This window comes from Melopsittacus undulatus, chromosome 11, assembly GCF_012275295.1.
Source record: "Melopsittacus undulatus isolate bMelUnd1 chromosome 11, bMelUnd1.mat.Z, whole genome shotgun sequence".
In the NCBI taxonomy this organism is placed as follows: Eukaryota; Metazoa; Chordata; class Aves; order Psittaciformes; family Psittaculidae; genus Melopsittacus; species Melopsittacus undulatus.
The window spans coordinates 12,892,051-13,147,518 of NC_047537.1; the positions used below are offsets into that span (position 1 = coordinate 12,892,051).

The 255,468-nt window shown below is 45.6% G+C and overlaps 1 protein-coding gene across 1 annotated transcript; it reads left to right on the forward strand.

The window, feature by feature from the left end:
* The first annotated feature begins 8,699 nt into the window (after positions 1-8,699).
* On the forward strand, positions 8,700-233,653 carry SHISA6 (shisa family member 6). The gene is made up of 6 exons (XM_034067781.1): positions 8,700-9,379; positions 23,558-23,718; positions 67,662-67,757; positions 213,598-213,660; positions 225,404-225,556; positions 233,103-233,653. The coding sequence occupies exons 1-6, from the start codon at positions 8,700-8,702 to the stop codon at positions 233,651-233,653; spliced, it is 1,704 nt and encodes a 567-aa protein (XP_033923672.1).
* The last annotated feature ends 21,815 nt before the right edge of the window (positions 233,654-255,468 follow it).

Here is a 255,468-nt window from a genome sequence, read left to right on the forward strand (position 1 = left end):
ACTGAGATGAGCTCTTAGGCAGAAGCTCTTCCCTGGGAGGGTGCTGAGGCGCTGGCACAGGGTACCCAGAGAAGCTGTGGCTGCCCCATCCCTGGCAGTGCTCAAGGCCAGGTTGGACACAGGAGCTTGGAGCAAGGTGCTCCAGTGGAAGGGGTCTATTTTCTATTACCAGCTTCTTTCCATCAGGTTTCTGTCTCCTAACCCCTTTCTTCTAGCACTGGCCAGGTGTGCCCAGAGGACTAATTGTAGCCCAAGCTCATACTCTCAGTAATTGTGCATCTCTGAACAACACTCACCAAATCTGTGCACCCTGTGGTGAGTTATCACAGCTGCACAGCCACGTTACAGTGAAATACAGCTTGGCAAATAATGCCCTTGAACCACGGGAGTATTCCTGCAAGCACTGGCTTGGTGCAGGTCTTGGATTTGTCCTCATTCCTACAGACACACATCCTGCAAAACATGCTGGGAGGGAAAAGTGAATGTCAAATAAAACCCTCGTAAGCATGCATTGCACATCCCACCCTGCGCAACACAGAATCCAGTTTTCCTTTCATTCCCAGTCCTTCCCAGACACCATTGCTGGTGGAATTAACCCTGTTTTCTGATGCCCACAGGACTGTCTCTGTGTAGGGGGGATGATGCCTGCCCTCTCCTGAGCTGCTCAGAGCTGTTTTGCTGGCTGCTGGCAGCAGCAATTGGACTGTTCATGGATGCTTTTGGCAGGTGAGAGGAGGAAAGTGGCTTAAGGTTTAAGGAACAGAGTTCCATAGGGATGTAGTGAAGGCAGCCTGCCCGAGCAGCAGTGCCTGCCCTCAGCACTGCAGCCTGTTCCTCCCACCGCCTCCTGCTCAGCAGTATGGAATTGCTCATGTACATGACAAAGATGACCCAGACCTGCCATGCAGCACTCCCACCCCCATCCTTTGCTGAACTCTGCAAGCCTGGTGTTCACCTTGCTTTGGTTTCCCTCTCAAATGTGAAAACAGCCACATTCCAGAGTGCTCTGAGCGCTGTTCAAAGGGCTCTTGAGTCCTCCCATCTTCCAGTCATTCACCTGGCCCAGGAATGACTGGGAAGAGCTGGCTCATCCCTGGGGATTTTACAAAAGATGTAAAATTCACCTGTAAAGAGGAACAGAGGCACTTGCAGAGACAGGGGGCAGGATGCGTCATAGCATCTGAAAGCGCTGTCATCCCTGAGAACTCATTTGCCTTATGCAGAAATCTGCCCTGCTGACAAAAGGCCTGCCTGTCTCTTGTCAGGTCACTGTGTGAGCCCTGCACTTGCTCTTGTGCTGCTCAATCACAGGTAAAAATGTTGAGCAGTGTTCCTTTGGGCCAGGTCTTCCCATAGTCTCTGTTATTGCCACCTCTCAATGTGCCCCACAGTGCTTCCTCCTCTGAGCTGCTTCACCCACTGAGAGGAAGAGGAAGGCTTGTGCTCATGCTCCTCTTTGCTTCTGGCTCATGCTGGTGCCCTGAGAGCAGGGTACAAGGTGAAGCTGCTGTGGCACGCGTGTGATAGTGCCTTCCCGCAGATGTGGTGGCATGGGTATCCCTTAGGCTGAGCAGCTGGGTAGGAAGGTGACCATGCTTCCCAGCTAGGCTGAAGACTGAAAATCATGGAAATATGAAGATCATGGACCAAAGACCATGGAAATATAAGTCCCCCTACAAAGAGCACAGTTAGTGTTAAGGCAGGAAAAGTCTCTGTAGGTCCTCAGGTTTGGAGGCAACTCAGCTTCTGCTCCTCCCATGGTCCCATTACAGGTACCTTCAGAGAGGGTAACACCTGCCAGGGAAGGTACAATATTACAGCCTGTATGAAAGCTGGGTCACATCACACCAACAGTCGCATCACACACACAGGGAACTCACCAAGGCAGAGTGTTCAGTAATGGTGAGGAACCAAGCAGGGGCTGTCTCTAGCAGGCAACCAAAAGAGGATGATGGATGCCCACATCTAAAGCAGACAGCCCAAAGGTCCTTCAGCTTTCCCAGTGTGTGCTGCCTCCAGGAATGACTCCAGGGAAGCTCCAGTGGTTTGGATACAGCTGTTTTCCCTTAACACCTGCTGGACAGCAGGAACTGCCTGTAGCTAAAGCACAGGGAATGAGAGAGGATCCTCCAGCATGAGTCCCACTGCAACAGCCACAGAACTGATGGAGTCAGGGCCAATATTCCTGCCCTTCTCCTGTGGGCTCTGACTCAGCCAGCGCTCAGCAGGATGGGAACAGCCCCAGCAATCACCATCCGTGTGACACCCACTGTAACTGCCTCACACTTTGTTTTTTATCCAGGACTTGAGCTTTTCCTTAAAGAGCAAATCTATACAGCACAGCCTCCCCCTGTCTCTGCGTGCTGACTGCAAAGCAACCCTGATAGTCTAGGCATAAAACACAGGAATCCAATTGTTTTGACAAGCTGCAGACATCATTTTAGCATCCTTCTAGCCTCACATTACCACCAGCCTGGCCTACTTCTGCTGAAGAGTTCCTTTTCCTCTTCTGCCTCTAGGATCTCACACTGTGCCCATCACGATGGCTTCTGTGCATCCTTCAGCCGTACATAAGCAGAGTCTCTGTCCCCTTTTCTGAAGCACTTGTGCAGTTCAGAACTGCATTTGGTACATTCTGTTTTTGTCTTCTTTGTCTGTGTTAATGAGAACCCCAGAGCAGCAGGTGGGCAATGATCTTCCACTGCTGGGAGGTAGCCACTCTGGGTACCTGTCTGTCCACGTCATCTGCCAGGAGGGAAGAAAGACTCCTCACCCATCAGAAGTGACACAGGATCTGAGCTGTGACCTCTGCAGTATTAAAACTAAAGCAAGCAGAGAATGTTGTGGCAATTCTAACTTAACGAAGGCACTCCAATCCCCTGTGTCCAACCTGGCCTTGAACACTGCCAGGGATGGGGCAGCCACAGCTTCTCTGGGCACCCTGTGCCAGCGCCTCAGCACCCTCACAGGGAAGAGCTTCTGCCTAAGATTTAAGTCTAAATCTTTTGGAGAAGAGAAAAATGCCCATTCACATCACCTCAAGGTTGTCTGAGCCTGGGCTGTCCTTGGTGTCCTGGGTGGAGTAGGTATGGGGACGGCTCATTGAGTTACAGAGCCAGGAGGCCATCTCAGCAGAGGAAGCTATCTGCGTGCCTTATCAAATCGCTGGTTTTGGAAGCAGGCCTGTGATCTTCAACACCAGTGTTAATATCTCTCATTTCATGTTATCGTCTGCAGCCTGTCTGTGGCTAGGTAATGACTGTGCAAGGTGTTGGAGGCATACAATCTGGTTCCTTCCATCTGCTTCTCTGTTGACTTGGACAGTTTCTCCCAGCTCAGACTGGTTCATGATGAAGTGCCTCAAGTGGTAGGACAATCTGAATGGAAGAGTGACTGCTGGGTTTTCCAGGTCCCATAGGAAAGTCAGAGCTGTTGGACACTGATGGAGCGGTGCCTTGCTAGCTGCTGGGAAGAAATCTGCCTTTGTGTTAGTGAGACAGGTTGGTACCATAGTGGTAATGGAAATACCAACAGTGACAGTACCGATATGTAAAAGAAAAGCTTTCACAAGTTTCCCTTATATGCACATACAGGAAGAGAAAGGAAACTAACCACCAGTATCCAATACAAGAGCAAGATCCCTGCATCAGTCATATGCTGCATTTAACCAACATATTGTCCTTTATGGATGGAAAGAGAATGAACCCATCGCAATGACCCAGTTTTCAGTGACAAAGGTGGGAAGCCAAAGCAGTTTAAAATGTCTTTCTCAAACTGGTGGGCAGCCCTGGAGTCATCACTGCACAGTAGATAGCAGCAAAGGAGAAGCCCATGCTGAGCGCTCTGCATTCCCTGTTCTCTGCCTGGATCCCCAGGGGATGACGCACACTGCAGTGAGTCGTTGGAGGGTTTCCCTTGTGCTGGATTTTCTGTTCCTAACAAGAAGGCATCACAAGAGTCACAAAGTGCAGAGATACAACCAGGTGAAGCAAGTCTTTTGGGTGAAGCAAATCTCTATCAGTTATGGAGGGACCACAAAAGAAGTCAGCCTAGAGCTGGCTTTCTACATGCAGATCTTCTTTGGTGCACGAAGGAAGGAGCATGAAGGGGTACTCTGGTACCCCCACACCAGTGTTTGCTGTGTAAGTGCATTTTAGAGCAGTTCAAACCAGGAGGAAAGGGAAAAGCAGCAGAAAGCAGATGTGTGAGCTGGGCAGACATCCGCATTGTCCCCTGACATGCCACAGAGCATCACTAGAGGAACTTAGTGGGTCTGGCTGTTCAGTTTTGTGTCACAGCTTCTTGCACCAGAAGACACTGAACTTCTGCCCATCCACCCCACCACAGGACCTTGGGGTTTGCAGAGGTGCAGTGGTAAGAGCACTTTCTGAAGCCTTCTCTGTAAGCAGACCTGGACAAAATAACAAGGAATCAGTCATTTGCTGGTGAAGTTTCTTTGTCTTCCATTTACAGATGGCCCACAGAGACATTTCCAGCCTCCTCCTCTCCCCCTTACTGGGAATGGGCAGAGGCTCAAATGCTGAGAATGCCCCAAAGACAGACACACACGTCACTGCTGTAGGACATCATGAGCCTGTGACATTCACTGCCACAGTGGCTGGATGGATAGGAAGAGTGAGAAAGAAACAAGATGTTCCTATGGGTAAAGATAATCACAGTTCCTCAAAGTATACAAACCCACACAGACCACAGAATTCTCTCAGTCACTGGAGAATAAACCAGCCACTAAAAGCTGATGAAATGTTCAGTTTCTGAACTAGGTTCTTGTCCCTGCCTTTGAAGGAGCTGCTTAGGAAGCTGTGTAAGAAGCTGTTCACATTTGGCACTGCCCCTGTTGCTGTGTGCATGTGCCCTGACATCCCAGGGCCCTCGCATTTCCCTGTCTGGTTTCAATCCCATGTCTCTCTTGTACCTGGAAGTAAGCAGCCTCTTGCTTGCAACAACCTCAGAATCCATCCTGTACCTGCATCACATTTATAAGCAAGCACATAGCTAGTCAAGCAGGAAGGAATTCAGCTTTACAGAAATAATCCCCCAAACTATTATTAGCTTTTTGTAGCTACATTAATTTTAGAAGAAAAATTAGGTCCAAAGTGCTGTGCTCATTTTAATGAAGATTCGCGGTCACCGTTTAATCCCCGGAGCTCTGGAGCACATCAGACTCATTACAAACTCCTCACAAAGTCACCAGAGTCCCACGAGCGGTGCCGGGGAAAAGGGGCTAAAGGGGAATGATTCCGAGCACGAATTAGATGAAACCCGTTTCCTGAACCTGCACTTCCCTTCGCTGCCAGCAGCCGCGGCGCTTCCAGAGAGATAAAAGCTCCCAGCACAGCAGATAAACAAGAGAACAGCTCTGAAGCAGGCACACTGCTAAAAACAACCTGGGGAGGATGGTGTTTGAGATGAAAGCGGAAGGGCTGGAGGTGCTGTAGTGATTTCAGGAGGCATGAAGCCTGGGAGCGGGGCTGGCACCAGCGCCGCCGTTCCGAGCATCCTGAGGTATGGAGCGCAGTAACAGCATCCCGGCTGTTGTCCGTTCCTGCTGCAGCCGGCAGAGCACTGCCAGCCCCAGGGGAGTCTCCGGAGTTTCACGCTGCTCCTTGGTGATTGTCTCCTTCTTTCCATATCTGCTTTAGCTCTTTCCATCCCCTTGTTTTGGCTCTGGGCATTATGCAGGAGATCCGTGGAGACTTTGTCCTTCTTTAGAATACTTCTTGCTGTTGATAAGTTGAGCAGGAGGAGGCAGAGTATCTGGGTGTTTTGTCATTAATTTGGTCTGATGCAGCCAGAGCAGTATCACAGGGGCGTGTGGAACCCAAGGCTCAGCAGCTGCTGGAGGCTGTGCAGACACACTAGACACAGACAAATCTCAAACTTCAGAAGTTCTGTGGGGCAGAGCATGTAACATTTGGTGCTGCTCTCCAGGGACAGTGTTTTCCTAGGCATTTTCTGGGCCCTTGCAACATCTGGCATAAAGACAGAGGAGTTTATGTCTAAAGAACTACAGATCTTGTCCCTGCAGGTTGTCTCTATTAGCAGGTAGCTTTCCCCGTGTGGGACAGCATGATGAGCTCTCTCCAGTGACAGCCCCCCTCTGCAGAGACCTCACCTCCTGTGTAAGTGTGCAGGGAACAACCAGGTGAGGGGAAGGTGCAGATGAGTACACCCTGATGCCTCCTACAGTTTTCCTTGGAGAAGCAAGGACAGTGTTTCAAGGCAGCTCAGGGCGGAGGATGCTTGTGGTTGAGATTTTGATGAAGCCATATTGGAGAGCTGGAAGGCCCATGTTTGAAGATGGCCTTGCAGCATCAGCCAGATCTGCTTTAGAACCTTTGACATGAGGTTTTGGAGGACACTTGTAAGGGGAGCCTGGTCCTCAAAGGGACGGATGTTGAGCTGGGCTCACAGCAGTGAGGGCTCAGAAGGGTACATAGATTAAACCAGCTCAAACCCTCATCTGTGTGGTCTCATGCCACGTTGGTCTCAGGCTGCTTTCTTCTGCCTCATATTTGAGTTTGGGGCCAGGGGAGGCTGAGGAACCCATGGTGTTGATTTACCAGTGAGACCTGGGCACACTCCTTAAACCCAGACTCCTATAGTCTCCTATGGCCACTGCAGGAAGGAGCGAAGCCATTGCCTGGTTTCCCCATGTGTCCCCCACCATCAGAGCAGCTTTAGAAGACAGGGTTGCAGCTTCCTTTGACAGCCTCACACACCACGAAGTCTCCTAGAATTACAAGGTGTCCCAGCCATGAGCTGTGGGTATTCAAACCGAGATGATTCACAGGGTGTGGGGTACAGGGAAGGGATTTCTCAGGGCTGGTTTCCTCTTTTCTCTCCACTGCTCTTTTCCCCTCCCAGCACCCTCCCACTCTCCAGAAAGCTGCCTGCCTGTAGCTACAGGGCATCACTTCAGTTCCTGCCTCTTCGCTGTGATTCCTCCCTGTCCTCTGTGCGTCCTTACAGCTGGCAACACCGTGTATGTCTTCAGGAAATGTTTGCAAAGGCTTTAGTTTGGTTTGCAATGGGACACAGGGGAAGCACCAGGACTTTGAGGAAATTCTAGCGTAGGGGCCCAGTGGCTCAGTGAAACCTCCTGCGCTCACTGCTTATTCAAAACTGCCTCCAAGAATCATGTAGTGGCTGTGCCTGGGCCAGTGGGTACACCCAGAACATTGTGAGCCCATTCCTGCAGCACCCCAGCGCTAACCTGGGAAGAACCAGAGTGAAGACGTGGGGAGAGCATTGGAGTGGGGGATGCCTTGTCCTGCACCCCAAGCATAATAGCCAAGCCCTTGCATCAGAGACCTGGGGTGCAGTTGGACTCAGTTCACCTTCCCAGGGAGGCCCCATTGACCCTGGGAAAGCTTATGTATCTCTGGGGTCCCTGTCCCTTGTGTGCATTCATATGGCCTGCTCATATACATCCATAAGGATCTTAGGCTTGTTCAGCCTGGAGAAGAAAAGGCTCCTTAACAGGAGACCTTAGAGCAGCTCCAGTGCCTAAGGGGCTGCAGGAAACCTGGAGAGGGGCTTGGGACAAGGGCCTGTAGGGACAGGCCAAGGGGAATGGCTTTAACCTGCCAGAACAGGGGAGACTGAGATGAGCTCTTAGGCAGAAGCTGTTCCCTGTGAGGGTGCTGAGGCACTGGCACAGAGTCCCTTCCCCAAGCTGTGACAGGAAACATAACACTGCCTATGCCCAGAGGGTCCCTAATGCGCATACACATCTGTAGGGTCTACATAGCCCTCAGACATCCGCAGAGATCATATTCCCTGCACACATCAATCCAGAATCACATGCAGTTACAGGAACAATACTGCATGCACACACTGTTAGGGACCACATCCCTGCCTGTCCCTGTCAGGACCATCTCCCTATAGACACATGTGCAGACCATACAGCACACACTCTTACAGACACTACACCCCTGCTCTTTCTTGTGGGGACCATAACTCCACACACTGCACCTTGCTCCCATCAACAGGGAGCATGTCCCCTGCACGGGTCTACACGGACCCTGCCCACTCTCACCCCCGCAAGAACCCTTCACCTATGCACCCCATAGGGACTCTTCTCCTGCTAGGACCCTTCCCACACTCATCGCTATAGGGCCCCTTGTGCTGCAAGGCCCCTATAGGACCCTTCCCACTCTCACCCCCAGCGGACCCCTCTCTCGCTCTCCCACGCCCCCTCCTCAGCGGGCGGTGCCGGTGCCCCGGTCTCTGTTACGGGGGGGGGGGTGGTGCCGGTCCCCGCGGTCCCGCCGCGCGCCGCCGCGGTCCCGGTGCTGTCAGGGGCGGTCCCGCCGGCGGTGGGCGGAGCTTCCTTGAGCTGCCGGTGCCCGGCCCCCGCGAGGCGCGCGGAGCCCGCCGGCCCCGCCGCAGTCCCGCTCCGGCGTGGTAAGGCCGAGTGCGGGCGGGGCCGGGCCGGGGGTGCCGGAGCACGGCGCGTTCTCACCCTCTCCCCGTCTCTCGCAGCCGCTCACCGGGTACCGGGACCCGCCGGCATGAAGTGGGGCAGCCGCCGCTGAGGAGCAGCGGGACAACCCCCCCCCCTCCCCTCCTTACCCCACAACCAGCACCCTCCCCGCCGCACCCCTCAACAGCCACCAGCTCCATGGGGCAGCGCCGCGGCCGCTGAGCCCCGCGCCACCCGCCCGCCTCGCCCCGCCATGGGGCCGCGGCACCTGCTGCTGCCGCTGCTCCTGCTGCTGTCCCTGCAGCTCCTGGCCCTGCTGCTGGCCGCGCAGGCGGCCGGGCCCCCCCGCGCCAAGGGCAACCGGACCCAGGGGGCGGCGGCGCCGCGGCGGACCCCGAAGCCGGGCAAGGAGCTGCTGAACCAGACGCTGGCGGGTCCCGGGGCTGCGGCCCCGACGGCGCTGCCCGGCCGCGGCAAGGGCGCGGGGAGCGGCAGGACGCCCTCCGGCGGCGGGGGAGGCGGCGGGGGCTCGGCCCCGGCGTACGAGACGTGCTGGGGGTACTACGACGTGAGCGGGCAGTGGGACAAGGAGTTCGAGTGCAACAACAGCCTCACGGGCTTCCGCTACTGCTGCGGCACCTGCTTCTACCGCTTCTGCTGCAACAAGCGCGCCGAGAAGCTCGACCAGAGCCTGTGCCGCAACTACAAGAGCCCCGAGTGGGCCCACCCCACCACCGCCAGCGGCGTGCTGCCTGCCGACGGCAGCGACGGCGCCGATGGGGACGCCAACAAATACGACCCGGACAAGGACAGCACCAACGCCACCGTCTACATCTCGTGCGGGGCCATCGCCTTCGTGCTCATCGCCGGCGTCTTCGCCAAGGTGGCCTACGACAAGGCGCGGCGTCCACCCCGGGAGATGAACATACACAGGTGCGACCCTCCCCCTGCTCCCGGTGCTCCTTCTGTCTAGGGACACCCTCCTCTCCCCAGGTTCCTCCTTTATGCCGCCTCTCCAAGTGTTTCCTCTTTGCAGTGTCTGTCCAAAGGCTTCTGTATCGTCCAACCCATCCAGGGGGTCCTCCTTTTAACCACCCACTTAAGGGCTTCCCCTTGTGTGCAGCCTGTCCCAGAATTTCCCTGTGGCATGACCCCTCTTAGAATTCCACAGGCTGCTCCAGGGTCCTGCTTTTGCCCCACTCTCTATACGGTTCTTTCCCTGCACGACCTGTCCGAGGGGTCCCCCGAGTGCTGCCTGCTCAAGTCTTCATCCTCTGCACTGTCTGACCACGCGTTTCCCCCTTGTGCCACCCTCCCGAGTATTTCCCCTATCCAGCGGCTGCCCAAGGGCTTCCCTTCCGTGCTGCCGGTCCAGAAGAGCTTTCACTCGCTCACGCGTCGAGGGATCCCCCCGTGAACTGCTCACAGAGGGGTTTCTCCTTTGTGGGGGCTGTCCCAGCCTTCCCTCTCTGCACCACCCGCAGCTTTCCCCCTTTTCCTCATCTACCCAGGGGTTCCTCCTCGGCAGTGCCCAGGGACAACCCCACCCCGCACCCCCATCCTCATCCCCTCCCCTGTCCCTCTCGGGGGGGACCCGTCCTGTGCCCTCTCCCGGCCGCGGGGGTGGCACCGTGCGGCACCCTGGCTCCCCGCAGCCCCGTTCAGCACCGCGGCCGCGGACAGCTCCGCACTGCCCCGCTCTTCCCTCCCCGATCCTCTCATTGACTCCCCCCGTCCCCGCCTCCCCTATCGCCCCTTGATCCCTCCCATCATCAACCAGACCCCCTGTCGCTTCTTATTCTTAGATCCCATCTCCCTCTGAGTCCCCTATTTTCCCCCGGTCCTCCCCAGCTCTCCTATTGCCCATGGGTCCCCCCTTATCCCTCTGACAGCACAGACCCCCTGAACATCATGGGTCCTGCTATGCCTGGCCCGGCTCAGGGGAGAAGTTCAGAGAGTGCGAAGGCAGTTGCTCCTTCTGGCCTTTGCAAGGAGAGTTAAGGGAAGCGCTGGCAGCAGGGAGTGTTCTTTCTCTTTCTTTCTTTCCCCTTCTAAATCGGGATAACTCGAGCTAGTGTTCTGTCCGCTCTGGCTGGCTGCTCAGGAAGTGCTTTGGCATCCTTTTCTCTGTGGTTTTACACATTGCTGTGACAAGAGAGAACACTCTGGGCTTGTCAGGGAAAATCCTGTTTAAAAGCAAAAGCTCAGGCTTCCGTAACAGTTCTCCTGTTGGACACATGCATGTACTCTCTCAGTTCCTAGTTAGTTTTTGATGGACTTCGTGCGTGCTACGAATCCGGGAGGTTCCTATGTTTGAACATAAAAATTAGTGAGGCGCTTCTGTATAAGAGCAGTTTGTGAGCATGAGTGGGGCGAGCCCTCATCTCTAACTGGTAATGATTCATAAAGGAAGAATGGAAGAAATTTTAATCAAAACCATTAAAATCATTGACCATATTTTTAAGGCTGAACTTCAGTCACAACCAACAGTGTCTCATGGGAGAAATTGTAGCTTTTTACAAAGAAAAAGAGATAAGTGATGCAGACTTTATGTCTTTAGGAAGATGTGTTTTATTTAGACGCCTCCCTTTGTAAATGGTGCTGGCTAGTGTGAGTTACTGTGTGTTCAGTGGGGACAATAAGTAATGCAGGTTTATACTTGCTGAGGGTCTGGGCCATGTTTTCAATCACAAATCTGCTCTGACTTTGAAAGAAAATAACTTTATGGTGTTAAAACCACTAATATCTTTTAGGTCCCTTGTGTCTGTGCAATCAGGAGTCCTGAAAGTACCTTAGAAAACGGGTTCTTTTAAGTGTTTTCATAACCAGGGGCTCAGTCTCCCAACCACTGAGCTCTTCTGGCTTCAAGGCAACTTTTTCTGGGCCTTTTCTTCACACTGAATTTGGAAATCTGATTTGGGTGCCCATACGTTGCTTCTCCTCTGGCTCCAGGGTTGGATCCGACAGCCTGTAAAAGCAGAGACGGTGTTGCCAGACTCGTCTGAATTATTCCTGATGTTTTAATTTCTTTGATGCTTGCTGTTCTTTATTTAGATAAGTTCTGGTAAAATGATTCACCTGTGTGTAGAAGTATGAATGGCAGATTGAGTGCTCGGAAAGCTTGGCTTTCAGAGCATTATAAGGAGTTGATTGACTTCTATGATATGGTAGCTGGTAAAAGATTATACCTTTCAGATCTGTGTTACCTGAACTTGATCAACATCGCACGATGGTTTAAATATTATGAAGGGCATCTCCAGCAGACAGGGGCTGCATCAGTCAGAGGTAAAATGCTCCCAGCGCCAGAAGCAGAATGCAAATATGAGGAGAGGTTTATCTTTGTCTGAGAACTGCTGCTGAGTAACAGGGAAGAAGAGAATCAGAATGTAGGCAGGTATTTGTGTCTGAGATTGTGTCACTTGGAGTTAAGTGTAACACCCGGAATAATTCACTGTAGTGATGGTAAGTGCATTAAATCTCAGCGTGCATCCCAGCAAAACCCCTGGGATGAGGAGAACGACAAGTATAAACAGAAATCATTACAGTGGGCTAGAAAATACACACAATGAACAGTATCCCACACCCAGGGAAGATGAAGCAAGGCTTTCCTGCTCTTCCCCATAAGCAAGATCACACTTTCAATTTTATTCATCATAAATGGTTGGTTAGCAATACTCTGTATAGATCTTATTTCTCTGCTAAGTTCTCATCCAGCTTTTACAGAAGACCCTTATTTACTCAGAAAGAAGGCTTTGATGGAGGGAGGGCTCATTTGATGTCCTTTGATCGAAAGGAGGGTTTGCAAATTCACAGGAGAACTGGTACTCTCATGTGAAGTGGAAGGATGTCTGTGCATGGAGATATGCGTGTGCATTGCCGAGCTGAAAAGCTGGGCTTGTTTTCAGGCACAACCACGTCCCTTTAAAGCAGAGGCACTGCTGTGATTCTGGGCTGAGCAGTGACAGTAGCTGATCCTTAAGTTCCTTTCCAAGAGCAGCGAGTGGAAGTACTTTGAAAAACAGAAGCTAAAATATTCATATTTTACAGAAGCACTTGTAATGCTTTGAACTTGGCTAATTTTTTTAACAGTTACAGGATCTTCCAGCCTGACCATGTATGAATACCTCTTGTCTGGATCTTGCTTTGGAGTTATGCTGTCAGAACTAACACATGCTGGGCTCTGCGTAGAAACTGGGTCTGATTTCTGAAAGCCATACCCAGCAATGCTTTGCCTTTTGATGCTCTCTGATTGCATTTGTGACGAGGGCTTGGTTTTGTCAGTTTGTCAGAGCTTTTTCTTTTCTCAAGCACTGAGGTATTTGCTTTACTTTCAGTATGGGAATGAGTTAGGAAACCTTTGACGGCGAATGAGCTGTTTGTTTTCAATGCTGAGTATGTTTTTCTATAACAAGGAAGGGTGACCCAGAATATTCGCTTCCCATGGCCATGACCCTAAATCCCCACGCTACAGCACATAAATAATTCCCTGCTGGTAGTATTGCTCTCTGACCTGTGTTTAGCCCTTAGCAGCAGTCACCGTTGTGCTCTCTGCTGAGCTAGGAATGAACAAATTGGAAACTGCTTCTAGTTTGCAGCTAGGATTTGAAATGTTCCCAGTTCCTCGCTGCCTGGGAGCTGGAGGGAGGCAGTGGTGGTGATGGCACTGGGGGAAGCTCAGCTGTTCTGTAGCTGCTGAGAAGCAGAGCTGTGATTTTCTTCCCTAGCAAACTAGCTTTGTATCTGCTAAAAGGCCATCTTCTGTATCTGTCCTTGCATGGAGTGTGGCTGTTGAACGTTTTGGCTTTTGAAAGGGAGAATGGAAACAAGCACCTACTGCTCAGAGGGCTTCACATCACCCTGCTCCTTAGGGCATCTTTGTTGTTACAAAGAAGAAAGATGTTTATGCTACTCTTTACTTTGTTCTCTTCCTTTGCATCCTCTGCACTGTGAATAATAGCAGAGACTGGGTTTATACATTAACTTCCTTTTCCTATGTAGAGACCACAGTTAAATCGATCAATTTTTTGCCATTTTTCTTTTGCAGCTCTGAATTTCAACAGGAATCAGAGGCAATGGATCTGTCTGTCCACAGATGCTGGAAGGCTGCTGCTGCATGATGCTAACTGAAAACGGGAGGTTTTCTCTTCCTTCAGGCTGCCCCTCACCACGGCCCCTGTGCTCTGTGACTTCCAAACTGTGGCCACCAGTTCTGCTCTGTGCTGCTGTGTGGTGCTTGAGCCAAACAAACTTCACACTTCACATGTCCCCAGGGCAAGGAGAGGGGCTTTTAGCTCCAACCTGGCCTTATTTTCTTTCTTGGGTGCTGTCACTTCTTTCTTTCCCCTTCTCTTTGTGTTTATGCTTTTGCTTCTTATTTTACTCCGCTCTGTCTCATTCATCTGGCACACTCACATGCCTTCCATCTGCTCTTTGCCCTGCTTTGGATTGCTTATTCCTGATGGCTTCTGAGACTCATCTCTGATGTGCCCCGTTCCTCTTCCAGGCACAGAATGTAGGTCCGCAAGTGGGTGTCAGGCTTGCTTAATGTAAAACAGAAAAAGGCAAAATCTTGTGGCCTCAGAGAAGTACCTCATGACTAGTTCTGTTTCAAACCAATTCCTCACCTTGCCGTAGCTGGGGTAACTCCCATGCAGGGAGAAGACCTGAATCATGTTCTGTTGCCACTGAATTGCCGCAGCTCACCGAATCCCAGCAGGATGTGCATTTCTATGCATGTACCTATATGAAGTATTTTCTCTTTTGTAATGGGGAAGCTTCAGTCTGAAGCTCTGGGCAGACTTTGCAGTTTGGTAACTGTTTTTTGGGGGTCTTTTTACTATGCTGTCTCTCTGAATCTGTGTTATAAAGAGGCTGTGTTTGGTGACAGCACAGAGGCTACAGACTTCCACTGGCTGCTTCCGAGTGTTCTTTCTTTTTGAACCAGTAAGAAGCTACCCTCAGAACCATCTTGCCTTCACCAAATCAGTTCAGTGTCTTCAATTCCCATCTATTTGCTATTTTTCTGCTTTCTAATTAACTTTTTCTATTAGCAACCCTCCATCACAAGGTGTCAAGGGAATCCAGCCTAGCTCTGAACATCTATTTCTTTTAGTTTTGTAATCTCTTATATCCTTAACTAACAGTTGATCTGTGTGCCTTTGGAGATCAGACGCCTTTTAAAACTTCTGCTTTACATAAGAAGATCTGAACCTTATCAGGAAAATGAGATCATGGTGCTTCTTTGCTTGGCTTTGCCCCTACTCACATGGGCAATCTGTATTTCCTTAGATCTGTGTGCGCTGTATCGCATGAAAGTCTCAAATGTCTCATTACCCAGTAAGATAAGCCTGGAATTCTTTCACAATAAATATCTTGCTGTAGTTTAGCTCTTGCCCCAGCCTCCATTTGTTTCAGTGGACGGGCTCTTTGTGGAAGAGCAGTTTTCTTCAGTAAGTTTAAAGTCCCTTAATGGTGCTTACAACGTAGGGTTTCATGCAAAACCAGATACCCTGTGCATGAAGCTTCTTCTGTGTGCACTGCGGTGTTTCTCAAAGTGCTGTGTATCCACTGAGTGCTGTTAATCATAGAATCATGCAGTGGTTTGAGTTGGAAAGGACCTTAAAGCTCATCCAGTTTCAACCCCCTTCCATGGGCAGGGACACCTCACCTAGATCATGTCACTGGCTTTGTGCCTGCAGATACCAAGCACAAACACTAACAGTAAAACACTGGTTTTTGTACTGGCTGAGCTCTCAGCATCATTCTGGCAGATTTTCATGCCTGTGGAAAACCTATGAAGACCCGCTGGTTTTAATTTTGTTTCCATAAGCACAACCAATGCTTAGCTCCTTTTCCATACAGGAACACTGCTTCCCACTGCCCAGCACCCGTGCTTTCTTTACTGGGCGCATCTCTTCCACACTGTCCCTTTTGCTCTCTGGAACCTCAAACTGTCAGCCAGGTTGGTAATGAGGCCGAAACTGGGAGAGTGGAAGGTGGATGCCTGGAGGGCCCATGCCCAGCATGGCAGCGGGTCTCTGCTCCATGCCCTCAGTGATGCTGGGGATAGTAGGTGGCTTCTTGTTCCACCTTGACCCTCGCTGCCCTGGCTGCTTTCTGCTCAGTGTAACAGCTCTCTGCAGAAAAACTACAGTGACTGGACAAGGGGAATGGCTTTAACCTGCCAGAGGGGAGACTGAGATGAGCTCTTAGGCAGAAGCTGTTCCCTGTGAGGGTGCTGAGGCGCTGGCACAGGGTGCCCAGAGAAGCTGTGGCTGCCCCATCCCTGGCAGTGTTCAAGGCCAGGTTGGACACAGGGGCTTGGAGCAAGCTGCTCCAGTGGAAGGGGTCCCTGCCCATGGCAGGGGCTGGAACTGGATGATCTTTAAGGTCCCTTCCAACCCAAACAGGATTCTATGTAATGTCAGCTCTAAGATTTATCTTAACTTTTTAATTATAAAATCTTTACATAACCATGTATTTCTTCTTGGACCTGCTGTGTAGCTTTTCAAAGGAATGGGTATTACCTGTTTAAACCTGTGAGTTTAGTGACTGCAGTAAATTCCTTGCCCACATCACAGCAGTAGTAGGAAACATATTCAATTTGTATATTAGCATTAGATGTGCGAAGTACTTGTGTGAGATGTGCAGTCTAAGCACTGCTGATATTTACTACTTGATATATAGCCTCCAGAACCTTTACCTAAGGCAAGATCTTTACTTTCCAGTTGCTGATTTCACCTCATGTGAAGTGCTGATTTCACCTCATAGAGACATTAGAGATGATGAGCTCACAGTGAGGGTTCTTTTCTCATTGATTTATCAGTGTAATTCCTATCCTACTTCTATTTCAGATGAAATGTACTTTCACATACATGCATTCATACACTGGGTGTGTATCTGTAGTGTAATTATGTCACCCTTGCTTTAGTTTTGAGTTCACCAAGAAGAGTGAGTCAGGAAAACTGCCAGCCTCATTCTGTTATCATCTGGGGTGATGATACGGTCCTTTGTACATCCCTAAGTAAGTTTGCATTGAAAATTGTCATTAAAGCTGGTGTAAATTCCAGGAGCTTCACAAATATGTCTTGTATTTGGCAGAAAGATTTGTTTCAGAAGACATCTGGCTTTATTTTTAAGAAAGAATATTTCCTCACTTCTGCTGGGTGCAGGTGCAGTGTCTTAATGTTTAGCCTTTTTAACTTCTTAACTCCATGTGTGCATTCACCTATTCATATACACACATATGTAGGTACCCACCATATAGAATCACAGAACAGTTTGGGTTGGAAGGGACCTTCAAAACTCGAGTCCAACACCCCTGCAGTGGACAGGGACATCTTCCACTAGATCAGGGTGCCCAGAACCATGTCCAGCCTGGCCTTGAATGTCTCCAGGGATGGAGCACATGTGTGCTTAAGTGAAAAACCGTTCCTAGTGTTCCTCCCCACACACCCTGCTCTGAAGCATCAGCTCCTTTTGTTCATGGCAGCTATAGAGACCTGTTTTCTCTCTTGCTGACCTGGGGCTGGTGCATGTCTAGCACGCTGCTGAGCGCCTACACTTTCTGAAGCAGCATCCAGCAGAAGGAGGCTGCTTCCCGCAGGGGTTTGCTGGCAGCAGCATCCCCATCCTCGTGTTTCCCTCCATGGATCAGTTTGCAGAGGTGTTTGTGTAATCAATTAAAGCCCCATCCCTCTGATATCAAGAGAGTGTGGCCAGACACATGCCCTGGGGGTGATGCCAAGGAGGCAGCAGGGATGGAGATGATGAGAGGCAGTGTGCGCTTGCCTTCCCCTCTGCTGCTTCACAGCCGACACGGGGAGTGACATGGAAAGAAGCACTCAGCTAGCAGGAGCTGCAGTGTGGGAGCCCATCTCGTAGCATAGCACAGGTCAAGGGCAGCACGTGGCTCTGTGTGGTCAGCACTTGAAGCTGGACAAGGTGTGTGGCAGATCAGGGGACAGGCACCAACCCAAGCCATGAATAATGCATGGCTGTGCCCTGTGCCACTTGCTGGTGGTGGGAATCCCTCTCCCTTGGGGAGACCTGGCCCTTCCAGGGGAGCTGGACAAGTCACCTCTTTCTACTGGGTTAGCAGGAGAGCATAGGGGAGTCTTTAACCTCACTCTTATTTTGACTCATAGTGAAATTCTGGCTGTGCTGAAGTCCTTTGGAGTTCTGCCACAAACTCCATCACAGCTATGCTTTTAGCAGGCATTCAGCTCAGCCAGACACTGCTGGTTTTATTGTGCTCTGCCAGATCCATTTGGTCATTCTTTTTCCATTCTTCCCCAGATTCACAGGGGCTTGGAACTGGAAATTCTGTTTTCTGACACCTCTTGAGGTCTCCAAGAGAGTTTTTCAGAAGGAGAGATTTTCAGAGGGCAGTAGAGTGAAGCTTTGCACAGGTACAACTTGCACTGGAGGAAGTGATCAGCTCTTCCCATCACCTTTTCCTGTCCAGCATCTGCAGACATCTCTACTCTTACTTCCCACAGGCCACAAGTGTTGGAGCTGTCACCAAAGCTCCCATTGCCTGCACTAGAAGGGATACCTGTGCCCACACTATCAATTAGTGTTGAAAATCTGTGGATATTGGGGAAACAGGACACTGCTTTCAAAAAGGATGTGGTGAAGGACCTGAGAGCTGTTACCTCCTTGGTAATCAGCACAGCAGATTAACTCTGGTGGCTGGGTTGGCAAGTTGGTCCTTCACAGCCCCTGCAATGTCATCTTCTCTTTGGCTACAAGGTCCCTTCAGCCTCTGCAGGTGGATGTTCCTGCTGCACTCTAGTCCCCCCCATCACACTACCTGATGTATCTCAGAGCTCACTGCAGAACCAAATGCAAGCTCACTTCTTACACCAGATACTCCTCTCTGGTTTAACTCTTTGCTTCTCCCTGTCTCCCCAGTATCTGTGTGTCTTTCTTCTCTCGAATCCAAGAGCAGGAGGTTATGTGTGGAGTGGAGATACCATCATCAAATAGAGTCCACGAAGTCCTTGCCTAGGGCACTGACATGAGTTCTGCATTTCCACAGACAGGTCCTGAAAAAACCCTGACAAATATCCAGGGATACCTGGGATGGGTTTTATTGAGATGGAGCTTCCTTGGCCAGTGAAAGAGGCATGAGGCAGGAATGAGACTTTCTCAGTGATACCAGGCAAATCCTTCCTTCTTCAGTGCACAGACCACTTAAGAGAAAGGAATTTCTCCCCATGGGTGCAAGGGGCAAGCAAATCACCATACTGGTATTGCTGAGGTCAGGAAGCTAAGGCACTGATAGTGGTTGGGGAACATGGGGGTGTCTCACAGCGTGAGAGTTCCTACAGGAAGAGCCTGGGTCTGCAGTCAATGGCATTGCTGAGCCTGAAGAAACACCCCTGGAGTCCTTGCTTTAGTCTGGGTCTAGAAGGATCGGGGTCAGGTTCTTTGTGGGATTCTCTCCGCTGTGTTTTGAGCCTCTTTCTTTATGGTGCTTGGGGCTGGACCCTCTAGTAGGGCAGTGTGATTTGGCTACACAAGCTTTATGGAATCGCTGATTTGCTGAGGTTGAGGCACAAAGAAGCTCCTCTCTCCCCTCACACATCACCATGATGGGACCGAGACGTGAATATCCTTCTCATAGGTGCTGGACTTCATGATCTGCCTGGTCTTCACTGCAGTTTGTTCCTGCCCATTCCCTCTTTTTTGTGCTGCTCTGCTCACTTTCTCCTTCTACTCTGGTTTTGTCACTCCTGCCATTACCCTTCTTCCAGTTTGCCTTCACTCTCTTTTTTTCTTTAGCAATCTATTGATTTCATCTTTTAACATTGGTGTCCCAGTTGATGCCTGACCTTGCTACCCTACTGCTTATACCCATCCCTTCTGGCTTTTTGTATTCATTGGCCTCTTTGCAGTCGGGTCCCTGTGTTCATCCCACTGTGGTTCTTCCCAAAGTACTCAGTGCAGAGCTGCAGGAGATCCTCTGCTGCTGAGATGCCTGAGAGTGGGACCTGACCTCCTCTGCTTCCAAGACATCAGTGTTTTTTCATCCCATGCTGCTGGTCCAGCACTGGTGTGGAACAACATCCCTGCTGTCACTATTTATACTCTGGGTTTAAGTGGAAAGCAGCGTTAGTGTTCTCACAGGAATGACATGACTGCAAACACTGTCACAAATCATTATCTCAGGATATGATGCACAGTTACGCAGCGCTGGCTACAGCGCGCGGCACCACAGGTAACATGTTGCAGCAAGCGAGGTTTGTTTGCCTGAGATAAGAGGTGTGTTGTCATAGAGAGATGTTTGAAGTGTCTCACAGCCTCGTGCAGGTGATTAAGGTGCTGTTGACATCAGTGGGACTAAACGTACCCGAATGGCTGCACATTGAAGGCCCAAAAGTGACTCTATTACTGTATTATTGTTGAAGCTTTTGCAGTGGACAATTAGCTGTACCTGAGAGACTCCTACTGCCCAAATAATTCCCTCAGTGTGACTGACCTTCCACCAGCACAGGACTCAGCCCTCCGTGCTTTATGGAAATAAACTGGATCCCACACAACAATGTGATTGAATTGGCAAGGAACTAACTGGTTGGATCCAAGTGTGACTTTCTCCCCCACCTATAATGTTTTGTTCTGCTGGTGCTGAACAGTCTTCTTTTTTCTCTGTTAGATATTAAAGAAGAGGACAAAGAGTGAGCACTGAGGACACATAGTTTGGTGTGTTCAGGGCATAAGAAGATTACACGCTCAGTACTGCTGAACTCATGTTGGTTAAGTCCCATGCGATTATGATCTAGGTCTGCTTTTGATAGTGGTGTTCATCTTGTGTAGTCTGACACGTCAGACATCACTTTCCTGTGTTATCTTCAGTCCATCTGAGAGTAGCAGTCTCCTCTCTTCCATGTGGCTGGCACCTGACTAGGAATCATTTCCTCGTTATGCTGTGACCAGCAACTAACCCAGAGAGCTGCTTTTATTACTATTCCTTCAGGATGAAAACCAAAGAAAAGATTAAATTTGTTCTTATCACCTGAGCTGTATCATTGTTTATGGTCAGGATCAGTGAGTTCAGGTCCTGGCTGTAACCAAGGAACAACCAAGCATAGTCTTATGAGAAACTGCTCACAAACTGAAGTACTAGCCTGGTTTTGTCCTTGTGGAGAGCAGAAGGCTCAGGGGTTTGTGGAGACAGTGTTCTCACAGGAGAATGGATATTTGGTACATGAGCTCTGAATGTAGGCTCTCAGGTAGATCATGTCTGAGGGAATAAGGCTGCAATTGTTCCAGAGTATATTCACTTCAATTGCCTCTGTTCTCTTTAGTGAATGGAGGTGAATTGTCCATCCAGGAGGTAGGGAAGCTGTCTCCTTTGGTCTCTATCAGTGCCTGTTCAGAGAGTGGTGTCAGTAGGAGAAAGGACAGCAGTTATCACGAGACACAAGCTGACCTGCAGTGTGAGGTGATCCTAAACTCACAATGGTAACAGAATTTATGTTGGAAGGGACCTCTGAAGGTCACTCCTCCTGCCATCTGCTTAAATCAAGGGCAACTCCAGTGGTAGAGGAGGTTGTTGGGGCCTTATACAGTTGCTTTTGAAGACCTCCAAGGATGAAAATCCCACAGCCTTTCTGGGTCTCTGTTTCAGTATTTTCCTATCTCACTGTGGCTTTTTTGTTCTTTTATAACCAAATGAAATTGCCCTTACTACAGTATGTGCCTTTTGTCTTCTTTGCCTTATACCTCCAAGAGCAGCCTTGCTCTGTCTCCCTTGCAGCTCCCCCTTAGGGGGATGCAAGTCCTCTGTTGGCCTCTCTTTGTCAGGTTAAACAAATTCTGCTTCAGGGAGAACTAATTTGTACTCTTCCATTTCCATCCTATCAGTACCTCCAGCTCCACTTCCTCATCTTTGTGTTTCTCTACTGCCTTTTTCTACCTCATCCCACACAACCCCTTCTGAGTGTATATCAGTCACTGACCTGACCTTTCCTGCCCGGCTGGCTCTATTATAATAAGTGGCATATAGTCTGTTAGTGTTATCCATGTTGTCATCTTCCTCTGTACTCTTGAGTGATTGCACTCTTGACACTAAGAGTGTCTTCTACAAGTGTTCAAAATGAGCCCAAGCCACTATGTGCTAGTAGATAATGGTCCTAATACAATCTCTGTGATTGAAAAATGACTCTTAGCATTTCTATACTGCAGCTACCATTAAATGGTCATCTGATGCTTAATATATCTTGGAGATATGTACTAAGGTCTTGGTTCTGCCAACCTGCTGTCTTTAGAAAGCGTGTTGTCTCCAACAGGATGTACTGGATGCTGGTGCCAAATAGAGGCCTCATTAGTTTCCCACATCCTCCCCAGTCAGCAAGATCTGTAATGCAGTGGGGAGCTATTTGTCTGGAAAATCATCAGGATTATTGGTGGTTGAACGAATCCTCTACTCAGGAGGGAACCATGCAGCGTCTCATAGGGCAGGGACCTCAGGCCCTGCCTTCTAGTCCTTGTCTTGCCACTCACGTTCTGTATAACCTTGGGCAAGGGGCCAGAATTTCAAACATGTCCTCTAAATTGGTGCCCAGTTTGAGAGACTTCAGGCATGACTGTAAAAGATGGTGGGAACCCACAGATCTGTGTCAGTCCATGGGGATTCAGTGTCTTTTGGAGAACACCAAATACCGCTTCTTTTTCTTCAGTGAGGAGCAAACAAAAGGAGCCCTGACCTGGGACATGCCTAAGTACCCATCTTCATATTCACCTCTCTCTCAGCCTATCTTAGCACAAACCCCCTGTGTTCTCATGCCCTTGCATGTTACAATCCCTTTACTCTGTGTGTACCAGTATGTGTCCACATACGCATATGATTGGTTATAGCCTCTATGCCTGCTCCCTCTGTAAACAATAAATCATGAAATAAGGTTTAAAATATTCTTATTGTGTATAGGGTGGTTGTAAACTCATGTAATCCTGCTCTGGAGCCACTGAGAACTGAGTTTTTTTCTGTAGAAACAGTAGTCTGTAGAGGAAATGAACTGGAAAATGGAAGAGACTCAGGTCCCAAGCTGTTTCTCATATGAAAGACCAGAAATATGGCATTTAAGGGATGCTAGTAGGTAGCAACATCAGCATAATTCTCATCAATATGTAATGGAAGAATTTCTTCTCCTTACATCTTTCTTGATACCCAAGGTGACATCAGGCATATTCCCTTTGCTAAGAGAAAAAAACCTTGAAACTCTTTCACATTTAAAATGCCACCCTCCCTTATAATCCACACAGGCCACCTCCTTCCTCCTTTTCCTGTGACTCCAGAGGTAACTTGTGACTGCACTAAGAAAATCAGTGTGTTTCATGCCACAGTTGTTCCACTGTGTCCATAATATTCAGAGAGTTAAAAATTTCTTTGAATATGCACTCATCCAAGGGGAAAACATCGGATACAACTGTGACATTTCTTTTTCTTGGGGAATAGCAGAGACCTCAGTACCATTAAAGAAATCCCTACTGGACAAATAGCTGAAGGTAGGCTATTGCTGTGTTAACCCATAGAAATTCTTAATTCTTTTCTTCTGGTTCTCCTGTAAGAATCCCACTCCCACCACTCTGGTGTATTGAGCTTCCTGCATTAAAACCCAAGGATTTAAGGAGTGTAGGGACCCAACTCTTAATCTGATTCAGTCTTAAAGAAGTTTGGCTTTGGCAGCACAGTTTTGGTGTATCCTTTACAAAATCACAGTGCTGCAGCCTTAAGGCTCTGGCATGTTCAGTGGTGGCCCTTTCTGAAGGCTTTGTGCTAAGAACAGTTCATCTGCACTGTCACTGACAGCAAGGAGAATGATGGAAAGATAACATAACCCTGGGGTGAAGTGAATTAGTGGAAGCATATGAAAAGCTAAACAATAGCTAGGCCAGCCTATAAATATGTGCAGCAGACACAAAAAAGAATCTGAGCTTTAAGCCATAGCTTTTATTTTGTTATTTTTGCCCTTTTTTTCCCCCTGTTTATGGTAGAAATCCAGCTTCTGCTGTTCCACAGTGACTGTGGAAGTGAAAATGCTGAATGCCATTCCAAGTACTGTGTGAAAATAACATTTCCCTCCCCCTCTATTTCTCTCTCCCCAGGGCTCTGGCTGACATCTTAAGGCAGCAGGGACCAATCCCAATAGCACACTGTGAAAGAGAGACTATCTCGGCCATAGATACCTCCCCCAAAGAAAACACCCCAGTCAGGACATCCTCCAAAAACCATTACACTCCTGTGCGCACCTCCAAGAGTAACCCAGGTAAGTGCTGCTTTCCTGCTGTCTCTCTTCAGAGGTGGTTGTACAAGGGCTATGTTAGAAGTGAGCAGAACACCGTGCTTTACAGCAGTGGATTTTGTAAACCTGAAATTTGTACAATAAATGGCTTTCAGAGGCAATCGGATGGAGCAGAGGAGTGCAAGGATCAGTGGTGCTGGTTCTTCAAGGCTTTTGCTGAGCAGAGTCGCTCTTCTCTCCAGGCATTTTAAAAATTCAGAATCACTGAGGTATAAATTCATACAAAAATGCTTGCATCCAGGTTCGAACGTTTAGGATTGCTGACAAAACACATGTGCTGTAGAGCACAGTCAAGGAAGAAATCCACATCACTGGAGCCACCTTATTCATTCAAATGCATTACAGGCATGTGCTCAGAGTGTGGAAGATGACCTAGACAGTATCCCAGGAGCTCAAAGACACTGGCCTGAGGTTCTTCAGGAGCACTGCTCTGACAATTGGGATACACGATGTTTTCTTCTGGTTTCTGCTAGCAGAGTGAATTTGGTCAATTCATTTGACAGCTCTTTGCCTCTATCTCCACAGTGGCACAAGGATGCAGCCTCTTAGTTCACAATATGCTGATTTTTGTTAATGCTTCGCATGTTGGGAATTGTCAAAACAGCATCTCAGTGGTTTCTGACCACCTCTGTGAAGTGGGATGTGGTAGACTTGCCATCACTTGCCACCTCGCAGTTGTGACTTGATGTGTGCCTCATAGGTGTGCCCCCATTCACTCACAAGCTATTCAGCTTCACAGAGAAGGGTGGCATTTCCTGATCTGGCAATCAGAGGAGGTTTTGCTAATGGTCCCTGCTGGGAAAGCTTCTGAAAGAAGTTGGCAGGAACTCAGGCTGCTGCAGAACCTGCAGGGCTTAATGTGCTCCTCTGTTTGTGGAAGGCGCCCATGACAGAGGGCAGTGACTGTTTGGTTTCCATTGCCATTAGAAGGGTTTTGCTGCAATGTGCATCACCCTGTGGAGACAGGACAGTGTCAGGAAGGAGTTCTTTGCTCCCCAGTTTTCACTCAGAGGCCATTGAACCCTGTAATTTTGCATGCCAGAGAGTTGTAACTGTGGAATTTGATGTTGGGCTGGAGAACAGTACATGAGATGGCTTGTCTGGAAACAGGAAGGTGCTTTTGCATATCTGTTGCTGGCTCTTGAGAACATATGTGATTCTGCCTAGGGTAAAAACACAGGAAATAAGGGTTTGTGGATAGAGAATGGGTATAGGCACCATCAGAGAACAGCTCTGACATAAGCCTTACGATGAGATGAATCCTTTTCTGAAGACACCCTCTCTCTTCCCATTGGCTCTTGCTGATCTGTTAGGGCAGGTAAATGCTGAGCGAAGATGCAGAAGAAATCCTTTGCTTGCTGCAAGAGATACCAGTTGGATACTTGGGTTTTGAATTAGGTGCCATGTTTAGGCACTGTCAAGTGTGAGAAGTCAAGTGGGGAGGTGTGTGAGGGGAATTGCTGATTGCAATGTTCTTCTCTGGTGTTGGCAGCTGATGGCTCCAAAGGGCATGTTAAATACTTATTGCTGCATTAGTGAAGGCACACAAGGACCAGAACGTAGGAATCATGAGTGGGGTGTTCAATGCACACTATAAAGTGGCAGCACCCAGTAAGGAGTTTACTCGGTGCTTGCTGAGGACTGGGACATGAGATGAGTAAGGCAAAATGGCTGGGAAGGAAAATGCATAATGCTAAAGATGATGATCTCTTCATTCAGCCTCTGCTTGTCTGTGTGTTTGCTGATATCATGTGAAGGAGAAAAGCCATCACAGTGCGGTCAGGGCTAAAATATTCAAGCCAGAGGCAACAGGAGCCCACTGAAAGAAGGTGTTCTCAAACCCAGCTACAAAGGAGAGGGATTTGCTTCCAGCAGAGCCCTCCAAAGCCACTGGCAGCTGTAGGGGTAATGGATCACTTCGGCCTCAGGCAGCCAGTTGGACCGAATGTCACAGTTAGCCCTTGCCAAAGCTGGGAAGGGAAAACTTGCTCTCGTACCTTGCCCAAAAGAACTTGTTCCTGGCTCAGTTGTGTCTGTTATTAACATGTCCTCATATATCATGTGAGACAGAAAACTAATCACTTACAAAAGATCATAAGCTCATAAAGCAGCTATACAGTTAATGATAGTTTATATTGTTTCAGTTGCATAATAGGGTAATGCTCCCTTATAACTATTCTGTTACTCAGCTAATCTTCAGATTATTGCTGTAAGCAGGAAATTGTATAAGCTAACACTAAACTGTTTTAGGTTGGGAGGGAAGTAAAAGTTGGAAAACAAGAATGGGTTTTAGCATGTTAAGTTAGAATAAAGCTTGTAAGCCCCAGGATGGAAGTAGAAGAGGGGTCACCGTCAATACTGGCTTTTTGGGAAGGAGGGGAAGAAATAAGTAGGAGGAAATGAAGGACAGTTGGGGTGTGTGTATGTGTGCATGTGGAATAGAAGCAGCAATATATAGTAGCAGGCTCCAGGCAAAACACTAGGCACTAGTGCTGCACATTGACCACAACTACAGCGTTTTGCTGTGGGATCTGAAAAGCATCAGGTCTGCTGACAGTGGTCTGTTTCAGGACTCCAGCATAGGAGAGGTTAATCAAGCAGAAAGGACTATAGTTGTTACATACAGGCTGAGATTGAGTTTGGTATTAGTTATATTTGGAACTTTTGTTTCCAAACTTCAAATGAGAAGGGAGTCCTTCAGTCTTGCTAAATAAGCCATAGCTTCATTTTTCCATTAGGCTGGTTTGGTGTCAGTGAGCACAGTGATTGTGGGTGACAATGACAAATGGAGGTGGTCTGTGTCTGAGGGAGCAGAGGCCAAACAAAGCAGCGTATGCAGGTGCTGCTGAGCCACTCAGCTTGCTGGGTGGTGCCTGATGTTCCTTGATGGAAGTTTAGAGAAGAGTCCATGCCCCATGGGCCTTCCTGCAATCATTCAGGCAGCCCTCAGATGGTCACAGCAGGAGATCACAGGATGGGTATGTGCAGTTTCCTCTGGTAGCCCACCAAGCCATGGGCACTGTCTCTGGCTGTCAAAGAGAGTTCAAGACCAAGGCAAAGTCCTCAGTGTATTTGCCCAGGCACTTCACAGCAGGTAGTTTCAGAACTCTAAACTCTGCAGTGGGACAGGACCTTGGTGTTAGGTTTGATCTGTACTTCTCTGTTGAGCTTTGAGGTAGAAGAACCCAGGTCTAATGAATACTTGTTTAAGGGGAAAAAAGTAGGTCTCTTTATCCTAGACATATAGACAATTGTCTCTTCAGACAATGCAGCTGGTTTCAAGAAGGCTTCAGCCTATGATTTTACAGAGGCCACCATCCCCAGGTGATGTGGGAGCTGGCTGTTCATCAGACCCCAACTGACTGAAGAGCATCTCTACATTGCCACTTTTGCTTTCCTCTGAGAATCAAGCGCATGCCCTTTTCAGATGCTGGGAGACAGTTCAGCTCCCCTTCCACCCACCCTCACTTCCACTGACATTTCTATTCACTGCTTTTATTAAGTGCTGCTGTTTTGGTGGTGGTAGGCTCTTTGCAGATAAGAAAAGCTGGACACTGTCTACAGACTGCTTGGGTCAGAGCACACCTCTCCAGCTGTGCACTGCCTCATTAGTATGAGCTACAGCACTATCTGTAGACAGGAATGCTCCTGCTGCCCACACAGACCACTCGTTAGCTCAGTGTTTGCTGTTGTAACAGGTAAAATATGATGAGTCTGAGATTACAGGAAATCCATCTCATCTCGCTATCTATTGGCATTTTTAATGTCTCTATTGCAGTAGCACATTTAGGGGTGTTGGAAGGAAAACTCCAGCAACATTTCCCGTCTTCTCTCCTTGGCCACTTTATCTATCCTGACGTCTGCTGTGAAGGTCAGTGCCATTCATTTGTTCAGCGGATGGCCAGCAAACATAGACAAGAGCAAGGAGAGATGGGAGAAAGGTCAACAGTTCCTGTGGGCTTGGAAAACATCATACATAAGCAGCAAGATGCTCCCACAGAGGAAGGTGCTGCATTTGGCACCAGAGGCAGAATTTGAGCCAGAGGCAACCCTCCTGCAATGGCCACAGCCAACTGATGTGTCAGAAAAGATGAGGGCAGTGTCTGTGACAGTGATGCTGATGGTCATTAGCAATAGCAGAAAAATTAAGACTAGATTCTTGGCTCAGATAACTGCCTCCAATACCACCCTTGGATATTTGAGGCCTTCTGAAAGTCACATTCAAGGGGTTGGTTTGCTTTTGTTGAGATGTGGCTAAGCAAAGAACCTGCAAGATTCAACCCCTAATGAAGTTGTCAGGTGGGAAGGAGTTTTGTGAGTGCCTTGGAGACAGAGGGACAGCCAGCTCAGGGCTAGCAGGGAGCTGTGCCACTCCTGCTTTCCAAACTGAGACAGAACCACAAAAGACTCCAGATAAGAACCTGAAGCATATCTTGGACTGCTTTAAATTAGTGTTGATGGGATGTGAGCCTGGTTTAAGTCAATCCTCATAGGTCAGGGAGGTTTATGTCCCAACCTCACAGCTGGTACAAATCTGTGATACTCTGGGACAGCAGATGATTGGAACTGATCCTTGATTCTTTCAGTCTCATTCTGGGTCTTTTTAATGCAATTCACTTTAATAGTATTGCTATCCTGCAAGAGAGGGGACACTCAGGACCATCAGACTGCTGTGGGAAGCTTATGGGAAGAGAATCTCCCCAAACATGTTCAGGACAAGGATGTTTTTCCTGCCACTGTGCAATGCTTTTAGCAGTGAAGGGTGCCTAGGTGTCACTTACTTGAGCATGAGGCAGGTAGGTAAAATCTGTGCTTAGAATTATGCTGCTTCTGACTCCCTGCAGGATCAGGAGGTTGGAAGAGCAATGACAAGACTTTTTTTGTACTTGCTGAAGAAAAAACTCTGGCCCAGTTTTATCTTCTTTTGCCCTCTTAATTCTCAGACTATCAAACTGCCTCACCAACAGAGTACACTGGTCTAAAACCAGCTCCAGATGTGCCAGCAAAGAGCCAGCTGCAGGAATGATAGTTTTCCAGCATGAGAAATCTTCTGCTATTCATCTGCACTAAGGACAAGGGTACGTGCAGGTGTGAAGAACAGCTTATTGACAGGATTACCAGCTCGGATGCAGCAAACAACACAGGCTAGTGCTCTGATTAGCCTGATATATCTGGGGAAGGCTTTTAATAAGCCATTTGAGTCAGGATGTTCCAGAGATGTACATATTCAAAGTGCTGTTTTCAGCAATGCCTTCCACCCAGAGGCATATTCTGAGCTTGTTCTGAATGTGAACGAATGCAGGAAAGGCTTTTAATCTTTATGGAAATTGTAGCTAACATCTCTAGCCAAATAGAGGCAGAGCAGCATAAGCATCCCAAGCATCGCATAGGGGAAGAGGGTGCTTGGCCCTGCTGTCCCTGGGCTGTGGGCTCAGCACAGTCTCTGGCCCTTTGCTAAAGATCAAGCTGGTTGACTCCATAGGTTTCATCCAGATTGTACCTGACTTCTCCTGTCCATCCTATTCCCTTTTCTCTCTCTCCCTTCCCCCAGGTTTCCAGCTGGTCTCTGCTTCGAATTTGCTTCCTTTATTCATTCGTTGAATTATCCAGCTTCTCCCCAAAATCCCCAGCAACTCTTTGAATTAATTTACTGAGGATCAGTGTAGAAATGTATGTCGAAGGCGTTCAAATTCCCTACTGCTGCACAGTTTGTGTTGTCATTTACAGCTGTTCAGGGGAATACAAAGCAGGTTAAAATGAACCCCCAGTCCCCAAAGTGGCATTTCAGAGCCCCTGAGCTCTATTGTAATAAACTAGTTAAGGTGCAGGTGGGTGAAGAATTAGGGAATCTACTTGGAAAACACCCAGAGAGTTCCAGGAACAGGGTTGTTTTGTTTTTTTTTTCTCTATACTCCTGTTGCTGTTTGCTGACATTAGAAAAGAAAGAAACAGCTTCGAAACCTCTAAGATCTGGAGAAGATAAGGCAATTCAATACCACTCCACCTGTCTTTTCCTCCATCACATTCCTGTTACAGTAAGCCCACTGCTTCCCACAGTTTTCCCTCCCAGGAAAACCCCCAGTGCGTTAATGCATTTTCTGAGCCAACAGAAAATGTTGGATTTTTCCTGTCTCAGAACGATTTGAGGGTGCAAGTTACTCAGTCTTTGGCATCCAAAATTCCATGGCCAAAAGGGAGGATCAGTCCAGCAGAGAGTGGGGAGAGATGGATGCTGCTGGAATTGATGCAGAGTAGCAAAGATGGGTCACCATCCTCTTCTCTTCTTTGGTATGAAAGACCTGGGTTCCTCAGTTATTTAGGACCTAAGTTACTTGTACAGTGTTAGACATTACAGGTATTCACTCACCCCTCATACCAGAGCAGCTGATGCCCTTTAACTCTCACCATCTGGCATTGCCAGTCTCCATTTGACAGATGCAGAGATGGAGCACAGAGAGACAAGAGCCTTACTTTGAAAGGTACTTGGGTGTCATCTTTCCCTGACTTCCAAATGAATGCCAAAGGCCTTGGAAAGATCCGTTCCTGAGTAATTGATGCTGTTTGCCCAGATGTGGAGAAAGCAGTTTTGCCCTAAGACCAATACTGATGCCTTCAGGCTGGCACCTCTCAGGGGCAATGTGTCAACCAGTGTGTGCTCCAGTCCTCTGCATCCACAGGGATGCTTCTTCTTGCATCTCCACAAGGACACAGACCTGAGTCCTTCAATCCCATATCCTAGTAGTAAGAGAGAGATTTTATATTTACATTGAAAAGCACAGACTTTGTCCCAAAGTATTCAAAATCCAAGAAACACAGGAGAAGGGATGAGCTGGAGAGTCAGGCCAGTGAGCTATGAGTGTGATGAGTTTACCTGCCCTGATTCCAAATGGATCTTTTAAACTGTTCAATATTTTCCTGCATATCCTTTCTTAATCTTACTGCTCTGGACATCCAGCCTCCCTGTTCTATTTCTGCCAGAGGTTAGGACCAGCTGCTGTGGGGATATTCAATCACTAGCAGCCATAGGGAGCCAGGCTGAGAGAGCTGGGCTGGGGCAGCCTGGACAAGAGAAGACTCCTGAAGGGGAGACCTGAGAGCAGCTCCAGTGCCTAAAGGGGCTGCAGGAAAGCTGGAGAGGGGCTTGGGACAAGGGCCTGTAGGGACAGGCCAAGGGGAATGGCTTGAACCTGCCAGAACAGGGGAGACTGAGCTGAGCTCTTAGGCAGAAGCTGTTCCCTGTGAGGGTGCTGAGGCGCTGGCACAGGGTGCCCAGAGAAGCTGTGGCTGCCCCATCCCTGTCAGTGTTCAAGGCCAGGTTGGACACAGGGGCTTGGAGCAAGCTGCTCCAGTGGAAGGTGTCCTGCCTGTAGCAGGGGATGAAACTGAATGAGCTGTAAGGTCCCGTCCAATACAAACCACCCTGTGGCCCTATGATTCTATAATATATGCTGCCCACTGATACTGGCAAATACAGCCTGTGGTCCCCAGCACCCTCCTGAGTCCACTGCCTCCTCTTTCCATTGGTGAGGCTGGGGCTACACCTACTCTGCCTCTAGTTATTGATTTATTTTGGTCTCCGGAGTGTTTTCCTGAGCTGTAAAGTTGTAGTGCGATGTGTGAAAAGAACCTTTGGGAAAACGATGCCTGCTAACAAGACACATGAGACAACACAACATCCCCATTGAAAGTGTATTTACCAGTGAACTTACTGAGAATTAAAAGCAACAACATTTGCAACAGTTTCTTGTGTCTCACATCCAAACATCTCCCATGACTGATATCAAGGTTTTCCTGTATCAAAACAAGTGACAAGTTAGGGAAAAGTCTAACTGTTTGGTGGAATAATGGGTAGGTGGAGTGTGTGTGTATATAGACACATATAATGTCTTGGTAAGCACATGAACTCGCAGCCACAACAGAATAGTGACATCCAGAGCTATGGATAAATATCAGGTGTCTGTTTAAAGTGTTTTGATGGATTTTAGCATTCACTCAGCTGAGTGCAGTCTCAGAGCCACAAGGCCAGGAATGGCAGCACTTATCCACAATGATATCTGGAAACTGTGGGTTCCTATGGTAACAGCATCTTTTTTAAGAGAGACTAATGCAAGTTGTGAGCAGCAGAGAGGATTACGCATATGGATTTTCTCTGAAACACAGGCTCACAGTGAGTTTCTACCTGCTGAAAACAATATAGCCAAACACAGGGATAATGTGGGAATTAATTGAAACGGGCTCTTCTGGCACCATGCTCCTGTGGAGGAGAGGCAATGATGTGGAAAAAGTCTGTGAGTCTAATGCAGGTGTGTAACCAGCCAAGGACCTGCACGTTGCAGGGAATGGAGTGGGTACAGACATGTGATGAGTGATGCCCCACATCGCACCATGCAGCATCAGCAGCTCCCTGTGCCCCCTGCTTCCCATGGGCCTCCATCCAAGAACCAGGCTGTAATCTCAGGGACATGGAGCTGTTGGAGCAAGTCCAGAGGAGGCCAAGAGGATGCTCAGGGGCTGGAGCAGCTCCTGTATGGAAACAGGCTGAGAACACTGGGGCTGTTCAGCCTGGAGAAGAGAAGGCTGCGTGGAGACTTCAGAGCAGCTTCCAGTGTCTGAAGGGGGCTACAAGGATGCTGGAGAGGGACTCTTCATCAGGGACTGGAGCAATAGGACAAGGGGTGATGGGTTCAAACTGAAACAGAAGTTCAGGTTAGATCTTAGGCAGAAACTCTTCCCTGTGAGGGTGCTGAGGCGCTGGCACAGGGTGCCCAGAGAAGCTGTGGCTGCCCCATCCCTGGCAGTGTTCAAGGCCAGGTTGGACACAGGGGCTTGGAGCAAGCTGCTCCAGTGGAAGGTGTCCCTGCCCATGGCAGGGTTTGGAACTGGAGGAGCTTTAAGGTCCCTTCCAACACAAACCAGACTGGTTCTATGATTTGTAGCAGCTGCTGGGTTTCAGAGCAAATCCTGGGGCTGACGGGATTGTAGGGTCCTGAAAGTGGGACTGATGGATGCAGAGTCATAATAACACTGACTGGGAGCTATGAGAAGGAGTTACAGAGGATGGAGACTATGTGTGCATGTAGGAGGTCCAACCTGACACATTTGGATGCTTTCCCAATTCCTGAATCTGTACAGCTGGTTTAGGAATGGTAAAGAAATACTGTTCTCAAAACATACAAAAGCAGATATGGAAACCAAATGGAAAAGAGGCCAGATTGTATGGGGCTTGGAGCAACCTGGTCTAGTGGAAGGTGTCCCTGCAGGGATTTGGAACTGGATGAGCTTTATGGTCCCTTCAACCAAAACTTACGTCTGGGATTCTATGAAACAGTTTTGGAGCACAGCTGCTAAGGGGGAGGCCAATTCATGCCCTCATGCTATGAAATCTGCATGGTGAGTAACAGGAAGGTACAATGTTTGAGCCAGGTTGTTCCTCTCATCCTGTGCTCTGTCCTCCCTCTGGTGAAGGACTGGGAGCAGAGGGCCATTAGAGCAGATAACTCTAATAGCATAGGTGTTCTGGAGGATGCGTAGTGCCATGGAATGGGCAGGACTGGATGATACTCCTTTCCCTGTAGAGCACTGAGCTGAAGCTGCTGCCATCTCAGCACTCACCATCTCCCCAGTATGCAATGGGTGTCATGCTCCTTGGTAGGTTTTGATTTGAGCCCTGCCTTGTGTCTTGGTTTAAATCCACGAGCTTGCCTGTTGTTCCTCTCAAGCTCCAGTTTTACTTGACTCAGCCTAATGGCTCTTCTGCCATCGAAGCAGAGGTCTCAACCCTCCTCCTCTCACATCCTCTGCCATGGCCACTGCCCTCCACACTGGTGCTGACACATTCTGCCATCAGCTGGTTTAACTCATTAACCCAGCAAGGGCAGCTCAGGGAGAGGTAACAGGATAAAACACAGGAGTGCAGTCAGGAGCAGGGCTGAGAGTGATCCCCCCATGTAGGCAGTGCTAGATTTGGAACCGCTGAGCTGTGTCCATGCAACCGTACACTTGAGTAGGGGTTTATAGGTTGCCTGTGAGCAAGCATGCAGGAGAACCTGTGCTTGGATGCTCTGGGAACTTGGTGTTCAGCTGGGACTGATTCTTAGCTCCATCAAGGCTACAGGCAATTTGAGACAAAGTGGACTGAGGTTCAGGAACAGGTTTGGATCTTCCAGGATTCCTCTCTGACACCATGATGATGGTTTGTAATCAAAACAACTGCCTACATTGAAGGTAGATTCCTTTTAAGCTGCTCAGGAGTTTCCTTGGGGAATGGACAGCTAAACCCACTGTCTAACCAGCCATTCTGCCCTATGCCATCCTGCAGCTCTTGTGGAAGTGTGGTACCATTTCTTTAGCAGGTTTGCTTCTCCTTGTTTGCCTCTGTGTGTCTTGTTAGATCGATTATGGTTGTAAAATGCATTAGATCTGCAGATGAAAGGCAGAAACAATGTGTTGGGGTTTTTTTTCCATTAATCAGAGCAGTTTACAGAAAACATCAATTTAAAATGTTAAAGCCAATTTGCAACTGGTATCGACAGCAATTAAATTGGTCTCAGGAAGTAATGCAACCAGTTGCTTCTGACACTGTGAAGAATGAAATCTTTATAAGGACATCCTATGCATTGAGCTTCTCCTGTTTCATGATTGCTGATTGTATCGCACTCAATAGAAGCGTAAACAGAGGTGAGGAGCTGGAGCAATACTCTATTAAGAATATGCTATAATCAGTAAACTTTCTTTCCCCTCTTGTTGGACCCTTGCCCAAATATTGCAACTCAATCTCTGCTCTCATCACTCTCAGCTTCCTTGCTTTGCTTTCCAGTTGACTTTGCTGACTTTAAAATGATATAAAAATGTACTGAAACAAAGGTTCGCTGCTTCATTCCTGGCATTGTTACCAGGAGCAGTAAACTCAAGCACAACGCTGGCCACAGCCCCCATGAAGAGCAGTGGCATCCAGGCTTGGCAAAGCAATGGGTAGCTTTTGTAACCTTGTAATGGAAAACTATCATCTCAGGTTCCAGCTATGTGAGAATGAAGGGGAAGTGATGGTTAACTTCTCATGAATCAGTTCTTGTGTACATCATGAATCTGACATCCAGATGTGTAGCTTTCAGGGCCTTGCAAGGCCCTGGTTAGGAGAAGTGGGAGCATTTACCAGCAGAAGATAGTGCTCAGGTCTCTGAAAGCCTAGCTGATGAGCATTCTGGCTTACGCATCTGAATCCTAAAAGGCTTAGCCAATTCTCTCATTGCCTTGTCTCAAGCTCTGCTTGGCCAGAGCAAAGGGTTAAGGAACAGTCTCCAGGGCTTTCTTCCCATTTCTGTCTGCAGTGTTTCTCTACATGGGGCAGCTTGGCTTCTCCTTCACAATACTCATCTCTCCAGGGTATTCCCCTGGGGTGTACCATGGGGGGTTTCTGGTAGCTTTCAGGAGGAAACTTCTACTTTGAAAGGGCCACATTGAAGACCTGAAGACACCTTTTACTGTGGTTGCAAATGGCTTTTACCAGTGGTGCAGTCCCTGTTCCTTCTGGCACATCAGCCAGGTGTGTGGCCTGGAAGTTTAGGGGGTCTTGTCTTGCTTTACTCTTCTCTGAAGCTTTTTTTACCCTAAGACCATCTTGTTGCAGGTATCTGAAAAGAGTCCCATGTGACTATATGAGCATACCTAAGAAGGAATTATGCCTTCCTCTGTAGAAGGACAAATCTGAATACTCTTTCTGTTTGATTTCATATGTTTGAGGAGGCAGGAAAAGGGAGTACATCTGTCACAATCTTACAATCGGAGAAGTTAATGGAAAGATTCCTTCTTACTCTCCTGGGCTTTGGACAAGGCTCTGTATTGCAATGGTAGCAAATAATGAAGCTCACATCTCATCAAATGCTTCTCAGGAGAATAATTCTAATATATGTGGGTGGCCTTTTGCAGCTCTCTCCCCAATTCTGTCCCCAGTTTGTCAGCTGTGCCAGCACCTCTATCTTCCTGTGTTGAATCACTTTTGTGGATAACTGGTGCTAAGACAAGCCCCATGCAAGACATTCAGTTCCTGCCAATTGCAGAGGAGTGCTCCAGTGCTCGAATGAGCCCTCCGAAAAGGCAGCAAGATAAATACTAACTCTCAAGTCTGTGGCTTTCTACCTGATGTCTTCCAACTGCAGTAATGCAGCCTCTGCGGTGCTCCCTTTCATTCCACGTCTCCTCCCTGGATCAACACCTTTTAACTACTGAGAAAGCATTTCCCAGCGAGCTCCACAGGCTGGGTGCAGTTGTTCTGTCTACATCATGCTTGCCAGAGGGATCTAAAGTCCCAGTTATTCCTAGGGGCATGTGCCAGGAATATCCCTGTACTCTTCACATAGGCTGTCTGCACTCAGAATTCATGTACCTATCCATCCCACCTTCCCTGTAGCAAGCAGTGCTGTGGCTCTTGTAGGAAGGATATTTGGGGAACCCTGCAAGGCATTAGCCTTTGTGATGACTGGAGGATGCAGGAAAGATGTGAAGATGTGTCCATGCTGTGGGTTAAGTCAGCGTTAAGTAAACTGAAGTGCTGCAGGCTGCCCAGGGTCAGAGGCGCTGATCCAGGTTGCACAGCTCAGCAGAACAAGTTGCTCTATTAAGTCCTACTTAAATATTAATATATTCATGGTCCAGGAAGCAGGGTGGAGGAGGGGAAGTTGAAAGGGCTTTTGATGTGCAGGCTGCAGTTGGGTAGCTTCAACTACCATCATCTCTGGAGCATCCCACTGCTGCCTTGGGGCTGGTCGTTGTGATCTCAGAGGTTCTCATCCCAGGTTTCCAGGTTTCTGACCACCCTCATTGCATCTGGCAGACACTGGCAGAACCCCTAGCACAGAGCTGGTTGATGTCCTCTCTCTTGTAGGGCTAACTGCTCTGTGTAGGTCCTCCTCTTTGATGAGTGTCTAAGAGGTACAGGAATCCCCCACTGCTTCTGGCTGGAGATACAGGGAAAGGCAGCAGCAAGCATTGCTCAGGAATCTTCTATAGATACATCTTCCATGCAGCTTCCCAATCAAAAAGCAGTTGCTTCCCCAAGGCTCTCAGACATTTTTATGAGGCAGAGTCACACATCTAAAATAGGGACAAACCCTGATTTTGGAGAGTCTCATGGGACATTTACAAGGGCATGTAGGAGCAGGCCAAGGGGTATGGCCTTAACCTGCCCGAGGGGAGACTGAGATAAGCTCTTAGGCAGAAGCTCTTCCCTGTGAGGGTGCTGAGGCGCTGGCACAGGGTGCCCAGAGAAGCTGTGGCTGCCCCATCCCTGTCAGTGTTCAAGGCCAGGTTGGACACAGGGGCTTGGAGCAAGCTGCTCCAGTGGAAGGTGTCCCTACCTGTGGCAGGGGCTGGAGCTGGATGAGCTTTAAGGTCCCTTCCCACACAGACCATTCAAGTGAGTCTATGATACTTGTCACAGCCTGGTTTGGTTTGATGGCTTTAGCCTCAAGATTTCAGGAAATTCCTTGTTTCCCAGCATTCAAATTCTGAGTGAGTCCTTCAGTCCATTGGTGTCTGTGAGCATCTCCCTTGTTTATTTCTTTTTAGCCTCTGAAGTCAAGTTACACCTCAGTTCTAGCCGTGGTCTTTTTAGAAGGTCTGCATGATGCACCCAGCCCCAGGCAGCATGGCCACTGGTGGGCCTCTTGACTGATGGTGTTGTTCTGTGTACAAATAACTGGGCTTCCCAATGGGTTTAGTTCTTTGGTCTGGAGGTGCAAGTTAAACTCCCCCACAGTGACATACTTTCTCAGTGGTATATGATTGAGACATTACAAAGATTTCTATTGAAACCTGTGTCCCACTGTTTGTAGCAAGCAGCAAGCTTCAGATTCTATGGTAACCTCCTTTCTAACACCTTCTCCATGACTATTTAGCCCATTGATTTTGTGCAGAGTTGTTTGTTTTGTTTGGGTTTATTTTCATTCTGGGCTAGCATTCAATATTGATTGGACTTTATTCTATCCGAGTTGTCAAACTGGATTTTCCTTTCCTATCTGCCACCTAATGTCACTTAGACCTTCCTTTCTGTCCCTCCTGCAGCGCACATGGGTTCTTGTGCCTCATAGCCCAGCATTGTTACTGCTGCAGACTCATGCAATGTCCAGTTGCACATGCCATACCTGAATCTGAGTTCTGCTTTCTTTTAGCTTAGAGTCCTGGCAAAGCCACTTCTGTCAACCACTTCTAACTATGCCTCGTGGATTTTCAGCTCTGACACACTTGTAGTAGTGCTTATCTAGTCAAGTTTCTTCCACATGCCTTTTCTTCCTCTTTTTGGGCATTCTACATGTCACTGCTGCTTCCTTGTGTGCTGTTGTGTCTGCTTCTCTGCCTGCCTCTTTTTCTCTAAATGTATTTTGGATGGATGCAATGCAAAGAATGGACATTTTGAAAAAGATCTTGGTAGGAGTGAGCACCCTGCTGAGAACCTGAGTTCAGGGTCAATATGACTTGGAGATCAAGGAATACAAGTGCCCAAGACAGGGCAAGTTATGAGCAACAGTGCTAGTGATTAGCATGGTTGGATCTAGAGGAGTTTTTGGACTTCTGTTCTCACCTGTCTGTGGTCATCACATGCACACACATGTGTCCAGGCTCACATGAGCTGACAGATCCCCCCCAGTGGGGATTTAGTCCTGCTTGCACAGACGTGATGCCGGCTTTGTATGGAGCTGCAGGGTGACACCTGTGAGCATCAGTTGAACATCATTGTCAGAGTGATATGTGGTGGAGCTGATGAAATATTTACCTTTGAGCAGCTGTAAGATCAGTAATGTTTCACTGTCTGCTGCCAGCCAGCCCTGTCTCGATTTACATCCTTGAATTGCTCATGAGGCTAATGGTACTGCCCTTCATCAGGCAGGGACCTTCAGTTAGCAGCAGCTCCTCTGCCCTGCTGGTGAAGACACCCATGGCAAGAAACCAGAAGATGAAGGCTGCCACAAGAACATTCTGTGAGCACTCCCAGATTCCCCCCATCCCACCCCCATGGCTTGTGCTGGAGTCTCTGATGACCCCATGCTGCACAACAGACTCTCAGAGCGCTGGAGTGTGATGCTAAGGCCAAGCTCGCACCTGGACTCTCCATGCATCTTGGAGACACTGCTTGCATTCAAAGGATGACTCCTTTCATACCAGCACTGATACCCTGGCACCTCTGGTATTGGCATGTAGGTGTCTAACTGAGGGATGTTGGCTTAGCTCAGGGGTAGGCAGGAGACACAGGGCAAGGACCAGACATTACCATGCATGTGGAAAAGCTGAATCCTCCAAAAACAAGGATAAGGTAAGGAGGGAGGGTGGGTCTTCCTCTCAAGGCAACATTCATGTGCTTTCCAGCAAGGCATTAAAAGCCACTGCTAAATTCAGTTTGGGCTTGCATGTGTTTTTGTTCTCTTCAAGGAGGAAGCATGTGCAGTGAAATGTCTGGCTCTGTTAGGGTTGGGGATTCTTTTTGCTTCTGCTCTTGGTTTTCTGTTGCTGAGTTCTGTCAATTCCTTTATTAAAGCTGAAGAAATCGAGTAAAACCCCCAAACAAATAAATTAATTCCTTTCTACTGTCAGAGTTGCTCAAATCTGGAATTGCTCTCAGTTCTGGGGACACAGCTAAGCTTGAGGTAACACTCTTTTCCATACAAGTGCTATGTGTGCTTCAGGAATCCCCCTGTGCTAGAGGAAGGGAGATTTTGCAACAGGAATATGTTATCTTTTTTCTTGTGTAATCTGATGTCTCGATTTAAAGGAGGGAAATATTCTAGGCAGAGATTTCTAGAAAATTATGGCAATGGGTGTCTTCAGAATAGGAGCATACTCGAAGAAGGCAAAGCCAGTGACATCTTAATCTTTGCACTGTTAGTCTGTAGCAGCAGAGGACAGGATATTTCCCCATGCAGCATAGGGGCTGTTGCTGACAATTGTTTCTAACACGGAAGAATCAATGAGGTTTGGTATAAAACCTTATCCATGAGCTGGTAACAAGTCATCAGGACCAGACAATATTCACTCTTCATCGGGGACTGTATTGACACGACAAGGGGTGATGGGTTCAAACTGAAACAGGGGAAGTTCAGGTTAGATAAAAGGAAAAAGTTCTTTACTGTGAGGGTGCTGAGGTGCTGGCACAGGGTGCCCAGAGGAGTTGTGAGTGCTCCATCCCTGCCAGTGCTCAAGGCCAGGTTGGACACAGAGTCTTGGGTGACATGGTCTAGTGTGAGGCATCCCTGCCCATGGCAGGGGGTTGGAACTGGATGAGCTTAAGGTACTTTCCAACCCTAACTATTCTGTGATTCTGTAATGCTGGGAGTGGGAACATGAGCTGGTAGAGCAGGGGCATTGTAAGGAATTGCAATAACACGAAGCAGAAGAATCAGGATGGCTTCTGTGAAAGGAGGGCATGCATTGTGACTCTGCTAGTGCTCAAAAAGGAATAGCTGATATCTGGGTGGAAGTGATTATGTCAAGGCAGTGTAGTCATTTTGCTTTGGAAGTTGTCAGTGATGTCTTTCATCAACAGTGCTTGAGACCAGCATCAGGTAAGAGGAAAGGTTCTTTCAAGAATTAATAACATTAAGTGACAGAAAGCAATGGATGAGAACAAGCAGTCAGTGCACTGGGTGAATGATCAGAATCCTAGAAGATCTGCTGTGAGACATGTGCTGCTCAGTGTAGTTTTGAATGGTCTGTACAGTAAGGTGACAAAAGGTTGCATCTGATGTGGAATTAAACTGAACCATCAAATCTAAGGCTGACAGCAAGGTTTTAATTGTATGAAACAAATAATCTAGTGAAAGGATTTCCAACATCAGGAAAGTGAGGCCAGACAGCTGTCCATTGGACAGGGAGCTAGCCAGGGATCCTGAACACATACCTGGGGGGTTAGGTCTCAGTCCAGTGTTTTTGACTGAGTCTCCAACTGGTCTCACCCTTCCAAGAATCCAGGACACCTTCTATCAACCAGGTTTGCTCTAAGATCTCTGAGTACCAAAGCTGATGGTTAGATCTATTCAAAGATTACAGACATCTCCTGAAAAGCAATATGGTCCTGGAAGACTGAGCAACAAGGAGTGCTGCATGAATCAGGGCTGTGCTCTACAGAGTCATAGAATCCCAGACTGGTTTGGGTTGGAGGGACCTTAAAGCTCATCTAGTTCCAACCCCTGCCACAGGCAGGGACACCTTCCACTGGAGCAGCTTGCTCCAAGCCCTGTCCAGCCTGGTCCTCCTAGATGTGTACTACAGCATCCCCCAGTGCATACAGCATCCAGTCTTGGATAGATTGTTCACACTTCAAGCCTGCCTTGGACCACAGCCCTGTCCCCACCCCAGGCCTTCCTAATGGTCCTTCAAGACAGCCAGCTCTGCAGATGCTCAGGGGAACGGCTCCTGCTTATAAGGCACATTGCTCTCCTTGACCTATTTGCTCATTACCTCCACAAATGTGATTTTGATTAAGGAATTTTCCTAAGTAATTACTACAGTGTTAGCAATTCAGCCAAATAGAAAATAGTCCAAAAAGCAACGTGGCATGGTATCTGCCCTGAAGGCCAGATTGCTGACTGCCAGGAATGGAGAGTGAATGCCAGCTCTGTAAGGCAGATGGACAAAGCTTTGTCCTGCCCACCAGGACACAGGGTCCTCCAAGCCATGTACCAGGTCCATGGGTGGCTTCTGCTACTCATAGAATCATAGAATAGTTAGGGTTGGAAAGGACCTTAAGCTCATCCAGTTCCAACCCCCCTGCCATGGGCAGGGACACCTCACACTAAACCATATCATCCAAGGCTTCATCCAGCCTGGCCTTGAACACTGCCATCATCGTGCTCACCTGGAGTTAGGGAGGTATTCTGATATCAACTGCAGGTTCACAGGTTAAAACCACTCTTGCTTCCAGTTGTTTTGAGCAGCAGGAGAGAAAGATGAGACACCCCTTACAAACAGGCTAAATCCGAGGAGCTGGGTCACTGGTGGCAGTTGCACATCCCAGCCTGGTTCACAATGGACAGACTCATGTGTGTCCCATCCCTGACAGTACACCCTCGCCAGGGGCAGAAAGCATCACACAGAGTGAGCTGCTGAGCAGAGCCCAGCTCAAAGAGATGCTAAAGCCGTCCTCACTTTGCAAGATGACCTTGGCATCCTTCCATGTGTGGCATTGCGATGATGTTACTGACTCACTGCATACTTCTTGGTTAAGAGTTTGCCACCAGGGAACTCTGACAGAGCTTTTCCTGATGTGAGACAACCAAAATCATGTGCAAGTCTTGCTCAGGACTGGAAAAAGACAGGCTGAGAGTGACTCAGCCCAAGAAAATTGTCCCCAAGTGAAACTACTTGAAAACAGGGCCAAAGCTGAGCTCACTTTTGCTCAAAAAAGGCAGCAAAATAGTGGTGTCACCTCTAAGATTAAAGCAACTGGCTGGATTCCTCTCTGTGAGAGGAGCTACCTAGTAAATAAAGCCAGCACTCACCTTCTGCAAGCATCTGCTTTACAAGCATCTTGCAAGCAGCTTTCCAATGCAGTTCTGGGATAGTGCTGCCAAACAAAAAGGGATTCAATCCAAGGCTTCAGCACTGAAAATATAAATATACTTTGTGTTAATTTTGGGTACCGTCATCCATCAGTGGCTGTCTCTTGTGCAGTTTAGCTCCTGGACATCTCTTGACAGCATGGGCAGTAAAGCATTCCCATGCTAATGTAAAATTGGCAGGTGCTGGGGCATTTTGGTTTCAGCTGCCCATCCATTAAGCTGAAGAGGAGGATGCAGGGGTGGGATGCAGGGATGGTGGGATAGCTGGATGTGTGGGCTATTTAGGAGACAGATTTACCTGGTGCAGCCACTGCTGCAGCTGATGGGGTGTAATCAAAGGTGCAAATAGAGAAGGTGACCCTATACCAAGAGCTATAGAGCAGGCACAGTCTGGTCAGCACGGCCTGATGGCTGGGAGCAGCAGTCCAGAAAAGGGTTGGTCATAAAGATGGAGCCTGGCTTACACTGTGCCATATGTTCTCAAGTAAATCCCACAGAAGATTCATTTAACACTGCACTAAGTGTCCCAGGAGATGACAGTCCTGTTCAGAAACATCCTGAATGCCTAAGCAGCCTTTTTTCCAACCAGATTTGCCTATCTCACATTGCCCTTAGTCATCGTGCTTGTATTAAGCGTGGGCAAACCCCTTACCAAATCTTCGCTCACAAAGCCAAGCCATCAAGTGGTTTTCAGCTGTGATATCATTCTCATAGAGTTTGGTATCACATGGGTCAGACTGGCACATCCTGCTGCAATGCCAAGGGGGGAAACAGGCCAGTAAGAAAGGGACTACACAGTATGTAGAGAGCTTGCAATGAAGAGCTGGCTTGCTTGCTTGCTTGAAGCAAAGGCAAAGCTGTGCTGTTGCTCACAGCAACTTATAAAATTTGGTTTATGACTGCGGGTATAGAATATCTCCTCTCAGACCTGGAGGGATCTCAGGGAAGAAACCTGGTGCTGCAGTTCTCTAATCCCACTTGACTTAATGGTTGTGAGCCCTTCTGTGTCCATACACTAGGACTGCAGCTCAGTAATGACAAGAGAAGCAAAGATGTAACAGCTGTGTCATGTAACTCTTCCTAAAAGATTCTTGTAGATCTCTGGAGGAAGAGCACCAGTGATACCCCAGGATAAGCATCAAGGTGTCTATCCTCCAACAACTTGCCAATGTTAATACTTGTTCTTGGCATCAGCAGCAGAAGGCTCAGCATACTAGCTAGGCAGGACACCTCCCAGGCTTTGCCTCCTTTAGACATCCTGAAGTACTACCCTCGTCCAGTTGTCCACACATACTGATTTAATGGTATTTGTTACTTTAGCAGAAGATGCTCATCTGCCAGTTCTCTCCAGCCTCTTCATTCAGCACCAGCATACATTAAAATACCTTTAGGAAGCTTTCTCAGTTCTTTCTTGTCTTCTCAGTATCCTTTTAGCTTACACTGGGTTTCCTCTTTCTTATTCACTAAAATTTTTTTTATAACACCACCCTTTTCTTTTAGTCTTGAGTGCAGAACTTGGTTCCCTTTGTTCCTGTTCAGCCACTTCCAGCCCAGTGGAAGTGCTCTGCTTACAGTTCTAAACCCTGCTGGAGCAACCAGTGTCAAGCATGAAGGGTTAACGAAGTAATGGTGTTCCATTCATAGAATCAGAGAGTCATAGAATCACAGGCAGGTTGGAAAAGACCTTAAGTTCATCCAGTTCCAACCCCCTGCCTCAGGCAGGGCACCCTGGACAATGTCACCCAAGGCTCTGTCCAACCTGGCCTTGAACACTGCCAGGGATGGAGCACTCACAACTTCTCTGGGTACCCTGTGCCAGCACCTCAGCACCCTCACAGGGAAGAACTTGTGCCTTAGATCTAACCTAAACTTCCCCTGTTTCAGTTTGAACCCATCACCTCATGTCCCATCGCTCCAGTCCCTGATGAAGAGTCCCTCTCCAGCATCCTTATAGCCCCCTTCAGACACTGGAAGCTGCTCTGAGGTCTCCATGCAGCTTCTCTTCTCCAGGCTGAACAGCCCCAATGTTTTCAGCCTGGCTCCATACTTACTGTTCAACTTGAGATCTCCAGTGTGTTACCAGGTCTCCACTGGGATACACACTGCACATTCACATTAGCAATTCAAATACACAGCAGCCTTTCAGCAAGCTGCTTTATGAAAACCACGTCCCACACTTGTGGAGTGGGGGATTCCTGTGGGATCTGTGTTTTGGGATCCTGGAAGGATCCCTCTGCTAAAAAGCATCTTGGCTACTGTAGTCTGTGCAATGTGCATCAATGCATGGCTATGCCATGATCACTCCCTGCTTGTCAGTATGAGCTCTTGTAATAAAGGACTGAGCTTTCTTCAGGGGCCAGCTGCAGAACAGTTCAAATCCAGGACTTCAGAGAAGCATGGAAATGTAATCAGCTAACAATCAATAAAAGAATCTCTGATAATCACGTGGGACCAGCACACCTCTTATTTCAATGCCATTTTTAAAGCAGCATTGACTTTCCCTTCAGAACAACTCTCCCTTGCTTTAAACTAACATTTTTAATGTGTTTCCAAATACTTAATGATGAAAAAAAATCAACATCACCAATTTATGGGAAGCTGAGTCAGGAGGAGATATGAAGCATTTCCCCAAAGTCAACCCACCACCATGGAGGCAAGCCAGAAACAGGAGATGGGTCCATGCCTTCTGAGCCCTGGTGCTGATGTCTGTCTTATAGGAGACAGTGTGTTCAGAAGCAACGTGCTTGGATCAGAGCTTCCATGATGTGTGGGTTATTGCAGATGGTTGAGTGTTTGAATGAACAGGATACTGAAAACACTGCTCAGGTCAGCTCCTGTCAAAGAGATAATCTTTGGTTCCTATGAAACTGCAATAGCTTTGGTGAAGGCCAGTGGAAGTGTAGTGGAAGATGTTCCTCCTCATTGCAGGGGGGTTGAACTGGATGAGTTTTGAAGGTTCCTTCCAATCCAAACCATTCTATGAATCTATGACAGCTGCTGATCAGGACAAAGAGGGATGGGAAGATGTGAAAAGACAACTTCAGGGGGATTCCCAGAAGGTCCCCAGAGGAGCCTACTACAGATGTCACAGGAAAATGAGTGGGTGATAAGATCCCAAATGCTTTTGAGTATCTGAGCTTGATGTCCCCTCTCAAATTGATTTAAGAAAGGATCTAGATACTTCAGCACTTCCATAAGCATTAGCAGACATCTGTCTACATCTTTCAGCACATAATGTACTTACAAGAGCTTTTGCCAGTCTTTCCCAATGCCATCAGGATTTGCTTCCTAAGTACTGACTCTTCTTTCCTAATTGAGGCTCAGTTTGAGATGTAAGTCTTAGAAATCATTGTTCCTAACTTCTTTGCTTCCAAAGGAAAGCAGGCACCATGAATAACTACATTTCTCTGTGTGAAACACAACAACTTCCATCCCGAGACTGTCAGTTCCACAGACCCATTTATTTATGTACAATTATAAACAGAGCACTTCATGAATATTTATAATGAAGCTCCCAAAGCCCAGCTGAGAAAATAAGTATTATCACCACTTACCAGTTGTCAAACTGAAGCACAGGCAGAGACACAGCTTGTCCAAAGAGACCAAGCAGGCTAACATCACAGCCAGGTCCAGGCTGTCAGCTTCTCTTCCATCACAGCCATCACTGCTGCATCCCCTTCCTTTATACTTACACGTGTAGCAGTGCCTTCACCCCCTCTGCTCACAAAGGTGAACAGTCAAATGCTATCTTCACAGCACTGACTTTAGGCTTCTCCTTTGTAGGAAAAAGTTGAAGTATCCAGATTTGATAGCGAATAGGGATGAGGAGCATTTCAGTTATGTTTATTCTAGCTAGCTGAGGAAAGTTAAATGAGTGAAGTTTTCCTAATCAAGTCTTGGAGCAACTGAAACCTATCAGATCTTCCTGGGTCATCAGAAAAAGGTCTCTTGCCTTCAGATTCTTACATCCAAGAACCTCTGCTTTGACAGCCAGATTCAGAGCTCTAAGTCTGAACAGGTCATGAGGGCTCCTGGTGAAAGGAAGTGGGCAACCTTGGAGATGGAGATGAACATCCCACGAGGATGTTCATTTGTAACAGGCTGCCCAGAGAAGATCTTATGGGAGACCTTAAAGCAGCTCCAGTGCCTAAAGGGGCTGCAAGAAACATGGGGAGAGGCTTTGGACAAGGGCCTGTAGGGACAGATCAAGGGGAATGGCTTGAACCTGCCAGAAGGGATACTGAGAGAGGAGACTGAGGGGTGACCTCATCAATGTTTACAAATATGTAAAGGGTGGGTGTCAGGATGATGGAGCTAGGTTTTTTCAGTGATATCCAGTGGTAGGACAAGGGGCAATGGGTGTAAACTGGAGCATAGGAGGCTCCACGTTAACATCAGGAAGAACTTCTTTACTGTAAGAGTGACAGAGCACTGGAACAGGTTACCCAAAGGGGTTGTGGAGTCTCCTGCACTGGAGATATTCAAGGCCTGCCTGGACAAGTTCCAGTGATGTACTGTGATGTACTCTAGGTTACCCTGCTCTTGCAGGGGGGTTGGACTGGATGATCTTTCGAGGTCCCTTCCAACCCTTGGGATTCTGTGATTCTGCAATTTTGTGATTCCAACACAAACCAGGCTGGGATTCTGTGATAGGTTTTTTCCCACTGAATGTAGAGAGGAGTGGCCAATGTATATGTCTTAATGGCCAATTTAGGGCACGTGGATGCCTTCTGTACCAGACTGAATCTTGGTTATCTGACAGTAAATAGAATGGCAGATTTAATTCTTCAGCTAAGACTGCTGACCTGAGCACATCCTTGCTTCCTCCTGTGCCAGGCACACCAAGCCATTGCATAACTCAGCCTACAAGAGGCTCCAGGTTGGATGGTATAACTGATGCTGTGCCACTCTTGAAAGTGTTAAACCATGCCCTGAAAGCATCCCAGATTCTTGCCATCCAACTGCTCCTGTTTAACTCAACCAGAGTGTTTCCTCCAGCTCAGAAGAACAAAGGGCTTCTCTTACGTGGTACCTTCCCCCAGTTCACCTTGGGTGCTCAGTGGGGCAGGCACCTCTGTACCATGTAGCAACAGGGAAGGTCCCTGGGGACAAGCAGCACAGTCACGGTCATGGAGTTGGGCTGTGCTTTGAGGTTTCCCTCACAAGGCACAGAAGGATGTGCAGAGAGGGCTTTCCACATCTGGCATCTGCTGGGCTATGGCGTTCCTTTGGGAATGATAAACTGTTCCTGCTTTCCTTGAGGGCTAGATCTTGAGCATACAGATGGCTGGTCAGAGGGCTCCCTTGCCTCACGTGTAGTCCCTTCAGAGCTGTGTTAGATCACTCATCCCAGTAGGTGACATTAGACTGCAGAGGCAAGACCCAGTTAAGGTATAATATGTCCTTTGTCCTTTCCTAATGCTTGGGTGCAGTGTGAGCATACTGTCAGAAGTGCAATGGGAACTGTGGCTCTTTCTTCATGATGGCATTTTGGGACCCTTTGGAAGTTGTCAGTTGTCTTTCTGGACTTCCAAAGAGAGTTGTGTTGAATTTTAAGCAGCGTGAACAATAGCACAGAAGATCCAGAGACAGATGATGTGACTCAGCCAGTGTTCAATTACCGCAGGTGTGAGGCACCTGTACAATTCAGTGTGCCAGCTTCTTAGAGGGCTAGAAGAAACTGCCAGTGCCCTGTAAAGAAGTCCATTCTTTCCTAAAGACAGAAGGAAAGATGACTGCTGTATCTGAGATGTAATTGTTTTGGCCGAAACACCTATCCCAAAGTGGTGCAGGCCTGCCGTGGGCATTAAAAAAGCCCAATGTGTTAGACATTGATATTGAATCTATTGACTGCTGGAACAACACCTGCTCCCATCTTGCTCCTACCAGCATGAGAAAAGAAATCTCTGACAGCCGGCTCTTCTGGCCAACTCAAACCACTTACACAGCCATGAGGCTCAGAATAAGAAAGGGAAGGTTTGTGTTTTGGTGTGTGACACTTCATATATAGCCCAGTTCTGTCAGTGGTGCACCTCTCACCTCTGTGAACTGTAAGATGTCCCTTTCCCATGCCCTGTTCCCTTCAGGAGCTGCCCAGGGCAGTCTGTAACCTGGTGTGTGCAGACAGAGGTGCTCCTCTCAAGGGGTTTGGGTTAAATCACATCCATCTCCTTCTCACCTTCCTCTTTTCTTCACCTTCCTGCTTTCTCATGTTCTTCCTTTGTCTCCCCATGCCCTCCATTCTGTGTTTCCAGCTACTCTCTGGCTGTACCTTAGGAAGGGGAGGAGAGAATTCCCCAGATGAGCTCATTGATCTGCTGAGATCAGGTCTGAAAAGTCATTGAAATTCCCTGGCATTTTTCACAATCCAAAACTGAGGACAGGGAAAGGAGGAGTTAGGAGAGAGCAGAACAGAGACACCCAGTCTCAGGACAGGCCAGGGGACACCATGTGTCATCCCCATTGCACTCCAAGCATAGGGACAGTGACACTGCAGTAACACCACCAGCACCAGTGATTCACCTCTCCAGCATCACCCAGCTTTCCTTGTCAGGTCCGTGTTGTTCGGAGTTCATTGCTTATCTTGAGCTGATGGCTGGAAGCAGAGTGGCCGAGGAGCAGGAGAAGCTTTATCCCTGGGAAGGGAGCAGTTTCTCATTAGTGTATCTGAACAGCACACTTTGTGACTGGCTGGGTTTCATTAAGGGACTAAGGCTCCCCAAGGACTCCTTCACGTCCTCCTGCAGCAGCAGAGGTGGAGAGTGTGCTGGGCTGGAGGGATCGCTGTGCAGCGTGTGGCAGTGGCTGCAGCAGCACAGGGGAGGAAGCTGCCCACAGCTCTCAGCTGCTTCTGTGCTATTCAGACACAGTTGTTGCAATGGCAATGGCATATCCACAGCTCTAACTATGTCAGGTTTTCAGGGGATAATCAGTGGCTGGCACCAGCTGCACATCGGCATCGCAGGGTCTGATCCAACAAGGCTTTGTGGTGCGTGGAAGACAGGCTCTGTCCCTGCTCCCTTGTCACTCACAGCCCAGCAGCATTTGCGTATTAAGGCCTGGGTTACTCACTTCCATGTCTTTCCTCTCCTTCAAGTAGCATATAGAAATCAAGGAACACAAATGCAAGCAGTTCAGCAACACAAAAAATTCCCACCGGGAAGTGTGGGGGATTGAGTATCTCCTGCAGTGTGCAGCTTGTTATCCCCACTAGGTATTGCCTTGGATTTAGAGCAGTGCAGCCTTTTAGAGGCAGCACAAGAGGCAGTCATCCCCCACCCTGCCATGTCCTGGGTATGGGCAGGTGTGTTTTCCAGGAGTACAGCTCACAACATGATTACCACCATTTGTACTGTTTTACAGCAGCTAGAGAACAACACCATCCACTTTCAGACATCAACTGAAGTGTGGGGGTACCTGGTGATCTTCCTCCTGAGACACCTGTGCTGTCACAAAACTCTAGTGAAGAGTCTATAACAGAACCACCGATCAAACTATGTTTCCCTCATTAGACAGAGGGTAACATATCCTTTTAAGATCACCCCCCTGTCCCAGAGTCAACGTTTATAACACACAACTTCTTAAAACAGTCTTCCAGTGCCTAAAGGGGCTGCAGGAAACCTGGAGAGGGGCTTTGGACAAAGGCCTGTAGGGACAAGCTAAGGGGGAATGACTTGAACCTGCCAGAACAGGGGAGACTGAGATGAGCTCTTAGGCAGAAGCTGTTCCCTGTGAGGGTGCTGAGGCGCTGGCACAGGGTGCCCAGAGAAGCTGTGGCTGCCCCATCCCTGGCAGTGTTCAAGGCCAGGTTGGACACAGGGGCTTGGAGCAAGCTGCTCCAGTGGAAGGTGTCCCTGCGCGTGGCAGGGGTTGGAGCTGGGTGAGCTTTGAGGTCCCTTCAACACAAACCAGGCTGGGATTCAATATTTCTAAATTCTTTGGTTAGCATCCGTTATTATCAGGATACTCAGGGATCCCAAGGGCAGTTTTCCTCAGCATTTTAGGCTTCTTGCACTCTCCAAATCCCAGCTGCAGAGCACTGTGGCATGGCTCTGCTGGCTCTTGCCCTTAGCATTGGCCCAGAAGATGACAATCTCTCTAAGAGCAGCAAACAGCTTTGTTATATTTCTCAGTGTGTTTTCTTTCTTGAGTTTCCTTCTCAAGGCACTGATGCATTTAATGTTGACTTGCTCCGAATGAAAAAGGCAAGGTTTCCTGCTCAAAACAAGCTGTGGTTTCAGTATGCTCCCACCTGAAAATAGTATGGAAATAATAGAAGTCCAGAGTGAAGTGTTTGATTGGCTTGAGAGAGTCTTTCATTTTCTTTCTAATGATCAGGCAATTCACTTTCTGTGCAATTTCAGCCCTGGTTCCCAGCCAGCTTTGCCTGAGATCTCCAAAGCTCGAAGCCTGTGCTGAATTAAACAGCTGGGGCTTCTTGATGTCTTCTGGTTCCTCTTTCCTTGTGGCTCAGGCACAGAGACAAACTCTCATTCAGCAGCTTAATGTCACTTTAACCCAAAATAGATGCAGAAACATTAGTCTCCGAATACCTTGTGTTTTATTTTGCTCATGCTGCCAGTTTTCCGAGCACAGAGGGGATGTTGATCTGGGATGACACAGCCTGGGTGGAGTTCCACAGTACCCTGAACTTGGAATTATGTTTGTTCCTAGTTCTGTTTAGGGGGGAAGGTTGCCATACTGAAACAGGGGAAGTTCAGGTTAGATCTAAGGCAGAAGCTCTTCCCTGGGAGGGTGCTGAGGCGCTGGCACAGGGTGCCCAGAGAAGCTGTGGCTGCCCCATCCCTGGCAGTGTTCAAGGCCAGGTTGGACACAGGGGCTTGGAGCAAGCTGCTCCAGTGGAAGATGTCCCTGCCCGTGGCAGGTGTTGGAGCTGGATGAACTTTACGGTCCCTTCCAGCACAAACCATGATTCTATACTGGGCTGTACAAGCTGCTGTAAGGACTAGTGACAGGACAGAAATGTCCATAAAACACCTGAGAAATCTTAGGTTTTCTCCTGAAACATTCTATAACACTAGTGAAAACATTTCCCAGCCCAAACTGTAGTCTGCATTGCTTTCCCTTCCGAACCTTGTTCCTCTGTCTCAATACACACTCACTATCACTCCCCTTTCTAAAAGACACTCAGCAATACAGGCCAGGCACATGCATGCTGGTGGGCTGCTGAATTGGAAGAGGTCATTGTTGGTCATTAATGTCACCACTGCAGAGCTGTGTCAGAACTATCATGTTTATGAGATCAAGGCCAGCTTGGACAGAGCCTTGGGTGACATGGTCTAGCGTGAGGCATCCCTGCCTATGGCAGGGGGTTGGAACTAGATGATGTTAGTCTTTTCCAACCCAACCCATTCTATGATAACAGCCGTGAAACTGTAAAACAAGCCCAACAGAAAACCAAGAAACTGGGAAGCAACAAAACAGATCCACAGCTCCGACTGGAGAGGTTATTGTACCATGAGCAAGCATTACCCAACCCAGCTTTATTTAATTAGTGTGTGATCTCTAGCTTTTGAATCTGCTCAGTGTTTCTTCTTCTCAGGCTTCCCAGTTTGATGCATTCTTCCCACTTCACACTGCTCTCCCTGGATAGCAAGCTGATTACATTAAAATCTTGTGCACACATCTAAAATCCCTCCAAATACTGGGAAAAGGCCAAACTGGTGTGTGCTGCTGAGTAAAATCAGAGGGCATTTCCATGTGAAGGAAAAGCCAATGAACTAAGCTTTGACTCAGAGTGAAAAAACATCAGAAGGATTCACTTTTCTAGCAGGAAATTGGTGCCCAGGTCATCCTGAGACCTGACACTGTCGATTTACACAGTTGTGTCTTAGTTCTGGTTTCTCATAGTGATACTCACACGGAACCAAGCTCTTAGAGAGCATCTCGTTTGCTCTCGAGCTCAGGAAGGACTCACTTGTGCCATTCTCCATGCTGCCAAAACTGGGTTCTGCAGCAGCCGAACATCCCAGTCCAAAGTGTTCATTGTCTCTGAGCAGACCCAGCGGCTCGGTGCATCAGGAGGCAGGATAATCCCTGGCACATCCACCTGTGCAGACTGTCTGGGAGCCACCCACTGCTGCAGACAGAGGTGGTGAGTTGGGAAGCACCTCATTGCATTGCTGTTTTCATAGCAGCTTCTAGTTCTCTCTCGTACAATCTAAGAGCACTTATTGCAGGCTCTTCTGGACCATGTGGCTGTGCTTAATTAGCTCTGCAAGTGGGATAGCTTTGACCTCTCTGTTGGTTAAGAGATTATTTGGGGAGGAGCATGCAGACCTGGATATGCTTGAGCTTGCTGACTTCAGATCAGAAGTAGGATCATAGCTGCTTCTGCTGTGTTCAGCTGGCTGGGCTGAGAGCAGCAGCGTGGCTGCAGCAGCATAAACCTCCTGAAAGCCTGTGGAAGAGATGCTTTATTGATAAATCACAGGTTGCTTTGGGAGATGGGCCTCTGTTTTGCAGCAGGATGGGTTCTGAGTGGCCCCCATCAGCTCCTCAATCAGACAGACATTATCACTGACAGTCAGAGGCAGCCTGACAGGTCTGGTATTTGTGAGACTAATGACTCAGGCAGGAACGTGTTTGCTGCACACTGTGGAAGCGTTGATGTCCTGCTCAGGGGTCCTCATTCAGTGGGGAAGTCCTTTTTCTCTGCTGTTGTCCTAAGGTGCTCGTTAGCACAAGGGCTCTTCTCAACCAGCTACTGCTAACCAGGACAGGGACAGGATGCTCCACCATGTAGTCTAGAAGAGTTAAGTGTAATCCTTTGAACTTCCTTATCACCGTCTTAAGGTCTGGTGCCTCCTGTGGCTCCAGAGAAATTGCTGGGAACAAAGCCATGTTCTGCACTGCTTTCCCTGACCCTGTGCTGCTGAATTCCCACTTGAGGATGTGTTTCTTAAGTAGAACAAGGCTTGTGTGTTGGGACTGAAAAGATCTTCTGTAGTATGCAGCAGGCTGCTGAGTACCAGTGCTTCAATCAGCTTGTTTAAGGCAAAATAGTTGGATACAATGTTCTTCCATTTCCATCTGGTTTAGGACTTAACCTACATGGTGACATTAGGGTACATTCTTGCCCTTGCACCTCTTCCACATCCCCAGTGTGCCTTCACAAGAGGATCCTGCCAGTCTGGGAGCAGAGACACACATTCCTTGTCATGGTTTTACAGCCACTCAATAGCCTGTCCCTGGATCAGTGCAGTGCCCCAGAGCTTGCAGCCACCCTTGCCCCAGGAAACTCTCCCCTGGATGATGGAAGTTATTACTTTTGGTGGCTTTCATGGACACCTTGGATCCCAGCCACCTCTCTTCCTACCATTTCAGAACCCAGCTCCATATAGGATGTGCTGGCACATGATTCCAGAACATCAATGCTATTCAAGTACATTAAAATGCAGGGTGCGCCTGGAATGGGCTGTACTTTGTGCTTTCTACAGCCTGGTGGTTACCCAGGTTATCATTGCATACCTTCAGTTGTGTTGCTGTAGGCAGTTTCTAGGAGTTGGGATGGTTTCTTTTTATCAGGCATCCTTCTTTGCCCCATTTCTTCCTCTCTCCTCTCTTCATTTTGCTGTTTCTTTCCTAAGCCAGCCTTTTCTGCAATTGCACAACTTTCCCCTGAGTAAGAGTTATTCCTATGCCATGGACTACAGATTGGCATACCTGTGGTGAGCAGACTCTGGTGGAATTGTGCAGTTTTGCATCATTTCTGTTCAATTTTAGCCTAAGAGCCCTCACTCCTGAATCCCCTTCACATTTCACATCTGTGTAACTCAATTCTCCCCTGAGAACTGGGATATGTGGTCCAGGGGTCAAGGTAGCCCTGGAAAATGCCTTTCTGTTCAGCTTCTTGGTGGATCCTTTGCTTGCAGCCTGTTTTTCTTGTTACAGTTCCCAAGGGGGTTAAAGAGCATTAGAATCGGGATGTGCTGCACAAAGCCAAGGGTGATGTGCAGACCTAATTTCACTTGAATGGTACCTGAAGAAAGATCTGAACAGCTCTAGGAATACACATCTGCCCCTTGCAAAGGCATCCAGATATCAAAGAATGTTCATCTCGACCCTTAAAGTTCCTACTGGAGTCAGTCACTCCTAAGTATCCCCTCTCCAACTGAGAAGAAGTAGCCTCCAGCTTCCCTTCTGCTATTGCCCTTGAAGACATGTGGTGTGATCAGCCCGCCCTTTGCCCTTAATCACTTTCCCCTAGCCTATATAATTAAATTCCATTAGGTATTGCATCTAATTTTTGAGGAGCTCCCGAAGAACAAAAGGCAGTTCAGTTGCAGGCTAACAGAACAAATTAATTAGAAGGGGAATATTAGGCCCTCTCTAAATGAGATCAGCGAATCTCCAGCAGAAGCAGCATAGCTTGGCTGGCTGTGATGCTCTTCCCTTCCTGCATCCAGAGATCATATACAGTGTTCAGAGGCACAGCATTGCTAGGAACTGGGTTAGGCTTCGAGCAACCCATGCTGAAAGGCACTCCAGGGCACAATTTCAAAGCACAACACAGGGAGCTGCTGGCCTTGTGTCTCTCATTATCAGCAGTACAAGTTGTGCCATTAGATTGCTTCAGTGTACTTTGGGAATGTATCCCTGTCATATTCCTGCATATCCAACCCCAATAAAAGTGGATGTTACATGAGTGTAGAGCTCTGCATAGTGCTATTTACCATCATTCCTCCTAGCTATGGAGATCTCTGTGAGTAAGCATTGGAATTACCATATAAAACCAGATCAAATACCCAGAAGCCACTCTTTGTAAGCATTTAAACAAGTAAACAGATGGCACCAGTGCAACTTGAGTCTACCTCTAGGAATCTGCAGTCTTGGGGAATTGTTAATGCTGCCTCCTGTTACACACTGGAATGAGCATGGAGATCGTGCTGGGAGGTATGGAAAGGCACTCCATGCAGATAGCTGTGCGTGTCCCATGCTCCTGGTCCAGCATGGAGAGCACCAGCATAGAGCATCCATTCTCAATTAACACACTGTTTTCCCCATGTGAGGCAGGACCACGAAGAGGAAACAAAAACCCAACAGAGATAAGCAGGAGCCTAGGATGAGGAGGGTCAGATACAGGCTGCTGAAGCAGTTAACAGAACCCTAGAATGGTTTGGGTTGGAAGGGACCTTAAAAGCTCCTCCAGCTCCAACCCCTGTTATGGGCAGGGACCCCTTCCACTGGAGCAGCTTGCTCCAAGCCCCTGTGTCCAACCTGACCTTGAACACTGCCAGGGATGGGGCAGCCACAGCTTCTCTGGGCACCCTGTGCCAGGGCCTCAGCACCCTCACAGGGAACAGCTTCTTGTTAATTCAGGAGAAAGAAGAGGTTTTAAGCCAAAACCAGTCTCATATATCCTGCTCTCACTTGCGCAGAAATGTCTGTTTGTTAATGCATCTGCAGCACTACCAAACACTCACTTCTCCCCATTTTCCCTGCTGGAAGGCACCCGCTGAGCTTATGAGCTTTCTACATGTGTCTGCATTAGGAAACTTGGGATGTGCTGCTGAACGCTGGAGACGTGTCCAAGTGGCCCCCTCTTGTGCTCCTGGACATAGCCGTGGTCCTGCAGTGTCAGTGCAGCATTGCTGATGACAGGAGCACAGCAGGAGGGGTGAGAGCCAGCAGTGGTGAGAGTATTAAACAGGCAACTACTGATTCATGTATTGAACCCTCTGGTGCTCTCACCTTCTGTTTAAAGAAAAGCAAGCAGCAACAGGAGAGTTTCAGGATAGAACCGTATTAGACCAGGAGCCTACAGGAACCTGCTGTTCTCATTGAGTGTAATGTACTGCACCATTTGCCATTCTCCTTTTTCTCAGGCTGGTTTTCTCTATAGCTTTCAAATGTGTTTGAATTCAGAACAGATCCAGGACAAATAAAGAGTTGATCTCCCTGTAGCCATACCCTGAATGGACAGGAATGGATTAAGGATCATTGGTGGGGATTGCCTAATACCAGTGAGAAAATCAGCTCTGGGGCTCCACATGAGAGGCTAGGATGGAGACAGAGAGTGGAGCTTCTTGGTCTCCACACATATTTACACTTGAGGGAGGACTATGTCCTAGCACTTGAGAGCAGGAATGCTCACAGCCTGCTGTGAATTCACAGGCTCAGCACATGAGCAGAGAGCACCTGAAGCAATTTTCCTTTTCTCCTGTACCTGAGAAAATGGAGTGCTCAATCACTCATGCCACTTTGTCTCCCCTCATAAATTCTCCTCGTTTCCATTTCCAGCAACGTCCCTTAGTAAGCTGCATTCTACTGAATCTTTCAAATGAAGATTTCCCCCACCTTAAAAAGAAAAAAACCCACACATCTTAATAAGAAAATCTGATTTTTTAATGACAACCCTACTTTTTACCTTCTCTGCGCTTTCTATCCCTAGTGACAGGACCAAGCCCTTCAGAGGATGACTGAGGCTAAGATATGCATACAGGTACTTCCTCTCCTTTCAGCCCCAGTCTCCCAGAGACTTCCTGAGATCATGTATGTTAAGGACTCAGCTTTTTAGAATAAAGTGAGACAGCAGCATGTACATTCCCTTTTCCTGCCTTATCCAGAAGGAAAAATGAGTCACCATCATCCTTTTCCCTTGGAAGTCCTTGCACAATGTGCAGGCTGCAGGGCTGATGTACATGTGGACCATGTATTTCTAAATACTCTGTTTATTGGGAAGTAACTCCATAAACTAAATACATTTGGGGACAGTATCTGAAGCTTTGCAACTTCTTTATTCAAGAAGATTATTGCAAATGCAAACATTTAAAACACTTCTGAAATTAATATCTTCATCTCAAATTAAAATTGCTGTTCTAAAGCCAGTTAGGCACTGAGAATCAACCAGTTTCACTTAGTTATCTCAAGAGATGTTATTCACTTGGAAATAAAAGGCTGAAGTTCCAAAATCCATACAACACAGAATCCCAACACAAGACAAGAGTCTTGAGGTTTCATTTGAATCTCTCTTAACCTCTGGAGACTTTCCATCTTCAATGTAATCTTCTAACAACATTCTCATCTTCTTTGAAGAAGAGGCTTTCTCTGGTGTGTAGGTTCTTGATGTAATTTTCTGAGTACCTGTTGTATCAGAGGAGTAACATTTTCTTGCTGCTTCCACTTGGTAAGTCAGATTACAGAGAATGGGAAAAACACTCAACACTTCCCTCAGATTACTTTTATGTGTAGGTAATTGCTGCTCTTCCTATAGGAAGGCTGTGGAAGTGTGAGTGAAGAAAGAGGGGCTGTAGAAAAATACAGCAAACAGGAGAGGCTTTGTGTCCTGGTTTCATCTGGGATAGAGTTAATTCTCTTCCTAGCAGCTGGTGCAGTGCTGTGTTTTGGCTTTAGCGTGAGAACAATGCTGATAACACACCGATGGTTTGGTTGTTGCTCAGTAGCACTTACCCTGATCAAGGAATTTTCAGTTTCCTGCTCTGCTGATGAGGAGGTGCACAAGAAGCCAGGAGGAAGCAGAGGCAGGGACCAGACCCAAACTAGCCAAAGGGGTATTCCATCCCACAGCACATCATGCTTAGGATAGAAATGGGGGGGGGGAATTGTCTGAGAGCTGTTGATCAGTGCTTGGGAACTGGCTGGGTATCAGTCAGCCCTGCCTGCCTGCCTGCATTTTGTGTATTGTGCATCACTTGTCTGGCTTGGGTTTTATTCCTCTCTCTCCATCTCTGTTTAATTATCGTAGAATCCCAGGTGGATTTGGGTTGAAGGGACCTTAAAGCTCATCCAGTTTCCAACCCCCTGCCACAAGCAGGGACCCCTTCCACTGGAGCAGCTTGCTCCAAGCCCCTGTGTCCAACCTGGCCTTGAACACTGCCAGGGATGGAGCAGCAGCATCATTATTAGTATTAATGCCACTACTACTATTATTATTATTATTATATAAACATCAATATTCATATTAATATTTTGCTTTAATTATAAAACCTCTCAGTTGAGATAAGGTTTTACTTTTTTGCCAGTTCTTCTCCCCATCCCACCAGGGGTTGCCATTGGTCCTCCGTTTCTCCATGAAATGCCAATGCGTGCACGTTGTCCTCAGGAAGCGGAGTTCCATCCCTCGCTTTTAACGCAGCAATCCTTTTTTTAACACAGCATCCCTTGCTTTTAACACACTCTGAGCCATGAGTACCTCCAGCATCCAGATCACTTGAGGTACCCTGGGTTACCTGGAGTTACCTAAGGTCACCTGGGGCTCACTGTTGCAGCTCTGCCACCTCTGTTTGTCACCTCAATTAGAAGCAAAGCATAAGACATGTTCTTTGAAGCTTTGACTTAATAACACCAATGTATTATAGACTCATAGAATCAGACTGGTTTGGGTTGGAAAGAGCCTAAAGATCATCCACTTCCAACCCCGCTTATTGTGAAACTCAAAGGTTTATTGGTGCTGCACAGACTAAAATCCAACATAGTTTTGACCAGGAATAGGGAGAGACACCCAGTCTACTATGGAGAGGAGGAGGAGGAGCAGTACTAGCTTGTCACAGCAAGTGAAGCTTTCAGCTCTGACAGGAAAGTAAGAAACTCAGCTTGCAAGCTAGAAAGTTCACTTTGCCTGTGTTGTGTTGCATGTGGCACTTCAGCAATGAGGGGCAGTGGGAGCTCAAAATCCTACATAGCCAATGGGAGCTCACCTTGTGTGTGAAGCTGAAAGTGTGTTGTTACTTTACATTTTAACACTCTAATCAAACCACACAAACCAGTTATAGCAGTACTAGTGCTTATAGCTCAGATTAATATAGGAAGACTCATTTGAGCAACCTGCTCTAGTGAAGGTGTCCCTGCCTGTGGCAGGTGGTTGGGACTGGATGAGCTGAAGGTCCTTTCCAGCCCAAACCACTGTGTGATTCTGTAATTTATTTCACCCTCCAAATGGATGTATGAATGGATTTAACTTTCCCTGGGTCTCTGCTGTTGTGGCTGTTCTTCCCACATCTCTCTGGCTGGGTCATCAGTTTGTCTCCAGGGACATCCAGGCTTTGTTGGGCTGTTGCCATAGGTGGTGACAGACATGGTGTTGCTATCACAGCCCAACCAGCCAGGAGCAGCTCAGGTCCAGGCAAGCCCAGCCCGGTCCCAAGACCCCACAGTGTTGGGTCAGTACAAACCCTGTGGATTTACACTGGTAACAGCAAAACTCATATTCTCTGGGCTGCAACAGCAGCACCACTTCAATACTGAAGGAGAAGTGCCTGGAGATTCCTGCTTGGGAAATGCTGGCTTTTCCTTTTCTTTTTATTCTCTTTCCTTTTTTACTGCTGTTAACCAAGTGGAAACAGGGAGGATTGCCAAAGACTGGCCATCTCCCAGCAGAGCAACAGAGATTCATGCACTGAAGCCTAAGAGATATTCAGTCCTTCCTCAGGTGAGACTGGGTTTAAGTACAAATGAGTACTTCTGGCTATCACCAGTGGACCTGCCAGCATGAAGGGATCTGGGAACAAGTACACTCACTGTATAATGTCAGCACTCACTTACTGCAGCATGGATAAAGGATGGACTAAAGTCCCACCTGACAGGGATCAGAGAAGACAGAATGGTGCTTAGGTGCTTACCAGGGAGGAAGAGGATGGCCTCGAGTGCTGGTTGGCAGGGAAAGAAATGAAAGCTGCTGCTTCTGCACATTGAGTGAGCAGGCTAATCACTGAACTAGATAAAGCTGTAGACACACTGCTGTGAAAACCTGCAGCATTTAATCGTGACTGATATTCTCTGTATAGAATAGTTTAAATCAGCCTGCAGTAATTGTTTCCTTGCTACAGAATCCAGCAGGATGATAAAACAGCCCTCAGTCTCTATTTTGTTTCCCTGATAGGGTGTTGTGGGAATGTGTGAGTACTAGGGATAAGTGAACTGATTCATGGCTTGCTAAAAAAACAGAAGGAAACTTTTCTCCTTTCCCTGAGTCATGCTGAAACTCGAGCTCCTTCTGTATCGCTGGCTCTACAATTACAGCGTGTGCTTAAGGGCGCAGAAGATTAAGGGCTTATTTGTCATTAAGTTTTGACAGCCTGAGCTTCAAGGATACCCTTGATGTATAGAGCTGTATAGAGCCCCTCTATGCAGTTGGTCATGCTCCGACTCTTCTCAGCTCTGGTCCATCATTAGCCCTCTGCAGTGTTGGAGCTGTAACGTCACCGCTGCAAGTGCAGAGGTGCAGTGGCACAGCTCTCCCTAATACTGATGGCAACAACTGGTTTTCAGTCACACTGGGCTTCTGAGTGCCTGAGACTCCTCTGAATGGGAACCCCAAGCCAGTTTGGGTTCTTACAGGTGTGGTAGTGGCTTTCTTCTACTCACTGGGCAAAGATTGGAACCAGGTGAGTTTTCTATGGAGGTAATAGCCAGTCTTGATTTGCTTGTGCTTTCACTGTGGTTTACATGATGGCATTGCTTCAGATTGCACCCATGGTGAAAAGAGATCCTCATGGCCTCAAGGGAAAGGAAGTGGAGTCCCTTTTCCTTCCTTTTTTCCTTCCATTCTTTCCTTCCTTTTTTTGACTTCTATGCCAAGGAGGAAAGCTTCAGCACAGGGATTAGGGCATACAGTAATCATGGAAGTCTGTGGTTTGTGTGAGCCCCTCATCCCTGTTGCATGAACAACAACATCCATGAGGTCTCTTCCCTCTGCCATACTGCAAAGTAAAGGAATGTCCTTTTGGGGCTTCAGCTCTTTGTGGAGCTTCAGAGCCTGCTTCAAGACGTGTGTGGCTGGGTACTGCTGATGAGAAAGACCATGGGAGCAGAGCTGTTACCTCCACAAACCAGGTGCTTCAGTAGGTTTTCTCTAGCCAACACATGCATTTGGAGCCTTGGAGTTTATTTTCCTATTAACTTAATCCTCTCTCTTTGAAAGTGCTTTTTATTTAGGCATCCCAGTGATAAACTCATCACTGTCTCTCTGTCACCCCTGATGCACATTGCTGGCAAGACCCTCCAGCAGTGCAGTCCTGTATTTTACTGTGACAAAGTAATTTTTACAAGTCAACGGAACCTAAAATTAATGTTTCCCGAAGCCTCTTGCAGCTTCTTGTAGCTTGCAGGGGGGTGCAAAGTCAAGGACAATTGCTGTGGTTTAATGGAGTCAATAGATAATGAAAGGAGGTGTTCCCTTGGTCACTTATGATGAAAGCCAGCACAGCTTTTAGCTTCACTTTCTCTATCTTTTCCCATGCCAGAAAGACCCATGAGTACAACCTGGACTTAGAGCTCACTGCACTGGATTTGGTTTGTTCTCTTCTGCATTAACTGGGCATATTTTTGGCAGGTTGCTAATTCGGACTGACACAAGCCCCATGCCAGGGAACTGTTCCCCATCCTTGTGATGTTGTGGGAAGTCTTCCAGTATGCAACATTAACCATAAAGCCCAGTTCCTGGCCAATAATTTTGCTTGAGAGCTTCAGTATTCAGTAGTGAATAGGAAGTTTTTACGCATCCTGGTTGTAAAGAAGGCTGGAAGATATGATACAAAGGCATTTTGAAAGCTGATAATGCAGAATTCACTGAAATAAATCAAAAGGAAAAATAAGGCTCTCCCAGTTTACACGTTCGAACAATCTGCTGTTTCTGTTTTGAACACAAAGTTCCCCCTTGGCTTGGGAGTGATCCTGGCCTGAATTTTTACCATGTTTTCTGATGCTCTGGGCAGTCAGCTATGCAAGAGCCATGTGCTTGCTGGAGTCCATGCCAGCTGGTCAAGTCCCTGATGACACAGGACTGACTGGCTCACAGTGCGCAAGACTTGGCTCTATCCCTGCAGGTGAGGCACCCGTTCTCTTCCAGAAACATCACAAAAGCTTTGGGGATCTGTAGGGATCACAGAATCCCAGACTGGTTTGAGTTGCAGCAAACTTAAAGCTCCTCCAGCTCCAACCCCTGCCACAGGCAGGGACCCCTTCCACTGGAGCAGCTTGCTCCAAGCCCCTGTGTCCAACCTGGCCTTGAACACTGCCAGGGATGGGGCAGCCACAGCTTCTCTGGGCACCCTGTGCCAGCGCCTCAGCACCCTCACAGGGAACAGCTTGTGCCTAAGAGCTCATCTCAGTCTCCCCTGTTCTGGCAGGTTCAAGCCATTCCCCTTGGCCTGTCCCTACAGGCCCTTGTCCCAAGCCCCTCTCCAGCTTTCCTGTAGCCCCTTTAGGCACTGGAGCTGCTCTCAGGTCTCCCCTTCAAGATCCTTCTCTTCTCCAGGCTGTATACTTCCTTCAGTAATGTAACCCACAACATGGCTGATTACCACCAGCTGCTGCAATGAGACTTTGCTCAGATTGAGTTGGTTTGCGTGCTTGCTGGCTCCAAGAATTCCTTGGTTTGGGTCTGGAGCTGTGCCTCCCCTCGCATTCAAGGATGATTGCGTTTGATTGACAGGACAACCAGAACGGTGCGGAGCAGTGTGCCATGTGCTCGGCAAAACCTCACGGTCATTTTGGCAGCTCATGTCCTTTGTGTCAGTCTGTTGATACGTATAAAATAGCTCCAAAAGACTCACTCCAGCAGAAGTGAGTAGCATCAGAAGCAGGTAGGCTGTGGGTCATATTTGTGTGTCGTCCCCCCCCCCCAAAATAAAGGTTTTATCTCTTTTTACATAGAGATCTGTCTGAGAATAACATTGATGCTGAGCAGTTTGGATGTGGGGGTCTTCTCTGGGGTGGGGTTATTTTCTGGATGAAAAGTGTGACAAGGATAAGGTCAGAATCTCAGAGTAAACCATGCAAAAGGCTGTCCACAGCAGTCCCTGTCTGCCCTTCTCAGGGTGATGTAATCTGTGCTCAGTAATAACATTTCCGAGAGGTGGATAACAGCATTTTAGTTCAGCTCTAATAATTCTGTTAAATCAGAGCTGGGGATGTAATTGCTGTTTGTGACTGAGTTTGTTCCATATGTGTGTTATGCAGGATGCCATTGTAATGAAATGTTCCCTCTTTGAGCTGTATGCCCTAAAGAATATGCCTTTATTGTGTGGCAGGCAAAACACTCCTCTGCTCTCTGCCTTTGCTGTGCTTTATAACCAAAGGAGAAGAGAAAAAAAGTCGTGTTTCGCCTTGTTTCAGTTTCTTCTGGAGATTTTAAGTTCTGTAAGTGTTAGTTTTCATTTGTTTTAGTAACACACACAGCCTTGCTGGAGTCCTCTTTATTTCTTCTCATGAAAAAGCCTGGGAGCTTGTGTGCATCTGAGGGTTTATATGCAGCAGAGCACATGGATGGGAGTGTAGCAAGGACAGGGAGTGAGAGGGAGGAATAGTATCTTCCAGGGACTCAGACACAGGATTCTGAAGCAGCATTTTAGATTTGATTGTGAGAAATAGATCTTGGAGATGTAAAATTTCTAGAGAAATACTGTATTGGAAAGTTGCATGTTCCATGCCATAGGGTCAGGTAATGTGTGCAAGGTGGGTAGGACATGGATATGGAAGACTGCAGACTACAACTAATCCTACCCAAAATAGGAGCTCTAAAAGAGGGAAAGTGTGTGCTGGGAGCCTGAGAACATGAGTATAGAACCACATAATCTCAGACTGGTTTGGGTTGAAAGGGGCCTTAAAACAGCCCATAGAATTTGTGTGTGCTCCCAGGGAAATACACCAGCAAAGGGCAGCTTTGCTCTGATGTGATCTCATGTGAGGGAGGAGGAAGAGCAGTGTGAATCATAGAATCATAGAATAGTTAGGATTGAAAAGGACCTCAAGATCATCTAGTTCCAACCCCCCTGCCATGGGCAGGGACACCTCACACTAAACCATATCACCCAAGGCTTCATCCAACCTGGTCTTGAACACTGCCAGGGATGGAGCATTCACAACCTCCCTGGGCAACCCATTCCAGTACCTCACCACCCTCACAGTAAAGAATTTCTTCCTTATATCCAGTCTAAACCTAATGCCTGTAGGCAGCAGGTAGAAGATAGATAGCCATTAAACTGTCCCCACCACAGCAGACTTAGCTCAGAGATCTCCATTTGACTGTGTGCTTCTGCAGCACCCCCGTGCCTCCACCCCACAGCTTCCACAATCTATGGAAGGACTCCCAGTAGCAGACCAGTGAGAGCACACAACTGAAGGCAGAAGGGAGGAAACCAGCCTCAACAGAGGATGAGACAGGAATAGTTTCTGGTCTGGCATAGCCCTGGACAGCACTTCCAGTGCTTTACAGCTGTCTCTGCTGATTCTTGTGCTTCTGGGCACGTGCATTTTGGTAAGGTGCAATGCCAGTGTGAAACATCTCCATCAAGAAGTGGTGATGAAGTCTTTGAACAGCAGCAGCTGAGCTTGGCCCACCTGCAGCCACCACGGTGCTTCTAGAAGTAAAAGGGGTGTTACCAGGATTTTTACACTGTGAAGCCAACAGAAATGATCACAAGTGAGCAGGAATGAAAAAAAACCTATATAAAGCAACTGTAGCGTCCTATAATGTACCCATAAAAAAGGGAAAACTCGTTACTTGAAGTCTACAAATGCAAGTTTCTCGTGGGAAAACCTAACTTCTGATCAAATGCTAATGGATTTTCATCACAAGAATGGTTTAATTTAACTACTATGTACTATAGGAAGGGGCAGAGCAAGGTTCAGAGAACAAATGGCCGATGGAACAATCTTCAATCTGCCAGTAAATATTTGCTTTTTTATATACTTCCCCTTCTTCATCTCTGTCTTAAACAGAGATTCCAAAGGGACATATAAAAAGACAGCTGATCTCAGCTAGGGGGAATAACACATATTTGTCTGTTTCTTTTAGCCTTCTTTAAACCAGTAAATTCGTGACACTCTTAGAGTGTCAGTCACCAGAGCAGCTGGCCCAGAAAGCATAGAAAATTGATGGTATATAAGCAAAAATTGGCTTTCTGGAGAGAAAAACTGCAGCACATTTTAGAAAGCAAATGGGGCATTGCAGCCACAAACTCTCTGTGTGCTTCTCAGGGTGAGAGCAAACACCTCATGAAGCACAAATAACTTCCAGGAACTCGGAGGCAAAGTCCTGCCACCTTTTTCCAGGAACAGAGCAGCCAGAGCTCACAAGAGCTGGGTGGGAAGAAGATAGAAAGAGCCCATAATGTTCCCTGTGGAAGCAGAAAATCCTTCTTTCTTATTTCTGGAAACTCTTCTCAGACAATTTATGGGTGGATGCCTCCACATTTGAAGGTTTTTGCTACCACCTTCCATTACTATAACTGTAGGAAGAAAACTGTCTTGCTACTAACACTGCCATGCCTGCAGAAACACTTCATATGTGTTTTGAGAGGTTGACAGGGAGCACTTGACTGACCCTGACCACAAAACAGATCTGTGAGGGAAGGGAGTGGGATGCTTTCTGCGTTAGATAAGAATAAACATTTGTCAGAAGTCTCAGCATCTTCTGCCTGCCATATGTGAGCCTCCTCCGAGGATCTTCACCATGCTCATGTGATGGTGAATTCTGTGCTGGAATCCTGGGGCCAGGCAGTTGCTGGTGTCCTTCCTGAATGAGGAGTGGGGTTTGGAGCCTGCTCAGATCCATTGCAGGGCAGAAGAGTGAAATATTGACAGGCTGAGAGAGCTGGGCTGGGTCAGCCTGGACAAGAGAAGGCTCCTGAAGGGGAGACCTGAGAGCAGCTCCAGTGCCTAAAGGGGCTGCAGGAAAGCTGGACAGGGGCTTGGGACAAGGGCCTGTAGGGACAGGCCAAGGGGAATGGCTTGAACCTGCCAGAACAGGGGAGACTGAGCTGAGCTCTTAGGCAGAAGCTGTTGCCTGGGAGGGTGCTGAGGCACTGGCACAGGGTGCCCAGAGAAGCTGTGGCTGCCCCATCCCTGGCAGTGTTCAAGGCCAGGTTGGACACAGGGGCTTGGAGCAGCTGCTCCAGTGGAAGGTGTCCCTGCCCGTGGCAGGGGTTGGAGCTGGAGGAGCTTTAAGTTTGCTGCAACTCAAACCAGTCTGAGATTCTGTCATTCTGGGACAGTCTAGACTTGGAGGGATGCTTACCTTCAGCCCACTTGTATGCAGGGTGGGCTCTCATGACAGGAGTCATGGCCTGTAAAATCAGTGGTAGCTGCTGGGATACACAGGTGGGAATGAGTGGCTAAAAGAGACAGAGGAAAACTTCGCAGCCTGGTGAGATATCAAAGTCTCTGTTCCTGTTGGTTGTCACAGTGTGGCCAGACAGAATACAAGCTTGTGAGAACAAACAGGATTTTTTCTCAGTGTTGGAAAACTGGTGCAGGGCTGGAGCATCTGTCAGAGGCAATGTGAGCCAGGCAGAACATGGCCCCAGGCTGCATTTCCACCTGGATCCCTGATGCCCCTTTGGCCTTCCCAAAGCTTCCCAACTCATCTCCCCTGCTCAAGTGTGCACTGGACCATCTGCTGTGATGGACTCCCAGCCACCGTGCTCAGAAGAGCAGTGGTGCATCACAATCTTGTGCAGAAAGGCATGGAAAGGATGGAGAGGGAGCTGCATTCCTGGCCCCTGAGGCTGCCTTACTTCCCTTCCCCAGCACCTATCTTATCTCTGCCTCTTTCTAAAATAAAAGGAATAGAAAAATGAACAACATGAAAAAGGGAGGAGATGATAAAGAGTATCTGAAAAATTAACTGTGTCCTCATTTCGGAGCTTTGCATGGTAAAAAGGAGGCAAACGGCCTTTGCTTCATTAATAAATTAAAATATTAAAAAGGCTGGGTGCCTCCTGAACTTACGCTTTTGTCATGGACTGAGAAAGCTCCTAGGAAGTGTTCTGCAAAAGGCTATTGAGAAGCTATCCAGGGATACTATGAAGGGCCAGGGCAAATCAAAGCTGGGAGACAAAGCTTGGTATCATGCTGTTAATGAAGACTTGGGCGCAGTCTGGACAAGGGATATTTGCACCTTTGCTTTTGTGCTGAGACCAATGGCACACAGCTGCTGCCAGGCTGGAATCAGGAATGATCAAAGTCACATCGCTTCTGATTTCCTTTAGCTCCTTAAGTCTTGAAGGTTTGAGTGAGAGCAGTTCTTGGGAGTGCTGCTCCTGGGAAACCTGCATCCGAGCCAGTGATGATCAGAATTCCCAGTGATGGGGATGTTTGGTTTGGCACGTTAGTGGTTCTCCTTTCAGCATCGGTTCACCCCTTGGCAGTTAGCAAAATATGCAATTGTTCTTCTTAGTAAATCTTTGCCAAGAAAGGCTTAAGACTTTGATGCTGTTATAGGTGTTATGTTCTGTTATACCCTCTGCTTGCCATTAACAATGGAACCGTGTGGTGGGGCCTTGATACTTGTACATGAGGGTAACAGTAGGGCTATGTAGCATATATGTGTATATAGATACACACTCAATAATGGTTTCTTTGTTTTCTTTTCCTTGGCAGGTCCCTATGGAAAGGATATTTATCGAAGTGGAGGGCCAGATCTCCATAATTTCATCTCCTCCGGGTTTGTCACATTAGGAAGAGGACACACGAAGGGTACAGTGGAAACAATTTTTTGCTAAATAAAAAGATTGTTTTAAAGAAATAATAAAAAAAAGAAAAAAAGCTATAACTCAGAAGCTGGGTTCTGAGTGCTGGGAGGTAACAGTATTGGACTGCAGTCTGTAGATTTAGCCTAGCTAATATCACTGCAGGTAAAATACTGTGCCCCTGGCAGAACCTTTTAAATCCTAGCAAGGGAGATGGTGGGAGTGTTGAGTCAAGCAGCCAGGCTCCAGACTCCACTCTGATTTTGCAGTTCAACAATTTAGACTGCTCTGTGTTTTCCTGAGTGCATGGTTGCAAACACCATTGTGCTGCTGTACTTCTCAAAGGAGAGGGAAGGATCTCATGCTGTCCAAGGGGAGGCAGGCAGCACTTGAAGAGTGCATTTCTGGATTTCTTTTGTTTGACTTCTGGGCTTTTTTTTCTTTTTTTTTCTTTTTTTTGGGCGGGAGGGTTATGATGAATATTTTATAAAATTATTTCTTTTTAGGTCCTAAAACATATATTTTGTGTGTTCATATAATCTGTGATATAATGTACAAACATGAAATCACGAAAATATAAGTATGCTGCTCTGTGTATGTTCTGTGTATATGTACTGTATATAAAATCTATGTTGAGAGACAGTTGTAGCTCTATTAGACAAGTAACCGTATAACCCAGGAGTTGTGGTGACACAAAAGCTGTGAGATCTGACTCAAAAGTAGCTGGTCACCAGAACCCCAGCTCAATGTTCGTTTTCTGACGTTGTTGCCTATTTGGTGAGTTTTTTATAGTGAGACTGTGTTTGGAGCATCTTTCTGTTCACACCCTGACCGAGTCACACTGGTGCTCTGGCAGTGGGTTTGCGACACGGGGAGTGCAAAGCATGTGCCATGCCAGTCCTCGTCTGGTTCTGTGTCCTGCTGACTTCTGAGACTGTTGTACATTTATATAGACGCAATGTATGTGGAGATACCTATATAGACACAATGTACTGTATGTGGAGATGTGTCCATGTGCTCACCTGGTTGAATGCACCCGTGTTGTTCCTGTGGATGACCACCACTCACAAATTATTAAAAGACCTTTCTTTTTTTCCCTACATTTCCTGCACTTTTTCCAAATCTCCAAAGTGTCATCCAAAGCAGTGTCGGTCCTGTAGAACTGTCAGAGAAGAAACAAATCTATGTATATTGTCTGTGTATGTCTGTGTGTGCTTAAATAAAGTTTACTGAGGCTGAGGCAGCACCCGTGGGACTTGTAATGCAATACCCTGCAATTCCAGCCTGGCACTGCACCGATGGAAGGAAAGCAGAGAAAACCACCATGAACCTTCAGGTGGGCTGGGAACTGAGATGGTTCAAGGAAGGACTCATGGATGGCATTTCACACGAGGTCTCTCCCTTCCTACTCCCCATCCAAAAGGGATTTTACAGTCACATCCTATCACATCAGGCCTGACAGTGTATTTAGGGTGAGATAGCAAGTGTACCCTAGTAGAGTTATGGTCTACAGAGTGGTGTGTCCTGATAGCCATCATCAAACACATGGATAACTCTGGGCAGGCCCATAAAATCTGCCTCTTTGTCTCAATTTGAATTACCGTCAAGCAGTTTTCTGTACAATATACTTTTCCCAGTTCCTTCCCAGCTAAGAATAAAACTTGCTTTCCTTCTAGAACTGAAAAGCCTCAGGGGCTCTGTTCTGTAGATGGGCCAGTGGTTTCCACACGTTTTCCCACTGGAAATTTTGCTTGAAGCCCCACAGAGCACATTTCCTATCCCTGGGAAGGTTGGGAGAATGGGCAGTGGGAGTCCAGATTGTTCCTATACCAACAGCCATTAGATAGGGTGGTGCTTTTCAAAGGGAATAAAAGCTTTTTATTAACTGAAGAAATTAAACTATATCTTGGCTATTTATGGACATAAAAGAATGAATTGGCCTTTGAATTTATGTTTCAGCTACCTGTTAATTCACATTCTATTTGAACAGTACCATAATGTTAACTTCTAACTTCTTCATAGTAAATTCACATATCCAACTATGACAACTTGGTGATTAACATCCCCACATGTTCTGCAGGCAAATGGCCTTGTTTGCTTGTGCAAATGCAGAGATTTGTTTTTGTGCTATGATTTGTGCTGTGAAAGCAGGGACTTTGGATGTAACAAATTACTTAGGGGCCCTATCATTGGGATTGTGTCCTATATCATTGGATTACTTTTCTAAATAGATTCCCTGTGTTCATTTTTCACTGGGAACCCAGTTGTATGTGTAGACAGGAGAGATGAGTGCTCCAGCAAGTGTTGTAGTCCTGAGCCTCATGCTCAGGACTATCATGAAGCTCAGCAGCTTCATACTCAGATTTTGTCCTATTTCAGCTCTAGTGCATGTGTTATAATCTCCACCTCAACTGTCATTAGCCAAATAACCTCCCCTGCCTTGTTGTTACACCACCGTGGAGGAGGGTTCTGCTCTTAGACTGCACAAATCCAATGAAGTTTATCTCAATATTTCTTTGCAGTGGGAGACACATTTTTGGTGTTTTCTCAACTGTCTTCTGTGCTGTGGCAGAACTCCAAGTGCTGAGTAATATTTAAGAGCTAATCTATTTTGGGCAGAAGACAAAGATGTGAGACATGCCAAACTACCATGGATACCAAATCAGCATATTCACATGTCTGACATCCACAAGCTCCGGCAAGATTGTGATTTATGATTCTTACATGACACTCCATTGGGCAATGCATCACTCCCTGGCATTTAAGTCTATAAAACCACTGCATAGTGTGTTCTTCAAACCATGGTAAAAGATTTCACTGTCAGTCTGTCATGATGATCTAGGAATGAATCCAGAGTCTTTAGGCCATAGAAAGTCTCCATGATGAGACAGGAGACAGGGCTAATCTCATCTAATGGTAGAGAGCTGGAAGTTTGACATTTTATTTGGAGGTAGGAGCCTTCTGTTCCGTATAAAGACTCCTGGGAGACATCAGCACCTCTAAATAGGTGTTCACTGGATGGTCACTAGACACCTCTTCACCCCCTCTAGCAAGAGGGAAGTTATGGGGGGGTAGGTCATTGAGCCAATAGAGGAAGGCAGATGAATCCTTCCTACACTTGTTGATACAGGAGTAGCTACTATTGCTCCAATTGCTGTAGTAGTTGCTGTGAGAGGGCAGTGCTGCTGTGAAGCAAGTAGGAATACTAAAGACAGGAGTTTCCACATCCTTCTCTGCACTAACCTGATTTACAAAGCAGCTTCTTCAACCTATTCTCTGTGCAAGCATCCTGCTACTCTCAGATATCTCAACTAACATGGGCTGTACTCACTGTCCTGCCAGGGCTCTGCTCGGTCACTCAGGATGGTGTAGAACATAACTGCAACAGCACATGGAGCAAGCACCCACGTGAATATTCAACCACAGTGAATAAAGTTCCCAGTTGAACTGAGTGCTAGGGGTCAAGGAACAGTGAGGTAGGAGGAATATGGGATTTTAGACTGCATGGTTGTCTCGTACAGAAGACCATGACTTTTTCTACTTTTCCTTTCTTGTAAGTTTATGCCAGATCCTTGAGGAGGAGCAGAGGTAGGGCTGTGACTTGAAAAGCATATGTGGAAAACTCAGAAAGCATCAAGGGTCCTCACAGCCTGCCCAATAACACTGTCAGAAATGGAACCTCTCACTTTTCGTTCAAGGCTGCAAATCTTTATTGTAGCTGGATTCATGGGGAGATGTGTGTGTTCTGAGTTAGGGCAAACTGTAACGATAGGACAAGGGGTGATGGGTTTAAACTTAAACACAGGAAGTTCAGGTTAGATCTAAGACAGAAGTTCTTCCCTGTGAGGATGCTGAGGTGCTGGCACAGGGTGCCCAGAGAAGCTGTGGCTGCCCCATCCCTGGCAGTGTTCAAGGCCAGGTTAGACACAGGGGCTTGGAGCAAGCTGCTCCAGTGGAAGGTGTCCCTGCCCGTGGCAGAGGTTGGAGCTGGATGAGCTTTAAAGTCCTTTCCAACCCAAACCATTCTGTGATTCTATACACAGGAGACTCTTTTTTCTTCAAGTATCCCACTAAAATTTGCACCTAGGATGTTATCCAGCAGTGCCAGTAGGCAGGAGGAAAAATAAGCCCTGTATCCAAGTCAGTGTGATGTGGCTGTGAAAGCCTGACTACATTGCTGCTGGCATCTCTGTGGAGCTGTACCAGCATCCTGCAGTGTGGGCAATGTGAAGGTGGTGTTGGTGTGGAGAAGCCAGCCTGGAGACTGAGCAATAAAAGCTACCCACATTTTATCTTGTGGTACTTGATGCAGATATGGCAGTATCTACAGCTTGAGTGTGGGATTTACCTGCCTGGGCCTCTTGTTTTCCCTAATCTGCAGCATTGTTGTACCTTATCTATCTGCAGAGTGGCTCAGGGCACTCTCTTGATGGTACAGCCCTTCATGTGAGGTACAGCTAGGCAGCTTGAGCTGGTTTTGGTTGAGTGCATGTGCCTGGTCTGTAGGAGCATGTCATATGGCCTGTAGCAGGACCTTACACCCAAACCGGCATCATGCTCCCTGGATACAACCTCATAATAATGATCCCTCTCTGTGTTACCTGAAAGGACACACAGCATCTGTATACAGGTGAGATGTCAGATGCTGATGACTTGTTGCTTTTTCACAGATGACAATCTCCCTCAAATCAGCTTCTTTTTGGTGCATATACAAAAGGGGCAAATTGTTCTTGTTCTAGTCTCACCTAGATTTGTTTTGAGGACACAGATCATATGTCCCATGGTGCAGGAGCAGTGGATGATGGCTGCTGCCACACAGGTCAAGGTTTGGAAGCTGCAGGGTTTTAGGTGAGATTTATTGCAAGAGATTCCCCAAGAGTAAAGCAACAGCTTGCTTTATCTGGCAGTTTAACATTTGGGTTTGTCTGTAAGAGAACCTAAGGCAAACATGGAAGAGGACAAAGGCACCTATAGATCATACTTAGCAACCAAGATCTTCCCAAGCTGCTTCAGTGCCTCCACCAGCTGAGGTGGGTGGCAGCTCCACTTTGTTGTCTTCTCCCCCAGGAGCTCCAGTATTTTCCAGCACCGTGTCTCTGCTGCTCCCACTGGAAGGTGCTGCCTTCCCTCTGCACAGAGAGAGAAAGCTCAGAGTAAATGACTCGTGAGCAAGTCTGTTTGCCCAAGACAGCACTGCCAAGTTCATGCTTGTGCAACTAAGGAAAGCTTGTTGATGGTGGTAGGGCTGTGGGTCATCCATGTCAATATGCGAATCAGGTAATTTCCTTCCTGAAATGCCTTGATCTACCCATCCATTGTGTTCCCTCATTTGCACATTCTTCCCACCTTTCCGGGGTTTTCTGCAAGCTGAAGAATATCTGTGTCAGGCTTTGTATTTTATACATGACAGATCTGTATGCAAACTAGTCTTTGTGCAGACATCTCAGTGGATTTATAACAGTCAACATGCTGCAAGCCTTGCATACAGACTAAATGCGATGCAACATGGTAAAACAGGATTGGGTATTTGCACTGGCTGACACCGCTTCCTCCTTTTGTACACACATTGTACTCATCCCCATTTACACACACCACTTTTCCTTTTGGGGACCCTGTGCTGATCCCCTTTTACAAGCATCAGCTCAGGAACCAACACCTTTACTGGTCCATTAGCATGTAAATATGATTCAGAGATGAATGGGAGGAAAGAAATTTGTGACTTTAATCGCCATTAGGAGCTTGAGGATTCTGGTTCCTTTCTCCAGCACTGCCCTGGTTCCTTTCTGTCATGGCTGCTTCCTTGTCACTTGGCTGACAGACTTACTTATGTTCCAGTTTCTTTCCCAAAGTGCTGTTTCATACCCTTAATTTGTTATTTCGGGGTCTTGAATTACATCTCACAATCAGCGTTGACCCAGTACAGATCCAAACCATGCAGTGAATCAGCTCTAAGATGGAATTTACTGCCTCACCCATCATTAGTAATCCGCACTTGTGGTAGATTCATTAATACAGGGAAAAAGGGAAGTTTAAGGGTCATTTTTTTCATACCTGCATCTGTAACAGGCTGTGAATAGATTATGTAAAAATGGGGGGTTAGGTATGCTGGGTCCTTTCTCTCATTAAACACTTGTTTGTTAGACATTTTGTTATCAATGAAGAGATATCAAGCCAGGGCCCGCTGCATCCCAATGAATCATTTTATGTTCATCTGAGGTAATACCTAATGGTTTTGATGGTGTCTCGCAGTCTGTGTGCTAAAGATCACTTGCATTCTGATTTCTGATGAATTGCAACTATTGCATATTCTGGCCCCTAATTGTATTGACTTGAGAAAAGGATCATTGGGATGTGGGAAGTGCTTCATGGCTTTGCAGAAAGATTCCATGATGCAATAGGGCATTTCAATCCGCTCTGAATTATTTAATCGGCTCCAGACGCGACCATCCATTTCTCAGCAGAGTCTGGACAGCCTCTTTTTTATAGCCCTCGGAATAGCTGGGTGGGAGGAGAGTGGGAGGTCATGGAAACCATACTGATGCCTACTTGCTGTAGGCAAGGAATGGGGTGAACAAGAGCAAAACCACATCCATCCCTGGCATCACCTTCTTAAAGGGTGCTGAATTAATGGAGGTGATGGGTTTGTGCCCTTCTGTCTTCTGACAAACTGGCCACAAACCTGGCCTAAAGCACAACCTGAAGAGGCTGTTTCAGAAAACAGCTTTCCAAGCTTGTGTCCCACACACTGTGAGGAATGAGCAGGAGGAGGATTGGCAGCTAATCTGAGAGCCTTCCTCAAGCTGATTAAGGAAAACAGCAGAGAAATGACCACAAGCAGGGCATGGAGCACATGTATCACTGCTAAAGCAGGAGATTAAGCTTCCTGTAGCAAGGAGCCCACACCTGCTCCACAGCCAGCTATTAAATGGAGGCTGCTTCCTGCATCACAAAAGCAAGCTTCTCCAGCTTCTCCTGCAGTCAGAAGTCAGCATCATTTTGCATGTAAAGGGACACTTGTCAGCTGGAGATCACCACCTCAACTGATCAATGGCACTTTTAACTTGACCTGACCAAAGATGCTCCATCCCTGACAGTGTTCAAGGCCAGGCTGGACAGCCTTGGTTTAGTGTGAGGTGATTTAGTGTGAGGTGTCCCTACCCATGGCAGAAGGGTTAGAACCAGAGGATCTTAAGGTCCTTTCCAACCCTAACTATTCCGTTAATCTGTGATTCTATGCTTTCTGGAGGACATGGACAGGACTAAAATGGGGAGAAGGGATGCCAGACAGGTTGGGTTGGTTCTTCTTTCTCATTGAGGGACAGTTAAACTCACAGCCTTGTGTCTGGGGAAAGATCACCCTGTGCTTTTCTTCGTGTGCACATTCAGACTGGGATTGTGTTTTGCCAACCAGTACTGCAATATGCAATATTCATATCATCACAGACTGGTTTGTGTTGAAGGGACCTTAAAGCTCCTCCAGCTCCAACCCCTGCCACGGGCAGGGACCCCTTCCACTGGAGCAGCTTGCTCCAAGCCCCTGTGTCCAACCTGGCCTTGAACACTGCCAGGGATGGGGCAGCCACAGCTTCTCTGGGCACCCTGTGCCAGCGCCTCAGCACCCTCCCAGGGAACAGCTTCTGCCTTATATTTTTCCTAATTTTTCCCAATATTGGAGCTAAACTTGCACCTGGCAATTTGTGTAAGGTGTCTGACCACCAGCATGTGGTCCCCTTTACAGACCCAGGCATGCACTGGGGTTTGGGACTAACATTCACCACTGCCACTGCTGAGATCCTTATGCTTCCATGTCAGTGTGAATCACGGAAGTTATCACTCAGCTCATCCATCTGTGGTCAGTGAATTATTTTGCTGCCCACTTCCTTGTGCTACAAACTCCAAGGCATCCAGCTCTCTGCTGAGATCCCAGGGGTGGTTTCAACAATGCAGTACTCCAGGATGGATTTCTCTTCTTTTTGCTGTGTGTTAACAAGATATCAAAACAAATTACAGTACCTGAGAGGAGAAGAAAAAAGCCCTGCCTATTATCAGATGCCCTTTCCCAGAGAGTCTGTCAACTTTCCATGATGTTTTGGCAGATCCCTTTGAAAACAGAGCTGAAGGCTGGTGAAAACCTGGCAGTTACAGCTCAGCTATCTATGAAACAGGGAGCTTCAGCTGCATGCCACAGACTTCTCTTTGAAGAATGTCTCTGTCTATATTTATTGTCAAGAATTGATGCATAAAAAAACCCTTATGATTTCCTGCTACAGTGTCACTGAGCATCTCAGGCTGGTTATTTCCCAAAGAGAGATTTTAACTGAAATGCAGAATCAGCCTTAGAGCTGGCATACTGCTTCTGGAGCAAGTCGATGGTCAGTCTGAATCATAAATAAGAAATTGGAATATTACAAAGGAATTTGGAGATTCCTGAGTGCAGATAGGGGGATTTGCAGAGGGATCTGTGGTTCTGAAAGCTCTGTGATCTCACTGGAACAAAGAGATTCCACGGTCAGATGAAGAACTTGGGCATGCCCAAGAATCCACTGCTATAGCAAAACTAGCGTTTTACACAGTTTATCTTCTGAAGTTCCTTGGGAGGAACATTGGCTCATTATCAGAGAAGTGTCTTTGCAGACACAGGCCCCAGGTTTGCTGTCCAGATGTGCTTTCTAGATATGGTACTCAGTCACAGGGAAATTACTTGGTCTTAGGAGCTTCAGTTTATCCTTCAATAGCCAATATCAAATTGTGGACAATTGTAGGGGGTTTATACAACAAATGCCACAAAAGTAATCACAGACAATCCTTGAGAGACAGACTTGAGCTTACTGATTGACTTTTCCTACTCTTTGAAACAGATTAATCTCCATCTCTTGATGGCATGCAGGCCTTTGGCTGTGGCTAGTTTGTATTGTGGCAGTGTCTAAAGGCCACTGGTTGAAGATGAGAACCATTATTCCTAAATGGGGACAAACCAGAGGGAGACATGCTTCAGACGTCCTATTCATTCTTGTACTGGATTTACAGGTGTCCAACAGCTGAGTATCTGCTGAAGCAGAAATTATGAGTCTCACAGTTCACAACATCACTTTGTTGTCCCAGACCTGCTTTTACAGAGCTGTGGTTCTCCAGTCATTTAATTCCAGTTCTGTTCCTCAGCTGGAGGAACTCTTCTTCGTATTATTCCAAAACCAGTTTTGTTTAATACTGCCATGACTTTGCTGCAGGTGTGGTGTCCACGCTCCAAGATGTGCATAGTAAAACAGCAGAATGAGGGCTTTTGCTATTGCAGGTGGTTTGCAGTCAAAAGAATAATAGCACTCTCTTTGTCTAAGCACAAAATCTGTCTCTTTTAGTGCATTGGGCCTTTAACCTAACCTTGGCTGAAATAACAGAAGTTGAACTGTAATCTGCTGTTGTGTAAGGCCTACTGCTGTTAGCACCACTCTGCTGGTGCAGAGAGAGCAGAAGTAGACATTTTCTATCCTTTTATTTTCCTGTGAGCAGCAGTTGCATCCAAGCAGGGCTGCTTTACTGTGCCAGGACAGGACAAATCCTGTAGGTTGAGCACCTCCTTCCATATAGATAGTCTCATAGTCACTAATGCTGGTGACATTTGTCAGTGAGCCATTAATCTTGCACTCATGGGGCTGCAAGGACACTTCAGAGGTCTGTAGTGAAGCCAGATGATTCCTACCCTCTCTTGCTTAAAGTCAGGCTTGTACTTTCAGCTAGGCACCAAAACCCTTCTCTACTCAGAGCCTATGTATCTCATCGATGCTGATGCCACAGACTGAGGTCACCAGCAGGACCAGGATGGCTGTTGACCTGCTTCTCTTCTTCATCATGTGCCAGGATGCTCCATGTACTGCAGCCAGCAGTTTCTCTCTGGCACATAGATGAAAAGCCTTGCTTTATGTGGAAGACATTTCTAACTGTTGAGTTACTCTTTGTCCACTCAGGGAGAGACAGAGCTTAGTGATTTCCCCCCTGGCAGAGTGGCATTGCGGTGATTTGGTTTAGGTTATGAAGTCATGTTGTAGCACACTGGTTTTATGGGCGAGGGAACTCTGGGCACTGCAAAATTTGCTGCTGTTCTTCATGCACAAGAAGTGCAGAGCTCCCAAGGAGCAGGAGGGAGATAAGGGGATCAGCTGCACTACAATGTCCTTTGTAACAGCTTAGAGGATGAAATGAATTTACAGTTCCCTATGGCAGGAACTGCTTCTGCTGCCACAGCAGTGGGTAGGTGGTTGAGTCAAAGTGCTTCAGTCCTCTCAGGATGTGAGGAGAAGGAATGGGCATCCTTCATCTGTCATTTTCCTGAAGATGGAGATGAGTTGCTACCTGGGGGTTCTCAGGTGATAGGGCAAGCAGGTTCTCCAAAAAACACTAAGAGAAGAACAGATTATCCCAGGACTGTGGACTGGAGTGTGAGCAGAGCATTTTCTGCTTGTTTGGACTTTCGAAAGCAATCCCTGCACCCTTCCAGCAAGATGTCATCTGTTTGGAAGAACACACAGCACTGATTAGAGACACTGGGCAGGTGAGGAGAACTTGCACTGAGTCCCCCAGCAGCTGTGCCAGCACCCCTTTGAGAAGGCTGAGCCCCTTCCCACTGCTGGGCTTCTGTCTGTCACTGGGACAGCAGTTTCCTTTCTGGCAACATCTGTGTTTTTCCTCAGAACAGGAATAAACTCATTCTGTCATTCACAGTCATCAGGTTGTGGCTTTGACATTCCCCAAGCTCCTGAAATCCTTCATGCCGTGGCCACCACACTCCTAAAACAGATGCCCACAATCACTGTGTATAGCAGCATGCCCTTATTTTCTTATATGAAGGCAATTACAATAATTTCTCCAAAGGTTTTCCTGGACAAGGGCATCATTTCCATGTAGTGCCTTGAGGCTGCTGCTGTCATGGAGTAAAGCTGCCAGAATGCAGATCTGTGGCAGTCCCTGAGACTGGAGGGTGTATTAAACCTCCAGCCTCAGAGTTTTCTGTCTGATGGGTGAACAGCAAGCAGCACCTCTCTTTCACTGACTCTCCTAAATTAGTGGCACAGAACAGAAAGCAGTGTCTCAGATGATGAAATGCCCGTAGCAACAAGAAGCATGGAGCAGGAAGCCTTTGACCAGGAGCGGATCTCTTCATGACAGTTTCTCTGACTCTTGGATAGTCCTAGCATCAAGAGAATGAAAAGAGAAACTGGGTTTTTGCCAGTAATTCATATAGCTGACATACATCTCCTGGATGACAGCCTAGTTCCTCAACTGAAGAGCTGATTCCAAGCCCACTTTCTGCCGACGGTTGGTAGTTTTTAATTGATTTCAATGGCACTGGCTTGGACCTGCTGCAGAAAATAAACTTATGTATGGCAATGCAGACCATGCCATACTGCATGGGGTGGTTTGCTTTCCCAATGTGCATTCCACCATCACACCCCCCCGAACAAGGAATGAATTAAAAGCATTTACTGGTCACGGTGAAAATGGATCCCTGGCTCGAGGGGTCCAACTGGATTTTGCCAGTGGGAGTTTGTTCAGTTTCTGTGATCAACACCTAAGACAGATTGAGCTCGGGGGCTTGGCTTCCCGGCTGCAACAGGAAAAGTGTTAGTGCAGGCAGTGAGATGCAGATCTGCTGAGCAGAAACCCTCATCCTACACAGTCATATTTCTGATCAGATCTGCTTTTTATGTGTGGCCACATCTGTGCACACGACTCAGATTCCTCTTTGGAAACAGAGCCCTTCAAGATTTTATTAAGGTACTATACTCTTATCTACTCTCTTTATGTCATCACTCTGCTTCCATTGTAAAAAGTGTACCACAAGTTTTATTCCAAAGTATATGTTACTGTTATTAATTTAAGATATGCTCAGATACCAAGAGTGTACAGTCTATAAAAGGCATGTCCTCATAATTCATTTTAAACCAGGAAATAAAAATAGAGTCAGTTCAAATATAGGTGATGAGAATAACCTGAGGTTCGTGCTAGGAGGTACAATATGAATAAAGGCTTTAAAAGTGCCTGGCAAAGTGTCTGTGCTGTGAGATAAAAGTTTGCAAAGTAGATTTGGGACAGAGGAAGTAGTTGGTGAGTACACCCCATCCACTCTGCATGGCAACTGAAAGGCACTGAATTAAAATGCTGAATTCAGAACAGAGCAAGACATGCTTTTTGACTCAGTGTTGGTATTAACCTGTGGATCTTGCTGTCACAAGGTGCTGTTAAGATCAAGAGTGTGCAGGACACAAAACACACATCATGGTGCTTTTGCAGTTAGTGAGATTAGGCAAAAGTACTGTAAGTGTTAAAAGAGGAGTGAGCAAAGTAATTCAGGTCTGAGTCTTAAGCGCCTCACAGTATTGGGACTGGAAGAAACCTCTGTGTGTTCGTGCCGTCCTGTAAGCATCCAGGGCAGGGGTTCATCTTGTAAACCGGTTAGTGCTGTGTACCTGCAGAGCATCAGAAAGACCCTCAGTTCATCCCACTTTGGTATGATCTGAGTGCAAAATAGCACACCCCAACTAAGGGGAGTGAGAACCAATCAACAGCTGCATAGGAAGAGGTTGAGCTGCAGCTGAAAAGCCAACCCAGTGTTGTAGATGGCACAAGGTAGGGACCCATAGCTGACTCTTGCTGCTGCATTGTGGCCTGGACTCTGGCAAGAGGGCACAGCCTTGGTGCTCAGTGACACCTCAGCATTTCCTCTTGGGGTTCCTCAGCCTGCTTGAGCTTCAGGTCTTACTTCTCCCGATCTTACAGTGGCTGGCAGTCCTTTGGAGTTCTTCATGTGCAAGCAGCAGTGATGCAGAGCCTGGCAGTGTGTGAGGGATGTAGGCAAGCACAGCTAGCACATGGCAGGAAGCCACTGGGACAGCACGTCCATGGCCACCTATGCATTTCCTTCCAACCTGACACACAAAAGAGCTCTTTCTCGTGCTGTCAAGGGTGCTGTACACTGTCACGACCATGCTCATTACAGAGCATTCACGCCTTAGATGTGAATAAGGATTTGTACAGAACAAGTGAAAACAAAACAGATAGCTGCTGTTGGATTTTTCTAAATAAGCCTTTCAGAGCTTCTGGCTTCATATGCAGATAAGACGGAAGTACCTTGAAATATCCAGGCGGAGCTGCACAAAAGACACTGAACTGGGGATGGCAATCTCGAGCAGAGTGCATTCTTACCATTTTCACAGCCTTTCCTGCACCAGTATTTCCTAGGAAAACCATCAAATAAATTGGAGTTAATTTTGAAGTTGGGGAAGGAGAGGCAGGAACAGGGCTCAAACATGGATCAAACATGAAGCAGAAAGGTAGTTTGATAGAAATAAGCTTGAATCTGAGTGGAAGAAGGAGATGCAGTGGCTGAACCTACCTTGGACTGTGGCATTAGATGTGACCACAGTAAAGAGCCAAGGTGACTTTCAGAGTGTATCAGAAAAGGGGTTCTCTTTTTCTACTCTGTTCAAGGAAGATTAATTCATCTTGAAGCAGGCAGAAACCCATGCTGCACAGAGCGGTTTCTGAGGAAGAGTTGTCCTGCTGGGTGTGATGAGGCTAGAGTTACCTTGTTTTGCCTAGAAAAGGAAGACTGGGAGACATGGGATCATCCTGCATCACAGCGGTGGCTAAATACGTGGGAGGGAAAATCATGCGTAAACTAAAGGGTGATATCAGCACAAAGAGGTTGAAGACTGGTCATGGACAGATTCAGTGCTAAAACCCAAGCGTTTTGAGTGCAGCTTAAAGTAACATCCCCTAAAACTACAACTAGAAGAAAATTTTCCGTGCTTGCTCATTCCCTTCCTCTCAATGCATCTTCCTTTGCACCAGCACAAGCACTGATGTGACCACACAGTGAGCCAGATCAGAGAATTCAGGTTGGATGAAAACACACACAGAATACTTTGAACCCAAATCAATTCACTCTGCGTCCCCATGGATGTTGTGTTGGCTTGAGGACAGGCGTGGCAGGGAACAAGCTGGAAAGTGACTCTTTCAGCAGCATTGCTCCTTAAAATGAGTGCAAAACTCCAGCATGAGTTGAAGCCACTCTGTAGTCACAACACAGCACATCACAGTTAAAAAGCATTTCATTATAGAAAGACCACCCCAGATTTGTAGCTGGCATCATGTGTTGAGATTTGTGTTATGAAGTACAAGAGCTACAGCGAGCACAAGCTGCATTTCCATTGCTTGTACTGATCCTAGCTGGCCCCAGTCATTTCTTGTCTTTAAGGATTCTCAGGTGTTTCAATGTAAGTCTCCACTGATAGAGCTGGTTGCTACACACAAGCAGGAGGATTCCTGTTGGGAAACCAGAAGGCTACAGCCATGCAGAGGATGTGGGTTAGAAGGGTGCTGATGCCAGAGCACTCAGAGGGTGAAATTTCTTTATCTGCATTTGCCAGTATGAGCCACTCTCACAAAAGGGTGGCTGTTTCCAAATCCTCCTGCACTCTCTTTCTGGTACAGAGAGGGAGGACTAAAACACTTGGACCAGCAGCTTGTCCTACAAAGAGGGTTCACCAAGCCCACAGGCTCCATGCAGCAGAGGCTGCAGGGGTGCCCACTTAACATCTTTTTTTTTGTTCTGGCATGCTTTCTCTTCCCAAAAAATGACTGTGAAAGTGGCTGGAGGCAGATTTGTCTGAAGGAGATGGATTTTAACATACCCGTACTTCTACACCTCCCCACACCTTAAGCCAGCTACTGGCATCATGCTGGGGCTGCATGCAGATTTACAAACCATATGCTGCTAAATTAGTCTCACCACCCAGTGTGAGGAAAGTTCAGAAGAAACCCAGGCTTCTGCTTTGCATATCTCTAACACAGAGCTGAGCCCTTTGATGGGCTCCTCTGATGTCCAGGAGCTGTGAATGTTTCAGGCGTCAACACCTAAAAGACAGGATGGAGAAGACAACAGCGAGTGCCTCCCATCATCACCACTGAAAGTGATGAATTTTCCCTGGCAAAGGCTGACATGAAAACAAAGCACAGCTCTCACCTCCTAAATAGGATGAGGCCAGTACATTTATCCTATGATGAACAGCACTGGCCGGGTAGTACAAAGGGCAGTGTCCAGCTTTGTAGGTGAGGGGGAGGCCCCTTATACAGACTCCTGCTTTGAACTATGGGTGTGATAGCAAGGACAAACTGGACAAGAGCTGCAGGTTTGTCTTAGTTGGAAATACTCTCTCTTTTTTTTGTGTCACCAGGGAAACAGAAGCAGAAACGACAAATGCTTTCAATTTGTCAACATTTTCAACAGATATTTTTGGTCTTCTGGTGAAAAACAAAGCATACAGACGTCTCAGTTTAAAACTGTCCAGCTCCCTTTCCAAACTGAATGTGCAAATGCTGTCAGAGGGCTGAAGGCACAGGGCATTAAGATGTCCCTTGTACTTTGGACCACCTTGGCTGGCCTCCATTACACGAGTTATCGTCACCTCTGCTTGGGCAGAGCCACCAATGTGTGTCACAGCAGGCTTTGCTTCCACCAGGTTTCATCTGGCAGGGCTCCGTGATGGGGAAAGGGAACATAGAACACTGGACTCAAAGCTCCACTGAGGACAAACTAACTTAAACCAGTTTTTTTTTTTCCAGTGCCATATAATGAAGAGCCTTATTCCTGGATGGGAAACAGGTGCCTTTGTAAGGAAAAGGATTTGGTGAAAGAATATGGGGTTTTATCTGTTTTTTAAGAGGAAAAATACAAACTTCCCTCTCTCAGTAGAATCTTTTGATTTATGAAATTAACCTGGAAGAAATCATAGGAAGTGAATTGAGGAACCTGCTAGAACTTCCCTTAGCTAAGAGCCGTGTCCCTAGAAATTACGTTTAGCTAGACTGATAAAACCTGATGAGATTTCTGTAGAAATGTCTCATGAAGAGCAAAGCTCTTTGATTATCTTGTTGTTATTTGTCAAATGCAAAGGACCATGTAAAAAGAAAAATCCTTTCCAGCCTTCAGAATTCCTGTGCTTTCCCTCTCCTTTTGATGTCTGAGGAGAAAATAGCCTTGTGAAACAACTTGATTTCTTCAGAGCTATTAACAAATCTTGCAGGGTCCCAGGGTGACATAACAGGTCTGGTCTGACTCATTCCATTTAAGAGTGTCTCCTTCCAGCCAGAAATAGCTCCATGTGCAGCCATAAAAGAATGCGAATCAATTAAAGTTTTTTATCAACTAGAAATGCAGATAAATCCCCTCAATCACACAAATCACTCAAATCACTGCTCCCATTCCTTCTCCCTCCCCATCCTCTGTATCTGGCTTCTTCTTTAATAGATCTTTTAGGATGTTGACTCCAGGTTCATGTGGCTGTTTTTGCAGCTGAGTCTCTAGCGCTGTGGGTTCAAGAGAGATATGTCAGGCAGATACTGGATCATGCTCTAAGAGATCATTAGCTTGCTGGGGGACTAAGGAATTCAAAACTTATCTTGGCCGGGGAGCAGCAAGTTAAATGGGAGCGTAGGCTGGACTGGGAGAATGTCACCAAGGTAATGGCTTCACATTGAGTACGTGGGTGTGTAGTACATGGGGAACTCAATAAAAATGCATCCTATGCACATACATTAGTGGTATTTAAGTTAGAGAGAGTGTCACACTGCTCCTGGCTTAACTGTAACTACAACCTCCTTCTTCGCCATGATCAGATCAGTTGGATCCCAGCACCTATTTCCCTGGAATTGAAGGAAGAAAAATGTTACATTTTCATCCCCATTCTGGCCAGTGCATTGTCTTCCTCGAGCTGGAGCTGCTCAGTGGAAGTTGTCCCTGCCTGGGACAGGGGGTTGGAACTGGATGAGCTGCAAGGTTCCTTCCAACCCAAACCACTCTGATTCTGTGATGTATGGGAATGCACTGCTATGTTTTGGCTGTATCTTTTTGGTTTAGTATGCATCTTCTAATACTTAAAGGCCTGAAAATATCATAATTAAGATCCATATTTCCATTGCAGTCTCTTGTGCAGCAATCAAACATCGTCAGCAAGCATTAACAAGGGCCTTTTAGCATTCATTCATTTTGTTAAGCTGGGCACCAACAACTGGCCATGCACACAGACAAGACTTGGGCCAAAAATCTGCTTGCTGGTATTTTTAAAAGGGAAAAAACCCTACCTTCTTTAAATAGTGTCTACATGAAAATAGGTACATGAGTCAGAATACACCCTGAGAAGCAGGCAGAAAAAGCTTTAAATAATAGGATTCATTCAGCTAAAGCATCTAATCACCCCTGAAAGTGAGAGCTTAGTTAAAACAAAAGAGTTATTCTCTAAGAAAGTACAAAGGGAATCTGAATTTGTTCCTTCCCTCACAGTGAGTATTTCATTACACACTCACCTGAAGGGCTTCAATAGTTCCCACAGTGGAAAAGGAACCACAACAATTTATGAATGCCTGGGAAAATACTTCCCTGCACTACTGCTTCATTTTAACCTGCTTTCCAGGAGAGTGGCTCGAGAGGCAACAGCAGAGGAAGCTTTATCCAGGCTTGTGTCTGGGAGCATCTGGAAAAGAGAGTGCAATCCACAGAGCAGCTCAGTGTAAGGGTTTTAAATCAAAGCCATGGTGCACACAGTGAGTTGAAATGCAAGTTCTAGGCAGGAGAATATTTAGAGGATCTTAATTTTACTCCTTAAAAAAAACCCCAACCTACATCCCAACCTGCTGTGCAAGAGAAAGAAAGAAGAGTCAAGGAAATAGATTTTAATTAAAAAGAAAACTTCACCCCTGGTTATTATTAACAATTTGCTCTGGTTTAATAGCTTGGATTTTGCTCCCATCTTTTTCTTCATACTTGACGTTTAGTTAGTCTAGTAAGTTTTCAAATGACAAATATGAATTACTTGAACTTTTAGACTTCACTTATTATCTGCTCATACTGAAGAAGCTGCTGCAGCATCTGATCTATGCTGAATCTCAGTGGGAAAATCGTCCTTTTTTACCCTCAAGTATGTGAACTTTGAGGACAGCGTGATGCTGCATGACTGAGGGGTAGCAGGAAGAAAGGAGGAGAAAGCAAGCTGATACTACTAACAATTTATATACAGAGCTGGCATCTAACTTCTCTGTGCTTCAGTGTCTTGAAAGTTCATATAGCTGTGCAAAAGCTACCCTTTATAGGTAGGAGTACAGACATGGAAGAGTAAGGGTATTTACACAGTTGTACACCTCAGTGGTAGGGCTGGGACTGGGAATCTGTTTGACTCTCATGGTACTGAGGGAATCCAAACACAGGAAGCAAATACCAGTTGATACATGAAGCTGCCAGTACAATGCATGTGCAGCATCCTTACCTTTGATCTCATCATTCTGCTTGCCAAATCAAGCAAACTGCATCCTTTCTTACTAGTGAGCCATAAGTCTATGTTCACAAAAACACATTATTCATTGTTGTTGTTATTGTTGCTATTGTTGTTATTATCATCATTATAATCATAATTATTATTATCAAAAAGATAAGGAGACTGTTTCTTCTGCTCAGGGCAGGTGGCAAGATGTTAGTTGAGAAAGTGGCATTTGGTTTGACAAGACTCTGTTCCTTGGGGAAAGAATTAATAGTCATACTTGTATTTAGTCAGTAGATCTGGATAACATCCACTTAATGTCAACAGAGTTAGCTAATAAGTATTCCACACATCCGCCAACTCTATTGAAAAGCCATGGAGAACAGCAAGGTACAGGAAGCAGTCACATGTAGTACCAGTATTTGAGCAGGGGATGAACAGTTGTCCTGTCTGTGGTCGTCTGGGAAGTCTGATTTAATAATCCTCAGTACATGCTTCATTATTACAAGCAAGAAGTATAAACAACAACGGGCATGAAACCAGAATTTACAATACAAATAGGAGGATTCTTATATTTATAACGAAGGTACAGAATATCCTTAGAGGACAAAGAAAGATCTTCAAAAAGGACCAAATTGCACACATGTTGTGCTGATAAAATGTGGCACAAAGGGGTGTAGATGTAGGTTTTACCTCCCTTGGGGTAAAAAGAAACTTAATACCTCATCGGCTGTTCGCAGCTCTGCCCACATCAAACGGTGTGAGATCAGAATCAGACCCCTTCTGTCTTGATTTCAGTTGAATGTGTCTGAGTATCCAGTCTTCTGAAATCCTTCGCACAATTAATTCAAATTGTCTTGGAGACGAGTGCTGACTGGGCAAGAGCAAAAACTGGGCAAAAGACTGCAATCAACAGATAATGATACACTGCAGCATTTCAGCTAACAGAAGGAGCTGTGCTAAAAAAGGCCAGTATTTGCTCCTGTCTGTTACTCTCCTGTTAACCATCCCATGGACAGCAGGACATGTGTTCATTACATCCACACCAAAGGCTGGGTACAAATACTTGACTTCGGCCTCATACCTGGGGCAAAGACTCAAAGAGTCTCTTCTCACATCACACTTGGAAGGATTCCGTCAAATCTTGATTTACCTTTCCTTGAGGAATCTTCTGTAATGCCTGGACAGAGCCTTGGGTGCCATGGTTTAGTGTGAGGTGTCCCTACACATGGCAGTGGGGTTGGAAGTGGGTGATCTTAAGGTCCTTGCCAACCCTAACTATTCTGTGACTCTATGTTTCTATAAGGTCTTTTGCCAGGAAAGGAGAGGCAGGTCCTACTACAGGTACAGTTGAGGGACAGAGGTTAGCCTTGGAGCAATTGTCCTCAAGCATTTGATTCAGATGATAAAGCTGCTAAACCGTCTCTGCCTTCGTGCCCTCTGGTGGGGTATGAACTAGGCAACTGGCTGTCACTGATGACACCAGTGTCAAATGTGGACTAAATGATGCTGGTACAGAGAAAGCTGCAACTTTGACGCTTTACCAAGAATCCTCAATTTAGTAAGCACCCCAGTTCCCAGGAGCCTGGGCAGAGTTCAGGGAACTGTAAGGTTTTGTGGTCTCCATGCACAGGCATGAGCTTTCACGTAGGCAGGACCTGGAAAACCAGATTGCAATAGCTGCTCTCTATCAGCAGGACTTCTGCAGATGCCACCAACAAAACCATGCTCACTCCTGTGCAGCAGGGAGAAGGTTCATGGCAATTGCACTCGAGACAAGTCTACAAAGCCCTCATCTGATCCCAGGTGAGGCCATCTAGGATGCTCTCAGTGGCAGTATTGGAGAGGTGGAGAGCAGGAGAAAACATCCCACCTGTCTTGGTGGTAGAAAGCCACTGTTCAGCAGTGCTGATAGGAATGAGACTCATCTTCCTCTTACAGAGTTTTGCAAGAGACCTCAAGAGCTCAAGTTGCACTCAGAAAAGCTTATGGGAAAAACACAGCATCCAGAATGCCCGGAGAAGTAATCAGGGCCACTGAAGGGCAAAGGAAATGTCAATAGGGCTCAGGCCATCTGCCTTCCATCTGTTTGATCGCTGTTCAGAAGCACTCCCCATTTTGTGGAGAAGTACACCCAGCTCTTTAGTGGCCACAGGATAGACCCTGTGGCTCCCAGGGTAAAAAGAGGTTGAATATCACTGATATAATTAGGGAGCTGAAGAAATAGCAGCAGCTTACAAATTGTAGTTAGCCTCTCATTAGTATGGTTGAGAAATGACTCTATATATGAGTAAGGCTTATTTAACAATAAATGTCATATTTACATAACATAGAATTATGCAGGCAAATGTAACCAGGAAATACATTAAGTTAGGAAAGAAAAATCTGGGTTGGAAAAAAACAGGAAAATAAAGGATTGCTGGTGTATGCTGTAGGCAAAAGTAATGTGCAAGCATTTAGAAAAATGTCTGTTATTTAGGTCCTAGTGATATCACTGGCAGTCAGGGTGTTTAAATCCCCTAGATGCCACTGGAATTACTAACCTCTAAGGTAAATTGGTACCACCTATATTATTGAGGCTGCCCTGTTTTACTGGAGAGGAAAGAAATGGTGTAGCACTGATGTAGCTTTGGGATTTGCTTTTTGTGTGAGTACAAAATCCTTTTTATGAAGTATCACTTGTCCTAGGTGAACAAAGATGATCCACCCCGAGTGCTGCCATGGACTCTTCTTAACAGCTTGAATTCATTGGCTCAGATCAACAAAACTTCTATATATAATAAATCATGTGAGGTTATCCATTAAGCAAACCAGTTAGAAGGGCTCCAGACAAAATTACCAGAGATTGAGCATCCATTCTAGCTAATAAAGCCTATTGGAGTGGCTGTGTAGCTAAAGCATGTTCCAACAGCAGCTTCACCTCATTATGGAGTTGATTTATTACCAGTTTCTGCAGACCAAAGGGACTGAATAAGCATCATCCGGATGGGATTGCCAGAGTACCTCTGTGACTAGCCGGATGAGCGATGAGTCTGAGCTGAGGACCTGTAGCAGCAACCACAAATGACGCACCAACTCCAGCTGGAATTATAGATCTAGTCCTCCTCCACAGGGCTTTGGCTAATTGGCATGAATGGGAGCTAAAGATGACATTAACATTTCCCCGAGATGGATAACAAAGACATTCCACTTCATGGATCTCTCAGCTCAATGTCACTTAGCTACATGGCCACCTACCAAGCTCTATGGCTGCAAATCAAACCTGAGCCATGCAGGAGTGATAACACTCTGTATCAGGCTTGCAGCAGAACAACCATTACCTGAGAGTAACCATGTGCCCAGTGGAACCTGTGAGCAAATTCAGTAGTTATGTGTGATTGAGTGTGCAGGCAGTAGCAAGACCTTGTGGCTGGGCAGTTCTGGGGAGGAGAAAGGGTGGCTGTGCACAGAGCAGTGTCCTTTGGGCAAGAAGGACATCAGAGGACTTCCACCCATTTCAAAACATGAAACAACCATAGTGTCAATTGGGTTGGAAAAGCCCTTTCAGCTCATCCAGTCCAACCCTTATCCCAGCCCTGCCAAGGCCACCCCTAACCCATGGCACTGAGGCCTCGTCTCCACGCTGTGTGAACACTTGCAGGGACGGTGACTGCAGCCCTGCCCTGGGCAGCCTGTTCCAATGCCTGAGCACCCTCTGGGGAAGAAATTGTTCCTCAGCTCCATCTAAACCTGCCCTGGTGCAGCTTGAGGCCGTTTCCTCTTGTCCCATCCCTTGTTCCTTGGGAGCAGAGACAGACCCCACCTCACTACATCCTCCTCTCAGGTAGTTGTAGAGAGAGAAGAACAAGAGAAAACCTTTACCCATGCCAATTTGCCTGCCAGGGTATATGCTCTTGTGTCTGAGCATGAGTCCAGCAGCAGTGCTCAGCAGTTCAGCTTTGGAAGATGTAGGTGTGAAAGTCCTCATTGGTACACTCTGCATGAAATCCACTAATGGCACCACACTGCATTGATGGCTGTTATTTTGGATCGATTGGTCTATTGGCAAATTCATGGCTTGGCTATGATAGCAGCATTTGATTTTGCACAGACACTGTTGTCTGTGGCTTGAGTAGTACACCTCAATATGGATGTCTTTATCCCCCGTTTGTGATCTTAGCTGACAATTTTCTTCAGCTTGGCAGAGACAAGCTAATTAAAACTGAATTCTTTTTCTAACCTATGCATCGAAATGCTGTCCTTGGAGCCAGTGCTACTCCCTAAGGGTCTGCATACTTGAGCTACTGCTCGAGTGGGCTAAATTGTGATCTCATCAGAGACAATAAGAGGCTGGAGACTAGTTTTAAGTGTTCAGTTTAAGCTCCTGTCAGCGAATCTGTCCATTGATGTATCTAATACATTCTCCTTTTCCAGAGACATCATTCAATTTAGTCCCAAAGTTACCCTTGGTCCATACTAATTTGGGGTCAACCCAATGTAGTATTGAGGAAAAATATATTTATGCTAAAATTATAGGCCTGTAAAGGAGGTTGACAGTAATGAACAACTGCACTTTGAAAACATCTATTATTCACACATACACATAAAAAGAAATACAAGTTTCTGAATAAAAATACAAAGCCAGGAAAGATGGGGAAGAAACCACTGAAACAGGAGCCATTCAGAGTTAAAAGTCCCAATTTTCATTGAAAATATAATTTGCATTCAAATTCATGGCTTTCATCTAAGTCTCAGTTTTCTGTTGGAGGAAATAACACTTATCCGTTGCATTTCCTCTATCATAAATGATTTGATTTCCCAGGCTACCAGTGAAGCCCATCTTACAGAGACCCATCTTAAGCTGTTAGTTTACCCCAATTTATCTCTTCTTGTGCAGCCAGGGAAGAAAGGGGCTATCAGAAATACCAGCATACCTTCGGTAAGGTTAACTTAACAGTCTTCAAAGAAATGCTATGAATCTTTGATGTGCTGATCTAAAGGAAGTAGAGTTCAGCTGAGGCAGGATCAGACAAGGGAAAGGGCAGAGGAAAAGTTCTCCTGTGTACCCACATGTGAATGTACTCTGCAGTAAGTACTGATGGGCAGCTGAATGGAGGAGTCAGATGTAAATAAAGACTCATGCCTGAGTGGGGGAGGACAAATTGAGTTACTGCCATCCAGGGATACAGCCTGTTGCATTTATGTGCCATTCCCTCCTCAGAGACCCATCACACAGACTCTATGCCAACTTTTTTGGGTGAAAATGATTGAAAATTTGTCCCCTAAAAATAAATATTGCCCCCTCACTACAGGAGGTATGTTAGAAAGCTGTTTCCAACCCCAAACTTACCAGCTACAACAGGTATTCCCATAGCAGTAGCAGGGCACAGTGTCAACTGACTTCTGCTCTGATGGATTGCAGCTGAGAGCTCACTGATAGGTCATCATCCTACACCTGCATATTCAACAGAAACCAGAGAGCAGGATTACTCACTATTTATCTCAGGAAGATTTAATTTGTAATTACTGTTATTGTTGGCTAATGGTACTTCAGTAGGACCTACAGAGCTCAAGTGAGATCAGGACTTTGTCATGTCAGTGTTGTGTGGCTGCAGGAAAATAGTTGCTCCCCAAAGTGCTAACAATTTCAATGAAGATGACAAAGAAAGTGTTTTTACACACCATTTAAACATGGTGGTGTGAGGCCCTGAGAGAATAAAGTGCCAGAAAGTTAGGCATGTAGTTTAAGTTCGGACATGCCTCTCAGGTGGGATGATTTGGCCTTGAAAGTGCCCATGTGAGGCTCCTCATTGTCAGAGATTAACTTGGGCAGAGAAATTCTCCCCAGATGGCCTGTTTCAGTCATGCACTCCTATTCCAGGCACCATCTTCCTATCTTCCCACACAGAACTGCTACACTCAACCATCCAACTGCCTAGTGAGACATTCAGAAGCAAACTGAGGCGGGGGGAATATCCACCACGACCAGCTCCTCTCACATGGATGATGTGGTCTGTTGTGTTTAGGCACCTTCCCTTCTGAACTCAGCCCCCTGATCAAGTCTGCTGAACCATCAGATAATTATAATAAATACCATGGCTGTAATTATTATTATTATCATATTACAAGTGCTAATTCTTCTATTATATCATTTTCATCTTATTATTATGCTATTTATGTTTTGGCCATTATTCAGATAATAAAGCCAGATGCTTTGACTTGCTTCAGAGCTTCCTTGTGCTGGATACTGTAGTATGTCCCCTGTGAAAAGTCAGTCCTCACCCTGAGGCACTTAAAAATCTAATTAGAGAAGACATCCCAGCATTATCTTTGTCTATCAGAAACTTCAGTAGCAAACCCTCACTCTTCAGGATATTCAAGGTCACTTTACCAAACTTCCTGAAGAACTGGGAGAACTCCCAATATCCTGGGTGCCTGTGCCAACACAGCTCTAGAAGCAACCTTATTTCAGCATTGCTTTCCTAATTCCTCACAAACCACACACACACAGAGACCCATGTGGGTATTTACCCTGGCTTATTTATTCCTTTATGCTACATTCATGGTCTCCCTGAGAGATGTATTCTTCCACATAAAAATAATTCTAAAAACCACCAAGCTGTAAATAAATGGCTTAAATGAAGTTCATAAATGGCTGATGAAGTTCAACAAGGCCAAGTACAAGGGTTGGGGCATTGTAATGCCCCATTGTAATGCCCCAAGCATCTGGTTCGGGGCATTGTAATTAGGTGATCTTTATTACCCCCAGAAAGGATGGCTGTTACTGTCATTACAGTTGCTGGGAACTGCTTGGGTACCACAGCACCAGAGAGATACAGGGATACTCAGAGACCATACTGGTGGGGAGCATCCCCTCCAGGTGTGGGCATCCCTCCTCCAGCAGGTTCCACTGTGCCATCGAGCGCTGGGCTCACCCTGGTGAGGCAGAGGAGCAGCAGCAATGCTGGCCATGCCCTTGCCCCAGCCAGTCCTGATGCTTCACTTATACAGCACAGCCGTGCTCATGCAGAAGGACTAGTTTGTCCAGACAAAGCCTAGGGTCTCTTGTTTGATTCCTCTGCATGCTGACTTAATAACTCAAATGTGGTTAAACCACCGGAATTAGAGCCTCCATTTCTCATGCAGTTTCCCATCTCTTTTCCAAAAGGTGCATGTTTAGAATGATGTATGAGCCATGAGCTACAGTGTTCATTTATGGCTCTTGCAAAGCTTTCCCGTGGCTGGGAAACAGTGGACATTCACAATCAATAAGACTCCTCCAAACAGCCCTGTCTCCAGTTTCATTAGGAGGTTGTCACAAAGTTATTTCAAAACCTCATTCAAGTAAATTGGCTGCAAGCAGTGAGTGCTTAACCTGCTGCTGCCCAGCACCCAGCTCTGAGGAGCAAAGGTCCAAAAGGGATTTGTTTCACCTCAATATTACATTCTACCATGCAATAAGACTGGCTGGGAGAGCTCTGTACTTCATGACCGTATCACATGTAAATACCTATTGATGGCTTTGCAACAGCAATACCTGATGGACAGCTGTAAAAGGGTGTTTATCAGCTGGGATGTCACTTACAGCTTACATTTGGGGACAAAAGATTCCGATCAGGTAATGCTGATGTTCCAGCACATCACTCTAGTCCTAATTTTTTCCTGCTGAAGTCAGCGATACAGTTGCCATTGGGTTTAATGAAAGCAGAATTAGGCTGAATTTTTAAAAGATACCATCTAATTCTCAATCAGAACCCTTCTGGAGGAGATCCAGCACATGGAGTGGTGGTTTGCATTCTAATAAAACATAGAAGGAGTTATTGTTCCCTGAAATCCATATGTATTCTCCAGATCTGCCACTTCACATTAGAATGCTACAGAAGCCCCAGGAGAATGACGACATCTTTATCCCAAAGGTTAGACAAAAAAAATCTAATGAATAGGAACTATTAGATTTGACAGAGCTGAAACAGAAATGTTTAGGTTTCAAAAATCATCCCAATATGTAAGGCTTTTGTGAAATACATTTGCTATGTGAATGCTGAAATACGCTTCACTTTTCAAGCAAGGCAGCCTTCTCCAAATACTCCACAAGCAGTTTGCAACTGTAAGGGCACTCCTGCAAAACCAAAACCTGACAGTTCTGCTGGCTGGTACCTCCCAAAGCCAACAGCAACAGCCTGAGGGGAGCTGCCAGGTTTGCTCTCCAGGTCTCCTATTATACACATCATTGGTAAAACCCCGGGAGGATACCAGCGGTGCCCCTGAAGTTGTGTTTCCTTTCCTTCTCAGAGCATGATTAGTTGCTGCTGGGGTGGGTGGAGATGGTCAATCATAGCTGCTGCCAAGAGATGCTTCTTCACAAGCTCATGCCTTGTGCATTGCTTTGGGGGTCGTTGCCCTCCTAAGCAGTTGCTGGGGTAAGAGTGCATCTCCTTCATCTGGGTTTTCTTAGATATTACATCTTGCTTGTTTCTAAGCTTCTTGTGATGGGAACACTTCATGGAATCTTACTGACAGCTCTTCAAAAGTCATTTTCCTGTATTTCAAGGTAAAATAAACCCAGTTTGGGGGGCTTGAGGAGAAGGCAGGAGACAGACTGTCTTGTTTTTGCTTTGCAGTCAGAGGAAGCATGTTCATTCCTCCTACAGCAGGACCATTATTTCAACAATCCACATTTTAACTGGTGAAAATTGAAATGGCTCTTCAGTGTGAAAGCTCCAGTTTTTCTTACATAGGGAAAATACATACCTGAATTGCAGAGATTGCACTGAGATGTCTGTAGCTTGCTCTGGGGAATGTGGGGATTTTTCACATGCCACACAAGTGCTGAAGGTCATCTAGGTCAGAATTCACACAGATTTCCCTTGGCTTTCTCTGCTGAGCATCCTTTCCAGAGGAACAGATTATTTCATTTTGCCCTTTCTTTAGATTGAGGTCTGGCACAGGCTACTGCCCTCCCATTGTGCCTGTGTGTGTGTCTTAGGTGGAAGAGATTCTTGTAAACAAGCACAAAGTCTGTGGAGCTTAATGGTGGGTGATGCTGTTCAATGTCCTTTCCAATATATCTGCAAGTGCCTCCTCACCAAGGCCTGCAAGGGAGCAGCCAAGATGATGGTAGTTGCCTGTTTTATAGCTCCTCAAAAAACCTAATCTTACTGAAGTTGGAGGACCTGTGGGGTGATCTGTGCTTATCCTCCGTAAAAGGCTGGCTGCCCTTCCACAACAAAACACCCGTTGATCCTAGTCAGAATCCAATGTCTTTAAATGCTCTGTTCTCAAATCATAGAATCACAGAATAGTTTGGGTTGGAAAGGACCTTAAGATCATCCAGCTCCAACCCCTGCCACAGGCAGGGACCCCTTCCACTGGAGCAGCTTGCTCCAAGCCCCTGTGTCCAACCTGGCCTTGAACACTGCCAGGGATGGGGCAGCCACAGCTTCTCTGGGCACCCTGTGCCAGCGCCTCAGCACCCTCCCAGGGAACAGCTTCTGCCTTAGATCTAATCTGAACTTCCCCTGTTTCAGCCTAAACCCATCACCCCTTATCCTGTCGTTCCAGTCCCTGATGAAGAGTCCCTCTCCAGCATCTTTGTAGCCCCCTTCAGACACTGGAAGCTGCTCTGAGATCTCCATGCAGCTTCTCTTCTCCAGACTGAACAGCCCCAACTTTCTCAGCCCGTTTCCATACAGGAGCTGCTCCAGCCCCTGAGCATCCTTATGGCCTCCTCTGGACTTGCTCCAACAGCTCCATGACCTTCATATGTTGAGGACCTCAGGACTGCACACAGTGCTCACGAGAGGTCTCATGAGAGCAGAATAGAGGGGCAGGATCACCTCCTTTGACCTGCTGGTCACACTTCTTTTGATGCTGTGAGCACATGCTGAAGTGGTTCATGTTCAGTGTCTCATCTACCAACACTCTCATTCCTTCTCCTCAGACTACTCTGATTCTCTTCTCTGCCTAATCTGTAGATGTCTGTCATCCAGCAGGGATGCAGGGTACATCCAGGTGCAGTTACTTGGAACTGGAGGGCAACAACCAGTTGCTATTTCTTCCACTGTCCCCTACTTGTTACGAGCCAAAGTTTGTTGCAGTACCCCAGAAAAAGTGTGCCTGTTCCAGGCTTACCAGTGAAGTATCCCACCACATTGCCAGTTTTACAAGCTACATGAAGGAACAAGCCTACCTGGTTGAGAAAGCAGTCCTTGGTAGGCTTGGTAGGCTTGGAAGCCAGCACATTATCAGCTATCAAAATGGCAGATGTACTGAGCAAAACCTAGCTAACAAAGTGGTATCTGGCAGGATAACTGGAGGGAAGGAGGGATGTATCCAGCACCCCTCGTCCCTGAGCCTCCATCTATCTGCTGTGCTTGCTGATGGGGACACACAGCAGAGCAAACATCCCTCATCCAGACCTAGAAGAGGACCTGAGCTACTCAGGAGGGGCCACCTCAAACCCTGTGTTGGTTAAGGTATGTCCTTATATTTTCACTGAAACTGCACTATGTGACAGGTTCTGCTCCAGGAGAGAGCAGACACAACCAGGTGACAGTCATAGAGTCACCTATGACTGAAAGGGACCTCAAGGTTCTTCTGGTCCAACCTTTCTTGCCCAAGGACACACGACACATGGGTCTCAAGCCCTACAGTCAGCAGAAGCTCTTTCAGCAGGCCCTCAAGAGGACACAGCTGAGATCTTCAATCTGCTTTGTCCACCAGCAGAGCCAGTTTCTGCACTGCACAGGGTTGTATTCAGGAACACATCGAGAGCACTGCTTCTGTCTGTACCTTCCCTTCGAGTGTCTCGTCTTTCACTTAGGGTGAATGCCTCAGTGAAAGTGCCCCAGATCCAACAGAGTCATGTGGCCCAGGCTTTATTTGCTGTTATTGCTGCTTTCAAGTGGAAAATTGATATAATAGCAGTCCTTTCTCAACACACAGCAGTCTGCACATTTGTACAATGTTCTTTGAGGACGATCAGCAGCCACTGGCATAGAAAAGTGACAGATGCTGTCTGCAAATAATGAGCTGAAGCAGTTTCCTTTGGAAGAGAACTTAAGCAAAGTCCCTTTGAGTTTGAAAAGCCAATGAGGATCCCATGTGGCCTCAGAAGCTGCTCTCAAGCCTCTGCTGGAACAGACATATTCTATTAGCTCAAATGGCATAATTATTTTTCAACTCTTTCTCTTGCACAGACTTCTCTGTAGAGAGAAAATGGACAATTTCCTATTTATTGAGCATTTTTTACTGGGGACAAATACAAAAAGGAATGAAGTTTGTGGCTTTCTCTGTTCACTTCCCTACAGTTCCATATGGTGTCTGTACAAGTTACAGTGATAAGGTATAGCTGTATGATGCATAATCATGTGTTAAAGGATATCACGTGCCTTTGTAATCCCCCTCTTTGTTCTTTGCATCTCACACAAAATCATTTTAACCATCTAGGCCTGTAAGGAGTCTCACAGTTGTGAGATTGAAAGAAGACCACTAAGCTGTTCCCTCCTAAGCCTTTGATCCTGTCTTCTTCCTTTGTGCTTTTATCTAATGCACACAGTCATGTGCCAGAGGCAGCTTTTCCAGATGTAGCAATATCAAGTGTTCAAAGTCATCCCATTACTTCATGGTGCTGCAAGAAGTGAGTCCAAATGATTGAAAATGGAGGACTCATAGCTTCCCAGCCAGGTATTTCCAAACCCAAGAGTGGACTAAAGGCACAGTTCCAGTTTAACTGTGCAGCTTTTGTTTTTATTGTAACATGTACAATTCAGAGCTTTATAATTTGTGATTGTTGCCATAGTCCTGAATCCTGAGGATTAAATAAGGCCTATTGAGGTCTGGGAGATCCATGCTTATGTACATAACTGAATCTACAAAAGGATATCAAAGGCATGAGGCTTCCTTGCAGTAAAAACAGCTCTTGATTTACAATCACTCTCATTAAAGGCTTTAGAAAGTCTGTAAGAATTTATTTTCTTCCAGCATGACCTGTTCTCTTGGGCTCTTTTAGTAGGGGAAGACCAACCAAATCCAAAGTAGGATGCTGTCATTTTACCATACATTAGCTGTATGAATAATGGAAGTTGTGTTGCACAGCACATTAAATCCACACACAAATGCATCAAAATAATGAGACACCATCCTTGAAGGCATGAGGAGGTAGTGCTAAAGCTTAGCCTCAGTCTTAATTCTGTTTCTTAGTTTTAAAAGCATGATTTCCCAGAGATTATGGGGCACTTTTCCCAGGATTCATTTTACCTCTTTACTCTGTGCACCCTTCTTCTTGCACATGTATAGGTAAGAAACATGGTTGGGCAAGTTTAGAAGTGCTCAATGCTGTGGAAAATTAAACAATGCTAATAATCGTTGATGGATTCTATAGATGAAAGACATACAACAAAAGAAACCAAACGAAGGGGATCCTGTATTCTCTTACAGCAATAATTCCCTCTAGACCACAACTTGATCACAGGGATCATTACACAGTAGGTGTCCTGATCCTATGCACAGCAACAGCGCTGTGAGCAGAGACTTTTGTACTATGAAGTCAGGTGTGGGAGACCGTAGCAAGCTACAGAGCTGCCCTGCCTGTCTGGTGCCTCTCCTGACTTCCCTGAACTCCTTGAATTCCCAAGAGTTACTGCATAACATATCTGTGGTGTGGAGAGTAGCTGCTGATGTGGTGGCATCACCTTCTCTGCAAGGGTCCAAAAACTGTGTAGATGGGGCCCTCAGTGCCATGGGTTAGTGGTGACCTTAGCAGAGCTGGGGAGTGGTTGGACTGGATGAACTTAAAGGGCTTTTCCAACTGAGCTGATTCTATGATAAAAACAAATCAAACGTGAGCTCTGCCCACAGAACATTCGATTCACATAAAGCTCAGTTCTGCTGTCTTTAAAATCTTCCAGCTCTGGACCTGAATGCTGGAGATCCGTTTTGTTCAGGGCTTTGTTTGTTTGGGGTTTTCTTCTGCTATTTGGTTCTTGCTGTTTGGGCTGTAGTTTGTTCTGGCGGTATTTTTTGAGCTCTGTGTTGTTCAATGAACTCTATGTACCCTGTGAAATGAAAACCCTGGCATTGAAGGGATAATCCTTTAGTGATGGGAGAGGACAATAAAGCTGTAGATCATAGGCAGTAAAAAATCCCCATGCCTAAACTAACACCCCAGGTAGGATCCATCTTTCTTCCTTGGCTGTCAGGTAGTTAGATGTTTGTTAATGGGGAGAAATTAGCACCTCCAAGAAAAAATTCCACCCATCTGGGTCTGGAATTGTTAGGCTGAAAACAACCTGAGAGTGGAGATAGAGCCATGAGTGCTGAGGACTTTGCAAATGAATCTGTAGGTGCCAAAAGCTGAACAAAGAGAAAACAAGTGACCGTGTGGTGACAGGGTGAGGACTCATCTGACAGCACACGGAAACGCTGGCACAATGACAGGCTCCAGGTCTTCAAAACAGTTCCTTAAACACAAACCCATCTTTCTCTCCCTGCAGTCCCTGCATTTGTTATTATCCTCCTTCAAGCTTTCACCACAAATGAAAAAGACATCTCCTGGCTGCAGCTAACCCCAAGCACCATGAGGATAGAGAAGAGCATTCTGTAAGAGGGTATTACGTGCCCATAGAATTAAAACCTGCTTTCTACAGCAGCTGCTTTGAGTCCTCAGGACCTGGGCATGCAGGTCACACATCACCACTAGGAGAAATCATATGAACCCATATGAGAATAGGAGGAGGCTGATACAGAGCCAGGAGGCTGTTTAACACTCACTTGGGCAATAGAGATGATAAAAGTTCTGGTGAGGCTGAGGAAGCCAGTGGGATGTGGGTAACAAGCCACAAGGCATCTTTGCAGATACAGAAGGAGATCAAAGGGACAAGGGTGGAGCCTGAAGGAGATTTCTACATCTGCAGATGGAAGGTCAAGGACATAGCTGGAAGAGCCTGTGAATCCCTAAAAATGGACTCTGAGGAGAGAGTAGGGGCAAGCTGCAGCCTTAGGCATGGACAAAGGGATACTCTGCCTTCTCTTGTTTTGCCTTTATGTCTATTTTGGTGTTTTGAAAGGAAGGCTTGGACACCCAGGCAGGATCAGTGCTGCTGCCAGTCAGAGAAACCATGATTTGCTTTCTCCTTCCCTTCTCTGTACAATTTCCCAGATGAATGAGCAAAAGAGGACTTTGGGAAAAAGATTCCCATGGGAAAAACTGGTAAAGTTGTCTCTCCCTGTGCTGCCCTCCCTCTGCAGGGCTACAGCACAGGGTGAGGGGGGTTCAGTAGGCCAAGGACCTCCTTACTGCAGGGTATCTGAATGGACATGTCCTGCTGTTGCCCTCCCGGTCATGACACTGCTGAGACTCAGGGGTGAGCTCTTATGGGGAGGGAAGCTGCAGGTGGTTATGCAGGGGCACTTTGAGATCCACCATCTCATTCAGGGGCTTTGGCTTCCTGATCTGGGCAGACAGATGGGGCCAGAGCTTTGAGAGCATCCTTGAGGCCATCCAGATCAGGGGCTGATTGAAGGGATCCCCGGGGGGCTGGGAGGGAGCGTGGGACCATGCAAACCCAAAGGCATTTGTGCTGAGACAGGGAATAGCATGAAGAGGCTGACAAAACAGAGGAGGTTAAATTGCCTGCCATCCCCCACGCTCCTTAAAGCATCCCTGCCCACACCAGCATCGCTCTGTGCCTACAAGCTGCAGACAGCCCTGTGCTGCTGCTTCCCCTGCCTGCAGCAGCCTGTCCTGAGCATGGAGAGGCCTCTGGCGCAGGAGCCACCTCATTCTGCCTAATTGCACAGACAAGAATTAACGTGAAATGGAATCTTACCTTGCATGCCATGCGCTTTGTGAGCCGTGGAGCAGAGCCCAAGTGAAGCAGAAGGCAGTGCACGTTTGGGCCCTTCAGCCAGGGCAGCTCTGGAGTCCTGATGCTTCCTGCAGCACTGACACTGCTTCACTGCCTCTGTGCAGCAGGTTGCAGGCACACAGCAGTGCGTCTGCTGGACAGGGTCCACCATTTAGAAAGCACAGGCACTGTGAGCAGCGTCAGACCAGTGTAAGTGATGCTGGGACAAACATGGTTTCTCCCTAGGAATAAAACCCACCCAATCCAGGCTTCTCTGTTTCCTCTTCATTATCTTGTGTCTGACTGCAGCAAAGCCCTTGTAAGACTGCTGCCAGAACAGCTGGTTGCCAGCGATGTACGGAGTGATCGATATGTTTGGCTTTTCATGTTCATCCATCGTGTGAATCTGCTTTCATGCTTTCATTATGTGAATAGGATTTGAAGGCAGCCCTGAACTTTGTGCTCATGTCATTTACTATCTTTTGGCCTCGAATCCAGAGCCCATGCAGCTCCCTGCTGTTCCCCTGGCACTCTAGAAAGTCGGGTTAGTTACAACCCCTCCTCATTCCCCCCACAAAAAGCACCAGGCTTAGAATAAGAACAATCTGCCCAGCGCAGTCGGGCATCTCCTTCACAGACAGACAAGGCTCCAGAGTGAAAGCCAGAGGAAAAACAGAGCTCCCAGTTTGTTTACTACCTCTTGGCACACATCCATACCCAGCTTTTTATATACCACTTCCCAGACTTTGCAGCCTAGTGAACAAGATGCAGTTTTGTCCTGGCTATCAACACACCGATGGTTACCAGCAACATTTCGTGCTGCTCCAGCCAAAGCACTCAGGACCCTGCTGTGCTGAGATTTGTATGGGCAAGTGTGCAGCTAGTGCCTGCAAAAGAAAGTTGTAATCTGTAAATACAAGGGTGTGAGCTTGTGGGGAGGGGAATAAGAGATTTCAATCCAGACTGCACGGTAAAATGTTCTTTTTTTGGTTTCTGAGCTATCTGTCGTGGCGAGGAAAGCTGATGTCAGAGGAGGTTTCTGGATAGTGGAAGGAGAGAAAAGCTAATCCAGAAGTCCTGGTGAACAGGACCAGTTCTTTCAGATGTAGCCCAAGGCTCACAGAATGTGGTGTTTTGGAGAAGACTTTCATTCCCTGCATTAAGGGGGGATATGTGTTAATTTTTCTGTAATTCTTTTGTAACTGAGACAGTAGGAAAAACAGGACCGTGATGCTTTTTTAAACTAGAATGTAAACCTAAAATAAGTAACAATAAAGAATTTGAAAACCCAACCATTAATATAAAACCAGTTTCACCAGTGACCTGACTCCAGCCCTGTTCCACTGTGGGCATTGACAACTGCCAGTGCTGCAGCCTCCATCCAGCCACTAACAGAGGTCTCCCTTTCAAAGTGTTAATCCCCAGGGTTTCTCCTGTACAGCAGAAACCATTAGAGGCATGATGGGACCACTTATCTGCCCCTCCTCTCCATCTTTGTCTCCTTTGGTCTTCAGGGCTCCCCAGACATCCCATGCTGGGGGTAATCAGTGCCATCAGTGACTCGGGAGAGTCCCAAAAGTGCCCCAGACAGGCATGATGAGTGGCAGTGGCAGTTCTTTTTCTACCACCTACATGACTTATTTCAAGTCAAGATGGCAAACCCACAGTAGTTTGTGGTGGACTTTTTAATTGGGTCGTTATCGAGGTTAATGACTGAACATACAAATCAGTTACCATAGTAAGTGGAGTAAAGAGTCAGGAAGGAAACAAAGCTAATATAAATAATCAGCTTGACTTTGATGAGAACTGGCCTGGATCCTGCAGCATTCACTGAAGCTTGGTGTTGTAGGCACCATCCACAGCCTGGCCGTGGGTGTGTGTTGCATTAGCAGGAACAGTGGCGGAGACACCGCACAGGGAGGCACATTCACATGTCGCCTTGTTTCTTGCAGTGTTTTCATTTTCTTGTCTTTCATTCTTTACCAGGAACAAGGGAAAAATACCCTTGAAGCCCCTTTTAAAGAGTCTCAGGCAGCATCCAGGTGATGTCAGGCAGCATCCAGGTGATGTCTCTACTGTATTGTAAGAGGATCCCCAAGCACAAGCTTAGAGGCTAAGTAAAACCACCCTGCTGTCCTCTGAAGCATCTCTGGGATGACTTGGAAGTGACACAGAGAGAAATAGCACATGGACTGGCCCCAGTGCACGTGGTTGCACAGCCACTGGCATGGTTGTCACAGCTGCCTCCATCCCTTCTGCCTGGCCTTGAAATGATACAATATGGCAGGTATCAGAAATACCACATCTCAAGGTGGTTCTTAAACATGCCCCAGTGGTGGTTACTGTAAGACCTGGTGTATTTGAGTCACTGTGAAGGTATGCCACCAGGTCTTTGGTTTTAGAGGGCTCCTGGGAGAGGATGCTTTAGGCTTTTAGTTGGCTCCTGGCAGTATCCTACACAACAGTTGCTATAACATCCATTAACAGTTTCTTAATGCTCCTCACCCTGACAGCCATTATAAGGGCAATGTATGACATTCTTAAGATCTAGTCTTAAAACATTAACATATTTATAAGTAATGCCCTAATTTGAGGGGAAACCGAGTTCTCTTAGATGTAAGTAGTTATTAATTACAATGCAACAAGAAAATTCATTAGGGAATAGAATCAAACTTTCAATTAATGTCATTTTTATCTGGGAACATTAGATGAGCTTTTTTTCTTCTTTTGCCTTTAACAAGGATCAGGAAACATTTGCTAATTTCCAACTATTATAGTTACTTCTATGAAATAATATGATCTCTCATTTGCATATAAGAAAACATTTTCTGTATTCACTCTGACTCTGAGCTGCCCTATTTATATCAGTAAATTGAGCTGAAGACTGCCTATGCACTCAAAGAGGAGTCTTTTCTTATGCAGAATAGCAACACATTTTACCAGTCCCATGGTGAACATCTAGCATTATTTCTGGGGTTTATTTAACCTAGTCTCTAATATTGGTCTCTGCATGAGTCTTAGCAGTGTGGCTGAGCAAAAAACCAAGTGGTGTCTCTTGCTGACTGTTACACACACATTTCCTTCAGTTGTTTTGGAAATCCTCTCTGCACTTCTTGGTCCAAGTATTTTACTTTCAATTTCATTTTCAGTCTCAAAGCAAAACCTGCTTGAAATAACGGAGTCTTCGTGTGCCAGGCGTGAATTCTGTATAATTTAAAATTGAACAAATCAGTCCCCTTCACACTCATTTGGCAGTAGACACAGTTTGCTTTTTGGTCTGTGTTATGTTTGGTGTTTGGTTTTGCTTGGTTGCTTATGTATCTAAGAGGGCCAATCCACAGTATCTCTAATCTGCAAGTCCCTGAAAACTGCAGAGGAAGAACCCAGTGATATTCCATGTCTATCTAAGCTCTCAATGGGCCAGGAAGACCTTAGAGGAGCTCCAGTGCCTAAAGGGGCTGCAGGAAACCTGGAAAGTCTTGGGACAAGGGCCTGTAAGGACAGGCCAAGGGGAATGGCCCAGAGGGGAGACTGAGATGAGCTCTTAGGCAGAAGCTCTTCCCTGTGAGGGTGCTGAGGCGCTGGCACAGGGTGCCCAGAGAAGCTGTGGCTGCCCCATCCCTGGCAGTGTTCAAGGCCAGGTTGGACACAGGGGCTTGGAGCAGCTGCTCCAGTGGAAGGTGTCCCTGCCTGTGGCAGGGGTTGGAGCTGAATGAGCTTTAAGGTCCCTTCCAACCCAAACCAGGCTGGGGTTCTAGTGAGACCTAACCAGCCACATTGAAGAAAAATCAAACCTTCCTTTGCACCCTATTTGAGAGGATCTCATACAAACCTAATGTCTCCAAGATCTGCATATTTATTCTTGTTGCGAACATCAGATAAATCAGGTGTATTTAAAAGAAATAAGAAAAAACAAGTAACAGTTATCATCATTTCATTAGTGATCATGGCCAGGGAAAGCAAACAGGGGGAGTAAGGCTGACAGTCCCCTGGCTTATGCGAGAAGTCAGGAAGTCTCTGAAGTTAGGTTAACCAACAGTGGGAACTAGCCCTCCTGACTCAGAAGTCCAGGTACCCACTGGAACTATAGTCTGCTTCTAGTCCTGCTTCTTCTAACACCCCTGCAGAGCCCCTAGCTGCATTCCTCTGCCTTTCACCCCAAGCTGAACCCCCAGCTTGGTAGATCAAGGTTGATGAGCTTGATCTCTTGTCTTGGATCTTAGCTCCTAGCTCCTTTGATGTGCTTCTCAAGTAGCTATCTCTGCAGGCTTTGACAGGTGTAGTAGTGAGGGTGCACACGTGCCTGGAGCTCTCCCCAGCTCTCCCCAGGTTTATGGATATTTAAACCTTGTAGAAAAGGATGGAAACATGAACCTGGGATCATTCTCTACTCGTGATTCTCCTAAAGAATGAAGAACTTGTCTTGAAGTTGTCTTCAAGAGCCTGGAGAACTTCTTTGTGCAAACCTGTTTCCATTTGAAATTCTTCAATACAAAATTAATTTCTGTTTTTAAAACAGAAAAATACCCTTTTTTGACATTTTTGTGGGGTGTTTTTTTGTTTTTGATTAAATAAAACAATTTTCAGATCATTGGAAAATTACTGTATTTTTGTCTCTTTCCCAAACTTACCTTCTCCAGTGATAAAAACCCCAAATTACCACAGGTCAAAAATCCCTCATCATTAATCCCATTATATTGGTGAGGAGAGGTGCCCCAGGCCATTGAGTAAGTGAGAACAGAGAGAAACTGAGCATGGGACCTTGCAGGTAAGGCTCACGCTGTAAAGCAAGGACCAGGGTTTCTCTGAGAAACCCCTTAATCTCTAAGCCTGGAGTTGATCTGTCAGACCCATCACTGCTTCACACTGACAGCATTAAAATGACCTCAAAAAGGCAGCAACCAGAATGCTGTGACCTCCACAAAGTGTTCTTTGACACAGTAGTTAAAGGAAATTAAACGTCAGAGAGGAAATGTCACGTCAGTCTTGGAGGGGAATGATTCAAGAGGCATGGATAGGATCTTGTGGGCACATCACATCACATCCATGTCCCACAGTGAGCTCTCTGGGGGACCAGGGTGGTGCTGTTGCAGCACCGAAAGGTCTCAGACCCTCAGGACATGGTTGCTCTGCAGGACTAGGTCCACAGACTCACTGGATAACCTTGGAAGCTGCTTTCTCTCTCCATGCCTTTCTCTTGCCCTTCAAATTAGATCCCGCTCCTTCTCTTCCTCCTGCTGCTCCCCATGCAAGCCTGTTCCAGGATTTTGTTCCTTTGATGGCTGAAACCTTCCTTCAATTTTCCAGGTTGAATTTATTCATGGCTAGTGTATACCTTCTGTTCTTGTGCCAGGACTGTCTGTTAGATCTCCCTCCCCAGCACTTCCCCTGCCCACATTTATTTATAGAAAGCAATCTTCTTTTTTTTTTATTCTTTTTTCTTTTATTCTTTTTTCTCTTCTTTCACCCTCCCCCCCCCCCCCCCCCCCCCCCCCCCAAGAACCATTTAAGTTCCCACTTACTTTTCCAACCCCCCCCTTTTGGGCAGTTGTCCAGCTTTCCTCTTAAGCCATCTTTTAGAGTTGTGAACCTCCTCTCTCCTTGGACTCCTGGGGTTCATTTGTACAACCCTGGGTCCAGAAGGAGTGTGTCGCAGGCTTGTTTTTCTTGGTGAGGCTTAAAAGTGCCTTTCAGCTGTCTCTGAGCCCTGTGTTTTTCTTGTCAGTTTAATATGCTTAGTAATAACACCTACCACTTTTATATGTCACACTCTGCACTCCTTAGTCAACTACACATTGACTGGCAAAGCAACACAAAGAAATTTGATTTAACCAGAGAGGAAAAATGTTTCTTTTTTAACCTTTGCCTCCTCCAGGTATTTTTGCAGGTCACAGGATTAGAGCTCCTTGGTGACTCACAGTTCTCCTGCCTGGCAATTATTAGTCTGTGGAGCTCAAAGCAATTACTGAAGCCTTAAACAAACCTTCTCTGGGTGCAGGGACCTCAGTGACACTATTAGCGTCTTGCCTTGAGTGCAAGTCTTCTGGAATCAGTGCTGGGGAAGGTGCAGTAGGGCTGGTAGAAATGCTGTTAGACTGAAGTGAGACAGGTATAAATAGATATTTTAATATAACTCAGTAATACATATTTTCACTGATATTTTACAGACAAGGATGGGTAATAGGTTGTCATAATAACAGTTCCTGGGAAACGTGTATTTTTGGACAAAAAGTGAGAAAAAAACCAACCCTGTTTTGAGAACTAAAAAATGTTTCAGGTTTTCAGAACATGAAACCTACCAGGAGGATATTTCAAAAGGAATTCGATTGTTCATGGGAAATGTTTGTTCCAGTTGAAACAATCTTTTCCCTTCACAAACTGTTTCGGGCCAGCCCTGTTCAGATGGTTGTGTCCGAAAGAAAAACCAAAGGAGACTCAGCCAGGGGGGCTGTGGCTGATCCCAAGCACAGCACAATCTATGGGAGTGTTTCTGTTTAAAGCAAGCTGTGGATATGTTCCCATTGGTGTTTAATGTTAAAACTGCACCAGCTGGTTACAACAATGGAGCTGTATCTCTGGTGCATCTCTAGCTGTGTCCCTTATGCTCTCAGCTTGGTGCTCCTGGGACATGGATCATGTTCTCCTGGAGCTGGGAAGCTCAAGGGTCTTGCAAGTTATGGAATTCTGCTACAAATTCAAGGCCCAGAAGAATTTGGGAACCCAATGGAACCTGAGCTGGGAGGACTGGAGCAAGGGAGTGAGGTGAAGGAGTTCAGTGTCTTCCTTAGTGTCACCCAGAGAGTCACAGAAGGGCTGAGAACACATCCCAGCTCTCTCCTCCCCTTGAATCCTTTAATACAGTCTTGCATTAAAGGTGGCTACGCTGTCTAGCATGTCTGCTTGAGTATGCAACATGCAACAGCAGTGACAGACTCACATAAAGAGCGAAAAGAGTGAAGATGCTTGCTGCAAGTCCTTTTGCAGCAAAGCTTATGTAGCCAGAGGAGAGGTTTTCCATGACATTGTGATGGGCAAACAATGTAGGATGCAAATTGGCACACAGATAAGCAGCCCTAATTACTTCTTACCTTGTAAATGTCATATTTTGTCAAACTGGAGGTAAAATGTATCATCCCACCTAAGCCAGAGGAATACTGTGAGGTGTTAGCACAGAGACTTTAATGCTCAGCTAATTAAAAAAAGTCATCTTTCACACTCCCAGGGGATTTGATTGCTTTTTTTTATGAAGGCTGGAGGTATCACATCATTTTCAGATGATGTAATTAACCTGACCTATTTGGTGGCTCCATATTAATGTTTCTTTGTGATAGATTTACAATAAAACTTCATTATTAAACACTCCAGAACAAGATTTATGAGTATCTTGTTTCTTTCCATTCATTATTTCATTCAGTCAGGACCCTGGGGCACTTTTCTTGTGCCTCCCAGTAATCTTTGCACTGCTCTGGAGAAGACTTATGGCTTTGACCTCTCTGTTTCACCATTTACTGCATTGCAAAGTGGGTGCAGAGATAAAACACTTAAGAGTTTCACAAGGCTGACGTAATTCAGCGAAGAGCACAAAGCACCTGAGGTGAGACAGGCCAGCAAGAGGCTGGGATTTTTTCAACTGGGACATATTGTTATTCATGGTCATCCTTATTCTTTCAGTTCCAACCCCAAATCCATTGTGTTTAGTGGAACAACTCCCACTGACTGCCTTAGTTCATTGGAAAAGTCTCAAAGTCACCACATGGTGTTGGGCACCAAGCTGCCATTGAGAGCAATGAGAGGGTATTCATTAATTCAATTTGTATCCTAAAGAACAACCTATAAAATCCCCAAGCTGAGCATTTCTTACATCAGTAAAGGGGGCTTGGTCTACAATAGGTTTACAGAGAATTCTGCATTAGAATCAGAGCATAACATTAAGCTTCTTTTTTATTTTCTTAAAACAAACTGTTACAGAGGGAACTGCAGACGGATTTCCATACCTGTCTTAACTTCAAAGGTAGAAACCAGACCAAACCCCACTGCATACTTTGCTTCCTCAACTGCCAAGGGCACAACATTCATCATGTACTGGTATTAAATAAACAGATGTGAAACTAACCAGAAATTTTACTTTCTGTTGAGACAATGATGAAAGTTGATTGACCCAAGGGTGAGTCTGATCAAGTTACTGTTACACACCAATAGCTGTGGCCGGATCAAGACACTGGGAAATCTACTTAATATTTTGATGTCTCAGTTGGTGCTATGCTTCCTGCTAACAGCAAACGTGCTTCATTTGGTTTGCCGTGTGCCTGTCTTAGATGCAGGATCACCCACTGATTTCCATCAGCACAGAGTCTAGCCATCAGGACAAAACTGAATATTTTGGGTGGTGCCAAGTACCAAACTCCCTTCTCTTCACATGAAGGAGGAATGCTAGACAAGGCTTACAGCACAACATGTGACACAAATTTAATGAGCAGAAAGTGTTCTCTGCACTGTCTGGCTAAGTCATTCCTGGCATCAGAAAACCTCTCCTACGGTAGACAAAGCTGTTTTTCCAGTGCAAAGCTGTCCTTCTGTGTTACGACTGTGGAACAGGAACTCTTTCTGTCACTGGACACAGAAGATTTACTTAAGAGATGAGGTGGCCCTGAAACACCATTCTTGCAATTATTAATTGGCTACTGCTCTAAAGCACAGTAGCAACATTTTGAGAGACATTATCTGCTGTCCTGCTTGAATTAAGAATTCATAAGGGCACAAATCATTCTGCAGGCTTTGTTTTGCTTTAAGTTATACTGTATACAAATTACCTGAGAAGAGAAGCTGATTAATGACATAGAAAGAGAGAGCCCAGAAGACAATACATCTCTATCTAATCTCTTCTACCTTCCAGTCTGCCCACCTGCCTGCAGGACAGTGAGGTGGAGAGTGAACCAAATACTCAAACTCCTGCCCCAGGCCCCTTTTCTGTTTTTCTGTTTCCCTGTTTCTCACCAGGGTTGTGATAATTACATTCTTCTGCAAAAAGCTTTCAGTTCTGAGGCCAGAGGAAAGCAACTGTCATCCTCAGCATCATCTCTATTGTGTTCAGTACTTGCATCATGGCAGAAGGCTGCTTTACCATGTCCTGATCACCTTCAGTTTGCACCAGATATGCATTGGATTTTCGAGTAGCAAGATGGATGTTTAGCTTGGCTTTATCCTGCAATCCATTAGATAACCAGATTCGTACTTTCCTTCCATTTTAAGATTTAAATCCGCATCTCAGCTTTCCAAGCATGGTGATAGTGTTTGGCACGAGCTAGGACAGAAGTGGCATGAGAGTGAAAAATGCATTTCCCAGATGTACTAGATTCTTCATTCAAGTATTCACAAAGCCAGACATGTCTTCCCAGCCTTGTTAAATTGGGATGTAACCTGCATCTCCCAGATAGGTCAAGCTCAGGTTAACACAACTGTCACCTGCATCTTTACAAATCCTTCATGGCTCCTTCCATTGTGTCCTCAGAGGAAGGTAACTTGAGTAATTGTCCAGAGGCTTGCACAAGCATGTGCTCAAAATGCAATCAAAGGACCTTTTTTGTGCATATCATTGCCTTCAAAAGAAGGATGTATAGAGCCTGTGTTACTTGGTGCTGCTTGGCTATAGCCTTTCCTTGTCTACAGCTATGAGTGGCTACCACTTGTATTCACCCACTGGGCAGACCGCAGACCCTCTGCAGCTGGTAATCCAAAGGGATAATAGTGGACGAGAGATGTTACAGAATGTGTTGCTGTGGCCCCTCTTGCCCACTGCTGTTGGTACAGTGTCCACCAAGCACAAGTGAAGCTGTTGGGGATCTGCCTTTCCTGGACCAGCCATGAACAACCATCAAGTTGCTAAACTACAGTCCTTTGCCAGCCTACAGGGAAGCAGTGCCAGGTCTGAGTGTATACATAAAAACCAGGCAGAGAGGAAAATGTCTTTGGCAGAGTCATTGCAACTGCCTTTGCCCCGGGTTTAGCCTGAAGACTCAGACTAGTAGAGAATGAGCTGTTTTAAACAGAGGGATGTGCCACAGCATCCCTAGAGTGGAGTACAGCCTGTGGGTGTTGGAAAGGAGCTCACAGCCCCTGGCCAAGTGCAGACCATCCTGGAATGATCTCAGAGGCCTTTGACATGGCCAGTGGGGACAGAAAGTTGTAACCTATCCATTATAAACTGGCCCACAGCATCTTCCAGCTTTACAGGGAAGACAGGCAGTGCCCATGGTATAGGGATAAGTAGTGCCATGTCAGGGCTTTGACTCTGCCCAGGGTTGCGAATGAGATGTAATTCCACCATTGGTGCTGGCTCTGGACAGATTCCTCACCTTCTGAAGCTGTTCAAATCCAGGCTAAACAGATGTGTCAGGGTTTACACAGGGAGGGTCAGAACCTCCTATCAAGGGAATCAAGTAGGTGACCTCTTGGCAGCCTCTCCATTTTTTATTTGACTTAACCTGTTGCAGCACAGACCACTGGCTTAAGATCACTGATTATAGCAGCATTGGCTTACTGATGGTCTTGTGTGCAATGACCAGGTCTGACTTGGTTTGTCTGCTGAAGATGAGCAGAATCACAGAGCACAGTTTGCTCTGGCTGCAGAATGATCTATGGAGCACCAACTCAAGTTAAATTAAGCTCACAAAATGAGCTTTTCAGTGGAAACAGAGCAGAGCTGCAGGGACTAGAATTAGACCAGACCAAAAGTGTCAAGGGAAGAGGCAGGCTGAACCAGAGCTTATTTGCAGAATTTCAAATGAATCGCAGATTCATGGAATGGTTTGGGTTGGAACCTCTTTCCTAAGCTGCGACAAGGATCTGAGCTGAAGCCTCTGATCCACAAAGTACAAATGCAATTTTACCACCATTCAAAGTACCTGGAGAGAACAGAACTGGGGATATCAGTATGCGGTAAGAAATCAAAGCAATAAATCTGCTAACAAATGAGAATTGCAAGAATAATTGATTCTGAAAGAGGAATGCAGAAAACGAAGCTCAACATATTTATTCCTGTGGATCATCCTTACTTCCATTAAAGACCAGTTGGAAGCTCATGAAACAAAAAAAGCGGGCAGAGTGGAAGGTGACCCTCAGTCAAGACCCCAGTTTTGTAACTGTAGAGGAATTAACAAAGGCAATGTGAGATTCTTCCCTGTGAGGGTGCTGAGGCGCTGGCACAGGGTGCCCAGAGAAGTTGTGGCTGCCCCATCCCTGGCAGTGTTCAAGGCCAGGTTGGACACAGGGGCTTGGAGCAAGCTGCTCCAGTGGAAGGTGTCCCTGCCTGTGGCAGGGGTTGGAGCTGGATGAGCTTTAAGGTCCCTTCCAACACAAACCAGTCTGGGATTCTAAGATATGGAATGGATATGTAGAGAGAACTGTTTTATGAGAGATTAAGAAGGAAAAAAAAGAGCAGGAAGAGGAAGAGGTGGAGGGAGTACCCAAGACCTCCAACAGCCCTGAGAGGGACAAGTGCTAAGCTGCAGTTCAGCCTGCAAGAGAAAATCAAGGAAGGTGGGAAAACTATAGGGGGAGAAAACAGCAGATGGTTCCAGAAAACAGAGTGTGATAGGCAAACTTTATGCCAGTCTATTCTAATATGGTCATTGACTATAGAAACACTGTGATAACAAGGGAAAACAAGTCAAAGATCTCAAAACCTTACAAACTGGGCAGCAGAGGCTCCGGACAGTTCGTAGGCTCTCAGACCTTGCAAAACTGCAAACCTGCTGTGACCATAGAGCTACACATTGTTCTTTAGGGGTTTTTGGAACAAATATAATTAAAAATAAGAAAACTGCATCCTATCCAATCTAATGGGGAAAGGGCAGCAGATATTCTTCATATGGGGTAGCTGAATTAACTACAGAAAGAAATAAGCAGAAGTGATCTTTGTGGCTCAGAGGCAGTAACTGAAAGACCACAAGGGAAGCCAAAGTCAGATATTAGCTCTCTGATTTAAAATTAAAACAATTGATCAATTGTCCTTGCTAGAATTAATAGCAAAACAAATAAGCCTGCAATATTAAACTGAAATTCATTGTCGAGATCCGGTGAAATCCAAATGGATGGGTCTCTCAGGACTCTTCTGCATATTTATTATGGTTCAATGAATTGCATTTTTTAGTACATAGAAGACCGATACTGGACAATTGAACAGTAAAAGTAATTTTAAAAAGCATCTGGGTTTTTATTTTGATTTCGTTTGGGGGAGGGGAGGAAGTTTTCTCTGTGAATTAGGATTTTCCAGAGCTGGTGAAGTGATACACAGCAAACAGTATACTGGGAACAAGGCAGCAGTATCTATGGAGAAGGAGGTGAAATCTCAACCAGCTTTTTATGCCGCAATTAGAATTAAAGAAGCTGCATAATTTCAGGTCTAGGTAGGGAAAGCAGCTGCTCACAGTGTTCAGCCTGAGCAGCCACTCATTATCTTCTGGTTAAGCCTTGGTTGCAGAAGTGTTGCAATTGCACTTCTCTTCCCCAGAGAGACTGGGCATATTAGTAAGCACAAGGATGTTAGCACGAGCAGAGCTGGTACCAGCATGTTTCCCACCCTGACCTGAGAACTGCATTCCACACAGCAAATGGGGATGGGGTCCAAGACTTTGCTGACTCTTCATCAGAGATTACAGTGATAGGACAAAGGATGATGGGTTCAAATTTAGCCAGGGGAGATTTAGATTACACGTAAGGAGGAAGCCCTTCCCTGCGAGGGTGCTGAGGCGCTGGCATAGGGTGCCCAGAGAAGCTGTGGCTGCCCCATCCCTGGCAGTGTTCAAGGCCAGGTTGGACACAGGGGCTTGGAGCAAGCTGCTCCAGTGGAAGGGGTCCCTGCCTGTGGAGCAGAATGAGCTTTAAGGTCCCTTCCAACCCAAACCAGGCTGGTGTTCTATGACTACACAGCCTTTTAGTGCTTGATTTCTCTTGTTCCTTTACTTCTTGAAAAGCAACAGGTTCTTTAAAATGGAATAATATAAAATTCTTGCTTCCTGCTTTATAGTTTTGTTCCTGAGGGTGAATTAGTCCAGCTTTTGCTGTTTTATAAGTCCTGGTCTTAGGATCCTGCATGTGTTTGTCTCTCTTGCAGGCTGAAGCATTTGGGTATGGCCCTTTGCATACCCTGCTGCCTCAGCATGGTGCTCATCATAGGTATATAGCTGACATGTGTTGTTCTCATAAAACATACATAATGTACAAAGAATGCCACCAAATATGAAGCTCATTAGGGGTAGGCACTAAAAAGCCTTTTGAAGTGAACAGCAAAAGAGAACCTCAGGGTAAGGTTTGGGTTCAGTGAAATAAAGGGCAGCAGACTGTATCTGCTGAGCATTTGAATGAAGCCAGATAAGAATTAATGACCCAGAACTCAGGCTTACTGCAGCATCCCACCTTTGTTATTGCTATGTGCAATTTCCCTGTTGTATTTAATCTCTTCTTGGATACTGACACATCCTTCAGGTCTGCATGTTTAAACAGGGTGTGCATTATAGTTCTTCCTTGGGCTGCCGGGACTGCAGGTGCTGTCTCTGAGTCAGCATTTCCCTGGATGTGGTTGCAGAATAGGAGTAATGGGTTTCCTGCCATCATCTCCTCACTTTCAGTTCGAGGTCTTTTGTTTTATGTTTAACGATGTCTTTTGCTTCAAATTCAAGATTTTTCTTTAAATGACAATTGAAAGATGTTTCCTAATGAGCTCGCTCAGAGTGAAAATATAAATGATTTCCCTTGAAAGACATCAAAATGAAACATTTCATCTGGAGTGGAGGGAATTGCTTGTTTGCTTTTCTTTTCCTTAAGCAGATAGTTCAGTAAAACTAAGGTAAGTTAATAAAACGTTTCTCATTCTGCCATTTCTTTTTTCCACATAAATCAAGGACTTGCAAAATGCTGCAAATACCCAGGGCCTGCCAGTTCCACTGCATTTAACAAAGATGCTTCCTGGGGCTTTCTGTACCCCAAACACATTTCCCTCCTTCTGCTCCTCAGCTCCGTAACTCCAGTTCCTTTGCCACCTCTCAGACCTCCTTCTTGGTGGCTTTGTTAGAGTCACAGGGATTAGGTTTTCAGATCTGCTGTAGTGTATGGATAAGTGGGTTCGCCAACTGCATGGGTGCACATGCAGGACAAGAGAGCCCCGTCATTCTGAGCTCAATCCACATGGTAGTTCAGCAGAGAAGTATGAGATACAGCAGATGTGGGAGGCATGGTCAGTGGTTCCCCTGACTGACTGTGCATTTCCCTGAGGAAGAAAGGGAATCATTCTTTTAGTAGTATAAATCAGGAATATCTCCTAAGCAATAATGATTTTACACTTGTGCAATCTTTTAAGTCTGTAAGACTGGAAACAAATCCAGGGAGTGATTTCTGAAAAGCTATTTCTCCTTCTTTATATTGTTTGATCATCTGCAAGAGAGAGGAAATTAAGTGCAAGAACAGTTATAAAATGATGGTGAATAATCAAATACGCTAAGGAAATTCTGCTCATGCAGTATCTCATCTCACCCATGTTACGAAGCAGTAGGCAGCTTCCAGTGCCTTCAGACTGGGAACAGGCAGCAACACGATGCTACCAAGGTGCTCAGTCCATCCGTCCTGGTGCTTGTTTGTCAGCCAAGTGAAGCAGCCCACACTGCTCCCACCCTGCTCCTCCTGACCACAGCAACAGGCTTGATGGCCCTATTTGTGGTGATCAAGTGCAGAGGTACCCAACTGGTACCCCTGGGTGGAATCAGTCACATCAGTTGCACACATTATTGTCTTTTTTGTCATTTCCTGATTCTCCTTCTTGGCACCTTTGTACTCTGTACCTCCACCCAAATGAAAAGTCTTGCCCCATTTGCTATTCCACTGCTCATACTAGCTTTGCTGTGTATTCATTGAAATCTGGTACTTCTGATGCTGGCATATAAGTAGTCTTGACCTTATATACTATTGCCAATATGGTTATGCAGATGCTGTGCTGCCCAAAAGCTCCCCAGGGCTCCCCTCAGATCAGCTGTGAAGTCTAGCCATTTCTCATATCATTCCCCCCTAACCATCCATGAAATCCAACCATCCTTCACACAGCTGTCTGTAAATATTGTTGCATCTCACACAGTAATCAAACACATCCAGCCCCTTCTCACGTGATGTCCATCTGTGTTCAAATCCTCTCCAGTGAGTGTAACTGCAGCACCACTCAGTAGCCCAGGCTTCTGCCTGCAGCCCTAATAGCTTCTCCTTGAAATGGTGTGTTGGAGGGACAATGTCCAGGCAGCCACAGGGGAGGCACAGGCTTTTTGGCAGATACTCATGAGTATGAAGAAAAACTCTCTGGTTGCCGCAGAAAGCAGTTTAACATCTTACTGTGTTGGTGATAAGACTTAGGCTACAGTATTTAACAGACTAGGGTAAACCTCTTTCTAAAAGGGACACGTTACAGTACCTTGTGAGACATGCTGAAATCTGGGACGTTTGGGATCCATGGGACTTTGGGCAAGGTAATAGGATGCAGTCACCTTGGGATGGAGGACTAACTGCTCTAACGTAACACAGTAGCCTGGATGAAATCAGTGAGGATACCTTGCACTGATACCTCTGAGAGGAGACCCGGGAGCAGTGATTGCTGTTTAGTTCAAAGTCTGCACCCAATGCTTAGGGGAAGTAAACAAAATATTAAATCAAATCCTTCAAAGCTTCCTGTTCTCCTTCCAGAAACCTCAGCAACATCAGGCTGCCCTGGAGCACCCAGGGCTGGGTGAGCTCTGCTAGGAACTGACCCTTCCTGACCTCTTCAACTTCAGCTGGAGCTGTGCTTGGTCAGCATTTCCAAGCCCTGCCTGCCAGAGGAACCACACTAACTTGAGTCTAAAACCTTGCACTCAAACCACAGAACTCTCTCCATGCATCTGCAGCAATGTCCTGTGTTGGGGGTCGAGCATGGGCGCTTGAACAGGCCTACAGCAAGCTGTGAGAAAGTGAACTTATGACCCCAGGTTAAAAGAAGAAGTGTCAGGATCAGCAGAACAGGAACGCAATAACAGGATGCCAGTAATTGCAAAAGCATGATGTAACGCTAAGCTGACACGAATGTTTGAAACCAATCAGGAAAGGTAAAGGGGAGCGTGTGTGCCTCGTGGACAAAGCGAGGCAGCCAAAAGTAATGCGTGATCACGTGTAAGGAAGCTTAAAACAGTATATTAAGAGCAGCCTTGTAATCAATAAACGGAGCTTTTGTGAACCTACCTCGTATGGGTGTTTTCTCCCCTCCACCTGGCCGCGGCAGTCCTGGAGTGAGGACAGCTGCTTTGTAAGAATACCTGGATTTGATTTAAAGGCTTTATCTAATGGAGAATCAACAACATGCCCAGATTATTTGTTCCACCAGTGAGCCACCCTCATTGTATATATTTGCACCATACTTAAGAAGAGTTTTGCCTGTATCAATGGATTTTGTTGTGCTGTTATTCAGAAGGGTCTAGAAAGGATGGTGAAATGGGCAGAGGATGGTGAAATGGGCACCTTTTGAAATGCTTTCTGTTCCATTTGTCATTGTCCATCTGTGTTTCTGGTGGTTGGTGTTAGGAGGCCTTTCTGAAGCCAAACTTTCTGAATAACAGAGATGGAATCTATTTTGATTTCCACTTGAATCAGAGGGAACTGGCAGGGGGCCAGAAAGGATGGTGAAATGGGCACCTTTTGAAATGCAACAAATCCATGTACCAGGTCCTGCCCCTGTGGAGGAATAACCCCATGCAGCAGTACAGCCTGGGGGCAAATTAGTTCTGCAGGGAGGGACCTGGGTGTCCTGGTGGACAATGAGCCAGCAGCAGTGTGCCCTTGTGACCAAGAAGGCTAATGGTGTCCTGAGCTGCATTAGGAAAAGCATTGCCGTCACGTTGAGGCAGTGCTTTTCTACTCAACCGCAATGAGGCTTCACCTGGAGCACTGTGTCCATCTGTGGGCTCCCCAGTACAAGAGAGACATGCACATACTGGAGCAAATCCAGCAGTGAGCTACTAGAATGATTAAGTAGTAGAATGATTCAGGGTCTGGAGCACCTCTGCTGTGGGGAAAGTCTGAAGGAGCTGGGGCTGTTCAGCCCAGAGAAGAGAAGGCCCAGGGAGGATGTGATCAATGTGTGCGAGTATCTGAAGGGAGGGTGTCAAGAGGATGGGGCCAGGCTCCTCTTGGTTGTGCCGAGTGATAGGATGAGAAGGGATGGGTATAAACTAAATGATCTGAACGTGAGGAAGAACTTCTTTCCTGTGGTGGTGACTGAGCATTGGAATAGGTTTCCCAGAGAAGTTGTGGAGTCTCCTACCCTGGAGATATTCAGGAGCTGCCTGGACACAATCCTGAGCAGTGCTTAAGCAGGGAGGTTGGGCTAGATGACCTCTGTGGTCCCTTCCAGACTCAACCATGTTGTGCTCCCTGTGAGAACAGGTTTCACAGCGGTGAACTGACATCATTCAGGAATAAGGTCTTGCATAAAAACCTGACCCTCCCTATTGTTTGGTAACCATTTGACTAAGTTGTTCTGCATCCCTGCAGCATCATGCTGAAACGTCAAGCAACTAGATGGAGGCAGGGAAAGCTTCTTTTAGAGGGACTACAATAGATGAAGGAGATTTAAATAGGGCTCAAAAGCCCAAAGTGCAATTTACAGATGAGCTGGTGTCTGCCTGTGGAGACCAACTGTACTGTAAAGTCTAGGTGACCTCCTGATGTCAGAGAGAACAATCCATCTATCAAGGTTAAAAGACTGGATTTAGATTAATTCTAGAGCTTGTCCAATAAGATAAAGCACTATAGTGAAGGTAAATATTTGCAGCTTTATTTGCTGTGAGATTAATGTAATTGGTTTGGATTCCTTCACATCCTCCAGCCTCTTCATAAACACTGCACACTGTTAAATGCTGCAATAATGAAGGCATTTTGTCTTCATCATACTGGAGGGCAAGAGGCAGGGGAGAGCTATTCCTGCAAAATATTAGCCCAGTTTTGCAGACCCCAGAGGATCTATTAATTTAGGTTAGAGCCTCTGCATCTAAGCAAGGGCTGAGCTTGGTAAGCATGTGGATCTTTCCACAACCCCACCTCCATCTCCTTCTGGGCCTTTCACCCCCCTCTTCCTTTCTTTTTTCATATAGCCAGTGTAGAACCTGGGTACGGAGTAACCCAGAACATGGGGAGCTTGTCTGGAATTGCCTCCCCAAGGGCTGCCAAATAGGGCTTTAGATTGCTAGGAAAATTCCACAGCTCTGTTATCTGGCATCCATGCTGTGAGATACTGCACTCAGAAATCCCGAATCTCAACTGTCAGATGATAAATGGAGTAACTGATCTTAAGGAAGTGGGAGATAAGAAGGAAGAGAGAGTTTGATCCTAGCCCAGCCCCAGTAACCAGTGCAAAGTGTTTCTCTGTTACTTACAGTGAGAGAGGAGAACATGGCTTCTCTGGCAGAAACTCGAGGTAAACTCAGCATTACCCCAGGATAACTATTATTAATTAATAGTTGATATTAATAGCTGTCTACTTCCTGTCAGCCCCAGTATCTCAGCATCACTGGGACTAAAAGCAGCTCTGGACAGCGCTGAGTCCCACTCTGCTGCTCAGTGCAGGTCCACCTAGCACAGATTCCCAGGACTGTGCTCGTCTGGGTTTGGGATATGACAAGAAGAAAAGTTTTTCTTGTGCTGAAATGGAATTTAAATGTTATTTCAGTTTTATATTCATGCGTTCTTGTCCTTTCACGAGCACTAATGAGAAGAGTCTGGTTCCATCTCCTTCACTTGCCTCTGTTACTGCAGAGTTGCTACAACCACAGGGATGTGCTCCCTCCCTCTGTCCGGCCAGGGCAGCCCCCTGCCAGTTTCCTCTGATTCAAGTGGAAATCAAAATAGATTCCATCTCTGTTATTCAGAAAGTTTGGCTTCAGAAAGGCCTCCTAACACCAACCACCAGAAACACAGATGGACAATGACAAATGGAACAGAAAGCAGCTCTCTTTCACTGAGGAAGCTGCTGGCAGACAGTTGGTGTTTGGGTAAATGAAGTCCAGCCTCAAAGTAGAACTGGCTTCTCAACACACAGCCAAAGTACTGTCTGTGCGGGTATTGATAGGCATGAGTCCCAAACTGGCTGCTGCTGGAAGCATCTCAGTGATCAGAAAAGTGAATAAGTACCAGTATGTGCAAAATTAATTCAAACCTGCACGTCTGCAGTGTTGGACAGGCTGGATCCTGCTTGTGTTTCTTCAGCCCATCATGACAGCCCCTAATTATTCCCTTCTTGGGGGTTTTTATAATCAACCATTCAATGGATGTTTCATGCTCAGAGACTGTTAAGTACTTTGGAGACTATTTTAGATATCCACTTGTCTGTCTCTCTGCGCTGTGATTTCCTTTCCAACCTGGAGACATTCATTAGTGGGGTGCTTCACTAGAATTCATACATATTCTATGATTGTTGTTATCAAAATGACACCGTCCACATTGGCTTATACAACAATAGTGATACATGACTTGATGAGCTATAATAAGTCCCACCAAGAGATATTGATTAGATGGTTTTGGCTAAGCTATTGAAAAGTAGCAAAAATGGTTTATTGCAAATATCCTATGCAGTGACAGGGATAATTCTTATCAGTCCACAAACTATCCCATGAAAAAGCAGTTATCTATCTCTCTGATTTTCCTCTCTCTGAGTGTGTGAAAGCCAAGTGCAGGGGATGGGGGTAGCTTGTGGGGCTGGAGGATAGGCTGCAACGTGAATGCTGGAGGAAGTGTTTGTGTAGAAAAGGAGCAGCACTATTCAAAGGCCTCATATATTTCCACATTACAACTGATGGAATAATATCAGGCTTTCCTATACTGCCATTAAGTGGATTTTGTCTTTCCAGACTCCAATCTGATCAGGATACCTGAACACCCAGAAGAATTCTGTTGTTTCAGTAGTGCCTGGGTGAGATAATGGAGTGACCAAAACAGATCACTGGTCAGATAACACTGTCTAAGTGGCACTGTGTCCACCTGCCTGTGCTACTGTCTCTGCTGGTGCCAGTGGGGTGATGAGGACTGATGAGGGAAGGACTGCTGTTGTAGGGCTACTGCCTCTCAGCAGTGTCTCCAGTTCCCCACATGCCCATCCTGGGCCCTGCTCATACAGCTTTAGCCCTAAAAGTCCCCACTTCAACCCATAAGTAGCTGTCAAGACACAATGATCACACTACTAGTTCTATAGGCTTACTGCAGGTGACTGTCTTCTCTGACTGTAATGTAGAGCATTTATACACCAGAATGTGAGCATAAGGCAATTTCAGGTCTGTGATTTCTATATAGAAATTATCATCACCTTTAGATCTGGTGTCATCAGCACAAACCACCCACCCAGAGACCTGAGTTTTCCCAGGGTATTGCATGGGGGAGCCCATGCAGAGAACTTCTTGCAGTGTAACTTCCCAATCAAACCTATAAATCATCATTGGCATACCACTGGAGCTGAAGAACATCTGGTATCTGCTAATGCCAACAGCGTGGCAGAAAATAGAGCTGTGGAGATTAATGAGAGAAAGGAGCTGTGCCTTAAAATAATGGGGGACTGAAACACAGCTGAAACATTTGATAGCAACCCAGCCTAGTGCCATGCTGTGTAGCCTGGTTGCTCCAGCTCTGATTTTGTGAAGCACTCTCTGCTGGAGATCAATAGATCCTGGTAACTGAACAAACCAGGACTGATCACAAGTTCCTGTCTGAGCATCTGCAGTGATTTAACACAAGCCCTCCTTATTATAACAGCACATAGTCAGGACTGGTTATGCTGACCTGGGGATCTGATCAGCACTAAATGGATCACATTCACCAAAGCCTTCCTGATACCTCTTGGGAATAAATGCCCGGACCTGCTTGCAGGATGCAAGCTTAGCATTTCTAAAGGGTGTATCTGCACAGAAGAGGGTCTGGATGGCTGCCATGAGTGATAAATAGGGCTTTTAAAGAGAAATCTAAACAGTTCTACTCTGCCCACAGTGATGGCCACTGCTCTTGGCAGATAGGAGATACCCTAGGACCTTCTTTACTGGCTGGTATAAAGAAGTGATGGCCTCGGCTAAGGTGACCGTTCCAGATCCTCTTGCAATCAAAAGGAGGGAGAGTGCTAGACCAGTCCCAGCTGTGGAGGAAGCTGGAAAGAAGGCTGCAGTTATTAGCAAATGTGAGGTGAGATTTAACACCACACATCACAAGACACTTCCTGAGATACTTCTGGAATTTCAGAATCCAAACCATTCCCTGTCCCCATTGTATCCTGTGTGTAGCCAGCACAGGATTCATCAGCTTCATCCCGTGCTAACAAGCAGCCTGGACACTAATACTGGTGATAAATGAGTGTTCAGTTGGGAGGAATAGTGTCAAGCCTTTTTTTCCTGTCTCACCTCAGGAGCCTTCCCATTATAAGTAGGAGACATTGCTTGGAGAAGTCAGGTGAACAATTACAAGTGCCCAGCTGTCATATTTGCATACGTCACATTTCTGGCCAGGCTGTGGAAAATCTCTTTTCCTTCCTCTTCGCAATTTTCTTCTTCCACTATGTATAGCATAAGGATACCTTAGCAAGGACACCTTAGCAGCATCCCAGCAGATTCCAGCCAGGTTTAGGGTTAAGGTGAGGGTTGGCATTAGAGGGAAGTTTAGAGTTAAGGTTAGAATTAGGGTTAGAGTTAGGGTTAGGAACAGGGTCTGCATTCATAAGAGAAACATTTGCAACATTCCAAAGGCTTGGGCAAAGAAAAATGTTCCTGGCACAGGGAGAAGAAGACACTATATAACACCCGTAGCACTAACAGGCAGGAAGTTTTCAATGGGAGTCTTCCTACCTCAGTGGGCAGAGCCACTGTGACTCCAGAAGAGAAAGCAATGAAGAGAGCTGGGTGTCTCCGAACACCCTTGGTCTTCCAAGGGATTCACTTAGCCTAAGAGGTGCTGAAGATATGGGTTGGGAAAAGAGAAAGGACATGCAGCTACACAGCAGCAAACACAGCTGTCAGTGGCACTCATGACACAAGTGCACAGAGCCCTAAATGGCCCATTCACTGAGCGTTCTCATCAAGTCCTGTGCATCAGAGACCTGCAAGAAACCCCAGGCTTCACCCACAGGGGTAGCAGCTGCCCAGAACTGATGATAGCTAAGGAAGATACTGGCATTTACACACCTGGTCTTGAGCCTTCAAAGCTAAAAGGAGAAAACTTTGGTGTTCATGTTAAGAAACGGTTCCCCTTCAAAGCGAGGAACAGCAGTACCATGTTCTGGGGTAACACTGTTAGTTCATCTGGAGTTCACCAGTGATGACAATTGGAGCTGGGTTATGTCTGCAAGGGAGGTGAAAGCAGCCCTGGCTGCAGTTTCTAGCCTGCAGAGGAGATGACCAGAGCACCCAGTTTAGCATGCACCCAGTACACCCACTGCAGGGATGGCTGGAGGTCACATACAAACCCCATGCCAGCCCTGCAGGGCCTGGAAAGCTGAGGAAATGTATTATAGAGCTTGTACCAAGCAGCACCGTCAGGTTTGAAGTGCTGGCATCAACCAAACCATTGTGAGAGCCCAAGAGAGGAAAGAGGACATCCCAGCTTCTTGTACCCTCCGGTCCCTTATAATCATTCACATGTGCTGGATATGGGCACAGGGCTGCTCCAATGCCTGTTTGTGACCATGCCAAGAGTTATTGTTGGCAGCCTGACAATGCTCCAGTGTCTGAACCGAGGGATCACTTTTCCCAATGCTTTCCTTCTCTGGGTTTTCTCTTCCTGATCTAAACTGGTTTTTAAACTGCTCCATCCCCTGGGCACTGCTACTAGAAATCAGAAGGGTCCCAAATACTTGCTTCCTAATTGAAATTCCCTGCGCTCACATTGACTGCTTTATCACTCCCAAGGGCTCTGCTTGCTCCAAGCACAGGCTCAGCTCTGGGCTGAACTTGCTTTCTCTTGTCTTATGCTGTATTCACAGAGTCCTCCCTGAACTGCTGGGGACTAAGTAGAAGATTCAGGAAATTTAATTCAAGTTGCTTTCAAAACATTTAATTCACTCTCTGAGTTCCTGGAGCTGAAGTCCCTTGAATCACAAAGTGATAACACTTTCCTTTCTAAAGGGAAACCATCGTATGATCTTCCTTAGTAATGTCTTTATCGTTCTTTAATTACTGCTTTTGTTTTTCAACAAAAAAATAAGCATGAAAAGAAGCCAAGAAAAGTATATATTTACATAAAAGTAATTCAGATACATGAATGAAAGGAAATGAACCAATTTACCAGGCAGGAAAGGTTAGAGATGATTACATGCCTTATAATCTATGCAATCTCTTTGCAAGACAGCTCATTCTAGACCATGGTTACTGTAACATAAATAGTCCTGTATCTTCGACCATTCTTTTTAAGTTACTTTAAAAAGAAGTATTTTTAATGCCTTAGGTGGATAATAATATTGTTTAAAGAAATGGGTTGGTGCCAGGAACCAGCACATACCTGTCTTTCTTGCATGCTGTGTAGAAATGCCCCTCTGCTGTCATGAGACCCCACTTGCAGCACTGTGTGCAGTTCTGGTGTCCCCAACATCAGAAGGACATGAAGCTGTTGGAGCAAGTCCAGAGGAGGCCATGGGGATGAGCAGGGGCTGGAACACCTCCTGTATGGAGCCAGACTGAGAACACTGGGGCTGTTCAGCCTGGAGAAGAGAAGAAAAAGCCTCAGAGCAGCTTCCAGTATCTGAATGGGGCTACAAGGATGCTGGGGAGGGACTCTTCATCAGGGACTGGAGGGATAGGACAAGGGGTGATGGGTTCAAACTGACACAAGGGAGTTCAGGTTGGAGATAAATCAGAAGCTCTTCCCTGTGAGGGTGCTGAGGCGCTGGCACAGGGTGCCCAGAGAAGCTGTGGCTGCCCCATCCCTGGCAGTGCTCAAGGCTAGGTTGGACACAGGGGCTTGGAGCAAGCTGCTCCAGTGGAAGGGGTCCCTGCCCGTGGCAGGGGTTGGTACTGCATGAGCTTTAAGGTTCTTTCCAGACCAAACCATTCTGTGATTCTGTGTTTCTGAGATCTAGACAGCAGTAAGCTGAAATTTCAACCTCTGCTAACATTGTGTTCCTCCTCATGTTGTTGAAATGCCTCATCAAACAAGCACAGATCAGGAGTCCCATGTAGGTCCCCTCCAAATGTGGTTGGTCAGCTGGGCCTGGAGGAGATGTGTATAGGAATTATTACAGTCATTGAGGGATCGAGGTGGGCACTGGCCATACTTAGTTCGAAGACATACCCTGTGCTGCAGAACGGACAGCCCAAACACACCACTTTTGGGGATGAACACACAAAGAACTAGTGAAACCTGGCCAAGCTCTCCAGTGGCACAAATAAGACTTTGGCCTCTGGGATCCATTCCCCTGGCATCTTGCAGTATTTATGCATGGAAGCTCCTTCTTCCCTCTCATTTTTGCCTCTTCTTCAAACCTTTTCCATGTTTTCCTCCTCAGTTTTGTTTCTGTCTCCCACTCAAGTCTTCAGTGCTCTCCCAAGTTGCTCTTAGTGGTGATTCAGAGCTCAAGAGGATAAGGCTTTTCCATCTTTCTTCTTGTCTTTAAACTCCTCTTTAAGATCTTAGCACTCAGAAGCCCTGATACCAATCCAATCCTCTATTGACCTGCAGAGCTCCAAGTCCGAGGGCATCTCTCGGACATGAGGGATCAGAGTCCATGTAAGTGAGCCAGCACAAAGCTTGCACGAGTCCTTGATGCTCTCTGGAAGCATCTCATGGTTACCTTCAGAGCAATACTATCCAGAGCCTAACCCATTTGCAGTGCTTACAGTCCCTGCCATGTCCTGTTTGTGGTGGCACCCCAAGGAATGAAGATACACAGATTTGTATTTTCTTCCCCTGTTCATTACATCAGCACATTCATGCCCACTTCTCTTAGGGAAGTCATAACTGTTGAAGGCAGTTGAGACAGCTCATCACCATATATTTATGCAAACCACTTAATTCTGTGATATTTCCTCTGTTTCTTGAATGCCTCGGGCATTCTTCTTACTACACCTCAAAAGAGGACGAATGGAAATGGGCCTCAGAAATTCAGGCTTTCCTTTCAGTGGAATCCAGTTCACACATTTCAGATATGAAATCTCAAGTGCACATGTTTCCGTAGTACATTGAAAAGTATGAATGAAAAGCAACACATTGGAGCTTCAAAATAGCCTGGGGTGAGATTTTTTATGATGAGGAGGAGGGGTAGTGAAAAAAGCGAAGAGAGAAGATAATGTCATGCACAACCCGAGCTGTAGCTGGGTGCCTTTTCATGTCAGAACCTGAGCATCCTATTTTTGAAGCAGTGCCTCTTTTTTGTCTGTGTGAAACAGGCCCAGCGAGGGAGGGCTGTAGCTGAACTATTCTCTTTCACATTCTCCTCACAGATCACTGAGGTAGTCAGCAGGGAAAGAAACTGAGAATTTGGTGCCGAAAACAGAAATCAGTGCAACTAAGAAGAAATTCCCTTAGGCCTCAGGAAACAAGAGTCATTCTTTCTTTGTTGAAGTCCATCACTAGGGAAAGGAAAATGCCATAGCCCCATCTGGGAGGTTTCAAGGTCATCTCTGATGTGCTAGGAGCAGTGATAGCCAGACCTGTGTTATCAGTCAGTTCCAGGACAGCACAAACTACACTCTAATCCCTAGGATGTGCTCTTCTTTACTCATCTCTGAGGTTAAGCTGTCCAGGCTGGTCCCTGGACCCTCACTGCTTGGCCCCATTCCTGACTGCCGTTCTTAGCTGTTCATAAAGAGGGAACAGTTTCTGTCTTCCTAAGGAGGGTTCATCTTGACTTCATGTGCAACAGAAGGAAATTGATGGGCAGACTTACATCCAGCATGTTTTACAGGGAGGCACACAGGACGGGTGATCTATGAGCAGAGGTGTCTCCCACTGGCCAGCAGTGAAGGGAGGAGAGGCCAAGGACAGAGATAAGATAGAGAAAACTGTAGAGGTGGAATAAGACCAGGGGATACAGTTTTGTATTTGCCCCCCAGGACAATCTGCTCCTTTGGAAGCTGTGTTCAGGACCCTTCCAGGATCCAGAGTGATCAATTCACTGACTCTAGGGGCTAGGTAACGAGTACATAGGACTGGGAATTGCCACATGTGTACCCTGGAGCTCTGTGGAGGAGAAGGTCTGGGAATAATTCAGAGCTGAGCTATGCTCAGTGCTTCCCTTGCACGACCTGTGTGTGGAGCAATGCTGGCAGGTGACACTGATCCCTGTACAGCCCTCTGGGGATTTCAAACACCCAGAAGCTCCTGTATCAGAACAGCCTTGTTGCTGACCACAGGGTATAACCGCAGCCTGAAGCTACACATGAAGTGCTGGAAACACAGGCTGGTGGTTCCAGTGTAGAGGCATGCGGGTCATTAAGAGGTTCTCCCCCACCATCGGCTGGGCAGCAAGGCAGCAAACCATTGGAAAGTTAGTTAAAAACAGTAACAATTGATGACACAATGCTCAGGCAGTGTATTGCAATCATTAATGCACTGCATTGCTCAGACAGTGCATTAAGCTGCAGGTGACCTGGATGCAGAAGATCATTTCAGCCGGCAGAAAACAGACAGCAGTAGCACATACACCGCAAGTGGTTAAATTACAGAGCAAGCTGAAGAGTTGGTGTGATTGATTACTCTCTATCAGAGCATCAAGAAGGTATGAAACAAACATACACTCTGGTGGGCTTTATCTCCCAGGTGACCAGAAGTGTCAGGTTTGGCTGTTGTTTATCAGGAAGGTGATTTGTATGCAGCCAAGGTAGTGGGTGCTTAGTAATCCATGCAGAATGCTTTCTATCTAAGGGATATGGACAATACTGCAGACCAGGAATGGAGATGCAGTCTCAGGCCCAGGGGATGGAGCTCTTCCATGACTTTATGCTGCTCTGTCACTGCCAGACCTAGTGCATCTTGGCATGATGGCTGCAGAGCTGAATTTCTAAAGCACCAGAGGTTTCAGTGGGAAGCAAAGGGGAAATTGCAGTTCCCCCAAGGCAGCTCTTTATTAGAATCCTGGTACCTGTGCTCATCAGTGACACATTCAATAGCTCAGTAGAAAGGCACATTCTGATACTTAGAGGAACAGCTAATCCTATGGAGAACAAGGGAAATTCCCACCTGCAGCCTTGCTTCTTGCTCTGCCCTACCTCTCCCTGCTCTAGCTGTGCAAGCAGTACTTCCAGGACCTCTTCTCAAGCTGCTTTCCTTCTGCTGCCCATAAGCCTGCGTTTCTTCTGCCACTTGATGGAGAAAGCCTGGGCTCACTGATCTGTGAGAGGGGCCACAGCATTATCACAGCATATTTGGTGAGAAAAGAGGTCCTGGGAGCAAAATTCAGAATGATGCAGAACAGAGTTTAAGGGAATGTTGTGGTTCTGCATGCTAAGCATAGAACAACAGTGGCAGAACAAACGGTTTGAGACCTGCTAGGCTCTGAGGAAGGCTTTACTGTTCTGTACAGCCTAGCCTCTAATGAGGAAGTATTCTCCTTAGGTTATTCTCCCTGTGGACTGTCACCGTTTCCCCCCAGAAGGTGACAAAGGACGTTCCTCTGCTGAGCTGCACTGTTATAAATGCTGTGGCTGCTCTTCCTGATGAGTAAGAACGTGGAAAGAAAGCACAGTAAACCCCAACTTCTCCCACGTCATGGGGATGCCAAGTCCCAACCTGTGTTTGTAAGCAGCACACGGTCAGGGTGGGATGCTCCACTTCTCCCAGTCTTGATTCTGCTGGTAGGCACAGAGCTATTTTCTTTCTTACCACCTTGTTTTATTTTTGTCCCGCAGAGGCGTCTGTACTTCCATTTCTTTGTACGTTCTTGTTCCACTTCTCCAGCCCTTTACCTCTTTGGCTCTGGCTCCAAGTACCAGGAGTAAAACATATATTTATGGAATAAGTGATTTTTAAGATTTGATCTTGCTAATTATTACTTTCATTAGAGCTCAGTCCCAAGGGAGCACGCGAGGTTTCAGGAGTTTTCTAATCAAATTGTTCTAAAGCTCATTTTGAGGTTCATTAAAACATGCGAGGATCTTTCGTCTTTATCTTCTGAAATTACTAATGCTCTTAAATAATAGAAGAGTCTCATGAAAACCGCAGCATGGAACCAATGGTAGCCCATGGTAGGGCTGCACAGAAAGGAGCAAAGATGGTGGGAATTTAGAAGTGTTTGCGAAGAAGGTTTTCCGGATTAAAGAAAATGAAGTGGAAAAAGCTTTGTGGGTTCATCAGAGAGCAAAATTAGCTCCTGGAATAAGGTGAAGAGTGAAGGTGTTGGAAACCAGCTCAAAAGGTTAGCATAAACCCCTACAAAATCACAACTCTCTGACACCAAGTCACCAGCACTGTATCCAGCTCGAGGAGGATCAGTAATCCATGCAGTAAGTCAATGCAGGCAGACTATACGGGAAAGGAAGGATGCCAGTTACATTTCAAATCATCTTCATTCATAAAATGCTTCTTTACCTGCTGCGGATGGGATGTTGGGAACCAACCTTGTTTCCTTCCAAGTACATTCTGCACACTGCCAGTTTTTTAATAGCTTGCATGTCTGTATCCATAAGGGAATCGTGACCATATTTTTCCTTTTAATTTACAAGAATGTTTGCACACTGGGATGCCAGATGGCCTGAACTTTAAGTTAGGAGATAATGAAGTCAAATACCAGCCTCTCATACTAAGAGGAGGAAAGAAAATCCCTCTGAATAGACAGCTTCTTGCTGAGTGCTCACAAACATCTTCATGAAGGACTTAAAGTCCCTGCAGGGGTAGGAGTCACACCAGCAGGTTAAAACATCTCTCCAGTATTTCCTTAAGCATGACTTCAGGCTATATCCAATAATAACAGTTGCAGACCCTTCATGCCTGGTATGGGACATCCATTGGATATGCAATGATAGATTCCCAAATCTTACTTCCAGTCCTTTGTTTGCTCCTGCCCCTGTGCATCTCCCATGAGATGCATAGCCCTCTGTGATCAAGCTGACCTTGATCTCCATGACCTTGCTGCAAGGCTGGGATAGTTGGAGTGAAAGGTCCCGAAGATTCCTCCTAGCAAGTGTGAATTTCACCTTGATGAGTATCTGTCCAAAATGAGACATTACAATTCAGATACTGCATCAAGCTAACTGTGGACAGCAGAGGAAGGAAGGAACATCACTTATAGGGTGGATAAGACGCTTTGGGGAAGTTTTTGCTTCTACCTACTTAGGAGAAGGCTAGATGGGTAGGTCAGATGTCTGTGCCATCATCATTTAGAGAGAGGGGACAAGAATCCTCTCACTGTCACTACAAACTGCAGGTTTTCACACACCTGAAACATTATTTATGATACTGGTTTTAAAGAGGTCACAGGCATCACAAAGATAGGGAACGCAGCTGTTCTCCTGAGGCATTTTAGTGTCATTTCCCACAGTTCAGGTGCCACTCCATCCAGGGAGTGAAGCTAATGGAGCTGGATGGTCCAAGACAGACCATGATATGGCCAACATGGAGACCTCTGCCAGTGAGGAAATGAAGTTTGGCCTCCTAAACCCAAATCACTGGATAACCCCCTCAGAAACTCTTTATTGCTAAGCTTTATGCTGCAGATCTTTTGACTGCCTTCAGTGAAGCCTAGTTAAGTGGCTGTCATTGCAACACAGAGGGTAGGTGTATTTAGGCTCTTCCTGTATTTCTCTTCTTTCTATATTGCTCCAGTTATGATTTGGTTTTCGGCTGTATTCAGTGATTTCTATGGGGAAACGATTTGCACTAATTGATAAACTGCTTTCATTTACTTGGTGACAGAATTATTAGAGGTTGATAATTGATGGAATGATATCACACAGCTTTTTTCCAATGATCACATTAATTATATATCCCTCCTGCTTTCTTGTCTACAGCACTGTTGCCTCCATTCATGTTCATTTAACTAGACCATGCATTTCATTAGAAAACAATAACATATGATTACATATAGGAAGAATCCCAGCCATAAATACTGGCCTGAGTTTTGCAATTTAACATTAAGAAGGCAATAATTTTTTAGAGTGTATGTTGGAGAAGAGAAGCTTTTGCTTCATTTGGTCAGTGACAAGCTGGTCTGGATTCCATTGAACTCGGGAAGCATCCTGTCAATTCAGCCTTATATGGATCTGTGTGTTAATGAAGTGATCACAGTAAAAGGGGTATCAATAGGTGTCCTGTAGCTTTCCAGCTCTTTTTAATAAGGATTAAGTAGAAGCTCAGTCTTGGGAAGACACTGTGGAACATTAAGGATTTATGTTAGAAGACGTGACTCTGGAAAAGGGGGCTCTGGAAGGGCTATGGTGGCACCATGGTCTCTCATCAGAGTTCTGAGATAGCTATATTGTGGAAACCAGAATTCAGTGCCTGAGCTAAGCCTGAAGAAAGTTACTGCCATACTGCTAATGACAAGCTTTGTCCCAGAACTCATTTCCTTCATGAGGGTAACATGTCACAGGTAGGATGAGGTCTACCTCTGCAGATTACCCTCCCTTTACAAGGTCCACATTACTGCTGAACAGGCCAGAGTGAATAGAAGACACATTCTTGTTTTTGCAATATGCACTCACAGATACGGATCTCTGTGTATGGGTAACCCGTGAGCTTCATAGATCCTCTGCTGCTGCTGCTCACTCTGTCTCCAGTCCTTGTGCCAGCAGGCATGGGTAGCTCTGATCCCAGCCCAGTTCTGAACTTGTTTGGATCTATATCATTTCTGCTTTGTATATCCCATCCTCTTAGTCCTAAATGTTGGACAGAGGCTTTGGGATGCTTTGTTTAAAGTAATCTAACATTCTGTGTGAAAAGAAACTGTGCTTCAGCCAGCACCAGGAGCCTTGGTGTGGGATGGACAGCAGAGGTACCTGGTAGGTTGCTGACATCAGGGTTATGTTACGCTGACCTGAAGGGTGCTGACATCAGTTTTATGTCTTTCTCCCTGAGCATCTGCAGTCCTGCTGCCTGCTGGAGTCCTGTGGTACCCCTTTCTGATCTGGGTGTGAGAAAGCCACACATGCAATTTACTTTACGTGGTGAACAGAGCCCACCAGACCCCACAGGGAGAGGTAAACAGAGTGACTGTGTCCTGCAAACACCTTCTTTCTGAAGTGCAGGAAGAAACCAAAGGCATTTGTAATGGTATGGCAGTGGAAGCACAGGATGGTCCTGCTCTCAATTGCTCACTCCATGGGTTTCTGCCCCACTGGTCCCTTAGGAAGACACATCCCATCACTCATTCATTTTGTTAGACATGAAAACCAAGACATGTTTCTATGGAGAAGGGCAGTCCTGAGGGATTTTGTTGCCTTCAGATATATCCAGTTGCCTAGAACCACAGGAAAGCTGTTAGCTGACATATGGAGTCTGTATACAAACCCGAGGGGAGAGCAGTGCTGAGTTCAGAGCCACTGGAGATGGAGGCTGCAGAAAGAAATTCAGGCTTGGTGTTTCTCTTTCGGTACTATCTGCACAACATTTTTATCCAGTCAGCTCATTTTAAGAAAGAAAGCAGCCAATATGGTGCGTGAGGCTCTCGTCATTGTAAAGACTATGGTGTTCCTGCAATGCTACCCCAAACCTTCCTTTTTACTTCTTCCAGGCATGTGAGTGTATATCCACCTCCATTACTCATGGAGGTCCCATCTTAGGAGGGAAACAACTCCAGCTGGGCAGAATGCAAGCAAATGCTTAGTAAATTGGGTTGTTAGTGCAAAAAAGACAAGCGTTTCCTTCTCCATGAGGCAAACATACTTGTAACGGATTTATGGAGTCACCATATGGTTACCGTTGTGTAACAAACCACACATCTCTGCTGTGAATTCCTCTTTGAGCTTTTGCATGCTGGGCCTTAAGGACAGTGCTCTTGACTCCCAGCAGTACTAGTGGGAGCAGAGTTTGCTCTCACACAGGCAGCACTCCCACCCGGCTCATACCCCACAGACAGGAGGAATGCAGTAAAGGATTGCAATGAAATTCTCCTTCCATCCTTCCCATCTTGTGATCTGCCTTCTGCTTTCTCTGCTTTTTTGAGATGAGAGGTTCACTGCATCTGGTGTTCAAGTCTTCAGTTCTTAGAAGGCAGTGATCATAGATTTTATGTCTGATCTTGTCTTTTAGTTAAAAAGAACTAAAAAGTTAATTTCTAGATTTCCTTGTTAGGAAAAATTGAGCCATGAGAATGATGGAAGTCTTCCTGTGTGACTGTGAGAAAGTCAGTTTGGGATAAACCCAAGAAGAACAGAACATTGGTGAGCTTAGGTTACTCCCCAAAGGACTCAGAAACCATTTTTCACACTCAGATGGTGCTAGAAAATAAGCCATGAATTGAGCCATGAATTGGCCTTTTTCCATTGCCTCCCATACAAGTGCAAAAACGAAAGAAATACTCAAACTGTCTCTAAGCTATAGGACAGCCATAGAAGAGTCCTGCAGAGGCCATGATGACCAGCAATGACTTGAAGACACAATAGAATGTCTGTAGCTGGTCACATTCCAACCATCTAGAGAGGTAAGACATACAATTCCCTGTGAGGATGGATGTCCTGAGTCTGAAGTTGCCACACTGGCAACCGCAGTTCTACCCTAAATCCCTCTCTAGCCTACCTATACTTCTTAAACTCCCTAGAGCCTCCTGACTCTGGAACTGATCTCTGCTGTACACCTTCACCTCACCCACAGCAAACTCTTAAAGACCCTTTCATTTCATGCTCAGACTCCTTTTATAAGGAGCTCCTTTTCTGCCCTTGGGATGGATCGATTAAGCTGTTCCTACAGGTACTACAGGCACATTGTGGGGCATAATCCTGCTCCAGCTGATGAGGGGAAAATAATCCTCCAACTCAGGAAAAGCTCTCAGTGGATGAGCCTTTAAATCTCAGCTTTCTTGGTGGGGCAGCAACAACCCATCTATAAACTGGGAGGTGGAGGCAGGCTCATCTATCAGTGTGCAAGCTGTGGATGTTCCCTCCTGAAACAAAGAGCCAGTTACTCATGATCACGTTCCAAAAGTCTCCAAACCTTTGTAGCACGATGTGGAATAGCCCTATCTATCCAATTCTCCAAATGCTGGCAGTTTGCTGAGTTCAATAGGCATGTTCACGAACGATTGTAGCATTGCTAATTCATTTACTGCTTGCTGCTGAGCCAAGATTAACGCTTCATTAGAGACAAGGAACAAAACACGCTTCTTCATATGAAGTCACTGCAAGCCTCCCTGATTTTCCATGCTCTATCGTATTATGCATGCCATCCTGATAACTCGATTTAGCATAAGTAAAATGCTTGTATAAAGCAGAAGTTAAACCTAAATCTTACTATACAAATCTTCCCTTCCAGCTGCAGGGTCTGTTTCCCTTTCAAAAATGCTCTATAATGCACTCCTGTTGTAACCTTTACTATTTCTAAGCACCTTTGCTTCCCTGGCACTGGTTCACCTGGATTCAGTTACAAATATTTGCCTAATATTTTGCCTCTAACTGTGGCTACAGACCCAAAACCCTGTTCAGCAGCAGGGGCAGGGCAGTTCACTAGTGCAATGCCTTTAAATTATATATTCATACTCCCTTAAATCTGCACCATCCAAACAAGTTCCTGATGGTCTGAGTCAAGGAGAGAATCTGGGAGTGGCAAAGGGTTGGTGATGGGGAGCAGAGGAATGATAAAAGAAGGAAGATTGCGAAAGGTGAAAGATGTAGTGTGTGGTACTGCACATGCATCCTAAGTAGGACAGAACTGCAGGCACAGTGCTTAACTGGAGGCAGGAGTGGTGCAGGAGTGTGAAGAGGAAGCTAAGTTCCTTTGGCAGGAGTGCGGCCCACTCTGCTCACAATGGCATTGAAGAGGCTCTTCACCTTGGTTAATCAAACCCTAAGTCTTGTCCCTGCAGGACCACACTGTTTTTAGCACGCAACTAAGTTGGATCTTCTCTAAATTGTGATTTGCAATTCCCCCTGCACTGTCTTTGCCCTCTTTCATCTGCAAATTCTTTAAGTCAAGTCTAGCGTGACTGTGAGTAGCTCAAGCACAATGGATTATCCAGGGGTACCTACTCACTAAACTAAAGGAATTAAATACATTTATTCAGATATTACTTCTTTCAGCAGAATTTTGCTGCTGTTCTGGCTTGGGAGCCAAACATATGGCCTTCCTTGCAATGGGAACAAGGATTCTCCTGACAATTATCACTGCCATATGAGACCAAAAAACTCCAGTTTGCTTTTCCCTGGCTTCAGAAGGCATCTGTGGTGCTGGGAGCACTGGGACATGGTAGGAAAACCATAAGGTAAAGGGTATTTCAGGGAGTAAAAGGGAAAAACTGCTAATTGGGACAGAAAGTAACTCTTTGGCTCAATCTGAATTGAAGCAAAGGAGGTTCAAGGATCAGGTAAAACTGCAGAGACATTGCTAAAAAAGCAGAATCATAGAATCCCAGACTGGTTTGTGTTGAGGGCACCTTAAAGCTCTTCCAGTTCCAAACCCCTGCTGCGGGCAGGGACACCTTCCACTAGAGCAGGAAAATGGACTAAAAGTGCCCTGCATGGGTGAGCTTGGGAGCAGTGATCAGAAGGGACAAAGTCTGTGCAGGGAGTGCTTGTAAAACTCCAGTTTCTTCACAGTGAAGTCTTAGTATGGACCTTCTTTACTGAAGCACTGGAGAAATATCAGGGTGTACACCCCTGCCAAGGAATCAAACAGAACAGGAAGAAAGGAAATCAAGGAAGTGTGAACCAAGCTGACAAAGATATCAAGAGTCCCAGATGAGCCCCTGCTGATGGACATCTGTGTTTGAGTGGCCTCCTGCAACACTACCTATAACAAAGAGAGTAATCAGATTCCTCCAAGGAAGGTTCGAGTGGCAAAGTTCACATCAGGATTAGCTCTGGCCACAGCCATGCTCTGCCTTATAAAATGTGTAGGTCTTTGGAGCAAAGGTGTTTCATGTTTCAGCAGAACAGGTCACTCCATCTTCCTTGAAGAGTTAATTTTAATGCCCATTTCTGAAAATTACCCTACCTTTTCATCTCCTTGCATGTTTCTGTCAATGGCACCCCAGTCAGCATCTTGTCAAAAGCTATAGAAAAGTATCTGGACTATGCAATATCAAAACCAAGTTGTCTGGTTCACATTTGACTCCTTTACCTGGAAGCAAACCTCCTCCTGGACTCTGAATAAAAAGGGATTTGTACTATGAGTAAAAAGAGTTGTCAGGTTGATGGAATTAGCAATGGCTTCATTCAAATTATTTATGTAGCATGTTCAAGATGATGCCTCAGAAGTGGTTTCTAGAGCTAGGAACAAATGCTTGGTGTCACAGAGCCAACATGTGCATCAGGGAAAGAAAAGTAAAACTTCATGGAGAAAAAAGCAAGTCACAGCATTAAGGCATGATGGAGAAGAGATTTGTATCAAGGAAGCAGAATAGTGCTGTGCTGAGAAGCCCTTATAAATAACTTTCCTCCCAGGAATGGCACACATCAGTCACACTGACTCTAGGTTTATAGATTGTGTGCTGCTCTGTCTTTATGTACCAAACAGTCTGAAACTGAACAGCTACACTGACTGACAAGGAGGAAGATTCTCGTTATTATTTGTTGCCTGTACTGCACTAGGTGCTGGTACCCGTGGGGATGCAACAGGAGTGGTAGGAACAGGCTTCCACAAGGCTGTGTATGGGGCAAGGGAATTTTCCCATACGCAGCTTCCATAACAAGCAGAGACAACGGGTGAATTAAAAATAATGAGTTTTGAATTTGAAATAATATTGAATTATATATTTGTAATAATATTGCATTATATAGAGCAATTTTGCTGCAGGTACAGACCATGTCTACTGCACAGACTCTCATATGGACTTCAGCAGACTGAGAGGATTCTAAAGCATACATCTATAGACATGCTATAGATGTCTATAGATATCTAACCCCAAAGAGCTTAGAGATAAAAGACTGAGAGTCCCAAAGTCTGTAGAAGAAAATGACCCACCCCTTGTTCTGACCAGTGTGTGTTCACTGTCTGATCCACATTTCATCTGTCACCACTCCGGACTGCAAGAAGCTGTGATTACAATCTGCCCTCCTGTGGTTGGAATGATTTACATGTTGTCATGGAATTATGACTTGCCCCAAAAATCGGCTGGACATAATCCTGCATGAGCTTTGTTTCAATTGCCCAGCAAGGTGTCCTGAGTGGTACGAGTGAAGTCATGTCACTTCTATCCCTTCTTGCCTAACATTTAATGGCAAGCTTTATTCTGGAATTCGTGCTAGATTGCTGTGAGGGATGGTAGCTACTAGAATGATTGAGGATCTGGAGCATCTCTCCTGTGAAAAAAGGCTAAGGGAGCTGGGGCTGTGCAGCCCAGAGAAGAGTAGGCCCAGGTGGGATCTGATCAATGTGTATGAGTATCTGAAGAGAGGGTGTAAAAGGATGGGACCAGACTCTTTTTAGTGATGCCAGACAATGGTACAAGGGGCAATGGGCATAAACTGAACCACAGGAAGTTCCACCTGAGTATAAGGAAGAGCTTCTTCACTGTGAGGGTGACTGAGCATTGGAACAGGCTGCCCAGAGGGATTGTGGAGTCTCCTTCAAGAGCCACCTGAATGCAATCCGGAGCAGCGTGCTGTGGGTGACCCTGCTTGAGCAGGAAGGTTGGACTAGATGAACTCTGGTCCCTTTCAGCCTCAATCATTCTGTGAGTCTGAGATTCTGGGATGGTGATGAAAACTCTCTGGATTAGGTAGTCCACTCTGTAGGGCTGGTGCATTTCACCAGAGCAGGAGAAACACAAGGAAAATTATTGCATCTTTCTGTTATCCCTTATCCCAGCATTAAAACATCAAAAAGCTGCTCTCCAAAACTCATGAAATTTTAAATTTTTTTTTCTGTGTAAATCTGCTGAATTTGTGAATATTTGTGTTTATCTGCTCTCTCCAGCCAGCAGGACTGGAAACTTTTATTTGCTAATAAAGCTGAGTTACTCAGGGAGTAAGCAGAGTCTAAAAGATGGAGTATTAGAAAGCAGAAGGAAATAATGCTGCATTTCACTGGGTAGAATCATTGCATTCAAAACCATTATTTCTCTTTATTAAACTACTGAGCTTTTTGACTGCAGTAGGCAGTGCCACACTCCCTGTACCTGGCAATCCCAAATGGGTATTACTTAAAAGCAGAGAAAACATTTTAACGTGGGAGTCTCACAATTGGCCATTCCATTTTTTTTCTATCAAAACCTGTATTTCATCACTCATGAGAGACATGAAAAAACAATTTCACAAGGCATATTTTTTAAAGCAACATCTAATTGCTTGCAAACAGGGACTTAGACCAGAAGTGCCTCCTTCAATTATACAGCAACAGGATTGTGGAATTAGAACACGATGTATATTACTTTCTTGACAAATCGATAAGAAAATAAACAAACAGCAGAAGATTGGTCCCATGGTGATGCCAAGTCCACTCTCAGGATGAATTTTATAGGCTTCATAAAACAGGATTTATATTACAGCATCTTAATTAGAGCAGCACTTCCAATGCTGCCGTGTATTTATGTAAATGGTTGGTTTCTGTAGATGGGACAGCCAAGTGGAATCACTGCTCTTCCTGGTGCTCTTTATAGCTGCTTTCTTGCAATTTTGGCTACTGTTAAGAGAAGATGAGACAGGAAAGTAAAGTTAGGTGTGAAAATGAGAGGAGAAATGCTCAGATTTTGATGTTTTTTTTCCCAGAAGAAAAAAAAAGGATACTTAAAAATATACACTTTAACTGATAACAGAAATGTGGAACAGATCTTGCAACAATTCCATTGCATTTTCAATCTTTGAAGGTATTTATTTCTTCTGTAATATGGCTGCAAGTGAAATTTTGAAACAAATGTCATTTAGAATGAAAAAACCCAAAACCCTGCAGATCTTTTTGAAAATCTGAAGAGGTATTTAAAGAATTTCTGATTGTTCACCTTTAAACGTGTGACTCAGATTTGTCAAAATAACCTTTTGTCATAAACAGCTATTTTTTTAAGAAACCATTATTTGCTACTTTGAGCCAATGACAGGAGAGGGATTTGAAGGTCACTCATCAGTGTAACTAAAGAATTAAACATTAAAAGGATTCATTCGGTGTATATGGAATGCTTTATCTGTAATCTAAACCCAAATTTTACACATTCTTCCTAAATTTTACTGCACCTTTTTCCTAAAAAAATAAAGAAAATAATATTTTTTTTAGTTCTAGTCCTACAACTGCACATACAATAGTTTGTTATAGTAGAAAATAGTGTAGGGGGTTGTCAGATGAAAAGATGTGTCTGTGCCATGTTAATATACAGGCATTTCTTTTAGTGCTGTAGCCACTATGTAGTTCAGAACAACCAGGCACCTAAGAAGAGAGAAACCCTTTTGGCTGACCCAGGGAATCCAGGTACTTTGAATGTTTGCCCAGAATAACTGCAGGCAACAAGGCAGGATTATTCACAGTGTTTGTAGAGAGGAAGGGATTGGGAAGGGGCTCTGGAAATTAGGTAGTTTCCATCAGTGTCAGCAATTTCTCTTCCCCTGGAGGCTCAGGCATTTGCAGGGCAATCATACCTACTGCTCCTGGCTTGCAGAGGTCATAATGGAGTTTTGTTTCCCAGGGGACAAGCAGGTGGATGGGCATGATCCAGGATGGATCAAAGATGTGACTGCACTGACAATCTGATGGTGAAGAGAGTCATGATGCTTCTTCTGTGTGCCAATAGTCACAGAAATGTCAGTCTCAAGTCTGTTCCAGAGTGAACCTGAACAGTGATCAGGTTTATTTAGTTCAGCCTTTTTGGTCGTGAAGTTCAGGTTCTCCGTGTTTGGAAGTGCTTGTTGGTGGGGTCCCAGCCCAACTGCTTCACCTATTCTGCTGCTGAAGGTTGTGTCTCGTACACAGACGGCAGAAGATGCTGGGTGCTAGTTGCTGGCTATCTGATACAGCCACGGAGGTTTCTCCTGCAGACAAACCTCGTTGCCCCGGGAGGTCTCAGACAGGATTGTCTGCTTGGGCCACACGGGGAGAGGATATGAGGAACAGGATAGTCCAGACAAGGGCCAGGGCCAGGGCAAGCCCAGCAGGATGCAGCACTGTTGGAAGCACTGGCGGAGCAACCTTGGGACTGTGCAATTCCCCAGGACACTCCCACATCCCTAAGCTAGTTTTAGCTGTGCTACAGCAGGTATCTAGCAGACCTTGCATCCTTTCATGGAGTCTGTCTTGGCATCTGAAGCTTAGCTGCTCTGAGGTGGTGGCAGGGATTTACTCCTATTAAGAATTGTTTCCCTGTGGGGTAGCAGCCCAGACATACCTGTAGTTTCTTGCCTTGCATCAACTGCTTCCCCTGTCACTTGAGGCAGACCCGTATGCCAACAAACCTCTTCACTCTGTCAGCACCAAGTGATGCTGAAACCAGCCACTGACCACATAGCATTACTCCTGCACCTGCAGTGTCTCTTGGATTCTGTAGGCACTGGGAATGTTCAGACTCCTTCACACTGCCAATCTCAATTCCTCTTCTAGCAACACTTCTTCATCCACTGGGAGCCACTCATCAGTGGTAGGAGCCTATTTACGAAACAGGTTTGAGCTGGAGTGGTCAATTTGCCCTTGTGTAACAACCATCTTCCTCTTGCAGTGAAGGTTGCCTTTTGGGCTGGTTGAGTAAGAGCCAAGGTGCAGATTTACATGTACAAATACCTAGACAGGCAGAGTGGAAATCTCACAATATTTGATTAACCTGAATTATTTGCTTTCATAAACAAGTAGGTTTTGAAGATCTCTCCAGGACCGCAAATGATTTTGGCAATTATCTCAGAGAGATAATTACAGATTTCAAAGGAGGATGCTCTAACAGGGATAAGGGAGTATACAAGGTGACCTCCTGCAGTAATCCACCATGAAGATTAGGGAGGAAGACATCAAAAGGCGCTGGATTTATTGATGCAATTTCTATTAACAGGATTAGTGGTGATAGCAGGGAAAAAAGTGCCCCAGACAAGAGACATTTCTCTTCAGAGCTCTGGAAACAGCGGTCATGTTTAGTATCCTGAACTGACAGTTTCTGCATGAAACACCACCTGGGCGAGAGTCTGGTATCATCCCTTGGTCCTTACCTCATAGGAGACTGTAATGGAGTGCTCCTGCTGAGGATAAGATACTGAGAGCTGTGTGGCAGGCTTGTTAACTCTTGTTAAATCCCCCAAAACTAGGAGATAGAGGTGTGAGGTGTGAGCCTTGGCATTGTGACTGTCCTTCCAGCACTGAGTCTTCATGGTCCATTCCTCTTGTCTGCCCCATTACGAGAATGCAAAGGCTGGGCCGTCTCTGAGACAGTTGTTATTTCAGTACATGTTCCTTAATAGGAGAGCAAGAAAGGTGCAGGAAAAGAGGGGGCTGAGTTTACAGTTCTCTAAACCCTTGACAGAATATGGTAGGGTGTGCATTGCTTTTCCTGGGCAAATGTTCCTGTCTCCTTTCAAATGCTCAGTATCTGGGTTTTGATGAAATGGAAAAAAACCACCCTAACAAACTCATAATGAGGAAAACATCCTTCCTCTGATTCACATGCATCTAATAAAGTTTTGGATTACCTTCTCATTTAGTTGGAAAACTATTCACAGTACGTTACGGGATGGGAAGGTGCTTCTTGTCTTCCTTCTGTTCTTTTTGCCCTGCAATACTGTGGTCAGGAGCAGTCTTCATCCCAGCAAAATGCAGAGTGCTGCAGCTCTCCTTGCCCATCTCCTAGGCGATGCTTCAACACCACCTCTTCCACTGGCCCAAAAATTTAGATTACTCCAGGGACCTGGTAAAGCACTCAAGCAAAAGCAAGCAAGTTGTCTTGAATTCATTTTGTCCTGGCAATACCCATAGGAGTCCAAGGTGCCATGAGGTGTTTTGGCTCCTGCTTCATGTGGAAGAGATGGTGTGAACACATTTTGTACAGCAAAGCTTGCTATGAAATGCCTGAGAAATACTGGGTTTAGATCCCAGGCTGCCCCTTCCCAGGGCAACTCCTGGTGTTTGTGTGTGCTTCTTTCCCTTCCAGAGAGCCAGGACCTTGGAAAAAATGGATGGGGTTTTGGAACTCAGGAGAGAAGACCCAGGAACTAAAAAATCCTCTGGATTTCTCAAGCCATTGAGTTGAAAAAAGGAGAAAAAGTTGAGTGGTTGGAGATACCAAAATGAGGATTCTTGACCCCATATTCCCAGGGCACAAACCTGTGCACACAGTGTATAGCTGGATAGTTTCATATGTACTATTTCATTCTTCCCCCACTGCTCTGGTTTGTCTCCTCCTGGGGAGGCTCCATGGTACCCCCCCTATGCAGGAGCAGGGGTCTTTTTCAGCACAATCATCACACCCTGTCCCCTCCTGAGGTCTGTTTGAATAAAATAGGTGATGTTCCTGCTCATTGCAGGGGCTTGGAATAGATGAGATTTGAGGGCCCCTTCCATCCCAAGCCATCCTGTGATTCTGTTCTGCAATTTGTCAAGCCAAATGAGACCAGGTGAGTGCCCAAGCCTGGTGGACAACTTTGACTCTTCTGCATACGTAAGCTTTCTTCATCCCTGTTGCAGGCTGTTGTAAAAGAGCAACAACTCCCATTATTAGAACTCTTGCCATGAGATTTATGAAGTGTCACGTACCAAGCAAAGTACAGTGGGGTAGCCACCACCACTTGGGTTTCTGATGCATACTTAATAGTCCAAACTCCCACAAGCAATGAGTGGAACTGTCATTTATTTTTTTTCTGTCTAGGATAGCTGAATTTTTACCAATAATTGCATTTTTGCTCTCTGAACATACTTGAAACCATCTGATAAAACTCATGAATCATCCTTGATTTTGGGCATGGACCCCCAAAGCAACCACACATTTGGAGTGAGAGGGATCTAATGTTGTACTCAGTCTCTGATTACATTTCCAGGTTGCAGAGCTGAAATGTAAAGGATGGATGGTGACATGGAAAGGTGTCAGCAGATGGTCACCACATAGCTTTATGTGGAGGGAAAATGGAATACAGAACTGTAATACAGTGTTCTGGCTTGCACACCTTGGCCAATCAGACCCAGATAATTCTGTCAAGTTAAAAATGGACATAAAATTTGCCCCCCAACTTCATATTTTCAAGCAAGTGTTCATTTGATGTAATACAAAAAGGCAAGTTTGCTTCTTCAAAATATCACCAAAATCACCAGGACAAAGGGCATTTGAGTTGAATAACCTGAGAAACAAGCAAATTCAGGATTTGAACATATATCCTGCCTCAAGCCAAGGACACTGAGCCTCCAGCAGAGAGCGAGTTGTTCAGTTTGGCTTCTCTGGACAGCTACAGGGTGCACCTCTCTGTGATCTAGGAGCTGTGAAATGTAACCATACAGGCAATAACCTGCTCGTTGCTCCTGGATAACCTGATGCTCTATATGAAATTTTAGTCCTTACTAGGCATAAAAGTAGAATCAGAAGGAACAAAGAGTGAAGCTTTTGGAAGTGGGGATCATAGCGACCATGAACTTGCTGTGTGATACTGCTTCCCAGCAGAAGCAGGGTCTGGAGACCTTTCACATTAGTTCCTCGTGTGAGACAGGTTCTGGATCTTACCAGCACGGCACCAGCCCCTCAGAGGGGCTAAGGATGCAGATGTGGTACCTGCAGCATCTTCCGCTCATGATAACATTTCCCATCTTGATGCTGAGTGGCAGATGAGCCCTCCTGACATTCTCTGGAGGCAGTGGTTGGTAATCACAGAGAAACCTTCAGCAACACAGAGAGCAAGTGGCCTCCTGGACAACTTTCTGGCCTCTTAGCATCACCTTCTGGAATCAGAGCTCATGCTCCACAAGGGTGTCATTGTCTAGAGGGTTGGGTTTAGGTTTTTAGACCTGTCAGGATGAAGTGCTGATGGTGGAAACAGGATATGCCTAAGATATGACTACACAACATGAAATGGGGAGCTGAAATCACCTCCAAGGAGAGATATATTTTGATTCCTCCCATGCCCAGAAATGGGTGATTCCCTGGGTGCTCCCCAGCTCCAAGAGCTCCAGGATGAGCCAGAAGAGCAGTAGAGTATTAAGCTCAGGGCACTTTATAAGGAGTCTTGAGTGGCACAGCCATGTGGCTTGAAGAAAAGAGGGCGCAGGAGGGGATTTCAGCAACATCGCATGATTTGATGACTGGAGGCTGCCCAGACACTGATCTGAGAGGTTGTGCTTGGAGAAGATTTGATGGAGCCTGGCCAGCCTCCAAGAAGCACCATAGATGAGAGCAGCACATCTTCAGAGCTTCAGTACTCACCATGTTCTGTCCTAAAGGATCTGCTAATGGGCTCTTCCTTACTTATTTGCTCTTGAGCAAAACACGAGAGACCCAGCATGCCTCCATGTCCATAACCAATGAATCACTTGAGTGAGACTTCAGCCTCTCCTTGTAGGGAGGCCAGCTGCAGGGTGATTTCTCTTTCAGCAGCAAACCACAGTCACAATACAAACAAAAGTGCTTGAATCTCACACCCACCCCATCCCTTTCACCTGCCTGGCCCAGATTAGGAGAGGAGCCCTTAAAAACAATCCCATTGTGAAAGCTGCACGAGACAACCTGGCTTCCGCGCAGAGCAGGCTCATACCTCTCGGTGTCATTGTCTCACCCCAGTTACCCTAATGGCCTCCCATCCTTCTCCACAGCCCCAGCATGGCACTGGCTGCTCGTGCTGATGTGAAACAGGCTGAATAATTGATGATGTAGTTTGCTGACTGAACTGGGACCCCAGGGTTTCAATCTGAAATGCAATGTTTCTCTCTTTTGTTCTTTCTCCCCACCCCAAGATCTGAAAAAGAAACCCACAGAAAAACACACTTAAGAGGGAATTAAACATTTAATTTTGAAGTTTAGTTACAGCTCTTTCTGGTGTCTTCTTGGGTCAAAACACACAGGGAAGGAGCAAGGGGAAAATAACTAGAGATAGATAGGAAATAAACAGGTTATGTCCCTGAAACCTGTGGTTCCATGCTTGGCTACCCACAGACTGGGCTTATGCTATGTGACCTTATCAGCTATGCAGTGTCCTAGAAAACTGTGAAGCAAAAACTGAGTTACAACAGCATCCTGCATGTTGGCTTAAAGATACTTGCAAAGTCATGTCAGAGTGACCTTACCTGCTGTGGTAAGCATGGTCTCTTTAGCCAGGGGATGAAAGAAGACACATTAAAAGGGGAAAAAAGGGGGGAAAAAGGAAAAAAATGTAGAAAAAAACCCCAGCAAAAGTGCAGGGTCCATAGACAGGGACAGACAGCAGGAGATATGGGAGACCTGCAGGGCTGCTGACCCAGCTGTGCAAGGGAAAGCCTCTGTTCACTCTCCTAATTTTCATTAAAAATCAGACTATTCCAAAGATAAGGAAAAAGAGATGTCTTGAAAGTAACACCCTGTGTCATACCTGCAGGAATAAGGAGGAGGAAGCAGTAGTTAGCACTGTGATGGCTCTGTGTCAAGGATCCTTCCTATCTCTATACAGGCTGGTGGGAGGTCTGTGTGCTAGACCCAGCTCACTGTACCCTGAGCTGCTCAGAAATGGGGCAAGCAAGAGGGGCTGTTATAGGAGATGTGGATTCCTGGTGAAAAGCTGAAACTAAGATACATTTGTCTGAAGACCATTTTCTGGGGAAATAAAAGTAAATATCCCTTTCTTCAGAAAATTTAAATTGGAAAAAAGAAAAGATTTCAAAGAAGAAAATTTGTCATCCCTGTTCACAACCCCACCTTGCTTCTTTGCTTACACTCCGCTCTACAAGGGCCAAAGCAGTGAATCCTGGCATGACGTGCCTTCCTGCAGGATGCTGAGGTCACTCTCCTCTTCTGTCTCTTCAGTCGCCATGATGATTGAGACCATTTAGTATGCAATTAGAAGGAGAAGGGCTTTGGACAAGGCATGTAGGAACAGGACAAGGGGAACGGCTTTAACCTGCCAGAGGGGAGACTGAGCTGAGCTCTTAGGCAGAAGCTGTTCCCTGGGAGGGTGCTGAGACACTGTCACAGGGTGCCCAGAGAAGCTGTGGCTGCCCCATCCCTGCTACCTGTTCAAGGCCAGGTTGGACGTGAATCAAAAGAATCACAAGAGGAGGCTTGCAGGTAATGCAGGACTGCTTGTTTGCTCCAGGCTACCATTGCCAAACAGCACTAACTGAGAGGGGGGTCATGGCTGTCCATTTCTCTTGTCTGACTGTGAAGGGGACCCACACATGTGCAGTTTTTCCTCAAGGAGTTTTCAAGCAATGAAAGCTTACTACTTTCTTCTGAGAAAAATGCTCAAAAATGATGTGCTTGTCTCTCCCTGAAACAACGCAAACTTTAAATTCAGATAAGAGGTGAACTTAGAATTAAAGGTAATAAAATAAAGTAAAATAAAGCACAATATTTTTACAAGCAATACCAAAAGAGAATTTGCAAAACAGAATATGCTATTATATTTATTGCATTACTGAGACTCCTGCAGCGTTTAGTACTGTGCAAATCTGTCATGAAAGGCTTGATTTTATACCTAAAGCTTCCTGCTGCACAAGAACCCGGGATTATTGACCCCTGAATCATGCTATAATGGCATAAATATTGACAGTCATGGAGGTAAACATCAGGGTTTATTGACCAAGGTGTAGTAGCTATGCAGGTTTACAGAACTAGAAGGAATAGTAAAACATGTTTCATGAGACAGGCTGTCAATATAGGCTTTTTATCACTTTATCTGGAAATGTCTGCCCTGGGGTTTCACATAGAAGAGCTCATCTCCATTCCTGGAACAACACACTCCCAGACAGAGCTACTCTTGCACCATCTGAGCCTGTTACCTCTCACTGACTCATGACAACACATGGAAACATGGTACCTTATACATGGTACCTTATATGTACTAATACTTAATGCAGGGTAACAGAAGTGAAATCTCTCAGGACTGAAGAAGGAAAAGTTGTGCACCTTCAGACTCCTACACATATGCACACTGTGATCCAGATGGCAATTAGGGAAACCTGGGTGACATTTATTAGCCCAGCATTCCATTCCATACCTCACATCTGCTCTTCAAACCACATACCTATTTATACACCACTTCTGGAAGCTTATGTAAACTCCACACTTTGCTTGTGAGTGCACACATAGGAAATATTTCTGGGTCATAATCTGTTCTCTTTCAGAGCAGAAGCCAACTGCCAATAACTGATGCAGTTCAAAGAGAACATTCTCCCCAGGCACTTTATTTGATAATTATCCCCCATGGGGTTCCTCATCTGTCGTTGGCCTCTGTTCGGACAGGAAGCCAAGCTGGAGGGAGTCCTGTTGCAATCAGGACTAGTGATATCAGTTATTTCAGGTCCTACATGACTACCTTTCCTGAAGCCTTTTATCTTCTGAGGAGGCTGTAAAGAGATGTTATTGCTTGCCACCAGGACTCTTTCCAGACAGTCCTGACTCAGGGGTACTTAGCTTAGCCCATGCCTAAATGCCTCCTGCATCCGTCATCCATCCAGAAGCATTTCCTGTGTCTCAAAATATCAGTGGTCTTGTTTCACTGCAGTTTTTCTTTTTTATGGAGGTGGAACTGAACTCAAATGTATTTGATCTGCCTGATGATTTCTTTCCATCTATTGATGGAAGGTCTTTTTGGATGGAATGAACGTCCTCTCATTTTGCACAGTAGTTTTCCTTCTGTCACCCACTACTGAAGCGACTTGAACACATGCATAACTATATGAGATTTATAGTGGTGGAAGCTCTCACAGTGTCAAGTATTTCATTTCTGCCCATGGACTCTGATGATGGACTAGTCACCGTGGAAACCCTCCCTGCCTCCTTCCTTCACTTTCTATTACAGATTGTCACTATCTATTTGCACTGATAGCAGACATCCTATGCAGAGATATTCAAGAAGATGGCCTGGGAGCTCTGGGGCTGCTAAAGAAAGAAAACAGGACACTTACATGCCTGGCTTCCTAAGGCAGCTCCTATATCTTACTGGTACTCAGCACACATCCATTCTCATTTTGTGAGAAAAACTTCTCCTGGATTAATGCAAATTCACGGTGGGCAATGAATATTCAACAACTTCCAAAAAGGAAAAGGGAAATACAATGAAATTTCAGGCTGACTATTAAGCAATAATTCCTATTAATTAAAATTAGGCTTCAAGGATTTGAACAGAGATCATAGTCAGCAGTAGTTAGATGGAACCAAATGAATATTCAGCATCTCTTATTCCTATGATTCAAATTCTCACTGAGCTGTGTAATGTTCTGACTCTATACTGGCCAGAGTAGTAGTCTGAATTTGAAATATATTATGAGACTCTTCTTATAGGAAATGGCAGAAACAGTCTCATTACTGCTGAAACACATCTTGGCAGATGAGCCACTTTATTACAGCAAAATAGGCCCCAGAATTACCTGATTATTAGTTTTTAGAATGTTTTGCATTTAGTTTTGTTGACTGTTCACTTTTCCTGTTTTTCTGTTGAGGTGCTATAGTCACTAATTTGTGCTTTTCACTAATTACTGTGCTTTTCAAAAATAAATACCAAAGATGGTGTGACAGTGTAAATGCTCTCTTGTAGAAATAGGGTTTGGCTCAGGAAAGTGCTGGATCATATTTAAGTACATGCATAAGTACCAGGCTGAATAAAGACCCCAAAAGGAAGAAACTAGAAGATCCTCGTTAGCATTAAGTCAAATGATCCTGAGCCACTGTGTTCATACCTACTAGCTCTGAACATGAGCACATATTGGACTCAAAGGCAATCTCAGCTTCAGGACTTCTGGTGTACATTACTATTGCTATTGATATCACTATTTCTATTTCTATTGCTATTGCTGTTGCTATCAACATCAATATTTAAACTTTTCTGTACCTTCCCCCCATGAATTGCTATTATTCCCCACATTTGTTATTAAGTCTGACATGAAAACTTCCTATTACAATTACGTAATGTCTGGGACAGATCCTGTAGTGGGAAAAGATTCAGATCTGTTGAAATTTATTCTTCAGCCAATATTAGTAATTTTTTAGAGAACAGAAGAACTGCATCACAGCAGAACATGCTTGGAATTATATGATGTTAAGGTCCTTTCCAACCCTAACTATTCTATGATTCTATGCTTTTCCAACTTTGCATACAAAAGTCACTTTGTCCTTTAGTCCAGTTTTCCATTACAGTTGTTCAGCTCATAGGAAATAATAAAATATTAATTGTTTTCTTGCTTTTGCTATAATTTATTTTGACATTAACATTTGCCCTGCAGCTACCATGAAGTAGAACTCTAAGTTCACTGTAAGGACCCAGTAGGATATGTCCTTGAACTTGAAGTTTAAGCCAAACACATTTGGGTAGTTCAATGGATACCTGTCTCATAATTTTGAGATGGTCAACGGATCCCTTACTCTGATGGACCATGTAATGCAGAATGAGTGAGACACAGTTGTGCATTAAAGCTTCTGTTGAACTGGACACTCATTGAAGAAAGGAGCCATCAGATCTCATCTTCATCCAACACAATCTTTAATGATTTAAATCATGATTAAACTTGAGCTGTGAGGTCTGTGATCCCACCTTGGTGTTGGCTGACAACTGTTGCGGACAGATGATGGCTGAATATAGCAAAGAATAAAAGAAGAATGACTCAGTCAGGTGAGCCTCCTCACCTGTTTCGCTTTTTCTTAAATGTGACCAAACAAGGTCCCAAACACAGAATTAATGCCTGGTGCTAGATTTACATTTGCTTCCATCAGTACAGTCATGGTTCACTCCAGCTCAGCTGCATAGCACATGTGGTACCATTACTTACAGAGCTAATTCCTACTGCACTATAATTTCTGTGCAAACAAAGTGCAAAGTATCTGGTTCATGATGTTTGACCTTGGCATACTCTTGGGTTTGAAAATCTGCCTAACACCACTGGTTTGACAAATTAGTTCTAAAATTAATTAGCATTCTAGAGGTAATGCAGTTCCTCTCCTGCACTGAAAGGTTCTTACTTCCTCCTTGGTGAATTAATCCTTTTAATCTTCAGGTTTGAATTTAGTCATTCTGTGGAATGACCCCAAATCTCTTCAGGGGCTTTCATTAAACACGCATGGCTCCTCCTTGAAAAACTGCTATTACTGTGCTGAACAATGCTACAATGCTGCAACTTTGCTTAACCAGTTTGTGGTGTCATCCATCCACCCCGCTTTGGGGCCACATGTTTCCAGTGATAGAAAGTCCTAAGTTTAAGTATTCTCATTAAGAGGAGTTGAGTAACCTACCCAGCAATAACTGCAGCACAAGACCCTGCTGTCACAGCTTGCTAAAAGATGCACATCCATCCCCTGAACTTGTCTGCTGCAACTCACACTCACAGACTGCAAAGCATATTGAAAGCTTTTGTGAGCTGGTGAAGATCAAAGAAGTTTGGTTGCATAAATGATAATATTCCTGGAATACTAAATGGGATAAAGCAAACGTAGCATTGCAAATGAAGGAAACTGTAAATGAGGAGTGTTGAGCAATCTCCCCATAGGCATCTGTCTCAAGCTCACCAACCTCAGTCATTGGATGTTCCTGTGGAGAAGGTGACCCTATTGCTTAACATGTTGACTGTTATCCCATAACCCCCAAACTGTTTATTGTGGCAGGTGAAAGAAATACATAGAGACCCTGATTTAATGCACAGGAGCTGGAAGCCAGTACAGGCTGGAGGGGTTAGTGCTGTGGTATTGTGTGAGTTAAAGGACCACAGATGTGTAACACAACCCAGAGCTGCAACCAGGCCTCTTGGGTCTGGTAACCTGCATAAGATGCTTGAGATGAGCTCTGCTTACTCCTGCTGGTCAGACAATAGTATTTGCTGAAGCTGAAGGCTAGCTGACTAGAAAGTGGATTTCCACAGAGGGACATGGGAGTCCTTGTGGGTAACAGGTTGAAGGTAAGCCAATATTGTACCTAAGCAGCCAGTGGCATCCTGGACTGGATTAGGCAGACAGTACTGCCAGCAATTTGAGGGAGGTGGTCCCCCCACCCTGCTCAGCATGGGTGATAAACATCTGTAGAGCTGGGTCCAGTGTCAGACTCCTCAGTCCAGAGCAAGGCAATGAAGATGACTGAGGGACTGCAGTATCTATGGCATGGGAAGAGGCTGAAATACCTGGGAATGTTCAGCCTGCAGGAGACAAGTCCTGGGGACATCTTACCAATGTGCATCCATGCTTGATGAGACTGTATAAAGAAGACATAGCCAGACCCCCTGTTATCTAGTGACAGGATGAAAGAACATGGACACAAATTGAAAGACAGGAAATTCCATTAAAAATAAGAAAAGATTGTGTTTAGTGTGTGATAAACACTGCAACAGGTTGCCCAGATTGGTTATGGAGTCTGTCCTTGGGGATACTAAAAACCCACATGGCCATGGGCCTGGGCAACCTGCTCCTGCTGACCTGGCTTTGAGGAGGTGAATGGGACTGGAAGATCTCCAGATGTACCTCCAGCATCAGCAATTCTGTGATTCTGTGCTTCTGTGATGCTGCTAACATGCTATTGGGATTGCTGTTTTGTGAGACAGTAGCTGACATTAAAGGTTCTCATCTTATCTAAACCTTTGTGCTCCCAGTAAGATAAAACTAACCCTGTGCTAGGACAAATGCCCTGGCCCAGTGGAAAACAGCTTCCCATTAAATCCTCAGTTCTGGGCTCCTTTGGTCTTTGGAAAGGGTATGAATTCACCAGTATGGTCTACCTGTGCTCTGCATCCATTTCTGACCATAGCAGATAGCAACTGTGTCATTTCTACAAGACTCAAATAATTAACTCAAGAGATTCTCTTACAATGGTATTTCAAGTAGATAATAGACAAGTCATGGAGCTGAGCAGGAGGTTACAAGCAAAAAACCCTGTTTTATTCATCCCAGAGGTAGCACCAATGATTTACCTGTCAAATCACTTCGTATTACTATTTTGAATACCTCTTGGAAGCTAAAACTGCCCCAAGCAAAGCTAAGCCATTAACTTGTACATAATAAAAAATGACACACTTTTGAAAAATCAGTGTTCTGCTTAAGAAATGAGGCTGCTTTATAGTAAGTCTGTTCATAAAGGGACCAAAAGAATTACCATGAGCATGCAGACACCGGTGTGTAGGTATCAGTGAACACCATGGAGCAAGGATTTCTGTTATAATCTAGCCCCTCTGCAATCTGCTTGTCTAATCATTTATATAAAATAACCCCTGTTCCCTGCAGAACCAGGACTTCTCTGCAAATTCCCTGTCAAACTAGGCTCTGTCCTCTGTCTGTGAACTGGACCCAAAATACTCCTGTGGTGAGAAAAATACAAGAGCTTCAGGATTGAGAGCACAGTGGAGGGATGGTTTGTACCAGCCAGGGCTCCTGTTGTACCTAGGAGCTGTGGCCACACTTGAGCAAGCATCTGGTAAGCAAAACCATCTTAAACACTTCCAGCAATGCAACTTGACCAGAAGCCTTCCTCCCACATTAGAGTAGCTGTGCTTGAACCTCCAGGACTGAACTTCCATGTTCTTTACAGAAGGTGAGTGCCATCACTACAAGGCCCAAAAACCCAGTCTGTAAGTTTCAGCTCTCTCCTTCCCTCTGATTTTTACTAGAAATTCCATCTAGGTGCCAAGAGATGTTTCCCAGTTAAGAACGTGTTGACACTGGTACATTCCCATAAGCAGCATTAGGTTGAAGACATCTACGTTTTCTGAGGAAAACCTGCTCCTGGGAAGGCTCACTTCCCTGCTGTGATCCTGCACCGTTCTGTGAGCCATCTGTGTGACAGTTCCTCCCACGCACTGGGCTAGAACTAATCCTTTCCTCCACTTACATCTACCTCCAGCACACACACCCTGCATCTCTGGCCTGAAGGTGCTCTGCACTTCTACAAGGTGTTGCAAGTGATGGTGCTCCCTTGTTGGAGCATGCAGTGAGATGTAAGGTGGTGTGTGGCCAGTCCCTGTCGAATAGGGCTTCCATTTAATTTATCTTCCATGCTCTCACACTTAACTGTCTGCGTACAAAGATCCCCTAATAGAACAACACATGATTTGCCCACATTAGGGAAATGAGAACAAAATTGCTATCTGTCCATTACATTGGCATAGGCTGCGAGATCATCTTAAATTCAATTAAAACTCCTACTGAAGACATGTGTGGGCCTGCAGAAATGCAAATACAATCCCTTTTCATTTCCACAAGGATAACTTTCTGAACTGATAGTTTCCTAGGGCAAATTTTAATGCTGTTACAATTAGACACCGCAGCTGAACTGTCTGAATGGTGTAAGAGTAGCTGGGAAGTAGAGATCACCTTTTGTCTCTGGCAGAAGGACAGAAAACAGCTAAAACATGCCAAACCTGAAAAACAAGAAGAGATGAGGAAAAGAAAACACTCAGCAGTGTCCAAAGTGCTATTGATGGGTTCCACCCTGCTTGAGTCTTGAGGGATCTTCCCAGTAAGAGCTTTACAAATTGACTGACCCTGTGAGCACTTTGCACAAGGCCACACTCCTCAGCAGCAAAATTCCACTTCAGTTCCTCCAGCAGAACAGAGTGAGAGCTAAGAAACCAACCTGGCTTAAGAGGGGCAGGCTTAAAGTCAAACATGTAATAACACCTAAAGATATGAGAGAGAGAGAAAACATGTTGCACAGGTAGGGCTGCAGCAAGTTCATTTAATCCGCTTTGTGCCATGACATTGATTCTTCCAGACATGTTTCATGTGTTGAAACATGTTAAGGCTGATTCAAGTCTGTTTTATTCAGGCTGATCTGGAGAAGCATCTTCAGGACATGGAAAGGTGCAGCATGGTCCAGTCTCGATGTAGTGCAGGACTCAAGATTGTGTAGGTTTTCCTGTCCTATGGTGGCAGGCAAATCTCAGCATGCTTTTATTGAAGCTTGGGCACCTAAACTAAGAGCCTTGACTCCTTCTCTTCAGTGGATACTTCATGAGTTGGAGGCATTGCCAATTGGCCATTCACCCTACCCAACCCTGCCAGTGTATATACCAACACCCTCAGGGAATTTAATAGTCATAGTTTTCAAGCTAATGCTGTGATTTTAAGGATCTATTTCTTGCTATTTAAATGTCAAGCAATAGTTTTCAGATAGCTGGTTTCTGCGTGAGTCATATTCTTTCCCACTTCTTCAGGAATGCAGAGGCAGGCTATTCCAGGCCTGGAAAAAGTGCCATCAGATGCTCTGACCAAAAGTGCAAGGTGATTACATAGAATCTGGGAGAAGGAGGAGACAAAAGCTCTTGCTGCTCACCAGGTCTGTAAGTCTCCCTCAGGGAGCATCAGAAGATACCAGCCTGTTGGGGTCTGCAGTCCCTTCAGTGCAATTAAGGTAGCTGAGAGATAGACAATGAGCCACTAACAAGACTCAAAGGGAAGTACTTTGTGCTTTCAGCTCAGGGACGAACATGTCCTTGCACAAGAAGTAACAAGCTATGACGTGCCAACTGGATACCATGACGTTTTGCACTGGGGGACACTAAGGCAATGTTATTAGTGCAGCTTTCCTGTCTTTCAAGGATGAAGGCAATGTAATAGGCTGCTACAAACTGTAAAATTAAGTATGTTACATATGCCTGACAAGCTTTCACCAAGAGCTGGGAACGCTTTTGACATCTTGCAGAATCAAGGCCAAAATCTGAGTTACCAAAGAACAATTTCCCATCCCAAAAGCAATCCTTTAAAAGAAACGAATTTGACCAGGCACCCAGACTTGATGGGCTGGGAAGGTAGGACATGGCTTTTTTTTCTGCAGGACATGTGTAAGATGTGGTTTAGCCTGTGGAGATTTGATGGTCTAAGCATTAGCATGGAACACGCTGAGGAAGTTGGGGCTGTTCAGTCTGGAGAAGAGAAGCTGAGTGGAGACCTCATAGCAGCCTTCCAGTATCTGAAAGGGGGCTATAGGGATGCTGGGGAGGGACTCTTCATTAGGGACTGTAGTGACAGGACAAGGGGTAATGGGTTAAAACTTAAAAAGGGGAGGTTTAGATTGGATATAGGGAAGAAATTCTTTACTGTGAGGGTGCTGAGGCACTGGAATGGGTTGCTCAGGGAAGTTGTGAATGCTCCATTCCTGGTGGTGTTCAAGGCCAGGTTGGACAGAGCCTTGGGTGATATGGTTTAGTGTAAGGTGTCCTTGCCCATGGCAGGGGGGGTTGCAACGGGATGATCTCAAGGTCCTTTCCAAACCAACCTTCTATGATTCTATGACTCCAGTTCCTCATCTGTCACAGGCTGTGTAGGGATGCTTGTTGTGGCTCAGTTTGCTGGCTGTAGCAGGGAATGGTAAAAACGAATTCATAGTGCCATGGACAGAGAGGACTTTCAAACCTGTGCTGACTGGTCCTTGATATCTATAAAAGATGGGGGCTTTATTTTTCTAGCAACATTTAAACCAGTGATTAAGTGTGTTCCTACCTTCTAAACCCACAGAGAGTACCACTGGCTTATTATCTACCTCAAGAATTTGGTTTTGATTGACATTGATTTGTGTTTGACAGAATTGTTACCCACAGTATTGTTCATCAAGTTATTTTCTCTAGATATTAGTGATGTACACGGTCTTATTTCTCTCATCAATTAGCAAGACCCCAAAGGTAAATGCAGTGTCTTGTTATTACCTGAAGTATTTTCTTTGTCTTCCATAACTGTTTCTCACCCCTTTGTTCCCACCTCAGCTGATGGCCAGTGAATCCAGCTGTTTATATGGAAATTTACAGACATGATTCATAAGTGCTGAAACTACACCAGCCTTCAGGAGAGAAAAATTGTTCCTTTGGTCTTGATGGACATGGTGATGGGATGAGGATCACAAGAGTCTGTACACTGCCTGCACACCTTTGAATCAGCTGAGAAAGCTCATCTGCAAATTAGGGAACTGAGCCAGATGTTCAGTCACATGAGCAGCTGTTTTATCTAATCAATTAAATTTATTTAAATTAATTTATTTAATCAAGTGAAATTGATTATGTGATCCAGAATGACTGAAAATGGCTGTATAATACGTTGCAGTGGGTTATGTCTGAGTGCACAAAGATTATATAAACAGAATGTTTGGTCTAGGATTTGATTCACATAGAGGTTATGTTGCTTAGGATAAAAAACATTATTATTTGGCTTGAAGTGTCTGTGCATTGTGTGCTACTATCAACTTGAGCACAATGGAGAAACAAGACAACTTTGCCAGAAGTGATCCCACAGAAGTCAGTAGTTACCCGAGCTACCTTCCTGCTTACTATTATAAGAAGCCTCAATCTTGCTCCACTGCAGGCCAATCATGAGAGTTAAGAAAGATTTTGGATAAACATTATGAGACTGATATTTACCTTATGGTTTTTTTCTGTTGCCTTTTTTTTGGTATGACAGGGAATTACCTAGGAGCATGTACTGGTGATGATAAACTTGGGTAACTTGCCACTGGTTCACAAAGGAGGAGTAGCTAGAGGACATCCTTACAAAATTATGTTAAGATGATTTTGTAAGAGGTTATCTTACAAGACTTATCTTAAGTCATTTGGTATCCTCTCCAACTTGAGCTAGGTGCCTGGCACATGAGTGTCCACTTTCATATCTCTTCTTAATAAGATCCTCCAATTACTCACCCTATCTGCCGGCAGCCTTTCAGGTACCAGCCATCATTGAAGGGACTCATAGTAATTTTGTCATGATCCAACAGAAAAATGGGACATACTGCAATGAGTAATGCTAGTTTCTGGATGAACCTTGTTATATCTGAAATGTTTGTCAATTATCTGAAAGAGTTTGAGATTTCTTAACAACAAAACTGTGGTTTATCCTACCAAGAAGAAAACCATAATATATATGCTGCTGTGATTCTGCTCTTAATGTGGTTTGTAGACTGAAATAGCTAAGAATAAGAAAAATATGAGAGACTTACTCTGTTACCTAAGCTTCAAAAGCTGTCCAAGCTAGCTTTAAGTTGATGGAAAACTTTGTATGTTTGGAAAGTGGGACCACATCTCCCAAGAGAAAGACCGGTCTCTCTCATATCAAACAGATAAAGCACATGCTGCCACTTAGCTCGGGGAGTAATGACAGATGACAAGAAAGTGCCTGCAGACATTTATTTGAACTGTTGAATTATATTTCCTTGGTTGTACTTATGACAACATTCTCCCTTAGGTTTCCAGGTATTCTTGTCACCAGCCTTTTATTAGGTGAAGTTACAGGAAACTAATTTTAAGATTTCAGGTGTGAGTATTGGCACAGGAAACTAGATAATGAAAGGCCTGAAAATGCACAGCAATACATTGCTGAACCTGAGGTTCCACAACACTCATAAAAACCCAGTTCATGTGCAGTTCTGAAGTAGTGCATCAGGAGGTGTGTGCAAACAACCACAAGGAAATAGCACAGCTCTTCCTCAGAATTTGAACCAATCAACCATGAAGTAAATGAAAATTGTGAATATTGGAGTTGAATCATTTCTTGATTTGAGAAAATTGCCCTTTGTTCCACAAAGAAATCAGGTGTTCAGACAGCACTGAATATACTGAATATAAAGCCAGCACACACCTATCAGGTAAGATGAGATGAGATGGCAGATATAAATTGTTTCTTTAATAGCTAAGCCCAGGCACACAGAGGAAAAGAGCCAGTTCATCTCAGGAAAACAAGATGATTAATAAAGTCTGGAGGTCCTCCATCCCTGGAGGCTTCCAAGGCAAGGCTAGAACTAAGGCCAAGTTCACCTGGTGCAGATACAGATGTGCAGTAATTCACATGGACCAAGCTCTGGCTGATCACTGATGAACTTTAGTAATTTGCCCAGTGTGCCCATGTTCCCAGCCTAGCCTCAGCCATAAGCCAAGGTACCTTCTTCAGTCAGCAGATAAATCTGGGACCATTCTAAGTGCAATTCCTCTTATCTAAGATCAAAATTGCCACCTATAGGGGGTTGTAGAGAAAGCATAGGCTCCTGGTTTTTAGATAGCTAATATCTGGTGATATGTATCCCTTCTGAGTCTCATCCTAGTGGTACAGTATTTATTGAAGGAATGTGCTGAGAGGAGAATTTTGCCCAGGTTTTACTCTACCTTCTCATACTGGGAGCTCAGCAAACTCCCAGCTGCTTGTGATAGGAAGTTAATCTTTTAATGAGCTTTTAGAAGACTTTATTGCTGGTTTTATGTATGGAGTCCAGAATCCCAGTGTCAGGACATTAATAAATAAGGTTTGTTGGTCTGGGGAATTCCACTGATCTGGAGCAAAAGTTACAAGAGATTTTACTCATACATTAGGCTGTCTGATACTCAGAAGCTTATTCTTCTGTACAGTCACTGAAGAGAAAGAAGCTTCTCTACTTGGCAATTCAGATTTCAAATGAAGCCTATTTTCTGTTGCTTCAGCAATTCTTGTAACATATTAAGCCCTGAGCTCTATCTTTATAGCAGAGACATGGGAAGCAAAACTATTATCCACATTTTTTTCTATCATACCTTTACTCTATGGAACAAATGAGTTCCATATAGCAATAAAATTAATGCTTATTAAATACTATTAATCAGCTGCAAGCCTCATAGTAGCTTAATGCTCTATGTAGAATGAAGTTTTTGTCTTGGATATATGATTACCTAGATGTATGTATCACCTGCTAACTGTAATGGTAACTTGTGAAGATCTCAAGGATGCAAACTCTTCATGAAGTATCTTCAGTTTACTCTGACTGATTTTCATTGAGCCTTACATGTTTCAGGTGAAATGGGAACTGCATGAAAAGCATAATTCCTTCTCCAACTTCAGAGATCTGGAATTTGCTAAAAACGTACAGCTCTTTTCCACAGAAGAGATCTTTTGGTTTCAGTGAAAGACCATTTTTAAAGCTGCAAGTGGAAGGAAGCTCATGTGAGAGGGACTCCAAGGAAAATTCAAAGGTTCACTTCCATTTTTCTCCATGAATTATGTATCAATATCAGTCATTGTACTAAACTTCCACTCTTTGCTGTCAGGTAAAGTAAGAGCCAAGGATGGTTTCATCAGGAAGACAGGACTAAATGGCAGTGACACTTCTCAACATAGTAGGATCTCAGTTGGCTAAATAGGAAGCAGCTGCTGAATTGTTTGTTCAGACTCCAGCTTGGTAGGCTGCTATTGCACTTCCTATGCTTTCTAGGAATTACTGTCTGGAAAAGGGAACTTCTCTGGCAGCAAAGCTGTCTTTCTGGGCACCTGCAAATGAGAAGCTAGTAGGGATGTGCTAGTACAAGAGGTAACCAGGTTAGAGCAGTCGATCTGCCCTGCATGCATGCTGTACCTCACTCTGTGATTTCCACTCTTTATACAGAGCATTGCCACCCACTCTTCTGTCCTGCCATGATTTTGCAGTATACTTTAATTCTGGCTTGAACAGAAACGTGTGATTATTCCCAATGAATTGCGTTTTGTGATTCCAACCTTCTCTGCTGATTTTCTGGCCTCTCTTGATCCTTTAATATTATTTCTCCTCCTTTCTCATGTTTGGATTACCCTTCCATGCAGTTCATCTATGAGTTTAATTAATCGGTGATTGCAGTGCTATGGGAAATATTAGACACAATGTGACATAACCTATTCTGTCCTGCATACATACAGCTTTATCCATTACTGTCCCTCCCCATCCTTCCCTTACAGCCCTTGATCCATTATTCAGAGCTTGCAGCGTTGCTCCTGTTTTTCCCTGTGGCAGAGTGTTGAGATGTTACCTCCAATACCCTCACACGCCTGCCCCGTAGGGCAAGACACCAGGAACCCAGTTTCTGCCACACTCAGCATTGCAGGGTGTAGACTGAGATTTAGCCTTTAAATCACCCTTTAGACAGAAAATTTAACTGCTGGTAATTCTGGAACATTTCTCTTCCAATTACATGTGTTAAGATTTCCACAGCTGGGAGAAGCATCGCCATCATTTCTATGCACCAAGCTAAGAAGGACAGAGTTGCCCTTTAAATACTCTTTAGTAAAAGCCTAGTGAACACCCCCAAACAAATTCCCACTTCTTGGCTTCCCTGTGACTTCTTTTCTATTTCTCCACACACACACTCCTTCACCCTTCTTCTTTCTGCTCTCCAGGAGATTATAACAGAGGTTGACAAAGTGCTAATCTTGCTGAGGATTACACACAAGGAATCTCTATTGATTTCCTGCTTTTCTTTTACAGAAATAATAAAAGCCTGCATTGCAGGGTTTTGGGAGCTGCTGGGGATGATATCGCACTTTTTTTATAACATCAGTGTTAAGGGGTTTGCTTGCATAAAACACTGATTTATTAAAGAATCTACAAATAGTGTTCTTAGTAGAGAATGTTACATTTATACAACTGGAAATCCTCATTAGTCTACATAATAGCTGAGACAATGCAGGCAAAGAGATGTTATTAGCATTATTTTCATATAGTGCTCTAAGTTTATACAGCACTGTATGTGTGTGTTTCCTCAGATATTTACTATACAGAGTGATGTCTCTGTCCTTTTGGGCAAGTATTTGAGTTCTAGCAAGTGGATGTAATTCTGTAGTAATTTGATTTCTTCCTTTGTGTTTTCATGAGATTTGCGTGATGGAGCTGATGACAGCACTGCCAGCTGAAAAAGTCAATTACCAGATTTCTATGGCAGCTCGCATGTGGACATGCTTCAGACAAATGTGGGAGATGGGCAAACATCTCTGTTCTTCTGTGAGAGAATTCTAGTATCAAGGTGCTCAAGAACTGCAGGACCTTGGCTTTGAAGGTCTGGTAGTTTTTTAAGGTCTTTTATTATGTAGTACAGTGACCAGCCTCTCCATCCTGGGTGGAAGGGAGTTAAAATTTTTTCAGTAACTGTAGGCCTCTTTCAAAGACTATAACTGGCAAGATGATGCCTCGCATCCCTGAAGCATCTGATCTGGTTCTGAAAATCATAGGACACTGGGGAATGAAAATTCATTGCCTGATGTCTCCCTAGTGTACCAGCTGTTAGATCTGTAGCTCCAAGATTTACCACTCCATAAGGTTTTTATTCCTCCTCTTCTCATTTTAATTAAAAGATTCCTAGTCACCTCTGCAGAAGAAAACACCTTGTCATTTGAAAGCTGAGAAAGTCCTGGATACTTGGAGTTTTTGGGATGCTGAATGTCACTGGGCAGTCATTTCCACATCTGGCAGCTGTTCTACCAGAAGTTTCTTTATAGTAGACTCCAAATCATATAATTCAAATGAAATATTTGGAAAGTCTATATCTTGTCTTTTGCTCCAAGAATAGATTATTTTGAGACCTCACTTGGAGCATTGTGTGCAGTTCTGGTGTCCTCAACATAAAAAGGACATGGAACTGTTGGAACAAGTCCAGAAGAGGCCACGAGGATGATCAGGGGACTGGAGCACCTCCTGTATGGAGACAGGCTGAGAAAGTTGGGGCTGTTTAGCTTGGAGAAGAGAAGATGCATGGAGACCTCATAGCAGCCTTCCAGTATTTGAAGGGGGCCTACAGGGATACTGGGGAGGGACTCTTCATTAGGGACTGTAGTGACAGGACAAGGGGTAATGGGTTGAAACTTAAAAAGGGGAGGTTTAGATTGGATATAGGGAAGAAATTCTTTACTGTAAGGGTGGTGAGGCACTGGAATGGGTTGCCCAGGGAAGTTGTGAATGCTCCATTCCTGGTGGTGTTCAAGGCCAGGTTGGACAGAGCCTTGGGTGATATGGTTTAGTGTGAGGTGTCCCTGCCCATGGCAGGGGGGGTTGGAACTTGATGATCTTAAGGTCCTTTCCAACCCTAACTATTCTATGATTCTATTCTATGATTATATCTCTAGGATGACCACAGAGAAATAAGGATGAAAACTCACCCTACTAGTCCCACTTCAGCTGTTATCATCCTCTTTTAACTTCCCATTAATTAAGTTTCCTTCCTATCAGCAGCTCCAGAGGCTTAGTCCAACCAGCTGAAAGTCACGTTTCCCATCATGAACGGTGCGGGTTTGGAATTCAGCATTAGTTTTCAAAGGAACTTTTCCAACTATTTCAGCAAGATAATAGTCAGCAGATTATTGTGAGAGATTTGCTGTTTACTGCCAGAATTGCTCACCACTTTCAAGACTAATAAGTAATTGTGATAGCTATCAATACAGTTATGAGGCAGCCACAATGTTAAATCCAGAAGAAATTGTCCATTCAAAGAGCTTCTGAAGCAGTTAACCTTGAGTTTGTGAAATACATTAAAAAAATATTGCTATTGGGGCATTATTAGAGCTATTTACTACTACAGCTATATTTATATACCCCTTTAATCTGAACTCATTCTCCCAAATTTATAATGTACTTAAATAAATAGTTCCCATTTACCTGAAACTCTTGAATTCAAAGTGATTCAAATGGCAATCAGTACATAAAATCTGTTCCTCATGGAGATTCAGCAGGGAGACATAATGTGTCTCTTAATATCCACACACAGTTTTGTGTTACGAGTCCCAGTAACACAGCAATCCATGGCATTTAGATCTTTAGAAACTGTCATGACTCCTTCATGTCTGTTCCATTGTATGGAATAGATGTCCATACTGACTTCGTGTCACCTGCCCAGAGGTCACAGAATTTAATTAAGAAATGATCTAAGAAATGAGAGAACTTCCCACCTATGTAAAGAAATACTGGCTTAGATTCAGGGGGCTTTGACCATCTACACAAGCCAAGGATCCTGTCAATATATAGGATCCAGGACTCCAGCCACCTCCTGACTTCTGCTATGATAATGAGATGGGCACTTCCATAAGGTGATATATCACAGCTTAAGGCTTTCCATGCTGTCCTCTGGGAATGCTTTTCTTTCTCCACGTGTGGTGGGAGGAACCTATAAAACTAGCTTAAGACACCTGACATTTACTTGAATGAAACAATGGAATGAAACCCACACATCTGTGTTCAACAGACATGTCAATGCATACACAAATTTCTCCCAGAGAACTGGTTTAGGAAGACCCAGGAACAAGAAGCATAATATGGGAAACACAGTTTCTGATTATTTAGATCATGCTTGACTCAAAGCGGCTGTGTTATTCCATGTTTTCTGAATGCATATACATAGAAGTATACCTAAGGATAAAACTTACATATTAAGGAGAGGCCTGAAGTTACAGCTTCAGATTATAGTACCTATTACAGTCTACCGTAGAAAAAGGTGTTTGTTGGAGTGAATTTTTTCACATTCAAGCATATAGATACAATAAAAAAGCATAATTGCATACACAGATATCCATAATATTGTACATAATGGGTATTCCCTTGTGCTATTATGAAGTTTAAGTTGTACAATTCATACCAAGATTCCACAAGTGCTTACTGACATTGGAATCAGCGAGAGTGCTCTAGTTAGGGCTTGCCAACATGAATACAAGAATTGCATTCTGGCCAGAAAGAAGTGAAAGTCAGACTTCTGGCTGTATTTGTTTACCTGGGACCTAGTCTGTATTCTGACATTGCACTGGATTTCTAGAACACTTTGAAGATAAAAGCAGTCTGAGGGCAAATCTTAAAGCAGGATGGTAGGGAGGGGAAAGAAGAAATATCTTATCACCCCTTTCAGGTCGTACTTTGTCAGTTTTCCCATAGATAAATCAAAAAGGGAACCAGCATGCCAGCACACATCTTGATCGTGTTAACTGAAGATGGATTTATATCAAATACACATAGAAATTGATTTTTTAAGTTAGCTATGCAGATGGTTGCATAATGCTATTGACATTTAAAGAGATTCAGACTTTTCGGTTCATTAAAAATGTGAGGGAAACCATTCTCACATTTAATATCCCTTTAGCATACTGGTTTACTTTTCTAATGTATTCTAGTAACAAACGTCAATACATCAGCCTTCCTCCTGCAACTCAAAGCTTGGAAGGGCAAAATTTTCCAGATAATTGATGGACCATTTAAAAGTCATTATGAAGAAGAGGACAAAAAGGAGTCATGCTGAAATAGTGCAAGGCTAAAAGTGTTGTGGACCAGTTCAGAAGACGTAGCCAGAGGCACTAGAGGACTTGCTTCCATCTGATACTTCTTTATGAAACCCTTGTCTTGTATCACTTGGGTGAGATTTATCACACCCAAAACTGAATTATCCTTCAGAGACAAGTCTCATCTTTCATTGACTGCATAGAGAACTGGTGTTCCCACTGTAACACGGGCTGCTTAAGGAAGTACCTGTGCCCTTAGCTGATATCCAAATGATGTGGGATGAATCCAAGGCCTGGACCAACAATTTCATTAACTTGACTAACCAGAGCGAAGGAATCTGAGACTGACAAAAGCACCCCATAACTCACAGTGAAGTTCCGGTGTCTCAGGGAACACCTTAGCAACTTGTACACATAGACTACTCTTCTGCTCACATCTGAGAAGAGCTCATCTTCTGGTGCAGTGCTGTTTGACCTTCATATGCTGTAGGGCACCCACATCTCTGAGCATGTTTCGACCTTGAACTGAAGGAAACATTGAAGGTGCTATTATTTTTGTGTTCTTGTTACCTAAAATGTATCATCTTTCTAGCAGCCATTAGCCATTTGTTGAACATGCTGGAAAAGAGGGGAAAATTCTTGGGTCTAGCAGAAAAGCTGAGAAAGTAAGGACAAGGTCCTTGGACAGCACTGAAAACAGAGCTGCTACAGTGGTGCCAGCACTCAGAGATGACTTGCCTTGTGATCTGTCACAAATGTACCATATTTGGTGTCAGCACACTAGACGTCATTCAAAGAAGTAAGTAGTTCTGGTGGATTTCATCCTATTTCAACATGTATAATTGTATCTTAGCAAAAGGATAACCTCTGTCATCCTTCTTCTCTGGAAGAAAAGTGATAGCTGTGTCTTCCATGATAGTAATCATAGATGGTGGTAAAGGTGTTTTTCTCAGAGCCTTGTGTGCAACAGAAGGTTGGAACCACTGGTGACCGTTATTGAGATCTAGGCTGACCTGAATGACAAAGCCAGAAGCTTCACCCAGTGATCTATGCAGCTTTCTTACCTCTGCTAGCTGAGCTAGAACATTTGGTTTAATAACAGTCAGATCTTTATTAAAGGCCTGAAGGGAAAGAAGACTTCACCATGTCCTTTGGGAAGCCATTCCATTTATCATTAGGCATATCTTTTACTTAATACATTATGATTCATTTCATTCCTTGCCTGAAGAACATTCAAACATATATTCATTTCACATGAACCCCATATGAATTTCGATCACCACAGTGATGCATACAATAACTCAGATTTACTCCCAGAGAAGGCTGGGTGAGTATATTACTGATGTGGTAGGACAAGGATAAGAGCTTTCTCTTTCCAACCCAGTCTGTGTTGCTACCAATAGCTGGGTTGTGTGAACTGGAGTTTTCAGCCAGGTTTTTTAGTTCAGGGTAAGGGGTATCCCAAAGGAGGAGAACAGAACAGGCCTTTCTATACTGATGGCTGGACTCCATTTTAGAAAAGGGAAAGTTAAGAAATAAGAGAGCTTATTATGGGATTGATTTGAAGAACTAAATGGTGGCTGCTGAAATCTGAGCTAGACTTGGCACAGCAGTGGGGAACCTCTAGCCTTGCCCAGGTTTTTACTTTCATTTTGGATTCCTAAAGAAATCTGTTTTCCAGTGATGTTTATTTAGTTACCTTATAACACAAGGAGTATTTGGGGCTGTCAAGAAATTCCTCCTTTTTGGAAGTATTGACTTAATTCCTAAAGTGAAAATTGCATCTAGTTTCTTCTGGAAATGACCAGGGTTTAAATGCTATGCTGTTCATCATCTCTAAATCAAAGCATGTGTTATGAATCACCCCTGGCCAGCTTCATTGTTGTTCTTATTATAGGATCTTTTACAAAGGTCATATTTAACTACTAAAAATAAATCTATAGCCCAAAAAACGTTTGTTCCTCAGCAAACAGTTTGAGAAAATATAGGCTACTCCTGTATTAAAAGTACAGATCCAGGTCAAGAAGCTGACCTACTTAGGGGATATTTTAGGGCTTCCCAAAAGATTTCACGTCCTCCAAATGTCAATCTTATTTCAGTTCCATGCAACAGCATCAGTCTCCTTACTTCAGAGGAGACTGTTATTTAGATGTTTTTATCAAAGTTTAACCAGCTTAACATTTCTTATGAGAAACTCATAGGAAGTTGAGATGAACTTGACTGTAGTGTTTAGCAGTAGGAGGAGGACTTAAGTAAAACCTTATTTTGGTCCCAAGTCATATGACTGATTCTCATCTTAGTCTCTTTGACTACTTGTGTGATTCTACCAAACCCAGAGAAAACCTGATATGTGAACAGATTCAGGCCCTTTTATTTAAATGCTACTCTTAGTGCTGTTTTCATAGCAACTTGGTTTTGAACTCAGACAAGGGGTAGGACTCAAAGTAGCATCCTGATTTTCAACCTTATGTTCCAGCTCACTGAATGGTGAGATGTTTTCTCTATAGCATGAGCAACCTTAGCCTTTGCCTTTCTCTTGTGGGAAAAGGCATCCTATCACTGATGCTGTAAAATCAAGCCAGCATGAGCATTGATCTTCATTTAGGCTGGTGTGGTGGGACTATGTTGGGTCATCACCTACACCTGATGAGGTGTAACTTTCTCTGAAGAAATGACTTTCAGTGACCATGGGCTTGACTGTGTCCCTGGTGATGTTGCAGTCATCCAGGCAACAAAGTCTTAGCAGCTTTTAAGCTGGCCATTTCTTCATGGATTGGTGCAGGATGACTTCTCAAAACATACTTACTGAGCTGAGCTTTACATAGCATACTCTGAGAAGAGGACAAGGGGGTTAAAGCTAACAAGTAGGAGGAAAAAGTGTAGGAAGCCACAAGAGAAACCTGAGGGGAAGGAGAAGCCAGGAGCAAAGCATGAAATAATAGAGGTGGACCAAGGCTTAGGTCTTCCTCTTCAGCATTACTTACTGAAGTCCCTGTGCGCTGGTTTCTGAAGTGCTGAATTTTATCTCTACCTTGTGCAGAAAGTCTGGTATTTCACTTCAGGCACAAGGTAGTAGGTACCAGTCTGAGGTATATGTGTGACCCTTGTTCTCCTGCAAAGCAAGGAAACAGCTTCCAGTTGAATGGTCCTTGGCAAAATAACCTAGAAGACCTTAGTAAAAGTAGTCCAGCTAACTCTGAGCATGCTGCTTTTCCGGACCTTATAAAACCCCATAGAAAATATTTAGTTACTACCAAAATCTGATATTGTTCACCGCCTTGCCAGCTTTCCCATACATACCCTTACAGCAGGAAGAACAGAATTACCAATCCTTTCAAAAGGGATGTGAGGGAACATGAGTGACTATATGAGCTCAGAGCCTCTCATGATGGGAGCTGATAAGGGCACAGGTGCAAATACAGTCAGCTGGAGTGGAGAATCCATTAGGATTACTCTAGTAGTGGCCTGCATGGGGAACAGAATGGAGCCCAACAGCAATCACTTAGCAGTGAGCTGGAGACCACCCTGCAGGGCTCTACAACCTCTTCCCTACCTTCTGCCCAGTCCCTGACTTCTGCTGATTGTACCCAGAGGCCAAAGCCTGCCTCCTGTTTGCCTCAGAAATAGATAGCTCAGGACTGCTAAGAGTACATTTTCCCTGTTGGTAACACCTCACCCTTCTTGTGTGTTCTGTGCCCCATAAAGAACAAAGACCATTAAACTGGAAACTCAAATTTCTTGCCATATGCTTCTAAGTGGCACTGTTAAGTATAAAATACATCTTTGGGGAGAAATTGAGATTTATGGGGCAATATACATGAATGAGTAGAGTCGGGCAGCAGTTTGATGTGTGAGAATCCAATGGGTGGATTGCTTATCGGAGCCTGATGCAGAGGTGTTTCCTGGTGGGAATGAAGGATAGCACAGCCATGATATCACAAAGGATTCTAATTAACTGGTGACATTACTAGAGCAAGACCATTAAACACAACCTTCTGCATTTCAGTCTTATCACATCAGATAGAATAATACTTTAATAAGCCTAAAGCTGGAATTGATTATTTTTTTCCATACACCAGGAATTGAAATCAAGGCAAAAATGGCTGGAAATTATTTAGCAGTTACCAAGAATTAAGGAAAATCCTTTATTGTTAATCAAAGTGGATTAATGGATTAATATTTTCTTTATCAGTATTGAGGAGCTATAATATATTTTCCCCAGTTTATTGACTAAGCACATCTGAGAACCAGTTACTTAGAATGGCTGTCATTGAAGATAACTGCTGTTTGCTATTGTAAGATTGTTTATCTGCCTGCATTCAAGCAGCTCTCTGATAGAGAAGTTGCCTTCCAGTGCTTTCAATTTGTATAACAGCATGGTGCATCAAGATGCCATTAACACTGAACAAATGAAATCTATTAATAGAGAGGTCTGGGTGGTCAATAACTCCTCAGTGTGTATGTGTGGTAAACATTCCAAATCTCAGAATCACAGAATCTATGAGGTTGGAAAAGACCTTCAAGATCGTCAAGTCCACCACCAAAACAACTAACATTTATAATGTCCAACTCACCAACATTATAATGTCCAAGTCATATAATCAGTTAATTCCTTCCATTTGAGCCATAATGAACATTTTCATTGAACTTTGGGATATTAAGTACACAGAAAAAGTTACATGTTCAATAGAAATGCATTTCCAATAGTGTTAGTTAATAAATAACTGTGCTTTCCAAACTTGTTCTCATCCAGGTTATATTAAGGAATTTAAAAGAATTCAATGCTTGCTGTAATTCACAGCTGACCATAAACCCTTTTGTATTTAGGGCTCTTAACTGAATATTTCTTATAAACAGTTTTTTGTCAGCTGAGGAAGAATCATAGAATTAACTGGGTTGGAATAGACCTTTAAGATCAACTCGAACAATTACCCCAGCACTGCCAAGGCCACCACTAACCCATGGCACTGAGGCCTCGTCTACACATTTTTTGAACACTCCCAGGGATGGTGATTCCACCACAAGCTGTATTTTCATTGGTATTGTGATCTAGTAATGCAGCAATGCCCATACTATCCATGGTTTGCTGTGCTTTGAGTCTCTGGAGATTACTTTCTGTAGATCAGATATCTGTGTGTGGCCTGCTACAACAGCAGAAGCTTCCTTGCAGCCATCCATCAGCCCCAAACACAGCATCTCAGCAGTTCAGTATTGACCAGAACCCTGCAGCCTCCTCTCCAGTCTCTGGAAGGTGTGGTGATCTGTCTGTTTGAAGGATGAAAGTGTCTCAAAGAATCTGTTCTGGTCATACCTAGTGTAGGCAATGATGTGACCATAATCCATTCATAATCCCTTGTCCCTCTTCAATTCTAGCTAATTGCTTTTCTTGAGAAAATTTGTGCTCTCATGCTCTGCTGCATTGGCCCAAGCTCTTTTATTGTTTCCATGACATGTGCCCCTACACCTCTCCAAATGGAAGGTTTTTCTTTAACCTTCCTTGTTCTCAATTCACCACCAGTTCTGCCTCCTGGTCTTGCCAGGGAATCTCATTAGGCCAAACTGACTTCTGTGGCCATCCTCTACTGAAGTTGGTCTTCCCTAAGCTCTCTCCAGACTGCTGATGTTCACCCTGGCATGGAGACTCCAGTCTTGAAGAGAACCACAGCCTTTTTCACCCATGCTGTCCAGCTTCACAGGGAGAATTCCTGGAGTTATTTCACTCCTCTTTGGTCCCCCCAGTTTTGCTTTAAAACCCCAGCTTTTTTCCACTTCACTTGTGACTGCTTTCCCCATAAGAGACACCCACTATACAAGGGCACTGTGTCACTATCAAGCAGTTTAATGTACATCTGCAAATAGGAGACTTGCTTCACCACTGCCAGAAGCTCCCATTGTCTTTCTGAGGCTCCCCATACCAAACCACTTTTATAAGAAAAAAATGTCCTGTGGAATCCCACATCTGCAACACATCATTCTGCCATGTGGCTTTATTGGCTTTCTCCATCCCTTAGCTCTTCCTGTTGTCTCTGTTGGTAGCATAATCTATTAGGAAGTTTGCCAGATTTATGGCTGTTGCAGGTTTCCTGGAAGAAGGACTCCAACAGTATTTTTTACTCAGGGATACTTGCTTCAGTAGGCTGTGCACTTAGATCGTGGTGTTTCCTACATGACTCATGCCAAAGCAGCTGCTGATGGTGAGACTGTAATTGTAACCACTTGGAAATGATAAAGCTCCATGCCTGTTTTCACACTATTCTGATAATTAATCTCTATTAGTGATTAGTGTTGAAGAGATTGCAGACCTGTGAACTCAGCTTTCACAGTCACTTTGACAAAGAACATGCTGAGCAGCCTGGTCGATGTACTACATGACCCAAGAGTCAGATGTAGGAATGGAGTGGTTGGCCTACAAAGACCAGATCTCATCTTGAAGACAGGTCTTCCTGCAGCTTATATTTTGGCAGGGTTTTTCTTCTTTTTTTTACCTGGATGATTGGAAGAAGCTGGGTGAGTTTTTCTAGTTGCACTTCTTATTCAATATGGACTGCTTGTGAAGTTTTGGACATTGGCTTTGCTGGTAAAGAAAGTAAATATAAAGGTTTAACAAAACGGAAAATCACAACTAGTGACAAGGTTGCAAGCTGGTTGGGGCAAATGGTTTGTTTGGGAGAAGACAGTTACAGTTCTTAGACATGAGTTTGGTTCTATGAGGTTTTGAGCACCAAATGGGCTACATGATGCCCATCTTGGGCATGGACAGAGGAGGGGACCAGCTCTCCAAGGAACCTAGAAGTTATAAGCATTGAGCTGTGGGTGCATTGAGAGTTAGGGGGAATCCTGAATGGTGACTTTCAGGAGAGTAAATTTAAACATAGATCTGCTGTTCTACTTTCAGTGCCTAAATCCTCGTAAAATCAGGAGCTGGACAATAGTACAACATCTGGCTTTCAGAACTGTGTGTCCACTGCCGCACCATGCACTAATTGTTCATGCCTCTGCATACACAGAATTGGATTTATCTATATTTAAGCCTAACCATCCTTTTTCTTATTTTTTAAATTGGAGTATTTGTGATATAAATGTAATGTGAGCAAAGGTGATCTTTGTGTTAGCCACATATACTTGCACCATTGCTCAAAGGCTACTAAAATCATCTGCAGGCTGTTCTGTTATGCAGACCGCTAAAACATGTATCTGAGATGTGGGGTATAGTGCTTGTTTTTCTCATCAGATTCCCCAAGCTCCCATCACCCAGCCTATCAAATTCATTTCTGTTTCCTACTTTTACCTCATGTCAAAATAAATACAGTATTTCAGGTGGCTTCTTAGAGACTCATAGTCATGTAAATAGTACCAATAATAGATGATGGCGATGGTGTTGCTGGAAATTGTATTGGCTTCTTTTGATTCTTTTTCACATTCCAAACTTTACTGCAAACTAAAACAAATATTTTCAAAAATACTAAAGCAGTGGAAATAAAGATTGACTGGAAAATACCTTGGAATAAATAGATCTGCTGTAAAATCCACCAAGTTTAAACTGTGGGAGAATGACAATCTCACAAGTAGACAGCTTCAACAAAATGGGCTGGTGTGAGTGAATAAATACGTATATAATTATTTGTATGGACTGTGAACAGAAATAATCAGTGGAAACTGGGTGCAAAACTATGGCAATGCATATGGCAAGTTTAGGGCTTGAGAAGAGCAGAATCAGACTTTTGAAGGAAGTAGCTGTTTCTGTCTCCTGGGGAGAAAGCTCCTGGAAATACAGGCAAACATGTTCAGCACCATTTTCTAGTTGTTGGTGCTGCCTGTGCTGTTCAGCAGTGCTGTTTCATCTGTTTCCATCTGTGGTTAGTTATCTTCCCAAGAACCAGCCCCAGCAGCACTGAGGGGAGATGAGCTGTGGCGATCTGGAACAAAACTGGATCACTCCTAAGATCTATCAGGTATTTGTTCAGTTCAGCCTGCAAAATGCTGTCATACCTTACTGACATTAATTAGAATGCTAACTATCATCAATTTGCCAGGTAGATAACAGCAGTGCAAATAACTGATTCACCTGCTTTGTGGATACTGGGTCGTCGTCCCCCCCCCACTCCTGGTTTTGAGCACAAGCATTTGACAACAGGCATAAAACATAGAATTGATTATATTGATCATCCCAGCATCTTTTCCTTCTCTCATACTGCTTCTTATTCACCTGATTAACAAACTGTGATACATCAACAGAAATTGTGGTGTCATGTTTGATATGTCCTGACATCCAGATAGGAAAAATGATAAATGCTCCAACCCTGACATTGTTCAAGGCCAGGTTAAATGGAGTCTTGGGTGACATGGTTTAGTGTGAGGTGTCCCTACCCATGGAAAGGGGGTTGGAACTGGATGATCCTAAGGTCCTTTCCAACCCTAACTGTTCTATGATTCTATATTGTGTAGGTGTTGTGGTTTAACCCCAGTAGGAAACTAATTATCACACAGCCACACACCACACAGTCAATGGGTTAAGATAAGAACAGTTTAATAATTGAAATAAAGTAAAATATAAAGCAACAACAATACTACTACTACTAGTAGGAAATAGAGAAAGAAGTAACCCCCCAAACAAACAAATAAGACCTTGCTGCTTCTGCTGTAAGGGTGCCCACCATCTAATTTCTTTCTTCTCCTTACCCCTTGTGCCCTGACCATTCCTCAGACATCATCTGCCTGTGGAAGATGTCTGCTACAGCTTAAGGTGTGCAGTTCTGTGCTGGGATTGGTCATACCTCCTTGCTTTTTGGAATCAACAGCATAGAATCATAGAATCATAGAATATGATAGGTTGGAAAGGACCTTAAGATCATCTAGTTCCAACCCCCTGTATTCCTGTGTGTACAACTCGAGATGCTCACTGCTCATCAGGAGCCTATCTGGCACTGCTCAAGCATGGAAGCAGCCTGGCATTGAATTCACAAGATGAGCCCTAACAAGAAGATACTCTGCTTCCTGGGGCTGGGCTGCATGGGTGTAGTTTTATGCTGTGCCATCTGGACCTAGTGACTCAGAACAGTGCTCCCTTGGGATTTTCTGGACCATCCACTTTCTGAATGGTCATGGCAAGTTTTTGACTGTATGTTGGAAATACCGGCACAGAGTACATCTCTCTCTAGCTCTCCTGGTCTGACCTGGCTGTAGGAGAGACCATTCTTTTAGATTAGTGTTAAGAAGGTTTTTTAAAACAAAGCAGAAAATTTCCATAAGCCTGTGAAAAAGTGATAGCCTAAAGGTCCATTTCCAGAGCCATCCACCTAGGCTTGAGTTATACCAGATGTCAAGGATAATGGGAAGGAACAGATTCCCACTGGAGTACTGTACATACATAATTGTTTCATCTTGGCTAAAATTCAGAGGACTGTAATTGGGTTGAGCTGGGTCTAACACCCCCTGGTCAGTTACAGCCTGCTGAGTGCACAGTCATCAAAGCTCAAAGAGAAGGTACTAAAGGAAGGACTAAAGACAGATGTAACAATGGGAATAGCAAAACATTGGTGGGCTCACAGTGCTTACCCCTGATCTATAGTTCACAGTGTCTATCTTACGGCAGGTACTCTTAAGCACCAAAAAAGAAACAAAAAGGCAATAATAGGAATTGTTTCTGTTGGTCATCAAAGGAATTCAAGGAAAATATGGGGCATCTGAGCTAATTAATCTGAATTGGATTCCCAGGCCCTGCTGTAAAAGTTCCAGTAGAATAAAGCCTTGTAGATCGATCTAAATAACAGCTGATCCAGCAGCTTTGCATTGGATACTTCTGAGCTGAGCAAACCTTTGCAGAAACCCAGTGTTTCCAGGAATCCTGACAGTCCAACTCAGACACTTCTTCTCTCATTGGCCACCCTAGGTGCCATAAGTCGGGGTGAACCCTCAAGGAAAGTAGTCCAACACTGGAAGACTTTATTTCAGGGCATGTGTCCCTTGAGCCATCCAGTACTAACTCCCTCAGGGCTGTATCTCAGAGTCCTTGTCTCCAGGATAATCAGCAATACAGGGGCTGCAAGAGCATCTGTGCCAGCAGATAGATGAAAGTCCAAGAGTTTGAATATAACTGGAGATGCTGAGCAGGGAATCCAAGGGAGGAGCAGACATTTCTGTCTGCTTCACTGCAGCTTGTACCAATTACACTGAGCAGCTCCCAGGAACACGTACTGTTTTGTTAACTCTGCATATTCTTGTTGCCAAAGTGAAATTTTCTCTGAATTTCTGGTTTGCAAGATGTTCACTTCAGTCAGAAACCAAACTTGAAACCCCAGCTCCCGTGAAGTGTAAATCACAGAGTCTGTGGCTCCTCTCCCTGGGATTCTGTAGACCAGACCTCTGCACATTTCATTGTGATCAAGAATCTCTGGACATTAGGTCTGTGTTTTGCTTTCAGTCTAGTCTGTGCATCTGCCAGTCTCTGCCAAACTCAAATGCTATCATTTCACTCAAAAATGAGGGCTGAGGCTTCTGTCTCGTATCCAAAGGAAACCACACTGGCTTTGCATTTTTCCAGGTAAGAGGGAACTGAAAAGCCTTTCTGAACTCCCTTACACATACATCCTTTGGCAGGCACAAGATGTCACAGTATCTGGGGATGCATGCTCAGGGAAGGAGGGAGATCGTCCATGTGGGACTGATGCCCATCTCCAGAGGGAAGAGGGCTCAGTGCCACCCTGCCCTTCAGCCAGCATCCCAGCATCTCCTTCCAGGGAGTCAGTGGTCATCCAGACCTTTCTCTCCACAGGGAAGCTGTTTCTTTACAGCTATCAAGGTCCCTGCTTGCTTCCTCCTGTTACTCAGAGAGTATCTTGTGCACAGCAGGGAACAACTTCAAAGGAATCCTTTTTGTTTTAGCCTCCTGTTAGTTTTCCAGGCAGCCCTTCCACTGTCTTCCACAGAGCAGAATGAATGGTTCAGCATTCACGTGTCTGCTTCAGGGGCACTTTGTGACCTGAGCTGACTTGTATCCTCAAGCTCAAAGAAAACAGGCAGAAGTTTATGCCTGATATAAAAGCAGATGCTTCCAGGCTGCTGAGCAACCAGATGCATTCTGCTCCCAGTCACATGGTGGTTGAAATGTGGAGTAACCCTCTGGGAGCACCAAAGCATCCAGGGCTTGCAGAATCTGCACTAGAGATCCTCAGTTACTGCCTTTGTTCTGAGCTAGTTTCATGCAGGACATTGTGACAGACAATGAATTCAGTCCCTCACCTTCATTTTGTATTAGGGCAGTAACAACAGTAAGAGAAAGACCAAACCTGGTGCAGGAAGAAGCCCCTCAAAGATGCTACTCTGGGACACCTATCAAAGGTGGAAACCTTCCACTGTGTCCCTTAGAGAAATGACAGAGGGAGGCAGCAGTATATTTCCCCCACTAAAAACTGACTCCAGCCTGCATTGACCAAACTTGAACAGCCACACTAGTGTGACCTCCACATGGCAGAGCCATGTCATGTGAAACATCCTCCAGATCTGCCCCAGAGCTGGCTTTGTTTCAGGCAGGTGTAGGAAAACCTACCCAGCACTGACACTGCATGTTCTACACTGTGACATCTCCATCAGCACAAGTGTGGTTCACCCACTGGCCTCGCCTTTGGGACCAATACATCTGAGGATCAGAGACTCGCTATTTGAGCCTAGCTAGGTTGTGTTAAGCAGGTGAGCAGGAGGTGGCTGCCACATCCCTGGCAGTGTTCAAGGCCAGGTTGGACACAGGGGCTTGGAGCAAGCTGCTCCAGTGGAAGGGGTCCCTGCCCGTGGCACGGATTGGAACTGAATGAGCTTTAAGGTCCCTTCCAACCCAAATCAGTCTGGGGTTCTATGATCATCACTGTTTTACTCTTAGTCCTGTAACAAAGTCCTGTCAGTCTTTATGCCACTGAGTAGAAAATGCCACCACATGGTGGTGTTGAAGCAGGGGCAGTGTTTAGACACCATTGCTTTCTGAACCCCCCATAAGAGAACATGTCTTGCAGTGTTGAAACAAAGGTAAGGCAGTTTGAAGCATTTATCTTACAATGTGGAAGCTCATTCTCTGCTTCTGGAACAGAGAAAATGGGGGGGAAATAAGTAATCCTAGCTTTAAAATGTTCTGCCTGGCACCTCAGGGACTCTGCCAAGCACTTCTCACCTCAGAAAGTGCTAGAGTCAGGGTTTGAGGAAGGCCTGAGTATCCTCAATTGATATTTACAGAGGAGACATAGCCCCCCTTCTTCCTCTCCTTATGCTTCCCCTGGCTTGGCCTGCTGCATCACTACAGCACAGATATGATGATTCAGCTGTACCCAGTGACATGGATTGTCCCTTCAGTACTTCCTTGTCAGCAGACGCCTCCCAGAAGCCGACCTGCAACCTCCAGATGTTCCTTGCAGCTGGCAAGAAACGTGCCAATATACTGAAATGTCCTAATTCATTCTGGACTCCAACAGCCCAGGAATTCACCTGTATAGGGGGGGTTAATTGCTTTCAGGCATAGTCCCTCGAGCTGCACTTGCTCAACATGGCAAGTGAAATCTTACGTGAGTTTATCTGTATTATGAAGAAGATTAAGTTCCTGGTTATGAAATTGGAAGTACAGTTGTAAAAGAGGAAAGTAATAAGAAAGAAAATTGCAGCCTTAGAGCCCTCCCTCCCAAGCTGCTTTCCCTGCTCTCCTTGGGTTTCTGCAGATCAAATCAGAGTTGCAGGAGGTGAGGCCAGCTCTGAAAGCTGGTATCTTCCCTGCCCACTTATATTCATAGTTTCCTTGCTGCTGTTGAATGTAAATGAAGTTTCAAAGCACCTCAGAAGAGCTGCCTCTCTCCTCCCTGTCTCTGCTCTCTTTGAGGGAATCTGGCTAGGCTTCAGCTTGTTGTGAGTTCTTGGTGTCTGAAACTGCAGATGAAGCATCCTTAAGCTTCTCTAAGGTGATTGTCCTTTGATGTTTAAGAGGTTTTGAGGAATGTTGAATGCTTATTTCTGTTCACCTTTTTCTTTCCCTTAAGGAAGGCAATTGACTTGTAGGTATATCTGCTTACCTTGTGAAACACTCTGGATTCAGAACCATGTGCCAGCTTTATATCCCAAATATGCCAAAGGACTTCATTTTTTTTCCCTGAGACCACACATGGCACATTTATCACAACAGATGTCCTTGAATTCAAGGAGGGCTTGAGCTGCCTGCACTGTACCTGTGCTGTCAGCTACTGCGGCACAACCGCAAAGGTCTTAGGGCTGTAAGAGCCCACCTTGTTTAGGTGATGTGTAACTGGGCAGGATGTCTCTGAAGTTCCTTATCACTTTTATTTCATATGTTTATTGGGAAATTAATTGCTAAAATACTTATAAACTACCAGAGGTGAGACTGAGATGAGCTCTTAGGCAGAAGCTCTTCCCTGTGAGGGTGCTGAGGTGCTGGCACAAGGTGCCCAGAGAAGCTGTGGCTGCCCCATCCCTGGCAGTGTTCAAGGCCAGGTTGGACACAGGGGCTTGGAGCAAGCTGCTCCAGTGGAAGGGGTCCCTGCCCGTGGCTGGGGTTGGAGCTGGATGAGTTTTAAGGTCCCTTCAACACAAACCATTCTGGGGTTCTGTGATTTTGTAGGACCCTGACACATGCAGCTTCCTGAATGCTCTTCCCAGGGTGTTTCCCAGGGCACTGAAAGCAGGATGCTTTGCTGGGTCTCTGCACCAAACCTCACTGACGCCTCATTGGCATTTCCAAAGAGATCTTCAGATATGTGATATACGAGTCAAAAATTGTTCTAAATGTAGAGGATTTCCCAAGCTCTGCAGAACAATTACGTAATGATGAAAGAGCTTTTAAACCCCTCAAAGGTGGGGTTTTTTTATTCCTCTCTGTGGCCATAAAATGAAATGTTTTATTCACATCCATACTCCCATGGGTACAATTCCTGTAATAAAAGATGCCACAAACGAAACTCAAACACCAGCATTGGATTAGAGCATTTTGTCATTAAACTGCTTAGTCGTTTTCTTGAAGTTGGATAAATTAGTTCATCATTAGTTTCCACAGTGAGATTTCCATTTTCCTTTCTGAGTGTTTGATACCAAAGTGCTTCAAAGCAGCTTTCCTAGTGAGATACTGGATCAGGAAGGAGACATGCTGTTCCCCAAACACTGTTGCCTCTCATTTCTTAACCAAAGTAAGTCAGAAAGAATAGTTCCAGAGAAAAATATTGTTGTGTATGATATTAGGCATGCACATCTCATTTTAATATCAATGTCCAAGAGTATTAATAAGTCAAAAATGACTTTTATTCTAACAGGAATTATAATTTTTTGTGGTGATATTTATGAATTAAAGTAATTCTGAGCCCTTGCATTGAGATGTTTTCCTTGCATTAAGACGTTTCCCCTGCTCAGCAGCAAACACGAGGCAAAGCTTGCTGACTAACAACCCTTCCAGCACTGCAGCATGTATCCTGTTGGGCTCTCAGGGCAGGAAGATTGGTCTAACCTCCTGCTTTCTTGTAAGTCGCCACCGTAACCTTGTCAGGATATTAGGATATCAATTTGATTATCCTTCCTCTCCATCATTATACCACACACGTGTCTATAGCAGCTGGCAGCAAAGGCCATCAGAGGGTCACAAGTGATCCTTGGTCATTGGTTGATTGACCTTTTCAAGTGCTGAAGGCTCTTAGTCAAATCTTCTCATTGCTGGGCACTCTTCTGCAGTGCTGATGCTCAGCCTGTCACCAGTAATCTGTTCCTGCCCCTTGTATAAACTCTCCTCTGCTGTTTCACCTCTTGGTTCTTTTTTCAACACAACAGATTGCACAGGGAGGCAGAGGTTCATCAAGACCAATTTCAAGCTTTCACTTGAAGTGTCTCAGTTTAGGAGCGTGCTGTATGTAAGGTGCATAGGCTCCCTCTTTAGTCAGTGAAGAGAAACTGGCACTTTCAGGAGAACAATGAATTCTTGCTGCAAATGGCTGTAAATCTTGGCCCAAGAAAACACTGGGAGGAGAAAGGGTTGCTGGTCTGTTGGGATTACCACCGCTGGACATCTCCACCAGAAATCTCTTGTATGTCTAAGCACAACCCACTGCTCCTGTGGACTCAGGGCTGGACTGCCTCTCTTGCACACAGTTTTTAGGTAACCCTCAGCATCCTTTGCTGTGCCTCTCCCTGTGCCTGTACATGGAGGTGACAATGAACTGTGGAGGAATAAGGCTTTATGTAAACACATCAGAGGCTCTGCATACTGATTCCATCTGCAAGGACACAATGGGGGTTTGATGTCAAGGCTGTCTATGCTCATTCTGCTGCTTAAGAACACAAGGTGGGCATCATGTCATAGTTGAGCATTCCAGAGCAGTAGCACTGAAGGAAGTCAGTAGAGGTCTGTGGGAAAGAAGCAGTTGCTCAGCACCCTGCCCCTTTTACCAAACCATAGCAACAGGTAGAAGCAGCTGGGGAGAAAAGGAAGCTACTTTAATTCGTCATTCACATTATACAGGGAGGAGTACCCAAGTTGTTTTTCAAATCATTAACATATCATTTCCCAAGGTAATTTTAAAAACTGCAGTGTGGAAATATCCTGATGTTTACTAGAGGGGTTCAGACTGCTCAAAAGCCTGACAGGATTCTTTGACTCAAATACAAAATATGCTCTTTGTGGTTGTGATGTAAAGGGGGTCTGTGTCTGCCTGGTACCAAGTGGTTTGGGAGCAGCTTGGTAGCTGCAGCAGCTGCTCTGTGTAGCTGATACAGGACAGTCAGTGCTGGTGTGATGCTTGGAAACAGCACACAATCTAGGGTGAAGGTAACCTTCACACTCAGCCTTGTTAAAGGTAGCTGGTCTTAAGGGGACTCATCACCCTGTTGAGAAGAACTGGTATTTTTATGTCAACCAGTGCTTTCAGATGTATCCTTGACTTTGAAATTACTTCTTTTTTGGATTTACTGACTTACTTGTGCAATTGCTTTCTCCCCATTTGTGCCAAGAAGGCTGCCCCTGCATTGGTCCTGGGAAAGCAATCACTCCATCACCTAGATAAGAGATCATGTAGATAACACAGGTTTGAATGTTGTTGGTCTGACAGTACCACAGCCCAGGAAAGGTCCTCTGCTAGCGCTGCAGAGTGGATCCTTATAAACTGAGCAGGCAGCTTGGGCCAAGACAGAGGGAAAAGGATGAGAAAGAGTATAAATGAACCATAAACACCATATCTGGCTAGAAAGGAGTACCAGGCCAGATCTGTGCTTTGATCCATACAGCACTAAGCCATTAAACCCCCCCATGAGAGTTCCTCTATGGAGTTGGTGGCTTTGGCACAAGTTAGGTCTGCTGTATCCCTCACCTACAATGTGCCATGGGTCAGCAGAAGTAGAAACCAGGCGACAGTCAAGATCAGCATTGTGTGAAAAGTGGTCCTCTGTTTTAGAGCCTTAATCCCCACTGAGAAAGGAATACCTAAATATAGTGGGGGATTTAGGCCTTTTTGTCCATCAAAACCTCAACTCATAGGTGTGGTTTATGTTTAAATACAAAACAGGCTGTGATGCATCTAGATGCCGCATTAATGGATACCAACAACTTCATGAGCTGTGTAGGTACGGCAGAGGCAAGTGTTATGTTGATTGCAGACATAAATAATAGAAGTCCCTTGAAGATTTGTAATGAATGTGAACAGAAAATGTTACCTGGTGGTATAATTTTCAATGAGTAGCCAAAGCTGTGTCCTGTAGCCTGGCTTCCAGTTATGCTTTCAGCATATATTTATTACTGTTAATTAGCACAAGTTGTTCAAATGTATCTGCTAGAAGGCAATATCAGCATCTCTTATATTGATGCATTTCCCAAGGAGGACTCAATGCAATACCTGAAAATGGTCATGCTGGTTCTGTAATGAGATCTTTCCTATTCCAATAATTATCGTGGGTGTGAATAATATTTTAAACTTAGAAAGAAAGCTTAATCTTAAAGGATCCCCACAGTCTTTCCAATCCTCTTAATTTCTAGAGTGCATCCTCAAAAGACCAATGACTCAGTTCATGTGAGCTTCATACCACCTGCAATGCTCAGAGATAATGGACATCAGGACATTTGGCAGCTTGACCAGTGCCCCTCAGAAGGTCTCACTAGGAAAACGACCTTTTATTGCAATTCTAGAGCTTTTTCGGGAATGTGGGAATCACTATGAAGCACCCATAAGATTGGATTTAGGTATCTATGTCACAAAGAATTCTGCATCCTCGGAGGCCGCCAAGATCGGGCCAGGCAAAGCCACAAACCTCCAGCAGGGCTGTTTCTCTCTGCTAGGATGTTGGTAATAACAAGGCAACTCAGTCCAAGTCTGAAACACATTTTAAGACCTTCCCTCCACTGCACAGAGCCTGACATAAGGAAACTTTTACTAATAGGATCAGTAATGCCAGAACAAGCACTGAGAGGCACACTGAGAGCCACACTGCCTGCTTTCCTAGGTAGCTCCAGTGCTGTGCCTTGAGCAAAGTACACTTCTCCCTGTGCATATGCTCCAGCATTTTGTCAAACTTCTGGTTTACATTTCCCCCACCCTTTAGAAATAAAGTATTAAGCAACATTAAAGCTTTTCCTATAAAACTTTTCCTATTGTGCAACTTCCATTTTGCAGTATGAGTCTCACCTTTTAGCATTTGTCTGTTGCTCATCAGAGCAGTCTAAACAGTTTTGCTCCTTGTCTGGCTTTTTAATCACTGTTTGGCCAAGCCATGCATAATTTAGTTCCTTTAATCTTTTCTATTTAGCTTGCCCTTCAATCATTTTGTGGTTCTTCTAACATCTCTGCTTTCTCTATGACCTTGTGGTGCAGACACACACAGACCTCCTGCTGTGCTCCCCTAGATATGCAGGATTCTGCTGTCTCCGTTTGCCTACACGTCTATAGGGTGATTCTTTCGTTAGGCCCATATGTGGAGCTGTGTCTAATTTATTGTGCCCTTCTACTCCAAGATTTGTTTAAACCACGACACTTGCCCATAATTACTGCACGTCTTTCCCTTCATAACAAGTCTTTGCAATCTGTGCCATTCTTTTTGCAGTTCTTGAAATACTTTCCCAAGCTTACTCTGCTTTGCTGCTTCCTACTCTCTCTCAAGCTGCCCTTGACTCCTTGTATGCCCTTTTCTGCATTCTCAGGCCTGTGAAATAACCACTCATTCAGTTAGAGACATATGTTTTATCAAAGTCTTGGGCTTTTTTAATGAACCTTTTGGACAATTCTGAGGTCACTAGAGACACCCTGTCTGGACATTCTTATAGCTGCAAAATGGGAAGTAGAGCGTTTTACAGAAAAAGTTAAAAGAGTTTTGATTTAATCCATCCTGGCTGAATTCTGCTGGCTAAGAAGGAGACGAAAGAGTGTGAGAAGTAGGAACATCCTGCTGAACCTTTCAGAGAGTTTCAGATCCTTTCAAAGATCTTGTGGAGCAGGGCCTTCTACTTTGAGAAAATCTCCTTTGAAGGGTCCCTGCACTGTGGGAAGATATCTGGGAAGTAACTCTGTCACATGAGGCTTCCAGCTCGGAGAAGACCTCTGAAAATAAGAACATAAAGACTTCCTTCACACATTCATATCAGAGACTCTGCAAAGGTATTGCCCCTGCACCCAGACTGTCCACTTTGAGAGGACAGGAAGGGATGAGTACTGCTTGGAAAATGCCAGGTACCTGATATCCATGCCATGGAGACAGGCAATAGAATAGGACTGTATCTGACACTAGTTCGCATAGTCAGGGAGGTAAGAACACAAGCTCTTCTCCATGAAGACTGAGAAAGGCATGTTCCAAGACTAACAAGTGCTCTGAGGCAGGGCTTATCGTTGGGTCCCCAGCCAGAGATGAGGGCTTCTCATATTTCAACCTTCTCATGCTTCATGCAGTTTTCTGCTCTTCCTCCCATGGACTGAACCCTGAACCACTGGACCCTGAACCCCACTCACTGATGTAGCTCCTATCCCTGCCTGTCTTGCTTAGGGGAAGCATTCATGCACTTCCCTAAGGAATATCAGCCACTGTGGCAGCTCTGACGTCTGGTAAGCATGTCAGCCAGCCCATTCAGCAAGGCCCCAGCTCCACCCTATGCTGAAAGGACTGAAACAGCTCCACAGTAAATACAAACATCTAATGGAACGTAATTACCATCTGCTGCTTTCCAAGGCAACACATCCGAATTACCAATTGGGAAATAATTACAGCCCACAAGTCTCCATCACAAGGGCTCAGCTTCCCTGTTGAAGCTGCAGAACTTCCCGATTCCTCACGAACTGCATCCTTGGTGCATCTCTCACCTTTCTTTGGTTGCTGTAATGCACCAAACAGCAGAAAAGTGTTTCTGGAAGGAGTAAATAGTGAGATCCATTCTCTGAAGGCTTCTCTTTTATCAGCCAGAGGTATTTCGTAAGCATTTGATGTTACTCACCCCTTAAGCAAGGATTTGAAGCTGTGAGGGAAGGCAGAGTGGTGCAAGACCAACTTCTGTTCACCTATTTTAAACATAAAGGAAACCAGTCACTTGCAACAGGATCCTTCAGGGTATGAGTTCCTCACCTAATCACAGCACTGAATCCTCTGCACAAATGACATCTGTCCACATGAGCTCCCAAGCTAAAAACCCAGGTGTAAATTAGGCAAATACATATGTGAAATAATGAACTCCTTTGCTTTGATTTGATTTGCCTCACTCTTCTTTCAGCCTTGCAGGACACAGTGTGAATGGTTCTGCCTCCCTGCACAGTACTGCTGTGTGCACTGGGGCATTTAGCTAATGCTCCAGCTATGGAGAACTGCAGTCATCTGAGGCACCTATTGTGGTGCTCATCCCACAGCAGCACAACAGAACTGATTTTATCATGTCAGAGCCTCCCTAATAGCTGTCTGTATATCAAAAGGGAGGTGGAGAGAGCAGCTTCTGATCTGTGCACTGATAATAGAATGACTAGTGAAACCTGACTCAGATTTTCACTCTATTGCAGGCTGAAGACTTCATTTTTCTGCAGTTAAGAATGCAAATATCTGACAGCCACTTGTACAGTGAGGCTTTTAACTCTTTTGTGTGCATTATCCTTTTCATATATGTGTCCCAAAGTTAATAAACCCAGATCAGCAGGGAGGCTGGAAAGTCCTTCACAGAGAATGGCTGCAGAAGGGAGAAATTTTCCACTACAAATTCCATTTCTACTTGATGTGCAACTTACACTCTACCAGGTTCAGTCTTTAAAAGGTTATTTTTGGAAGTGCTGTTTGGAGAGAATTGCCCTCCATAGATCTATGAGCAATGGAAGAGTATCTTTGGTGGCTGAAGACCCAAGTCATTTGCCATATGGTGTAGAAGTGGACTTCAGTTTAATTGCCAGAGTCAATTCCAGTCAGTTCCCCAGGACAAGGCTAATCCAATTAGATGGAGTCCTCAGAGTTGCCATGATGTGTGACAATGCCTTCTGCTAGAAGCTCTCTTTTCAGCTTTTTTCTGTAGCTTACAGTGTGTAGTAAAGCTAAGGTTAACATAACTTTTTGTTGTCACATTCTTGTTATGTGATGCCTTCAATCCACAGACATTTGTCTATACAAGACACAATGAAAAAGGCCGTGCCATGACCCAAAAAAAAAACCAGGTATTTGTGCTGAAATTGTCCCTAATGGGAAAAGGCCACTCTTCAAGCAGTCAACAAATTTGAGAGGGATGAAGTATTATAAGGAGAACTGAACACTGAGTCATGGACCAGCTGAAATGATGGGCTGAAGCTGGCAATGGAAAAAACTTTTGGGAATACAACACTCAGAGAACTTCGGGAAGTATCTCTTCCACAGACTGAAGCAAAAAGGGCAAGGCAGTGCTGGTGGGTTAAAGCAATAATAGTGTCCAGAAGAATGCTAGACACTAGAAAACTGGACGTATATTAATCTTGAGGGGTAGCTCTCCAAGGTCAGAGGGCAGAATATGTAGAAAATGAAACAAGAAATCAGAAAGGAGCATGTTCTCAGAGGCAAGAAAAGGAAGAAGACTGGAAAGACACAAAGAATTGTAGAAATGAGCTGATAGAGTTAACAAACATGAAGGATCAGTAACTGAAACAACAATCTGTCATGGCCATCCATGATTTGGAACAGAATGCTGAAAGAGGTTCTGTTGGAGGAGTGTTTATGATGAGCTGAAACTTATGAAACCATGAAATGGGCAAACATTAATGGAGTGTTAGTGGAGGAATTTTGTCATCATGGGGGCATCACTTTACAGAACAAGAACAACTCACACTGGTAAATCTCTGGTGTCTTGGACATGATAGATAACTCATGAGTTTCTTTACCAAAAAATCACTGCATAGGTAAGAGGTAAACCACACACTGAGGAGTTGTAAGGCACTGCGAATGGCAGGTTGTGTGGAATTATTGAATCATGGAATGATTTGCGTTGGAAGGGACCTTAAAGCTCATCCAGTTAGAACCCCTGCCACAGGCAGGGACATCTTCCACTGGAGCAGCTTGCTGCAATCTGGCCTTGAACCCTGCCAGGGATGGGGCAGACACAGTTTCTCTGGGCACCCTGTGCCAGCACCTCAGCACCCTCACAGGGAAGAACTTCTGCCTTATATCCAACTTAATTCTCTTGTTCTAGCAGCAGTGCAACCAGGATAGTTTTACACTTGCAGATATGTGGTTTGTTTCCTGCAGTCCATCTTCCCCACAAAACGACACAATTAACAACAGAATCCCCAACCTCAAAACCTTAAACAAACTCTCCTATGCCACTTAGATCATCCCCTACTGGCAAGACTCACACAAGCTGTGGATAGGCAGGATGTGCCCGGCAGAGCAGGTTGGCTGGGAGGCACGCACTGACTGACATGAAGGCCTCTGCCAAACAGCATATATAATAGCTAAAAGATGTTTCATTTTCCCTCAGTGGAGGCACTAATTTGAATCTCTCTCATCTACTCAGCTGCCGAGTTAAAAGAAAAAAAAAAAGCTTACAGAATCTTGTCTTAGGTGCTTCTACCACCCTTCAGGTAAGGTTGAAATTGGTCATTGGGTTTGAACACTAGTGCAGGAGAGGAAGGTGAGGAATGAAAATCTGTTTTTTCCTCCCTTGGAAACCAAGCTAAAAGTGATTGTTCAGCAAAATAGTACATCTTAGAGGTCAAGAAACAGAGTGAAGAAGGAAGAGCTGTCAATTGTCAAAGTGAGTTACACGTTAAACCAAAGAGGAAAAAACCTCTTAGGTTATGTAAATGAAATGAGGATGAGAAAAGAATTAGTGAGGCTGCTGTGAAATGAGGGGGATGTTAAATTAAAGACATGCTCAATAAGACTCAGAAATAAAAGGAGGACTTGGCTTCCATTTTTAATGATGTGGCTGCTGACCAGAATAGCAGGAACAGGGTGGACAGCAGGAAAACAAGGGCAGAGACAGAGCAAGTGTAACCAGGCAGAGCTAATACTTCAGGAGCTAATGCACAACCCCAGAGGCGTCAAATATTTTATCACAGGTACTGGAACAAGCAGCAGCACTGTATACTGCAGGGATTATGAATCTCCAGATCAGGCCACATGAGGACAGTTGCTATGGGCTTGGAGAATGGCAGTTTATGGTTGGGTCCAATACCTATCCGCAGCTCAGAGGTGGATCTCCTTAGACATTGTCCTCAAATAAAGCTGGCCAAATAAGACAAATGACTTTCTAACTGAAGTGTGTTTTATGCGAGCAGCAGCTAGGACAGTCCGGTCCCCATTCAGTCAGACTTGTTCTGTTCAGGTGCCTGAAAGAAGGAGCAAACTTTACACAGTCCCTCCAAGGGACACTAATGCTTGTGTCTTGGTGCCACATCTGAGGTCTGTCTGTGAGCCTGTTTACAGCAGTCACTGCTACCCAGCCTGCCAGAAACTGCTCTCAGCTCTGCCTCACCAGTTAACCTCTGGAAGGTTTGATCTCCCCTCCTGATCCCAAGCCCCATAGCCCAGAAAAGAGCACACCCCACTCAGATATACCCTTGCTGGGTGACCGTAGTCATGGGGTATTGATATGGAAGGGCAAACATGATTCAGAGCCTGAAAGATTAACTCAGCTTGATGCAAGCTTTGAAATGGATTTTGAAGACAGAACTAATTAAAGGCATAGATAGAAATGGGAAATGGGTTACAATGAAGCATGGCTTTATCCAAGGGAGGTTGTGGCAGGCTAATCTGATATCTTTCTCTGATAAGGTAATGGAGGTTTTAGACAAAGGAAACATGCTAGATACTGTCTTTGTGGACTTTAAGAAAGCATTCGATATGGTGCCACATGAAGAACTGATTAGTGATGATAGAGTAAAACAAGGATTACAGAATTAGAAGGAAAAGGAGGAACTGCATACAGAAGACACAGCAAAGGGCTCATACTGAAGAGAAGAGTCAGGCTGGAAGAAGGTTATCAGAGCTACTACAGGGCTAGGCTTAAGGCCAACCCCCTTTCATATTTGTACTGAAAATCTCAATAAAAATATGTAAACCACTAATAACAAATGATTGGGGAGCACTGAAAATGCAGCCAGAACCTGAATATTATGGCAGGAACCAGGCAACCTTGAAGACTAGAGAAATCAAAACTGGACGAAAAGATCCTTTGGCAAGAAAATTGGCACAGAATCTGGTTGTGGAGGAACCTTGGTGACCCAGAAGTCTGTGTCTATGTCCTTCTTTGGGTATAACTGCTTGTTGCGCTTTGGAGATTTCTATCACCACATTTAGTTTAGATTGCTGAAATACCTGTGGTTCCTCAACTTGGGGTTGAGCTATGAGAACCACACCGTTTTGGTAGATTTTTTCCCCCTTAATGAGCTCCCTGTAGATATTTTCCGCTTTATCAGCAAGATAATTAGCCTGCCTGTCAGGATATCCTGCAGTTGTCATTGCCATGACTTTCCATCCCTGGATATTTTGTCAGGATTGACAAGCGTGTCAGGACTGTCTTCAGTTTTAGCACACTACAAGCTCAGGATCTGAAGTGAGGAGAGGGAAGGCAGGTAGTGAAGTTTCTTGCTATGGATGGCCATGGCCCATGTAGCTGAGTAGCTTTTTGGCTGAAACACCATCAGGTTTTGGAATGAGAAAGTCATGTGGAGCTCTGTAAACTTCAAAAATATCCCTTGCATGACCAAGAGCATCAGAAACACTTTCTTCACTTTGTCATTTTCATTCCAACCTGGGCCACATATGAATCATTTCAGCAATGGGTCCTGAATGTGCTGCTCAGCTGTGAAGTTTGGGTATGAATCCAGCTGCATCCTGACTCCATCTTAGGGTGGATCTGGTCACACACCTCCTCTTTTGTGGTCTGTTTTCTGAACAAAACCCCTGGGAAGATGTCTGCAGTAAACTCCACAGTCCCTGTGTCAGAAAAACCATTGGAGGGCCCCTCTGCAGATAGAATCATCTGGAGCAGCAAACTTACTGGGAGAGTGTGCAAAGCCCATTTCCATTCCTCTGAGATGATCAGCCACTGTGCCTGTATACGAAGCATCTGGCCACATGCAGAGATCTCCATCTAAGACAATCCCCCCAGGATGTCTGTCTTCAGAGGCACCAGAAAGAAGCAGGCATTTCTAAGGTACAATTCAACACACACATCTGAAAGAAATACATCCCATTTCTCCTCCTGCCTGTGAAGGGAGTCTGAGTGAATGGGCTCAGAGGAAGATGGCTGCATCAGAGGTGTCAGAAAGTACAATCTTGGAAGTCAGGGTTCATTTCACCCAGCTTCCAAGTGTCATGATGCTGATATAAACTCTTATTTGAAAAAGGTCAGGTCCCTTATTCCTTGTTATTCATTATCTTTTCGTATCTATTTAACATCAGCTATTTGAAAGCTATTATTCCAGCATGTTTAGCAACGAAATGGATGAAGTACTCTCTTCTTCCCTCATGCTGTGACCTCTGTGATGGTCATGAGTAAAAATAATGACACTAAATTATAGAGGTGTTGCTGAATATTACCAGAGGAGCGATAAAATGTGATGGCAGTTAATAGAGCATGTTTAAAAGACACAACACAACTGTTGTCTACTGACAGACACCCAAACGCATTAGTAAATAGAAGTGGCATTCTGGTGCTCAGGGCTATATCACTCAAAAGCTCCCTGTGGCTTTTAGCTCTAACCTCTCTGGTGCTCCACTTTGTAGGGCATCTGTTGCACAGCTGTGTGCTGCTTCTCACTCTGAAGGCGACTAAAAGCACATCTGGGTATGAAGCTACAGTTGTTACATGTGAGAAATGATCCTAGATAAGGGCATCTCAAACAGTGCCCTGCTTGCTCTGCAAATAAGGAAGGCCACATCCCATTCCTGAACAAGAACAGGGAAAGAAGAAGGAAGGGTAAATAAAGCACAGCAGCACTCGTCTCCCATTCCAAACAGCATCAGCCCAGAGGCTGTGATTGCTAATTAAACAATATCTCCCATGCAATGCAGGCAATGAGGGTGACATTTACCTCTTGTAGGCTATAAATATCCAGCCATAAGTAAACATTCCTAATCAGTGATTATAGGCAAGATTATTTTCCCTGACGTTCTAAGTGATTGTTTGTTTGTGCAGAGTTAATGGGCAAGATCATGCTGGAGGTGCTGGCCAAGGATTCAGGCCCAGGGCCTGCACTGGTTCTTTGGCATCATGCTGAACTGGGTCACCAGGCTTGGGAGGACATCCCAGACCCTCCAGCACAAGCTGCACCTGAGCCATGCAGGCTTCGTTTTCAAGATCCTGAGGCACAATGTAGAGTAGTAATGGTGCCATCCAAAGGAGAAGCAGTTCAGGGAGGGTGGCTATGCATGACCTCCTTGTTTCAGAGGCTGTCCTTTGAGCCAGACATGGAGGCTCTACCCTTGCTGTGAAGTGAGCAGCGCATGGGGTCATTGCCTGCCCACCTTGCTAGGTGCAGCCCATCTTTCAGGTGGGATGAAAACAGCTATGACAGAGCTGAGAGGAACTGAGATTGGGATAACTGCTGACAAATTGGGTAGAGGACACCTTTGCCCAGCCCACATTCAACCCTTCTAGAATCTGAGACCACGGGTGAGGGGTGGCAAACCCCTCTTCTCCTGCAGATTTCTGTTTAGGGACTGTGAAACCAGCGGGGACAGTCATCATGTTTGGATCAGCCTTTAGCTGTTGTCATAGCCATCTGGAGAGGTAGAGACATATTGCATTGCCCAACCTTTTCCACTCCAGTGAACATCTCTGTGCTCTCCACACCACCCACAGCCTTCAGCAGCTGTATTTCTTTCCCTGCACAGTGCAAGGAAATCCAAAGGGTCTGCCTGGGCAAACTCCCACATAGAGTAAAGCAGTGCCCACAGCCCTGCAAGGGATCCAGGGAGGTATGGAGATGTGCATGCTGTAATGATTTTTGACAGTTCCCATCTTACTTCAGGGAGTAAAACACACCAGAGTGTGGGGAATGCATGGAAGCAAATACAGAGAAACAAGCTTGGAGAGCTGGGACCTGGCGGAGCCACAGGAACTCTGATGCCAGCAGCATCTCTGCTGATGTGTCTATATTTTATTCAGCATGTTTTTCCCCCTGAAACAAAAAGGAAACTGGAGGGACTGAGACAATGCCCTTTTCAGAGGCATGGCACTGTAGCAGCTGGGCTCATCCCTCCTGGGAAAAGGGCTTCCCAAGCTCTCCCTGCTCTAGCATAGATGTTGACTTAGCAAAGCACCTGCTGTACTCAGCACTCAGAAACACTCTCCGAGCTGTTCACTTGCTCATTGCTAAACAACCCATCATCTGCCTCACCTGTTTAGACTGGGAGGTTGGTTTTGCACAGTTCTTAGCACACTGGGTCCTGGCATTGGCTGGTTGCTCTTTGCACTAGTGTCATGCAAAGGTAGTAACTAACCCCTGTTTCACTGCATGACGTGGTAAATGGCATATCCCACAGACCATCACTCTCCTGAAGTAGAAACAGATGGGTTCTAGGTACTGATCTTCTCAGGGGCAGTGTTGCTGGTTGAAAGCATCATTGTCAAAGCAGGTCAAGTTCCAGCACTTAGGTATCACATATTGCCACTGAATAGAGCTTCGGAGACTAACCCACAGCTGCCTCTGGGTTCTGATAACCTGGGAGGACTTGTTCTTAACCCTCCTAGTAGGGACCTTGCTGGTTGCATGAGCACTGAGGCATTCCTGTTGCAGCATGGATTGCCTACTGACCATAAGCTGACAACTCAGCTGTCATGTCATTTGATCTGATGTATTCCTCAGGTTTGTTTGCTAGCTCCTGACGAGTCCTGAAAAGCAAACAGATGAAGAACTTTAATGTCATCATTAAATATCCCAAATAAAACAGAGGTTAGTGAGCTGGAAGGTCAAAGATAGACTGCTGCCTGGTTTTCTTTATATTGTTCCTTGCAAGTAGCTTTTGTTATCTGTGCTGAGAGAAGTTGTGCCCTTCTAGGGGAGTTAACTCAGTGAGCTGGTGTCCTTCTCCCCATGCCTGGAAAGAGGTGTCTCCTTATGCTTTGACAGCTTCTTTGAATGGCTTTAATGTGCACTGAGCTGGTTCAAAATATTGTTAAGCTATTTTTGTTGGAAGCTGAATTCAGAGCAAAGTGAAATCTACCATAAAAAGTGTCCGCTGCCCAGAGACAATGCTGAGGCTTTGGCTGAAAACAGAGTCAAAGCATTTCTGGTTCCTTGCCAAATCACAGAGCCGTGTGATGTGCACTCTTGCTCAGTAAGAGGGAGAAAGGGATGCGGCACTGGAGAAGGAGTCCAGCCAGAAACTCCTCATAAAACCCCACAGCTATGGCCACAGGTGCCATAACATCCTACAACACTGTTCAGAACTGAACTTTGCAGGAGCTTCTGTGAGTTCCAGAAAAGGTGGGGATTTATGTGCATAATCATAGAATCCCAGCCTGGTTTGTGTTGAAGGGACCTTAAAGCTCCTCCAGCTCCAGCCCCTGCCACGGGCAGGGACACCTTCCACTGGAGCAGCTGCTCCAAGCCCCTGTGTCCAACCTGGCCTTGAACACTGCCAGGGATGGAGGATTTACCACTTCTTTGGGCAACCTGTGCCAGGACCTCACCACTCTCAGAAGAAACTGAGAGGCTGAACAGGAATTTCAATAGTAGCAGAACCAGCTGAGAAAGCAACACAGTAAACTCCATCCACCACTGCATGTTTGCAGATGTCATGGCTGTAGATGAACATGGGGAAAGCTGTCCCACCTAAAGTGGTGTTTCTGCGTACAGCCAAGTCGTTAGCATCTGATGCTCTTCTCTTAGGGTCATTTCTTCTCACTTCTCCCTTGGAGGTCACAGTGAGGGCTCCAACTCCATTTAGAGAGCAGCAGGGGATACCCAAAAGACCAGAATCCCCAACAGAAATCTGATATAAGATGGAAAATTCTGCCCGGACCTGATTTCAGATCAGAACTTCTCTCTTTTCTGCAGCTAACCAGCTTTTCCTCCTGTGATAAGGCCACTTGCTTTATGGTGACCATATACAAGCCAGAGAGAAATACATTTGAATAAATACCAGCAGCTCACTGGACATAGGAACCAGTTGTCCTCCACCTTCTCAGTCTCTTCTGGGCACTGGCTACAGAAACTTAGCATATATATTGCTGCAAAGGAATATTACTGCTTTATTTCCAGTGCCCATGTCTCCATCACTAGAGTTATTTTCCTCGATCAGTCAGTGACTAGCAATGCTGTTAAAGAGGTAATGAGAAGATAAATTGTGCAAGGCAGCTGACAGCAAGAGCATGAAATTATGTCTCTGAGGTTTGTTGTCCTCGGGGGAAAGAGGCCCTGATCACTGGTGCTGGCTGCAAACCGAACCGGGTTGGTAGGAGTGCTGGGATTGCTCTCATGACATAATCCCTGCCTTTCCCACCAGAGCAGTATTGAGGCTGCAGGGAATTTTAGCAGGGACCAAGCAACCTCCTCTTTGAAAGTACAGTTGAAGAGCTCCATGTAAATAAGAGGGCAAGAAGGAAGGAAGAGGACTGTACTCAGGCTTGAAAACTCAGTTTCATAGATAGAAGGGATATCTGACTGGGTTTGACCTATGGACTGTGTGCCTCAGAAACCAGTCTCCGCGTGCTGATGCCTATAAGAAACAACAGCAGGGCTGGGTCACAGAGTCCTGAAATGCAGCTGGTGACACGAAAAGGGTACAAAAGACACAACAAAACTGAGATTGTATTGGGGACTTGCACCTATTCCTTGAGCACAGGGGGACTCACTCAGTGAAGAGCTGCCTGGCTCCTCCCTTGTGATTCAGTGGTTACAGTGGTCACATCCAGCCTGGACCTTCTGGTCTGTATTGGGCAGAATCCTTTGCATGTGCAGTCCTGGTTGCTTTCAGAATGCTGGAGGTGGACTTTGGCCATGCCCAGCAGAGCAGTTCAATTGCCCTGAACAAGTTACCCATCATCCACACTGCTGCTGGAAGCACTGTTATCTACTGCCATCTGAGCAGGACAAGACTTCTAATTTAGGTACAATGACAGAGCTGTAGGTTTATTCTCTGTCCTGGAGGTCTCTTGCCTAGAAATACAGCTTTTTATGTCTTGTCTTTGACCATCTTGCTCAACCTTCCTAAGCACATTCAGTGAAAAAAACAGTGTGGAAGGGGAGCAAGAAGACATCAAGTGATTTGGGTCTGAAGAGGACATGTCTGGACAGGCATCAAGGGCCAAAGACACACACTGGGTGGTGATAAGAGCTATGTGTCACAGATGGCAGTTAATAATACGTGTGCAGGGTGGGTGCATTAAAGACAGCCTCCTACATATTGTGTGGGAAGGGACATGGATATCATGGACAACATAGTGTATAAACTGAGGAGAGGATGTGAATAGACCAGGAAGGGTGTCTGTGGGACTACCTAGATGTAGATACAATGCTGCACTCATTAAAGTGGATCTGGTACCAAGGCAACAGGGGAAACGCTGCCCAGAGGGCTCTGGAAAGCAGACTACAGAGCAAGGGAAGGTTTTCTTAGACAACAGCAGTTTGCAATAATACTGACTTCCTGATGGGAACCAAGTGATGCTGCTGGTCTGTGCTGTCAGCCTGAATGCTGCAGACTCCTGTCTGGTTTCCCTGCTAATGATTCATCCAGCAAGAGGGATGCACAGGAGAGCAGCAGGGATAGCTCATGGAGAAACTGCATTAGGAGCTTTTAAGTATTGATGTCTCTGTGCTTTGTGTGAACTGTCCCTCCTCCACTTCCCAAAGTAGGGTGGGGGGGGGTTGTCTGTGAGCAGTGCTTCAGCACTGGCAATCAGAGATGCAGTTCTATAGACTGCAGTGTGTAAAACACAGCAAAGGGCTTTTAATTCACGAGTCACTAGAGAGAGAGAGGCAGAAGCAGGACAAGGCTGTGGCTGACAGATGGGAATGCCAGGGGACTGAGATGCAGAGTTCATCAGGGACCTGCTGCTCCAGCCCTCATCTGCTGAAAGCCACAGCTCAAAGGGGGGAGCAGAGACCACCCAGCTCAGGTGGATGCCCATTGCTGTCACAGTTGTATGAGCTCTAATAGAGTGTGATCTACATGGGAAGATGCTCATGCATGGGAACTCCATCTTTCATGGTGAAGTCTCCCTCCCCAAGGCTGTGAGGAGTCTGGCTTGATACAAAAGAGTTGCTCTGAGCCCTATGAAATGTATTGCAAAGTTAGACGAGGCAGCACAAGTCTGCCTCTTCTAACTCATTCAGAGCATGCCATTACCTTATGGCATACTCTAAAATAGAATCATAGAACCCCAGACTGGTTTGGGTTGGAAGGGACCTTAAAGCTCATCCAGCTCCAACCCCTGCCATGGGCAGGGACACCTTCCACTGGAGCAGGTTTTTCCAAAGCCCTATCCAACCTGGCCTGAACACTGCTGGGAATGGAGCATTTACTTCTCTGTGCCAGGGCCTCACCACTCTCACAGGGACTTTCTTCCTTATATCCAGCTTAAATCTCCCCTGTTTCAGTTTTAACCCATCAGCCCTTGTCCTATCTCTACATGCCCTTGTAAGAAGTCCTTCCTGTCTTCATCCACACCCCTGGGACAGAGCTGCCTTTGTCTCCGCTCAACAAGCAGCCTCAACAACCAGCTGTTTTGTCTTCCAAACACTCACAGAGCTCCAGTGCAGACAGGCAAGGAGAGTGAGATCTGTTAGAAAACTGTATCTTATCCCAGGATCCCTTCACAGGAAGAGGTTTGGATCTTCAAAGGCTTCAGAACAAAGCAGATACTCCGAGGGGCTGCTGCAATTCCCTTCAGGAAGTGGCAGAATCTTCCTCCTGCATCACAGACTTTATCAGGCCCAGAGACTCTGGCCTGGATGCTCAGCGTTCACTGCAATGAGCCCTCAAGGCTCTGGACTGTGTCCCAGAGAGATAAAGCCACCCCTTGAGACCTTCCCTGCAAACGGGAGCTACTGCTGTAGGGTGAGCAGTCAGTGGCCAACTGCTGCGGCTGTGCTGTAGCGAAATGGCTGAGCCCTCTGGCACTGCCCTGTACCTGGAGCAGGAGGGTGAGAAGGAAGCAGGTGATGCCAGAAGGGTGTCTGTAACTCCCTTTGTGCAAGAGGAGGCTCTCCCTGCACTCGCTTCATGAAGCCTGAGCCTATGGCAAAACCCCTCCTGAGCTCGTGGCTGCATCCCCACGGAACCTCCCACAGTGCTCCCAGGACTGGGCTTTATTCTAGGTTCCCCCAAGAGATGCCATCTGCTCCCAGCTGTCACACTCACCCTCACTGCAGACACTGCCAGAGCCTTTCTGCTCCCCAGAACCCATTTTTCTACCTCCTGGCATCCCTGTGATGGCAGATGGGACTTGGCAGCTGCAGCGTCCTCAGGTCCATCAGCACAGAGGCAGTAACAACTCTTTGGAGGACATCATGGGCAGCAGCAGTGTTACCTCATCCCTGGTCCCAAGGGCAGGCAATGTTTCTGCTTCCAGCAGAGAGACAGCTGATAGCACTGGTCTGTGACCAGCCCCTGGAAGCACACAGGTAGCACATCCAAGTGTCTCATCCCTCAGGCTGATCTATCCCACACACCTACACTATGGAGTGCCAGGGGATAGCTGGACAAGTACTGTGAGGAAGGGGAGATGTGGAGCTGCAGGGACAGTGATGCTCTCATGAAGCCATTCCCCCTCCACTGCTGAGGCTGGTTCAGGGATTTCCCACCCTGGTGTATTTGGCTGTCCCCACACTGCGCAGTCATGGTCTGGCCAGGCCACAGCAGCTGGGAGAGGCCAGTTGGGATCTCTACCAAATGGAGAGAAACTGAAGATCTGGGCAAAAAGAGCCTTGAGGAGGGAGCCAGAGCTCATGTGTCCTGCTGGCATGGCTGGGACACTCTAAATGCTTCAGTGCTTAGGCAGCTACTGCCATGGCAGTGCAAGTGAAGTGGCAGCAAAATCCAGAGCTTTGTGGTTGCATATCCCTTCCCCCTGGCTTTCCCTGGCACTTCAGGCAGAGGTCTGGGATGGCTGGCTGAGGGCACACAGGCTGCAGCTTATAGCTTCTGCTCTGGCTTAATGCTTGCTCGTAAGTTGCATGTTGCTCACCAGGCTGGACCTGGGTCACTTACAACTTCAAACCACACGTGCTGTTCCTGCAGTGCTTCCCCTGGCCGCTAGAGACTTTGCTGGCAATGATCAGCCTAGCACCATGGAGTCTTCTTCAAGCAGGAGCACCTTCTCCACTGGTCCTTCTCCTACCACCTCAGCATGCTGAGTCCCCTTCCCCAGAGAATATTGACTTCTGGTTCCAAGTTCTCTCTTGAAAGCAGCTATCACACCCCCTTCATCAGAAAAACTGTCCATGGTGTTGGTAGTTCTGTGCTCCACTTCCCACTAAAAAGCCCTTGCCTGATGTCCTAGCCCAAGATGCTCCAACACCTGATGAGTATCTTGGAGTTCCCTGTGGAACCCAGCCTTTGTATCCCTTCCCTAGGCACACCACATCACTCCACCTTGCAGCTCAGCTCCTTACAGCTCAGCCCAAGCAGCCTTGCCCAAGCCAGCAAGCCTCACCTCCCCAGGAAAGGATGGGTTTTGGTGCACTGATGCAGTCTGTACCATAATACACCCTGCTGTGTCTCCGCTTCCCATTGCACAGGGTGGGGAGATGATGGCGAGGACAGGGCAAGTGCTGACAGCTACTGCAATGGGCTGGATCACATCTCAGCCCATACAGTACACAGCAGCCTGCAGCCTTGCTTCTCTGCTTTTCTCCCTATTGCCAGCAATCCATGTTGGGAATCCATGGAGAAAGGAGCTCTTTTGCAAAGTGGGAGAGAGATGAAAGCAGGGGAGTGGGGGGGAGAGAAAAAAACAGATGAAGTTTTCTAGACCTTACGTGCTCAGGTTATGTTCCTGCATGAGAAATCCTTGTCTTAGGCATCACTCACAGTGTGACTTGCAAATGCTGCTCTTAGTCCACATCATGCTCCTGTCTCCCAGGGGCTTGTGAAGCTGCTGTTTGCAGAGACATCTCAGCACTTGTGTCCTGGAGCAAATAGTACTCACAGTTACTATGATCCCACTCATCCACTTTTAGCACTGTCATGAATTGTTGAGCGGCTGCAATGTTCCACCCCAGTTCAGCTGTGCTCAGGTAGTGGCTGCTCACTATTTAAAGCAATGGATTTTTCCAAGTGTGCTACAGTCCTTTGTAAGATGCCATGTTCATTCACTGTCAGCTCTCACCATACATTCGTGTCTACACTGCTGGCCACGGCTCCTTGTTGAGCTGTGCTGTGCTCTGGGGAAGCAGTGCAGCATCGTAGGCCCAGCACTGTACAGCTGCAGCATGGCAGGGAGCCTCTCCATGGAATTATGGCACTTTCATCACCCATTTTTATGACTGCCAGACCCAGCCTTTGCATTCCGGACAGGAGCTAATGAATCACGATTCATCACTTCCCTTGCAGAATGCAAAATATCCAGGAGAGCAGAAACAGGAAAATCCCAGGGCTGGATCAAGTGTCTGTTCTCAACCTGCCTCCAATGAGCAACACAGGGAGATGCTGGTGTTCACCCTGGAACCCAGCTATGTGCCAGGGGATGCTGCCTCTGGACACTCCTCTGCCTGGGCTCCTCAGGCTCAAAGGGATCTCAGGGTGTCACTGAGGGCATTGCAGGCTGCCATCAGAGGAGACTCTCACCTATCTCCAGCCATCTCCCACTCCAAAGGCATCACTTTTCTTTGCTGTTTTCCTCTTACCTAGTGGGTTTCAGAACCTCACTGAGTGGCTTGTCAGGAATTCTCCTAATTCCCAGCCCAAATCTATTTGTGATCAGATCAGACCTTGTACCTGCTTCGCTCTCATTGCTCCTTAGCACAAGAGACAGTAATTTAGCATTAAAAAGGAAAAATGTAAATCTTCAGTTTTTTTGACCCATGTAAACACGGAACTGTGAAGCCAAAAGTTAGACAAATAATCCTGACAACAAGAATCAGGGTCTGTTGACATTAATAAATAGGAATAATTAAATTATTGAGTGCATCATTGCCACCCAAAATTGGCAGGCCCATTAAAATCTTAGCTCCAGAGTTCATTCAGAAGCTGTGCCCAGCTCCCTAAGGGCAGTCACGACCATATGTGGAAAGAGAAGGACCTCTTTGCTGTGGCTTTGGGCTGTCCCATGCAGCAGGAAGCTGGTTCTGACTGTGGGGACAGAACCTGGGACCTGAGGGACATCTTTCTTCCTGCAAGTCCTTCCCTGCCATCCATGGGTGCCATGCACAGACGAGGGCTGCTCTGAAAACTGTACTCTCTGATAACTGTGCTGTGTTGCCAAGAACTTTGCAAAAGGATGTTCCCCCAATTCTTGTCTTCTCCCTCCTGCTACCAGTTCTGGATGGGGAGCAGATCTCTCTGAAGGCAAACCCTGGCGTCTGTCAGGCTGCTGGCAAAGCAGAGAGCAGCAGAAAGAGCAGGGTGTGATGAAAACAGTGAACTCTATTAGCTGCATGTGTGCAGGTGGGGACCGAGAGGAGAGATTCCCAAATCCCAGTGAGTCACTGCTGAGTTTTTCAGAGCAAACAAACCTGATTCAAATATTACGGAAAACCCAGGGACATTTTAAGCAGGAAGAACCAAAAGCTGCCAGTCTGTGGATGCAGGGGGTGGGCTGTGACCACAGGTAGTCTTAGGAAAGCTGTCTGTGCAAGCCAGGTTTGTGGAGCATGGGGTTAACCTGCACCAGCAGAGCAAGTCAAGGAGATCCAGGATCAGTTTATGGGAAGGACACATCTCCCAGGAGCATCTGTCCACAAAACAAATCTGAGTGGCTTGGAGGGACTGAGTTTTGGAGCACACTGCGAGACTCTCATTCCTGGATGTCAGGGCTGCAGACATCCCTTCCCACATCCCTCCTAGGAAGGATCTGGGAGGAGGAGGGAGAGATGAGATCAGACTTTCAATGAACTTTCCCTGATGGAAAAGGCAAAGCAATTACATTAGCCCTTTTGAATTGTGCTGCTGCTTACCAGGGCTAAGGGCTTTCTCTTTCAAATGCAGATGAAAGCACTGCCTGGTGCCTTTCCCTGGGGGATTTCAGGGTGGGTGAAGGTGGTGAGGAGAGGGCTGTTCTTAGAGACTCCTGTCCACCGTTGTGCAGGCTGCCAGAGCACCCTCTTGGCTTTTGGGGTACTCAGAGAAGACAACAGTGTGGGGCTGCTCTGCCTGAAGAGCAATTAGGAAATACCTGTGTTCAGGCCATTCCATTGCCAGGACCCACCACAGGATCCCCAGAGCAAGAAAACCACTGAGCAGATGTGAAGTGGCTCTTAGAGTCCAGGTACTCTCCCTTGTAACAGATGCTGGCTCAGATCCATAGCAGCTCATTCCCTTCAAGAATGCTGATTTTACAGCTCTGTCCAAATCTTTGCTGCTCCATAACCAAAGGAAGAATCCTCTTTTCAATGCCACACCAAGTGCATGGTGCTGCCAAGCCTGTTTTCCGCAGACACACGCCCGAAGCCGGGCACATGGATGGAGCACATCCCATGGCAGAGAGGAGCTCGCCATCTAATGGACACTTCGCTGCTGTGCGCCTGGGGCTGGACCACGGCTGCTCTGCGCTGCTAACGGGACATCATCAGCCGTGCTGAGACCCTGGCCCAGGGGCCGTGGAACGTGATCACAGCTGAAATGTTTGTGTTTATGCACATCGAGTGCGACCTGATGGCTCCCTACAAGTGCCTGACAGGAGGATGGAGCCAGGAGGGGCTGGGCTCTGCTCCCAAGGAACAAGGGATGGGACAAGAGGAAACGGCCTCAAGCTGCACCAGGGCAGGTTTAGATGGAGCTGAGGAACAATTCCTGCCCCAGAGGGTGCTCAGGCATTGGAACAGGCTGCCCAGGGCAGGGCTGCAGGCACCATCCCTGCAGGTGTTCACACAGCATGGAGATGAGGCCTCAGTGCCATGGGTTAGGGGTGGCCTTGACAGGGCTGGGGTAAGAGTTGGACTGGATGAGCTTAAAGGGCTTTTCCAACCCAGGTGATTCTGTGATTCTAAGTGCACCCATTACTGAGAGCAGGCTATTGCTTGGCTGATTTCAACTGGTTTCAGCTCACAGGGAGTTGTTCACCGTGGAGGTGTGGGGTGATAGGACCATAGAAGGACAAAGAGCTGCTCAGGTTGCTCCTCCCAGGCTGCCCAGGAGCAAGGTCTCCTCTTTTAGAAGTGTCTCCCCAGTAAGTTTTACAGCTCATCTCTTGGTGCAGAGGGAGTCACCTTCCTCAAGGGATATGCTTTGCATCTGGACTACATAGAGTGCAGTGTGTCAGCACCATCTGGACAGCAACTTTACCACAGCACTGAAGGGGGGAAGGCAGATGGAGAATAAAACAGGGAAATGGGAGAAGAAAAAAAAGGGCTTCTCTGCATTGGGAAAATGTCCTGCACATTATTGCTGTATCCTGCAAGAATGACTTTGCTATTCAGGGAATGCTTTTTCCTTCTTTCTCCTGGTTTCTCAGTCCATGAAACAGATAAGGGATTTCCCCCAAACTCTGGAGGACTTTTGGAGCCAACACGTAGAAAAGGGGATGCCCACATATCTACAGCTTAACTTGGTGATCCGCTTTGATGAAAGGAAGCATGGGCTCAGTGTCTGTCTCTGTGGACCTTGAAAGGAGTCCAGTCCAGCACAGGGGAGAAAACTCCAGATGTCTGTCCATCAGATTACTCCAAAGTGATCTCTCTCAAACTGCACCCTTAACTTACTGCATGTTTGTTCTTCAGGGGAGTGCTATAGAGAGGAGCTTGCACTGTATGGTCACTGTGGTTTTGCAGCCAGCCTTTTGCAGTCCTACTACCGCAGCACATCTTCATCTGTAGGTCAGCTTTCTTTGTCTTCTGTTTCACATCTTTGCTGTGCCCCTCTGCAGGGACAGCCCTTCCAATAAGCAGTGTAACTGCAAGGGATCCATGTCTCAGGGATAGTTGGCCCAAAGGCCGCAGATGGGATCGCTTGCCACATTCAGAAGGATGCAGTTGGACTCCTTTGCTTCATCAGCAATGCTTTGGTCCAGCTGGGCCCAGATTTTCCTTCAGCTCCAGGGTGGTCCTTGAGTGGTAATTGAACTAGAAGGTTTTGAAGGCTTTCAGAGGTTTGTAAAGCTTGAGAAAGCTTGGACAAACCCCATTTTTCTTATTGAAATGCAGTTGTGTTCTTTACTCTGAAGACATGGACTGTGTATATGCTCATGGAATTTTTGTCCCTGCAGCAGCTTCACATTTGGACCAGAATCACTGAATTAAAGCAATCACTTAGCACACCACACCAGCCCCTTCAATCTGACATAAACCTCATTCATCTCTGAAGAGGGCAGCTGCATCCTTGCTCTGATCTCCATCTGCTCACTGTGCCTCCCACTCCAGTGCAGAAGGGGAGATGAGGAAACTGACCTGGGCCAAAACTGACCTGGATAAGGAAAATAAACAGAAACAGTGGGAATTTTCTGCAGGATCTTACATACACTAATCCAGGCACAAAGAGAGGCAGGAGAATCACATGGCTGAGAGGAAGAAATTCTTTACTGTGAGGGTGGTGAGGCACTGGAATGGTTTGTTCAGGGAGGTTGTGAATGCTCCATCCCTGGCAGTGTTTAGGTTGGATGAAGCTTTGTGTGGCATGCTTTAGTGTGAGGTGTCCCAGCCCATGGCAGGGGTTTGGAACTGGATGATCTTAAGGTCCTTTCCAATTCTAACCATTCTATGTTTCTATGGTTCTATGAGATCTGAGGAGGCAGCAAGACCATCTCCTCAGTAGCATCACTCACTCACATCCAATTCATATGACCACAGAACTGTTTTGCTTGGCCTTAGTGAACTTGGTGCAGAGATAACATAAAATCAAAACCCAATAAAAAAGCCGTGTTCCAGAAAGCACTGAATCTGCTAACAGGAGTATTCCCATAGAAGGCACGGAGTGAGTAAATAAAGAGAAATTGCTTTACCTACAGGAGAGTAGTTCATACTGCTATAAATACTACACTCTGCCATACTGCCAGGTTTCAGTACAGAAAGGTAGTAAATATTGCATAAGTTACGAGGGGAGCTTCAGTATTGCCAAGCACGAGTGGTAAAGGAACCACAAATGAGTTCTGAAAACAAAGCTGAGGCTCGATTAAAATCCCCAGGTTCCAAATAAATAAATGTTGATGCTTTGTACTTGCCTTTTGCCTTGAGGGCCTTCAAGGGGCAAAGTGCTGCTGCTGCCTCTTCTTCACTGAAAAGGAGGAAGTGATCTCCCTTTCATGGAAAGACAGAGGAAATCCCTGCTCATCACATGATTCAGGAACCTGGGGCTTTAAAGATTCATGGTACAATACTGCACTTCTGCTGAAATTGGGATAATTGGACACACAAGCATTTGTGTCAGGGGATGCTCGTTTGCTATGGAAAGAGGTACTGGGATGCCACAACGAGCAGTACTGGTTTTAGAGATGTTACTTCAGTATTTACTATAGTATTCCCCAAAATAGGACCTGTTTGAGCAAACCTGAATACATGATAAATACTATAATTTACTGTCAGTATAGATACACAGGACAAAGATGGCACTCAACCCCTGCATATGCACACCTCCACCCTGCTTTCCTGGAAATGAAAAGAAGTTCTTCTAAGCACATCCAGATTTTCTCATTCCAAATGTCTTTTTTTTGGTCCCCTTTAACATCAATCCAATTTCCCCCACATCGAAGTTGCTCTGAAAATTACAAACATGCAACAAGAAAATGATTTAAAGCAATCCAGTTGTTTATCATCTCAGCTGGTTTTGACTTGGCCAAGCAGAAACTGTCTGATCACAACATATAGAAAAGGACTTTTTAAGGAGGTATTTATTAAAAATATATAAATAAAATAATAAGCATGCATAAAATAATCAAGGATGTGTGTTCCATCCAAGGAATGTGGTACTGCTGGTGGTCAGACTTAGTACATCTGTCCTCCGTGCCTTCAAAAAGTATGAGTTACCTTCGCCCACATTGAGTCTGATGGAATGAAAACACTGAAAGGTAATCAACAGTAAAAAGCTACATTTTGCCATTGTCATTGCAGGTATTTCTACAGAAGTGCTATTTTGAAAGCTACTATTTAAGGTGACTTCAGTGAGGCTTCAGGAGATGCTTAAAGTAAACCATCTGCTTAATTGCTGCTAGGATTAGAGATGGATTTAAATAGAGCTTTTAGTTCTTCCTTAACAAAGTGCCACTTTCTTTTCAACTTAATAAAGCACTTATGCCTGTGGTTCATTTTAAGTGCTTGATTAGTGCTGGTGGCTTCACTTACATGCTTCAGGTTAAGAATATGATCAATGTTAGATTGGATCTGGATCTTAATTGTCTGGAAAGTACTGGCCCAAAGCCATGTTTAGCAGTTAACAAGCATGCAAACAAGTCCTGCATCTAGGAATAGAAAATGCCAGAAATCAGCAAAACGATGAATTAAACTTAAAACAACTGTGGTACACATGTTCTTACTCCTGGCCCCTAATAGAGAGCTCTGTAGTATGAAGTCCTTGCTTCAATGTCCAAAGCCCTGAGGCTGGCCGTGTCTTGCTGGCAGATTAAGCAAAAGTGAATTTCTGTGAGTTGAAAGTGATTTAAAATCAGTTGACAAGTTAAGAGTCTGCTTATCTTGACTATCACGTTGGTTGTAATGTGGAGCATTTATTGCTCCTAAGCAGAATAGAGGTTGGAAAAGCTCTGCTGGGCTCTGGTTTGCTCTATGCAAGCTTGCAGCCCACCCTCCTCACTGTGGTCTCTGGGCATCCCACTGTAGTTCCACAGGTGAGAGGACAAGTACCAATTCTGAACCATTTGGTTCCATGGGAATCCAAATACGATTTTGTGTGTGTGAATTATGCTTGGAGTTTAACAAACAAAGAGTCTTCTGCTTTTATCTTTCTTCTATATCCTGTCCCTTTTCAATATAAAGAGAAAGATGGAACAGCCAGACACTCCTGGCTGTTTCCTAAGGTACAGCTGTGAACAGGGTCTTTGACTTCTCTCCAGGTGGAAGCACAGTCCCACCAGACTCAGTGGAGAGCCCTTCTCACAGTAATTTCACTTTGCATTTCTCTTTCTACTTCATGAAAGAGGGAAAAACAGGGGGAGGACTCTGTGTTCCCTTTGCTTCTCTTTTCTGCCAGTACCATGGGGTTAAAAACGACCATGTGTTTCTTACAAAGGTATTAGCATAATTATCTCTCCACTCTGTGCAATAGCTGGCTGTGTTCCACAAAAGATTGCATTTAACTAATCCTGCTTTAGAAACCCATACTATTTATATCTTCTAAAATCAACTTCATCTTCAGAAATGCCCTTTAAAGGACACATTTTGTTCTATTCTGACCATATGTTTTCACCGTGATCTGCCTATTTTAAATGTTTCCAAAGGTTAGCAACCAGGCCTGATCCCCCAGATGCTGCTTGTGCGTTGCTGTCTCATGTTAGTCATGCAGCCTGCTCAGCTGTTTGGTTTCTGAGCAAACCAGTCCCTGTTTATCTGATTACTTTGTGTTTAGGAAGTCAGTGTGAAGTTCCCAAACACAGAGGGGATTCCAGGCAGTGACTGTCAACACCAGCTAAGTTTGGCCTATGGGGTTTGCCACCAGCTGTGCTGAGCTTTCCCTCCCAGGAAGAAAGTCCTTGTTGTTCTCTTCACTGGGATTTCTTCTATTCATTTCACCACTTCTTTTTCCTGATGTGAGAAAGGGCAGCACTAAGTAAATTAAACCAAAGAACACCAGATCAAAAGTGAGTTCAAACATTCCCATATGAGGGGGTGAGGGTCATTGCAGTTATTGCTCTATGAAGGCAGAGGCATTGCTGTTGAGAAATCCTCATGCAGGATATGTCTGTTTGTGCTGGTGAGTCCGGTAAGGCTTCGTTAACACTGGAAAAAGTTGCCCTTTTTGATAGACCTCATGCTCCGTTGTCTACACAGAGGAAAATAACATTTCTTCATTGAGAAAACAGCCTTTGCAGAGGTGCTTCAAAAGGTATCAGTTTCCCTGGGGAGAAATCTCTGGAGCTCTGTTATAACCTTTATCTTCACGCTGGTGCTGCTGGTTTTTCAAAGCATATTTTAGCCAAGACTGGGAAATGTTCTTCTTGTGGTTTTGTTTTTCTGGAGCTGCACTTTCCAGCTGTAGCTGCTCAAACCCGATAGAGTTTTTCTCATACCAAGCTCTTCCAGGCACTTTGCTTTTACAGTTTGGCACCTCAATGCTTTTTGAAAGAGTCAGTGAGTATGTACATGAATGCACTGTGAAGGAGAAATATGCTTGTGTGTAGGGAGCTCATGAGTGGGCATGGTTTACATGCTACTTGTTCCATCACTGGAGATAAGGTGCATGTGGGAGGAAAAGAACCCTCTGAATGAGTGTGTGAGTTCATGCGTGCTCTCAATAGAGGAGACATTTCTGTGAGGGAACTTGAAGTCCTGTTGTATGAGACAGTCCTCCTCATGCTTCCCATTTTTATTCAGATGTTTGGGGGAGAAAGGTTACTTTCCCCATCTTTTATCATAGCTCAGTGGGTCAGACTTGTTTTCTGCAGTGGTCTGATGTAACCACTAGAACTTCAGAGCCCATTGCAGCTGAGTAGTTTCCACCTGCAGCTGTACATCCACCTCCACCTTAGTTTCTTACAGTTCATTTAAGCCTTAAAATAACTACTGAACACCACCATGGCTGTGAAGCAGTTATGACTGCAATGTACATACCAACCTGCTGCACAGTCACAGAGATAAAGTGATAAAGATAAACCATCCATCCCCACAGTCTCTTCTTCTGTTGTGAGGACCAGGTGATGTGTACTTATCAGGGTCTACATGCACATAATGCATGCACTTAAATGTTACATGCCTGTAGGTATACATGTATACTCATGTAAAAAACCTTCTGATAATAAACCATTTGTATCAAACCCAACAATAAAATCCGAGCTTTCCATTAAGAACCTTTTCAGTTAGAGGAAGCACTCCATAAGGAAATACCTGCCTTGAGCATTGCTTGGATAGAACAACTCTGGACTCAGGCAGTGCTGTGCCATGAAGGAGGTTTGTAGCAGTACCAAGACAAGGGACACAGGAGGCACCAAAGGACAACTCCAGGGGATGAGCAGGGTGAGCACTTGATTGGCATCCCAGTGAACCAGAATTCTCTCTTGCCACTGCCAGGGAGTCACAGCTGAGCTCCCACAGCCATAGGATAAGATCAGGCAGGATGTGCTCTTGCTGCCAAAAGAGGAGATGCGGAGAACTAGGCTGGGGGAGCATCTCCAGTCCTCACATTACTGCTTGGCCACAGGGAAATGATTCCACCTGCCTTCATCATCATTTCCACCACGTGTAAGCCAGGAGCAGTTGTACCTGCCTTCTCCTCCCCACAGAAGTGGTGCAATTAATCAGCATCTGATTTATGCTTGCAAAACCCTGTTAAAAATACCCTTTGTGATATGTAAAATCTGACTTGAGTATTCCATGGCTGTTCCTCAATGTAATAAAACCTTTGCACATGCAGATACAATTGCTCTCTGGCTCAGCTTAAAGCTGGTGCTGACAGACCCCACCCTACCTGCAGTGGGAGTCTGGAAGCTGTTTGTGAGGCTTAGATGAGCACAAGAGGAAAGCCTGCATGGAAAATAACAGTTCCATAATCAGTGCAGGATTTGGATGGTGTGGCATACTAAAGAACAGGGCCATTCACCGCTTAATGAGGATTAAAATAACTCTTGAATAGCTGCCTTATTCCCCGAGCATCCTGTTCAATGAATGAGTCACAGGATTACAGTTGAAAAATAGGCTGGAATGGTAGAACAAAAACCTGACATAATGAATATCGAATTAAGGGTTTGGGGACAGTCTTTAATCTGGCATTTCCAACTCCTTTAATGACTGACATGCTGACTTTACTAGTAGCGTCATTTTTGGCTTTGTCTTGTGTGCTCCTTGCTGCAGTCCCTGTTTTAGGGTCAGTTTGTGTGGGTATCGTTAGCCAGGTGCAGAAACACCCTGCAAGTAGGATACTCACAGCAGAAAAGTGCTAAGTAATTAGTTATTGGCTAATATACATGGAAGACAGCTGGGATTTGACGATCCCAGGCTAAGTGTTCATATGCTCATCACCTCTGCTAAAGCACTGCAGGGTCCTGGCTGGCTCCAGACCTCCCTTAGGAGAGAATCATGGGCTCAGCCTCTCACATTCTCTGGGATGGCCCCAGGCACTGGCAGCTGCTGTCTCCCCCCATCCCTATCTGATCCAAACTCATGGGAAAAGGTTTTTCATAGCAAAGGGCTGATGCCCACTCCCCTCACCCAGGCACCCTGCTCAGCTTCGCTTGACCAGAGTTTGCTCAAGGGTAGCTTCATGATGAAAGTATTTACATTCCCATGATCAGTTTTTGTCCTGCTCTCCCCTTTTTCCTCAGCGTCTGCAACTCTTTCAGTTCCTAAAGCCTCAAGTCTCTTGTTATATTTAAGTACTCTGGAAGCTTCGCCCTTAAAAGGGATTTTTCTCTCCATTAGCGCAGATGCCAAGCACTTACCTTGTCATCAGGAAAATAAACTGCTTGTTACATCCTCCTCTGAAAACCTTGGCTGGGGAGTAAGGTTCAAGGTAAACTCTGAGGTTGCTGAAAACACCAGAGGGGCAGAAGGCGAGGAATGTACTTCATAGGCTGCTTGCTCCTGTTTAGTCCATTTCTTTTGTCCTGTCAACTATAGATTTCAGAGTAGTTTAATAAATACTGTAAAAATAATGCAAAATAGTGTCAGAACTATCATGTATCTGTAACACAGTTGACATATATTAAAAATACCCTTGTTTTCAGTTTTTATAAGGAACTTTATTAGGAAAGACAGGTTGAGAAATATAGCATTTTCTTTCCATATTCTGACACTTGGTATTTTTTCAATTCTAGAGCACGATAAATCTAGTTTTTAGTAGCAATAAATGCATACAAAATCCCTGACACTGAAAAAATATTCCCCAGAGAAGACTAAAATCAAGTACTAAAGGAAGGGGTAAGTCTATGCAAAAAAAACCCTTGTTTCTTAAGAGGATCTCATGGATAAGAAGTGCAATGGGAACTCCTTGGGGGCTACTTATATTTTTCTTTGTCAGTTATCTGGGATTTTACATCTTGAGACAGTTCAGTGATGTATGATGAAAGCCAGAGCTGTCTATTCCTGACCAAAGGAATTGAAGCTCCTGTCAGTGCTGAGATTGGCACCTCAAGCAGATAAGGAGACCTGGCTGTCTGAAGAAGGGGTGAAGGGCTGTCCAGCAGTATCCCCTGGAGCTAATCCAGATGCTCGATTCCAGTTGCCCATCAAAGGTGTTCTCTGGTTGCCAGAGACAGGTCCTGATTTGCTGTGGGCAGTCACCAAGACTGTTGCTCAGAGATGGCCAGAGAGCTGATATTGGCCCATAAGGACCATAAAGCACTCTCCATATGCACTGAAAAAAATTACAGTTTCATGTTTTATCATCCTCTATGGAAAAGATGGTTGAGCTTCTTGAAATCAGTTGTTGGATGCCATGGCTGACACTTAACTGAGTCTTATAAAAAAAATGCATGTGTGCTTTAGGAATTAGTAGAGGGACCATCACCATCATAGAATCATCGTAGACTGCTTTGTGTTGAAGGGACCTTAAAGCTCCTCCAGCCCCAACCCCTGCCATGGGCAGGGACACCTTCCACTGGAGCAGCTTGCTCCAAGCCCCTGGGTCCAACCTGGCCTTGAACACTGCCAGGGATGGGGCAGCCACAGCTTCTCTGGGCACCCTGTGCCAGTGCCTCAGCACCCTCACAGGGAAGAGCTTCTGCCTAAGAGCTCATCTCAATCTCCCCTCCAGCAGGTTAAAGCTGTTCCCCCTTGTACTATCACTACACACCCTCAAAGGGAAGAATTTTCCCTTATACCTAATCCTTACTATCTTACGAAATGCTTCTCATCCTTACTCCTTTGGAAAAAAAAAAACCTGAGGCCCTAAAAAAATCCCTGTGTGTCCACATGTCTCCCCTGGACTGCAAAGGCATTGGGAGCACTAGTTTCACATCTGCCAGCAGAACATCTCATTCTTTCTGTGCTAAGAAATTTGGTATTGTGGTCTGGCGATGCAGAGTGCTGTGAATCCTTCATTCCCTAATGGAGTTTTCTAGCAAATAGCTTTGAACTCAAATTCTTGTCTCTACAATAGATGCTTGTCCGCCTAACTGGCACTTCACAATTAAAGGCATTATCTTGTTAAACCTGAAGAGGTGCAGGAAGGCTCAGCCATCATTGTAAAGCATTTTATTGCTTAGAAAGTGTTTACAATAGGCTACACAAGTGGTAAATGAAGCCCAGTGCTGCATTCAGATGTCTGATTAGCTCAGCTATGTGAAAATGCCAATAATTCAGGGTCTGACTATTCTGGATGCCATTTCTTAAGCAGTAGCCTCAAAGCACCTGTGGTATTTAGAGGAAAAGGAAGGAAAGGGGAGGGGAACAGAGGGGAAAAGGGAAAAAGAAAATAAAAGGGAAAAGGAAAGAGAAAGGGAAAGGCAAAGAGAAAGGAAAAGGCAAAGAGAAAGTACTTGGTGTGAAATGGAAAGCTGATTAGAATCAAAAGACAATAGTTCTTCATGCAGATGGAGGTGTAAGTGTCCTCAATGAAGACATACTTCACTTTCACCTAGGAGCAAGGTTGTGAGAGTAAGTGACTGCAATGGAGTATTCAGTGTTTCCAGGAGAGAGAAATCTCTGTTGTTTCCCTTCAGGAGCAATGAATGTGTTGAAGTTGTGTCAGCCGCTGTTTTAAGTGCTTGCTTTTCACACACGCAAGTGTCTCCGTCTCTGTGTAACCTTTTATCTGTCAGCTCCTGTGGTGTGTAAAGCAACGATAGTTGGGAAGAAAACAAACAGTTGGGATGTTTGGATGTTTTCTGTGACTTGCTTTGTAAATGTAGCTTTTCTGTAGCCAGGTTGGAAGTCCTTGCTGTCCTTACCTACTCTGCATGACTGCAGCCCTACACGTGCCTGAAACTCAGAGGAACTAGCACAGGAGCCACAGGTTACAATACAAAGCATGTAGAAAGTTGGTGACCTCCTAGGGGAACATTTCACTCTGTAAGGCTTTCAGGAGAGAAGTGTCTGTATAGCAGTGTAGTCCTGCTCAATGAGCTTATCAACTGGGAATGTCAAGGAGAGGTCATAAAATTGTACAACAGGTTCATTACTCACTATCAAGGTTTCAAAAATAGATTAAATAACGGATAAATAAGGCAATAAATGGTGGGTAAAATAACCCAAAATACACGATGGACACCAAGTTGGACAAGAGCTAGCAATGTGCCCTTTGTGGCAATGAAGGCCACCGGCATCCTAGAGTGCATTTGGAGGAGGGTTGCGAGTCAAGGGGAGTGGTCCTTCCCCTCTGCTCAGTACTGGTGAGAAACATCTGAAGTGCTGAGAGCAGTGATGGCTCCCCAGTGCAGGAGGGACACAGACAACTCTGTGGAATTGAAGCCAGATGATATGGTGAAGACCTAAAATATATTGTGGGGTTTGCTAATGAAGACTAAAAATACTGCAGCTATTTCTTTTAGACATGTATCAGACTTTTCATTATACACACTCCTATAAAATCTTATTACTGAAAAGGTCTGTTTGAACTCCAGAAACAGTTAAAACCTAATGCAGAAACTGAGGAGTGGGATCCTGTATCATGCTTGCTGGAAACTAGATGAAAAGAGTCCCATCTGGTTCTGTATCTCTGAAAATCCCTACGGACAGTTACAGGCACTCCAGAAATATGCATTGTCTTATTTGTCCCACCCATCCTCTGGTCCAGTTTTCAAGCTAAAGTGAAATTAGACAATGTGGAGGAACAGAAACTGAACTGACAAAAGTGGTTACTGCTGGCTAAAAGTAATCAACAGTGAAGGGTCTAAAGGAACATTCTAACACAGGCAACCTGTAGGCCACGTATTCAAGGGCACTTCAGGTATCTACATTAACCTGGTCTCATTTCAAGGTTTGCTCATCACATACTTCTAGCCAGATTGATAGCCTTTCTATATTTCAGCTGTCTGTGTATATAATGAGTGCCTCTTTTGTAGATGGAGCAGTAAACCAATTTGTCCAGTCTGTTGTCATCCGAATAAATAACCTCTGTTTTTAGCTCTGGCTGTACACAGATGTTCAACATGCTGTGCAGAGAGATGAGTTTCCAGTGAGATAAAGCAGCAGCCACATGGACTTGTCAGAAACCAATCATGTCAAGCTAATCTTAGCTTTATTTTTTTACTGTGATTTGTGGCCAGGGATTAATAGTTGATATGAAGGAACATGACCTTAGCATGATTTTCAGCAGCTTCTGGTAAAGTAATGTGAGACTAAGTTGAGAAGCATGTTCTTAGTGAACCTCTATGGGGTAGGCCCCATAGTAGCTGGCTAAACATAAAAAGTAACTAAATATCAGAAAGATGAAATGATGTGGTCCTGCTTTTAGTCTATTTTTCTTTTACAGGTGGAAAGGGATTTGCTCATTAAATTTGCAGATGATATAAAGCTTGGATGACCAGGAATCTATTAGAGGGTGGGACTAGAATTTAAAATGTTCTTGATAAATTGGAGAAATAGACTGAAAATAAATTGATTAAATGGAGAAAAATGCCACATATTGAACTGAAACAGGAACACTAAAAAGCCTTGTATTTGTTGACGACCCATTGGACAGGTAGCATTTCTTTGAAAAAGCAATAAGGAATGACACAGGATCATAAACTTTGCATGAACCAGAAAAGGAAACAATGATGCAAGTTTCTGTGAAGAGGAGTGGATGACTGGGAAAAATCAATTCACTCGTCTCTATACTGGCAAGGTCTCTTCTCAGAAACATATCCCACATTGTATTCCAGATTTGAGGACAATCAAGGTCAATTGGAGAGAGCACAGGGTACTAGAATAACAGTAATCAAAGGCAAAGCAAGTTTTATAGGGAGGCATAAAGGATATGACATTGTTTATCTTGAAGAATAAAATTAAGGGAACACATAGGAAGAGCTTTGTCATAAACAGCTGTTGCAGAAACCAAGGGTATTTTCTCCATGTCCCTCCTGGACAGGAAAGAAACAACTGGCCTAAAAGTCAGTAAGAAAGACCTAATGAAACAGATCTTCTGGGCAAAAAGTGAAATATCAGTGACAGGGTTGTAAGAATAGCAGACACGGTATCAGGCTAGTCCATCCTGCACTGGGAGAGCATGAGATGTAAGCAGATTTCTTGGAATCTCTTCTCACCCTGTATTACTACAGTTCCATAATGGGTTGTAAAGATCCAGTCAAAGAGTTCATTCCTTATTGAAGGCTTGTCTGGAAGCTAAAGATGAGAGAAGTTTATCAGCAGTTGCTTATCTAATGGCTTTATTACAGTGAGAAAGTTGGTTTCCAACCCAAAAGAGTAGTTACTAACCACCATGGTAGCAGTTGTCCTGCCACTCATCACTCTTACTCCTGATCACTCTTACTTTGCAGCACAATGTGTTTAAGACTGAATGCATCAGGTCTCACAACATTCTCACTTCTCAGGGGAAGGAAATGTGCAACTATTTAACTCCACCTCCCACATTTATGAGGCCACTTATTTCGTCTTTCCATGTGCTCACACTGGATGTTGTTGTTGGGGTTGTGGTCACAGAGGGAGAGTCTGGTTTTTGTGTGGTTTGGGCTAATGTCCTGAAAACCTCCATGCTGGATGGAGGTGGAGTAGGGGCTATGAGGTTCCAGCGATTCCCAGGAACACACCACTGATGTTGGTACACCAGCTGTGGTTTGCTCCTGTCTGGACATGCTCTTCACCTTTGCAGATAACTCTAATTTGCAGGCTCAGCACAAGGGGGGCAGTTTCACATTATCATGCTCGTCTTGCATCTGGAATTTTAAGTGAACTACATAACAGACTCTTCTGCTTTCTTAAGCATTTTTCTCCTCCTTTCTTTAATCATGCTGAGATTTCCTGTGAACGCTGTGAGCTGTAATTATCATCTGCAGATCAGTGGCTATGCTGAGCTCTGTTTCTTAAAGGGATTTTGTTTTTTTTCTGTGAATTTCAGATGACCAAGAGCAAAATTATAATCACCTGATACTAAACAGTGCCACCCAGACACCTACACATGGTAAGAGAAAACAAAGAGCAAAATTACACGTGTTGTAACTTTCCTCTGCCAGCCAGTAGCATTTATTGGTATGGAAGAATGTTTAATGTTAATAGAAATGTTCCTATGGCAATGATGCATGAATGATGGTTTCCATTAACATTAAATATAGGACCATATTTTAAAATAGTGCTCACAATGAAATATGGCTCTGTGTTTTATAACTTTACCTATCACCCTTGTGTTTCCCCATGTCTGATTGCTCCTTTCTCCCTTCCACATCAGGAAGGTGCTGCCAGATTTAAACAACCAAGACCATAAAAATTACAACCAACAATAAAAAGTCTATCTTGTCAGCCAAACCACTCAACTTATAGTGCTGCTTGTGCATATTTCTAAGATAGGTTGGAAGGACAGTGACAGAGGCAAGGGCTCCTAAGATGACATGATTTGGGCATAACAGTACGCGGCCAAAATTTGGGTTCACAGCTAAAACCAAGCTGTCCAGTCCATACATGCATGGGTCTGTTTGGGATAATCTGCTAAAGCCCCTGATTCACTTCATGATGTCTCTGCTGTTTCTAGCATGCAAGATAGGTAAAGACCATGAAGAGTTTCAGGATTCTCCCTGCCTACTTCCATAAAGAGAAGTGTCTCCTTCTCAACCAGTTCCAGTGGCTGTTCTCACACCCTTCCAAATTCCCTTTATCCTGTTGTGGTCACATGACATTTCTCTGAACCTGGGAACTTAAAGAAACCCAGAGCAGCTTTCATGCCCCTACACTCGCCACAGATCTATACCTGTATCCTCAGAAGTGAGACCTCAGGGGATGTCTGTGCCATCCTGTCACCACCATATGGCCTGTCTGGTCATCCCTCTAAAGGGTGAGAACAGCCCTTCCAGAGCACTTCCAAAGCATCTCTGGGTTTGATCTTTGTACCCAAACAGCTTCATGTGTGTTAGTACCTGTTCTGACAGTGCTCCTGCTGAGCTCTGGAAAAGCACTCTCTTTATATACCTTAGCTCTGCACATGGTTCAGCACATGTACTGGCACCTCTCTATCCAGCCCTCCTGATCTAATAAACTTGGGGATGCTCCATGTAATCCTTTAGCCAGTTTCAAGGGTTCAGATGCTATTCAAAGATACTCCTTGTTTTCCTCTTTGTTTCCGCCCTCTCATCCCAGCCTGGAGATGTTCCATCGCTTCCTCCATGGCCAGAAACCCCACCCCTCTCTGCTCAGTCCTGTCCTCCAGCCTTCTGCCTCCTCTGCCCCAGCTCCCTCCTTCTTTCAATGTCCTTGGCCCACTGTTAGCTGTTGAGTGTGGGCAGCAAGTCCCTCCCTGCATCACAGCAAGCGCAAACTGCAGTCAAATCACCTGCAGCTTCCTGCCTCCATCCAAATCCAGACTTGTCACTGCCACCCAAATCAGTGATTCCCCCTGTCTCTGTGCAATCAGTCCAACCTGTGAATGAACCCCTAAGTCCTCTCTGCTTTCTTTCCTCTTCCACTGCTACCTTGTTTTGGTCTTGTCTTTGTTCTTCCCTGCATCCTTTACCCTCTGAACGTGATATATTCCTCCAGGATTTGTAGCTGGGACCTTCCTTCTGCTGAGGAACCAGTAAGGGATGGGTAAATCTCATCTTGATATACACTTCTTGCAGCTCTGAATCTCTGTGTTTGTTACTATTCTTTTTTTCTGGTATTTGTTTTTAATACTGAAACTTCATCTTGATTATTATTCTGGAACTGATTGTGTACTTGTATAGGAATTTCCATGGTTTTTTTTTGCTGTGAAAAAGGGTGGGAGAACAATTGCCCTTGAAAAGGTCACCTAAAACCTTTGGAGTTTCTCCTTCCTAGAGATGGGTCAGGCAGCTCCTCAGCCTGCAAGTTACTTTCAGTTATAAGACTACAGTACTGGGGGTTGGGTTTTTTTCCATGTCCCCCAGAACGCAGAAGAAACAACGTCAGCTTTAAACCTGGCACTAACACAGGACTATTTATTGCACCTGAACTGACAGATTCAAATGCTCTTCAGACTACTGATTTTAAAAAGAAGGAGAAAAAGGTGGCATAATAGGGTTATATTTATTGTCTTCTCTCTGGTCTTACTACTTGTTCTTCACATCTAGCATATTCTGGGTTCTGAGAACTGCCCCAGCAGAGCCGAATGAGTCCTGTTTACATGTGTCTCTGCCCAGAAATGTTAATGCAGCTCCATCATCAGGTCCCTATTGCATTCAGTAACATAAAGTGATATGTGCTTAAAACAGATAACTTCCCTCTGGCCCTGACAAATGCTTTTCTTTTTTATGTACTTGAAAGGCAAAAATCAAAGCAGATCTACAGAGATCTCAGATTAGAAATTTTCACCTTTTTTTCTGCACTCATTCTTGCATTTACTGTATCTTAATAGTTTGGTTGTACAATGTGACTTGAATGATCTGACTACAAATAACTGTATGATTCAGAGTTAGACTTTATTCTTCAGTGATATTTTATTCCTAATTTATCCATATGGTCATAGATACTTTTGTTTATGATATTCATGTGTGCTGGTGCTGGTGATCCATTGCTTGGTGATTGTAAAAATGTTATTTGGACTTTTCAAATAAGTCATCAAAAGATTGCAGTATTCATAATTGCTGTTCAGATTCTGACACGGTTCAGCAATAGGTTTAATATTATCCCCTTCCTGGGTAGGACATGGGGTACATTTTCTTGTGATGATGTAGATTTGTAGGTGGACAGAAGCTGTCATTCTGAGCACAATGTTCATGAGCTCTGTCCCTTAGCCTGTCTCTAGCACTCACCATGCAGTGACACACCTGAAAGGAGCAGTGTGAAGCTCAAGACATGCCTGTGTTGCACGCAGCCTGTGCTCAGTTCATTCTTAACTGAAGTTAAACAATCAGAGAAAGGTTCTCAGGCTACCAGCACAGAGCAATCGGGGTGGCAATTGTAGGTGACATGCCAAACAAACAACACTGCAGCCTGAACAGCCTGCAAATCCCTCCCATGCCTGAAGGAGCTCCCTACAACCTCCCCAAGTGCTGCCTCACCCAGCAAGGATGCATTTGACCTGGTATATGTAAAGGGGAGCATGAGCTGTTGAAGCTTGGAAGACCTGTCAGGATGAGAGCTCAGCTGCTGTAGGCTGGTGATCTCTCTCCATCTCCTACCATCGTAGGAACTTCACAGATTCCTTACCTTCTCCTGTAATTCCCATTACAATGAGTCTACAGACTCATACAACCCTGGGACTGAGCACTGTGGCATACATAGGGCCCTGCAGGCCACCTCCTTGTGGAGGAAGGATGAAAACCAAGTCCCCTGTGCTCCTCTTTCCCCTTCATGTGCTGGCTAGTCCTATGCAAAAGTAAAGCAAATGGCACCAACCCATTTGTTTCCCCAAAGGTCTTGGGAACCATGGTGGGACCATAGTGTGGGGAGTGATGCAGATGTGCAGTAGGCAGCCATTCACAGTGGGTTATTCATGTGAGATCACTGATGTGATTACACTGAACTCTTCTGATACAGGAAGGAATAACTACTAATTAATGGTGGGATCACATATAATCTGTTCTGTCAGGCTGCTATCACTTAATTAGCATAGTGCTGTTTGCAGCACAGTTAGCACAGAGGGAAGGTCTCCCTCTTCTCCCCACGTGGCTGGCACAGAGGGTTTGCAGAGGGATGAAACGTGTGCCTGTCCTGGGTTTGGAAAATGGAATATGTTGGGAAAGACAATTTGCAATGAAGATGAAGAGAAATGACCACAGGCAAGTGAGTCCTTCAACCCATGGTCTGCAATACCAGGACTTGATTTCCACTGTTGTTGAGGGCTCTGAATTAGCCAGCCTGACTCTGAAATTCCCACATCTGAAAGAAGTCTGTTGACCTTCTTTTGGTGTCAGTCTATTAATGTACCTATTTCACTTCTAGGACACTGAATACCCCAGTATAGGGGTATCTGCACGCCTTTAGAAACCTCAGCCTGAGCTCTGCATTCAGTGACAGACTTCAGACCTCAACTCCTCTGAGTTCACAAGGTTGATGTGGGTTTCCTGGGCCCTAGACTTTTGTTCTTCAGCAGCTGCAGATTTCAGCTGCAAATGAAGAACTCAACAGCATGAAATGTAGTGATTTTGTGTGTAAAAGGTAAATGCAAGTGCTCAAGTACTGATTTCTAAGCACAGTAGGTTTTACATATGAAAGCAGGTAAATCCTTTGATACACTGGTTTCTTTCACTTAGACATTCAGTCTTTATACAAATTGAGCACATAAATCTATTTTCCTATTAAAAAAAAATAAAAAAAATAAAATGTGAAAAAAAGCAAAGGGCACGAACCAGAACTGAGGCAATGAAGCACTGGCTATAACAGGGATATATACTGACTGCCTGGGCTCAGGTTCTGTAAAGCTTATTGCTTAATTTTTTACTGCTACTGGAGTTTAATCTCATCCTCTTTAGTGCATATTTAATTATGGTAACCAAGAGAGTCTTGTATAAACATCTTTTACATCCAGATAAATCACAAGCACATTGCTAAATAATATAGTTAGTAGGGAGTTCATATCATAATTTTTATGTCAGTTCATTGCATTTGATGATCATCTGAGAAATACCACCATAAGCAACAAATCGCTTCGCTTCAAGGTTTTAATTTGGCCAAGTATTTTTCCATAGTGATGTCTGGGTTTGCTCTGAAGCAATGTTACGGCTGTACCTGTGTGAACTGTAATCACATTCCTATATATTCATGTATGTGAATCCTTCTTCTCTTAATCTATTTCTCTTCTTTCTCTCTCTCTTTTCTCTCTCCATCTCTTTTCTCCTTTATCGCTTTTCTTCCTTACTTCCTCCTTTCTCTTCATTACAAAATCCAGGGCATCTTCCTTCCTGCACAGTAATGGGGCTTTGGGGGATATATTGCTGAAATAATTCTTGCATCAGTTTTCTACCATCAGACCAGAAGCTTCAATTTGGGACAATCCCAGAGGATATGAAAATGATTCCCTACCCTGTCACATCTCCTCCAGCAATTTGTTAAGAGTTTTGTGTCTATTGTGTTTAAGACACTGTTTACAAAATCATAACAATTAAGGACTGTTTAAATTAGATTTATCCCCAGTAGGAATATATGTGAGGAAATTAGAAGATAATCAGATCTCTAGAATATAACCTACAGAACAAATAGACACATTATGTACAGTGTTCCTTCTGCAAAGCAGCAGGGCTTTAATGAAACCTGGAAGAGAGAAACCCTGTAATCTACCAGGACAGGACAACATGGTCACAGCTTTTTTGATACATATAAGCTGCCTTTGTGATGAGAATACCAGTTCAGATTCGGGCTGCTTTGCAAAGCAAAGTACAAAGATTGTTGTATTTTGGAGCTGTATTACAACACTGGAGCAAAGTCACCAGTGAATCAGCATCACCATTCGCCTGTCTTGACCTGAGAAATTGCTAACAATGTCCTACAGTGCAGAGCCAACCTCTGTGGACAGAATGTATTGGTTTGTTGGGGTTATGGTTGCACTTAAGCAATGGAACTGGTCTCTGATGACATGTGTGATGATCTTCCTTTAGTCTGTGATGTAGGGGAGAGGGAACAGCCTGGGGCTGAGAACGGATAAAGGACTTCAATGGCAACTTCCTTTAAAGTGCTCAGTGCTGAAGCAACTGGTCTTTGCTTTCTAGACTAAAAGAATTGTGGGTTTGGACAAAGAAATCACTCTTTTCGTGGTCTCAGAATGGCAGGGCTAATACAGCTTCCCAAATTGAGGTGCAGCTCAGCTCCTGAGCCTTAACTTGCAGATTAATCCTGTTATGCCACCCATGACATGGTCCATATTCCACCCAGCAAGTGACTATTGCAAATAAAACACTGAGGCTCGTGGAGTAAAACTGTGGTGCATCCTCACCTATGGGAGAAACCTGCGGAGCTTCTCTCTGTGACAATGCAGTTGTTTAAGCAAAGGGTCAACATGAGCCAAATAGTTCTGACGCGGGCCTCAGGTTCCTCTTACACAAGCAAGGGGAAGCAGTGTCTTCATTCCTAGCGAATGTGAAACCACTGAAGAAGACCAAAAGTTCTGGAGGCAAAATCACAGCGTCATAAAAACCAGAGCATGTAAAACTGCTGAGGCAGAGCAGGGCATTGCCATCTGCACTGCTGGAGGTGCTGTCAGTGTGGGGATAAGTGTGACTATGGCAGAAGGTTGTGGTGGTCTCTGTGCTGTCTTCAGCCTGTCTGGGGGCTCGTGCCTCATCCTAGTCCCAAAGGACTGAGACAGATTCATTTCTCTTAGGGGCTAGAGCTAGTTGTGGATTATTCCCCTTGCTTGTCTGCTGCCAGAACCAAACATACTGATGCATTTTCCTTTCTGAATGAGCTCCCCTTCCACGCACTGTCAAGCCTTGAGCATGAGGCACTCTCAGAGGTGGAAGGAGTTAACAGGCTGACAGTTTTCAACTGCACAGCCTCAAATTCAATGGGTCCTGGTCCTCAAAAGAACGAGTCCGAGTCCCAGTTCTCCACAGTCCTACATCCTGGCTGCTCTGGTGCCAGAGCCACGTGTTATTGTTTCCTGCATCCACATGAAAAGGCATTAAACTCAAGGAAATATTAGTATGTCTTTTGCTGTGGTTGCCAAGTACAATTCTACTTTCTGTAGTTTTCTCCTTTCATTCTAATTGGCAATATTATTCCTCTCACCCTCTGTTGCAGTGTGTAACTTAGTTCAGTTAAGCACCTTGTGTACAGAAGCATCTTCATGTTAATAGCCCCTGGGTAATATGATTCAGGTATATTATTATGCTGTGTGTATATATTGTAGCATTTAAGGGCATCATCTTGCAATGTGTTATTGTACCTCATCCTCTCTGCACCTTATCCCTTCAGTGCTCAGCCATGAGCCCTGAAAAACCTAATCCTAGCATTATCCTGATATACAAAGTTTTTTTATCAGTGAATTTAGAATCCCACATCTCCAGCTCATATAAATGAGGACAGCTACTCACTGGAGAGCTGCTGATTTACACCATGGAGGATCTGACCTGGAAATGTATAAACCTCTTTGAGGTTCTTCATGACAGATGCAGAAGATTGTTAATAGCAGTGTTTGTAACATAAAAAAAAAAGAAGTGTGAAAACACAGACCATTGCCCCCCACAAACACAGAAGATGTATGTTATAAACTGTAATCAGTCTGTTCACATCCGTTCTTTGCATGCTGTAACAGTATGTCACTTCCAGGATGGCTCAGGAGGTGCTAAGCCTTGGCACAGAAGGCAACCAAACGTCATCAGCTACCACCAGATTTTCCTGAGGAACACAATCCTGTGCAAGAGCTTGCATCAGAATGAGAGGCTTTGTGTCTGAGCCTTCAAGTGGCTGAGCAGAAGGCAGTGCTGGGGGAGCAGTGCGTGCTTTGACAGAGGACTGAAGCAATGCTGAGCTGAAGCTGAGCAGCAGAAGGCTTGGTTGTATCAGCTTCTCCTAGGTGACATTGTTTGCTTTCTCTGGGTGAATGTTTTAAAAGGCATCTGTTGAAATGTCTTGCAGAATTCACACAACATATGTGCAGGCTCCTGTGCAAATATGGAGCACATCCCTTTTGCCACTTGGGCTTGGTTTGAAACTTTGCCATGAATTCACTTTGTTGGTGGGTTTGGGGTTTTTTTTGTCCTGGGTATCATCTATTCCTGTCCTGGTGCATGAAAGGTGCTGCACCTCATGTAAACACAGTTTGAAACAGGAATTGCTTTCTGAGAACAGGGGCAGAGCAAGACATTTCGAGCAGACTTCAGGTTTGATGTCCACTACACAACTGTACAGCTTTAGAGATCCTGAAGCTGATCCTGAGCCCTGTGCTTGCAGGAGGTTTGTGAAAGACTGACAGTGAAATGAGGCCCTCCTTCAACTTAGAGTGGCTTTGTAGATCAGACAGCAACTGAGCGCATGCATACAGCAGAGGAGTGAATCCGTATGTCCACGCAGCTGTAACGGCAATCCCCACTGCATAGAGGGAACTGCAGACCCTGACCTCCACGGGGGTGACATGCCCACCACAGGCCATATATCCATTTCAGGATACAAGATGTACCAGGAAACATGTTCCTCTGGCGGTCCATCAGTGCAAGCAGTGCAGAAAGAGCGCAAACCTCTGACACTCTGCTTCAGGGCTGCACTTTCTCAAGCTCTTGTGCAAGAGCATGGTCTGAATGGGGAGCTTCTGTGCCTGGTCTACTGGTTCTTATGGAAATACAACAGCATTTGGACTGGCCCAAGAGTTCTAGCTTGTGAAACAGAAGAAATGCAAAGTTCTTGCTTGGTATGTGTCCAAGAAAAGAGATTAGATCTGCAAAGGAGGAGTTTCTCCACAGAGATGCCTGCTCCCTTCCTGAGCATATAGTGCCAACACTGTGCAGCCTAATCAGTTCTGGGAATTGCTGTCCCGTGATATCAGCCCCACCAGTGGCTGGACAACACAGCACTGTGGTCAGAGCGCTCCGAAACCACTGATGCTCAGTGGATGAGGGAATGCTGCAGAGCTGAGCCCTCTTCTGCTGAATTAATCACAGAGACACTGGCAGAATTTTAAGATGTTGCATTGGCTGTAAAAAGATGCGGCTGCTTCGAGGCTGTAGCCCAGAGAATTCGGAAAACAGGAGAAATGGCACTGCTGGATGATGCTCCCAACTCTGGTGTATGCGCTACGTGCTGAGTGAGCTTTATTTCCTTCATTTCCCTCTCCAAAGAGCTTTGCAAATTGTGCCCAGAATGCACGATGTAGCAGAGAGGCATCAAGTGGCACATGGCTGCAGGATGGTGGTGAGGAAGATGTGCACCAATACTGACTTTCAAAAGTAATTCCTGTAACCATGGGATGTTTTCCATTTTCCAGTAGTCATCTCCCATTGCCCAGAATACAGAGCTGGGCTGGAATGAGTGGAATGCTGGATAACAGCAGTGTACAACCTCTGCTGCCTTGCGGGGAATGTGGAGATCTTTGTATTTACACCCTGTTCATTAATTATGTCCTGCATCTTCTACGGGAGCCAACAGACACCATAAACAAAAAGGAGAGATGCCTGAGAAAAGCATGACTCAAATCCATTGCAGGGGTGAAGAACTACTGCTTGCACTGGTCCCAGGATACAAATTGCAGAAGATATTTCTCCTTACCAGAGTCTCTCAGTTCTCTGATCTTGTCCTCAAACTACATTATGCAAAAGTCATCTGAAATTATCGTTGGTCATTTCAGTTTATCCCTTATTTTCCTGAATGATGGGAAGTGGATTTCAAGGTGACTTCTCATTTGCCAAAATCATTACAGCCTGCTCCTGACTGATTGGATGGAAAAAGCAGCACGCAGATGCACTGATTCTGCACAAGCCCATCAGATAAATGTGTGCACTTAATTTCACACACCTCATGCAAATAGTCAATTAATGCTCCCGCTTTGGCACTGAACGCAGATTCCATACATAAGACTGGGCTTATTTCAGCATGTCCAAGCCTCCATGCAAAATGGAGATTAGACACAGGTTCTGGCTGATAAATCTGTAAAGAGATGTTACCCCGGGCTCCTTGCCACACAAGCACAAATAGGAGTCGGAACATAGTTTCAATGCTAACGCAGTCTCTCCTTACTGGATAATATCTAATCAATTGTTTCCAGCACCCTGATGAATATGATGCACTTCCTAATCCTGCAGTCAGTCTATTAGACATGGATTGAAGTCATCAGCAAGCAAATAATGTTCTCAGAGAGATGACACATTTGCTATATGCTCACTTAGGGCTATGTTCTTTTTGCCAGACAATAACCCTACTCCAGGAGTGCAGAGGTGTACATAAGCAGTAGGAAAGAAGAGTTTATTAACCACGATGGTTATTGCACCGTTAAGAGGAAATTTTCACCATTGCTGAATTCCATAAGAAAGTACCTCATAGTTTCTCAGACCTGGGAATGAAATGATGCTCTGGCAGAGAGCTGGGCTGTTCACTTTCTGTGCAATTGCTGATGCTGGCTGTCAGGTTTTGAGCCCAGAGAGAAGCATTCAGATGCCTGCTGAAACAGGTGAAGCCCCTGTTCTTCATGGAGCAGTTTCCTTGCTGGCAGTGCTGTGGGATCACACAAGGTTGGGGTACCCCATGCTGGTGCCAGACTGCTACTCAGGGAGAGGGGAAGCTGTTCCTTCACTCATGGTTATACCCTGGCACTGTTGTGATTTGTTCTGCAGAAGCTTCATTGTGAGGAAGCTCATGGTGCAGCAGAATACACTCAGTGACAACAGGGGCAGGAAGGAGCAAGAGTTGTTGACATGGTACTTGTAATTCAAGTGCCAAAACATGGGTGGCCCCAGAGCTCTGACAGATCCCACAGCACTCAGCCTCTTATGAGTGTCTTGGATAACCTGGCATGCCCCAAATGGCACAGGTGCCTCTGAATTGAGGACTGGGCATGTTAAGTCTGCTGAGAGGTGCAGAGCAGTGCTCTGATCACACTGGCTTTGGGAGATCATGAGCAGGTTTACGCTGGAAGACACGACTGTCTCAGCCCATCTTTGGGAAGCATGTGAAGGTAGGTCACAGTGGAGGAGAAGTTGTGGAGGCAGCTCTGCATTCCCATGTGCAGGAATGTGGGAACCCAGGACTTGGGAATTCTGCCATTCCTCACCTGTATCGGAGAACTTAGCCATCTGGTTTTATTTTCAGGCCATACTGAAAGTGTCCACCTCCTCGGCCTTTTGACTAAGACTTAATGAAATCCCATCACTTCTGCAAACTCCCACAGAGCCCACTGTAGTCTCACCTAGCTTTGCTTCTCCTCGTTGAAGCTCCTGCTATTTTAAAACTCTTGTACCTGCCTATTTTACCATCTGAACACCTGGGATTTATAAACGCAGTTGAACAGGTCCCTGTCCCTTGGCTGAGCTGATGAAAGACCCCTTTCCATCCAGCTTGCAGCAAAGGAACAAGATTTCAAAACTCTGCAGGTTGTCTGGATTTGAATTGTAACATTCATGCTCAGTGCCCATCATTACTGTCAGTGTATGCATCACTCAGCATCAGCATCAGCATCCTGACAGCAGGCATTTTAACACTGGCTGGGGATTCCCTCAGGGACCAGGTCCTTAGGGATGGCACCTCCTTCCCTGCATCAGGAACCTCTCCAAACCTTGCTTTGTCTTCTGACTGCACCCAAATGCGCACCCCACCGGTGCACTTCCCAAGGGGAGCATGGTCACCTCTAGAGCCCACCACAACCCCTGTGGCTATGGACTGGCTTTGCCAGGAGCCTCCAGGGTCAAAGCATTAATCAGAAATCTGGTGCAATGAGAGAACAATTTGATCATCAGCCTCAGTTAAAATAACCCCATAGACTCCTTTCCATGTCTCTGATGGTGGGAAAAGCACAGCTTGCTGGGGTGAAGGTAAGTGATGCTGCCTGAACTCACGCAGGCTGCAATGGGGCCCATTCACAGCACCATGACACAGCCCTCCACAATAAATGGACCACACACCCCATCCTGCTTTGAGGAGAGGTGGTTGGCCCAGGTGCTTCTGAGGTCTAGTTTGCTTCTCCCCATAATCACTGTGGACAAGGAAAAGATGCCACAGAATCCACCAAGGCTGGCTCAGATACCGCTCTTCTCCCTACCAGAGTCTATGGGAATGGCTTGCCTCTCTCGGCTTCATTGGGTGCACACTGTAGACATTTCTTTGTTGTTTCTTTTCAGACAAGCCACGAATGAACAACATCCTTACTTCTGCCACTGAACCCTATGACCTGTCCTTCTCCCGGTCCTTCCAGAACCTCTCTCACCTCCCACCATCCTATGAGTCTGCCGTCAAGACAAACCCAAGTAAATATTCTTCTCTGAAGAGACTAAGTAGGTGTCAGCTCATTTCATTTCTTTTGTATCTCATTTGCTTGTAAGCCACATTGGGCACGATGTTAAGGCAATAACCTTCTTCCCTCTGTTGTTGTACTGCTCCAGTTGGTGTCTCTGGTAATGATTCTTCTGGCTGTCACTTCCCATTAAGGAAGAGTGTAGAGAAAGAGTCACTTCATTACTGTGAGAGCACATGTGGTTATTTACTTACTGACCTGCTCCTGTGCTGCCTCCTGTTACACCACCTTGTATCTGCTCCTCATAGAGTCATCTGAGAATCTTCTTTCTGCTGGAGTTGAGGTGAACCAAGCTGTCTGCCCTGGATCAGCTGAGTTCACCTTGGTGCACCCAGGGCAGATATCTCCCCATCCATGGGGTAGCTGAAACCAGATGACAAGCCCATGTTGACAGAAAGCTGCTGAAATGGTTGGGAGCATCTATTTCAGTAGGAGGACAGTGGTGTGATCTGCTGCCATGTTTCATGGTGTATGTGTCTGGATCTGGTCCTAACTTGTGCCATGAGCTGATCTGAGGACTGTCTCTGTTCTTGTGGCATGTTGCTGACCACCCTGTTCACACTAGTTGGCATCTGTTCTTTTTTACTGTTTTATGTATTGCATTGTTCTGCCAACTTTGCTGTGAATGCCCCAGCCCATCACCTTTGCTGATGGCACTCTTCAGCTTTGGTGGGTTTATGAAATAAGTGGTATTTCTGCAGGCAAATGCTCTCTTCAGACTGATGCTAGATCTGTAGTATGTATATTTCCCTGAACATTTTCTGGAGACACCTTGTATTCATACTGCCGAATTTAGAGAAATATCTTAGGTGTTTATCCTTGCAATAGCTTCATTGAAGGTAGGTCAGGATGAGGAGCAGATCCTACTTCCTTACTATGTATAAAATCTGCATTCCCAATTTAGCCAGCTAAGTGAGAGACACAAAATTAAGTGGCAGGGAAGCCCTTGGACTGTCAATAGGAAATCTCTGTGGAAGATTTCTCAGAAGAGAAAATGGAGTGGAAATGTAGCACATAAAAGTCTCAGCCCACCCCTTGGCACTTCAGCATGGAACATGTTTAACATTAAGGCAAATACATCTGATGTGTTTAAAACTAAGATTGTGCTTAACCCTGTTAAACAACATAGGTAAGGTATTTTGTGACTGGAGCCTGTCATCTCCCTGTTCAGCGTGCCACATGCGTAACTCTGCTTTACCATGAGCTTTGGTCCCTGATAGCATTTGGATCTCACAATACCACCCACAAACATTTCCCCCTCACTACAGCCCAACAATGGACAGTCCATGTTCTTGATCAACTTTGATGGTACTATCTAATATTGGAAAACTCTTAAAATCACGCCACTTTAGTATTACTGCTTTAAAATGTGATGATTTATTTTCATTTCTGAGCTGAAATTGAAATTTCTCAATATAGTAAATATAGCCTCTAGATAGCCCTGAAAACTGCTGTTTGATTGGTAATTGATTTGCAGTGCCTGGAGTTACCTGGGATACATACTTCCTATTCAGAGTCTGGGAGATCTCCATCCTGGCATAACTGAGAATAGGTTAGAAATGATGGCTGCTGCTGTCGTGATGCAGAGAATGGTCAGGATAATTTCTAGCCTGTGGTTTATTTATTGCTTCACATATTGTGTGTGGATTCTCAGTGAAATCTCCTTGAGCTCCATATTAAAGATATTGATGTATCTCACTGAAACATTAAAAAACCACAAATGAATCCCAGCTGAAACTCCCACCCCTTCCACAGCCAACATCTGGGAATGTATGTCAGATCTGAATACTTTCCTCTACGTACTCCTGCAATTCTTACCTGACTCATACTGAGTATAAATTCACCCACACCAAGCAATGTCATCTCTTCACTGAGCAATACTTTACTAAGTGGTATCTCAGCAGTCTGACCCATTGGGTGCAGTAAATTTTGCTTAGCAGTTGAAGAAAGGAGGGGCCCTTACTTGTCCAGCTTGCCCCTCAGTAGATCACAGAGGAATGAATAAGTATTGAACCCTAGCACTGTATTTCCCAGGTATTTGTCTAAAATGACAAAACCAGGTTTGTATTAAGGTGCCAAGATTACACATCCTCAAGAACGTGCTGAGTACAGTCAGCACCCTCTCTTGAGCTTCTCCCAACAGCGGCCCTGTCCCCATTCAGAGGATACCTGGCAGTCAACATGAACCTAAGAACATTACAGTTAATCTTTGGGCATTGGCTGGAGTGGGGTTCATTCACCCCCTTAGCTTTTCAGCAGCATCCACCCTAGAAAGTGATCCTTGCACACTGCAATGGAAAGAGCAGCTATTTATCCATGAGAGGCAGGTTCTAGTTACCGTTCAGTCATCTTTGCAAGGCACCAAACTATCCTTTTGCAAAGCACCTGTCAAATGTCAAACCAACTGCCTCATACTGTATTTTTGACTAACTAGACAGCAGTTCCAGCTCTGAAACTGCTAAGCACACCATGATCCCACTGGGCTTGCATATGCTCAGCTCCTCTGGAATCACTGAATCACTTTCTTATGGCTGGTCTTCTTCAGAGCCAAAGAAAAACAGGCATCCAGGTCCTAGACCTACCCTTGTTAAATGCCAGCAATACTTTTTCTTACTCCGTATGAGGGAGCTAAAGGCAACACAGATTCCAAGAAAAGTATCTAAATGCTGGGATTTGCAAAGATTTTTTTTTGTTTTGTTGTATTTTTCATAGTTAAAATTACTTGTTTCTAACAAACTCCCTGCCATGGTTAAAAAAAAAAAAAGAATGATGTGAAGAGCTCATTAATAAACATCATATTTCTGAGTAAAACAAAAAGAATTAGATACATTTTTAATCAGCTATGTCAGTTGCCAGACAGCTAAAGGTCACTCGTTCTCCCACAGTTAGTGACAGTGAAATGCAGTTTCTTCCCAAGAACATCTAAATTGGATAATCAAGGCATATCCAGGAAGAAATAATGTTTAGTTTAATACCTCCTTGGCAGAAATGAGGAGACAGAGCTCAGCAAGGGTATGGTGAGATCCACCTCACCCTACTTTAGCTTGTCAGCAATCAGACATCTTGTTTGTGCATTTGATGGAGGTATCCATAGTCAGTGAAGGACATCTCCATGTGAGCTCTCTGAAGGGCCCCAGTCTGTCACTGACACCAGAGTTGTTCTGGTAAGCTACCTAGCTCTTTGCTGGATAACAAGACTAATTTGAGATGCCAAGAGCTTAATGAGGTACATCCCACTTCAGGAGCCTCATCTCAGTGATTTGTGAAACAAGGAAGAGATGAGCATATTCATTAGGGACTGTAGTGACAGGACAAAGGGTAACGGGTTGAAACTTAAACGGCAGAGGTTTAGATTGGATATAAGGAAGGAATTCTTTACTGTGAGGGTGGTGAGGTACTGGAATGGGTTGCCCAGGGAGGTAGTGAATGCTCCATCCCTGGCAGTGTTCAAGGCCAGGTTGGATGAAGCCTTGGGTGATATGGTTTAGTGTGAGGTGTCCCTGCCCATGGCAGGGGGGTTGGAACTAGATGATCTTAAGGTCCTTTCCAACCCTAACTATTCTATGACTCTATCTGCTGTATCTGCATCCCTGGGGCATGTGCCCAGCTTGGGGATGGGACCTCCTCACTGCTGGAGTAGCAGGATGGGCACTCACCTCTGCTGGTATTTGAGTAAGAAAGCAAGACCATAGCTTCTTCTTCCAGAGCAAGAGCTTGAAGAGGGTCCAGGCATTATAGGAGCAGTAGGAAACACACCAATCTAACATAGCAGCCAGCCATAAGTAGAGCCCATGCAAGCAGCGCTATTTCTGCTTCCATGCACTCCACAGCTTTTACTTCAAGGCACAGACAACAGGAAATCCATTTGGGGTTGCTAAGTGTGAAGCCAGGGAGGATGATCCCTGAGGGGCAGGGTTCCACATCCATGGGAAGCCCTACGCCCTGTCAGGCTGGCATGTGGGAAGAGCAGTGGTGGGTGGATGTGGGAATACATGGCTGAGCAAGAGCAGCTGGATTAATTCTATCCTGCCCAGCACTCCAGGGAACTGGTGCTTCCAGCTAAGTGAGAAAGGTCACTCAGGAAGGAAGATAATATTTTCAGGCATATTAAGCCACTTGGTATTGGCTAAAGAAGCATCACAAATGACTAGGCAGCTTGGAAATGTTACAGCCAATTAAAACAGGACAGACAAGCCCAGAGAGAAAATACACTGGAGCTACAGAGAAAGAAAAGCAAAGAAATTAGCTGTAAGTAAAGCAGAGAAATGATGGTGATGGCCTTACAGACATACACGAATGTATATTTTAACCATATTCACATACAACTACGGGAAGAAAAACTATCCTTGGCTTTTCCACATTCTCTTTGCAGAATGCCACAAACATACCTCATTTCTCTAATTACAGTGTGAGAGGAGCTGTGCTCTGCCTTTCTGTGATGGCATTTCAAACATGCAGAGGTGAGATTAAGTAAAAGCACTCATTTGGGGCTCTACCTCCAAATGGAAGGAAGGAAAAAAACCCCAAAAAGCTGTCTGAGGGCAAATCAGCTCATTTAAAGCCAAGTCAGATGAAACACTTAAACACTCCTCAAATCTGATGAGACCATCCATTGTCAATGTCCTAGAAACTGCCAAAGAAAGAAAGGGAGGAAAGAAACAACCAAAACGTATGGAAAAAGAAAGTCCTAAAAATGTGCACAAAATGTTATTTCCAGTAATTAAAAATGTATGAAAAAAGTAAGTGAAGCCCCAGAAGTATGAGATTGACTTAAAAAAAAGGAGAAACTTTCTTTATCAATCAATATGTCAGTGATTTCATTCTGTCTCCACATGGATTCTGGCCTTTTGGAATCCACTAAGGACACATTTTGAATTCTTAAGCACATCCACGAGGCAGAAACATGTTCTATTGTAGTTTTATTTTGGCTAAAAATACAAGCATCGGTTTTCACATAAGCATCAACGAGAAGATAAGGGGTAGCAGTATCAGAGCCTCACTAGCCCAGTGACCCTACTGGTGCAATATGGATGAGACGAATCAGACTCAATGGGTTTGGTTACCAGAAACATTTTGATTTTAGGAAACTGTGCAACCAGATAGTCCACAGTTCCCACTAGGTGCGAGGGTGAAGCACCCAGTGTCTCCAGTCTCAAAAGGCTGGAGATGTGTTGGTTTCATTGCTTTCCCTGGATACAGAGATGCTACAGTTACAGAGCTGTGCTAAGCTTCTCCCTTAGCATGAAGGCACAAGTGTGACCCAGCACGCTCAGCCTCCTGTCAAGCTATGTTCCCCATGACTGGTTCTGCAACACTCGTGAACTGACACCACATTCCAGAGGCAACTGCCTGTTAAATGTCTGTCTGGTGCCTGCTTAAACCAGCTAGTTGTTCATGGGAAACTGCCATTTCGGCTTTGATTCCTTAGAGATGGAGATTTGAAGTCTTTCTACACCCGAAAATGTTCCCAGAATGACTGTGCCAATATCTACTTGTGTCTGTCAGCATCACAGGAAGACACAGGCTGTGTGAGCTTGGGAACACCTTTGAAATGAAATCAGTTCCCTGAATGGGGTAGCCACGGCCAGCAAAAGGCTATGCCGACCCCTATGCTGTGGACAGGGGTGGAAGAAGGAAGGAAAAGATGGTTTTAATATTCCAAGTTGGCAAAAATGTTAAAGTCCAGAACATGCTGTATTCTTTATCTAAATTGGCAAGGAACAACTTCAAAACACTTTTAATCAGCTGATTCTGTCACCTCACCAGCAGCCTCAGACCACTGTAAACCTCATATAAGCTGGTTTAGCTCCTGCTGGCAATTACCACAGCCAGGTTTGAGCATCCAACCACATCTCCGTTTGGGATATTCTCTGCTTTAATTACGTCTATTTGGAGTCACTTGGGCAAATCCAGTGGACCTTCTGTCATGCAGAGCAGAGGCCAAGTGCCAAAGTGCTAATTGCTTAGCTCCTATTCAGCATCCAGCTCCAAGCATCATTATCAAGCTTGTGCACACCAAGTGTATGCAAGTCTAGCTATGGCCACGTTATAGAATAAAAATGTCTACAATTACTGTGGCCATATGGAATTTTCCCAGTCCTTCTCAGGCTTCCTAGAAGGTGATTTTAAAGACAAGAGATTGAAGGCAGGGGAGCCATTGTCTGACATTTGCAATGAGACGTTCTTCCAAAAAGCTTAAAAAAGGACTTATTTTTACAATATATACTCTGGAGAGCAAATTCCATCAGCAGCAAGCTGATGTAGAGGAGAGCTCTGGGTAACCCTCCACCAAGGAGAGCTTTGGTGGTGTGTAGGTTGTAAAGAGGCTGGCAGCAACAGTAGTGCCAACAGGCTGTGCACTTTGGCACACATATTCTCAGCTTGTACTTTTGGATGCTGAGACATGGGGATCGACCATCCTCCTCACAGCTCCTCTGGGTTATGTGGACTGTTCTCAGGACCATGAGGATCAAAGTCCAGGAGGCAGTGAGAGAGGGCTGAATGTATAGGAGATGAGGAAATTAGAGCATGAGATCCAGCACAAGGTGCTTCCAGCACTCAGGGTTTAGCTGAAGACTTTAAGGCACCAATGCATAACTTACCTTGTGAGCAAACTTCCAGGATGTTGTGAGTACTTATCACACATCATGGAATCACAGGATGGCTTGGGCTGGAAGCGATCATAATCTTCACATTACAAGTTGGTTGAATCAGGTCATTCCAGCTGTTGTAGGATTAAAGTGATATATCAGGATGCATCTGCAGTAGCCAACATCATTTCTGAGTCTAAAAGCCAAAAAGAGGAGGGTGGGAGTGGGTGAACTGAGTTTCCAAGCAACAGAGAGAAGCAAATCAAGCCAGAACCATTCCATGGAGTAAATTCCATTCTATCAACCAAGGCATCTGAAAAATGGAAAATGGGACCCCAGACAGATGATTCAGACTCTCAGAGAGAGCATCCCATGCACACCAAACCTGATCTGTGGTCACATTTTAAAAGACTCAGAAGTAGTCATTAAAGATGTGAAGAAGTCAGTCATGGATTCCAGAGCACACCCACATCTGAAGCCAGAAGCAAGGTATGAGTTTCTTCAAATGGGGAACTCGCCTACTTCAGCTCACCTTCCCTGTGCTTTCTATATAAGTGTACTGTGAAGGTGACACTTGGTAATTTCCCCATGACTCACCATTTGTGTAAATCAACCAACACCACAGTCTGGACTCAACAACATATGGTCTGTTGTGTCATGGTGCAAGGTGTGTTGTGTTGCACAGGGTCTTACACCTGTCTGTGTGCAATTATAACACTCTTTGTCTGCTATAAGTCCATGGTGACAAAACCCACACAGGGCTGGCATCTCTGACAGGCAGCACGCTGACATGGATGTCCATGCCCAGGTCCAGCTGCTGGTAGATGATCCCTTGGATGAGGCAGCTGGTCCAAGGCTGTGTGCTGTACACGGTCCCTTTTCACCCCATGGGGCAACGCTCTGACATTCCTAACTCTTCCCTTTCCTTTCCCACAGCTGACAAAGAGGCTGATGAGTACTACATGAGGAGGAGACACTTGCCCGACCTGGCAGCCCGGGGCACGCTCCCTATCAACGTCATCAAAATGTCTCAACAGACCAACCAGAGGGACAGGCCCCGCCGTCCCATCAGGGCCATGTCCCAGGACAGAGTGCTGTCTCCTGAGAGGATCATGCCCGAGGAGTTTAGCATGTCCTATGAACGGATCCTCTCAGACGAGCAGCTCCTGTCCGCAGAGCGCCTCCACTCCCAAGACCCGCTGCTCTCCCCGGAGCGGTCGGGATACCCTGAGCAGTCTATGTCTCGGGCATTGTCACACACAGACGTCTTTGTATCAACACCTGTCTTGGATCGCTACAGGATGACAAAAATGCACTCCCATCCTAGTGCCTCAAATAACTTGTACAATACCTTAGGTATGAACCCAACCTCCGCCAAGCGCCAAGCATTTGCCTCCCGACGGCACAACACGGTAGAACAACTGCATTATATTCCAGGACACCACCATCACTACCGCACAGCGAGCAAAACTGAGGTGACTGTTTGATATGACCTCGTGCATTGTAGATACTCATTAAGGACTGGGGTGGCCACAGCACCCCAGACTGCAGTGGCCTTATAGGCCAAGATAACCTCTAATAGCTCAGTGTCTGAAAAGACTTCTCTGACAGTCCCATCCACGTTGTTGTTTTTAAAGCCACCCCTTCATCGGTGACATAAGAAGAACCCAAGCAAGCAAGCAAGCAGATGGTAGTGAGGGATAATAGGGGAAATTTCTTGACGTGCATCAGTTTCTGTCAAAGAAAGCCATAGTAGTCAATGGCTCCTTCTAAGGGCTCACCTTCATTATCTCATTGTCCTTATGAATTTAGGACTTTTCAGTTTCTACAGGTAGAAGCAGTCTCATGCAGCCCAAGACAGGGAGGAGGAAAAGCAGCACCCAGTTCTGGCAGGAAGGGGTACTGCTCTTGGTCTGCATGCCAGCCCTCATGTTTGGCTTTTCTGTAGTGGGAAGGTAAGCTTCTGGCTGCTGGGGATCACTTCCAGACTGCTCGCTATCAGTCAGCACCCATACATCTGTTTTCCATCACCCTTGGAGTGAATTCAAGGGCAGACTTTCCTAGGGGACTGGCAGATCTAGGGACAAGAATAGCCTGATTGAGAAATAAAGGTTTAGTTTATATTAAATATATTCATAAGATAAAAACATACTAGTGCCTACAAATCGCCTGCTCTCTCAGTGTAGGAAGTAGTGGGGTTGATGTGTTCAATAAGCACAAATATGCTGAAATGCTTGTTAGACCCTTTCCCCCACTCATTCTAGTATCTTGGTGTCTCCAACCTGTAAATAGGAAGGAGGAAGAGGGTTTCTCTTCCTCCAGCTTCTTGCCACTGCTGAACCTAAAGCACCAGAATTGGTCCAGCTTCTCACTGCTGACCTGTGCTGGGGGAAGTCCTGACTCCACTGAGACCCCTGCAAGGCCAAGGCTACCACACACTCACTGAGCCTCTTTATTTTCCTGAAAGCATCTTCCACTGGCCCAGTTCCCCCATTTCTGAACAAACTTTCAGTTACATCCTAGAATCCCATATGTAGCAAATCTTTTTCTAGCCCTTAGCAGCACAAAGCTGAGGGTGTCTTGTCTACAGAAAAAGAGGTCGGTAATTTTCCATTATCTTCTCTCCATCTGCAAGAAAACCTTCCAAATTCCAAATCCACTGAGTATGAATCCTAACCATGAAGACAGTTACATTTCATGCATAGAAATTATATATCCAGCATAATTATAATAAGTGGGCATGTTGTATATCTGATTAATGCTAATTAGATACTGTATATTTGTAACATCTGTAAAACATAGACTCGTGGGTCCAGAATTTGTGAGGGTTTTATCTTTGGCTTTCAAGCCAGATTAGGCTTTGCTTTGGTTTCTGTTGGTTTTCTTTTGGTTTGGTTTGGGTTTTTTTCCTTGTATTTGTATTCCTATCGAATTCTGTAGAACTAACTCACACTAGAGCATACTTCTGTGGCCAGGAAAGGGTCTCAGAGGTCTTGAAGGCCAGCCAGACCCAGTGCTGTAACTGTTAGTGCTGGACTCACTGTCCTTTGTGTGCGTTCAAAGCCCCACCACATGCACACACCCATGCTAATCCCAGTGAGAGGCATGCTTGTCCTCCAGCTGAAATGACAACTGACTGCAGGCTGTAAACACATTCCCATCCAGTATTTCTCTCTTCATGCCCTACATTCCCACACTGAGCCTTTTCCTACATGGCTTTTCACTTCATTTAAATTAGGTCTGCCCTTCTCCCTCCCCTCAAATACCTCCCACCTCCTGGCCTTAATGATGTTCCCAGCTCAACACATCATTTCTGTAGCATATAATGACTGTAGGCTGTTGTGAACTTGAGTGTTGTGCGGAGGCTTATGGTACAGCACCAGGTTTATCTGGTGTGGGGTAGGCAGGAAGAGCATGCCATCTTCCCCCAGTGGGATTTAGAGGTAGGAGGCCTCAATAGGGTGGCCTTGTGGCCTTTCCCATTCCCAGACTGTCTCAGTTCTTGGGCATTCTTCTGCCTTGCCTGATGGAGGCTGTTCAGAAAGGACTCCGGCTGTCACAAGTACTGGGGCTTTGTTTGGCGGAAACTGAGCTGGGAAGGAATTAATAAGAGTCTCCATGTTCAGGTGGTCATTACCATGCAGCCTTGAGCAAAATCTATCTGGGCAACAACCAAAATAGTCTATTGATCAGAGTGGCAGTGCATGGCATGGGAGGGATAAGAGAAAAAAGGCTCACAGCTCACCTCCTTCCCTTGATGGACACTTCCTCCCCTGACTACCTCCAAGCTCCTCAGCTCACCCACTGGTTACTTCCTCACAGAAGGCAATCCCTGTGGAAGCATTGCGCTTGCTGACCTTCCCACAGACCGAAGCTTGTGCCTCTTGTGAAGAGAAGAGAATCACACGTGGCTCATGGGGAGACAATTCCCGCTGAGGTTCTGAGGCTCTTCCATTCTCTCATGGCCCAAGCAAAGCCAGGATCTTCTGGTCTGCAAGCAGGGAGATGTGAACACTGTGGGAGAGGGGAGGCGATCCTAGAATCTCCAGGAGTTAAGATGGAAGAGTCAGAGGAGCACAGGTGACCATGTGAGGCTGCGGGTAGGTGAACTCTCCTCTCTATCCGTTTCCATAGCTGTATGTCTCAAGCTGTAGTCTTCGTTTAAATGTTCTATTTGTGAACATAAGAAGCTGCTGGACCAGATGCCAATATGGAAATGTTTCACTCAAGTAGCTCATGCTGTGCTGTGCTCCAGGCCTTTTGACCTCAGAGCCTTCTGTTATTCTGACTGAGGCCCTCTTCTAACTTGTCCTACCTGGGCAACAATCCTCCAAAGAAAACATAGCCCCATTTCCTCATCTTTTCTATCAGCTCAACAATTTCAAGCAGATGTGTCCCACAAGAACCATCCAAAAGACTTCCTAGGCCAAATCTCTTCAGGGACTCTGCCACCACCACAGAAAATTTTCCACAAATTTCTTTGGGAAGACACCATGATCACAATTTGTTCCTGGGTACCATGTCTTCCCATGGCTCGCTGTGTGTGCTGGAATGGGTTGATAGCTACAGCAGTGACATTTCAGCACACTGAGGTGTTCTTATGTCATTTGTTACATTATTCCATGTCCTGAGAGTTTGTCACTGAAAGGCCACTTGGTTCAGGACTGGGTGTCATGATCCACAACCTGGTCCCAAGCGCTTCGGTTCCCCGTGTGTGATAATGGTAACACTTTCCTATTCTGCAGAGGCATTATGAGGGTTCATACCATAATGTTGATGAAGTGCTTTGAGACCCTCCCACAACAGATACTGTAGAGCAGCAAAGCATTTTTACTGACATTGTTTGTCACCATTATCCTGCCACATCATGTCTGATGTGTTGCAAGCCGGTGTCTGTCCAGAATGAGGGTGCTGGGGTGGGGGGGATGCAGTTGCCCAGATTTCCCATTGCTCTCTTTCTGGTCAGGGTCCCTCACAGTCAAACAGCTCTGAGGGATGCTGTGATCTGCACTTGGACCTTTCTGTTTTCTTCTCCTCATGTCTGAGTCACCTTAATGTTTGGCACTCAGGAGAAAAGCAGGAAGCAGTCACTTTGTACAGTAAAATATCATCTGCCTTGATTCACCTAATATACTCTGAAGAATTGATCTGTCTTTTTCTCCAACCCACAGGTAGAAACATACATCTGTGGAGTGTCCAGTTCCCAGAGTGCATGTGCAGGGACTGGGGGAGGTGATGTAGAAAACTTTATATCATTTCCTACAAACTGATAATGATTTGCATTCCCCAAGCAGCAACACGTAAGAGTGAGCTGCACTGATTTTATACAACTCTGATAGAGCTACACGTATGTATATGTATATACACACAAACACATGTGTATACATACATACTGTAAAAGCAGTCAGTAAGCTCTGACTGACCCTGCACCAGTCTAAGCTTCCAAACTATGTTGAATCATTCTTTGAAATGTGAAAAACTATTTGTAATGAACCACACAGAGCACCACATGGAATGGAAATTTTGTCATAAAAGTCTTCTAATGCCACTGAATTGTGTTTTAAGGAAAAACAGAATATTTTTCAATGTTTTAATGTTCCTTTTATAAATGAGGATCTGTTACTTGGGGGTGGGGTTGTGAGGGTGGGAAGAAACAGGGAGAGTTACCCGGGAGTAAGCCCTCCTTTCCTGGCCTAGATTTCATTTCTGTCTACTGTTCTGCTAGCCTGGCTAGCTGCAAAGCTGGTCTCATAAACCTGGGCTTCCTGCATGCATATTTCTGTTCAGAAGCATTCCCACCAGGAATCTGCAAGACCTTGTCGTCAGGGTTTTGTAAGGGATGGGTAGCTCTGGTAGCTGGGAAGATGTCTCCATCTTCTTTCACCACAACAAACTTAACTATCATGAAAAAGGGTGACTTCAGTTGTATTTCAAGTAAATGTTTGTATTCGCAATCAATTTGCCATTCTTCAGTTTATGTGATGGAGAAAAAGATCATCTTAGTTTTGTTTCAGATTTAGTGCTTATCCTGGAAGGAGGGACTCTGCTGAAATATACTTAACAAACACATTCCATGTGCAAGTGTATTTCAGAGGAGTGAAAAGCTGGTGGGGGAAATATGTGAGATGGGGTTTAAATATTTTGATAAACAGTGTTGTTAGCAATAAACCTGTGTTGGGGCTGCTTCTTGGAGAACAGCTACTTCTGTGTTGTATGTCCCTGTGTGGATGGTCAAAGGTCTCGATCCCAGCCTCTCTTAGCTGGTTCAAGGAGGTGCCCAAATCCAGCTGGGAAAACCAACCTACGCTTCACCCGCTGGCTGCCCGGGGCGAGGGGAGAGTTGGATAAATCTGTTCCAGCACATCAGTGAACATCTGAAATAGGTTTCTTCTCCCAGCAACGAGCAAAGGGGCATCCCATGGCTCCAGCAGTAGGTCACCATCCCCACCAGCTCCGCTGCAGGCAGACGTGCGTCGCACCACCCCAACCCTCTGCCCATGTGCTCCGTGATGGCTCCTGACCTTCTGTCTGCAATCCCCTTAGACATTTTTGTAGCAAGAATTTCTTGGCTCTGAGAAAGACACTTCTTACTGTAGTCTTTTTAGTTTGGGGGACAATATTTCCTAAGAGGGGGTAAGTGGATATTTTTGTGCTTTAGCCCAGTTTATGGATTCCATGTTTATTATACAGTAGTACTGAAGAGGAAGTACGTTTGTATCTGTAACTTTGCACAGACTCTTGGTTGACCATTAAACAAGCTTCAAGATGAGCAGTATTTGACTGTTTTTCTCTGTATTATTCTCGTTGTTATACTTACCTGTAAAAGCACATTCTGTATGTACTGTAAACAAAAATATTATCAGTTTAGTAAAATTTAGAGTCTTAAGGATTTTTCCACTTTTGTCAGTAACAAATATTTATGGATTAAAAAATAAAGGCAATTTCAACATATAAATAGTTTCTTTTGATATCTATTGCGGGGAGGGGGGGAAGGCCATTTTCTTGGCAACCTTCCCAATCTTTGTAACCAGCATTTGAAAGGTAGATACCTATATTTCTGTGTGTAGTTAAATAGCAGCTATTAAAATGAATACTACAAGGCCTGGAAGAGTCATTATTTTTACGTATTTGTTTACTGCATTTCATCATCATTCCAGAAAACAGCAGGAGAAGAAACAAGATGTTCCTACTTGCTGTCAAATTTTATCGTGCAAGCCCATACGGTTTTATTTCATGTTGTCCTTCTTTAATTTTCCATTTAGATCCATTCTCTATCTAGAACGCCTTGTATTTAAATGCAAAGCTTGTGAAATGTCCCATAACGCTGGAGTCTTCCGTGGGTGCTTTGCTTTTGCTGCTGGCAATGCTGCACATGCAGGAGTTTCCCCATCATTCTTCCAAGATGTGGGAAGTGCCAAGGAGGCTGGGGTGTTTTCCTCACTAAACAGCTCCCACTACTACCACTGCAGTTTCATTTCTACAAGTGTCGAGTCCAGATTTATTATTACTATGTCTTGCTGGGAAACATGGCAGGGTTTTTCCCAATTTTATACTTCCATTTTCATGTTACTTTGCCTTAAGCATTATGCAGGTTTTCCTCATTAAAAATGTGATAGTTTGGAATAAAAATTGATGAGGCATCAGAACCCTTTCACACCACAGCACTGTGAGCAGATGAAGGAGGGCAGGCACTGTGGTGATGCTTCCCGCCCACCATGGAGCCGCTGGATGCCCTTCCATGTGCTGCAGGGCTTTGGGAGAAGCTCCTCCCATCCAATTGTGCCACATCTCTGCCCCTGTTCCTTCTCTGCTAACTTGCAGCTCTGGTGCTGAGTTTCAGAGGCGTTCTACTGAGATAACATCACAAGGCTAATGCCCCACAGGTCCTTCCCCAGTGCTACTTTGGTGTTGTGCAGAGGTTATCACATCACCACCACTCACCCATCAATCCCAAGCACTCATTCACACTCTTTCCTTAGGCATAGCTTTCTCTTGCTTTGCTGCTCAGCTTAAAGAGGTTAAACAAGCTTTGAGGAATAAAACCCACTACCACCAAGAGAAGGTCCTTTTGTAACCAGGTTAGTGCTTGAGTTCTCCTATCTCCCTAAGATCAGAGCTCAGAGTCAGCAAAACATCATCAGCATTTCCTAAGAAACACATGAACCCAGAAGACTGAATTAAAATGCATTTTTAAGTGAGAAGTTCCATTTTTCCTGGCAGTTCTATTTGTAACTTCCCAATCCTTTGTAGCACCAGTAAGTGGGGAGGGAGCAATAGGGAATTACGGTTCACAGAGCAGAGCTGTTCTGTCAGACACAGGGGCTGACTGAGCAGGTTGTGAGACCCAGCAGATAACTTCACTGAGGACCCAAAGGCAAAAGAGCACACAAAGGGCAAGACCAGCTGTAGCAGATGTCTGTCACATGACAGATTTATATCTGGAAGGGCCTGGAGGTGGTCATGGTGGGTGTGGGGTTACCTGAGGAACAATAGAGCTGGATTGTGCCAGCCCTTTCTTATCCTTAATAGAGATAGCTTGGCCACAGGAGGCTCCTACAGCAGGGTCCTGGTATCACCTCCTCATACCAGAGCAAAACCAGAGCTGCAGGGAGGCAAAAGAAAGCAGCAAACCCTTCATCTGGGAAGGCAAAGATCCTCACACATGGAAAAAGACAAGATGGTGTCACTGAAAGGCAAAATCCAGAAACACTGCTGGGAGATCCCAAAAATGCTGCTGAAATGTGAAGGAGGACAGAAGTACAGATAGGAGGGGTGGCCACTACATCAGTGACATCTTCCCAGCAGCTCACCTGCTGTTCCTGAGCTCCAGCATGGCATTTGGGAATGTTTTTCCTAAACCCAAGGATTAGCACTGCTCCCAGTTGACTTGGAAAGATGCTGAAAAATGATGGAGAATTAAAGGGCTGCAGGATAACTAACACTTGTCAGCATGGGTTGAAAAAAGCAGAACTTACCCAAAACCCTGGAATTTATTCTCTCATGTTCTTACAATCTAGACTGGCAAGGGTGATGTGTAGATGCAACACATTTAGCCTTTCCTACAGTACTGGATCATGTGCCACTTGATAACCTGCACATCTTGGTGCAGTGATTGATAGCACATCCTGGAGAAAGCTGAGCTTAGAGGGGTGCTGATGTTAAAGAGTGGAACTGGCAGCCCTCAGAGAGTTGGTTTCAGTGGGTTTTACCCTTCAAAGAGCTGTTGTAAGTGGCATTTGGCAGAACTTAGCACAAGACCACGCACTTTTCAGCACTGAGCTCAGCAAGCCAGAAATAAAGATGAAATTGCTGCTGCTAAAAGCTTCAGGAGACACGGAAGGTTTGGGATGCAAAGAGCAACAAGAAAGGAAGCTCTGAGTCAAGGGTGGGCTGGCTTCTTTGAACAGCAAGTGCCACAATGCCGCCGTGAAGACCTGTAGAGACTGGATCAGGGCTCCTGGGATTCGTGTAGATGGCTTAGTGGAGAAGCAGTCCAGCTCAAAACTGAGTTGGGAAAATGTTTTTACAAAGCTCAGCATTTTAGGTCATAGTGAGAGGCTATGATGTGACTTGGTCACCAGGTAGAAGCATTTTTAGGGGGTGAAAAGCGTAGGGTATTAAAAACCTCTTTAATCCAGCATCAGAAGAACCAGCTGATGACAGATAGACTGTCATCAGAGCAAACTACCAAGAACAGACCAGATGGGCAGTGTTTCTTGCTGTAATAAATGCCATGTGGCTGCTAATGCTGAGTCCTCCTGCCACAGTAATTCTCTGAACAGGTTACCACCTTTCTCTCAGTTATTTTTGTTTAGATCGGATATAAGGAAGAAATTCTTTACTGTGAGGGTGCTGAGGCACTGGAATGGGTTGCCCAGGGAGGTTGTGAATGCTCCATCCCTGGCAGTGTTCAAGGCCAGGTTGGATGAAGCCTTGGGTGATATGGTTTAGTGTGAGGTGCCCCTGCCCATGGCAGGGGGGTTGGAATTGTATGATCTTAAGGCCCTTTCCAACCCTAAGTATTCTATGATTCTATAAAAACCTACAGCTCAGTGAGCTCTTTCAGGAGCTGAAGCTCACTTTAAACCTGGAGCTGTTTTCTGCCCAAGAAGGAGGGATTTGTTTCCACAAGGTGTTTATTCCCAGGCAGTAACACACTCAAAGGCTTTTAATAACTAATGGAGCTTTGCAAGAGCCTTCAGGAGCATTACCATTCCCTGCAGAGCCAAGAGGACATCAGAAGGAGACACCTTTGGAAGTGACTCACGCCAGGCACAGAGTGAGTCAGGAGCAGCATGGGAATAAAACACAGACCCCCATCAACCTCCTTGTTGAAATGCCAGGGAGCAGCTTTCCTTGTCTGCCTCGAGCTTTGGGAAACACTTTCTGTGTGTGTTAATTCAACCTCTGGGCTACCAACAAAGCTCAGCATCTGCCCAAAGAGCAGCACACTTCAGCTGTGGAAGAAGGAGGTCTAGTGGAGGGCAGAGTCTTGTGGGTGATGTGCAGCATGTGCCCATTTCACCATCCAAACAGGGCCAGGAAGCTTTTTCTCTCCTCTTACTGCTTCTTCTTGCTTGACACGAGACTGCATCAACTCAGAAACCAGCCCAGGGCTGACTTCATAGTGCCAAAGTGTACTTGGACCTCCTCAGGAGCTGATGTACTCAGGGAACTCATAGTGTTATATGGTGAACTGAAGTCCCTGCAGCTATCAAAACTCTGCTTAACTTCAACAAAGCTCAGGAGCTATTTCAGTCCTTTCAGGACAGGAGTCATCTGTCCCTGCTTCAATGAGGTATCTCTGTGCAAGCTGCAATAGCTGTCTAATCCATACCCATCTCCTGTGTTAGTGACAGCAGCAGGAGACTGAAGGAGCCTGGGAGAAGACTTGTGAGAACAGCATAGATTTATTTGTATGGTCTTTGGTCATTTTTGCACCTGACAGTGATCAAGCACAGGGTAGCACTTGGCTCAACCAGACCTTTGGGATCTGTAGATCCAGCTCTGTGCTGGGGGATCAGGAGGGTCTGTGCTTCTTGCAGGATCTGTGCTTCAGGCTGATCTGCCAGGAGCAGACCTATCTAGCACTGTTCCATTTGGAAGGTCCTCCAAGGACAGTGAAATACTACACACAGGTTTTTGCTCCAAGCTGTAGTGGGAAATGGAAGAGGGATAACTGGGCCATGTTTTCAGGACAGCAAGCATTGGATCTGCCCACACGAGCACCTAAAAGCATTTGAAAGCTTCTTTGACCCTCGCTACCAGGTTGCTACTCCTGTGCTCCTGTGGTCATGTGCACTGAGCATACCTGTGTCACAGACTCAGCCAGATGGTTTCCTTTGACTGATCAAGTCCAACATTGAGGTTTTTCCACCTTGTTATTGCCCTTTAACAGGAAAAGGACTCCTCTGGTCCATGCAGGTTTCCAGGTCAGCAGGAGGTGTGACTCAGACACTTCCACAAAGCACACAAGGCTGGCACTCACTGGCAAATCTTCCACCGGGGAAGTGGAGGAGGAACTCCAATAAAGAGACAGTCATAGAATCATAGCATTGCTTAGGCTGGAAAAGCTCTTTAAGCTCATCCAGTCCAACCCTTACCCCAGCCCTGCCAAGGCCACCCCTAACCCATGGCACTGAGGCACTCTGCAAAATACAATCCCAGCTTCATCTTCCAATCCTCCCCTCCTTTTCTCATGTCAGCTCACAGCTTAGATACCCATCAGCTCCCATTTTCTTTGCCCAATTCACCACAGTTCCTCTCCAGTCCTATTGTGAGTCCTTGCAAGCCAACACACCATGCATGCAAAGCAGACCTCTTCCTCCTCCTGTGCTGGGTAAGGCTCAGCAGTGGTTCTGTGAAAGCAGAGGATACATAGGAAACCTCCACTCATTTCTGGCTCCCTTGATCCACCCAACCTGATGGGCCAAACCTCCTGGCCTGTCCCCATTGGCTCCCACCCACAAAATTCACACTCCTGACCTTTAGCAAGAAGCTTTTGGCCAAATTTTGCCCAGATTTTGTTTCAGGTTTATGCAGAATCTTTCCTGGAAAATGTCACCTTGAGTAAAGTTTGGGAAAATGATAACCAGCTGGAAAGAGTGTCTCCATGCAGGACACACTGAACAGCCAGGATCAGGCACCCCTCAGCACCCCACTGACAACACACACACCTTTACACAAGCACACTGCACAGATAAAGCCAACACAAAAAGGAACTGTTGTAGCTTTAAATTCTGGGATATCTCTGCTATAAAACATACTACAGTTGGTAAGAAAAACCTCACACTACTTTTACACAGAAGCCATCCTTCTGCCAAGAAGCCAACTTTTGTTCCAATGACTGTGCCATCAATTATAGCATCTTCTGCAAGGACCCTTTTTGTTATGGCAGTCACACTTGATTTGTGGCTGCTCTGCTCCATCTCCTTGGAGGCCCATTATAAATATTAAGAGTAATTTAGGATTCTTTGGACCTCTGACTGTCCTGGTAAGAACCTCAGGCAGGAGGACTGGTGCTAACCTGTTGTGTTCTGACTTTGCGTTACAGTTGAAAGCAAATTCATTCCTGGCTTCCCACTCTATATAATATAACCAAGCACTCAAGTAAAAAAGAAATGTGACTCTCACAGGTTTATAAATGTGCCTTTTTGTGTGTGCAGAGGGAGAGAGAAAGCAGTCCAAGCAGCAGGTTAACCAAACCAACTAGTTTGGCAATGCAGCTCCTTATCTTGTCTGGGAATAAGGAAGCATGAAGCTTTATATCCTATATTTATGATATGGGAGAGGATAGTAGGTTGAGAGAGAACTCCAACTTACTTACAAGTTTCTTTTTTAATATTTGGAGTACTTTTGGGACCAATAAATACTATTTTTACTGGAATGGGGCTGTCTTTTGGACCAGCTGAAGATCAGAATGGGAATACCACTGAAACGTACCTACTGTTCACCTCTGAGCACTTTTGTGACTGTTTGAATGGCTGAAACCCCTGCTCAGCTCATCCCTACGCTCATCAAGAGGCTGTGCCTATGGGGTTAATGCAAAGATGCCATTCTGGACATGCAAAATGACCAATGAAAGCTCCACAAATACACATTAGCAATTGTCCAGGGACCTCGAGGCGGTGGGTCTTCAGGGATTTGTCCAAATGCCTGTGCTTTTGGTTAGACAGGACCGCAGAGACTACGAACATGTTCAAGCCCTGCTGCAGAGGATCTGCTCTCAGCTCTGCCCGTTCAACCTGGAGCAGACAAAGCTATCCTGTGTTCCTACCCTATCTCCTATCTGCAGCCAGGGCAGGCAGCTGGGCCATAGACCCCTTACCCACATGGTGGGCTACCATGAGTGCTTCATCTGCAGGGTCTTAGGGTATGATTGAAGGGAAGTAAACGCATCTGAACACAGGCAGCAGTCACCTTGCTTCCCATCTCTGGGTCCTATCTCATCTTCAGTCACAAGGACAATTCACAGGCAGAAATCTTGTCTTTGCATGCAGAAAGGGGTCTCAGTATTCCTCGCTGGAGATGTGCCCTCAGCCTCTGGTCTAAGTGAAAACTGTTTGTCCACACTGCTCCTCTGCAGCCCCAGGTGATCCACAGAAACTTGCTTTACACAGTGCTAAGAAACACATGGAGGAGAAAAATACATGGATAGGAAGGGGACATTCTAACTGCTCACATGCATGTAAGGTCATTGAATTCTCTTGCCACAGAACAACATCTCTGCATGGAAGCATGGGGTGGGAGGCTGCTTCTCAAAACCCACTGTCTGTCTATGGAAGCTACCATGAAGCAGCCAGCACAGCACCCCGGCTTGTCCCCCCATGCTATGGCAGCCTGCACCCGCATACCTACTGCTCCCATTGCGGGTGCTGCAAGCTCGAGGTGACCCTGCTCACCTGAGGCAAGAAACTCAACATCCCCATGCCATGTCAGGTAAGCCTCTTCCTACACGCACAGTGGCCTTGTCACAGAGTTTATCAGGAATTGCGCTCCTGTGTGGCACAGGCTGTTTGCTGATTATCCTAGAATCCTAGACTGGTTTGTGTTGGAAGGGACCTTGAAGCTCCTCCAGCTCCAACCCCTGCCATGGGCAGGGACACTTTCCACTGAAGCAGCTTGCTCCAAGCCCCTGTGTCCAACCTGGCCTTGAACACTGCCAGGGATGGGGCAGCCACAGCTTCTCTGGGCACCCTGTGCCAGGGCCTCAGCACCCTCACAGGGAACAGCTTCTGCCTAAGAGCTCATCTCAGTCTCCCCTCGGGCAGGTTAAAGCCATTTCCCTTGGCCTGTCCCTGCAGGCCCTTGTCCCAAGCCCCTCTCCATATATCTTGTAGGTCCCCTGTAGGTACCGGAACACTGCTGTAAGGTCTCTGAGCATTCTGTATGCAAGTGGTGAGTCCGGAGTAATTGCTATGAGTGATAACAGGAGAGCGTGTTAGTGCTCATTAGAGACAAATTGAGCTGCCTGCTGTGAGCAAAATAAAGAGGCATTTACCCAGTCTTCCTTAGCGGCTGTGTTTATGCAGAAACATCCCCCTGTCTATGGGATTGAAGAGCTGCTTTTACTGGGGTCTCCAAGGACTGCGTGGATAAATGTGGCACGCTGAACAGGGATGGTGTGTGGTCCATCTCTGCCCATGGTTGAGGGAGCTTGGCCTGGGGACATGCATTGCTGGCTTTAAATACAATCAGCCGACCATGATGGGAAAGCTTTTCCCACCAGGGAATCTGGCAGCTGGCTTGGACTTTGGTTTCATCTCCTAGACTAACGCAGCCCCTTAGGCTGTGTACGTGCTGGAATCAGTTTGCTGCAGAGGTCACCCATCAGCTCTGTCCCTCCAGCCTGGGTTGTTTTCCAAAAGGCACAGCCAGCGCGGTGCCACCCTTGTTTGCGAGTGAGTTGGTAGGAAAATAACACATCTTTGTTTTGGGTAGAGAGGGAAAGCAGCCAAAGTGGCTTAGGACCTGGATGAGCTCAGCTGCACATCACTGGTGTTTTCCTATCTCTGCTCTCAGGGCACGTTGCTGCAAGGCAGAGGCTGGACATAATTGAGGGGGTCTTGATTTGCTGTTTTCTGCTCCTGCCCCTCAGCAAACAGACTGTGCAGTCAGTCCCATCCCTACTGCCCAGAGACCCCAGAATTACCCTTGATACTCCAGTGATTTTGCTGCTGAGGATTCAAACCCAACCTGATGGAGCATCCATCTCCTGCATCTTCTCTCACGGCAGCAGAAAACAGGTTTTTAAGTGAGACAGTAAGAGACATTTTCCTGTCAATCATGAGGAACTGCAGACTGAAGGTGAGGAAGGAGGCCAAGTGTTCCAGGCATCTGTTGGCTGTAGATTTGGCTATAGGGATAGAGAGCTCACTGCCTGGACAACTTGTTCAGGAGCCCTGCAGGGTGCTGGTCACATATGGCCTGGCTTCTTCCCCAAAGAGCTCATTCACTACAACCATTTGTCACCGGAAAAGTGTGTGCACTCAAGGATGTTCCTCTCTCTGTAAGGCACAACTTTGTGCTGGCTTCAGCACAAAGAGCTCCTAGGCTCTTCCATGCCTTTGCCAGGAGCACACTCATTCAGAATATGGAATTCCACTCATATTTACTCATTGCATGTGTGCATTAGTCTCAGGACTGTAGGGTTTGGGTATTTCCTGGAGTCTGCAACATGCTGGTGGGACATGGCATCACTGATGCGACCTTGAGGAGTAACATTCACTCATCCTGCAGGACATGTTAGACCTGCTGCTGCCCTTACTGCCCCAGCTGTGAGCAGCAGGGGTGCTAATCCATGAATTTCACCCATCCCTGTTATGGTTTGAAGGTTTTTTCTCCAGGGTAGCCTGGTAGCAGGTATCTGGACAGATCAAAGAGCTCAAGAAATGGATTTAGTCAAGAGTTGGATTATGTGTTTAATCTGCCTTCCACAGCACGTCTTTTCCCCAAGATAAATTCAAATCAGCACCTGGTGGAGAGCCCATTTGTCACTGCCTGGGCTCTGGAGCATTGGAATTCAAAGGCTTTCCATGTAACACAAGACAATTTCTCATTGTCTCTCAGAAGCCAGCAGTCACCTTCTTGGTTTGTACTTAACAAAAGCACTACCCAACCACAACATGTAGCCACCACTTCCAGCTGTGTCCCTCCAACCTGAACAGCCTGCCATGTCCTCCAGAACATGATGGCTGCATATTCCCATCAGTCAGTGCAGTCTGGATAACTGAATCTAATGAGATGGATCTGTTGACAGGATGGATCTGTTGACCAGGGTACCCCTAACCCAAACAATAAAGGGTTTCAGCATGGAGATGTAGGGGATACCCAAGCAGATGTGATGGTTGTGGCTATGGTCATATCACCCTGTGGAAGCTCAGGTTGTTAGTGAACTTGTGCTAACACAAGCAGGACGTGTTCCTAACCACAGGCACAGCTGGATCACACACAGCTGAGGTCCTGCACAACTTAAGTGGTTGGAGGCAGGGGTTTTTGTCCTGGCTGGTTTGTTCCAAGCTGTGAATCAGATTGCCAGGAGCAACCCAGAGGCCAACTGTTTGGAAGTTCTTTAAGGAAATTAGTTCATTGTCCCATGTGGAAAGCCCTAGAGGGAAATGAGTTCTTTGAGGGAGATGACTTCACAGCATGTACGCAGTCCTGGAAGTACAGAAAGCTGAGTAAGTTCTAGATGCAATTCCTTCCCTTTCTCTCAATGTGTCTATGGAGCACTTGGTCTTCCCTAATTCCTGCCAAGGAAACTTACTAAAAGACTTGCTGATCAGGCATGGAAAAAGAGTCAAGGATTAGCATGGCTTTGAGGCTGAGTCCATAGGGAATGTTCGGAGGAACCCCTGCTACTTGTCATACTGTATTCTGCTCATCATAAGCCCGTGGATGAATGAGTGATGGCCAGAGTAGGCAGGAAGCTCTCTTGATGTGTCTCACTTAGCAGCAGCCCCAGCCTCTTCTTTAGACGCAGTTTCACCTTAAACCAGACAATCCACTGTGTGCACATGGACACTGAGGGGCAAGAGATGGCTCCTGATGAAGCACTTCTCTCTCATCTCTTGTCACTCTTAACAGACCTTTTATATTGTTATCTCCATCAGCTCATACCGATTACCCTATTCTGCCTACTGGCACTGCTCCCAGAGGCAGAGGTCACCGCAAGCTGAGTACATCCCAGCTGGCAATCAAATGTCTCATTAATTTGCAGAGGTGCTTCTCCTTCCTTTTCCCACACACCATCATCTGTGCAGCAAGCCTGACCCTGCTCCGGAAGTTCTCAGTCACATCCCCCAGGTCCTTCTTTATCTTATCCCACCAACCTGGCCTGGGAAGACACCAGATGCTGTTGCTGACTCAGCCCAGATGTTCCTAAACCAAACAAGCTGGGGACAAATGACCTAGAGCAAACAGACAAGGAAGCTGGTGCAACAGACATAGAAGGGGCAGACTCAAAGGCCTGTGGGCAGGCAAAGCAAGCAAGCTTTCTGAATATGAAGCGGTGCTGGCCCCACTGTGGGTCTCACAGTAAAGCCAGGGTTCTTCTAATTAATCTTGGAAGCACCTTCCCTGAGGAGCAGATTCACTTTTTGTGGAGCACAGAGCACTGGGTCTGACACAAGGTCCAGATGGTTTAATCTCTGGAAATAGCCCAGCAATGGTTTACCTGCAAGGGTGGGGAGCAGAAGCAAAGACAATCACTCTGCTCTCCTTATGGGACAAGGACATCTCCAATCTGCACCCGGGATTACAGCTGGGCTCTTAACTAAACACGGTGTACTTCAAAGCAGCCCTGGGAGCAGGGCTCAGCACTCCAGTATCCCTATCAAACCCGAGATAACTGCTGTGCTCTGAACATCCTTTACCACCTCTGCTGGGTAGATGTGTTGTCAGCACTGCTCAGATCCCCTTCCACTGGGAGAGCATTACCAGAACCATCAGCCCTCATGGAGTCCTTCCTCCTAGTATCTATCAAGTTGCCATCCACTCCCATTCGCTCTGCATTCCCTGAACTGAGATTTTATTAGCATATTATGCATTATTAAATGAAATGCCTCCCGTGAACTAAGTCTATTATGTCTGTGCAATTACCTTTGTCAGCCCAACCTGTAATTGCATCATTTATTTGTCTGACAAGACCCATGTCCTATAAAGCCTTGAAGTCAGGCAATAATTATATTGCTGGCATTTAATTCAAGTTTAGCAGGATTCCATATGACCTTTCATTCATGTTCTCTTCCTAAGCACCTCATCCAGGTTGGTCATCCTAGGCGGCCTTTTCATTATATTCACATACTTTGGAGCCTTTGGAAATTCCATTGTGTTCAAAGGCACCTCAGTGCTAGTAGAGTAATGCTTCCAGTCCTGCCCTGGGAGAGCCACAGGCAAGCCAGCCGAGTGCACTGAGCCCAGTAGATGTTAACACCTTGTCCAGCTACAGGTACTGGGATTCATTCCCCTGCTTTACTGAACACAGGTCAATGTCTCACAACATGAAAAACCTGCATCTGGTGCCCACCTCTCCAAAGCAGGGGCCTCTGTAGGCTTCCTCCAGAAGAAACAGGGAGAGATGGAGGGAAATCCTTTGTGTGTCTCCATCATCCCTTGAGACAGGGCCAGCAGGCACCTCCACACCTGATCCCAGGAATTACTCCCAAAGCCATAGTTTGGATGAAGAGAACAAACCACCCCCAGAGTTCGTGTCTGCACAGTCCAGGGACCGAGCCCACGTTACACACTGTGAGCAGGAACACGAAGCTACAGAGTCCAATCTAACCACAACTGGCTTCACCTTCCTGATGAACTTCTGCCCTTCCTGATTTCTACTGGAAGTTTTCCCCACTCTTTGATGTGGGATCCGACCCACTGGGAAGGAATCCCATGACGGCTATGGGCTTTCTCCCAAAATCCTCAGCTTTCCTTAGGGATTTCCCACATCTCACAGTCCTGGTTTGTGAAGAACTCTTTTCTCTCCTTTTCATTTGTTCTCTATTCAGCATTATTCTCAGTTGCTAACACCATCCATCCTCCAGGCTTTTAGGCAGAACTGCCTCTCTGCTTGTGGCTTTTTGCTTCCAAATGCCTTTCTTTAAAGGATTTTTAGGTTTTGTTCATTTTCTTTCCCCCCTCTACAATTCCCTATTCATAATTATCATTAATTTGAAGAACTTGGTCCTTTTGAAAAGCAGATAATTGATTTCCAGGGCTGCCACCTTTCCCCACTGTAATCAGATCCACATCCCTGTTCCCTTGGACCTTTATGTGGTGCCTTTTGTGCTACAAAAGTGAGGGCTGGATCTTGTGAGGCTTTCAGCTTTCTGCCTGCAGCCTCCAGCATGTCCCCTGGGCAGTGTGTGCTGTGGCAGCCCCTCTCCTCTGCCTCTATGCTGCTCTATGCAGGCAGCAGAGTGTGATGCACAGATTAGGGGCATGAGTGGCAGGAGAGGTGCTGGAGTCTCCACAATTTGGCAGCAAAGGGAAGAAACCTGCCAATAATAAGCTTATTTTGTGGTGGAGGGCTGACAGATCGTGAGCTCTCAGCCTGGTCCAAGCATGAGTTAAACCGCTTAATGGATTTAAAGCAGCTGCACTTTGCTTACCACAACCCACATAATGTCACAGGGTTGTTAAAGAGAGGTCAGCTCAGCCTCCTGGTGCTGGGTGATGTTCTTGATGGGATGGATGATGGTGGCTCACTGGAGGACTGGAAGAGCAGGATGCTCTGATGCACATAGCCTGGTCAGGATGGGTCCCCAGCAGCATCGGCTGGGACAGGAGGGGATGGGGTGGGATAGGATGGGATGGGGTGGGATAGGATGGAGGGCTGTTTTTGGCATGCAGGTTATGCTCAGCATTCCTGCACAACCCCATCAGCTCGGAGCCCAGCAGGCAATGTGTCCTGACACACTGAGCACCAAAGATGAGACAGGAGTCATGGGCATTTAGTGTGAACCCCACCCAAGGCATCTCTGCTGGTGCAGAACTCCCCCTCTTTGGTGCTCAGGACATGGTGGTGGTGTGTGTACCACTGTAAAGTAGACATGGCCTGTGTGTCACTGATTCCCCAGCAAAAGGGGGGGGGGGGGGTAGCAGAGCTGTATGGGCCAGCTGCAGGGAGCAGAGCCCACCCCAGAGCCTCACAAGAAAACTGAGTGCTCACTCAGTGGCTCCAGTCATCACTTTAAGGTTCCCCCCTGCCATCCTACCCCCAGGCAGCCCCCAAGCCATTGCCCCACAACCACTATGGTTTCTCTCAGTATCTGGGATATACCCTCCCTGTGGGGAGCAGAGATTGAGACATGGCTGGGGCAGTGTGCTGGGTTCAGCTGTAACTTACCTTCTCCTTCCTAGTACCTAGTGCAGTGCTCTGTTTTGGCTTTAGCCTGGGAACAGCGCTGATAACACCAATGTTTTTAGTTGTTGCTCAGTAATGTTTACTCTGCTCAAAGACTTTTCAGTCTCAAGCTCTGCCAGCATGGAGGGGCACAGGAAGCTGGGAGGAAACAGAGACAGGACACTTGCCCCAAACTAGCCAAAGGGGTATTCCATACCACAGCACCTCATGTCCAGTATATAAACTGGGGAGAGTCACCCAGAAGGCCCAGATCGCTGCTTGGGCAGGGCTGGGTATTGGTTGGGGGGTGGTGAGAGGTTGTATTCTCTTCCCTTGTTATTCCCTTTATAATTATTATTATTACTGGTTGTAGCAGCAGTGGTTTTGTGTTATACCTGAGTTACTGGACTGTTATCTCAGCCTGTGGGGTATATATTCTCTCCATTCTTCTCCCCATCCCTCCAGGAATGGGAAGAGAAGGGGGAGAATGAGCGAGCAGCTGCATGGTTCTGAGTTACTGGCTGGGCTCAAACCAGGAAAGGTCTCCCCTGCACCCTTGAGTCCATGAGACCTTCCCCAGAAAGTTAATCCCCAGCTGAGAAAGGGTTTGGGGAAAGCTGCCCCTTTGCTTCTGGCTCTGCTGCCATTCACCTGCCTCCATGGCCCTGCCAAAGGGGTATGTTAACACATTCATCTCCTAGGTACACACTGGGGAAACTGAGGCACACAGAGTGGTCATGGCAATACTAAACACACAACCCCAGGTTGTAACAGCAGGTGCCACTGAGGAAGTCAACACCCTCCATGGCAGTGTGATCTCCTCATCTGGCTGGAGCACAGATGCACCATCCCAGCAGGGTGGGATGTGGGAGATGATCAGTCTTCCCATTGCCCAGGAGAGGAAAAGCCCACTGCTTCCCCATGGCCCATCATTCCGCAAGGCCCCATCATTCCTTCATGGCCCTTCAGTCCACCATAGAGCACCATTCCCCCTCAGATCGTTGTCTTCTGCTGCGCTTGACAGTGTACACAGGATCTCAAGGCTCCAAGGACCCATGATTTAGGGTTTTCCATCACACTGTCTTTAATCTATGGGCCTAAGAAGAGGCTTGCCATCCACCCAGGCTTCCTTGAAAACCAGTCTGGACCAGGTGCTGCTCACAAGCTTGGTCTACCTTTGGAGATGGAGGCAGAGAGTGGAGGCAAGAATGGGTCGATCAGGATGCACCAAACCCAACCTTGCCTTCTGAGCTGCTGTACTGCCCATGCTGTCTCCTTGGAGGGGCTGATGTGACTTGTGCCTTGAAGGGGCACATCTGGGATGGGACTCCAGATGTGACACAGATGGGGACTCCTGCCCAGGAGCTTGATGTGAGAGTGGGAACGTTCAGGTCTGCACAGGGAGGAACCTGCTGCTGAGGTCAGCCCAGCTTCCAGCGCAATACTGCAATTAGGACACTGATAACCTCAGCTGGTACCAGCTTCCTTGGGTGGAAGTGCCTCCCTGTGTTTACCACAGCATCTTCTCCCAGCCCCAGCCTGAGCCACCACCTCCATCATTACTAAATCATTTTCTAGGGAGGTAAACCTGCATTCAGCAGGAGAGCTCCAATAGATAGCAATTTATTTCTCATTACCGAATAATTCCCCTTCTATCTGCTGCTTCTTCCCAATGATAACATCACAGTAATGAATTAAACCACTTGTTAAGTAGACAGCACAAGACAATGTCCTCACAAACCAGACCCATAAAAAGGACATGGGGCAGATGGGGAGCGGGGCACAATTTCCAGGGATCATTTTGTTCAGATTTATCCTGTCTTTATTCTGACAAAGCGAAGGGACACATTCAGCCAACTCCTCTGCCAGGCTGCAGTTAAAAGAACCCCTATTTCACTTCAACAATTAGGCAGTAGCTGTGTAACCTTCTAAAGCCCTTTGAACCCCCCTGTCTCTTATAATAATTCCCCCATTTACAAGGTCCCATGTATACCTGGGGTTTTGATGTTTCTCCTGTAAGATCTCTGATAAGCAGAGCATATGATGGGTTGCATGGCTTGGGTTTATCTTCAGCAGAAGTGTCCCACAGAGGTCCATAGCATCCCATTGCTTGTTGGCTCTCAGTGTCCACAGTCCAGCAGAGCATCATCCACTGTAGCCTGATACCAGTAAGGATAAGTTACGTGGGCATCTGGAGTTAAGTACTCTGATATTCAGTGCTGTGGGTGCAGAGAAGAACCACAACACACAAAAGGGAATGTGCAGCTCTTGTCCGCAGCAGATGGATGGGCCAATGGTTTAATGCAAGTTTGAATTAAAGGTCCAGGTTTGACAGTGGGGGTGTGCTCCAGATGCCAACAATGGCAGGTGAAAACCGCACATCAGCTTAGGACCACTGAGTTAGGAAATGGTAACTCATGGTGGGCAAAAGGAGTGAAGCAACAATAATGGATGTGGTTCTTGCCAAGGCAGCTGGTATATTAAACTCGAAGGTTTTGGCCCATTGCCTTTGCTTGTGCCTTGTGCTGGAAGGAAAGGATGATGCTTCACTGCTTCTCAGCCCAGGACTTGTCCCTCCCCAGAACTTGTTCAGGACCAGATCAGTTTTATGGGCTAAGAAGAAACCTCTGCAGCTTCTTCAGCCCTGAGCAGTCAGTCACAAAGACCCTGGTCCACAGCCATTACCAAGGTAAATATATTTGGAGATTTGTTTGGCAATTACAGCCATTTTAAAAACAATGCCTAAGAATGGACAAAATTCTAATAAGCCATTACTAATACAACGTATTAATGCCACTTTAGAACATGAATGCATCTAGCTTATCCAGCTGACCCAGATAGTTTAGTTCTGTAAATAATAGCAGTGATACAGGTAGAATTTGCATCAATGGGCATTGCCAATGCCTAATAATAGAGGCAATAAATGTGCCCTTGTGGAACTGCTTTTGTACTAACAACCAG

Bases quoted from the DNA above. Each gene is read 5' to 3' on its own strand.
- SHISA6 (XM_034067781.1), top strand. From the start codon at position 8,700: ATGGGGCCGCGGCACCTGCTGCTGCCGCTGCTCCTGCTGCTGTCCCTG. The intron at 213,661-225,403 runs GTAAGAGAAAAC...GTTTCTTTTCAG, and splicing joins CACCCAGACACCTACACATG to ACAAGCCACGAATGAACAAC. The intron at 225,557-233,102 runs GTAGGTGTCAGC...CCTTTCCCACAG, and splicing joins TTCTTCTCTGAAGAGACTAA to CTGACAAAGAGGCTGATGAG.